Genomic DNA, 288,358 nt, shown 5'->3' with positions numbered 1-288,358 from the left:
TTGCACATTGTGCTAAAAAGAATTCCAGGGATCCCACAGATCTGGGTCCACAGACATGCTGCTCTCTTCCCTTTTTTACTCTTCAGCTACATGGCATGGAAATCTCACTGTTGAAAACATCACTAAGTAAGTAGGACTAGTGTCCTAGTTCTCAGAATCTGTTCCCAGGATATAAACTACTCTCATTCATGAGTAAAAAGCCAGGGGCAAAGGTCCAAACCCTGGATATATAGGATGTCCCTAAAAACTGTATGAGCTCAATTGATGTTTCTTTATTTTCAGATTTAACCCATTAAAATTAATAATTATTCAAAGTGTGTATACATATTTTGGACACCCTGCATATTTAAAGGTAGATAGCCATGGAGGCACTAGGGTAGATAGTCACAAAGATACTAGCAGACTATCTTCTACTTATGATAATGCCTTTTATGCCACAAAACTTTATTAGAAATTAAAAATTCCTCAGATCTCTTAACCTATTAAAAGTATTATTATTATCCCATTTTATAAGTCATGAAAAGAGTTGGAGAGTAAGTACAGTGAAACATGTGGCTTTTGAGTCACACAAACCTGAATTCAAATCTCAATTCATTGCATTTACTGGCTATACAAACAAGTGCAAGTTACTTAGCCTCTCTGAGCCTGTTTCCTCACTTGTAAACTGGGCATAATAGCATCTACCTCACAGGGTGCTGTGACAGCTAAATGCAAAATACCTGACATAATAATAGGTCTTCTATAGACAGTATCATATTAACTCACTTTTGATCATTAGAGTAGAACTATATCCTTGTACTCATTGTACAATATGTTTTACTTGTCCCTGATTTTAAGTGCTGATGTCTAATGTTCAATTCTAGTAAACTCTATAGGAGCCAAAAATCAAAGTCCACTACCTGCCTCTGGTCCATGAGCAAGAATGACTTTTTAAAAGAAAACAGGTCATCAAACTAGGCTATTTTGGATTATTAGTTTTAATGCCTGTGGTTTCACATCTCTTATAGAAGCCATATTTTCCACTTGTCTCTGATATAAAAGGCATTCAAAGACCTAGTCTCTAGTGGTGTAGGACAGATGACACATTACTCTTCTTAGTGCTCCTCAAACCATTCACTATGGATGTGGTTTATCAAGATCAAACCTGCTCAAGGGTGTGACAAAAAACAAGTTCTCGATGTGTCCACACTAGCCACTTGAATAGGGTATCTGTTACAAAATGACTCACCCATCATCCTACCCAAATTGAAACATAAAAAATTTAATTACACATAATGAAGGGGCAGCTGATCAATGATTGATGTTTCTATCTCTCCCTTTCTCTCTCTGAAATCAATGAAAACATAATTTTTAAAAGAAAAAACAAGATGTTTATTAAATAAATAAATAAATAAGAGCATTAGGCATTAAAATATTCCTACAGCCCTAAATTGTTTGGCTCAGTAGATAGAGCATTGGCTTTCCCGTGTTTCTCGGTGATAGACGTTCTTTTAGTTGTAGTTTTGAAATTGTTGTGCGAGGCAGCAGTTTATGGGTTTACTTATGTCGCCATCTTGGTTTCTCCGCAATGCTCTTATTTAAAAGGCAGAAAACATTTGTGGCATTGCCACTTTTACAGGCCTTGAAGGGCAGAGAGAGTTCTAGTCGTCTTTGCATTATTCCCATTCTGACCCTTCTATTTCTCCATGTCTAAAAATGTTATTGTGGGACACATATTTGTGGCTGACAGAAACACATTCTTTTATCTGAGGAAATATGTAACACTGAAAAAAATAAATGTATTTGGGCAGTTTGGAAATAAAGACACAAAAATGTGGAAGTGTACATCTTGACCTGGGATATACCAGGAGCCTCATTTTAAAAACATTACAAGACATTTTTAGAAATGTTTCTATTGTAAAATGTCTTCCACAACTGAGCCAACAAAATAACATTTCCATACCAATGAAAAAGGATGAAATAACTAAGAGAGAAGTTGGTATTATTTTTAGAAATAATAAAGTCATGGGTCAGAAACAGACTGGAGAATGAGGCGATAACACATGAGAGGAAACAGAAGATACATGTTATCATCACTGAGGAACTACAAAAAAGAAATAGTGTCAACTTTCTCCAAAGTCAGTACTCTGAGTTCCACCCAGCTTTGTATCTGATGCTCTTGAATTTCTGCACAGATTTCCTACTGAAATACAAAAGAACAAATATGATTTATGATGTTCATCTTGCTCACCCTTTAGACTCTTTTACATAATAAATGAAAAACCTAGATCACCAATGCTGGATAAAATCCACATTACCGCATGTTCCTTGTTAGCTAGATTCACATTTGATAGGAGGATAATCAAGCTGTCCCAGGTAGAAAGCTCAATTACTCACAAATGAAAAGCATGCAGTCTCTTTATTTAGATGACTAGTTGCTAAACCCTAAAAAGGCCAGTTGAGAAGCCAAAAAACAGAGGCACAAACATAATACGTAATCTGACAAACACCCTTTGAAAACACCCAGTTGTAGCAGCTTTTCATTTAAGAGCCTTGGCAAAGAACCACGTGCTTATAAAATAAAAAAACACAAAATCAGGCACAACTGAAAACAAAAGACAAGAACAGTGCTTGCCAATTCATTCATTCCATATATTGATCAGGAAGCAAAAGAAAAACTTTTATTGTGAAGTCATCACTAATATTTCTTCTAGAACACGAAAGGTAGTTGTGCAAATGAGGATATAAGCTCCAATTTCAAATATGAAGAAATTTTTAAGTCCTAAAAGCTGTCAAAATAAATATTTAGGATGGTTCACAGAGGAGGAAGATATACCCATTCAATTTTGTTTGTGTCACTTTCAAAGATAGAGAACATTTGTCATCTTTATACAGGGTACCCTTTATCTTTTTTTTTTTTTAATGTTACATTCCTTAACTTATTTAAACAAAGGTTTGTTGAGCACCTATTATATGCCATCTACTGTTGTAAGTTATAAACAGATGTTCTAGGTAAAAGCAAAGGTTCATGATCAAGTAAGTTCCGTGAAATATTGAGGTTAAATATACTAAAAATATTCCCTAGCAAATACATATACAGGGACTGCAACTCCTTGTGTGTGTGAGCTACATATGCAATGTTTCCCAAAACGATATGATTACATATCCATTTGTAGTTGTTTGTTTGGTTGAGTGCTTCATTGGTTGGCTGGTTGGTTTTGAAAAAGAGGGGAAGAGAGGAGAGCAACAGAACTAGAGAGACTCCAGGTGAAAAAGCACTTTGTTCTAGAAAATGTAGATGAAATTATGGTTATGGTATATAGAGAAACCCTTTCCTACCATTATTATAGTTCATTTGAAATACAGCTGAGCATCTCTGTGGCAAGGAAACTAGAGAGGACAATCAAGCATGTAGTTGGACTGGAATAAATGATCTTTTATGTACCACTTCTCAAAGAATCTATGCCTTTATGGTTTCAGCATATATTACCATTCAATTAAATTTCAATTCTACTGAGTTTACTAATGACTCCCACAGGGAAATTATAGTTTAGAAAGTTAAGTAAATTGGCATCCATAAGCATTCTCATTTTATAGAAAGCATTTTTACTCCAGATTCTGGTGTATAAAAGCAATATCTCCAACCCTTGAGTTTAATTTCACAGTGACTCTCTCATGTATATGTATCCCTTCCCAGGGGTTTCTCTTCATATAAAAATGAACAGGAGTCCTGACCCATGATACACACATGTCATTTTGTCCAGGCAAACAAACTGGATAGAATAGCAAAAGTCTCTATTCTTAAGTTTTCTGAAAAATAAGAGGCAAAGATGCAGCATTATAAAATAGAAAGGAAAATAAAGGAAACATTAACCAGAAAGATACAGTCTGTCTCATAGCAATCAACCCACTGCCACCAGCAATATGAAAACAGGGGAAAGTATAGTAAATGATTAGCGGTACATGTCATTTGTGGAGCTATGACTTATAAACAACTTGTAAAGCACTGCATAATGCAGTTTCCATGCATTTTTTTCTGTTCTTAACAATAATCTTTCAAAGTAGATATTTAAACCCTCTTCTTATAGATGAGGAAACAAGCTCCCATTCATGTACTTATTCATTCAAGAAATTCACACTGGAAAATTACCAGGCACCAGCCACTGTTTAGACCCAAGGTAGAATCTAATAAGTTTTTTAGAAGTTGCTTTTATGGTGTCACCTATTTGGTTCTCTAATCAGAGACAGGCGATCAAAACTGTACACTCAGAAGAATACATTCAATTAGCTCTAGATATGACTCCATACCTCCCATTTTCTTTGAGCAGAAATTTCATCCCAAACCATATCAAGAATGTTTATAAATAATTTTTTAAAGAAACACCATTATTTTTACAGCCTGAAATCCTTAACAATGACACTTACTTTTAGGAATCACCTCTTTGAAGGTTCCCTGTTGCTGATGTGCATGATTCAGATAAAATTAGGTTTTGTTTTGAGTCCTAAATCCTTTTGCAAGGCATATGGGATTCTAGGAGTATAATTTTCCCTTTCAACATGGATGTCAGATACACTAGCTCATCTGCAAACAGTAATGGTTTAGCACATGCAACAAATTGAAGTGATGTTCTGATATGTGTTATGTTTTTAAAAGTGAAAACAAATAAAAGGGTAATTGTGAAACCATCACAAAATGAATTCCCACTAAACTGCAGCAGAATGAACTATGCAGCACTTTGTTCTGCAATGAAGGTACAGAATGAAAGACTCACATAATTCGTGCCAACAAAAGAAAAGCAAGATTGTTGCTAAATTCTCCTTCTGTTAACAACCTACCAGACCTCCTTCCAATCTATTGTAATTCAATTCAGCAAACCACTGGGTTTCTATTTGCTCCTCTCTGCTAGGTGCTGTGGCCAATTGGAATATGAATAGCTTTTCATTTTAAAAAGTTTAAACAACCATGACATAAACAACTTGCCATAATATAGCCTATAGTATGTGCTAAATCAGAAATAGGGAGGGGAGAAATGATAACATAAAAAGTAAGAGAGTGAGAAAAAGGAAAGTTTTGTAGATGATGTGACATTTGAGCAGGGCCTTGAACATTTATTAGGATTCAAATACATGGACAGGGAGATAGAGGAGGACTTTCTAGGTAAAAGATACTAGACACTGACACAGAAGTAGTTAAAAAAAAATAAGAGACTATATATGGCATGATATGGTTTGAATTTAGATTGTGGGCAAGTCTAGCTAAAACCAGAAAGCAAGACTAGAAGCTAAAATTGGAGAACTTTGCAGGCCTTCAGAGGAGAGCAAGCTTCTGGAATGTCTTTGATCCAGGATCACTGACTTAACACAAAGGTATTTTCCAAGCAAGCAACTCTTACAACAGAAAAGCAGGGATGTAGAAACTGGTAGACCCTACAATCAATTAGATACCAATTTTTGGTGGAGCTTAATGCAATTCACTGAAGGTTCTCTATGGCTCCAAGTTGTTTATAAGCACCTATACAACACAAAACCTTGGGAAGGGAAGTGGAAAGCCCCTCTTTTGTGTTATAAACTCCAAATAACACTTGGTTTGAGTACTATTCTAAGATTTTTGTTTGGATCTGTTTGTTGTAATAAATACTAGTAATGAATACGAATATATGAGTCCTGTGAGTCCATCTAGTAAGTCATCAAATCTGGGGAAGTCGTGAGGATTCCCAAAACACAATGACTTCCCCAAAGTTAGAAGTGAAACTTTCTGTATTTATAATATGATCTTATATATACAAAATACTAAGGAATTCATACATAGGGACACACATACAATAAAACCCTTTTAGCACCAACAAGTTCAGCAAGAGTATATAGTATATTAGATCAATATACAAAAATCAATTGTAATTGTATTGTGCAAAGTATAACTGCAAAACTTATACTCTGAAACTACAAAACATTATTGAAAGAAAATAAAGATGATGTTAATTAAATGGAAAGCCATCCAACATTCATGGCCATATATAGTCCCCACGTTTTTTAAACTATTCCTGTTGTAACATTCCCTTAATTGTATACAGATTCTAAGCAATCTCTATCATAATCTTAGCTGGATATTTTTTCCTCCAGAAATTGACAAGTTGATCCTAAAATTTATATAAAAATATGTGGGAGACAGATTAACCAAAACAGTCTTGAAAAAAATAAATAAATAAAGTTTGAGGACTTTTACTTCCAAAGCTACAATAATAAACAAGAGAGAGTAGTAGTGGCATAATCCTATATAAGAAAACCCTAGAATGACCAATTGCTATGACATGCACTGACCACTAGGGAGCAGATGCTCAATTCAGGAGCTGCCCCTGAGAGAGAGGCAACTGGTGGGTGCCAGCGGGGGCCTCTCTTCCCCTATTATCCCATCTGCCTGTAGTCCTACAGATGGCGCTGATAGTCGGCCAGGCCTAGGGACCTTACCCTATATATTGAGAACAGTCTCTTAGATTTAAAAATTTAAATCTTGCAAGGCTACTCTAACACAGAAAAAAATAGGATGATGCAGCAATGACATGCATGGACTCTGTCTTGCACATTTTGTGATCAGTCTTGATTCTGACACTTATAATGTGTAACAATTACTAAACTTCTCTTTGCTTCAGATATTCCACCCATAAGATGGGGAAAATGGTACTACTGCCTCAGAAGGATCATGTTATGTACTACTATTTACAATATAATCAGGGCAAATAAATGTAGCTGCCCATACAAATGCCTTTCACCTGTATGAAACGTATGGTCACTGGTGCATGCAGCATCCCGGATTGTGAGAGGGGTGGCTGACTGCCGATTTAGGCCCGAGATCCCCTGAGGGGTCCCAGATTGTGAGGGGATGCAGGCCAGGCTGAGGGGACACCCCCATTCACAAATTTCATGCACTGGGCCTTTAGTGATAGACATAAAGATCAATGGAATAGAATTGAGAGTCCAAAGATTAGCCCATATATCTAATCAATTGATTTTTTTAACAAGTACAAGACAATTCAATGAGGAAAGAATAGCCTTTTCAACAAATGGTAACGGGACAACAGGTTACTCACACTCAAAAGAATGAAGTTGAATCCCTATTTTACACCATATACAAAAAATAACTCACAGTGGAGCAAACATTGAAATATAAGAGCTAAAACAATAACATTCTTAAAATAAAAGAATAAATCTTTGTGACCTTGCATTAAGCAAAACCTCCATACATATGATCAAAATCAAAGCAACAATAAAAAAAACATAAATTTTGGCTTTGTCAAAATTTAAACCTTTGTTTCAAATGACACTAACAAGAAAATAAAAAGATAATCCACAAGAAGGGAGAATGTATTTGTGAATTATCTGCTAAGAAATAAGGAACATATAGAACAATTACTAATCAATAATAAAATAGCAAATAACAATTAAAATGGGCAAAGAATTTGAATAGACACATCTCCAAAGATATAAAAATGCCATTAAGCACATGCAAAGATGCTCAACATCATTGTCATTATGAAAACAGTAAGATACACACTTCACACTCATGGAGATGGTTGTAATAAAAAAAAAGGGACAATAACAAGTGTTAGTATGTGGACAAATTAGAACCCTCATACACTGTACATGGGAATGCAAGATAGTTCAGTCCCTGTGTAAAACAGCTGTGCAATTCCTCAAAAAGTTTTTAAAAAGTTACCATATGACCAAAGTTACTATATATACTTCTAGGTATAAACCCCCAAAAATGAAAACATTCATCTATATCTGTACATAAATGTTAATAACATTATTCATAATAACCAAAAGGTGGAAACAACACAAATGCCCATTAACTGAAGGATGGATAAACAAAAACGTGGTATATCCATACAATGGAATATTTTTTGGCAATAAAAAGTAGCAAAGGATTGGTACACACAACAACATAAATGAGTCTTGAAAAGATATTTCTAAATGTAAGAAATGACAAATTTTGATTTAATTTACATGAAATATCCAGAATAGACAGATATATAGAGAGACAAAAAAAATAGATTAGTGGTTGGTTAAAAATAGGGGTATGGGATGATTGGGGACTGACCACTGAAGAACACAGTGTTTCTTTTATGAATAATAAAATGTCCTAAAACCGATTGTAGTGATGGTTACAATCTGTGAATGTGCTAATAAAAACATTGAATGTTACACTTCAAATGGGTACCTTGTATGGTATGTGAATTCTATCTCAATAAAACTGTTACAAAAAAAACAAATAAAGGAAAGTGAAGTTTGCAACAACAAAAAAGGTTCATTTGAGCATAGGATGTACTTTCTGCATTTCTCCTTCAAAGAAATTTAATAATGAAAAACAAATAAAACAGAGTTCAAGTTTTAGAAATATATGTTAAAGGAAAAAAAAGTGAAGGTTGAGCATAAAGATAAACCACAATATCACAGAAAGTTAACATGATTGTTATATTTGGGTGTTATTTTGAGTGATATATACATAAAATTCTTATTATTTTGTTCAGCCAGTGTTGTTCAATGGTTGAGCATCACCCCATGCACCAGGAGGTCGCTGACTCAATTCCCAGTCAGGAACTTGTGCTGGCTTGATCCCTAGTAGGGGGTGTGCTGGAGGTAGCCAATCAATATTTCTGTCTCTTTCTCCCGTCCTCTCTCTGAAATCATTAAAAACATATTTTTTTAAATCAGATTTTTTTAACATAAAAAAGTATTTCTCAAAGAGGTAATTAGCATAGTATTTTTGAGTGCATGCTCCCGAGACAGATTGCTTGGATTCCAATTCCATTTCTACCACTTGCAAGTTTTATGACATTGAACAAGCTTGCATAAACTATGTCTCAGTTTCATTTACTGGTAAAATGGGGAAAATGATAATACCTAGTTCATGGGGTTACTGCAATGTTAAAGTTGTTAATACATGTAAACACTTGGAACAGTGCCTAGTATATGGTAAATGCTCAATAAGTAGTAGTAGTCATTGTTATAGAATAATAATAACATCATAATTTAAAATATTCAGTGTACAAGTAAGCATCCAGGTAGTGGCAGACAATGACTGGGTTAGCATTATGCTTATGCAAAGATTAGAGGCCTGGTGCATGAAATTCATGCGGAGAGGGGTGTCCCTCAGTCCAGCCTGCACCCTTTCCAATCTGGGACCCCTTGAGGGATGTCCAACTGCTCCTTTAGGCCCGATCCCATTTAGGCAGTCGGACATCCCTCTCACAATCCAGGACTGCTGGCTCCCAACTGCTCTCTTGCATGCCTTCCTGATTGTCCCTAACCACTTCTGCCTACCAACCTGATCACCCCCTAACCACTCAACTGCCAGCCTGTTTGCCCCCAACTGCCCTCCCCTGCAGGCCCAGTCACCCCCAACTGCCCTCTCTTGCAGGCCTGGTCCCTCCCAATTGCCCTCCCCTGCTGGCCTGATTGCCTACAACTTAGATTTTTTTTTAAAGTTCAAACTTCTACTTCTTACTAATTGAGTAAGAGGTCATTTGAATATCAATAAATTAAAGTAATAATGATGACACTAACTTTATATTTTGAACCTACTGACTCTTTATATCCATAAATATGTTTCAGACAAACACTGATACATTTATTAAATAATATATAAATTAAAAATCTCACTGTAATGTTAACTAATGTCTTGAGTAGCTAGAGGTGGTCTTAGCATGCAATTGGTCCAGTCTATATGAAGGAAATACAGAAATATTAAAGAAAATTATATGTACTTATTCAGATATAAGCAGTTTGTTTAGACAACGGTGTAAAGCATGTCCCATTCTCGCCCTGGCTGGTGTGACTCTGTTAGTTGAACATCATCCCATGCACCAAGAGATTCCTGGTTGGGGCACAAGCCCAGGTTACAGGAGGCACCCAATTGATGTTTCTCTCTTTCCCTCTCCCTTACTCTTTCTCTCTAAAAATAAATTAAAACATTTAAAAAAATGCATCATTCTCAAATACACCAGATTCTTCATGGGTTTTTTATTTTAATGCACATTTTTATAAACTTCAGAGAGGAAGGGAAAGGGATAGAGAGACAGAAAAATCAATGATGAGCGAGAATAACTGATCGGCTGCCTCCTGTACACCCTCTACTGGGGATCAAGCCTGCATCCTAGGCATGTGCCCTTGGCTGGAATAGAACCTGTGACCTTTCAGTCTACAAACTGATGCTTTATCCTCTGAGCCAAACCGTCCAGGGCTTTTCATGGGTTTTATTTAAACTATTGTATAAGCCCACTAGGACAATGTTTGGCAAATACTTTCTTTGTGCTAAAAATATACAATAGCCTCTTTGTGCTTTATGAAAGGAAATTTTTTAAATAATATGACAAAATTACCTTATATTATATAATTTGTTTCTTTCAGACAGTTGGACTCAGCTAAGCACAGAGGTGACTTTTACTTATTAGTTTATGGGTATGTATATTGTTTAGATGTTTTACAAATATCATATATAAATTATTTCATTGATACCAGTAAAAATAAGAAAATGGGAAAATAAAAGACCCTTGCCGAAAGCAAAAAAAAAATAAAATATAAACCCACACAAAGAATGCAAGAATACAAGGCATTAGGCAAGAAGGAAATAAAGAAGAGGAGAAACTAAGAAGAGAGAGGAATGAAAGGGAGAAAGCCAAAAAGTGCATGATAAAAATGAGGTACAGCAAGTAGAAAATTACAGGGAAGTAATCTTCATCCAACAGCTTAGTGTCCCAGGTTGCTGGGCCTTGCCTGTGTCTCCTGTAGGTGTTTAATTAAGAACATGGCTATGGAAAGCTTTTCCTTCCTCCCTCTTCAGATTAAAAACCACCCAGCGGAGAGAGCAGGCTTTTCTTATACAGCTGCAGGAGCTGCCATTGTCTCAGGCACTTGCCTAACTATTACAGCTCAATGAATTCATTACTCAAAAATCCAATACATGTAAGTAAATTTTCAGAGGGACTAACACATTCCATAAAAAGAACTAAATGCATATGTGGTGATTTACTCTATGTAAAAATAGGCATAAAAATGTTTTTCCTTCTTAAAACATCAAGGAATCCATGGCAGAGTTGGCTCAAGCTTATCTGTTTAGCACTGAAATCTTTTTTTTTTTTTCCTAAAAGATTATATCCTGCCATAGGGAGGGGATTACACACTTGATTGACAAATGGTCTTGTCCAATCTGGAAAGGCCTTTGCAGATTCCTGATCAATGTGGCATCAAAACACATGCCTCTCATTTCTCTTATGTCATCTCCCCCTAGTCCCACACAGACTTGCATGCCAAATGCTGAATCACAAAACTAAAGCAATTGAGTTAGTGATTATGCTTTGTGTTGTTCTCATTTGTGCTTTTGTTTTTCCTTGGGGAAACTCTTGTGATTATTTATTTTTTGTCTCTTAAACTGTTAGGGTGATCTCTAGTATAAATCCATAATGTGAATGAATTAATATATTGTAATTTTTCTAAACTCATGAAAACTTTTATATGAATAGCCATCCAATATGAGCATCGGTGGTCCACCATGCATTACAGTAAATAATTCCCAAACACCTTTAATGTGAATACCCACTATTTGGGGAAATCTCAATTTGTACAACTACAAAAATGAAATTCAGACATTCCCTAAATTCCAATGCAATTCATAACAAAATCCATAGCAGAAAGTAACAAGCTAATCCTTAAATTATTATGGAAATGCAAGAGTCTCAAATAGAGTTTTGGAAAAGAACAAAGTTGAAAAATTCACACATCTTGATTTCAAAATTTAGTGCTAACAGTTATCAAGACAGTGTGATACAGGTATAGTGATACACTTAAAATTTAAGTCTTAAATAATAGATCAGGGGAATAAAACTAAGACTCCATAAATAAATCCTTACATCTATGGCCAATTGATTTTAAGTAACGTACCAAGATATTTCAGTGGGAAAAGAATAATCTTTTCAACAAATGGTTCAGGGGACACCTGGATATATGCACATGCAAGTGAATGAACTTGAACTCTAACTCACATCATATACAAAAATCAACTCAAAATGGATAAAAGACCTACATATAAGAACTAAAACTGTAAAACTCAAATAAGCTCATGGATGGACATAGAGGATATTATATTAAGTGAAATAAGTCAAAGACAAATACCACATGATCTCACTTATACATGGAATCTAAAACAAAAACAAGTTCATAGATTTTAACTGGGAATCAGGGGTGAGTAGTGATGGGGGGCAGGGTCAGCTGTGGGCAGCCAGGGAAGATGGCCCTGATCACAGGCCAGGCTTAGGAACCATAACCGTGCACAAATTTTGTGCACTGCACCTCTACTATCACTATATTTGATCATTCAGCTCTTTTATAAGCCCCAAACTTTATTGTGAGTGTAAAATTTACAATCAGGCATTGCTTTCCATTAGAATATATATTTTTAAGAAAACTATACCATGACCCTAGCTGGTTAGGCTCAGTGGATAGAGCATCGGCTTGAGGACTAAAGGGTCCCAGGTTCCATTCTGCCAAGGGCACATGTCTGAGTTGTTGGCTTGATCCCTAGCTCTTCTCTCCGCCCAGTAGGGGGTGTGCAGGAGGCAGCCAATTCATGATTCTTATCATCATCATCATCATCATCTCTCTCTCTCTCTCTCTCTCTCTCTCTCTCTCTCTCTCTCTCTCTCTCTCTCTCTCTTTCTCTCTCTCTCTCTCTCCCTCCCTCCCTCCTTCCCTCACTCCCTTCCTCTTTGTAATCAATAACAATATTTAAAAAAAAAAACTATACCATGTACTGAAAATGAGGTAATTGAATAAAGGTCTTCTCAATTGGAAAGCAATAGTGACTGCTTAATATTTCTACTACAGAAAGAAAAAGATGGGAAGTGATTCATCTGAAGCAAAAATTCAAGCCATGAATGACTAACCTACAGATTTCTTGTACCCATAAAGAAGGATCATTCAACAGTGAAGTTGTAGTTTCTCTCTTTGAAAGACTACTGTTGCTTCCAGACTATGAGCAAAAAACAAGAGACAAAGTGACGGGTGAGCATGCTTGACAGCACAAACATTTGGACAACTGCTTCCTTTTCTCCCCAAATAAATGTTGCTTTGGAGAAGTCATAGATCACCTACAAGTCTTCATTAGTGGGACTCAAACCACTTTCTCTTCTGATCTCTATGTATATTCATCATCTAGGCTTTAAGTAGCTCCTTTAAGGAGAATGACTCAGAAATTTATATCCCCAGCCCTGATCCCTTCCTTGAACACCAGGCTCCTATACTCAACATCTCCACATGGACAGCTAATAAGCACCTCAAAATTAACATGTTCCATACCAAACTTCCAATACTCATTGATTTTTCCCATAAACCTGCTAACCCTTTGGGCATCTCCATCTCCATTAATTACAATTCCTGCCATCTATTTGCTCAAGTCAAAACTCTTAGAGCCATCCTTGACTCTTCTCTTTTTCTCGTACCACATGGACAAACTTTTAGCAAGTTGCTTTGTCTCTACCTTCAAAATATATCTGAAATAGCCGGGACCGGTTTGGCTCAATGGATAGAGCGTCGGCTTGGGAACTGAAGGGTCCCGGGTTCGATTCCGGTCAAGGGCATGTACCTTGGTTGCTGGCAGATCCCCAGTGGGGGGTGTGCAGGAGGCAGCTGATCGATGACTCTCTCTCATCGATGTTTCTAACTCTCTATCTCTCTCCCTTCCTCTCTGTACAAAATCAATAAAATATATAAAAAAAAAAAAAAAATATATATATATCTGAAATATGACTACTTCTCAACACCTTCATTATAACCTCAGGTTCAAACCACCATAATCAATTCTAATAGCCTCTTAATTGGTCTCCCCACTTCCGCCTCTGTCCCACCTTTAGCCTATTCTACACAGCATCCAGAGAGATGTAAGTCACTCTCAAAACCTTCCTATAGCTCAGGGGTCCTCAAACTTTTTAAAGTGGGGGCCAGATCACGGTCCCTCAGAGAGCTGGAGGGCCGGACTATATGAACTACTAATTCCTACTGTAACACCTCGGCTGCGCTCACTGCCCAAAAAATCTGGCGGGCCGGATCAGACTCCTCTGCGGGCCGCATGTGGCCCGCGGGCCGTAATTTGAAGGCGCCTGCACGGTATAGCTCTTCATCTAATTCAGGGTAAAAGGCAAAGTCCTTAACAAGCCCTGTATCATATGGGCTCACCTGCACACACCCATGCATGCACACACACCTGAATGCACTCACTGCCTCAGCTACATTGATCCCTTTCTTATTCCTTGAACTCTCATCTCAGGACCTTTACAACTGTCCCCTCTGCCTGGAATACTCTCCCCTTCAGATACCCCTGATGACTTCCTAACCTCCGTTAGGTCCTTGCTCAATGCCACACCTTCCCATCACTGAAAGTAAGGAGAAGTTGTTCTGATTCTTACATCTGCTATATATATATATAAAATGAAGAAAGGGTTTGGGTGGAAAATAAATGGGAGAAAGTTCTGTGAGTGATACTGGTCTCTTAGCTGGAGCTGACTCTGGGACAAGACCTTGGCAACAATAGAAAGGGATACTCACTTTAGCAGCAATCTTACAAGAGGCATCTCTACTTCTGGGCCGACCTCTGCTTCTGCCCTGGGGCAGATGAGGTGCAGTTTTTCTTTAATGGTGCCTTCAGAGGGTTCTTTCCTAAGAATATGCTATAACAGAGACATCAGCTTTCAATCCTACTGGCAACTTCTAAGACTTACTAGTAAGCGTCTCCTAGTGCCAAGCACTTACAGCATGTTTGAGACATGCAATGAATAAAATGTATCTTAATTTTCTGATATATTTTTGTTGGTGTTATAAGAAAGTAAAATTTTACAATTCCACAACTAGCATACCTCAATTTACAAGAGAACACAGGTTTTACTGATAACTTAATAAAAGCATCAGCTCTCCAGAGCACAACTAAGAACTAGAAAAAAAGGAAATAAAAAGCTTTTATGCAATTGGAATAGATATCAGAGTCCATATTCTTAAGTTGATATACTTGAGTAGTAGACTGTCATGGTCCAACTCATGGTCTATTTACTTTTATTTTGCAGACAATTCTAACAAATTTGGTTAACTCATTTTCTACCTCATAACAGCACATCAGAGGGAGCAACAAAGGAGGGAGCACAGAGGATTAGGTGGTAACGGCTGGTTGATAGAAACTTAAAATAGCAGTAGCAAGACAGGACAGCTAACAGAGAGGGGATATATTAGAAAAAGAGGCATTACAAATTAGGAGGCAGAACAATCTGTGTCCAACATAATGAAGGGGCAAACAGCCCTCCACAATTTAGGAGCCCTTAAGGCAACACTATACATATATACAGCACATTAAAAAAAACAACAAAAAAAACTAATGCTATTAAAAGGATAACCTTAAGTCATTAAGGAAAGATGCAATTATTTCCAGATTCAGACATCAGAAAGGCAAATAATCTTTTTGAAAAGCTTTCAACCCAAAATGACTAGAGATTGAGGCAGGGATGAAGCACTGAAAATGCTGAACCTCAATTACCCATAAAATCACTTATGGGAACTACTTGGAATATAGTGTTGCAGGTAAGTGACCCATCATCATTGGCATACATTGTATACCATACTGCAATGTACATGAGCAATTAACTCATTTTAAGCTAAACTCTTGACAAAATAAAATCTGCAGAGAACAGGTTTTCATACTTATCTGAGATTAACTTAGATCAGTAGAGTTTACATTCTTTTGTCCTGCAAGAAATGCAAAACATTTATTCCTTTTCCCCTCCCCACCCCCATCTTCAGTTAAGGAGAGTGTAAGGGGAGAAAACCTCATTATTTAAGGGCAAGTTCAAAAAGCAGTTTTACAGTAAATGTGGGCTACTTCTATGCTAGACTTTCTGAGTTACCAAGATAACCCATATAAGTAGGTTTTAAGAAAGTACTTCACTTCAGTGTTAGATGTTGTTTAATGAATGCCACAGATGAGAAGAAGAAATAAGATTCACTTTTTTTCCAGCTCCAGGACTATTGGCCATTTCTCTCTGAATGTTCCACAGAAACCACATACCCAAAACTGAACTCAAAGTTTATTCTTCCATTTCCTGCTTGAATTATATCGCCCCCTCCCCCCCTCGCTCTTCAGTCACTCTAACCAGAAACTTGGAATGAACCTAGTCTCCTTCCCTGGTACTCAAACCTCACATCTAGTCACCAAGTCAAATCAACTTTACCCTCTCAATTCCTCAAGCTTCTCTCCTCTACCCCATTCCTAGAACTAACTTGGTTCATGCCATCATCCACTTTTGCCCTGCTTTCTACAACCGCTTTTCTATTTGGGTTCTTTTCCTCTGCACTGCATACTCCACACACTGTGAGATTTGTAAAAGCAAGAAGCCCCACTATGCACTGCCACTGTTTACCACTGTGTACCGTGTGCATTGTACAACCCTAGCAAGGGCCAGCCTATGTGAATGGACCTACTAAGGATTTTGTGGTGTACAGCAGTACAACCATATGCAGCAGCCTTGTTCGACTTCCCCATTACAATATTCCAATGACTCTCCATTGCCCTACAAATAAAGTAAAGCCCTTTCATATGCCTTACGAAGCTCCACCTGATCCACCCACTGCCTACCTCTCCAAATATCTCTCTCTTATACTTTCCACAATTTACACTCCACTCATTTAAAACAAAAATTTTCTCAAACCTCCTATGCTGTGGCCTTTCTGCTTGTTTTTGTACATATTATTTCCTTTGCCTGGAATACCCCTGGCCCTACCTGTCCCCACCAAACCATCCCCATCCCCATCCCCAGTCCACTGGGAAATCTGTTTGCATTCTTAAAGATTCAATTCACTCATGCATCACCCTTTCCCCTGAAGGCTTCCCTTAACTCCCTAAGGGGAATCAATATTTCCTCTTCTGGCTGAGCCCCTGCAGATCATACATCAGAGTGTAAGTATTTTATCACACTGTAGCATGTTTCTAGTAGTCTATAAGTGGACATTATTGAAATGTTCTTTCAGAAAGTTCTGTAGCACAATGAAAAGCTTTGTAAACATATTTTAAGTATATGAATATTTCTAATACATGAAGTCCTTTTCACATGTAAGAGTGCCGTGTTCTAACAGCATAGGTACAAACCACTTCGAAGACACTCAGTTGGTCCATACAGCAAGAGATGGCACTGCTAAAAATACTGAAAAGCAGAAAAGTGTGAAAACATTTAGGTGCTGGGATGTGCCATAGTACCCAGGAAAAGAGAGCCTGCCAGCCCTGAATAAGCATGGGTATTTGGAACGTGTGTTGTGGCTACCTCATTTGTGGAAAGATACCACTAGGTCTATTTTTTGGATGACAAACCTCCCATTGCAAGACTTAGCACCTGCTAAACCAAATGAAAATTTGAACAGAGGAAGAGGTGTTGATCCATGGCAGTACTTGGCAAACTGGTCTGATAAGCTCTGGCTGAACTTAAAAATCCCAGAATTGCACCCCGTTCTCGGCTTGCTCCCGAGCCCCAGTCTGCAGGGTCCCAAAGGAGCTGAGACCCTTGGAGCCCAGAACCTGCAGCACCAACCTCAAAACTTAGCACCTCATCACAGATGGCAAGTGACCAAGCTCACTTTGTGCCTCTCACACCCCTGAAGTATACCGCGACTGCAGCAGAAAAGGTTTTGTGGGTTTGGTGGAGTTTATTTGTTTGTCCTTTCAGCCCTTGTAGCGAGGACCCCACGAGGTAGGAAGCTCATGGACCAAACAAGAAAGATGCACTAACCCAGTCACAGGCGCCACTGCTTCTCTTCAACTCCTCCAACTGTGGTGCAGTCCTTCTCAGAGCCCCGGTGCCTTTTTCTGACTTGGTCCGGAGCCCCTCCCCGGACCCCCCACGTAATATTCAATGCCGGATCATCGCTTTTCCAGCCTTCTGGGAATATTCTAGACAAGTGCGCTCACGGAAAGCTGGCTTCTAGTTTGCCGGAAGCGCATTTGGAAGAAGATAACCCTCCATCCCCACCTCTCTGGAGACACACAGAAAAGTCAAAGGAGAGGAGACCTGAACCAGCCACAGGGGACACATGCTCACCTGGCTGCTCACACTTTCTCACGGGGCGCCTGCAGCCTCAGGGGGAAGAGGCGCTTCCTGCAGCGCAGCAGCAGCAGGAGGAACAAGGGATCGAACAAGGAATGGGGAGCGCCACGCAGTGGGGACCAGGGTGCCTGCGCTGGGGGCAAGGGAGGACAAAGTGTGCTCGCCAAGCTGGGCGGGCTGAGGAGGGAGCAGGCTGGGAGAGAAGCAAGCTAGTTAGGGGCCGGGGCCACCGGGTGGCGCGCGCAGCAGGGTGCCTACCTGCGATGAAGACCGAATGCAGGAGGCAGAGGTAGCTCTGGCCATACCGCTCCGCAAAGTCCATGCGCTCCAGGGCCACGGCCATGTCCACCTGCAGGGTGATCGCCTGGGCATCGGGCACGGACACGCAGGCGTGCTGGTCCGGGGGCAGATCCGGGGTCCTGGTGCCCAGCTCGGTGGTCTGTGGCTCGGAGGCCTGAGACACGTGCTGCTCCTCCTCCGGATCGGGCGAGCCCAGGTAGGGCCGGGGACCATCATCCGCCATCGGCACACTGGGGTCCGGGCTGGGACCACCACACCAGCTGTCCGCCTCTGAAGTCTGCCCCGGGTCGGTGCCTGATGCCCGCACCGCCAGAGGGGTCCTGCCCTCGGGCCCGCTCGGTCCCGCGGTGGCCAGCCCTCCCGCCGGAGCCCGCTACTCGGGCCAGGGGCGCCGGAGGCCGCTGAGTGTGGTGATCCCGGAGCCCGGGAACTTGCTCAGAGTTTGGGGCCCGGTGGAGCGCTTCTGGCCACCAGCCACCTCGAAGGCAACTCTTCCAGGGTGCGCACACGCGCCCCCGCTTAGCTTCCTAGAGGATGCAAGGAGGCGGGGGATGTGGAGGAGGGGCTCAAGTAGCCAAAAGGGAGAACCCCTGCGGCGTCGCCCATTGTCAGGGAGGGAAGGCCGGGCCAGGCTAGCACACGTGGTGGGAGGAGCCCGCCCCGTCCTCGCACTCCCATGGCAACTCTGGCAAATCTTGGCGGTTCCTTAGCATCCCTGCCCGCACTGGACAGAGCAAAGATTCTCCACTGGGGGAGTTGTTCGGCGGACACAGGCAGGTGGCCCTGCCAGGACTGCTGTCCCTGCCGGCGCCAAGTGGAGACCAGTCCTGAACAACCTGAAAGGGTCTATGCTGAAGCTGAAATATGCCCTCCCCACCCCCAATGTGCGCGCGCAAGCCCCCCACCCCCACCCCCATACACTCATTCCTATCTCCTGGGGATGCTAAATCCCTTGCCCTCCAGATCCCAGATTCTTAAACTCAGGGATCCTAGGAAGTCCCCTGTATAGATACCTGGGCTGCAATCCCTCAGAGCCTTGAGAATCCTCACACGTTTTAGAGAGGGCCCAAGAACACAGGAAGGCAAGGGAAGGCGATCCTTAAACAAGATTAGTAAGAAAGAAAAGGAGCTAGAGCTCTTTCCTTTCCCCAACGCCCCCAAAGATGGGGCAGAGGAAAGAAGGAGCTCTGTGGGCCTGGAATTAAAGGAGTGTGCAGGGGCCCTGCCCGAGGAAGCTGCAGTGGGCTGAGAAGAGGCCAAGGGGTGTCAGCATAAAAGCTATGCAAGTCTGAAAAAAACAATTCAATGCCAAATGGTTCTACCAGCTCTGCTCCAATGCCAGAAGTCTTCATGGCAAGTGCCACCTCTTTCTTTGAGCCTACCCTTTACCCTTTTCAGAATGGTCTGTCAGGAGAGTGACCTGATGTTATATAGGTAATAATTCCAAGTAAACCTTATAAATACTCTATGGGGAATCACTGATGTATATTTGAGGAGAAAGGGTCCACACACAAAGCACAATAAGCAAGAGTGAGTAGGGAAGGAACACACACACACACACACATTCCCCTCTAGCCAGTTTAAGCTCTATCTATGTGTCAAGTCAACAGGCAGAATGTTTGCCAGCCTCTATCTTGACTATGTGCAGAGGGGAGAGGAGCAACTCCTTATAATTGTTCTTTCTGTTGTGAACAAGATGACATGAAGTCCACCAATGCTACAGTTGTTCTTTTATAAGGATTTAAGTGAAAAATAAGAATTGCAGTCTATAAAAGTACTAGATAACTATATAGGAGGATATTTTTTTTTATAACCATGGGGTGGAGAAGGCTTTACTTAGCATAATAAGAAAGGTATGCAATTGATCCACATAGGGAAAGACACTCTGCTATATTGTCAAGTGAAAAAAAGTAAAATGCAAAACCATATTAATAGTTTGGTAACACTTTTTGAATTATATATATATATATATATATATATATATATATATGAGTAAAAAAATGGTTGGGAAGCACATAAACCCCTAATAGTAGTGGCACCTGGAAACTGAAATTGACAATTGAAACAATTAAATGGAGAAAAAATATTCTTAACATCTATATGCAAAAGAATACATAAAACCTGCACCGCACATCATGTACAAAAATTATTCAAAGTAGATCACTCATCTAAATGTAAGAGTTAAAATTACTAGAAGAAAACAAAGGCATAACTAATCTTGAATTGGACAATGGTTTCTTATACCATGCCAAAAGCACAGACAACAAAAGAAAAACTAGATAAAGTTGATTTCAATAAAACAGTTTTAATGTGTGTGAACAAACACTAACAGGAAAATGAAAAGACAGCTCAGAATGGGAGAAAATATTTGGAAATCATATATCTGACAAGAGTCTAGTGTTTAAAATATATAAAGAACTCTTACAACTCTAAGATAAAAGACTAATAAAGTAACTTAAAAATGAGCAAATAATTTAAATAGGCATTTCTGAAAAGAAAATACACAAATGGTGGAGAAGTACTAGGTGTACTGGTTAATAATGGCAGAGTTTGTAATCAAAGAAAACATGGTGATTTCAAGAGAAACATCAAAAGTGCTTTACTCAAAGTAATGTCCATGGTTAACTACACATTTCCCCCATCTTTCAGGTAATTTGTGGATACCGTCACAATAGAACATTTTTGTTTTGAGGCAAACCATAAGAGACCCAATTTTCCACTTCTTTGTGTTTTGAAGTGCTGCTCAGAAAGTGCATGTGCCATCGATCAGAACAAGTGGTAATCTGAAGGAGCAAGGTCTGGTGAATACAGCAGGTGGGTTAATACTTCCCAGGCAAGATCTTTTAACATTTCTTTAGTTTGAAGTGTGTGATGGTGTGTCATCATGAAACAAAATTACTTTGCCGTGTCTTTTGGCACATTCTGGTTCATTTCACGATCAAAGCAGGTTCAAATTGATAATGTATTGTCAGATCTGTATTAATGGTTTCACCTGGTTTTAGAAGCTCATAATACACCACATCTTCCTGAACCCACCAAACGCAGAGCATTTCGGAAGTGATTTGGCCTTGCAGGCAATGTTGATAGTTGGCTTGGATCAACCCATGATTTGTGCGTTTGGATTCTCAAAATAAATCCACATTTCATCGCCAGTAACAATTCAATGCGAAAAAGACTTTCTTCCGTGCCTTTGAAGCAACATTTTACTGCTAACTTTTTGGTTTTCCATTTGACTTTCATTCAGTTGATGTGGCACCCATTTTCTTTTCTTTTAAAACAGCAGGTTCTCAACCTATGGGTCTCGACCCATTTGGGGGTCAAACGACCCTTTCACAGGGGTCGCCTAAGATCATCGGAAAATGTAGCAATGTAGTTTACTGTTATTTTGTTAAGACTGTTACGTATGCTACACCATGCTTCAAGACAAATTTTCGTTTATTTGTAATTAGAAATAAATATTTAACAATATATTATGACATATTGTTTTTGTGATTAATCACTATGCTTTAATTATGTTCAATTTGTAACAATGAAAATACATCCTGCATATCAGATATTTACATTGTGATCAAAATTACAGTTATGAAGTAGCAACAAAAATAATTTTATGGTCACCACAACATGAGAATTGTATTAAAGGGTCTCAACATTAGGAAGGTTGAGAACCACTGCTTTAAAATCTTTCCCATTGCTTGTAAACAACCGGAAATTGTTTGCTGAGCAACATTTAAATCTTTCTGCAAGTTGTTTTTTGAGTTTGGCAAGCATCTTTATCCAATAATGCTTGTAATTGTTGGTCTCCAAACTTTTTTGGTTGACCTGGACGTTCTTTGTCTTTCACATCAAAATCATTACTTTTAAAGCATTTAAACCAGCATTCACAAGTATCTTGAGATGGAGCATGTTCATCATAAGCTTCCCGAAGTATAATTCAACATTTTTAAGCATAAAAATATCTATGATGTTAACACCTTCAGCAAATTTGACATATGAAGTTTTGAAGCTTGCTGTCAAAACAACAAAATAGTATACATATCAAATTGCATATATATATATATATATATATATATATATATATATATATATATATAAACATATGTGTAACTACATCTATTGAAAAAATCCGCATTATTAACTGGTACACCTAGTACATGGAAAGATGCTGAATATCATTAGCTATCAGGTAAATGCAAGTCAAAACCACAATGTAATACCACTCACCCACTAAAATGGTTATAACAAAATACAGATAATAACAAGTGTTGGCAAGAATGTAAAGAATATGGAAAACCTGGGGGAGGGGTGGGAAGAGATTAACAAAAGAATTTATATGCATATATGCATAGCCCATGGACACACAGTAGTGAGGTAAAGGCCTGGGATGAGGTGGGAGCTGGGTAAAGGGGAGTAAAAGGGGGGAAATGGGAGACAACTATAATACTCTCAACAATAAAAATAAAATTTAAAAAATAAAAATAAAAGTGAAGTCATAAAATAAACTAATGAATAAAATAGAATGAATGGCATGGAAACATGGAACAGACTGATAAATCTCAGGCGGTGGGGGAGGCAGGAAGAGATTAACCAAAGAATTTATATGCATATATGCATTGCCCATTCGACACAGACAGAGGGTGGTGAAGGAATGGGGGTGGGGGGGATGGGAACCAGGTGGAAGGGGGCACAAGGATAGAATGGGGACATCTGTAATACTCTCAACAATAAAAATAAATTTAAACATCAAAAAATAAATAAAAAATGGGGTCATTTAGGAAAAAAAAACAAAAACCCACAACTTTATTCATTGTTGATGGGAGTGTAAATTATTGCAGTCACTGTGGTTAAGAGTCTGGCAGTTTCTCAGAAAATTAAATATAGAGTTACCATATAACCCCAGCAATTCCACTCTCAGGTATCTACCAAAGAGGGATGAAAATCTCCCCACACAGAGACTTGCATATAAATGTTCATAGCAGCATTATTCATAATAGCCAGAATGTTGAAACAATTTAAATGTCTACCAAGAGATAGATGGATAAACAAACTGTTGTTTATCCTTACAATGGAATATTGTTTGGCTTTAAAAGGAATGAAATTCTGATACATACTACATGGATGAACCTTGAAAACAATATACTTAAGTGAATAGTGCCAGTCACCAAAGGGCGGGGTTGGGTTGGATGGCGGGCAGCAAAAAGGTAGAACATGGGAGACATCTGTAATACTGTTAATAAAAAAATAAACTTTAAAAAAATGATTACCTGCTCTTTCCAGATGGCTCAGTTGATTGGAACATTGTCTAGTACACCAAAATGAAGTGGGCTTAATCCCTTTTCCAGGCCTGTACAGGAGGCAAAAGATTAATGTTTTTCTCTCACATGGGTGTTTCTCTCTCTCTAAAATCAATACACATATCCTCAGGTGAGGATAAAAAAAATGATTACCAGTTTTGTGAAACTTTGCCACATTCCCTGAGCCAGATACCTTCTCTCCTATCTCCTTCATACTGATTATCATCATGTGTTGTAATTGCTTGCAGGTTGAAGATTTAGTTAGGTTCTGAGGTCTTGGAGGACAGGAGAAACATCTTATTAAATGCTGCCTTCCATGACCTGGTATATAGAAGGCACTTGAAGTGTGGGTTAATTGAATGAATGAATGAATAAAGTGATAATAGATGAACAACAGTCCTTTAATTTTACTGTGGCAGCTTATTTGAAAGACACTAAATGAGGTCAGGGTTTCTCAGGCTTAAGAAGCTACAATTCAATCTTCCCCAATTTACATAGCTCATTCAGATCCATTGACACTGAATTGCCATAGGCCTTAAAGTGTAAACTAACATCTTTGGAAATAAGGTCCTTTGGGATTTTATGAATGTCCTTGGATGAAGTCTAAGGATAAATTAGCCTTATAACAAATGCCTCTTTCTAGTAACAGTGATAAGGTTTCACCTAATTTGCCAGAACCCATAGTTCTCAACTCTCCAAGGTAGAACAGAGGGAATTTTAGTAACAGGGAATATTATTTTATTATGGTAAATTAGGCATAGGTTTTGAGAAACTGCAATCTCTGAAATGCTGAAAGTAGAAGGTGACAATAAAGTTAAAGGTATCCTAATTTGCTCCTTATAACCCTGATTTTGAGAGGTCCTGCAGAATTCAGAAAGTCTATTAACATGTGGGAGGATTACCAACAAAAACTTATTTGTGGAATAGGAATAATAGCAACCTCACAATTTGAATAGATTAAATATGATCATATTCTAGAAAGGGCTGTATCAAATTTCATTTTGCCTGCGCATACTTCAATATTCCTATAGAGAATCTTCCTTGCCTCACTCTAAATCCATGTGGTTAAGACAAGATGGCCAGTAACCCACTCTCCACCCCACCCGTACCCCTGATCTATCCAAGGTGGGGAGGAGACCCAGGCCTAGTAAATTAGCGTATTCAGGGATTTGCCACTGTGATGGATTTAAATTAATGAGACACCATCCCAGGCCTTTCTGGAAGCAGTGAAAGGGAGAATAGCACTTCCCTAGGATTAGTTATAGGGGTGAGGTGAACCTGGGGCTGCAAATAGAGGCTGCCTAAGAATTAAACAAAAGCAATAAAAGCAGTTTGGCTTAGTGGACTGAAGGGTCTGGGATTCAATTCCAGTCAAGGGCACATACCTCAGTTGCAGGCTCCTCCCCAGCCCAGAGCATGTGCGGAAGGCAACCAATGGATGTGAGAGAAACTCATCAATATTTCTCTCTGTCTTTTCCCTCTCTCTTCCAGTCTCTCTAAAAATAAATGGAAAATATATCTTCAGGTGAGGATTAACTAAAGTAAAAATAAAATAAAAGCAGTTATTTGAAGACCTGGATCCAGCCATACCCCCCAAAAAAACTCCAACCCCTAGATTTTTCAGTTACATAGAGCAATCATTTTTTTCCCTCTGCTTAAACCAGTTTGCAATTGAGCTTCTATAGTTTACAACCAAAAGAATCCCAACTAATGCATTATTATTAATGATACATATAATATAATTTAACTGTGGATGGGCATTGTGAAACCTTCTAGATGCATATATAAACCCAGGGAAGCATGTTAAATACTGGGGAGCCTCTTTGATACCCTGGGCTAATTAAGTTCAAATTGGTTAATGAACTACTTAATGTGACTCCAGGCCCTGACATTGACTTAAAGTTTACCCTTTCTCGGGAAATTGCACAGAAATATTTCATTTTCCAACATTTTTTAATCATTTGTTATCATTTTAACAACCAAAATTTTGACTTCCATGGAAAACATTGTTTCAGAAGTAAATATTTTCATTTCTGTTGGTTGTTAAAGTGGCTGTTTCCAACTTTGCTCTGTTCTGAAGACCAAATGTTTTTTCTTCTGTTTTTTTCATTTTTTTAGATAAAATTGACAAATAAACCAAATACTTCTTAAATGCTTTAAGAATATTTTCAATGCAATTATATTTGTAGCAAAGCAAACAACTACTGCTGTAAATGCTGGCAGCCCTTTTATAAAATGTTCCGACTATGATAATATATTGGAAATGGAAATGTTAACTACTTGGGACAAATTTGAGTCAAATGTAAAAATTTTGAATCAGTACCTTCCAGTTCTTTAATTTTTTACTAGAACTGCCTTTTTCCACATTAGCCATGATGAGTTTAGGCTTCAACAATTAAATGGAAATAAATTGTTTACTACTGAATTTCTGTACTAACAATCAAATATTTATTTAGCTGAATTGGAACTCAAGATTGGCATCTGAAAAAGATGATCAAGTTAAACAGCTTGATTTAAGAAAACCACTTTTATCAGAGTGGTCACAGGAGGATAAAAAAGTACATGAAATAGACCCAAGCTGAGGTCCATAATTATACATAATATTTGTTATTTCTCCAATATATATATTCATTCATTCTTTGGTAACGGTGACCAATTAAAATTATATAATGTGTTATTTACTTTGTATAAGGTCAATTTTAAAGATCTAAGTTTTTATAAATTTAGCAAGTCACCATCTTAATTTGATATAAGCCAGACTTGCTGTTACTACTACCACTAATAAAATGAATAAGTGTACCATCTTCATTTGCACATTTCATCTTCATTCACACTTGCAAGTACTTTTTCATTTTTCATCTATTGAGCCTCCAAACAAACTTGGAAGGAAGGCACACTTTATCCTCACTTTTCAGATAAGAAAACAGATTTAGAGAGACTAAGAGAGTTGCCCAAGCTCATGCTGTTAGTCTTTAGCACAATTAGAACTAGACTGTAAGCTTGTTAACTACTAATTGAATTTCTGTCTCCATGGGTTTTTCTATTCTGGACATGTTTATTTAAGTGGAATCATACCTTTTGTTCATGACTTCTTTCATTTAGCATAATGTTTTCAAGGTTTTTCCATGTTGCAACATGTATTAGTGCTTCATTTCTTTTTAAGGCTGAATAATATTTCATTGTATGATATGCCACATTTTGTGTATCCATCCTTCATTTGATAGGTACTATACTTTTTTCATATATAAATATTGAAACCTTGATATTTTTTAACTAAAAATATTTTTCTCCTTAGAACAGTTATTTTAAAAATTGAATCTCAAGATATGAATAAAAAAGTATATCCTACACTAAAATTTCAAACCAGAGATACACTCATTTTCAAAGTGTTTTGAGGACTTCTCTCTGTGTAAAACCCTTCCAAGGTCTCTTACTGTTGTTGCAATGACTGATTCAAGGTTAATTGTGAAGTTGAACATCTTTTTCTGTTTCCTAATAATCTAGCTATTCTCCTTGAGTCTGTTTTCAGAAGCCTCTGATGGAATAAACTTAGAATGGGGTGTGGATATTAAAATAAAAGGACTGTGAAAGGAGAAAATAATGATAGGGAGATGATGAGAGAAGGATGGGGGTTAGGGATGTTCTTAGGCCCAATTCCCAGAGCTTCCCCTTGAACTTGACCACCTCCTTTCCCTGATGTAGGTTCTCTTTTTTTCCTTCTTCTCTATTTCCATCCGTGCCAGATCTCTTTGTTAAGATACTATCCCTCCTCCTCTATGATAATTTATTCTAACAAGGACCTTCTTTTTCAGTCATCTTATCTGGAGGCACTGGAGGCAGAAGGACAGAACAGCCTCATCTCAGTCTCTCCCAGGAAGAACATGTGATAGGGAATAAAATAATAACCAATTTCAGTTTTTGATAAAATACTGATATTTTGGTGTAACTAGAAATACACTTGCAGCTGAAGGAGAATTCCACCACCACTACCAAGCCATGGAGCTAGAGGCCTAGGACATCAATTAAAATTTAACACTGAGCCCTAGCCAGGTAAGTTAGCGAGTTAGAGAATCCTCCTGATACAGCAGCATCACAGATTCGATACAAGGTTGCAGTTTGATTTCTGGTCAAGGCACATAAAAGAAGCAATCAATGAATAAGTGAAAAAAAAATACAGCTCTCTCTCTCTCTCTCTCTCTCTCTCTCTCATCATCATCATCATCATCATCATCATCAAAAAATTAAATCTACCATTGAACTGGATCTCTTCCCCCACCTTCTTCCCAATGTTTAACCAAGGCTATTCCATGCAAAAGTTAGTCTGAGTGATTTGAAATTTCAGGTGGAATGCACTATTTTTCTTGTAAGAGTCCACACAGCTTTTTGTAAAAATTTATAAATATACAAAGATGAAGAGATAGGAAAGGGCCTCTGAAAAAAAGAAGAGATTTTAACACAATTTGGAAATCAAAAGTAAATAAAGGGATGGGTATTGGAGGAGTAGAATGATTCAGCAAAATAAAAAAAAATTAAAGAGAAAGAAATCATGGACATGGACAACAATGTGTTGAATCCAGAGGTGTGGAGATTAAAAGTGTATGGGGGAATAAATGGTGATGGGGAAAAATAAAATAAAATAAAATAAAATAAAATAAAATAAAATAAAATAAAATAAAATAAAATAAAATAAAGGAAAAAAGTAAACAAAGGCATGATTATTAAACGTGAGAGAGCAGCAGATTGGGTAGGGTGGAGGTGGGACTCACAGAAACAAATTAGGATCACAGGGAGTTAGTTTGCCTGGCTGAAACCTGGAAAGTCTTGGGATTCAGAGATACCGGGTTCTGTGCAGGGTGAGAATGAGACTTGCACTGAAAAACACCGAGACTCATTAAAAGACTGGGAAAAAGTTTATATTCTCTTTGCAGCCACATCTCTTATACCTTCCAACCCATTCACACACAGCACTACTCACCTTTGCAAGAGAGCAGACTTCTCTGGGGAACTTTAAGGGCCTTCAAAAATATTCCAAATTCTGCTATTTAGGGGTCTCCCATTACATGATTCTTTTTAAAGTATCTTTATTGTTGAAAGTATTAGAGATGCCCCCTTTTTCCCCTATACTGGTCCCCTCCACCCCACTCCCAGCCACCTCCCCCAGGCCTTCACCAAACTGTAGTCTGTGTCCATGGGTTATGCATATATCCATATAAATTCTTTGGTTAATCTCTCCCCATCCCCCACTCCCAACTTCCTCTGAAATTCACCTCTCTGTCCCATGCATTCATGTTTCTGGACCTATTTTGCTCCTCAGTTTATTATGTTCATTAGATTTCACATATAAGTGAGATCATGTGAGAAAGAGCCATCACATGATTTTACTCCTCATCTTTCTCAAAAGCAAAGACTTCCATTTTGTCAACCCCACCTATAAACTCCCCAATTAGCATTTCTGGGCTTTGTTTTTAAATATGAATAGGCTGGTAATGGTCACTAAATGTGTGAAGTAAATGACTCTAATGGTCACTTTTGTATGTCTATTTGGTTAGGCTACAATTATCCAATCAAACACTATTCTAGGTGTTGCTCTGGGGTATTTTGTAGAAGTCAAAACTTCTATAACAAGTTGACTTGAAGCAAATAGTCCTTGAAAACCTCGCTGGCCTTATACAATGGGATTGAAAGGTCCTAGGTTTGATTCCAGTCAAGGGCATGTACATTGGTTGCGGGCACATCCCCTGTAGGGGGTGTGCAGGAGGCAGCTGGTCGATGTTTCTCTCTCATTGACGTTTCTAGCTCTCTCTATGTGGAAAATCAATAAAATATATTTAAAAAATAATAATAAACCTCTCTCTCTCTCTCTCTCCCCCCCCCCCCCGTGTGTGTGTGTGTGTGTGTGTGTGTGTGTGTGTGTGTGTGTGTTCCTCTGGTAAAGCCCGACTGACACCAGTCACCAAATGCAAAGGGAGACTATGATAAGCAGTGAAAATGAACTGCCCCACTCCCTAGCTTACCAAACTCATCTACTATCATTCTGCCTCTTGGTGCATATTATTCAGCCACACTAGCCTTCTTTAAAAAAATATATTCCTTTTTAAATTTTTATTGATTTCAGAGAAGAAGGGAGGGGGGAGAGAAATAGAAACATCAATTATTAGAGAGAATCATGGATTGACTGCCTCCTCAAGGCCCCCTACTGGGGACCAAGCTAGTAACCCTGGCATGTGCCCTTGAAAGAAATAGAATCTGGGACCCTTCAGTCCACAGACTGACACTCTATCTATCCACTGAACCAAACCAGCCAGTGCCTCACTAGCCTTCTTGCTGTTCCTGTAACTTGTGTTCTTCTCAGAGCCCAGGACCCCTGGGGCTGCTTCCCACTGCAATGGTTTGTCTGGCCTGCAGGGACACCTTCCAAGACACTCCCACATGCTTCATCTATAGCACTGATTTTTTTTTTCATTCATAGCAAAAACAACTTCCTAAAATTATATATTTGCACATTTATTAGTCTATAATCTGACTGTCTCCACTAGCATGCAAGCTCCAGGACAGGGACTTTTTGTGTCTTGTACACTGTTATATCACCACCACCTAAAACAGTGCCTCATCTTTTATTTGAAGTGTTGATATAGGGGTGGATAGGTAAGTAAAAAAAATGTATGGAAGTAACAGAAATAATTCTGGAAACAGAGAACTTTAAAAACAATGCTAATTGTATATACACTGAAAGATTCAACCCATTATTGTCACCCATAAATAATATTGTGATACTATGAAAAGGTAAAAATCAGAAAACAAGAAAGAGCCTTCTTATAACTGAAAATGATTGGCAAAATTTTTTAAATTTTTCATGGAATAGCCAGTTTTAAGCTAGTAACTTGATGTCACTAACCGCTAAATTGAAAAGAGAGGCACAGAATCATCTCTGGCAGCTGCTGGTAAGCTGTTGTGTTAGAAGCTGTGATGTGTCATTCAGATCTCCCTTCAGAAATGAAGGCTTTATTTTCCTATCTGTTGAAAATGCTGCCAGATAAAAATCTTCATCTGTGGGTATCAAGATCCAGCTCCTTTGCCCCAGACAGGGTTTACTCTGACAAATTATCCCATCTTCAGAACATTCTTTTGGGCTGGATGAGGCTTTTATTGAGGTTTCTTTACATCTGACTTCTTCCTCTGCCCAGTCTTCCTTCTCTTTCTTACTCTTGTGAAAGAGTTAATCTCATAAATTTCCTATTTTCTTTTTGAAGTCACAAGTTGAAGTCATCAGATGACAATGAGGAGGAGGAAAAGGAATGCATGCAGGAACTAGGGAAAGAAGGGAAAGGTGAAATGGTCATTTTAAAGCAGAAAACTGGGTTTCTAGGAAACCATGGGTGGGATAATCTCATGGTGTTGAGAGGAAACAGACAGAGAGAATCAATTCTGGAGGCCCAATATTCCACAGGAAACCAAGAAAGAAAGAACAACAAAAATATTGTAACTTTATATAATGACAGATGGTAACTAGACTTGTTTTGGTGATCATTTTACAATATATACAAATATTGAACAGCTATGTTGTACATTTGAAACTAATACAGTGTTATAAGTCAATTGTACTTCAATAAAAAAAAAGAAAGAACAGAGAAAATGGCGGGGGGGGGAATTTCAAAGAAATAATAAAATAGAAATAATTTTTCTAGAACTGAGGAACATGAGTATTTGTATTAAAAGGGCCCATCAAATGCAAAATGAGGTGATATTTATAAAAGTACAATGACGCACACCCTTATGAATTATTAAAGACACCAGAAATATGAAAAGCAACTAAATATTTACGAAGGGAAAAATAAATTCCTTACAAAGGGTATAAATAAAAATGGCATGGAAATTATCAGCAATGCTGGTTTCTAAAGAGTAATGGGGGGAAAACCCTCAAAATTATGAGGACACTTATTTTTCATCTTAGAGTTCTTTACTGAGCCAAAATCTCAAACAAATATAAAGGTAGACTAAAGACATTTTGAGACACACAAATAATATTTTAAAAGCTTATCACACATAAACCCTTCTTAGGAAGTTACTAGAGAATGCTTTCCCCCAAAATGAAGAAGTAAATCAAGAAAGATGAAGACAGCCCTAGCCAATTTGGCTCAGTGGATAGAGTGTTGGCCTGAGGACCAAAGGGTCCTGGGTTCCATACCAGCCAAGGGCAGGTACCTGGTTTGCAGGCTTCTCCCTGGTTCCTGTTCTAGTCAGAGCACATGTAGGAGGCAATCAATTGATGTTATTTCTCTCACAATAATATTTCTCTCTGTCTTTCCTTCTCTCTTTTTTTTTTCTTTCTTTTTTTTAAATGTATTTTATTGATTTTTTACAATAAAGGAGGAAGGGAGAGAGATAGAGAGCTAGAAACGTCCAATGAGAGAGAAACATCGACCAGCTACCTCCTGCACACCCCCTATTGGGGATGTGCCCGCAACCAACATACATGCCCTTGGCCGGAATCGAACCTGGGACCTTTCAGTCCACAGACAGACGCTCTACTGCTAAGCCAAACCGGTTTCGGCTCCTTCTCTCTTTCACTTTCTCTAAAAATCAATGGGAAAATATCCTCAGGTGAAGATTTTTTAAAAAAAAGAGATGAAGACAAGAAATCTAGGGAATAGTGATCCAATTCAGGAGCACAGACAAAGGAAATTCTAAAAAGTGAGATTTGCAGCAAGCCTGAACAGCAACCAGTTCCTGTGGGAAAAGAACAGAGGGCTCTGAGAGCAAGATATTCCAGCTGTTTCTAATCAAATTCAATAAGTGTTCCCTGGGGTCTTTGGTCCACCCAAACAGGCTTTAAAAACGTTGCATATCAGAGAATGAAGAATTGGAGTCCAACCCTTAATTCTTAGAAGATCTCCAGGCTTCCTTGTGTCCACTCCTTTTCCAGAATCTTTCTACATACACAAATTAATACTATAGAACAAGAATGAAATGTAAAGTTTTGCATCACTAGACATTCTGCTTTTTAAAAAGTGAGAAATGGCACTGTGTTATTTTGGAAGATAGTTCTCAGGACCTATTTTTCTTTGCTCTCCAAGTATATGCTTCCCAGCTACCTTCTGGGGACCAAAGTGGTCTCCAAGCATTTTGGTGTTTTAAAAATATGCTTAAAATGAACTGCACACAAATAGTAGAAAGGCCTTTTCCCCACTGAAAATGAATTATTTGGCATCCATATTTACAAGCCAATCTTGTTTAACTTTAGGCAACGTGAGGTAGTTTCTCAGAGACTGAGACCCTTGGTTTCCATAGCATCTCCACCAAGGTACAGATATTCCAGAAAGCCAACCACAAAAATACAAATGCTCAGATCTGTTCCACTAGGAATCACTGCTTTACTACTAGTGAAGTCCTGATCCAGAATTAGGAAATTCATGATTGTCTTTCCTTGAAGTCCCTAATTATTTTAGGAGACACCTATAGAGCAGACAAATAACAGGCAGAGAAAAATCTGAAGCAGGGTATTGCAGTGTGTATGTATAAATGCACCCTTACAAGAATTGCACCATTTATGCAAATAATTGGTCCTAGATCTGTGGGATTCTGAGGAAAAGGAAACCACTGCAAGAAATGGAAGTGGATGCTAGTGTGTATAGAAATATTCCAGGACTGATCCATTTATGCCTAAATCTGTATTTTATATTAGTCTAAGGCAAAGAAATCAATACCACAAATATTTGTCCTTAAGATAGTCACTCCTCATTCTCTGTTTCCTCAACCAAACGGAACTGCAGTACATCACAGCCTGTCTTTCCACCTTATCTGAGATCGGACTCATTCTTGTTCTAAACTTCATATCAAACAGGAAATTTTGGAAACATGTTTCAAAACCAATCTCTAACAGCAATTACAAACTTAGAGAAGTCTTGACTTAAAGTAGGACACAGAAAACATTTCTATAAACCATACCCTGTATCATAGTAGAAGAAGGGGACCTACAGTTGTTTTCTTTATAAGGAAAACATTGGGGAAATGGAGCTTCCACTAAAAAGAGCTAAGTGTAAGAGGAAACCAAGATGGTGGCATAGGTAAACACCTAAACTGCTGCCTCGCACAACAATTTCAAAATTACAACTAAAAGATAAAACAGACTTCATCCATAACCACAGGAAAGCTGGCTGAGTGGAATTTCTACAACTAGAAGGAAAGATAAAAGCACACTGTGACTTATAGGAGCTGTGAAAGGCAGAAGTAGGGAGGTGCATGCAAGGAGAGGGCTGGCAACTGAGTACTCCACAGGCTTTCTCAATCAGGAGGGAGACAAAAGCTCCTGACTACTCTGAACTCCAGTTCCAGGCGAGACTCTGGGGACCCAGACCCATACAGGGAGAAACTGAACTGTCTGGCATCAGGCAAAACTCGAGGGCAGCTTCCCCTCAGAGGTGCTTGCAGTGATTACCAAGGGACACTAAGAACCAGGAGCCTCTTAGGGTAGGGCTGAAGGGAAGCCATGGATGTTTACCCCACCCTGTGATCCCACCCCCTTAAGCCATAGCTGTTTGTTCTGCCATGAGACACTGCCCCATTCAAGCTGAGTGCAGAGGCTTTTGCAAACAAATGGCCTGGTCCTTTGAATTAATATATATATATATATATATATATATATATATATATATATATATATATATATATATATATTATTGATTTTTTATAGAGAATAAGAGAGAGGGATAGAGAGTTAGAAACATCGATGAGAGAGAATCATTGAACAGCTGACTCTTGCACACCCTCTACTGGGGATGTGCCCACAACCAAGGTACATGCCCTTGACAGGAATCGAACCTGGGACACTTCAGTCCACAGCCGATGCTCTATCCACTGATCCAAACCAGTTTCAGCTGGTCCTTTGAATTTTAAACTTACGTACAGTTGAATCAGTGAGACCCAGAACATCCAAATGAAGGTCCCAGGCTCCATAGCAGCTTGCAATGCTTCACAGCTGGGCCCCATCTAGGCACCTCCAAAACCCAAACAAAGAAATGGAACCTTCAGATCTCTCCATAGCTCCTGCTGGGTGGCCTCAGGCAGAGGCTAAATTAGCACCTCCTTGGAGATCCAAGAACCAGTGTACCCAGGGATTAAAGTGGGACCATCCAGATTACAACTCCTTAGATCCATAAGGGACACACTCAGAGGGCAGACTCAGTGAGCACCAAAGCCTCACTGAAGCAAGTCTTAACTCATAAGGGTGTCTCCAGAACAGAAGTTCTCCCATAGAAGAAACAGCTGATCCTCACAGCCAATTAGCCTGGAGGTCAATTCCACCCAGTGATACCAACAACAATCAAGGCTTAACTACAACAAGATTATGCACACAGATCACAAAGGCGTGCATCAAGAGGGTCCACAATAGGTAACTGGGAGGCTGAGCCACTGGACCCTATAGGAAACCTAGCAGACAAAGCCACTCTATCAACTCAGGGAAGCAGCCAAAATGCAAAGACAAAGAAACAGGTCACAAATGAAAGAAATGGAGGGAAAGCAAAGGACTAGATATAGAGTTCAAAATCATGGTTATAAGGGTTTTCAAGAATTTTCTAGAAAAGGCTGATAAATTTAGTGAGACCCTCAAGGATATGAAAAAGGATCAACTAGAAATTGAGCATACACTGACTGAAATAAAAAATATTATACAGAGATCCAACAGCAGACTAGAGAATCACAAGAATCAAGTCAAAGATTTGACATATAAAGAAGCAAAAAACACCCAACTGGAAAAGCAAAAAGCAAAAAGAATCCAAACATATAAAGATAGTGTAAGAAGCCAAAACCGGTTTGGTTCAGTGGATAGAGCGTCAGCCTGCGGACTGAAAGGTCCCAGGTTTGATTCTGGTCAAGGGCATATACTTTGATTGTGAGCACATCCCCAGGAGGGGGTGTACAGGAGGCAGCTGATTGATGATTCTCTCTCATTGATGTTTCTAACTCTCTATCCCTCTCTCTTCCTCTCTGTAAAAAAATCAATAAAATATATATATATATTTTAAAAAAAGATAGTGTAAGAAGCCTCTGGGACAACTTCAAGTGTAACAGCATCCAAATATGGGGGTGCCAAAAGAAGAGAGAGAGAGCAAGATAATGAAAACCTATTTGAAGGAATAATGACAGAAAACTTCCACCACCTGATGAAAGAAATAGACTTACAAGTCCAGGAACTGCACAGAACCCCAAACAAAAGGAATCCAAAGAGGACCACACCAAGACACATCATAATTAAAATGCCAAGAGCAAAAGACAAAGAGAGAATATTAAAAGCAGCAAGAGAAAAATAGTTAATTATCTACAAGGGAGCACCCATATGATTGTCAGCCAATTTCTCAACAGAAACCATGCAGGCCAGATGGGAGTGGCAAGAAATATTCAAAGTGATGAATAGCAAGAACCTACAACCAAGATTACTCTACCCAGCAAAGCTATCATTCAGAGTTGAAGGTCAGATAAAGAGCTTCACAGACAAGAAAAAGCTAAAGGAATTCATCACCATCAAACCAGTATTATATGAAATGCTGAAAGGTATCCTTTAAAAAGAGGAAGAAGAAAAAATTATGAACAAATACATATCTATCAACAAGTGAATCTAAAAATCCAGTGAATAAAAAATCTGATGAACAGAATAAACTGGTGAATATAGTAGAATCAGGGGCATAGAAAGGGAGTGGACTGACAATACTCAGAGGGATAGGGGTGGGGGGGGTGCAGGAAGAAACAGGACAAAAATTGTACACCTATGGATGAGGACAGTGGGGTAAAGGTAAAAGGTGGGGTGGGAACTGGATAGAGGGGAACTATGGGGTGATAAAAGAGGAACAATTGTAATAATCTGAATAAAGATTTATTTTAAAAAATAAAAAAATAATTAAAAAAATAAAAATAAAAAGAGCTAATTGCCAGATTGAAAATAAAATATTTTTGCTCAAAATGTATAGGGGAGCTGGAGCAAATCTTTAAGGTATCTCCCAACCTTAAGATAAGCATATATCGATATATTAATATATATCTGTGCAGTCGAAACCGGTTTGGCTCAGTGGATAGAGTGTCAGCCTGTGGACTGAAAGGTCCCAGGTTCGATTCTGGTCAAGGGTATGTACCTTGGTTTCGGGCACATCAGGAGGCAGCTGATCAATGTTTCTCTCTCACTGATGTTTCTAGCTCTCTATCCCTCTCTCTTCCACTCTGCAAAAATTCAATAATACACACACACACACACACACACACACACACACACACACACACACACATATATATATATATATGTATATATATGTGTGTATATATATATATATATATATATATATATATATATGCAATGTGTGTATCCCTAAAGGCTTATTAAAATACTCTTGCCTTTACTTAGGTTTTTTTTTATCTATAAATTTTATTCTTTTTTATTTTTTTCTTCAGCTAAGACAGCAGAAGGGATCAGTTTTAAAAAAATATATTTTATTGATTTTTTACAGAGGAAGGGAGAGAGATAGAGATCTAGAAATGTCGATGAGAGAGAAACATCGACCAGCTGTCTCTTGCACACCCCCTACCGGGGATGTGTCCATAACCAATGTACATGTCCTTGACGGGAATCGAACCTGGGACCTTTCAGTCCGCAGACTGATGCTCTACCACTGAGCCAAACCGGTTTCAGCCAGAAGGGATCTTTTATGGTACATGTCACATTCAAGCACAACTGAGACCAGAACAAGTCCAGAATGTAACAGGTCCAGGGCAAAGTACCAAAAGGGAGTGTTTTTACATGAGCAAGATGGCTCTTTCAAAAGGTGGTCATGGTGACCAGATGGTGATGTGTGTTCTAGAGAAGGTGTGAACAGCATGCGTGCAGTCTAACAATTTGTATCAGTGTCTTAGCCTCTGGCTCCCCTTATTTCTGCTCCCATGGTTTCACAGATGCACAAGCCAATGGTTTACTTGGACCTCTGCCTCTACTTTCTTCTTTTGTACTTCAGCCTGTGCATTTGCTTCTTCCATTGGCTCTCATGGCATCAACGTTTCTAAGAAGATAGCGTTAAGGCCAAGAGCCTTCTACATTTCTGTATTATTTACATATTTCAAAATGGACATATATTTAGTTGATAACAAGAAAATATAAATCATATTTAAAAATAGACAACTACCCTGGCCAGGTGGCTTAGTTGGTTGTAGCATTGTTCTGTGCACCAAAAGGTTGTGGGTTCAATTCCTTAATACCCCAAGGTTGTGAGTTTCATCCCTGGTCAGGGCACATAAAATCCAGTAGCCATCTATGATAAAAACTCTTGGCAAGGTGGGAATATAGTGATCATATCTAAACATAATGAAAAACTTACAGCCAATATCATACTCAATGAGCATGAACTAAAAGTGTTTCCCTTAAGATCAGAAACAAGATAGGGATATCTGTTTTCACCACTCTTATTCTACATGGTGCTGGAAGTCCTAGCCACAGCGTCAGACAAGAAGAAGAGATCAGCCCTAACTGGTTTGGCTCAGTGGCTAGAGTGCTGGCCTGCGGACTCAAGGATCCCAGGTACAATTCTAGTCAAGGGCATGTACCTTGGTTGCAGGCACATACACAGTAGGGAGTGTACAGGAGGCAGCCGAACGATGTTTCTCACTCTCTGTCCCTCTCCCTTCCTCTCTGTAAAAAATCAATAAAATATATTTTTTAAAAGAAGAGATCAAAATCATCCAAATTGGAAAGAAGGAAATAAAAATATAATTATTCCCAGATGACATGATATTGTACTTAGAAAGCACTAAAGACTCCACCAAAAACACTACTATTGATAGAACTAATAAATGAATTAGGCAAAGCAGCAGGTTACAAAATTAACATCCAGAAGCCAGTGGCATTTATATATACCAATAGCAAACTTTCAAAAAGAGGAAGTAAGAAAACAATCCCATTTACTATTGAAACCAAAAAATAAGGTACTTAGGAATAAACTTAATCAAGGAGGTAAAAGACCTGTAATAAAAACTTTAGGACATTGAAAAAAGAAAAAAAGGAAGATGCAAACAAGTGGAAGCATATACTGTGTTCATAGATTGCAAGAATTAAAGTCATTAAAATGTCTATACTACCCAAAACAATCTCCAGATTCAATGCAATATCTTTAAAATATCAGTGGCAGTCACTAATCATCCAAGAGATGCAAATCAAAATGACAAGGAGGTACCATCTCACACCTGTCAGAATGGCTGTCATCAACAAATCAACAAACAACAAGTGCTCAAGAAGATGCAGAGAAAAAGAAACCCTCGTGCACTGCTGGTGGGAATGCAGACTGGTGCAGCCACTGTGGAGAACAGTATAGAGTTTCCTCAAAAAACTAAAAATAGAACTCACATTTGACCTAGTGATCCCACTTTTAGGAATATATCCCAAGAAACTAGAAACACCAATCAGAAAGGATATATGCACCCCTATGTTCATAGAAGCACAATTCACCATAGCTAAGACTTGGAAACTAAGTGCCCATCAATAGATGAGTGGGTTAAAAAACTGTGGTACATCTACACAATGGAATATTATGCTGCAGTAAAAAAGAAGGAATTCTTACCATTTGCAACAGCATGCATAATAATAGTCTCTCAAAATTGGACAGGTACCATACACACACACACACACACACACACACACACACACACAAACGAAAGTGGACCAACAAATTACAACATACACAAGAATAAACTCAAAATGGATAAAAGACTCAAATGTAAATCACAAAACCATAAAAATCCTAAAAGAAAACATAAGCAATAAAATCTCACACATCTTTCAGAGATACATTTTTGCCAATGTTTCCGAGGGCAGGGGCAACACAGGAAAAGTAAACAAATAGGAATACATCAAACTAAAAAGCTTCTGCACAGCAAAAGAAACTATCAACAAAATGAAAAAGAAACCCACTGTTTGGGAGAACATATTGCCAATGATTCATCTGATAAGGGGTTAATTTCCAAAATATATAAAGAACTTACACAACTCAACCCCAGGAAGACAGACAATATAATAATAAAAAAAAAATATGCATCAGACCTGAATTTACAATTTCCAAAGAGAAAATACAGATGGCCTGTGGTCATACGAAAAGATGCTCAATATTACTAATCATTAGGGAGATGCAAATTAAAGCTGGAAGGAGCCCTAGCTGATTTTGCTCAGTGGATAGAGTGTTTGCCTGCAAACTGAAGGGTCCCAGGTTCAATTCCAGTCAAGGACACATGCCTGGGTTGCAGGCTCAATCCCCAGTAGGGGCCATGCACGAGGCAACCAATCAGTGATACTCTCTCATCATCAGTGTTTCTCTCTCTCCCTCTCCCTATCCCTTCATCTCTGAAATCAATAAAAATATTCTAAAAAACTACAACAAGGTATCACCTCACACCTGTCAGAATGGCTACAATCAATAAATCAACAAACAACAAATGCTGTCAAGGATGTGAAAAAAAGGAAACCCTAGTGCACTGTTGGTGGGAATGCAGACTGGTGCAGCCACTGTGGAAAACAGTATGGAGTTTCCTCAAAAAATTAAAAATGGAACTGCCATTTGACCCATTGATTCCACTCCTAGAAATATATTCTAAGAAATTAGAAACACAAATCAGAAAGAATACGTGTACCCCTATGTTCATAGCAGACTTATTTACAATACCCAAGATATGAAAACAGCCCAAGTGCCCATCAGGTGAATGGATAAAGAAGCTATGGTATATTTTCAGATTGGAATATTATGCAGCTGTAAAAAAGCAGGAACTTCTACCCTTTGTGACAGCATGCATTGACCTGTAGAGTATCACGTTAAGTGAAATAAGTCAGTCAGAGAAAGACAAATATCATATGATCTCACTAATATGTGGAATCTTTTTTAAAAAAAATATACTTTATTGATTTTTTTATAGAGAGGAAGGGAGAGGGATAGAGAGTTAGCAACATTGATGGGAGAGAATCATCAATCAGCTGCCTCTTGCACACCCCCTACTGGGGAAGTGCCCACAACCAAGGTACATGTCCTTGACTGGAATCGAACCTGGGACCTTTCAGTCCGCAGGCTGATGCTCTATCCACTGAGCCAAACCGGTTTCGGGATTATGTGGAATCTTAAAACAGAAATAAACTGAAGAAAAAATAGAACCAGCGGCATGGATACATTGAACAGATTGACAGATGTTAGAGGGGCAGGAGGTGGTGGGACTACATAAAGGAAGATGTAGTAGATTAGCTAAATAACATACGTAAATGCATAACCCATGGTGAAGACCAAGGGAGGGGGTGTGGCCGGATGGAGTTGGGCAAAGGACATCTACAATAGTATCAACAATAAAAAATTTAAATTAACCAGTGAATGAATAAATAAATGAAACAACAAATTGATGTCTCTCTCAAATAAAAAAATGGTATATTATAATGTTCAAATGTATTACACATTTATCTTTGAGAATACCATTCATTTTTATTATGTTTTGTGTGTTTTTTTAATTATTTTTTTATTTTACATTCTCATTGTGGAAGATTTAAAATCTATGGAAAAGCATAAATACACAGAAAAGCAAAACCTGATTTAATGGACACCGTGGTTTATATTATAGCACACACACACTCCCCTAGTCATTTTGAGATCATGTTGTTTATAATTTTGAACATTTTTTTACTAAACATTAACAATTCCCACTGGCAATATATTTTTAATGAGTGTGAAGAAAAACATGTCAAAACTTCAAATATCAAACTAGTGATGAAATAAGGTTAATAGATTGTATTTGCACAATGTGTTCTTTCATACTTTTATCATTAAAATCTAAGGTCCTACACAAAATTGCATTTATATACCACAAGGATAATAAATTTTAAAACCTACTGAAATCTAAACATTTAATTAGACAGTGCTTTCAGTCAAATGGTCAGAAGATTTCTTATAATTAAAAGGACAGAATTTAGGGGGAGGGAGTTAAATATGCCACCAGTGAACACAGCATTACTTATACCCTTTGATGACACTTCAATGATTGACAAGAAAGTTAAAATTGCTATAGTTTACATAAAAACCAGTTTTAAGACATAGAAAGAAAAAAAAATTCTGTCATCCCTTTCTAGTTCCAAAATCATTAAGTAGAACAGATAATTTAAATGTCAGGATAAGGCCTTTCAAAGATTTTCAGAAACATTGACAAATTACACAAGTAATCTTCACCTGAGTAATATTTTTGAAATTTAAGATGTATTCTTACTTTATTAAAAAAATATTCTGAAGTCTTCACATCAGTTTTACCAGTTTTAAACAATAGTACACTATTCAATTAAAATTCAATGTGAATTTATATTTAGATTTCAATAGTACATGTTCATCCTTAAAGGTTATAAAATGTTTAAATAGCACATCCATCTGTCCTGTGATGGCTCATATGAGTTTAATTATTGAAGAAATCTAAATGGAATTTCTCCCACAAATGCAGATCCTGCTGATCTGTACTGAAAACATGAGATTTGACTCTGGTTCTTTGATCTCACAAGGGAATTATAGTCTTGAGTTCACTATTTTTCAGTAGAATAAATCACTAATGTCTGTCACCTTATACATTACATTCAGCTAATGATCTCCTATCTATACATATAAAAGCCTAAGTGATGGATCAACTGGATGACCACAGGACAAGCTGGTAGCTGTGATGTGTGCTGACCACAGGGGGCAGACGCTCAATGCAGGAGTTGCCTCCCTGGTGGTCAGTGAGCTCCCATAGCAGGAGCGCCGCTCAGCTGACCTATGGACCCCAGATTCTGGGCTCATGGCTTGAAAGTGCAGCTGCAGAAGCTCGAGCCTCTCCTGCTTCTGGCAGTGCTACCAAGCAGCAGTGCAGCAGGGCTGTGATGAGCCAGAAGCAGCACCCGCCCTGGAGCTTGCCACTTTGCACACTACTCATTCCTCAGGGGATGTCGGACTGGGGGGATCAGGCCAAAAACAGTAATCCCACATCCCCCTGAGGGGTCCTGAATTGCAAAAGGGCACAGAGGCCAGGCTGAGTGACCCTACCAATGCACGAATCTGTGCACCAGGCCTCTAGAATATTTATAAAGCAGTTACTACTTCTAGAATTTTCTTATTCATGATGACTTGCTATTGCAATGAGTATATATTTAGGTTTGCCCTATACACAATTTTCAACATATAGAGTTTGTGTAATAAATTTAACCAAAACAAAGTTATTTCTTTTGGATCAATAACTTAAATCAAATTTTAAAAGGCATATCTGTTGAATTTGCACATATAACAGAGTTTGGAGGTAGCATTCTTACCGGAGATTACAAAATCGAGATTTAAAAGATGTCAGCAAGTTGGAATAGTAGGTTAAAAACCAGTGTAACAAAGACTCCAGCTCAGACATTAAATTGTACTATTCTCATGACTCATCTATAAGATAGCACGTTTAGATTTGCAATAGGTCTAGATTCAGACAGAGACTGAGGAATGAAGTCACTTAATCATTTGTCAAGGCACAGGGACAGTAATTGGGATAGTTATTAGGAGAAGAAAGAGTGAATACAGAAGATTCGTTAGCTCAATGTTTGTTCATTCAACAAATGTTGAGCTTATACAATTTTCTAGACTGAGGGATCTATGGAGAGCAAAATCAGACAGGAAGGAGTTCTGCCCTCAGGGACTTTGCACATGTAGAGGGAGGAAATATGTAAACCAATAAAGTATGGTGTTATTATTTGATCAAACTTAAATAGGACCCACTTTGTGCTGGGTACTTTTCTAAGTGCTTTAAATGTAGTTCATCTACACAACAACCATATAATGGAGACACAGTTATCATCTTAAATCTACAAATGAGAAGCTGTAGTACACAGCGACTTGCCCAACGTCAGCCCCACTAGTAACTAGCAGAATCCACACACTTAACTTCTATGCTGTGCTGCCTTGGGATGAAAATGGTGCCGGTATAGGGTGACAGAAGTGACGCTCACAACTTTCTCTCAGGTGACCTAGTGCCACCAATTATTTAGCATTTGCTCATTCAATAAACACTTACTAGGGGTCCTGCTGTGTGGCTGGCACTGCATTAGGCAATAAGGACATAGTGATGAACGAGACTGATTTAGTCACTGCCTTCAGTGGAGCCTACAGAGCAGCAGGGAAGGAAAATATTGAACAAGTGACATGAAAAGGGAAGTGCAGAGGATGATAGGAGAGGATAACCTGCAAATATCTCCATCAGTCAGGCTCTCCTCTATCTAGGGGAAAACAACCCTCCATGACATATGTTTGAAAGATACAAAACACAAGGGAAATTATTTAGGGACTGAAGATCAGCTAGAGGGATGGCTTCTCCCCATGACACCTCAGGGGGACAACATCAATTGCATGGGGAATCCATGGTGGGAAGTGGTACTAGTGTCAGACCTTCACAGCAACTTTATGTATGTGGACACTTCATGGTAGTAGTAGAGACAGATGCCTTATGGAGAGAGCTCTTATGAGAACCTGCAGGAGACGTTATTAGACATAATTAGCTTTGAAAGGTTATTAGAGGTTCCACAGTAGCAGGTAAATACAAAATCCTCAGGGGCTGTTCACTCAGATCCTTTCCCTCATTATTTCCTACGCAGTGCCTGATCTTCCTCTCTGAAGAGAAGGGCAAGCTAGAGGGGCTGGTCAGCAGCCCTTTGGGAGCCTCAGTTATTGGGCTGTGAAGCATGAAGATGAAAGTAAAAAGGAGTAGTGGCGTCCTGTGGAGTTTCCACAAAAGGGGAAAACAAATGGGAAGGCAGGTTGGAGCTCCTTAGAATTCCATGCATGAGAGGCTCAGTACAGGAAGCAGGTAGAATCGGCCTGGAGGGCTGTCTTGAACCAAGGAACTCAGCTAGCTACAGGGTTTTTAATATGATTTCTGAGGTTTTGGGCTGGGAAGGAGTGGCCACCATCCCTGAGAACTCAGTACAGTCCCAGATCAGCACCCACGGAGCTCTAACAGGAAGGAAGCAGATAAAAGTAGCAAAACTGCCTGGCCAGTTAAGCAACGTCAGCAATTTAATAATTTTTTAAAATGTAACAAGATAAATGCTATCAATGTGGCATTATAATAATAATTGACAATGAGAGCACAGGAGGTGCCAGTACAATTGCAGAAAGAAATCTGGTATCCACTTAAAGCCAAGCAGTGTGGAGGCACCCAAATGTGGGCAACATTGTACTTCTTGCCTGATAGTGTCCTGACTATCCATGAGAAGACCCAGTGTCATCAAGAGAAGGGGATGTGTTATTCTGTGCCTTCTGTATATAATGGCAGAAAAAAAAGTGCAGCACAGTGCAAGAAGACTTTAATTCAAAAATGTTCTGATGCCTAAATGAATAAGTTAGCTAGAAAATCCAATTACGTAGACATCGGCAGTGCAAGATGAAAGAGATAATGCTGTTAAGGAAATTTAGCAAATGCAGGAACTAGTATGTGCTCAATAAATAGAATTTAAAAACAAATTCAGTTTCTGACCCTGCTTGCCCCTCATCCTGCCAGGCTGCCTACTAGTAAATAAACGAATGAGTAAATGAATGAAAGAAAAGAATTGTTCCTGGAGTTCCCTTTTCCTCAGGGTTGCACTATGGTTCTTAGAACTAATGCAATGTCCATGTACTGAAAATGGATGAGGGCACCTATCTAGTCCTCATTCATCATCTACACACCTTAACACCCGGGAGGTCAATTTTTCCAATCTATAAGGTGTCTCCTGCAGCCAGTTCTCCTGGCTCTTGCCAAGGCAGGTTAGGATCTGTCTGCCTCAATGCAACCCCCCTCCCCCATGATCTCTCCATTCCTGCTATTTCCATGAAGATGCCTGCTGCTCAGTAGGAGAGCTTATTTCTTGTCTGCTCTTTGCATTCAAAGATCCTTTTTCTCATTTGTCTTCCAGCAGCCTTGGGAAAGGCGCTGAAATAATGCAATTCCAAGACACTTTATGCCCATGACTCCTCTTTTCCTTTTCCTCTATAAACCTACATTCCTACTAGTTGTCTTCCCTTGAAGCACAAAAGCCAAGTCTGTGCAGGCAAATTTATGCTTTTCTGGTGCTATGTATTTCTTAAGGTAATGAGCTCAGCTTTCTGAATATGAAAGTAAAGAGAAAATGTGAAGAACCCCCCCCCCCCCATATATTATAATATTGCTCTCCCCTGTGAGTTCAAAGCCAGTTGAGAAATAGGCTCAAGCAGCAGTCACCATCTATGGTCCCAGCATGGCTCTAGGCCATAAAAATACAGCAAGGTCTAACTCAGACAAAACAGCCATCTATTATTTGCAAACCTGCATTTTAAAGTTTAGTCTAGCCTGAGGCCAAAATGACTTCCCCTGAATAGTTATAGAGATAAAGAACCATTGTACAGACTGTCAAACTATAGAGGAGAAGGCAAGGGAGGTTTTTTTTGTTTGTTTGTTTTTTTGGGGGGCGGACTGTAAGAGATCAACCAGAGGACTTGTATGCATGCATATAAACATAACCAATGGATATAAGACATGGGGCAGGTGAAGGCATATGTAGGGGGAGGGGGGAGGGAGAGAGGGAGTAGAGGAGGCTGGGGAGGTCAAGGGGGGGAAAAGAAGACATATGTACTACTATTTGTAATGCTTCAACCAATAAAAAAATTAAATTAAAATACAAACACAAAATGACTTCTCCTGAATTGTATTTAAAATCTATCAAATTAAAAGGAAACTGATAAAAAGTTAATAACTGACTTTGTACATATAGCCTACCTTCAGTGAATGTGTAACAAGATCAATCACTTTCCTGGTAGGCATGACTCTTCTGTTTTACAACTAAACTATAATGAACAAATAAACAAAATAAAGTTTACTTATTACCTGAAAAAAAATCCATTAAAGGAGATGTGGTATACATCTTGAAAATGATGTAGGTAGTCTTAACTGGTTTGGGTCAGTGGATTGAGCGTCGACCTGTGGACTGAAAGGTCCCAGGTTTGATTCTGGTCAAGGGCATGTACCTTGGTTGCCTGCACATCCACAATAGAGTGTGAAGGAGGCAGCTGATCAATGTTTCTAACTCTCTATCTCTCTCTGTTCCTCTCTGTAAAAAAAATCAATAAAATATATTGAGAAAAAAAAAAGAAAATGATGAAGGCAAACTTCATTTTTTAAAAAAATATTTTTCATTGTTTAAAAAGAACATATATTAATATTAGTACATATATCTCCTTTCCCCACCCCCCATTGACCTTTCCCCAGACTCCTATACACCCTGTCACATGCCCTCATCCCACTTTCTCAGTGTCTTGGTGTCCATTGGTGTGCTTATATATTGTACATGCATACAAGCCCTTTGGTTGATCTATTTCCCTCCCTCCCCAACACTCCCTAGCCTTCCCATTGTAATTTGACAGTCTGTTCGTTGCTTTACTGCCTCTGTATCTATCCTTTTATTCATCAGGTTATCATGTTTTTTATTTCCATAAATGAGTGAGATCATGTGGTATTTTTCTTTCATTGTCTGGCTTATTTCAGTTAACATAATGCTCTCCAGGTCCATCCATACTGTTGCAAATGGTAAGAATTCCTTCTTTTTTATAGCAGCCTAGTACTCCATTGAATAGATGTACCATAGTTTTCTAATCCACTCATCTGCTGATGGGCATTTAGGCTGTTTCCAAATCTTAGCTAAGGTGAATTATGCTGCTATGACCATAGGGGTGCACATATCGTTTCTGATTGGTATTTCTAGTTTCTTTGGATATATTCCTATAAGTGGGATTACTGGGTTAAATGGGAGCTCCATTTTTAGTTTTTTGAGGAAACTCCATACTGTTCTCCACAGTGGCTGAACCAGTCTGCATTCCCACCAGCAATGCACTAGGGTTCCTTTTTCTCTGCATTCTCACTAGCACTTGTCGTTTGTTAATTTGTTGATGATTGCCATTCTGACAGATGTGAAATCGTACTGCATTGTCATTTTTGATTTGTATCTCTCAGATAATCAGTAACTTTTAGCATGTTTTCATATGTCCCTTGGTCTTGGCCTTTCTTCTGTCTTCTTTCGAAAAGATTCTATTTAGGTACGTTGCCCATTTTTTAATTGGGTCGTTTATCTTCCTTTTATTGAGTTGTATGAGTTCCATGTAAATATTGGATATTAAACCTTTATCAGTGATAACAATTGCAAATATGTTCTCCCATACAGTGGGATTTCTTGTTGTTTTGTTGATGGTTTATTTTGCTGTGCAAAAACTTTTTATTTTGATGTAGTCCCATTTGCTTATTTTCTCTTTAGTTTCCATTGTCCTAGGAGTGGTATCAGTGAGGAAATTGCTTTGGCATATGTCTGAGATTTCTATGCCTGTGGATTCTTCTAGTATTTTTATGGTTTACTGACTTATGTTTAAGTCCTTTCTCCATTTTGAGTTTATTTTTGTATATGATGCAAGTTGGTGGTCTACTTTCATTTTTTTTTTACATTTATCTATCCAATTTTCCCATCACCATTTCATGAAGAGACTGTCTTGACTCTATTGTATATTCATTCCTCCTTTGTCAAATATTGAGAATATTGGTTTGGGTCAATATCTGGATTCTTTATTCTATTCCATTGGTCTATATCAGCGTTTTTCAACCGCTGTTCCGCGGCACACTAGTGTGCCGCGAGATGTTGCCTGGTGTGCCGTAGGTGCAGACAAGACAAGAATTTTATAATTTTTCACTATTTTGTTTACTTAATATTTCATAATAAATTATAAAATACTTTCTTTGTGTTTATTTGATTCCTATTCAAGAGAATTACTTTATATATAGTCAATATAGGCACAGAGTTAAATTTTTTAACATTTTCTAATGGTGGTGTGCCTCGTGATTTTTTTCATGAAACAAGTGTGCCTTTGCCCAAAAAAGGTTGAAAAACACTGGTCTATATGTCTATTCCTGTGCCAATACCAGGCTGTTTTGAAAACAGTGGATTTATAATACAGCTTGAGATCTGGTATTGAGATCCCTCCTACTTTATTCTTTCTCAGGATTGCTGTGGCTATTTGGGGTCTTTTTTTTTAATATATATTTTATTGGTTTTTTTAGAGAGAGAAAGGGAGAGAGATAGATAGCTAGAAACGTCGATGAGAGAGAAACATCGACCAGCTGCCTCTTGCACACCCCCTACCGGGGATGTGCCCGCAACCAACGTACATGCCCTTGACTGGAATCGAACCTGGGGCCCTTCAGTCCGCAGGCCGACGCTCTATCTATCCACTGAGCCAAACCGGTTTCAGCTGGGGTCTTTTTTATTCCAGATAAATTTTTGGAGAGTTCTTTCTAGGTGTGTGAAATATGCCGTTGGTATTTTAATGAGGAGTGCATTGAATCTATAGATTGCTTTGGGTAGTATGGATATTTTAATGATGTTGATTCTACTAATCCATGAACACAATATGCTCTTCCATCTATTTATATCTTCCTCTGTCTCTTTTTTCAATGTCCTGTAGTTTCCTGAGTAAAGGTTCTTTACCTCATTAAGTTTATTCCTAAGTACCTTGATTTTTTTGGTGCAGTGGTAAATGGGACAATAATACACAGAACTTCCCAAAGTTATCTGCCCAGGCAACCCACTCTTTGAAGAAAACCGAATAACATTTTCTAGGACTCCAGTTTCATACAACCCAGTTTGGAAATGCTGAATAACAGTAATCTCAATCAGATTTTGATAGAGGAATGGGGTGGAATCATTCAAGATGGAGTGCTGGCATATATCCATGTTCGTGCTTTAAGGAAGTATATACTTTAGATCCTGAGGAAAAGGTAGGTGATTAACCTGATGCCTCATAATTAAATCGAAGGAGCTTGCTTATATATATTCTCACACAGATGGCAGGAGGCAGGGGTAGACTAAAATTTGCTTGGGACACCTGAATAAGCAGTACTTGAGGGAAACCCAGTTTAGGGACAGAAGGGAAAACCTGGACCTGGGGCATTCTGAGGCCACCCACCTCAACACTAAGTGTTGACATGACTCCTGTTTATGTTTTGATTTGGAGTAGGAATGACTGCAACCTGATGGGCCCCACAGGAAAATGATTGCAGTAAGGTTTATTACTCTCAAGAATCCAGTGGGACATGCTTTAGAAGCCCCAAACTGCAGTGTAATGTAGTGGGAAAAGTGGTCGATACTTGGGTTCAGTCCTGTGGGATCAGGGTCAACATAATTAACCAGTCTGAGCCTGTATCTTTATATGTAAGAATCTGGAGTTTAGTGATCTCTAAACAAGGCTGTTGTGAAGATTATATGAGGGATGTAAAACCATTACAGATAGTGCTATATATAGTTATCAGCTAATTTATATATGTCTTCTACATGAGTTCAATTTAACGTTCTCTCCCATTATTTGTATGCTTGTTTTAATATAATTTTTCAAATTGTGATTTGAAAATTTTAGACATTAGTTGCAAAAATAGTAGAAAAAACTCCCCATGTACTTTACCCTCAGATTCCCCCAAATCTAGCAATCACAGCATAATTTCAAAACTCAGGATATTAACATTGATATAATTTATGTATTTACCATAGTCAAACTTTACCAATAATCCCACTAATGTTTAATTTCTGGTTCAGCATCCAACTGAGGATCATACACTGTACTTAGTTATGCCATTTTTATTTCCTTTATGTGGGCATTTCTTACTCTTTGTCTTTCATAATCTTGATAATGTTTAAGATTACAAGACAGTTATTGTGTAGACTATCCCTCAGCTTGGGCCTCTCTGATGCTCTCGTGGTTAATGTTTTAATATTGTGTTAATGTTCACAATATTACATAAATAAACGCTTTATGTTTATTCATGCCATCAGGGGTAGTATAATGACAGAAATAGTGTCCTTGTTAAGTGCATAAACTCCAGTCAGAATACCTGGGTTCTAACTTTATTAAACTGTGTGACCTTGATTTGTGATAAAGCTTCCCTGTCAAATGAACACATGTTAATACCTATTTCATAGAGTTGTTAGAATTATTAAAGTAGTGAGTATATGTAAAGTCATTACAACAGTGCTTGACTGTATTTGTTAGCTAATGAGTTGGGATTTTAGTGACTTTACTACTAGGAAATATGCCCTTGCAAACTGATGAAGAGACTAAAGCAGTGGCAGGCATTTAGAAAAAACAAAAAACAAAAACTCATCTTTTATTTCAAAAAGTGGGATTTAGGGAGAGACTGTCTCACTAAAGCAGGGAGTTCTGTACCATGAAAGCTACTAGTAGAAGTTTCCAACATTCCCCCAAATACTTTCTGCTTTCCTCAAACTCATTGCTCAAGCCTGAGCGTTTTAATAAATCTTTATTGTTCAAAGTATTGCAGATACCCCCCTTGTTCTCCCCATTGCTCCCCTTCACCTGGTTCTGGCTTCACCACCCTATTGTAGCAGGCATGTTAGCCATGAGCATCCTTTGCCCTTCCCCACCCAAAGAGCCAGAGCCAAAGACCTGCCTCTGGCCAAGAGGTGCACTGTTCCTTTCAGATATCAGCCTGCACCAAGAACTAGCTCCTACCACACAGCAATATTTATTCAGAATAATAGGTCTGCATACTAGGAACTGAGCCCATTTCCTTGCTCATCAGTTGCTGGAAAAAAAAGTGTCAAAAATTTTTTAAATGTCATGAAATAATTAAGTCTCCTTTCCCCTGACAGCTATTCCAGGAACTAGCCCTTCAGGCTTCATTAGTATGCGTCCAGCACTTCAGCCATGGACACATTCACTGAATAACCATAGTGATAACCTCAGCCCCTAACCTTTGCATTTGCTTCTTTTTGAAGGGGCCAAACCACTCAAGACCCTCACAATACTTATTTTATTGACCAATCCTGGGCAGATTCAGCAGTGAGACAGCTGGATGGGGGAAGGGAAGGAAGCCTGAATAGACTAATTCTTAGAAGGTAGAAAGAATCTAAGATAGATTTATGAAAATTTGGTAAATGACAACTATTCATTTTGAAAGTAAAAAAAAACCACACACACAAACCCTTAATATAAAAATAATGCTTTCATCTGAATAATAAATAAATTTTTACAAAGTAATTTTGATCCTTTACCTCATTTGACCACCCCTCACTCCCAAGACGCCATTTTGCAGGTGAGAATAAAGGATTGAGACAGAAAATGGCTAAGTGGTAAAGCTGAAACTTTAACTCAGGTCTCATCTCCAAATGGAGCACATTTCCCACTTAAAAAAAAAAGGCCACAAAAAAAGAGATTGAAGTGTGAAAATGTAACACATCAAGCTGCAGTGGAGTTTCTTAGTAGTTAAGGAGAGCAGGATTTTTCAAAAGGGACTTTCACAAGGCCTTGGGTGCGATGCAGGCTGAGCATGTCAGAGAAGGTTGGAAATTAGGTAGAAAAGTTGGGGATAGGGAAGAGAGAGAGGTGTACACACATATTTTAGATTAATTTTCAAGCTATTGTAAAATTCCTGCATTTTTTGGCTACTTTAGAATCAAATTATTTCAATGGGATGGAGACAAAAACCATACATCATATCACCTCCAATGTGTGGGCAGCAGCAAGGACACAGTTGAGTTTCAATATGTATTTGCCGATTTGGCTGGATTTTTACTATACAGTAACAAGATACAATCTTATTCAATACTAGAGGCCTGGTGCACTAAATTCGTGCACAGAGTGGGGCTGTCCCTCAGCCCAGCCTGCACCCTCTCCAATCTGGGACCCCTCAAGGGATGTCTGACTGCCCGTTAAGGCCCAATCCTGGGCCTAAACAGCAGTTGGACAACCTTCTCACAACTAAGGACTGCTGGCTCCCAACCATTCGCCTGCCTGATTGCCCCTAACCACTTCTGCCTGCCAGCTTGATTACCCCATAACCACTCCCCTGCCAGCCTGATCAATACCTGCTTCCCTGCTGGCCCAATTGCCCCTAACTGCCCTCCCCTGCGAGGTTGGTTACCCTAAATGCCCTCCCCTGCTGGCCTGGTTGCCCCTGTCTTCCCCTGCAGGCCTGATCACCCCCAACTGCCCTCCCCTACAGGTCTGGTTCCCCCAAACTGCCCTCCCCTGCAGGCCTGGTTCCTCCCAACTGCCCTCCCCTGCAGGCCTGGGTCTCCCCACTGCCTTCCCCTGCAGGCCTAAACCCCCGCCACACACACAGTTGCCCTCCCCTACAGGCCTTGTCACCCTCAACTGCCTCCACTTGCAGACATGATCACTCCCAACTTTCCTCCCTTACAGTCCTGGTCCCTCCCAAATGACCTCCTCTGCTAGCCTGATCACCCACAACTGCCTTCCCCTGCAGGCCATCTTGTGTCCACATGGGAGAAGCCATTTTTTGTTGGACAGTCAATTTGCATATTACTCTTTTATTAGATAGGGTTCCTACCAATATCATAAACTTCACAAATTAGATACTGCCCTAAAAATGCCAGTGAACACATACATAAATGGTCAATCTTTTGTGACTTGTCCAAAGAGATTAGAAACTTATCCAAACTGCTTCCATATTGTTTTTTACATTTTACTATTGAAAGTATTACATATGTTCCCATTTCCCCTATCAACCCCCTCCATTCCATATTGTTATGTCAAACTGAGATGTTTCCAGAAAAGAGGCTAAAATATCAATCATATCAAACCAAAGTTTATTGATTAGAACAAACAAAATTTCTGTAATGAAAAAATTGCATTCGTAAAAGATGGCATTCACATTCATTATAGAAAGCAACAACGTAGATGTAAAAAATTGCTTAAGTGAAAAATGTCATATTGCAGTCCCATTTTGCAAGCTGAAAAATGATTTTGTCAACATTTGCATAAAATCTGCACATTTATATACTGCATGTTATTAAAAAATTTTATCACTAAATTATTATGAATTTTGCAAATTTATGCTTGCATTTATACTGTTGCTGGTGTAAATGTGGTAGGTATTGAATTATTTTTTCAGTTTAGTAGGTAACATCCTCAAACAATTGACAACAGTTGTGAAATTACAAGGACATTTTGATAGTTCAGAATTATTCAAATGATGTAATATGATCCTACCGTTACATTTTCTCCTGTCACAAAAGAAGGTGGTTAGATTATAGTGGGCATACTGATAACTTCAAGTTATTCCATCTATTAACCGCACACTAGCCAATATTTTAGGTCAGTAATAACATGTCTTTCAAAAAGGGAAGTCGGGTCCCTCTCAAGGATCTAAACCATGGTATTAACACTGCCTTGTGAATTTGAACTGCAGTGTAATGTGTAGCTGAGACATGATTCTAAATCCTCCTTACTCATGTTTCCTCCTGGCTGCAAGAAATTTTATATACCACCAGTTATATTTCCACTACCACAGATATTCTGATGTCATATCTCCAATGGTTCTGCATTAAACAAGACTATCTATTGTGGTTCTCTCATTTGTATTCACAGTCCCTATAGTTCTTACATAAAACAATAACAATACAGCAACAACTATAAAAACAAGTCCTGGCGATATGGCTCAGTTGGGGGCATCGTGCCATGCACCTTAAGGTTGCCGGTTTGATTCCGGTCAGGGCCTGTGCCTGGGTTTGATTCCCTGGTAGGGGGCATGCAGGAGGCAGCGAATTGGTCTTGCTCTCACATTCATGTTTCTCTATCTCTACCTCCCTCCCTCCTCCTCTCCTCTCCTCCCTTCTCCTCTCCTCTCCTCTCTCCTCCCTTCTTCTCTCCTCTCCCTTCTTTTCCCTTCCTCTGTAAAAATTCAATTTAAAAATGTTTTTTTTAAAAGTAGTTCTTAAAAGAAAATAAAACATCATAAGCTTTCCTGGGTCTGAATTTTTGGCTCTTTGGAATAGGGAAAGAATACAAGACTGTTTTCAGCAGACTACCTCAAATACAGGCTACCAGGTAAGGTGTGAATGACACTTAAGAAAATACTCAAAAATAATACTGAGAGATGACAACAAAGGAAATAATAAAATGATGGAATGGTTCTGATAAGTGAATATGTCCTTCTAGAAGTTAAGAAAAATTACATTTAAATATTAACACAAAATGTACATGGAAGAATCAAATGTGCCATATGGACTATATAAATACATTGGTACAGATTGAATTCAAAAAGGTACAATATAACACTAATAATAGTACAGGCATGCCAGAAAAGACAACCAAAAATTGAAACTGGTATGAAAACACTTTTTAAAAGACCATTTTAATCTAGTAGTCAAATGAAGTAATTTATATCCCCCCAAATATGTTTAATTTTACCATGTTTAATAAAGATATTTCAAGTTTTACATTTTAAGTGGATTTATTAGAAGGATAAAACCTCCTTATAGCCCAGTAAGTTGAGGATTTTACCAATGTGAATCTCATGATTTAGAGTTAGACCATTACCTAGCCAAGTTTGCTAAGAGAAACAGCATATATGTTCAGTTATGGCTCTGTAGACTGAAACATCATCTTGGGAAGGATTCTTTCCTCCCAAATTGGCAAGTTAAAAAACAAACACAAAACTGAATATATGCATACGTATAGCCTCTTTCAAATAAAAATCATTAAATTTGAAAGAAGCTATTCTTATTTCCTCTCTACACAAAGTCATAAAAGACCGATACTTAGAATGCCCTTTAATTTTATGTAACTGTGGTTTGGCCGCCCCTTACCTCAGATCCTAGTAAAATATGAGGGAAATCTGTTATATCCAAACTATTTTGAGGGGCTACTAAGTGATTGGAAATGTATTATTTTCAAATATAGTAGCCAAACACCCATTGCTTGGGGTATATTCAGAAGAACAAAAATAAAATAAAATTAAATAATTTTTTATTCTCACGAAAACACCCAGGACTAATGCTATTTCCACGTAAGTGTTCATTTCTTGTCAAGAATATTCTATCAAGACAAAATTAGCATGTGGGTAAACTGAAAAGATTAACTATTCTATCTGATGCATTGATATCCATTTAGTCTTCTTATACTTTCAAGTATTCCTTTCATGTGTTGAAAAAATAATTTAAGATCATCATTCAGCAGGAACAAGAGTGATCCAAACAGCTGATTTCTTCTGCCAGGCAGAAAAAGAAACAATAGCAAAATCTATTCATTCCCATTGCATGACTTCTATTTTTATATTATTCTATTTAAATCCATTCACAAAATTCATGGGTTAAAAGAACACCCACTTGGTAATTATATTATTTTATCTAAAGCCAGAAATTATAAATATTCTTGCTTTCAACTTTCATATTACTTATAACGTAGAGCTTTGGCCATAATGGCTAGTTACAATAACTGTAAATGCTTACAATAGTCATTTGGTATTTTAATGGACATTTATTCTAAACCCTAGACATGAGACTTTTTTAGTTTGTTGCATATTGAGTATCCTGAGATGATTAACTTTTTGTAGTTGTTTCTTCATGCTTTCTTTTTTAGCTGTAACCACTGTCAATATGCTTGTAGGACAATAACATAGGCAGTTCAAGATTCTGATTCTGAAAAATTTAAAATATACATAGTTAAAAGGTTTATTTTAATAATAACAATGTAAAACCATTTGTATAGCATTTTCAAAAATAAGTCAAGTAGTAAATTTTGTTATAAGAGTAAAGAGACTGTCTTAACAAAGAGCCAAGTTTTATTCACATGCAGGAAAAAGAAAGAGTGACACAATAACCAGTTTTTAATGATCTAATCATTTGTCAGCTGAGTAAGATTCAGACTTGCTTTTTGCTTTTGGATTGCTCCAGGGTTCTTCTAACAGTTGTTATCTCTAGGACTATCTGCCATAGCCGAGGCTTACCTCACCAAGATCCCTTCCTGTAGCCCATAAGCTCCTTGAGAACAGGGACATTTTATTTATCTTTCTATCTTTAGCAGTTAGCACAGAATCTGACACATAGCAGATTCTCAGGACACGCTGAATGAATGAACAAATTACTGTGTGTTTTTTTTGGATGTGCAAAATTTGACAGAATATCCTGAATATATATTGTTTTGAAAAACTGTTGTTAAAGTACTTTATTAAAAGAAACATGTTTCCTCTTTGTAATATTGAAGTTACTTTTCTTTTTTTAATCCTCACCCAGGGAGTGAGGATATTTTTTTCCATTGATTTTTAGAGAGAGAATGAAAGGGAGGGGGTAAGGGAGAGCGAAAAGGAGTAGAGAGACACATCAACTGATTGCCTCCCACATGTGACCTGAGTATATGCCCTTGACTGGGAATCGAATCTGAGATCCTCTGGTGCACAGGCTGACACACTAACCACTATGCTACACCAGCCACGGTGAAGTTAATTTTCTTTTTGGTAGATGATGTATCTAAGGGTCAAATGACTCTTGTTTTTCTTATTCATTATCTTTTTAGGAAAGAAAAACCAGAAATATCCCTAAAAAATTATAGATTTTTTTCTGTCCTCTAAATATCATCAAATGCTATGAGTGGGATGGGGCATAACAGGACAATGGATAACAGAGTGTAAATCAAGAATGTTGAAAAGTAGAAGCCCTATGTCATGGGAGGGAGATTAACTTTCTCATTCTCTACTCTAAAATCTAACCTTTTTAAACCTGAGAAGTGGAAGGCTTTAAAGAGGTATGCTATTTTCTTTGTGCATCTTCCTCACCATGGTTGGACTAGAAGTCCTCCAGAACACCTTCTATTTCTTTTTATTTTCCATATTCTCATGTTAATTTTTCATAGAGGGTTATGGTGACTAACGAAAATAAGATTGCCATTTATATTGAGAACTTGTAAAAGGTGTCATGTCACCTTATCAACCAAGGGATAAACTCAGTGGGGCTAAATTAATTTGCCAAATATTTTCCTTGGAGAAGAACTAATCCACATGAATATAAATTCCTGGAAGAAATTTACATGAAAATAAAACAATTGCTTAAAAGCTATAACTTCCTCAGCTCTCGATTAGGCCTTGTAGGAGTTAAAGCCCTGGAGAGTCCAAAAGCAATAGCAGTGTCTGCTACCCAGCCAATCCCCCAAACCACAGACCAAGCTAAAGAAAGCAATCCAGGGGGGTACAAAATTAGCTGTAAAAAGTATAGCTAAAATGCACCACACAGCCTAGGACAAGGCTAACTGGGACAAAGGGGTAAAAAAAACTTTGAAGGCTACTGAGAGGCAGATTCATCACTGAGGGAAAATATAAGCAGGTGAGTTGCTCAAAATGGAGGTTGGGCGAGGGAGATGCTGACAGAGGCAAAATTAGTCAGCTTCCAAACTAACACAGCAGATGCAAAAGAACCAATGGAATCAATCCATTCATTCAATATTTCTCCTTTGATGGACTGTGGGGCAGTTGAGAGCTAATGAAAGAGGGGGCCTATGAGGTGTGGATTTATAATTCTTAGCTTCAAAATGAACTGACTTGCAATTTCATTCATGATGATCATTTATTTTTATGTGTGCATGAAAGACAGCCCTGCCCTAAGCTGTACAGAGTTGTTTCTAAGTTGACAAGCTTGAAAACCTCATTTATGAATTACTCTAAATTTCCATAAATGGATAAAAGACCTAGGAAAGGTCTGGGTAACAGAGGCCCCTGCAGTGGGAAACAAAATACACATGGAAGAGTCATTCCAAATTCAAGGATTCCTCCCATAGCATATAAATTCCTTCCAAATAGTTTTTGGGCAAATGGAAGAATGATATAAAATAATTTACTCATTTTTAGAGAAAAAAATGAATTATGAAACATTTTATATAATTAGGGTAGCACCCCCCTGAATGGCTAGTAAAGATTTTACTACCTCTGAAAGTTGAAACATTTAGCTTGAATAAAACTTGGCATTAAAAATGATTAGACTGGCTTATTAATATATATTTGGGAATCAGACATTTACAAGGACATTAAGTTTAAACCTGCAAACACACAGACACAGCACATGGAGATACAAACACATTGAATTATTCTCACATGATTCCCAAAAGAACATGCAATGCTAAACTGACTTGATATTATACAGATGCAATTTTGGAATATTTCTTTTCAATTATTCAAACACATTTTAAAATCAAAATTATATTTCTTGGTTACTATTGAGCATTATTGTATTACCCTTCAGCTCTGGAAAATGCCTAAAATTTTATTTGGGGGGGGGGTGGGGTTAGCAAATTTAAAATACATATTTCCACATATTCCAAGTAATGCATCTTTATATTTTAGCAAAGAATAATATAAAGTTCACCACACCAACAACAGAAAAAATTTAGAGAGTGATAGTTTCATTTTTTTCTTTATAATGCTGTTAATCTTTTTCTTTAAAGCCAGCCCACTTAACACTAGGTACCTGTTACAACATATTAGATTCGTCTGAGAATGTTCGTAAAAGAAGAGGTCTGACTGAAGGTCTGGCGGATAATGAGTCAGATGCCTTTTTACAGCTCAGATTTCTCTGTAATAGTGAGGTAAAGATACTTAAAGGATTTGAATATTGGTTAACCTACCTGGTGATAAAAATGTAGAAGAAGAAAAATCACGTTCTATAGACTAATTCTTCTGGCCAAAAGTACAAATGATTACAGTATAACAAATGCATAACATTTAAATAAATACATTTAAAAACCTAAGAAAGTGTCCAACTTGAATCGAATTGTTTTCATGGTAGAAGTATACAGACATTAGTAATATGTGCCAAACTTGAGTTTTTGAAATGATTCTGGTAGGTTATGTGGTAGATGAGTCAATATATTTTGATTAGTAAACCATACCATCCTTTTGGTGAACACCTCCTAGCGTTGTGGCAGTGCTGTCAGTGTATCGAACAAAGAGAAATTGTGCAAAACAGTCCTGTGTTGGTGAACTGATTGGTTCTAATACACCGTGGCTTCTATTGCACAGTAGTTATCAACGGGACCAGAGATTTACTGTCCAAGTTTTTGAAATAATTTCCTGTCCAGTGTGACAATTTGAGAAGATGAACAAATGATTAATGAAAAATGACAAAATACTCCTTTAAGTGTCAGTAGAAGATATAAAAATAAGTCATGAGAAGCAATTTTTCATAGAGAACCAGAAAATGGTGTCAAGCAAATGAGAATGCAAGCAAGTTGGTACATTAAGAAAGGAAATCACCTTATTCACTCCAAGAGAAACTGTGATTGCTGGAAGTTTGAGAAAGCATGAAGATAGTAGATGTTCCTGAGGAAGGGAGGCGTTTCGTTACCTTGTTCACAATTGCACAAAAGGTGGAAAATTGCAGTAGAAAAAAGAGAAATGCAGAAACCAAAAAAAAAAGAAAAGTAAATATTCTCTGAAATGTAAAACATTTAAAAAGAAAGCCTGAGAATTAGAAGTCGAAATGACATGTTAGTATTGAAGACGTTACAAGTAAAAGTAGAATTAGAGTTAGGAGTAGTCTATTATTATATGTGCACACTACTACTTCTCTATATATCAATTTAAAATTGTTTAGTTAATGGGAAAATTGATTATTTTGAATAAAATAATTTTAAAAACATGATTCTCATTGCAATAAAGCTTATCTCTAATCATTATTTCACTAAGCTACATTGTTCAAAACCCACTGGTTGGAGAGCTATGTCCAGGCTGCATCACCAACCCACCTTAAGGTGACTAGCTCCCTTATGCAATCACACAGATAAAATATGAAGGGACTGACTGCCTTTGGGCAGCTGCAGGTTAAAAACCTAATCAAAACAAGCACAGTGGGAAAAGATTTGATAAAACCACACTTTAGAATTATTTGTCTCGGGGCTAGTGCTGTAATACATTTATTCTAACATAATTTGATGAGTTTCTTCCTTTTTCTTACAGAGCCCTCTTTCAAAGGGTAGGCTCAAGAGCTATAAAATTTTCCTTTAAAACACCTAGAAAAAGCAAGTGTTGATATAGTTTAATCAGAAAACCTAAAAGGTTATGTTTTTCTTTTTCATTGTATGCCGGAAGTTAGAGACTTGGTTTTGGCATTGCCCATGGCAAACAGAAGATGAGTAGTCAACTACAGGGATAAATTTAACAATTCTGTTAATTACCCATATCATCTACATAGTGCCTAATGAAAATAAGATTAAAAAAAAATACCAGTTAAAGTAATACATGTATCCAGCATAGTCTAATAAACAAACTTTAAAAGACAAATACTTTGACTTATTCATGTTTTAAAATTACTATATTTTTCCTGTTCATATTTTACCTTAAATAAAGCTAGTAACATGCAAATTATAAATGAATAAAGCTAGAGAAATATCAGTTTATAATTTTTTTTTCTTAAAAGTTGCTTTGTCTTCTATTTTGTGGGCAAAAACCTTATAAGATTAACATGATACAAGTATCTCACCCTCATGTTTAATATACAAGCCTATCTACTTAAGACTGTAACGACAAGCATATTTTGGTGCTTGTATCAAAACCTTGTATCCAACCACTGAAGATAAAATTATTTCTATGAATAATAAAATTTAGAAGTTTATAGATTCAGTTATAATGGGAAAAAAGGAAATATGAAAGTACAGAAGGCAGTAGAGAGCATGGCAAATATATCTAAAACAATCAAATTGATATAGCTAGCAATTGGTAGGAGAGAGAGGTGAGAAGGACTAGAGATAATGAGCTGAAACAGTATGAAATTTCCACATTCCTTTGCAGTCATCTACAGCTCAGTTAGCAGTGTGTCAAAGAGGCCAATGCATAAAGGTCCATCTCAACAGTCATGGCATTAGGATTCAACTTTATTTTTGTCTAACCTAGTTCACAGTGTTATTTTTCTCAGAACCAATGGGTGTATGTGACTGTCAGCATTTCGATAGTAATCATGATTGTCACTGTTGTTCTTACAAGGATAAATTACATTTTCCAAAAATTTCAAAGTGCTATCTCTGGGAATTTTGCTCAGGTAGTTGACATTCTTCCTTTTCCTGTCTTCCACTCTGAAAGAGCTCCCTTCATAATGGAATATTTCTTTTTGTTCATGCAGACTTCCCACGCTAGGCTTCAATTTGTTGCTGGGTCCCTTCCCATTGGATTATAGTGCCCCTGTGTCCAGTAGGCAAAGTCAAGCCTTCCTTTTGATTGTTGTGGTTTACATAGGAAAACTTATATGTGGAAATTCCTCCATTGGAAATGGGAAGTGGTATTTCTTACTTGGCCAGAAAGTCTAGATATATTTCACTGACTGAGAGATAGCCCAACAATTGTGTTCAGAGGGGAACACAATTTTTTGAAATGTCCAAAACCCTAAACTTTAAAATTTGAAGTGTTATCCTGCTGCTCCACTGTTCAGTGCTCAATAGTTTCATTATACACTTCAGCAGTACGGCAGTGCAGCTTTGCTGATTTATAAGAAACATTAAAGGCCTACGATCCTTAATGATGGAATTTTAGCTAAAAAATTAAGCATATTGCTGAAAATATAGCTGAGGAATATATTGCTTAACCACATCCTTGATTTCAATTACTTAGGGAATCTATTCTGAAGATAGCAGAATTCCTTCTTATCCTCACCTTTTAAAAATAATTTTATCTTTTATTTTTCTATTACAGTTGGCATCCAACATTATATTAGTTTCAGGTATACAACCCAGTGATTAAACATTTATATAACTTACAAAGTTATCACCCTGATAAATTTAGTACCTATCTGACATCATACATAGTTATTAGAATATTATTGACTATATTCCCTATGCTGTACTTTACATCCCATAACTATTCTGTACTCAATCCCTTCACCTCTTTGAAGACCGCATAATTCTTTACAATGCTACTGCCAGGACAGAACTTTGCTGTGGTGGCTTCAGGAGGTAGTGATGCAGACACTGAAATACTTCACTTGTCTTAAATCAACCCATATCATTTAGTCTACTATTCTGATTTATATCACATGAATCCATTTTATAACTTAATTAGAGTGAGACTCCTTATGACGGAGGTATCCTCTGATTCATCCCTGAATTACCAACACCTAGTATAGTAGCTAACTTACAGTGGACCCTCAGGAAATGGAAGTCACCAGAAGGCTGCTTCTGTAATTGTTACATGTAAATGTCTTAGCTGCTTTCTCTAAGGTTATAGAGATATTTTCACTACCCACTTCTAAATTCCCTTCATATTGGCCAAGACCAACATGAGGATAGCACTGTGAGCCTAGGTGTAATAGGCATTTCTGGCAGTGTGTACAAAGTACCAAGGTGCTTACTGGTTGATGGTCAAAGAATCTTCTATTTATAGGTAGGGACACATCCTTTATCCCATTAGGGAGTGTGTCAGGTGTGAGGCCAAACTAGTGTAAAAGAATATTTTTTTCTCTTTAAAATGAGGCAAATGCCTTAACAAGGGATATTGAACAAAGTAGTAAGTCACCCAGATGGCAGACTGTTGGTCATTAAGAGATTCTTTCTCCTTTATCTTAGAAGTGGGCTCTGCCTCTTTGGTATAGCCAAATTGGGCTTTATGTAAACATGTGACTTATCAGAATAACCATGGCTGCCATGTTTTAGTTGGCCTTTATGCATTCATATGCACTACTTTGCTCTTGCATTTTTCTCACAAGGAAAAAAAAGTGGCAGCACTGCTGAGTGCCCACAACATTCTGTCTCATCTGCAACTCTCAAAATCACATAGTGTTTGAAACCACTTAGTCTTTCAGACATTGCATATAAAGAGAGATGTTCATCATTAGGTGGCTCAACATGTTCATTGGTTCAATGAAGGTAAGAATGAATGAATTAATGAATGAATGAATGAACGTGATTATGGAAATTCTCATCATTCTAGCATATCAGCATGCCAAGCTACAGCACAGACACTAGAATTCTTCCACCCATGGCAAACAGATTTCATGCTGAACCCCTAGCAACATTCTATGCTTGCTATGTAAATAGGGCTGCGGTCCCAGAATCGCATGGTTTCAACAGAAGTTAGGAATGTTCTAGTCTTTATCTGTAAATGCTTTGTAGAATTCCTCCATTTAATATCCATTTAATTTAATAAAAGTCACCTTCAGCTAGTATCTAATTTTTTATGCCTGTTAGTAGCTCTCATCACCTAAGTAATTTTTTTAAAGAAAGGGCCTAAAGAAGAAGATAATATTTTTGAAAGTTTGGATTTCTGAAGATTTTTGGAATGTCTTTAGAACATGAAGCTGGGTGTGAGCCATTATTTAGTATGAGCTCCACTATCCCAAATAAGAAAAACATTTAGGAGCACCCCAAAGTATACTTCCAAATAAGGAGGATGGAAGAACAACTCAAGAGATTCTTCCTAGGCAAATTCTCTATTATAACAAGGCATAAAACCATTTATTATTGTGACATTTTTTATTTGGCTTTATTTAAATTGCCACTTGAGCCATTTTGGGAGGAACCTACTTTATCAGTCTGTTTTAGCCCAGTTCAACTGATATTAAGGTATAATCATACAAGTAAATGTTACTTTCCCATACTAAAACTAAATGCCGCAGGCTAAAGGAAGTTAGTCAGGAGTCTACTGGAAAGATTAAAGAACAGACCAAGGCAGTCTTAGCTAGGTTAACATTATTGTGTCCAGTTCTACCCATAAGGCATGCAGAAGCATGGAATTAAAGCAAGTTCTAACCATTTAACTGTACACCAACTGGTCTTGTATACGAAAAATCAATGTGGCTTTTGCCACTGGTAGTCTATTTGCTTTTGATTGGGGCCAACACTGAGTTGTAACAATGATGCTCCTCTTTTATATATCTAACTGCTGATGATATTCACACTATAATTATTTTAGTTCCCTATGTTGTATGATGACGACCACTAGATTCTATCAATTCAATAGGCCAGAAAAAAATTCGAGACAAACCAGTATTGTGGCTAAACTGGTTGGCAAATTTGATCAAATAGGTCAGGAGATATAGCTTAGACTATTAATGTTGCCTGGCGGGGGCTAGAAGATATAGTTGGTGTCAATATGATAGAAATGAGGTTTTGTTTGGCAAAATGAGAGTGTTGGCAGGAATGACATATTAATGTGTTGGTAAAAATTTGCCAGAAGATTTTCCCCCAGGCTAATCTACCCCTTTCACTTTAAAGGCTTTTGTAGAAATGTTCAAAGATATCAGACAATGCAGGATCAAGCAATTAGGCTGTCAGAGGGGAATAACTTCTCATTTCCACAAAAGATTACAATTTAAGCAGTAAAAACACACTTATAAAACAACCCTGAATTTTTACAAGTGTGTTCAGGAGGGTAAGGATGTAGAAACTACATCCAGGAAATTTTCTTTGGTTCAATTATACTGCTGGACAGACAGGGCTAGAAGCAACTCAGAGATTAAGCAGCACTATAATTAAAGGAAAGGGAAAGTTTTGAAAAAGGCAAATGGGGATTATCAACTGAAAAAAAAAATCTTTGAACAACCCACAGTGAAATAGCTAAGGTTAAAGCTGGAATGTTGGTGTGGAAATTTCTGGTGTGAAAATTCTAGGCTACTAAAGAAAAAAATAATTTTTCCATTTAAAATTCCATATGGAGCATATGTAATACTCCATATGGATTGCTAAAGGTCACATAGAACACTATTAAGGAAACTACTTACCACCTGTATTGGATAACGAAGTTTTTACTATACTTTTTATGCAGAAGAGGAAATTAAGTGATGAACCTGTAAGGAGGGGTTTAACATGCTGTAACTAATGCAATTTTCTAAATAAGATTTTTATTTCATGGCAGATATTGAAGCCCCTTCCAAAAATCAGTTTGTAATATAAACTTAGTTCTTACCCTGGCACTTCTTCTTCTTACATTCTTTAATACTATCAGGAGAATCTCAGGGAAAAGGCTGACAAATATTAGAAGAACTATGGCCAACCATGTGGATATAGAAGACAGCATTTGAGCAAATACAAAATACATTCTCTGTTGTTTGAGAAAAGGCCTAGAATGGAAAGAAAATACATAATGGAAAAATGAATTAGTTCCTGTTCTGAAGTATAATTGAAACTGTCTTTTGGATTTAAAAGGAATTTTCCTTATTCACATTATGAAAGTAAATTTCTTTGTAACATTCTAAAGTAATAAACAGATTTAATTTATCAAATCTTTGAAAACAAATTATAATAAAAAACACTTGCTTTAAAACAACCCAGCAATCAACTTTAAAGCTGCTAATTGGAAAATATTTATTTACATTAGAAAATACTGGAGCTCCAAAGATATGCAAGAAAAATGTTAGTTAATTTTTGTGCTAAATAGCATTTTATTTACTCAACTGTTTTATTAATATGAGAGTGGATTTGTGATCTATGTTCAAATTTTAAAATACATTCTTATAATCCCCCCCCCCCCAATTCCTATGTAAATACAGAAAGAACTATAGAACTTCTCTCTCTCAAATGGGAGGACTCTATAATTCTCATCCACAAATATATACAGAATACTACTGTGAGTCAAATAGGTTGACAATACAGCAGAATATTGCTAAAAGGACATAAGCGTTGGAGCCCAAAAATCCAGGAGGACCCCTCATTCTGATGTTGGATTTCATTCCAAGTCATCCCCTGAACTGTTAAGTAGCTACTAAGAAGCACAACCAAGTTTTATTCTACTGCCTGAGCTAAAGCACAGAACGGCTAATCAAGGTTGGGATTCACACTGGACTATTCTTGGATTAGTCCCATTTATTAGGTCACACATAGTGCTCACTGAAAGTAAACTGGTTTCTCCTTTAAAAACTGAAATTTATGCTCTTTTATGAAACACAATAAAATCAAGCTTGTGGCTCTATATAAGAGGAACAGACTGAGAAATAAAAAAATGAGAACAGTGAGGTAAAAAATTTATAAGGCTTGGGTTAACAAGCTTTCTAGGGTCCCTAGTATACAGAAAAAACTTCTTCAGAGCTCTACGCCCACTCTAGTTTTGAAAAGCATCCTAATTTTTAGACAGTTAACTGAGCCATAAGGTTCCAGCAGACAACTAACAGCTAGCTACAAAGCATTCCTCTGCATGTACCTGCAATACTCTATGATTAATATCTCTAGATTTTTCTTTTTTTACCTCGGCATCTATGGAGCTTTGCAGGGGAGCAGTAAAAAAAACAGAAGATATTACTGGATTAAGTTAGGGGCTCAGAAATCATCATTCTTACTGCCAACTTCCCCCAAAAGGAGTATACTACAATGTCTTAAGGTTGAACATGTCCAGAGATATTATCTGCAACTAGCATTCAGCTGAAGTTTCACATGGTTTCTAGTGACAGTTTGCTGGTTGCTTTATAGTATTAATTTTATATTCATGTAGTACAATAGTTTAGACAGTTCTATTTAAGGACAACACTATAGGTAAGAAAATAAAATATTAACATTTCATATTTAGTAAGTACCTCTAATGAATTGAAACAGCCATGGTGATGTCTTAATTATATCAAGGATTTATTTAAATCAATAAGGATAAGAGTTAGAAAGTAGTTTGTGAGACATTTTGTTCTTATGGAAATTTTGCATAATTAGTTCAGATGCTGATTACACAGATTCACAGATAGAATTATGGTACTGTAAGAATTATAGTTGCATATCATATTTGGTTAATCAACTTTGATTCATTTGTTTTGTTTTGTTTTTAAATAGAGACTTCTTTCAGTTTCACCACTTCAGTAATTACCTATATAGGGACCAAATATATGCTGTGATTACACATTTACATGGAGCAGTACTTCCCTAAGTGACTGGGTTGTTTCATATTTTTACTTCTTAAAGCCTTTATTTTGAAAAGCTTTTCAAAACAGTAAGAATTTCTTCTAATTAAGTCTCAAGGGACAAAAACATGGTCCTTACATCTCTGTGATAACATGGAATATTTTGTATGTATGATTTTGCTCAAACCAGTGAAAATATATACTCCTAGAATCTTTATGGCTTACTCTAGCCATATTCTCTGCTGCTGACATCATTATCAGGGGAAGCCACATTAATTATACTTTGAAAAGTTTTGATTATATAAGATGGCATGCCCTCAATATTAAATACTAGCCAGTCACACTGCTTATTCCAGGGAGATTTCCAATGCAAGTATGGATGCTTCTTGAGTTACTCAAAAGACCTCCCTTCTGGTAGTCCCTGGCCAAATCTTTCAACTTGAAAGTGTATAAGACCTTTCTGTGAAGTGAAGCTAATTTCTAGCATGACCTCCCATGTGATTTCTAGTGGAAGTACTCATTCTGTAAAGTTTATACACAAAGTAGTTACATTATTATCTATTTGGGCCCTATTCTCTCTTTATGGTATACTAGTATAGCTATTATTCATGTCACTACAGATGTATTTAGGGTATAGAATATATACCACTCAATACTCAGAGGGTTATATCTTAAAATCACCATCTCATTGTGCTGTTTTTCTTTTTTTGGGGGGGTGAAAGCATATACAATGTATATATACATATACCTATTTTCCTATTTACATATTACTCACATATATACAGCTGCTTACCAAATAATTCCTCCCCAGAAGAATGAGAAAAATACATAAAAGGCTAAAGAACCCCAAATCACAAAGTGATTTATCCATGTCCAGAAACGAGTATCCAAGGCAAGCTGAAAAGATACAACACAAAAGATTTCATGATGAGTACAGACTGTACCAAGCTATGGTACACTGTACACTATTGTACCTGATAACTTTTATACAATATGATACATACGGGAGCACCTAGCTTGGGCCAAGCTTCCAGGAGAGAATGGAACTAAAAGGAGAACAGAATCTAGGATTTTCAAAGAGCTAGGGTATGAAAGTGCTCAACTCTGTCCTAAGTCCTCTAGAATCCAGAGGACAGGTGTAGCAATGTGGTAGATCAAGCAAGTATAGGGCTATAGATGTCTCACTAGTGAAAGAAGGGCAAAGAATGAGGTAATGAAAACATCTAGGAGTCTGGAGCCCCAAGTCCTCAGGGAGATTATGGCAAAAGGAGAAGGCTAGCTGGTGGAGGCAGGTATACTGAAAACAGAAGGAAGGGGTATCTAGGAAGGGTAAACAAACTACACAAAGAATCTTGATAGCTGAAACACAACCAAGATGGGGGTGAGGGGGTTTACTAAATACAAAGGAAACTAGCTCCATATGCCTGCATCATGTAGCAATGGATCATGGGTCTGACTATGTAGTGTGCCTTTCAATTGCAAAACCCCTACCTATTTAATTAATAACATTTTCATTTGCCTCAGATTAAAATCCTTCATGCTTCTGCAATTGTTTGTTTCTATAGACTGATTGTTTCTATAGACTGATTGTTTCTATAGACTGTGGAACAGGGGTTTTCAAATGCAATCTAAAAACAAAGAAGTATAGTCTACTTCATTTGCTTATAATTTCTGAGTCACATGAATTAATATCTAGGGCACTGAATTATTAAAGAGGAGGTGGTATCTCAGTTTTGATACTTGTTGTGACACCATGATCCTTAGCTCTCTGTTAGTTTCACATTCATAAACAGGATGTTGGGAACATTGTGAATATAGCCCAGTCTTGAATTCTCATCCTCTGGGCTGTCAGAGAAAATGTTACAATAATATCTATCCATGCCGAAACCGGTTTGGCTCAGTGGATAGAGTGTCGGTCTGCGGACTGAAGGGTCCCAGGTTCGATTCCAGTCAGGGGCATGTACATTGGTTGCAGGCACATCCCCTGTGGGGCAGGGGGTGTGTGCAGGAGGCAGCTGGTCGATATTTCTCTCTCATCGATGTTTCTAGCTCTCTATCCCTCTCCCTTCCTCTCTGTAAAAAAAATCAATAAAATATATTTAAAAATAATATCCATCCAAAGAAGAGGGAGTGGCCGAAACCGGTTTGGCTCAGTGGATAGAGCGTTGGTCTGCAGACTGAAAGGTAGGTCTCAGGTTTGATTCCGGTCAAGGGCATGTACCTTGTTTGCGGGCACATCACCAGTGGGGGATATGCAGGAGGCAGCTGGTCAATGATTCTCTCTCATCAATGTTTCTAACTCTCTATCCCTCTCCTTTCCTCTCTATTAAAAAAAATATATATATATATATATATATATATATATATATATATATATATATATATATATAGAGAGAGAGAGAGAGAGAGAGAGAGAGAGAGAGAGAGAGAGAAGAGGGAGTGGATGTCTTTTGAAGGACTTGCGAAAAATGTTGCAGTAAGGCCAACTTTAACTATGAAGGGCACTTGGAAGCCGTGGGTCCATACACAAGGCCAGGTGGGAAAAGGGTGGGGAAGCTTTTATTTCAAATCATGACCCTGTAAATAATAGTAATAAATAACAACTAACATTTATTGTACTGAGCACACTCTATGTGCCAGTGTCCATTGCAAATGCTTTATGTATCATTAATTGACTTTTCACAAAAATATCCTAAGAGAGATAGATGCAATTTTATCTCCATTTTATAAAAGAGGAAATAGAGGTACTAAGAAACCAAATCACTTGTCCAAGGTTATAAGTAGCTAAACCGAGATGAATTGTAACATTTTTGATAGTCCTAAAATATCACTGAAATAGTAGATGCAAACATATGTTAGGTTTTTTTGGTATAAGAAATTAACCAGGAATTAAATTTTAGAGGGGAAATGATTAGAAGTCTATTACACTTCTGAATTCTAGTTCTGACTATTGGGTACATTGGAATTCATTTAAAGGCACTCATTCTTGGACACATATGAGATGTTTATTACTGGAACCATCAAAAGAATTGGATTATTTTTTCAACTATAAGACAGTCCCAATTCATGAGCCTTAAGCTTTCAGAGCCCTTATTACATGGCTGCCAATAATTTTGCCTAAACTACCCTTCTTGTATGTTATCTGCTATATATTTTTATGCATTTGATCACTAATATAAATTTTAGTGATAAATACATTATATAAAATTTACATACAGATCTTGCTGAACTGTCTTAAGTACTCAAATTCATTTAAGGCCTGGTTTTCTTAAACAAATATAAAACTTTAAAAAATATTCAAGTACTTAACATGGAAAAACACACTCACAGGCAGTTTGATTATATACCACTTATAACATCTTGAAAATAGCTGGAAAGAAGGAACAGATTTCCGACATAAATATGGTATATGAATTAAAAACAAATAAAAAAAATAAAGAGGATAGACAACATACAGTAAAAAATCAATCACAAATAGTATACAAATGCCTAATCTTTAATATCATACATACTTTAGTAAGCATTCAGACTTGGATGATAACCATAATAAAATTAAAGATTAGAAGACAAAAAAAAGAATATTAGTACAAGACCAGAAAGTATTATAAAAATGGTGTTAAACATACTTGAATAAATAAAAATCTAACCTTTAGAGTTACAGTGAATACTAAGATTGTAAAAACAATGGTTCCAAAAGTCCAGTTTCCATACACCTGAAAAAAATTAATAATTAATTAATAATTACCAAGAATACACAAGCCTGCATAAAAAATAAAAGCCAAGTATAATCTTGTGTATAACTGCAAAAAAGTATTGCATGAATTGTTTGGGGAATATCAAGTTAAAAGATCAGGCCAAAATGCTAGATTTAATTGTGACTGTAAACTTTCTTGGTCAGGTAGACCACATTTGTGGCTGGTAGCACTTATTTCCATTATTCCAAGCAGCATGAAACAGGGAAAAACACTGCTATGATAAAGGCAGAAAAAACCCTCTTCCACTAACAATGTTCATAAAAAGCAAGTCATTGCATGACTCATATCTCTAAAGAGATTGATATGGGCTTTTTCTATAATATAAAACAAAAGCTATGAACTAAGGACTAATATGCAGACAAATGGACTCACAAGTTAAAAACAGTCTAATTTTGGGCTGTAAACATTAGAGCTGTTAGCAAGTGCACATCAAGGAAAAGCAGATACCATGTATAAATCCAAATGATGGCAATGAATGGCACATATGCTTACCAAATGATGTCAAGGTCTGAATGCATAACATTAAAACAGAAAATGAAATGTAAAAGGTTTTCAAAAATAAAAACAAAAAAACTAAGGTTAATAGAAGCATAGAAGGAAAAAAAGAATTTGATCAAATCATACATGGGCATTATGTTTAACTGCTGATAGCAGTTGTTCCAATTACTGTAACTTTAGCAAACGTTTAGGAAGGTGACATATACAGAAAAATCTGATTAATCTGGACATCATGAACTGAACATGGGTGATGGATTGGATACAGACTGTGTTGAGGCTCCCCAGTCACCACCTGAAGAATTTTCTGAGCAAAAGAACCATGTCAACAGAACTGCAGGAAACTATCCACCTACTTTGCAGCAAACTTTTTAAAAAGCAAGAGTCAGCTCTATATAATTTATGTGCCAAATAAAAAGTGAAAGTCCCAGAATCAGTCATAAAGCTAAAGACTTGAGAAATTATAAAACTGAATTCCTTCTTCTTACTGATGGGCAAAGTTGACTTGGAAAGCTGAAGTGACTTGCCTAAGGACACACAGAGAGATTAAGTAGGGTACACTTTTTGGTAAGTGCTACATTAACCTACTCTAAAGTACTAGATTTGTATTTCCTCAAAAGTTAATTGGTGATTAATAAGTTTAATAGATTCATATTAAACTGACATGTCAATCCAAATTGGAGAGGTTTTGACTATAATACCTAATTTAAAGTATCATTCAAATCCACTGAGCCTATCACTTCCCTAACAGATACTGATTCTAGGTTCTAGACACAGTCATTGTACTCAGTAAATTCTTTTGAACCTTAGCTTTGCTTCACATGATGATGATAAAGAATGAATTACCATAATTCATTGTTAGCAAACATAGTGAAAGCATCATACAAGTTGGTTTGATTTTCCACTGTGTGGCTGTAGGAAGACCTCATTCCATTCTCTTCTTCCACAGCTGACAGGGCAAAATCATTCCAATGCAGAGGCTAAACTATGTAGTGCTTGCTGGGAAGGCACTGGCAGGATCAGTGTAGCCTTTCATGAAAATACTATGCTACCATGTGGAAGGGAAGGAGGAAGAGAAGGGAATTCCATATGTGAGTTACCCTCTTGAACTCTAAGCATGGAAGGCCGCTATGAATAAGAATTGAGTGGGTCCAGACTTTCCTTTTAAAACAGAAAAAGCCTTGCTCAAATCAAAACCAGTGGCCCAAATTCTGAAGTCCCAAGAACTTTGTTCATCCAATAAAAATTACAGCCAAGTTAAGCTTCCAAACTTTTTGCACATAAGCTCTCTAGTTTGCCATGTGAATAAGGAACACTTCTACTGTTCTAAAGAAGTTGTGAGAACGAAATAGTCTACCTTTAAAAAATTTTGCAAAATTATTACAGCTAGAATATGTGTATGTTTGATCCAGTGCTCATGGAAAAAAGATAAGCCATACTTCTAATACCAAATAAACAATGCCTTTTTTTACCTTTGCATTTTCTTCTAGGGATGCATTCTGAAAAAGAAAATAAGTCCCAAAGAAGAATACTGTCCCTTCAAATGCAGCCAGAAATGTCCAATATAAAAAGGGGCCCCATTGCAGCATGGCATTGCCAGAAATTTTCCTATTGAGAAATAGGGGGAAAATACAGGTTAATGAATCTCTATAGTCTGTTTATGACCCTGTTATAATGAAAGGAACTAGCTCCGAGGGACTGAAAGGCTTTCAGTAAAAGGTCAGACTGAACCATGGGTTTATTTTTATGCAATCACCTCCTGATTGGAGGTAATGAAGTAAACTGCCCGAGCACTTCTGTTAAATTCTGGCCACCTGACAACAATAATATAGTCAATAATAATTAGCTCCCATTTACTGAGTACTTATTATATGTCAGAAAAGTAGATTATGATATATATCCATTTTTATCCACATAAAAACCACATGAGATAGGTATTTTTATCACTCCTATCTGTAAATGATAAGGAGCCTCAAAAGATATACCAAACTTTGATGCACATTGGAATCACCTGGGGAATCTATGAAAACACTGATGCCTAGCTCCCAACATCAGTCTGATTTAATTGGCATAAGGCTAAACTGTGCATCAGGATATTTAAAAAAAAAAGTATATATATATATATATATATATATATATATATATATATATATATATATATTATTGAAGTTTTTGTTTTGTTTTTTCAGAGAGGAAGAGAGAGGGACAGAGAGTTAGAAACATGGCTGAGAGAGAAACATCAATCATCTGCCTCTTACACACCCCTAACAGGGATGTGCCCGCAACCAAGGTACATGCCCTTGACCGGAATTGAACCCTGGACCCTTGAGTCCGCAGGCCGAGGCTCTATCCACTGAGCCAAACCGGTTTCGGTGCATCAGGATATTTTTAAAGCTCCTCAGGTGATTCTGCCATGCAATAAAGTTTGGGAACCACCAGTGTAGCAGCACATCATAGTTCACTCATTTAGTAAGGGATAGAACTAGTATACAATCCTAGATTTACTTGTCTTAAATCATATGCTCTCAACCAAGATATCTCTGCTTCCCAACTACAATTGTTAAAATGTTTCTTTAAATCAAGATTTCTTCCTAGGAGCTTAGCCTTTTTTTGGTCTTGGGATGATGCCTTTTATAATTGAATAACATGTTTGAAGCTGTACAGTCATGAATTGAAAAATGGAATGTCTCAGATCAAAAGTTTAAAATCTGTCAAAAATGATACAATCTTCTTAGTACAAGTCAGAATATTACTAACATACCATGATGTCCCTGCCTAAGGTAACTCCAGAGAAGGTATGAAAACACAGGGACTACCTTCTGCCTCAGCCCATGACAGTGACTCTCAAAAGCCTCATTGGCTGGAAGTTGCTGGGCGATTCCTGCAAGGATCTTTATGGAGGTCCCTCCCCTGTAGAGTAATCTACAATGACAGGCCAAGAGCAGTGTCTCATCAGCGCACACAAAGAAAACTGAGTTTTGGGCTGTCATGGCTTTCATTTCTGCATTAGATGTGGCAAGTATATTATCTATGCAAAATGGATTAATAGTTCATTACCTACACCTGCTGTTCAGTAAGTAAAACTCAGGAAAACCCTTACAATAATTTGTGCTCAACAGTTTTCAACATTCTTAATGTATGAAAGTGCTCAGCACAGCCTAGAAGTTCAGTGGAAGAGAGTGTTAGAGTAACATCAATAGCTACAATCTATGAACACTTATTATGTTCCAGGCACTGTTTTAAGTTCTTTTACGTGTTGTCACTCATCTAACCCTCATAAAACCACTGTGGATTAGGTGCTCTTGTTGCCTAGATTTTAATGAAGAAGAAATTGAGGCTCATCTCAGTTAAGTAACCTGTGCAGGTCACAGTTAGTGAGTGGCAAAGCCAGAACTGGAACTCAGACAATTAGCTTGAGCACTTGCTGGGGCTTCATGGGAGGGATTCTGCTTACTACCACCCAAACTCCACTCCAACCAGAGCAATGGCACTATTGGGCTTCACTTTCGTTGTTGTCATAAGACAGAATACACTGTTGGCTCAGTGTTTGAGAATGATCATCCAACTGGGAAGAGCACAGGGCTGATTATTGGGAGGACTGAATTCTAATCTTAGTTTGGCCTCTAGTTATACCCTGTGTTAGGCAAGTAATTTCTAGGTCCTGGTTCCTCTTCAACATATGGACCTTATATCCTGATTAAAACAACCCTGAAATTCAAAGAAATTAGTCATTTGAAAAAAATCTGAACATTGAAGAATATGGAGTGGTCAGCAAACGGTGGCTCCAAAGCCACATGTGGCTCTTTGGCCCCTTCAGTGTGGCTCGGTGTTAGAACCACTTTTTCAAAATAGAGTCGCCCAGGCCGAAAACTGACTTCAGCACATGGGCCATGAAGTTTCAATTGCAGTGTACGTATACGCCCACATGTGGTATTTTGTGGAAGAGCCACACTCAAGGGGCCAAAGAGCCACATGTAGCTCATAAGCTGCGGTTTGCTGGCCATTGGAATATGAGATGTTAAGGACTTGTAAAATTTTAAGGTCTGATAGGTACTGTTATTTTTTAAGTTCTTATCATTAAGACAAAGATACTGAAATAACTATTTTAGACAATGCTTGATATTTGCTCCAAAATACCGTTTCCCCGAAAATAAGACAGTGTCTTATATTACTTTTTTTTCTCCCAAAGTTGTGCTAGGTCTTATTTTCAGGGGATGTCTTATCTTTCCATGCGCTAGGTCTTATTTTCGGAGGATGTCTTATTTTCGGGGAAACACGGTAAGTCTCTGATGGAGCAGAGATGGTTATTAGTGAAAGAGAACTGGCTCTGTATTGATAATTTGTGAAACTGAGTGGTAAGGACAGGAAAGTTTTAATATTTTTAATACCGTATTAATGGTATTTTTGCTACTTCTGTGCATGTTTGAAAATTCCCATAAGAAATAACTTTAAAATTATGATGATATATTTTATAAATCTGGATAAGTCTAATAATTACTAAAGGTGAGTTTTATGAGTCATACTGGTTAAAGAAATCCCTCAATTTGTATATCTTCACTTCATACAAATAAGCCACACAAGTCTATGTACTGCACTTGACATCCACTATTTAGCAATGCTCATAATCTGCTGTAAATTAACATCTTTATTTATCCTCAGTTTTAAGGCTTCACTTATAAAAATCCAATTAAGTCAAAGGTTAAGCAACTTGGGCTAGTGCTAAGTCCCCATCCATATAGAAACACATGCATTTCCAACTGACCCAAAATGGATATAATGGCTAGATGAATTAATTCCTTCAACAAAACAGTTTTCAAATGGGCCTAACAAAGGAAGAGAGAAGCTATGCCTCAGGGGCAGTTTACAAGATTAAGTCCTAACAATATCATCAGTTCAATTTATTATAGGTAGAAATCAATGTTCTAAACTAGTAATGAAGATCTTTGTGTGATGCACTTCTTTTGTAGTTTAAATATCATGTCCTCTAAGACTCCAGATCTCTATGACAATGTAAATGCAAATTTTAGGGATTAATGATTTTTAAATGGCTCAAACATTCAAGTACAGGGCCTATCCCTAGGATATATACAATTTTCCTGTTGAATGCCAGAGAAGCGTGATCAAACCAGGTGGGAAGTCTGTGTCCCTCCTTCATACAAAGTGAAACGCACAACTTTGTAAGTCTGAGGAAATTTTAACAGTAATGTTTAACTTACATATACAATCGTGGATCTGAGGTCAGAGTGTCAATGTTGATGTGCTGTTCCAGTAGACTGTAGGCCAGGATGGGCAAGGATGTGAAGCAGATATTGTACATTGTAAGGTAGGCAGCATCATATAGTGGCTGAAATGACAAACAATAGAAGAGAAAAAAATATACTGAACAATCATCTTTAAGAGATTTTGTTGGAAAAAATCAGAAGCTAAAACAAGACAGTTTTTTCACTTTTTATAATACCAAGGAAATAAAAAAAATGTTTTAAATATGTTAAATTACAGCTGACAATATTATACTAGTTTCAGGTGTATAATTCTGTGATTAGATATTTATATAACTTATGAAGTGATCCCCCTGATAAATCAAGTACCCACATGGCACCATTCATAATTACAATATTATTGACTATATTCCCTAACCTGTACTTTACTTCCCATGACTATTCTTTAACCACAAATTTGTGCTTCTTAATCCCTTCAGCCAATCTGTCCCAACACACCCAAAATCTAGCAACTGTCATATGTTCTTGTTCTCTGTATTTATAAATTTGTTTCTATTCTGCTTGTTTATTTTGTTTTTTAGATGCCACATATAAGTGAAGTCATCTGGCATTTGTCTTTCTCTGACTTATTTCACTGAGCATAATACCCTCTGGGTCTACTCATGTTGTCTGTGGTAAGACTTCATGCTTTTTAAAAATATATATTTTATTGATTTTTTTAAAGAGAGGAAGGGAGAGGGATAGTTAGAAACATCGATGAGAGAGAAATATCGATCAGCTGCCTCCTGCACACCCTCTACTGGGGACGTGTTCACAACCAAGGTACATGCCCTTAACCAGAATCAAACCTGGGACCATTCAGTCCACAGGCCGACGTCCTATCCACTGAGCCAAACAGGTTAGGGCCATACTTATTTTTAAATAAATATTTACTGTTCAGATTATTACAATTGTTCCTCTTTTCCCCCCCAAAGCTCCCTTCCACCCAGTCTTGTTACAGTTAAGCCTTGATTACTGTTGATATCACTGGGAGGAATTGACCTCCAGGCCAATTGGCTGTGATCACCAGCTGTGTCTACACTGGAAGATCTGTTGCACAAGAAACACCCTTATGGGGCAGGACTTGCTTCAGTGGGGCTTTGGTGCTCACTGAGTCTGCCCCTTGTGTGTGTCTCTTATGGATGTGAAGCGTTGTAATCCGGTATGGTCTCACTCTGACCACTGGTACACTGGTTCTTGGATCTCCAAGGAGATGCATGGTCAGACACTGTCTGGGGCTGCCCAGCAGGAGCTACAGAGACATTTGCAGATTCCTCCTCTTTGTATGGGGTTTGGAAGTGTCCAGACGAGGCTCAGCTGTGAAGCAAGGCTGGCAGGGCCATGGTTCTTCTCTTGGAAGCTCTGGAGCTCTTTGACCCAACTGCTGTTTGACAGGTTTTAGGCAAAAGGACAGGCCATTCACATGCAAAAGCCGATGCACACAGCTTGGGTGGGGTTGTAAATTGGGTGGTATGGGATCTCAGGAAATCACCAGGGTGGAGCAAACAGCAATGGCTGTCAGTCAGCCATGAATGGGGGAAGTCCCCAGTTCTCTTTGTCCTGTACCCCATGCAGAAACAATGATGGCTGAGAGCCCCTCTAAGAGAAAGCCGCCTTCACTTTCCTGTCCCGATGCCAGACAGTCCAGTTTCTCCCCGTATATGCATGAATCCCCCAGAGTCTCACCTGGAGTTGGAGTTCAGAGCAAGCAGGAGCTTGTATCTCCCTCCCAATTAAAAGAGCAGCACATCCAGGTGCCAGTCCTTTCCACGCCTCCACACCTGCTACAGTCTCAATGTTCCTTCTTCACCTCTCTAGTTGTGGAACTTCCACTCACCCAGCCTTCCTGCAGTTCTGGGTGATAGTTGCTCTGCCATTTAGTTATAGTTTTGATGTGGTTGTGAGAGGCAGCAAGTACAGGTGCTTACCTATGCCGCCATCTTGGTTCTCTGACTTCATGCTTTTTTTATGGATAAATTATATTCCATTGTGTGTGTGTGTGTGTGTGTGTGTGTGTGTGTGTGTTTGTTACTGTTGCTTCTATATCTTGGCTCTTGCAAATAATGCTACAATGAACATGTGGATGTATATGTCTTTTTTCTTTTCTTTTTTTATTTATTGTATATGTCTTTTTGATTTAGTGTTTTAGGTTTCTTCAGATAAATACCCAGAAGTGCAGTTGCTTGGTCCTTCTTTGTCTCTTGTTATAGCCTTTGTTTTAAAGCCTATTTTGACTGGTATAAGTTATTGCTATCCAAACTTTTTTATTTGTTTGTTTCAATTCACATTAGATAGCTGTAGCCTGAAAAAGAGTAAAGCAGCACCTAACATCATAGTGTTGGCCTGTCAATTATAGCTAGGCATAAGTGTTCTCCTGCCAAACATGCAGAAATGCAACATCAAGCAAAGGCCATTCTGTGACTATGATGGATCAAAACAAAAACAAGACCACTCCACAATCACATCTGAACACAGACAGAGCATGAATATTTTTCAAATCATAAATAATGACCAACACCCCCATTCTGGCTAATATGAGTAACTGTTGCTTCTTGACCGATAACAGGATTAGCATCCTTCTAGTCTTCATTCCTTCTGGGTATGATTCACTAAAATGCCCAGTCATAAAATTACCACTGCTTCTAACAGCACCCAATCTTCTTAAATGCTTTCCAAATTACCTAACTCAATCCAAATCTTATAAGACTTTTCTAACACTCTCTTCCTGAGAGGCTCCACTGTTCCTCATGGTGTATATTCTTTCTCATTGCATCCGGTAATAAACAAAATTTGATCAACTACAAATGTGTTCCTGGTGGTGTTTGGCTAGGGGGCTTTGACAACCTTAAGCTCTTAGGACAAAACTTGGCATATAAAAAGCATTCAATAAATATTGGATGAATGATTGAATAGATATTGGAAGCTATAGGACATTTGTAGAAGACTGATCAATATTGTAAATTTTCCTTTATGGAAAATTAAGGTATCTGAACCTCATTTTAATGAATATACTTATTGAGTTCAGTATTTTTCTTTTTTTAAAAAAATATTTTATTGATTTTTACAGAGAGGAAGGGAGAGGAATAGAGAGTTAGAAACATCGATGAGAGAGAAACATCAATCAGCTGCCTCCTGCACACCCCCTACCGGGGATGTGCTCGCAACCAAGGTACATGCCCTTGACCGGAATGGAACCTGGGACCCTTGAGTCCATAGGCCGACACTCTATCCATTGAGCCAAACCAATTTCGGCAGAGTTCAGTATTTTTCTACACAGTGCTAGATGTTTTTATACAACCATTACCTGTGGCCTGAATAAATAATATCCCATATTTATCTGTATTTTCACACATATAAATGTTATTCTAATTAATAAAATTCATTTAAATGTGACATAAATTAATACAATTATGCATTTTCAAACAACAGTTACTAAAGATACACCTACTATTATAATGGGAATTGCCTCAAAAACATTGAGAACATGAATAGAGCATTGGTTCAGTCATTAGTTGACTTCAAAAACATTAACTGAGTGTTTACTAAGTGACAAGTACTGGGAACAAAGAAGATTAGAACTCTGTCAGCCTACGCACTCAAATCACTCAAATTGCAGAGGGGGAGGCAGGGTGGTGAGAGTACAAAGAGCTGGGGGAGCCCAGAGGAAGGGACAACTCTGACCTACAGTAGAAACAAAAGCAAGATAATATACATGCAAAATTCTCAATGAACATGGAGATACTTCCCATATACAAAGATTTAAACAAAAGAAGCATCAGGAGGGAGGGTGGGGTGGAAAGAGATTAACCAAATAATTTACACGTATATGCATAACCCAAGGACACAGGCAATAGTGTGGTAGGCCTGGTATGGAGGGGGACAATGGGAGGGGGGAAGAGGGAACATCTGTAATACTTTCAACAATAGAGATAAATGAAAATAAAATCTACTTTTGTTCCACTATGGCAGTTTGAGGTTACATGAAAGAGAATTATAATTCTTAGATGTATAATTAGAGAAGATAAAATATCCTCAAAACAAACAACAGCTTTACTTGATAATATTATTTGTTAAACCTGTTGTAAATAATTTCTTTATTTTAAAGAAGAGTAGTGCATATATTTATTACCACTTTTCTGCTTTACTCTCATGTTTGATGTATTTTGCAGAAAAAAAGTCTTATCCTCTTTAATACATAAATCTCTAGTGAGAACCAGGTTTTAGAAAAAAGATATAAAAAGCATTATCTTAGGAAGGGAGTTGGGCTTTGAAAATTTTACTCAGTGTAAACCTTGAATCTTGGAATTGGATTTAGAAGTTCTGGGTTTCCTCTTGTCCCCTAGTTATTTAATGTTAAATGTTTTATTTTCATGATCAGTACTCTCTAGCTTTGCTAAAGAAAGACCTGCTTTTTGCTTAAAGAATCAGAATCCTGGTCCCACTTCTATTTCATAGTTCAACCTCCAAATTCCAGGCATGCAGAGAACACCTGATGTGGATCTAAGTTGAAAAAGGCTCCAAAGATATTTACAACAAAGGTTACTACCTTCAGCACAGCGCACTAGGCCAAATTCAAAACTAAAGATATTATATATCAGGTCACCACCTCAGAAACCTTCCTTTTACTTGATACATTTTTCCTCTAAGACATCCATAATAGCTCCTTCCCTATCTCCTTCATATTTCTACCTAAAAGTCACATCATCAGAGAGAACTTTCAAAATCATCTTTTCTAAAATAGTGGCCTTCATCCCCAGTCACTCTATCAATTTTTTTTAATCCTTTTTTACCCCCTTCAGAGCATTTATCAGCAACTGACAATATGCTTATCTGAATGTTGTCTGTTTCCCCCCCAGCATTATGGGAGTAAGATTTTTGATCACTGTTATATGCCCAGCACTTAGTCTGGCACATACTATGCAGGAACCCAAGATATATTTGTTAAGTGAATACTACCGTGTTTCCCCGAAAATAAGACATCCTCCGAAAATAAGACCTAGCTCATGGAAAGATAAGACATCCCCTGAAAATAAGACTTAGCACAACTTTGGGAGAAAAAATTAATATAAGACACTGTCTTATTTTTGAGGAAACAGGATAGTTGAGCAACTAACAAAGCCAAACACCAACTCTTATGAAAATCTAAGCAGTTAAGGTAACCTAAACAGACCCCAGACAGCCCAGGGTCTGAATCTCAGCTGACTTTATTAGGAGTTAAGTCCTTCCTTTCTTCATAAAATTTATGCTTCATAAACATTTTTTAAAAAGATAACAAAACAACAGGCTCCTTTCAAAATAAAAAACAATGTTTTAATCAGATTAAACTCATTTCCCTTTAGTATTTTGCAACAATATTTGAAATGTCTTTTTAATACTTGCATTCATCTAAGTGAGGAATTAGAAACATTTGGATCAACAGTTATTTCAATGTTCAAGAAAAGCAGACTCATCAGAATCCATAAAACTCTCTGTAGCTAAAATGATAAGTTTTGAATACAAGAAAATTGATAGCACTTCCTACAGTTAGATGATTAATTCATAAAGCAATCTGCTAAACTGGCCCTATGTGGCTGATGACATGGCAGTGCTGATGTAAGTAGTAAGAGACAGCATACCAAATGGTAAAAAGGTAAGTTCAAGACAAAGAGAGCAATTTCCTTTGAGAGAATACATTCACTTAAAAATACTGCCAAGAAATGAGAAAAAAAAAAATCACTTCCTACCATGAGTAATTAAATATACCTTGACATTTAGAAACTCAATCTGTAAAAGCTGTGGTGATGTTACCAGTAGTTCAGCTTAGCAAAAATCACTGAACTGCTCACACATTACCTATGAACATTTCTGAGTCATTGAGCATTATAGTTCCTATATTTAGCTGTACTTCCACTAGAAACAATGCAAACTCCATTTCAGTTGTTGAAACAAACTGACAAATATGCCTGCTTATCTTGCCACTTAAATATCATGTTAACATATACCATATTCTTTATGCAATAAATGTTCAGAAGACAATAGAGGGTAAAAAATGTAGAGTTATTCAAGTAATCCAAGGTTTTACCCAGGAATCACAGCTTTATCTGAGAAACTGCAAAGGTCTGAGATATTATTTGATGAAATATTAAACTATAACATTTTAGGATTATTGGAAAACATTGTATATACTGATACAAAGGAAAAACAAAACAAAATACTCTTTAAAAGGTTATCTCAATTCTAATCAGATATACTAAAGAACATTCAAAATAAAGTAATAAGAACACTGTTAAAGCAAAAAACACAAACATTTGCTATTCTCAAAATGCAAGCCAAGCCGAAACCGGTTTTGCTCAGTGGATAGAGCCTCGGCCTGTGGACTGAAAGGTCCCAGGATCGATTCTGGTCAAGGCATGGCATGTACCTTGGTTGCGGGCACATTCCCAGTGGGGGGTGTGCAGGAGGCAGCTGATTGATGTTTCTCTCTCAAAGATGTTTCTAACTCTTTATCCCTCTCTCTTCCTCTCTATGAAAAATCAATAAAATATATATTTTTTAAATGCAACCCAAGATTAACAGTTGAATAAAAACCAACAACCCTCCTTTTACTTTGGACATATCTCTCCAATATCTACAATCCAATACATACAATAAAAAGTAAATTATTAATAGCAAATGTAAAGTACATTACAACAATTAAGTAGGGAAACAAACCTGTTGTGAGAATCCACAGAAGAACTGGTACAAAAATTGTGGCAAAATGAAACAAAGGTTCTGGGGGGAAAATGGAGAAAAGGGTTAATGTTTTCCCTTAGTCAAATTTCTAAACTAAACTAAAACAGGAAACTATTACAGTCTACAGTCAGTCCTAAGCCCTCCTAACATCAGAAGGCACTAAGTTTGTATTCTAGAGTGTAAGTGAATAATCCCAAAACAAATGACTAATTCATATTAATAACAACTTTTGCCCTACCAAGGCAGAAGATATCTCACTTTATGAAAACCTGTTGCTAGTCTTCTTCCGTGTGAAGAAATTAAATCACATAATACAAGTACCTAATATTACTGCATCTTAAATGCCAATTAGATTTGCAAAGTCATTATAAAGTAGAATGACAAAGCTGTAAGTATATGCAGGGCAGGACAAAAAGTTTACAGTTGTTCATATGGGAAAAGACATGAAAGTGATGAAAATTACAATAGCTTTATTAACTGTTTGATGTACTCACAACTATAAACCTACTTTTGCCCACCCTGTATTTTAAATCAATGCCAGTAAGAGCCAGGAAATTATTACAGTATATGTTGACACTAACTTTATCAGCTAATGCTTTACTGCCTTTACCACTGCCTCATCAAATAATCAATATATTAATATTGATCATTTACTATATGAAAAGATGGCACTGTGGGTGACATACACACACACAAAAAAAAACCAAATGCAACTTTTTATTCCTAAGGGACTTGTAATTTAATTGGGAGAATATGAAATACAGATTTAAAAAATTCAAGCAGAGAATTTAAATAAGGTAAGCTGTGACATTATCTGAGTGCTGCTTGTCATCTTCTCATGTTGTCTCTGGATTTCTCTTTGGGCAGCACCTTCAAGAGCCCATTTTTGAGAAATGTCAAAAAAACACACACAAAAAACAGTCTACAGTACTTCCTTCTGTCACACATTCTCACGTAGGTTATTTTCTAGACTGGGAGACCTGAGGCTGTTTTTAAAAAGCCAATGCATACTCAAAGGATGAGCATCTGCTACAACTGAAGGTGAGTATACTATAGGCTCTGGAGGATGTTCCTAAAGAAAAGTGCTATACACGTTTTGAATAACTCCTACAGCATCAGAGTAAGGGCCATAGCTCCAAAGGGCAATACTCAATTGTATGTATCAATTCTAGAAGAATGTAAAATGTACGTAGCATTTCTAGAGTCATATTTTATTTTTTATTGAAATTGATGGTGTGCTATTGGTTAATACAATTATATAGATTTCAGGTACACAATTCTATAATACATGAAATAAATGTACACTGTATTGTGTGTTCACCATTCCTAGTCAAGTCTCCTTTCCTCACCATTTATCCCCTCTATCCCCTCTAAACTGTGAGGTCTGAGGAGGCAGTGATTGATGGGGATTATGGGATAGTTTGTGGGAAGAGGAGGTGTGACTTTCCTACTATGATGTAATTTCCATGAGAACAGGGACTTTGTCTGTTTTATTCCATTTTGAATTCTCAGGGCCTCAAACAGTGCTTGGCTTAGAGTAACACATTCAAACATTTGTTGATTGAATAAATAAAGAATTAGCATCTGAACTAGGTGCTAAGGATGAATAGGATATGTTGATAGCAGGAACCAAGAGAAGGCCTTCAGCATTTTAAAGAGATAACAGGTAAAACAGGGTGAGACTATGGGGTGCCTTAAAAGCCAGGCTAATCCTTAGACAATGGAGATGAGTTTCTGGAGTACAGTTGAAAAGTGGTATTTTTAAACATTAATCTGGCTGAATTAGGCAAGGTAGATTGAATGGAGAAACAGAAATAAGAAGATTGATTGGTCACTCCAGAGGTGAGGCAATAGCAAATTGAAGATGCAGGAGGGCTTCTTAGCTTAATCAAAGAGGGCCAAAGTATTAGAAATCATCTTGAGATGAACAAAATAAAGTGACAAAATAGATCTGGAGACATGGAAGCATGGAATAGACTGATGAAAAGATTAACCAAAAGCATATATGCATATATGCTAATCCATGGACACAGACAATAGAGTGGTAGGCCTGGGGTGGGTGCAGGTGCAGGGTGGAGGGGGACAATTGGGGGGTGGTGGTGGTGAAATGGGACATCTATAATCCTTTTAACAATAAAAATAAATTTAAATTTTTGGAAAAAGGAATACTGCTAAGTAACTAAGAGATAATGGACATAAAGATCCTATGAACACAGAGGGTACCACCTACACAAATTATCCCCTCACTGGGAACCATTAATTACAGATCACTGGTAAACATTAGCCCTTCTAATGCTTGTTTTGTTTTCCTTAACAGAGTATTCCTTCCATCTAGTGGCAGTTGAATGAATTGCGGGCCACAATGGTAGTCAAACCAAGCCTCTGGAATTAGGGATTAGACTGATAGGCAGATCTCTAAGGCAAATCTTCATGAGCTCTCCTACTAGGGAGAGGTAAGAGAAAATAACAACCCATCTCCATGTGGGGCTGTTAAGTTACTGAGTCCAAGGCTGGATAAATCCAAATTATGGATGTCCAAGAATCCAGGAATTAGAGTCAGTAAAGCTATTGTGGAAATCATGTTCTATCGCCTCCTAGCTGGCTCCAAAAGCAAGTTATGTAAATTCTTTGAGCCCTACTTTTCATATATTTTAAATGGAAATAATACTAATTTCCTCATAGGAGATTTGTGAGGATTAAATAAAAAAAAAATAGTGTTTTTTTTATTTGTTTGTTTGTTTTTATTTTCGTTTTTGGCCAAACAGCAAAGTACGTTACACATACTGGGTTAATTATCATTATTAATCATCATCAAGATTTGGATACCAGCTCACTTGGCAAATCTGTAAACCTGATGTGACGATTATATTATTTTGAAAATACAAAGTGAATAGGACCTGGGATTGATTATAAGAAAACTGACACACAAAAGCAGTTTCTAAGCTTTCCCTCCTGTGAAATAACAGGGTATCAAAGACTCTAGCTGCTTGAATCATTTAGAACCAGTACATTAACTTGATAATATACCTATAAACTGGAATCTAAGATCTTTAGTAAATTTCTGTTATAGAAATAAAAAATGAGTATGCGGGATCAGTTTATTTGTTTTATTTTTAAATATATTTTATTGATTTTGTACAGAGAAGAAGGGAGAGAGAGTCAGAAACATCGATGAGAGAGAGTCATGGATCAGCTGCCTCTTGCACACCCCCTACTGGGGATATGCCCACAACCAAGGTACATGCCCTTGACTGGAATCGAACCCGGGACCCTTCAGTCCCCAAGCTGACGCTCTATCCATTGAGTCAAACCGGTCTAGGCAGCGGGATCAGTTTAAAACGTACTCTGATTGATGCTAAAAGAAAAATCAATGTGTTGTTGGGGAAACTACTTCAGTATCCAATGATGGGGGGTAATTTTGCAAAATTATTGTGTTTTAGGTGAATATCTAACTTGGTGAAAATTTCTCATAATATATTAAATAAAAAAGGGCAAAGTGCAAAACAGTATGTTTTGGGGCTGACTGCTAATAGGTTTGAGGTTTCTTATTGGGGTGATGGAAACGTTCTGGTTTAGATAGTGGTGATGGTTGCATTTCATAGTGAATATATTAAAACCCACTGTATTATACACTACAGTGAATTTTGTTATTTGAATTATAACTCAATAAAATGGGGAAAATATTATATATAGTGTATGAAAACCATATATACACATATGAATTTGTATGGACAAAAGTACAGGTCACATAACAATGTTACTGGTTCTTTCTATAGGTATGCATTTACAGATGACTTCAAATATCTTATTTTAGAAAAGGAGCTATGCATAAGTAAAAGAGGTATTTGAGAAAAGTCACTTGTATAATTTTCTTTTCATTTAGAGTAGGGGTGTCGAACTCAATCAGAGAAGGGGCCAAAATCTAAAATCCAGCCTAAATCGCGGGCCGAATGGTTTACTGAACAGTCATAAACTGTCATTGTGATGGAAACTCAGCGGAGTGCAGTGATGACAATGCGGTGCGGGCCACATTGCAAGGCCTGGCGGGACGGATTTGGCCCGCGGGCCTTGTGTTTGACACACGTGATTTAGAGCATCAATTCACTATGCAACATCATCAGAGAACCTCAACTTGAGGAGAGCCATGTCAGTTTCACATAACCAAAAATTAATCAAAATCAGTCAAGATTAGAGAGGAAGGACCCAATTGGAATGCATACAAAAATTTAACCTAAATATATTATAAATAAATAACATAACCACATCGAAATGGTTGAAAAGGGGGGAGGACACAAAAACGAACTTTGGAAACAGTATTTTGACTATATTGGTACACTCCAAGGTCAAAGAAAAAGGAGTGCACCAATGCTGAAACCGGTTTGGCTCAGTGGTAGAGCATCAGTCTGTGGACTGAAAGGTCCCAGGTTCGATTCCAGTCAAGGGCATGTACATTGGTTGCGGGCACACAAATATATTACTCAAGTTAATTTGTTTCTCTCAGGAGTATAAGTTAACAATTCTGAAACTACTGTAAGTGTATTCTAGGATTGAGTAAAGAAGTAAACATATTGAGAATGAGAACTAGGTTTTTCATCACTGGAAAAGGGAGTTATAAATAAGGAAAAGTGATAGATTAGAATAAACTTTGCAGTGTTGGCTGGCATCAAAGTTATCCATATAAACGGATGATTTCTAATACAATTTGCAAATAAAATAAACCAGTTTTTCTTGAAGAAATGTCTGAATCTAGGACTGGAGCAGTAAAAATACAAGAAGGGCTTAGAAAATCATATGGTACTAAAAAATAAAGAAGTCTTCAAAAAGGTTGGGGATGGGGATAGAGAGGAATGGGGAATTGCTACTCAATGGGTATAAAGTTTTAATTATGAAAGACGAGTAAGTTATAGAGATCTGCTATACAATGTTGTACTTATATTGAATAGTTTAACAATACCATATTGCACAGTTCTAAAGCTGTTATGTGGGTACAGCTTAGGTTAAGTGTTCTTATCACAACAAAATAAAAACTTAAAAATGATGGGGATATGTTGAAAGAAGACAGAAGCCAAATCTATGACAATCTGAGAAGGGGAATAAATAATAGGAATGGACTTTAACTCAAAACAAAATACATATTTTAGTAGCAGAATGCTTTTTTTTTTTCTTATGGCAGGGGATCACAGGCTTTATGGTCCGGTAGAAGGAACACACAAATATACAAAGAAAGGTGTCACATATGTCTCAACAATGGGTTCTATGGGGTGTACCACAATGGAAACACATGACGGAAGTGGTCTAATGTACACAAGATAGGGAGGACTTTATAGAGGGTATTGAAGCCACTAACTAGTGGTGTGTGTGGTGTGTGTGTGTGTGTGTGTGTGTGTGTGTGTGTTTTATGGAAACCACTTCTAAGGCTAAGGCAAGTTAAGTTTCCTTCTGTCACTAACAGCCTATTTTCAAGACTTGGTGATCATAGGTGACCTTGGCTTTTCTTTTTTGTGTATGTTTAAGGTGTATGTGTTGATTTGATACATTTATATATTGCAACTGATTACTAAAATAATGTTAGTTAACACCCTTATCATATCACACAGTTATCATTTCTTTTTTGTGGTGATAGCATTTGCAATCTTGAGTCTTAGCAACTTTGAAGTATATAGTAGAAAATGATTAACTATAATTACCATACTGTATATTAGCTCTCCAGAACTTATTCATCTGTAGTTACAAGTTTTTACCATTTAATAACATCTACCTATTCCTCCCCCCCTTTCCTTAGTCTCTGGCAAGCACCAGAATGTACTTTGCAAATAAATTTTCACAGAGCAAAGTTGAAGGGTCTTGAGACTCCAAAACAGCATTTTGATTAAGTTATCATAGTTAACTATCAGAAATGAGACAATGCACTGAACAAGTTACAACATCATTTTTGTGGTATTTGTGCCAAAAATGTGTAATCTGAATCCAATAATAAGCAAACTTTAGACAAACTCATATCGAGGGACATTCTACAAACTAACTGGCCAGTATTATTAAAAAATGTTGACAAAAAACAGGAACTATCCCTGGTTAAGGATAACTAAGGAAAAATGACAGCTAAGTGCAAGTGTAAACCTGAAGCTAACCAAAAAAAGTGTCAGACTAGTTAATAATGTGTCAGCTGATATCAATTACTAATCTTGATAACTATGTTATGGATTATCTAAGGTAGGGGTGTCAAACTCAATCAGAGAAGGAGCCAAAATCTAAAATCCAGCCTAAATCGCGGGCCGAATGGTTTACTGAACAGTCATAAACTGTCATTGTGATGGAAACGCAGCGGAGTGCAGTGATGACAGCGCGGTGCAGGCCACATTGCAAGGCCTGGCGGGACGGATTTGGCCAGCGGGCCTTGTGTTCGATACATGTGATCTAAGGTGTTAACAGTTGGCAAAGCTGGCAAAGAGTATAAGAGGATTATTTCAGTAATTTTGCAACTTCCTTGAAGTCAGAAATTATTTTTAAATGTTTTGAAAACTGGAAAAAAACCCAAACCTTAAAAAAATGGTACTGAACAGTATATAGGACAGAAGATCAACTTCTGGCTATGTCGGCTAAAAATAATTTACATACTTTAGACCAGTTACTTCACCTTCTTGTATGACAGGTTTATTGTGCATAAAATGAGTGGCTTAATTTATATTCATAGATTCCAAATTGTGCTCTGAGGAACCACACTGGGCAGGACAGGGAGGCTGAGCAAGTACACAGTCCTGGCCCCATCACCCTTTAGTCAATGCAATTCTGCTTCTATCTGCTTTTATCTTTATAACTTCATTGGAAGAGAGAATTCTACTAAAAAGAGATTAGCATACTGTTCAGGATAAAAAGGGAACCAACTATTGACAAGGATGAAGCTCAAAAACATGCTAAGTGAATTAGACCAGACACAAGAGTACCTATGATTCTATTTAGTTCAAAAACAGTCATATCTAATTTGTATATTACATATTATATCTAAATTTATATATTACTAGTGGCCTGATGCAAGAAATTCGTGCAAGGGGCTTGGCCCTCGCAGCCCCAGCTTTGTCCTGAAGGTCATCTGGAAGGATGTCCAGAAGGTCGTTCGGCTGTCAAGTCTAATTCGCATCTTTCTCTCTCTATATAAAAGTCTAAGCAACCATCACAACTGAATGGACCATGGAACAGGCTGTGTGGGGTGACTAGGCCGGCAGAGGGGTTAGTGAGGGGTGACCAAACAACTGAGCAGCAGGCTGTGTGGTGCGACCAAGCTGGCACGGGGCTGGGCAACCAGGCTGGCAAGGGGGCAGTGAGGGGTGATCAGGCTGGTGGGGGAACAGTTGGGGGCAACCAGGCTGGGATGGGGGGCAGTGAGGGGTGACCAGGCCGGCATGTGGGGTCAGTGAGGAGTGACCAGGCCGGTGGCGTAGGAAGGTAGTTGGGGGGCGATTAGTCCGGCAGGGGGTACAGTTGGGTGTGACCAGGTCAGCAGGGGGGGGAAGTTAGGGCTGATCAGGCAGGCAGGCAGGTGAGTGCTTAGGAGCCAGCAGTCCCAGACTGCGAAAGGGATGTCCGACTGCCGGACATCGGACCTAACCACTCTGCCTGTGGGACTGGGCCTAAACTGACAGTTGGACATCCCCGGAGGGGTTCTGGATTGGAGAGAGTGCAGGCTGGGCTGAGGGGGACCGCCCCCCCCCCCATGCACGAATTTTGTGCACCGGGCCTCTAGTATATTTATAATAATAAAAGCTAATTAGACTGGATTGCTGAATGACCTTCTGGTCAAAGTTGGGGCTGTGAGGACTTAGGCAAGCCGCCATGGCTGCGAGGGCCAAGCCCCTTGCACAAATTTCATGCATGGGGCCTCTAATGTTAATATAAATCAGATTAGTCATTGTTTGGATCAGGGGTGGAGGAGACTAACTGGGAAGGAACAGAGGGGAACTTTCTGGGATGATGGAAATGTTCTAGTTTTAAAAAAAAAATCTTTATTGTTGAAAGTATTGCACAGGTCCTCCTTTTTCCTTCATTAACCTCTTCCAACCAGATCCAGCCCTATTGTCTGTGTCCATAGGGTTATGCATATATGCATACAAGTTCATTGGTTGATCTCTTTCCACACCCCACCCCCCACCTTCCTTCTAAGGTTTAACAATCTGTCCACGCTTCTGTCTCTGGGTCTATTTTTGATCATCAGTTTATTTGGTTCATTAGATCCCACATATGAATGAAATCATGTGATACTTATCTTTCTCTGACAAATGTTCTAGTTTTGATTAGGGTGCTAGCTACATGAATATATTCATTTGTCAAAATAGAACTGCATACAGAAAACCTCAATATAATGGATTAATTCAGGCAGGGGAGTGTCCCTTAAAGCTAAAAGTCCCTCATATAATAAAGCAGGTTTTCTGAATGAATATATTAAAAAGATGACAAATTAGTTTATTTGTTTTTACTTACGTAGACAAGTGTAGTTAAAAGTAAGTATGTATGAAAAGTTTAATTTCATAGAGAAGTTTTCTGTATGTATTACAGTAATTTCAAATTTATACTGAATAGGTTTAGTAAATGCGTGCATTCACCAGTCACCACGAGTAAACAAAAAAGCACACAGCTGGGGCGTGGATTAGCACACTTCAGAACATCGATGACACATGTTAAAAATGCTGCTGAGCCATGGCCGGTGTGCTAAGTGTTTAGAGCATTGGCCCAGGTCACGGGTTGGATTTCTGGTCAAGGGTACATACCTGGGTTACAGGTTCATTCCCCACCCCAGGTCAGGGTGTCTGTAGGAGGCAACCAGTCCACAATGTCTCTCTCCTTCCTTCCTTTCTTCCTTCCTTCCCTCTCTCCCTTCCTCCCTCTCTCCTTCCTACTTTCTCTGAAAAACATTGGGAAAAAAATCCTTAGGTGAGGATTAAAAAAAAAAACTGCTGTAGAAAATCACACCATAACTAATTACCACCTGCAATGCAGTGGGATCATGTGCTAATCATTCACCAAGCATTGTTTCATGAGCAGTGACTCTTAGATTTAAATATGTAGACTGTAGTTGTAGATATGTAATATTTATGTCAGTGAAATTACTATAGTGTTTTTTTTCCAGCATATGGCCTATTCGCTAAAATTTGTTAAAAATAACAGTGAACTAACAACAACAACAACAACAACAACAAGCCTTAATTTAATATAAGCAACTCTTGGTTAAAAGCATTTTAAAATTAAAAGGGTGTTAAGTTTTACATATGACAGAGACTAGAAATTTTGCCTGTTAAATCAAAAGCTGGTTAAACTGAGGTTTGTAAACTTGAGGGTTTACTGCATTATGAATGGGTACATTTTATTGTATTTAAACTTCACTTAAAATTTCATCTCAAATTTCTTGCATTAAAAGAAATTTCTGATTTCCAATATCATAAATAGATCTGTCTTGCTAACTACAAATTTCAGTGGAAGACAGCAAAAGAAACATGGAAAGAGGAGGAAAAACACTATGACTAAATTGAGCCCATGCTGGATTAAGTAGTCTTAAATTACATTGCAAATACTTGATCACATACCTTATAGAAGAAATACTGTACGAGGTGTGCTATTCTCACATAATATAGATGTCCATGACCTAATAGCAATTTCTTTAAATGTTTAAACTTTGGAACAGAATAATCACTATTTCTGGATGCTTGGCGACCTTCTTTGCCTTTAATACCTAAAAAAAAGAAAATCTCTAGGGTGAGTATTTTATAGAATAAAACTTCCTTATGTGTTATAGCTCAATTGTATAGTTTAGCTTAGTTTTATTTAACCAAAAAGTGCTTCCTTTAACAATCTCAATGAGAATTACCAATAAATATAAAGCTAAGTGTAATTGATAATTACCTATTTATAACACAATATACAACAATTAAATAGAATAATTATTTAATCATTATAAGGCAAAATTTTCCTGAGAAAAAAATTAAATCTGGAACTTACTTTAAAGCCACTTAGTGCTTAATTGTGCATGGCACTAGACTGGGTACAATATTAAAGCAAATCAGAGACCTGAGATTTATGGTCTAGGAACTCAAAACTTAAACGTTACAATGAGACAGTGAAGTTCTTTCACTGAATGAAACTCTCTGTAGTAGCCCAAGTTTCTCTGAGCTCAAGCTGCTTTAGGCCATTTTCACACTGGATAACCAAAAAGTAGAACTAAGAGTTCCACACAACATATGGCTACTTTCAAATGAAGAAAAATTTGGGAATTCAAACTGCAGTATAATAATTCCCAAGATGCTAATTCCATTGTTTCTCCCCCTTCAAAAACAAAACAAAAACACAACTTGCTGGGGTGTTAGGATTATTGCCTACCAAGAGCCTGACAAGGGAAAAAAGGTACAGGCTATAGAGAAGCCGTTTTTACATGCCAACATATAAATTCAAGACTACAGCCCAAGCCACACATAAATAACTCCATATGGAAAACCAGCCAAGCAATTATCATTTCTTAGTACCAAAGAGTTAAGTATCTCAAAAGACATAGTGCAGCAACATAAGGAGGCAATCTGGCCAGGAGGGGAAAATCAGTAAAATTTCCTTCATGCTGTCAAAGTAAGATCAATTATGCTACCAGTAAGTTTAGGAAATTAATTTTAATTGAATCATATAAAAAAAATCCTCAACTTTGTATTTCTACATCCCCCCTCTGACCCAGGAATAGGACTTTGGGATGGACATGTGACATGATCAAATGACAACCTTCATTCAATTAACAATTATTATACCAAAATTCAAATTCAGGATGAGCAACCAAAATAATCTCTAGAATATAGGACCACTCTACCTGAAAACAATACTGATGCCTTACAGCTGCCATCTCATTAGATGTTTCTTACCTATTCCCACGTGGGACTCCAAGATCATACTGACATCATTGGCACCATCGCCTATCGACAGTGTTATTGGGCTCCCTTTTAAATTCTTCACCATTCTGACAATCTAAACATTAAATACAAAAGATGTATAGGAAAGGTCAAAGCCGAAGGTGAGATTGCACTACATCAGGGGTAGATGCCTCATTCACACTTGTAAATTTTGGCCTTACAAATAGAAAGGGAGTTTGTGCATATATGTGCAATAGTCTCAAATCTCAGAGGCAGAACACAGCTCTTCAAAATGTAATAATGAGACTTGACTTTGGGTGGTGAACACACAATACAATATACAGATGATGTATTATACAATTGTATACCTGAATGCTATATAATTTCATTAGCCAATGTTATCCCAATAAATTCAATAAAAAAGAAAAAATATAATACCAGTGTGCACTTGTTTCTAGTTCTATGAATGTATGAATGTCAAAATCCCTGCCTCTTACCTATATTAGAGGATAACTTGTTTTCTCTTTTGTTATAGCTGCATGTGTCTTTTCAGATCAGCACCGGATGTGTGACAATAGAGACCAGAAAGCTGTTTTGTGGTATCATGCATAGGGCTACCAAAACAAAAGTGGGAAGTGAGAGGACAATGTTTTTGGGAATCTCTCCCTCTCTCCTCCCTGCTGACACTCTCCCTGGTTGCATCCCAACCCTTATTCCAAGGGACTTTTCCAACATTAAATTATTGCACTCATCTAGCTGCCACTAAATTTGTTCCACTGACCAATATGATTATTTCATCTTTCCTATAGGTAGCTGCATTTTATTTTATTTTAAAAATATTTTTATTGATTTCCAAGAGAAAGGTAGAGGGAAAGAGAGATAGAAACTTGAGAGACTCATTGATCAACTGCATCCTGCACTACTGGGGTTCCAGCCACTCTCCAGGCATATACCCTTGACTAGAATAGAACCTGGGACCCTTCAGCCTGCAGGCAGACTCTCTATCCACTGAGCCAAACCAGCTAGGGCAGTAGCTGCATTTTAAAAAGGGACATCTTAAAGGTGGTGAAATTTTTATAAGTATCTGAGATACATGTAAAAAGCCTGTCACTATTCCTTGAGTGTCTCTTCAAGGTGTCGATGACAGAGTGTAGCACAATGCTGTGTTCATGGTAGGTACTGAATAAAATAAATCTGGTGGTTACTTGTGAGAAGTGTATTCGGTAAACAGTTGTCCTCCCACCCTATGTTTTAGATAATGACTGGTTTATGTATCAACCCTCAAAACCCCAGGGAATCTAGTAGCTTTTAAAAGTTTATATAATTCAGCAGTTAAAAAATGCCTTGCAATAATTATGTCTTCACAATTGCTTTCAATAGTTAACATAAATAAAATCCATTTTAAACTATGTTTTTATTGATTTTTAGAAATTGAGAGGGATAGAGCGATAGAAACATCAATGAGAGAGGAACAGCAACATCAACTGGCTGCATTCTGTATGCACCCTACTGGGGATCGAGCCAACAACCTGGGTATGTAACCTGACCGGGAATCGAACCTCTGGTACCTTCTTGGTTCCTGGGTCCACACACAACCACTGAGAGACACTGGTGGGGCAATTAATTTATTTTACTTATATTTCATTTATTTTATTTTGTTGTTTAATATTTTATTATATTTATTTTACTTTATTGTTTAAAGTGTTACAAAGACTAGTATATGTCTTCTCATTTTCCCCATTGACTTTCCCCAAGCCTCCCCCACCCCCCAGCACATGTTCCCCCCTCCATTCCCCAGTGTCTTGCGCCCATTGGTTATGCTTATATATATGCACACAGGTCCTTCAGTTGATCTCTTACCTCTCCCCCGATCCCTTCTCAGCCTTCCTATTGTAGTTTGACAGTCTGTTCCATGCTTCTCAGCCTCTGTATCTATTATTGTTCATCAGTGTATAATGTTCTTTATTATCCATACATGAGTGAGATCATGTGGTATTTTTCTTTCACTGACTGGCTTATTCCGTTAGCATAATATCTGGTGTAATCTCACACTGACCTCTAAGTACACTGGTTCCTGGATGTCCAAGGAGGTTCAAGTCAGCTACTGTCTGAGGCCACACAGCAGGAGCTACAGGAAGATCTACAGATTTCTCCTCTTTGCTTAGGGTTTGGAAGTTTTGGAGCTGTCTGACCTAGTTGCAATTTGTTAGGTAAAGCTGTGAAAGGGCAGGTCATTCATATGCAAAAGTTGCCTGGCACAGCTCAGGTAGTTTCATAAATTGGGTGGGGCAGGGTCTCAGGGAACCACTAGGGGGTGGCAAACAGCGATGGCTGCCATTGAGCTGTCTCTGCATCTCTGTGTTTCTGCATCCTACTTCCCAGCTCAGTAAACAATGATTCCTGTGTGCATCTTTGTGAGAAAGCCATCCTCACTTTCCAACCTGATGCCAGATAGTCCAGTTTTCCCCTGTAGAAGTCTGGGTCCCCATAGTCTCACTGGAAACTGGAGTTCAGAGGAGTCGGGAGCTTGTATCTCCCTTAGAATTGGAAAAAATAGTGCACCCAGTTGCCAGCCTGATTCGCTCATGCACATGTGCACCAATTTACCTCTGCTTTTCTAAGCCTCTGCACCTCCCCTACACAGTCTCAATGAGCTTCTTTCTTTCCTTCTAGATGTAGAACTTCTACTCTGCTAGCTTTCCCGTGATTCTGGGTGGTAGTCGTTTTGTCTTTCAGTTGTAGTTTTGATGTGGCTGTGAAAGGTAGCACGTACAGGTGTATACTTTATGCTGCCATCTTGGTTTCCCTTTCCTCCTGCTTTTTAATTTTTTTTCTCCAGCTGCTGTTCAGCTTGGGCTTGTTTCCATACCTGATCTTCTAACTGACTAATTTGGTCCTCTGCTTCTTCTAGTCTACTGTTGAAACCTTCCATGGTGTTTCTGATTGTAGTTATATCACTTTTGATTTCTTCCTGATTTTTGCATAGATTGATTTTCTTGTCCATCCAGTTTATGAACTGTATGGCCATTACTCTGAATTCTTTTTCTGTCATGTTCCATGCTTCAGTTTCACTTATTTCTTTTCTTGGCGATTTCTCTTTTTCTTTCCTCTGGGGATTGTTTCGTTGTCTCCCCATTCTATCTATCACCTGAAGGTCCAATCACCAAGTTGTGGGGGCCTGGGCTGTGTGCTGTGGGAGTTTCACAACACCTAAGTGTCACTGAAGAGCTCTGACACCAAGACATGTGGCTACTATGGGTCTGTGGGAGCCCCTCTCACCAAGGATGAGAGTCACTGGAGCTTAGTGAGGCCTCGTGCGTATACCTAGAATCAGGGAACCCCCCCCCCCCACCTGCACCATTCTGAAAAAGAGACCCTACTGTTGTGTGCCAAAAATCTGAGTCTCTTAGTGCATGCCAGGAGTCAGTGTCTCCCTGTGCCTGCACTGAGAATTGAGTATGGAGTCTCTGTCACTTGGTGGATAAAGTATTCTTGGATGCAAAATTTGGAAAATCAGGTCCCTGTTTGTGCACGCGCCGAGTATTGGAGTCACTGGTTCTTAGTGTCTGTGTATTCGGAATCAGGGATCCCATGCACGGGTGATGAGAAACAGTCAAGTCACTGGTGCTAAGTGCTGCCTCTTGTATGGAGAATGATGGTCCCGCTTGGGGGACCAGATTACATAGGTGCCATGAGTTGGCGGGAGGTCCACTCCTGTGCTGCAGGAGACAGATTTACATGTGCCCTCACCCAGAATCAAAGTCAGGTGGTGCAGCTGCCCTGAGTGAACCTGGCATCTGGTCATGGGAATGCGAGCTGCAGGAAACAACCTTCCTGTGTCTGTGTGCCCTGATGGACCCCCACCACTCCGATCAGTCCATGGCTCCTCCGCCCAGCCAGTTCTGCCTAAAATTGGCCCCCTACTCTGATCAGTGGCAGGGCTGGCCAACCACCCAGGCCACTGGCCCCCATTGGCTACCCCACCCCATTCAGGGGTACAGCCAGCCATCCCAACACCCAGAGCCCCTCCCCCAAGCCAGCTCCACCCCTGATTGGCCCTTCCAAGCCCAGCCAGCCCACCTCCCACAGCCCTTCCCCATGGTTTGCCCTGCCTCTAATCTGCCGCCCTCATCCCAATTTGGGGCAGGGCCCACAAGCCATTTACCCACAGCCCCGCCCCCAAGCTGGCCTGGCCCTGATTGACCCTGAGGCGGGCCAGATGGCCAACCTCCTGCTGTCTCCTCCTCCTGAGAGGCTTGGCCTCAATCTGCCAATTGGGGTTGGGCAGGCCAGACCCCATCCATGCATAAATTCATACACTGGGCTTCTAGTAGATATAGAAAAAGACAAGGAAAATGACAGTTGGGCTCTAGAGATGGCTGAGTTGAGGTGATAATGACACACCCAAGATATGTTCAATAAGAAGCTACAGAAATAAAATTAAGCCCAAAGATTGGAGAAGTGACTTGAAAATCACCTATATGGCCATGACAGATGAGTAAGTGATACCCCAGAAATGACTATATATAAAGAGAAATAAAACAGAGTGAGGATTGTACCACACGGAGCTCCATATTATGGGTGGGAGATTTAGCATATGGTCAGGAATTCAGACACCAGCCTGGGCAATGGAGTCAAAACCCAGGTAAGCAACTTAAGCAACAATGATTGTAAGGTGTATGTGTGTGTGTGTGGGGGGGGTATTGTTTCTTACTAAAGGGACAGATTTTTTTGGATACTCTTCTGGCAGGATATGCTTCCCCAGCTGGGGCCAACCATAGCTCTGAGAGTTAAGCAAAAAAGACAAGCACCTGACTACGGTGGGAACTGAGAGTGAGATGAAAGTAGACAGAGACAATGCCTTAAATTAAGATGGGTATGCGTGTGCATGCATGTGTAAGGCAGGGGGCAAGTTATATGTGGAGAAGCCAAAGACATAGTCTTCCACTGCATGTAGAGCAAGTAGATGAAGAATCTGAAGAAGCAAGAATAATACATATAATATATAGAATACAGTGTGTATAGCAGTGAAAAAGTATGTCACTGAGATTAAAGTTCCTTGGACCCAGTGAGTACAAGAAAGAAAGGTGAAGCAGATCAACGTGGGCTAGAAGAGCTGGGGGGGAAAAAGGCATATGAGAGTGGGCTTGAGCTGGATTTATAATTTTTGTTAGACCAGGAACAATTTTGAGAGAATCCCAGATGAGGATATGATATGAGAAAAGCTTGGAGGTTGGCAAGTGCAAAGCATGTTTGAAGCACACAAAGGGGGAACAATTCACACTGGATACAGAAATTATGGTGGACCCAACAGTCACAGGGTAAGCCCTGAGTCCCACATTGATTTATCTGTCCTTCTTCCTAAGAGACTAGGAAACTACTGAAAGTGTCAGAGCAAGAATATATGATGAGAGAAGTGGTGTTTTAGTAAGATTAATTTGGGAGTGTGGGGAAAGAGATTAAAGGGGGAATTGTGAAAGAAAGGAGACCAAATCAAATAGTCTCTATGTAAAGTCCTTAGGGCTTAGACTGGGCTAAAGGTAAAAGGTTTAAAAAGATGGCACTAAAATGAGAGCTATGATAAAAGGTAGAATCAACAGGACATGGTGCCTATATATGGAGTGAAGGAGAAGAGTAGAGTCAGAGGTACTTTGCAGACTTAGAAAGCAAAAGAAAAAAAATGGCATTGGTAATAGGAATAATAAAGATATTAAAAAAAAATGGCCTGAAGGAGAAAATTGTAAGATCTGTTTTAAACACTAGAATTTAATGTGACAGTGGGGAATCCATATGGAGCTGTCGAGCAGGCAGCCAGAAATATGAGATTTAATGGGGGGAAAAATCAAGACCAGAGAAAACTGATAATTAGGGAAAAGATAGAAGATGAAACAAAATATAAAGACACTAGACTGCCAAGTAGCGGGGGGGGGGGGGGGGGTGGGTGGGTGGGGGAAGAGTCAGGAGTGTAAACCATCATAGAAAACAAGGGAGGAATTTATTTTAAGGAGGATATAATTGATAGTGTCATCTGCAGCAAAGAACTGAGGAGGAGAATAGAAGATAGTATGATGGATTTAGCTAGAAAGTAATTGCTCTCCTTCAGGCGAGCCAACAGAGTAAGATAAAAAGAAAGAACACATGGTACCAGGGTAGGCAGCAGGCACCAAACATTCATTAGAGAAGTTTGGAAAGTGAGGGACTGGACAGCCAGCTTGAGGGAAAAACAAGGCTGGTTTGATTCAAATTGGTAGGAATATTCCTAACTTTGACCACAAAGAGGATGATGCCAGGGAAGATGTAATAAGATAATAATGGCCCGTAAAAGAAGAAACAAATTAAAAGTAAAGTGGACATTTGCACACGTACATAGAAGTCCCCAAAACAGAACATTAACTAATATCCAGTTACCTGTGCTTTCTGCAATGGTGCCATCCGGCAGCAGAGCACTGCAGTGCACTTCATACAAATCTGTACGAAAATGCTTTTGTAATTGTTAAGACTGGAGTCATGATTAGAATTTAATATGAGTGATAATGTGGAGCCATCGATGATTAATCCATATTCCTGTTGTTCTGTCCATGCTCTGAAAATAAAAAAAATAATGCTGTATTTGAATCTATTATACAATTCTATTTAGGAACTTTATTTCTTTTTAACTATAAGGAGGAGGATCTCCCATAAGTCATCATCAATCTGATTTCTAAACCTATACATTCTAAAGAAGCAATCGTCTCTAATTAAGGCACATCAGAGACTTTGCATCACATGTTTGAGACTCAAGCTGCATACCATTAAGTTCTAAATGGTATAAAAATAATAGACAAGGGGGCAATGGGGCAATAGGGACACATATGTAATACCTTAATCAATAAAGAAAAAACATTAATGGGCATTTAATAGCCAGTCTCTATAAAAAATTGAAGGTAAATTTGGTTAATTACAGATCATTCAAACTCTGATATAAAGACAAGTCATTAGTCAATCTAAAAGCTCCTTAAAAATATAAGTGAAAGACAAAATGGCTTTGGGATATACAGTCACAGAAGAACTTTTCCTAATATTTTGCCTGAATGACATAAACTATCAGTAGACCAGGCTTCTCAAATGTGATGGAGTACCTAAAATATATGGTGTTCATTAAAGAATACCATATAATAATATATGTTCATTAAATAAGTATCATTTTATACTTGATTAGTGTGCCCATTAGAATTACATAGCCATAGCCTTCCCATTAGAATTACATCTGAGCAGTTTTAAAAAACTGCCCATGCACCCTAGGTGGTTTGGCTCTATCAGTTGATAGAGCACTGGCCAGCAGACTGAAGGGTCCTAGGTTCTTTTCCAGTCAAGGGCTTATGCCCAGGTATCAGGCTCAATCCACAGTAGGGGGCATGCAAGAGGCAGCCGATGAATGATTCTCTCTCATCATTGATGTTTCTCACTCTCTCTCTCCCTCTCTCTTTCTCTTTCTGAAATCAATAAAAATATATTTAATAAAAATAAAATAAAAAATTGCCCATGCGTGAGGACTATCCCCAGATAAATTAAATCAGAGTATCTTGGGTAGGGCCCAGTTACATATATTAATGCTTTCAAAAGCTCTTCGGGTGAGTCTTATGCATAGCCAGGGAAGAAAAATGTAACCAGTGCCAAGCATTTAAGAAAAACATATGAGGGGAAAACTTACAACTGAGAAAATTCTACCAATTAACATGTCATTATTTTTATTTTTTTTTATAATGAAGAAAACAACAACACAATGATAAGTCAATGTTAGCTCGGGAAATTTTGGGTGGTATTTGAGAACCACTGCAGTGAAAGTATTAAGACACAGCTTGATCTCATCATTATAAATTCACTTGTCTAACTTGATGCCTTTCAAATTTTAATGTTTAAAGAATCTTATCAAAATTTTTTGGGAATCTTGTAGATTCTGATTGAATAGGTTTGGGGTGGGATATGAGATTTTATATTTCTAACAAGCTTCTGGTGGTAAAGGAGATGCTGTTCTATGGACCAAACTTTGAGTAGTGAGAGCCTAATATGCCTCATTTATCCTTTATGCCATATTTCTTTGTTGTATATTGCTAGCACCATAATATTTTGTACATATTCACATTTTGCTTTATAATTTTATGACCATTTTACACTAACTAAAGAGATATCATTCACATGTTCACCTTCTTTGCTCCCCTACCCACAGAGCAGACTTAATGTACAAAAAGCAGTGACTCAATAATCAATCAAACAATATTTGTAAACATCAATTTTATATAATGAAAGGAATTATTAATTACTCTTTCCTTGGAGAACAAAAAAATCTCATTGGGGTGAAAAAAGCATACATATAAGACTATAACCAACCAAACAAGATATTAAATAGTCACTATCCAGTGATTGGGACAATAAATACACAGGAAGAATAGTGAGTTCTTTGTGAGGTGTGATATCTGAAATGGAACTTGAAAGACAGGGCAGAAAGTGGTGTGTGGAGAGAATGTATCCTGTGGTGCACTAGGAAAGCAAAATGAAAACGTTACTTGAGGCCTTTGGTACAAACTGATTCTGTGGGTAATGGAGAACCACTTAAGGTTTCCGAGCAGGGATGAGATATAGGTAGTTCTTCACATTTAAGGACCACTTGTCTGGAAGAGGGACTTAAGGGACTTGAGGCATGAGTTGCTACAACATATGATGTGGAACACCAGTGGTGAAAATGAGAACATGAATAAAGCTTGGTGGCTGACCTAAAGTGGAAGGGACAAAGAAGCAGCAGCTGGCAGACGTGATTCTAGGTCTGACATCTATGTAACCTGGGGAAAAGACTGTACTCACACAACTCCAAACAGATGAGCCAGGAAGAGGAAATGTTCTGAGCTGAGAAGTAAAGGATTCCATAAGCACTGGCTTTTATAAAAGTGCTCCAGAGTTGCTGAATGGTGCTATGAACTGAATTGTGTCCACTACTTTGTCCTGTTTTGAAGCCCTCATCCCCAATGTGGTGGTATTTGGAGATGGAGTCTTTGGGAGAAACTCAGGTCTAAATAAATTCATAAGGGTGGGGCCCTTATAAGAAGAGACACCAGAGCTTCCCCCTCCCCCCTAGCAATGTAAAGAGACAGTGAAAAGGCAGCCTTCTGCAAGCTAGAAAGAGGGACCACACAGATATGACAAATCAGTTTCCACTGGATAAGCCACACAGTCTATGTTATTTTGATATGGTAACTCAAGCAGACTAAGACAAATGGACAAGTAAAATGCTTGTAATTTGTACTGCCTTTAATAAGTATCATTTGGTTAAGGGAAGGAAACTGTAGTCATAAAAACCTGTTTATTTTCATTGATGCCCAAATACCAGAAGAAAAACTGCTGTTTTAGAATTGGCCAGAGCCTCATGAATGTGGGCTATTCATTTTTAAAAAAAGTATATTTTATTGATTTCTTACAGAGAGGAAGGGAGAGGGATAGAGAGTTAGAAACATCTATGAGAGAGAAACATCAATCAGCTGCCTCCTGCCCGCCCCCCCCACTGGGGATGTGCCTGCAACCAAGGTACATGCCCTTGACCAGCATCGAACCTGGGATCTTTCAGTCCGCAGGCAGATGCTCTGTCTACTGAGCCAAACCGGACTCGGCTGGGCTATTCATTTTTAAAGTTTGTTTAAATAACGGAGATGAAGGTGCCAATATAGTGTAGTTGTTAAAGATATAGCATGGACTCTGGAATAGGTTAGACTTATTCCACCTCAAAGCCTCAGTTTCCCTATCTGTAAGTTGAAGAAAATAAGATTGCTTTTCTGGGTTGTAGTGAAGATTAAATGAGAATAATTATATAAAGTGCTTAACACTGTTCCTAGAACAAAGTGGGTGCTCAAGAAATGAAAAACAGTATTATCTAGGGGTCTTTGAATTTAGTGCATGCGCATCCTAAAGAGGGAATAAATTTCCTTATAGCCAAGGTAAATCCCAATAATTGGTTCAGATAAGGCTAAGCCCTAGTCAATGATAATTCTAGAAAAATATATCATTGAATTATTGTGGATCAGTGGCTTTCCTTGAGATCATGGGTTCCACAGTTCTTCCTAAGCAGCTAGTTGAAAGCAGAATCCAAGTGTCCATGTTAACAAGAATTTGGTTACCTTTGGAATTCTGTGGCATGAAAATCAACACAGAAAATGGCTCTAGGGCACATGGGTCAATCACAAGGCCCGCGGGCCAAATCCGTCCCGCCAGGCCTTGCAATGTGGCCCGCACCGCGCTGTCATCACTGCACTCCGCTGCGTTTCCATCACAATGACAGTTTATGACTGTTCAGTAAACCATTTGGCCCGCGATTTAGGCTGGATTTTAGATTTTGGCCCCTTCTCTGATTGAGTTCGACACCCCTACTCTAGGGGCTCAAAATATATGTAAACTATTATAGAGATCAGTTTTATTACATTCAGTTTAATAGACTGTGAAAATAGGTATTTTTTATTAACACGGACCAGGCCAGAATATTAATGCTAAATACCCAGGCCCTAAATATTGAGAAACTGAACTAGTTTCATAAACCTTGAGAAGTGCATGGTTTTCTTTTAAACTAGAGGTGGGAAGTACCAAATAATTAAAACTGGGCCATTAGCCACATCCTCAGGGAATGTTTTTAATTTATAAGGATAAAATATCAGCTAACAAAGAATGATAAATAAAAAAACAGCCTTCTGTGTAAACAGCTATGATTTATATCTGTACCAATGCCTAAATATAAGAAACTGATGCATTTTCTTACTTTTTAAGACTTCTAGTACTTTTAGGAAATTCATGCAGCAACTTCTTACGGTATTCTATCAACAATTCATGTAATCGATCTTCTTTCCTTTCACTTTCATCAATGGTTTTTGTGGTCAGTTCCAAGAGCTCAGTGCTGGTTTGGAAAAGGCGGCAGGCATAGCAGGTGGATTTGGCCGTCTCCATCTTATCCCCAGTAAGCACCCAGACTTTCAGACCAGCTGCATGCAGAGCTTCAATAGTCTCAGCTGCTTGATCTTGTAGCCTGGGAACACAAAGGAAAACTCATTATCCTCAAAAATTCCTAGCAGAGATTCTGCAAGAAGGCTTGTTAAAGAGAATATTTTTACAATTCAAGCATTTCTGGAGTCCTGACATGTTGGTTTTCTTATGTATCCTCTATGCTGAGAGTGTTCTCTCTGACACAGTTTTGCTTATTAAATGAATTTCAAAGAATGAGGTATGGATTAATTCATGACATCTCTAGATATAAGAGGTATCCTATGATAGAATTGAGAATCAGCATTCTTAGTTAAAATGTTCAGGAACTCACCAAGCATTCTTATTCATTGTCACTTTAGCACATTAAATTTTATTTTATGTCTCACCACAGAGATACTTTACATGGTTTAAAACAGAAAGGGCCAAAGACATTCTAATAAGATATTGAGGGAACAAAATAGTTACAGGGATGTAAAGTGTAGCACAGGGAATATAGACAATAATATTGTAATAACTATGCATGGTGCCAGGTGGGTACTAGACTTACAGGGGGAAATACTTCATAAGGTATATAAATGTCTAACTGCTATGCTATATACCTGGAAACGAACAGGTACTGTCAACTGTAATTGTAAAATTAGAAAAAATTTAAAAATATAAAAAAAGATATTGAGGAAAGTTGGTGAATCCCATCCCTGAGGAGCTTTAAGAACAGAAAAGCCAACCATCCTGAAAGAGAATTTAAGCATAATTCTTAAAGGCAGGAATAAAAGGAGAATGATACTTTCTTTGATTACTTTGTAAAGAGAATAAAAATAAAATTAAACTAAATGAATTTCATTAGAATTGCAGTACCTTCCAATATGGCTAAATATATGTTTGTAACTTTTTTTTTGGTTAAGTCTCAACAATTGGCATTTATAATTCCTAAATATCTCTCCAATATTAAGTGTCTAAAATTGTTGGAGCCCTATAATCATGTTTGTCAGAGCTCAGCCTATATAATTAAAGTAAATCATTTTAAAGTATGCAAAAACAATCTGTAGTCAGTTAAACCAGGTTAGAATAAACTCTCATGTTATTTGTTCTACCTTGAAATTTTTCTGCTTATCTCTGTCAAAATTTTACCTATTCTTGTCCGGCTGGTATGGCTCACTGGTTGAGCATCAACCTATGAACCAGGAGGTCACAGTTTGATTCCTGGTCAGGGCATATGCTCAGGTTATGGGCTTGATCCCCAGTGAGGGACATGCAGAAGGCAGCCAATCAATATTTTTCTCTCATTATTGATGTTTCTATCTCTCTCTTCCTCTCCCTTCCTCTATGAAATTAATAAAAAAATATTTTTTTAAATGTGACCCATTTTACCAGGCACTAATTTAGCTTAAATGATGTCTTCAGCACAAAGTTCCCTATGCCTAGTAAAACTATTTCTTTTTTTTTCTTTTTTTAAAAAAATATATTTTATTGATTTTTTACAGAGAGGAAGGGAGGGAGATAGAGAGCCAGAAACGTCGATGAGAGAGAAACATTGACCAGCCGCCTCCTGCACATCCCCTATCTGGGGATGTGCCCGCAGCCAACGTACATGCCCCTGACTGGAATCGAACCCAGGACCTCTCAGTCCACAGACAGACGCTCTACCACTGAGCCAAACCGGTTTCGGCCTAGTAAAACTATTTCATAAGTATCTGCATAATTAAATGAATGGCTTAGTAAGTACTCAAAAGACCTTAAAGATGCCAGATTAATTCATCTAAGCTACAAATAATTAACTTAATAATCATTCCCATAAATAGTTCAAAATCTGGTGTGTAGACAAAGCAAAATCAAAGATTTCAAAATTTGAGATTAAATTACTAATATGAACAGATACCACTCCAAATGACTGGTCATTAAAATAATGAGAACAGTATTTTCTAGTTACTTGTCTTCCACTGCAGTGGCTCCAAGTAAATTCATGTTTGTCTCAATATCATCAAAAATCATTTCCAATTTTTCTTCTCTCTCGTGTAAGGCCATTTTTGCCTCTACAAGCTGTCTGTCAATTCTTTTATAATCATCTGGAGGAATTTCTTTGAAGGCTACACAAAGTGTCCGATACCCATCCTAGAAGCAAAGTAGGAGATCTATAGTTATCCAAATAATAACAAGGGGGAAAAACACATTTTCTTTAAGTACTCTTACTTTACCAAACAAAGAGAAATTCTGATATATTTTTAGTTTTAAAAAAAGATAAAATTACAACTAAAAAGGTAACATACAATTAAGTTCAAAATAACAAAATATCTCTGGGGGCAAAAAACCCCCACAGAACATAATGCATTTTTGAAAAGTCTTTAAGGCTCCACATTCTGAAGAGAAACTTGCTCTAGAAAAATATTTTATATTAAAATATGGTAAATACTATTACTAAAGCCCCAAATCTAAAAATAGACCATAAAGAGAAGCTAAAATTCACTTAAACAGATATTTAAATAAACCATTTCCAGCATTTCTCTATTTCTTAGGGGTTGGAGTGAAGGCTCACCATTGAAGTTCGTTCCACATGGGCTTTGGTTGACTCAATATCATGATTATGCACCCTGGGAAAAATCGCTGAGTCGGCGCCTTTACAAAAGAGAAGTATGCCTCCTAAAATGAAAAACCAAAATAGTCAACTTAGAATTTTAAGCCTTGTACTGGAACTAATAACACTGAATGATTAGGGTGGATATACCCACTCAGCTATTATGTATCCTGAGCCTGTCTTAAAATGCTCACCAAAATTGACTGAGACATCTTGACCTTTTGCATGGTCAGGACAATATTCACCACCTCTTCAGACTGGTATGGACACAAGTAATAACTCAGAGTTTACAACATGCACTTCTGTTAAAATATACTTCCTTCTAGTGAATCACAAAAGACTATGCTGTGTCAAGTGTACTTGAATTATCTTTGAAAATGTCAGCCATGGTCTGTGGCATCTACTGATGTCAAGGACCAAACTTAATCTCAAACAAGGTAAAATCATTTTAAATTAACTATATAAATTAACTTTTAAAACAGTGGCTTGACAGTTTTTACCAGAAACTTGAGACTAGCTTTGTAGAAGATATTGAGGATACACTGTACTTAGTAGCACACCTACAGCTTTATATCAGTCCGTGTACCCAGGAAAGCAGTAACAGTTGAGCATGAAGAAAGACCCTTCATCCTTACAAGGCAAAATGCTAAATTCAACAAGTTAAAAAATAACAGTGTTGCTCTGAGGTTAAGGCCCTTGGCATACCACTTCCCTAGATATCTCACCATTTGCAGTAGAATGCATATGTGCATGGGCACAGATAAAAACAGCAAGTATTTCAAATGTGCTTTTTTTTTTTCATTTTCTCTCACACATCCAATTTGTGTAAAAGTCACAAAGCAAATGGTACATTAACATACTGAAATCAGTTTCATTTGCAATCATACCAAAAAATATGAATAAAGTGGGATATTATACATTCCCTCAAGAGTCTTGTCTATATCTTCCTTTTCTCACATTTAGGAATTTGCAACAAATTTAATACTAAAAAGTAAATTACTAGAAAATTAATCAAGGCCGAAACCGGTTTGGCTCAGTAGACAGAGTGTTGGCCTGCGGACTGAAAGGTCCCAGGTTCGATCCCGGTCAAGGGCATGTACCTTGGTTGCGGGCACATCCCCAGTAAGGGGTGTGCAAGAGGCAGCTGATCGGTGTTTCTCTCTCATCGATGTTTCTACCACTCTGTCTCTGTCTCTTCCTCTCTGTAAAAAACTCAATAAAATATATTTTTTAAAAAGAGAGAAAATTAATCAAGGATATTTTGAAAAAACCACCCAGAGACAGACATATACACATACACAAACATAAATAGATACAGAGGTTTCTGAGAACCCCCAAATGAAGCATTCTTATGAGTCTTGCTGAATTTGAACAGAAGGTACCCCAACCACCATGGCTCCTCCCAAAGATACGGGGGAACTCTGGGATGATGTTACTGGTTCCCTTGCAAGCAAAGGGCAAGCTTCTTAACTGTCAAAGAGGCCAGAATGCTGAAGTAAAATAAGAATGCTCTTTCATATTAGGCTGACCATTAGTTATCTCTAGCTCACCAGTCTCCAGGGAGTATAAACCAATGGGAATTGAGGAAAGTCAGGGAGGGATAACCAGCAACTCTACACTCAAGGACTTTCAGCTAGTAATTGCAAACCCCACAATCATACTGAACTACTACATGTAGACATTATTGGTGATTGATCAGTACCTGGAACAAAAAAGTCACCCTTTCAGTTCCTATTTGGACAATCATAATTGAGTAGAGCTCAGTTTCCAAGAAAAGGCAAACACTGTCATACCAGGGGTTCCACCAATGACAATTTGACAAGCTGAATGCTTGGGCTTACTTATATAAATACATTAAGGCCTATATGAAGCTACTGCTTTATGTGACGTTAGGTAATCATTTACTACTCCATTTAATGTTTTCTTTCTTAAAATTGTTGATTAAATATGAATCTAAAATGGAAAAGAGAAAAAGTCATTAAAAATGCATACCTTCTTGATTCTGCACAATAACACTCATACGACGGCGGACAGAATCAAAGTTTAAGGTGTGAAGAAGTTCATACCTTTAAAAGAAGAAAAATGAGAAAAGTAAAATACCTACACCACACTGGGAAAAATAAAACACAAGAGAAATATCTTAAGATATTTAAACATCTTTAATGAACCAAGCTCTTCTCTTTGGGTAAGGGGTGCTAGTTATGGGTACAACTGGGGATTTTTACTGTGTTTTTGAAATGTCTCTGCATTTAGAGAATGCTGTCAGAGGACACCATTGTTGGTAAGGGGTATCTGTATCTTCTTATTATACTACTTAAAATATAAGGAGTGAGTGACTACATAGAATAAGGGACATATAGATGTCCCACAGAGCCATATCTGGAGGGATTTAATAATAATCTCACCTTTACAATTATTTCAGTCATCTATGGAATGTCTAATATGTGTCAGGCACAGTGCTAGGTGCTAGAAAATAAATAGGTATCCCCTCAGACCCTTCCCTCAAAGGGCTTCTTATATGATAAGGCAAACAGAGGGTAAGGTAATAAGATGACTACCTTCCAGTCTACCAAAACCTGTAATAAAGGATCTCACAGAGGAGACGTGAGTATGCAGAATGAAGACATCCAAAGGAAGGCTTCTTGAAAATAGTTGTACCTGAGCTGTGTTCTCTAGAAGTGATATGATGAAGAAAGGGTAGCATGGCATTCTGAGTAGAGGGAAGAGCATGTGCAAAGGCACAGGAGTATGATTACATATGTACCACAGTGGGAATATAAAGTAGTTCACTAAGGCTTGACATCTAATTGATGAGGAAATAGTAAGGACGCTAAGCAGGGCCTGGGAAATGAGAATATTATGGGCCAGAGATTTGGGATTTTATCCTAACAGCAATAGAAATCCACTGAAAGGTTTAAACAATGGAAGGATATGATCAGATCTGTGTGTGAATGGCTGAGCTATACTAATCAAATGAGAACATGAAAAAGGTTAAAAACACGAGTTAATTATTTTTAAAATTATTTACATGAGGAAAATATATTTTTGAAAATAAACAATTTGGATACAAGCATCTGGCCTAAAAATATTACAAAGCTTGATTTTGATGGGAAGGAGGAGTTCATGCGTGAGTATAACATAAATATGTAGTATTTCACTTTGCTTTGGCCAAGATGGGGGGGCTCTGGTTGCAAACTGGTTAGAATCTAGACAGATGATGACTCTGAGTTCTTGGCAGTCAGGCCAAAGAGGCTTCCTATGGTTTCTAAGCATATCTCCCTAAAGGTGCATCTACATGTATACAGGGTATGAGATCAGTTTCATGAGATGCTAGGGGCCAGAATTTAAGTCAGATAATTAAATTTCAACTTCAGATAAAGGAATTCAAATTAATCATAGAGTCTCATTCAAATATGCTGTTATGCTAAAATGGCTTTGTTCCTTGAGGTCTCTGTAGGGAAAAACACTGATGCCTTAAGAGTATTTGCCCTGAGGCTCAACCCTGATCATCTTATAGGGGTGTGGAACTCAATCAGAGAAGGGGCCAAAATCTAAAATCCAGCCTAAATCGCGGGCCGAATGGTTTACTGAACAGTCATAAACTGTCATTGTGATGGAAACGCAGCGGAGTGCAGTGATGACAGCGCGGTGCGGGCCACATTGCAAGGCCTGGCGGGACGGATTTGGCCCGCGGGCCTTGTGTTTGACACATGTGATAGAACAAGACAAAGCTTCTAACACCAAAGCTGCCATGATTGAAATCCCAGAGTTATTGGTTGGGTTCTGGAAATAAAGTTTCATGCATGTTCACTGATTTTTCTTGCAGCATGTGTTCGAGACCAGAAATGGTATTTTAATTTCTGACAGAAAGTCCAGGCAGACTCTCATTCAGGCTACTGGATCCATATGTGAACCAAACTGGAATCATTTCCACATCAAATCTCACTTTCTGCCATTCTATGAAAAAAATTACTTTCTCCTCCTTGAACTACATTTACATAAAACTCTGAACTGGAGAGCAAAGTCCTACACTTGTAGATGACTCCTTTGCTGCCCTTACTAGATTCAGTTAAGGTGGACTGTAGAATTAAGATGTGACAAACAAATAAATACACAGTGCTACTTACTCTTCTATTTCTTGTCTTTGGTTCTCTATTCTCATATGGCCATTCTGAGTTCCTAAAAATGTGAACCCATACCTGTCAAACACAATAAAAAATACATTTGTATATCTCTAAAGAATAATTCATTTCCATTGGGGTTACTTGTAATCTTTTATTGTTTTCTTCTCTTTTATATGATATCAATATATAATCTTCCCTTTACTGGCTGACATAATACACAGCAAGTCAATGAACAGTCACATATTGTAACCAAAAAAGAGGCAATTTGTAAATTAAATTATGTTACTAACACACTGTGTGACCTTTTAGTCACTTAATTATCTTGGCCCTCATGTGTCAAATGGGACTATCTTTACCAAATGATGTAAAAATTGCTGGGAGCACTTCAGAAATAATGTGTTGTACAAAAAGTGGCCATTGTTATGATATGCAAAATATAACATGAACATTTAGACTTCTGGCTGGTATGCATAAATAGTAATACAAGTTACACCTATGCATTACTATTTTCTTTCTGCTCTTAATTGGTTAGGTTTTGGGAAATTTTTCCTGAACCTTCAGATTAAGGAGTCTGACTTTTTACTAAAGAATAGTATGTATTTTTATAAGATAAGGTTACTGAAGCAAACAGAGGGGGGGAAAAATAACTCCTGTCCTGTGATTTCACTTTCTCAAGAAAAGTATAGGAAGTGCTTCTTTTTTTTTTCACTCTTCAAAAATGCTAATGTATTTTTCAACAACTTATCTCAGGGTTTTAAAACATCTTTATTGAGGTATAACTGATATATGTAGAACTCCACATACTTAATGTATGCAATTTGATGAGTTTGGACACATGCAAACACCTGTGATACTAAAATACTATATTGTTAAATTAACTATAGGTATGACACTCTAGAGCAGACCTGTAGAATGCATTCATGTGCTTACTTTTTAGCTCCTTTCACCAAAGCTATTTCATCTGGTGAAGAGGCCACATAGGTTAATTCAGCTGATTCTGTAGCTCCATCAACAGCATCATTTACTTTAATTTCTACTGTATGGCATAAACACAAGGCACGCAGAAAGAGCTCTTCTCGATTCTGTTAAACAGTAACAATAAAAAATGACTATATGATTTTCACACTGATCACTTGGTAACTAGTCCATGAACAGAGATAAAATATTAATGTGAGAGAAAATTATAACCTCCAGCAGACTGAGTGAGCAGAAATTTATAAATTTTTAATACTCAACTAAGCTATCTTCCTAGTTCCTAACAGCATTCCTGATTCTCAGCTAACATACCATAGAAGCTGTGTTAACTCATTCAGGTTAGTGTAGTGCTACCTAATACCCAAGCGGTGACTTTTTCTTGCCTAAAAGAGTTCATTCAGTATCTAATTCACAATCTGGCAATAGCTCAGGTGCAGAGAAACTCTGGTTCATTTAATGCTTAGATACTCCAGGGACTAGAATGATTTGAATGGATATCGTTCTCGGAAGAGCTCATATCTTAAAGACAGAGCACAAAATATTTATGATCACACAGACAGGGAAGTGCAATTTTACCCAATGCAATTTCCCATAATTCTTTCTACTTATTTACATATTCTAGAGGCGTTAGTAAAACAAGGTGAAATGAGAGAAGAAACAAATGGTTATTCAAAAGTCTGCCATAAGCTAAAATTCACTTTTACTATGTAGGGTTAACACATGCATACATATATTGATTTCTCAAAGTAAAATGGCAATGCAGAAAATGCTACCTTATCTGCTTTATCAAAATATGTTAAGGGTCCATCAGTTTGAGAGAGTCCATCAGTTTCCTGAGTTACACCTTTATATTTGTGCCCATCTATGCAGCATTCAATGAATTCCATGCTGTTTTCAGTGAGTGTTCCAGTTTTATCTGTAAATACATAGTCCACCTAAAAATAAGGACACAAACATATATTTTAACTTTGTTCAGTGTGATTTTTTGTTGGGTGTAAGGCAGTGCAATTTTCTCACGCTTAGAAAATATCTTTTCTAAGACTTCTTGTCAGATGTAAGGTAATTATAGAAGCAACATTATCAAATGAATGAGAAACAAGAGTATTTTTAAGACACTGAAACACTATCATATTTCTACAATATAGAAGATTAATAGGAAGGAAGAATGTGGCTATTTTATCAAAGTAAGAACTCTTCAATTTAACACCTAGTCTTTTTTATGCAAAGAAGTTACGTAAGAGCCCTGAAGTTTTCTCAGTGGTTAGAGCATTGACCCGTCCCTCTCAGGGCTGCGGGTTAAAGTCCTGGTCAAGAGCAAGTACCCCAGTTGCAATCTGATATCGTCTCACACTGACCACTAGGTACACTGGCTCTTAGTTCTCCAAGGAGGTGCAAAATCAACCACTGTCTGAGGCCACCCAGCAGGAGCTGCAGGAAATCTGCAGATTTCTCCTCTTTGTTTAGGAGTTGGAAGTTTTGGAGCTCTCTGACCCAGCAGCAGTTTGTTAAGTTAGGCTGTGAGAGGACAGGCCATTCGTATGGAAAACCTGTTTGCACAGCTTGAATGGGGTTTTAAATTGGGAAGGGCGGAGTCTCAGGGAGTCACCAGGGCGGACCAAACAGCGATGGCTGCCAGTCTCCACGTCACCGTCACCGTGTCCCGCACCCCCATGTAGTAACAATGATTCCTGCAAGCACCTCTGTGAGAAAGGCACCCTTGCTTTCTGACCCGATGCCAGACAGTCCAGTTTCTCCCTGTAGGAGTCTGGGTCCCCAGAGTCTCACCAGAAGTTGGAGTTCAGAGGAATAGGGAGCTTGTATCTCCCTCTTGATAAAAAAAAAAACAGCACACCAAGTTGCCAGCCCAGTTTGAAATCCTTTGTACCTCTGCTTTTCTACGCCTCTGCATCTCCTACCCAGTCTCAATGCCCTTTTTTCTTTCCTTCTAGTTGTAAAACTACTACTCAGCCAGCTTTCCCGTGGTTCTGGGTGATAGCGTTTTGTCCTTTAGGTTGTAGTTTTGGTGTAGTCGTGAGAGGCAGCACGTATAGGTATATACCTTATGCCACCATCTTGGTTTCTCCCATAATTTCATAAATTATGGAAAAAATAATCTATGAAGTAAATTTTCCACCTTAAATAAGCCATATTGAGCATTTCCATTTTATCTCAGATTTTATCTTCTATTTGTAACATCTGGCTTTTGGAAACCCACAATTTTATCTCCTTTTGGCAACTTATGCTTAAAAATTTAAAATTATGGTCTGACAGGAACAATCAATAAGCACAAGATTAAGGTTTCTATTATGTAAGGCAGGAAGAAATGAACTCCAACAACAGTTGCTCTCTATTTTTCAAAGCTTTTCACAGTAGCAGCATGTAATTTTCCTTTTTGTCCTCTTAGCTGGCCAAATTTGAATTTTCTCTTTAAATTAATCCAGATGGTATTGTTTCTGTGTTGTTAGAGTTTTTCTAGTTAAATGAAAATCCAGGGGGCTTTATTTTCTGATCAAAATTATTAACCTTCATTTCCCCCTAAAGGTTGTCCTGTGTTGTAGCATCTCCTGGACTACTGTAGGAATTAATTAACCCATTAAGAAATCTTTTATGAGTGTCAAAGGTTGTAGTTTTAAAAATATAAAGTGCAATTGTTTGCTGATATATAATAGGTTGTGTAGTATGGCTACACAACCTAATATATTAATTATCAAACAGTAATGTGTATCACACTCACTTGGAGGACTCACTGAAACTCAGATCAGGGGCTCTATCCCCAAAGTTTCTAATTTAGTAGCTCTGGGGCAGGGTCAGTTAATGTGAATTTCTAGCAATTTATCCGGTGATGTTAACATTGATGGTTCCTGAATCCTATTTGAGTATCACTGATCTAATATATGCCATATACTCAGAATTTCTTATATTTAAGGGAGAGAGAGGGCTAAAGAGTGAGAGCCTGCTGCTTGCCTGACTCACAACAGCCTCTTCCTCTTTCCTCTTTAATGGTGGTTTAAAACAGATAAGAAAAGGCCCCTCTCTATCAACAGGCTCAAACCAACCACATTATGGATAAAAGACCTGAAGTGAGATAAGTGTTCTAAGGTAGAAAGAACCCTGAACTTAAGGCTGAACACACAATATTTCATAGTTCAAAATTGGTCAACAATATTCACATCATTCAATATAATGGAACACTTGGAATGGAGTCTTGGCTCCAGCACCTACTATAACTTTGTGACCTTGGGTAAAAATCTCTTAATCTCTTTGAACTTTATATAGGAACCATAAATAACTAAATATTCTGCACAAGGCTGTAAAAATTACAAAATAAAGCTCAGCAATAACTATGTTTATAAACTATGATATGTTATATAGATGTTGATTGCCATTGCTGTTAACTTGAACATAATTACACAGTACTGGACTCTTTCCATCATCCCTCATTCCCTAATTTTTCTGAATTATCATAACATTGGTATGTGTATTTTCCCAACTAAATGGTGAAAAACTTGAGGGTTTCTTGTTTACTTTATAATAGTAACCTCAGTACCAAGAATATATCCTACATACAGAGAAGTTCAATACACACCACTGAACTAAATTGTTGGAATCAGAGTACATACTCAGACACAACATTAAGCATAGCTACAAGACTAGGAGGGGATAGAAAGAAGGAGACTTTGGTTTTGTTTTATTTCTTCAAGATAGTTTGAAACCATTTGATTGTCTAAAAGATTAATGTCTAATCAAAAGACCTCATCCATTTCCAACTGAACTGAGTGAGCAGTCTACTTTTTGTTTCTCAAGTCAAACACTGCCTTAAACATATCTTTCCATTTTAAAAAATACCATGTAGGTCATTTTAAAAGAATTGTTAAGTGTTTACAATGACATTGATGAGAACTAATTGACATTGCTTTTAGCAACATAAAAGCCCTATATATCTTAAATTATGACTCATCAAAGAGGAAACTGGTTAAATTTCATTTTGGGTGTACATTGCATTGAAAGCTAAATGACCTAAGAAGCTATTTCAAGACTTATTTGCATTTTCATTTGGGTAGTTTCTACATATATAACCTGACAATGATGGCAAGTTGGTTTTTCTCTGTATAAATTGAGGTGATGGACTGGCTATATTAACTAAATGACAATCACACCCAGAAAAGCAGGTTTTGGTTGGAGAAAGAAGTAGTGAATGAAATGTGGATGACTCTAGTTTCTTTTCACTTATCAAATTTACCAGATCATTCCCCAAATCCCCACTTTACTTTCTGCAATGTGAATTCAGTCTAAATGATAAGTATTACATTCCCATAGGTAACATAAAATCTGTTGAGGTGCACATATGAAAGACCTAAGAGTCTTATCAATTGGAACATGGCCTGGATATCTTGCCTGTCTCTGGTATCACATGTGGAAAGTTGACTGCTTTATTTGTAGTAGCCTAGGGCTAGCTAGCCAAGTTCATCTTTGGGTAGGTTAAACTATTATACACAGCCACGAACTGGAACTACTCAACTAAATCACCTGTCAGGGAAAAATTCAGCAGAGGTGGCTTAATTTTCATAACTTAATTTTTTTTTTTCATGTAAAAATGCTACAACTTTATGTCTTTTATAGGGACTAAAGTAGTTCTTACTCATATAGTTCTATACCTGAATGAAAAATTCTAGTTTAAAAAGGCCTCGTCAGCTGTCCCAGCTGAACTCACAAAAGAATTTTTTGGGAGCAATATCTAAGGGAAAAGTATTCATTCATTTATTTCTTGTTGTATCCTTGGTGACTAAGTATCACTGTGGGTTGCAGATTCCATGGTTTGGGATCCTGGAATCCCAAAGTCAGGTTTCAACAAAATCTGGAGAGTTCTTTCAACCTTGTGTTTGTAGATGTCAACAGGGAACTTTGATTTAGGTGAAGGTTGTGTAAACAATGGAAATAAGAGATGGGGGATGGGTGGAGTAGTACTAAATTCATTAAAAGAGTTTAGAGTTGTAGATGCAAATTAGCACCATTCAAAACAAGACTGAGAACCTGTTTCACCCACACAGTTCCATTAACTGAATTTGCATTTCTCAGTCACAGAAATGACATTTCCACATCCCTGACATTCTAAATGAGAATTAAATGAAGCCAAAAAAATTTCCTCAGTTTGTGAAAATTACACAACACACAGTAAATTCAGACAAAGAGAAAAACTCTCTTAATACTAATAAGAACAGCCCCTAGGAAGTCACAACTTGAAGAATTTCAGCTAGATTGCATTGTATTGGAAAACAAATGCACTTGAGTTAGAAACAAGGTCAAAGTTTGAGCTACATTGATATATAGAGCAAAAAACATTTTCCCTTCATTCAAAAATTTGAACTGGAATAAACAACTGCTTTTTAGGTCTATAACCATCTGACCAGAAATATTCTAAGAAAATATCAACAGGACAACTCTGGTCAATCTAGTTTATGGAACAAAATGCATTTACAAAATACTTTTATTTGCTAACTCATATTATATTCCCAAATAGTTATAGTTGGTGGTAAAGACCACATGTTTCCTATTCCAAAGCAATAATCCATAATGTAACAACAAGTTTTAAAGAGATTTCTGTAACATTCAAATTCAATACATATTGGGATCTTTCTCCAAAATGCCAGCAAAATAATTGATGCGATAGCTATGGAAACATTTCTTGCCTTCAAGGTATATCTGTATACATTTTCTATCTTGATTCTTTTCCCAAACATGACATGGTCATATACATTGGTAATCCAGACTACAAGAAAACATATTTTAAGTAAAAATAAGTTCTAACCTGACCAAGTTCTTCATTAAGGTCTGATGTGTTAACCAGGGCTCCTTCATTAATTTCTTCATCATAAAAGTCCTTATCCCATGAAATAAAGAAGGAGCCCAAGAATTTCTGCATTTCTACTGTGACATACATGGAGACAGGAATGATAAAGTTGAACAGAACCATAAATGATAGAAAATCGGTGAACATTTTCAAAACCTGAAACAACAAAAAAAAGTTCATGCTAATTAAATGTACTTCCATTAACCACTGTAATATAAAGAACTAGTTGAGTTTCTTTTTATTTTGATGCTGAAAGGACTGTCTGGCTACACTGAAAAAACTTCCCAAAGACACTATATCATTGGTCAAACTTATTATCACAGTATGTAAAAACACCCTCAATTGTGTCGTTATTCTACAGTGAATGTATCTTTTGACTCCATACTTCTTCACTTCCTTATGTTGTGTGCTCCTCTTACCCAAAGCTAGGAATATAGAATCAAAGTTTCTATGTAGGCATTTATTATGCTCCTTGCATGATATATCATAAGCTCATACTATATTTATATGCCAGCTTCTTGCCCAATCGTTTAAAACTCTTAAGAGCTAAAAACAAGCATAGAAGCCCAAATTAAAATAAAACAAAACTCTAAAACTTTTAAACCATGTAATGGCTTAGGGTTACCATACAACCAAGAGGGAACCCAGAAACCAACAAAAGGCATCATTAATGTGAGCAGCATTTGAATCAAGGGTGGTGTGATAACAAGGTGCTAGTTAAAAAATTTAGCATAAAACAAATTACCTTCAAAGTATCCCGCTCCTTCTGGGTCTTTTGGTTATACCAAGGTTCATCATTATATGGAATATTTTGCCAAACATACTTTAGAATAGTGCATGTTGCAGCTTTGGTCAGTAAGATAGATAAATATACAATCAAGAAGAGATTAATGGACCTGAAAAATAAGACATGGATTGAAAAACCATCTAATTACTTAAGATACCAACCAGGTATAACTTAAATTATCCAGTCTTCTAAAGCTTCTCCTGCATATGATGTGTTACTACAGCACAGGCCTGTATGTATTAATGAACCTTGATTATCACTGCTGAAGTGTTACTCTGAAGTGGTAAAATAGAAAAGCCAGTCCTGACTTGTCACCAATGCTCCCCAAAGTGCAATGGAGCTTAACACACCTTTAATAAGGATCTTTAAAGTAAGTGACAGGACACACAAACACAAACACAATATTACCTATTAATTGGTAATGGTGCAAACACATTACCTTATAGAAGGAGTAGATTGTCTCTATTTCCCCTAATCCTAAAGATTTGGGGTAGAGTGTGGGAAAGCAAATGTGAAATCCTCAAGCTTAATGCAGACTCTTTTATTCTGAAAGTAGAGCTATGAAGAGAGTGTCACTGATATACTGTATATCCATGCCAACAATAGCTAGGTCCATGTCAGTGGCAAATGGCTTAAACGTACCATTTCAACATTTGCATGGAGACTAAGATCTATTGTATGTTGTAGAATTTTCTTACATATAGCAACAATAGGACCCCAAACCATTATCTAGAAGCAAAGGAAATTTATATTTAAACCAAAATCTGCCTTGAATAGCTATGTGAGCTTAGGTAAGTCACTTATCTCTGAGATTATTTCTTCAACTGTAAAGTGAACAGGCTAACAGGAATTACTCCATGCTGCTGCTTAGAGGATTACACCAAATCTACACCCTAATCCTAACCAATGGACACAAGACACTGTGGGGGTGGAATGAGGGCATGTGACAGGGGGTAGGGTAGGCCAGGGGAAGGTCAATGGGGGGAAAAAGGGAGATATATGTACTAATATCTGTAATATTTTAAACAATTAATTTACTTTCTAAAACAATGAAAAATATTTTTCTTTAAAAATAAATAAATAAAAGAGTAACATGCTAATTGACCGTACCTTCGCAATACCCACCAGGCAATTAGGAGTGAGTATACAAATTAACCAAACAAAAATGATGGTTAATTTGCATATGCAGGCACTGAGTAGCCAGGGGTGGGACGCTTGCATCCCACATCACCCCAGCTGCTCCGGGCCTCTAGGCAGCATGGGAAGGCAGAAAGGCAGCTCCAGCCAGAGTGAAGGTATTGTAGGCAGCCAGGGGAAGGCAAACCCATTCTTGCACGAATTTTCGTGCATCGGGCCTCTAGTCAGAAATACAAATCATTAAGCAGTTTCTGGGGCATAAAAAATACTCAAAATGGTAGCTGCAATGTTGTTTTTCATTATGGTTCTTATTGGAATTACTGAGAAGTAACTATTTCAGTTCTATAACAACTAAAGAAACAGCAGTGCATACTAACTTTTCAACAGCAGAACGTTTCTGAGATTTCCCTTGGTAGTTCAAAGCCATTTTGGTTTCCATCCCAGTGTAAACAGCAACTCCTAAGGAATAACAGGATAAAATGAAGACTAAGTTACAACTAACTCTTCATCCAACTGGATCTATTGATTTTTTTTTTCATCCTATAAAAGCAGAAATTTTAAACTCTCTTCTATTCACCAGTTGATATATCCTAGATAGCGTAATTTTAATTCTGTTAATTTATTTATATTTCACATTAGTTTACCATCTCATAAATTCCTAACACTTAAAAACAGGCTTAGATTAAATGACAGTTATCTGATGTTAAAATTTAACAAGCACTATTTATGGACAGGCTTATAAAGCATATTTCTAGTAGGTATGTCTTAAAAATTGCTCACCATATATCTTCTTGGTATTTTTCAGTGTAGCTCCTTTCAACAAGAGATTTTCAGGTCCCAAAGACCTAAATAAAAGATGAACACCGCTTATCCAAACAGTCCAATAAATAGCATCATCAACTTTGGGGACATATTTTGCCCATACGTCTATGTCTTGGGTTCAGAATATACCTGTCTAATTATATCACATGTTTACTCCCCAGGACAAGCTGAAAGACCCTTCCTCTAAAAGTTACTGCAGGGCACAACACAGTTAACAGCACAGGACAGGAGTAGCCAGCAACACAGAGAGATAAAGGGATGCATAGAGAAATAAAAGGATTATGAGTCATTGACAGCAAGACAAGAACAGGACAAAGCAGCAGACAGAAAGAGAAGGTAACAGATAAAACACCAAGGTGGGAAAGACACACTGACATATTTATAGAGAGGAGAGTAAACCCGCCTTTGGGAGGGGGATCTTTGGGCACTGGGCGTTTCTTTTACTTCCTTTTGAGTATGGTTAAAAGGCCAACTAGAAAAGTTGAGGTACTGCATTAAAAATAATTAGCATTCCAGGTAATTTTCCCAGGATTTTATACACTGCCTATATCTTCAATGACATTCCTTTAAATCACTCACTGTTCTCCAGGTATATTTCCAATACTCTCTGCCACTGAACAACCTATTACAATAAATATAGTGTCTAGAAGAGATTTCGGAATATCAAAGTGTCTGGAGCTCTTCAATTCTGGAAACCTTCAGCATCATTTCCAATACTATCCCTCTGCCCAGGACACACACAACTCAAAGACCCTATAACACAAGAGCTACTACCAATTACAAGGTTGGTTACTTAAGACCCATTAGTGGGATACTGGCTAGTTACTCCAGATTGATTCACTTAACTTCTCTTTATAAAAAAATATTTGGCATTTTAATCCCCCTCGAAGGACAGTTTAAAGGAATAGCAAACTAACCTCGCAACAGCCTCAAGAGTATTACTATAGATACTGATTCGCCCAACAAACCTGCAAAAGAATAGCAAATGAGTTTTTTACATATAGGCAAAATCTATATACCACAAAAATTAGAAATGGATCAAAATACAAATAATGCAAAAGAGAAGAGACTTTGAACTATGAATGTCTACTATATTTCTGAAAAAAAATTATGAAATTAACAATAAAGATAACATTTTAATCTAATTCTTAAAATAATATTATTATAAGAATGTAAACAAATATACTAAATTGGTTTTCAAGATCTTCTTAGCATTGTACATGCACATAACACCAGTCTTATTTATACATTATAAAAATAATTGGCTTCTATTATAGATTCATGTGAAGAAAGATTTCTGGTGTTAATACAACTTTTAAAACCATTATTTATTTCAGTAGTTCTTTCACTTTAGCATGCATTAGAATCATTGGAGGGCTTATTAAACTACAAATTTCTAGGTCCCATCCCCAAGTTTATGATTCAGGTGATATTTTGCATTTTCAACTAGTTCTCAGGTGATGCTGATACTGCTGGCCTGGTAACCCTTTGAGAACCATGGCATTAGTTTTAGACAGTAAACACTTCATTACCATCTTAGACATTTCCAAACTGGTCTTGAAGCTGATTTCATTACTGAGCTTGATCCAATCACTTAATATGGCTAGGTACACGGTAATCTTCTTAACAAGTGTGAATGTTTTATAATTTGCATATTTTTCCAGAAAAATGGAATGTATTATTACTGTGTTCCAAAATATGTATCTCTGGTAATTCATTCATCATATATTAATTGTGCAAGTACTATGCAAGGTGCTGGAGATACACTAATACGTAAGAAAGACATTACTTACCCTAAGACAAGTAAACAGGCAATTTAAGTATTGAATAATTACCACTAGGGGAATGAAAGTACAAGGTATTCTGGAGTCACATATCAAGGGCACTCAATCTAGTCTAGAGAATTAGCAATAAACTTCCCTGATCTAAAATTTTCCTTCAGATTTAAGGTAACTGAAAATTATGAGTTGCCCTATAAATATGCAAGGATGTATATTATTCTCTAACTCAAGCATAATCAGTCACCCCCTTTTCTCTGATTCCATGGGCCTTTTATTCATCTCTATTATTTCACTGTACTATAAGCCTAGAATTACTGTTTTATCTCTTTTGCAAACTGTGAGCTAAGGCAGGGAATAGCTATTTTGATTTGTGGTCCTAGTTCTTAATATCAGCATGGATACAGAAGGGAAAGAGGAAAGAAGGACTGGTGGGAAAGAGGGAGAGACATTGTTGTTGTAGTAGGATGGCTACTTTGTTTTCCCACCACCAATCATCTGACCCATTATGACCAACAGAACTCATTCACAAGATGGCTGGAATAGGTAATGGATGCCATCTGTAATAGAATGAAATTAATTGGCCAACTTGGAAATAAAACTTGTTACCCTACCTTCATTGTCACCATGCTCTAATAAGCCAAACTGACCAATCTTAAAATATATATATATATATATTATATTATATATATAATTGATTTTTTTACAGAGAGGAAGGGAGGGGGATAGAGAGTTAGAAATATCGATGAGAGAGAAACATAGATCAGCTGCCTCCTGAACACCCCTCACTGAGGATGTGCCTGTAACCAAGGTACTAACTAGGACATGCCCTTGACCAGGATTGAACCTGGGACACTATCCTGGGACACGAACTTGGCTCCATCCACTGAGCCAAACCAGCCAGGGCCAAACTGACCAATCTTAAAAATCAAATTCCAAATTTCTGACATTCCACTGTTAATAAGCAAAAGTACTCCAGAAAGCCTAAGTATAATAAAATATAGGACATTACACCATTTTACTACTTCTTCCATTTATCTGTTTACTGTGGACAAAAAACAGCCTATTCACAATATGCAGTTCTAATGATAGAATAGCATGACTCCATACCTCTTCTCTCTTTGATATTGGAAAACAAATGAAGTGGTTTATTTTTGTTTTAGTTAACTCTGGTTAATGAGTAAGTTTGGCAGACCGGCTTTACAGGATAAAATCATCTTAAAATTTGATGGACAGTCATGTTTACAAATAACAAAAATAAAAGAAAAACCATAAGTAAGATGCCTGGGCCCATATATTTTATCTTGGGCTGGTAGTGAACAAGGCTGAAATGATTCATTTCCATGTCAGAAGGAACAGCTCATAAAAACACAAATGAAAGAGGCTGGTAAGTGGTGGGTGTTTCTTTGCAATACTGGTGGGTAAAGATAGGCAGAGCTAACAGAGCAGTAAAATGAAAACAGGTGATATTTACTTGTAGAGGTCAGGTTGAGGCTGTTCACATTCAATCGCTGCTCGGAGGGTATCAATGGATTCAGCTGTACATAGTGCAATGGTATCACGTACTGCATAATGTGTCTAGATGAAAGCAGAAGAAAAGGCAAGAACAAAAGTGTTTTTTTCTGTAATCATCCACCCACCTGATTCCAGAAAAGGAATATGTTTTAGCAAGAAGCTTTGGCAGAATAATACAAATATTGATGCACATTTACAACTAAATAAAATTCTTTAAGTATATTACAAATAATTACTAAGCTATCCCTACCGCAAGGGGATTCAAAGTTAATGAAAAAAAAATCTTTTCTTGATATTGACAGCACAGAGAATTTCATTTGCAGCATGCATATAATTAATTGAAAATTCCATAAAAATATAATGCATTTACTTTTACTGAGACCTATTCTTTTGCTCACCAAAGTGCATAGTGATGCAAATATACACATATGAATTGAACTTAGCCCTTTTGGTCATAAGATTGCTAACATCTTGACAAAAGAAAGAAAAAAATCATTAATAGTTCCATTACACAAATATTGTAGTATAATTAATGACCTTGAAAATGCTCAAAGTGGCTACATTTCATATGAATAGCAGGGAGATGATGTGTCTTTAGAATATTCTACTAGTGTATATTATGTACTTGATTTACCCAGAACTCAAGGCAGGCTCCAGTGAACCAATTTATTTTTTTAAAAATACATTTGTATTGATTTCACAGAGGAAGGGAGAGGGAGAGATAGAGACATCAATGATGAGAGAGAACCATTGATTAGCTGCCTCCTGCATGCCCCCTACTGGGAATCAAGCTTGCAACCACAGCACATGCCTTTGATCAGAATTGAACCCCAGACCCTTCAGTCAGCAAGCCAAGCTCTATCCACTGAGCCAAACCAGCTAGGGTCCATTTATAAATCATCAAAGAAAGGCTGACACAGACTCAAAGACTGTACTACTTACCCAGAAGGAAAGCTGTTGCATGGTCTTTGGGAAATAATATGGAAGTATCTGAGCTAGATTTAAAACTATCTCCTGGCTTTGAAAAACCTATGTACTTTTATTTAATATCCTTCCTTAAAGGCAACATATAAAAGACACATCTTCATGCATTATAGAATTCTGGACAATAGCCAAGAACAGACTGTGTCAGACAGTACCAGGGAAGTAATTTATCTCCCGTTGAGCAAATTTACTTTAACAGATTTATAATTCTTCCTAGTTGCAATAGAGCAAACATTATTTGCCAAACTACACCCTGAGGTATTGTTTTAAAAACAATCAAATTATTCCAGATTACATGTCTTATATGCCAGGAATAAACATTTTTAAAGAAAATAATCATCACTTTTTAAGTACTGTAAAGAGATCTAACTGTAAAGTGAGATACTTGATATTATTTTTATAGTTATATACTTTCAGCCTATGATTAGTCTCATTTTAAAAAGCCTCAATAGCCAAAACCGGTTTGGCTCAGTGGCTAGAGCGTTGGCCTGCAGACCGAAAGGTCCCGGGTTCGATTCCGATCAAGGGCAAGTACCTTGGTTGCAGGCACATCCCCAGTAGGGGGTGTGCAAGAGGCAGCTGATCGATGCTTCTCTCTCATCGATGTTTCTAACTCTCTATCCCTCTCTCTTCCTCTATGTAAAAATTCAATAAAATATATTTTTTTAAAAGCCTCAATAAAATATTAAGTGGGGAGAAACCAAGATGGCGGCATAGGGTAGACACCCGAATGTAGCCTACCACAACAAATTTGAATTTAGAACTGGAAAACAGGGAAAACATCTCCCTGAAGCACTGGATGCCTGTCTGAGAGGAGGCTCTGCCATCTGGGAAGGAGAGAGAAGGCACGCTGAGCTTCAGGAACTGTGAAGGTGCGGTGAACTGCACGCACGAAAAGGCAACTGCCAGACTTCGCTGCTGGCTTGCTTGCGGAGTGCGGAGAGGGCGGACAGCTAACACGCGGCTGGCTTTCTGGTTTGGGAGGAAAACAGAAGCACCTTATTGCTCTAATAGACGGCCCCAGGCAGGGAGAGGCCAGACTGTCAGGCAGTGGACAGAGATCTCTGAAGGTGTGTGAAGCCAGTGGCCATTACTACAGGACTCAGAAACAAGACCCCCGTGGGGAGGGGCTGACCAAAGTTTGTCTGCACCACCCCGAGAGTCTGCCCCATCCAAGCTGAGCACAGAAGCCCTTCCAGTGGCTAGCTTTCTCATTTGCCGCAAATAGGACTCTCCTAGGGAGGAACAGACAGGAATCCAAAACTTGTCTGCCCTATACCAAAGAGGTGCGTGCGCCTGCAACCAATCTTGTGGGATTCAACAAAGCTTGTCTGTGCCACCCCGAGACTCTGCCCCATCCAAGCAGAATACAGAAACCCTCCTAGCTGAGACACTTCTGATCCACATAGCCAATTGGCTTGGAGATCAGCACTTCTCAGTGAAACCAACAACAAGCAAGGCTTAACAACAAGACTGCACACACAGCCCACAAAGGGCTACACCAAGATTGTCCACCTCAGGTAACTGGGAGGCTGACCAACTGAACCATATAGGACACCTTAGCACACAAAGCCACCCTACCAACTCAGGGAAGCTGTGAAAATGCCAAGACAAGGAAACAAATCACAAACGAAAGAAATGGAGGACAAGAAGTGACTGGATATAGAGTTCAAAAACACGTTTATAAGGTTTTTCAAGAATTTCCTAGAAAAGGCCCATAAAATAAATGAGACCTGTGAGGATATGAAAAGAATACATTGTCTGAAATAAAAAATATTATACAGAGTCCTAAAAACAAAATGGAAGATCTTAAGAATCAAGTCAAAGATTTGGAACACAAAGAGCCAGAGGACACTCCTCCACAGAAGCAAGAAGATAAGAGAATCCAGAAAGTTGAAGATAGTGTAAGGAACCTCTGGGACAATTTCAAACGAACCAACATCAGAATTATGGGACTCCCAGAAGAAGAAAGAGAGCAAAATACCGAGAACATACTAGAAGAAATAGTGACAGAAAACTTCCCCCACCTGGGGAAAGAAATAGACTTACAAGTCCAGAAAGCACACAGAACCACAAACAAAAGGAATCCAAAGAGGACCACACCAAGACACATCATAAGTAAAATTCCAAGAGCAATAGACAAAGAGAATATTAAAAGCAGCAAGAGAAAAGCAGGTAGTTACCTATAAAGGAGCACCCATACGACTGTCAGCTGATTTCTCAACAGAAACCATGCAGGCCAGACGGGAATGGCAAGAAATATTCAAGGTGATGAATAGCAAGAACCTACAGCCAAAAATACTCTACCCAGCAAAGCTATCACTCAGAATCGAAGGCCAGATAAAGAGCTTCACAAATAAAAAAAAAAGCTAAAGGAGTTCATCACAGCCAAAACAGAATTATATGAATTGCTGAAGGGGGTTCTTTAGGAAGAGGAAGAAGATAAAGATAAAAATTATGATCAACAAATACGTAACTATCAACAAGTGAAACTAAAAGCCAAAGGAATTAAAAAACCTGATGAACAATATTAACTGTGAATATAATAGAATCAGAGGTATGGAAGGGGAGTGGATTGATGATTCTCAGGTAAAAGGGGAGTGGGGGGTGCGGGAAGAGTGTGAACAAAAACTGTGCACCTATGGATGAGGACAATGGGGGGTGGGGAAAGGGCAGAGGATGGAGTGGGAACCTGATGGAGGGGAGCAATTTGGGGGGGGAGGGAAAGAGGAACATTTGTAATAATCTGAACAATAAAGATTTATTTAAAAAAATATTAAGTGGGTTATGTCAATATGAAATGCAAGCAGTTATATAAAAAATGTGGTGGTGCCCAGCTAGAGTGCCCTAGTGGTTGAGCATCAACCTATGATTCAGGAGGTCATGGTTCAATTCCCAGTCAGGGCACATGCCTGGATTGTGGGCTTGATCCCCCGTGTGGGGGGGCAGGGTGTGTAGAAGGCAGCCCATCAATGATTCTCTCTCATCATTAATGAGAGAGCATCATTAATGTTTCTATCTGTCTCTCCCTTCCTATCTATCTCTGAAATCAATAATATACACACACTGAGATTATTATGATCTCTGAATGTATAATAATCTGGCCACTCAGTGTATATCCTATATAATAAAAGGCTAATATGCAAATTGTCCCCTCGACCATGAGTTTGACCAGCAGGCCGGCCAACCACCCATGTCCCCTCTCCCTGACCAGGCTGGCCAGACCTCACCCATGCACGAATTCATGCACCAGGCCTCTAATACACACACACACACTGAGTGACCAGACATCATAATAATCCGGCCACTCAGTGTGTGTGTATATACCGTATTTTTCGGACCATAAGACGCTCCAGACCATAAGACGCACCAGTTTTTAGAGAAGGGAAATGAAGAAAAAAAGATTCTGAAACAAATAGTGTCCTAAAATATTTTATGTGCATTAAAACCCAACATCATAGTCATAAACACATGTAATCAACCCTGTAAAGTAAACAGCAGCATTTAGAACCATGTTAGAGCCGGGCAAGCACACAGAGACCACACAGAGCCGGGCAAGTAAAAAAACTTTTTTTAAAAAAGTATATGTGTAGGCTATATTTGGACCATAAGACGCAGGGACTTTTCCCCCCCACTTCTGGGGGGAAAAAAGTGCATCTTATGGTCCGAAAAATACGGTAATTTTTTTAATGTAGTGGTTTTTACTTGGACATGGATTTTCTTCACCCAATACCATCCCCATCCCCAAAGTTGAGAATTTGCTTAGAAGTTCAAGGATAACTATATAAAAGCTGTCTTCAAATACGAAATATACACAAATAAGATAAAAGATTAGGAGACAGTGGGAGGGAGTATTTACTGATGAACTATTCTGAGCTTAAAATGTGTAAGCGAGGTTTACCCTTCATTACCTTGCAATTGGATTCCCCATCAAGGCTGGCTGTAGTAACATAACAGGTTCCATCACTAGTGCAGGATGATAGAAGAATTAGATCACAGGGAAAAGTTTCATCTGCTTGTACTTCTACTACATCACCAACCTAGAATGGAAAAAAATAACAACAACAAATATAAATATTCTTAATTCAAAACAAAGCATTCGTTATATTACAAACTAAAGTCAAAAGAGTAGCAAGAGACCTCTCCTGTTCTGGGGCTTAGAGAGTATATCAGCATCCTATTCCATGTGAAAGGTGATAAAAGGATATTACTGAACATTCAGAATTCTCTTTAAGGTCATGAGGACTTGTGATGCTTTCAGATTACCCTAGTAGTAAAATTTAATCTCTAATGAATGACTTCAACACCCAGGGACCTGTTTGTTCTCTGATGTTTCTGGCATTGATGTTTGATAAGACAATGAACATTATCACTTCATGAATGAATCAAGAAAATCTACACATCTCAACTTGAGAACTTTGTGAAACCTGGGTAACCACACTTCCACTATGCATCATCCATATTTTAATATGTTTTGCCTTCAGTGTGATAACAGTGATTATTGTTGGGTGTTAATTCCTTCTTCAGTGCTCAGAAAACCTCAGTTAATTATAGGCACCTATTTTTTCCTCCATTAACATTTGAAAAAAAATTCAAATAGGTAATTTTCTAAAAATTCATATGCTATTAGAAGAATCAATTAATATGAAAATGAAAAACAATTTTCTATGTGCAAGTACCCAAGCTTAAATATAGAAAAAAGATGAGAGAAGAAATAATGAACCATTTCTACTGCAGATAATTTAATAATGTAGGGAATAAGTCATAATGGTTAAATAGGTAGGACTTCCTAACCTGACTTTATGCCCCAGCTTTGCCACTTTATAACTATATGACCTTAAGTAAATGCCCTAGATGATTGCAACTACCTTGTAGGACTGGTCTGAGCATGAAATGAGGAAAAAGGTAGTGTTTTGCAAACTCCCATCATATAGTCACCATCTGATAGGTATAAATTATAATTATTACTAATACTCTGCAACTACTTTCTTCCCAACATTTTTTGGAAAGATGTGGGAAATCACCAGTCCAGCACTTCCCAACGTTTTTCATACTGTGGCCCATACAGAAAACATTTTTATAAAGCACCCTAATGGCAGAAGATGACCCACTTATGAGGTAGTCATTATCTAGCACACCAACCAAGACACAGTGGTTGTGAAACAATGAACTAATAAATAGCACACCTGCCTCCTATTTCCTACACAATTTGGCAGATAAAGATGAGGATGTTAAGACCTACTTGGGAACAATTTTAGTTTCTTTGCCAATCTTCATCAGTTGCCAAGAGCAACAGCATCAATAATTGAACTAATTTGTAAATAGCATTTTATTTTGTTAGATCTATTCTTCTCCAATTACATAAACTTATGTAGCTTACATAAAACGACAGTTGATGCTTAAATAAACAAAAGAAAAATTAATGAAACCCTAAAGCATTTTAGAAGGAGGAAACATTCAAAGGGTTGAAGGTGATTCTCAGTGACTGAAAAATAAAAACCACAAATAGAGAATTTCTTCTACAACATTTAGGATTTGCTTAGATATTAACTATCAAGGTCCCTGTATTTGGAGTGCAAGTTGAGGCTTGGAGATATGGATATGGGCCAGATCTCAAAGGTCCTGGCAGGCCAGGTTAGTGGGTTAGGCCTCACCCTTAAGGCAAAGGGGAACTGGAAAAAGACATTTAAAGAAAGAGAACGACATGGTCCAGTTAGACAATCAACTCTAGTTCTGGTAACATTTAGCAAGTTCAAAGCCAGAAGAGAGCAGCACTGTCCCTCAACCATAAATATTAGAAAACCTACAAAATCATAATTTTTAAAATTCATCAGAGAGCTGAGGTTGCAAAGCAACCAAATGATCTGAATTTCAAAGTATGAAAAGTCCTTCTGAGGATAGATAACTGCTTCACATTTGTCAAAGCACAGGATGAAGAAATGGCCAACAAAACCTGCATAAGAAGAAAAAAAAACTAGATTTTAAACCAATTCTAAAGAGCTTGGTAGGAGCTAATAGGACATTAGAATCTGCAAGCCTGATAGAAAAGAAGAGATCTACAGGCATCTGTTGGGTACTCATGAGAAAGCAAGAGGGTAGGAGACCTAAAAGAGCTTTCTTCACTGGTACAGACATACAGGTTGTGATTAAGTGTATGTCAGAACCATGGACCCTTTTCTCATTTGAGGCAAAAGCCATCTGTGTCTAGGAGAAAGGAAAGAAACCGTCCTTGGCATATATCAGAAAAATGTCACCTCTGCTAGAGGATGTATCGATAGAAGCAAAAGCCATCTGCTATGGGGGAAGGGACAGAAAACTCACTATACTGAGGACTTAGCATTGATAAAAGGCTAAGTTTCAGCTGCCATGGGAGGTGGGGTGGGAGTATTGAGAAAGTTCCACCCTGAGATAAAGGTACATAAGGCCTGCCTATCAATGAGAGTAGAACATGAGTTCCAAGAAATCACTCTGTTCCAAACAGAAACCTTGCAGTAAATAACAAGTAATAGCAATCTACCACTGGGGGAGGAGAAAGGACAGAGAGAAAGAAGCATCCACTGTATCTGAGGGATGTAGCACCTGCAGAGGGTGGAAAAGGAGCAGTGAGAAAAACACTTTGGAGCCCCAGGCCACCCACAATGCACGAGGCAATGGCAATCCAGAACTCCAGGAATTGGAAGTCCAATGGTGTACTGAAATATCAATGGCTACAAACAAAAACCAAAGCCAGCCCAACTCCTGACTAGATTGATGCAACTCCCAACACTAATGGGCTGACAGAAGAGGCCTGCTCTGTTCAAAACATAAATACTGTTTACTTAGGACTTCAGCATTTTTTATATACAATGTCCAAAATTCAATTTAAAAAAAAATGAGACACAAAATACAAGACAAAAATAACCTATCATGAAGAGATAAAAGAGTCAACAGAGCTTGCCCCAGTAATGTTCAGATTTTAAAATTATGAATCGGGGATGTAAAAATAGCTATGATTAAGATTTTAAAGAACCTAGTGGAAAAGGTCGACAACATACATGTGCAGATGAAGAATTCGAATAGAGAGATGAAACTACAAAAAAATATAGCAAATGGGGAAATTAGAAATGAAAAACATGATATCATAAAGTTGTCCTTTAATGGGCTTCTCAGTAGACAGGATACAACAAAAATAAATAATTAGTAAATCTAAAGAAACTCTTCCAATATTTATAATGCCAAAATCCATATTCTTTCCCTTACAATATATATATATATATTTACATTTGAATTCTACAAGTTCTGTTGCTAGGCTCTCTTTGTGCTATGTGATTCCATCCAGTCTCGTGGCTTCATATGCCATCTACATGCAGATAAAATCCAAATTTCTATTTCCACTTAAAACATCTCTGAGTCTAGTCTTGACAATTCCATGTAAATATCTAATAGGTATCTCAACATTAACATGGCCAAAACTGAATTTTTAATTTCCCTTCACTCCTATCTGTCCCTAAACCTGCTCTTCTCCATTTTATTTAATCACACCAGAATTTCGTTTAATCGCATTATTTAATTCATCCAGTTGCTCAGGCCAAAACCAAGAAGGCTATCTTTATTCCTTTTTTGCTCTCTGTCGCATTCCCTACATCCAATATATCACTAGATTCTGATTTCCACTAGTTGCAGACAAGTTTCTTTACATCCCTTTGCCTCAGTTCCATCACTTATAAAGAGATAATAAAAAAAAAAAGGCATTCTTACCTCATAGGACTGTTGTGAATTAAGGATTAAATAAATTAATATAAAGTAAAAGGTAATGCCTGGCATATTAATATAATATAATAATATAATATAATATAATATAATATAATATAATATAATATAATATAATATAATATATGTGTTAACTACTATTTTTATTATCATTATTCTTACTACTATCACCCTAATATCAACTCTTACCATGTTTTGCAGTAGCCATCTAACGAATTTCCCTGATTCTTCCACTTTTATCAATCTCCAGAGTTGTCTTTTTTTTTTTTTTAAGATAGTCACTCCCTTATTTTAAAACCCTTCAAAGAATCCCCATTGTACTGCAGATATGGACCAAGTCACTCTCCAGCTCAACAATTAAATAGTTAGACACATTTAGTTTATAAATATCTCTTTACACTTACAAATGCTCCAGAAAAAGCTCAATCAAGTAATCAAATAGCACTTCACACAACAGCATCAAATTATTTAATTAAGATTATGCTTGGATGAGGTAAGCCTTAGGCAATAAAGTCTAGTGAAGGAAAGATGGAACATGGGAGTCTTTCTAAGGGAATAGGGTAACAGCAAAATCAGAAAGAGGAAATAGAAGAAAGATGAATGGGAGACTTTTACTACATGTTCTGTGAGCCACAGATTTAATTTTATGAATCATTTAGGATGCTTTGGTTCTTATGCTGAACAGTAATGCCAAGTTTCTACAACTGGTTTAGAAATTCAGATCCTAACATTCTAGTTCATCCAAGGGTTATCCTCACTGGGATATAGAGAATGGAGGGGGAAAAAAGAGTAAAAGAAAGACATTCTATGTCAAATTCAGGTAATCCTCCTATGTGGTAACCTTTGTCCCATCATCACTATAAGATGCAAGACAATTTACCTATCACTAGGGATATGGAGAACCTATATCCAGACATTCTAGGTATTTAATAAATGATTCATCAGTGGTAACACTTGATAGTCCTAAACCATTCAAAGCAGAATCTTTTGTTAAAATCATTTTTATTTTTTTATTTTTCTATTTCAGTTTACTTTCAATATTATTTTGCATTGGTTTCAGGGATATAACATAGTGGTTAGACAATCATATACTTTACAAATTCCCCCCTCCCCTAAATTTCAAGTACCCACCTGGGACCATACATTTGTCACAATTTTATTGACTATACTAGTGGCACAGTGTACTAAATTCATGCACATTAAAAGTGGGACCCAGAGTCAAGTCCCTGCCCACCCACATGCACCTCAAAATCATGTGATACCCAGACCTGGCCAGTCCCACCCTTGTCAAGCCCCACTGGGCAAGGGGTATAGCCTCAGGTCCCCTGGCCTGGCACCAGGATGGGGGCGTGGCCTGAGGTCCCTCAGATGGAGTGGGGTAGGACGTGCCCTAAGATCCCCTGTCAAGGCCCACCAGGTGGGGGACACAGCCTGAGATCCCATCAAGCCCCACTGGGTAGGGGGCATGGCCTGTGGTCAACCGTCAAGCCCCACCAGTTGGGGGGACACAGCCTCAGGTCCCCTGGACCAGCATTGGGAAGGGGGCACAGTCTCAGGTCCCCATCAAGCCTGAGTTCCCCCAACCCAGCACTTGGGGTGCACCTTGGGGTCCCCTGTCAAGCCCTGCTGGGTGGGAGGCATGGCTTGAGGACCCCTGTCAAGCCTCACCAGGCAGAGGGGCATAGCCTCAGGTCCTCCGGCTGGTGCTAGGGTGTTAGGTGTGGCCTGAAATCCCCTGTCAAGCCCCACCTGGTGGGGGGTATGGCCTGAGGTCCCCCGACCTGGTGTTGGGGCGGGGGGGGGGGTGTCAGCCTGAGATCCCCTAGCCCAGCACCAGGATGGGAAGCTTACCTTGAGGTCCCCAGTCAAGTCCCGCCAGGCAGAGGCTGTGGCCTGAGGTCCCCTGACCTGGTGCTGGGGCAAGGGGCGAGGCCTGAAGTCCCCATCAAGCCCTGCTGGTTTGGAGGCATGGCCTCAGGTCCCCCAGCCTGATGCCAGAGCAGGAGGCATGGCCTGAGGTCCCCTGTCAAGCCCCATGGGAGTGGGGGAGGGCATAGCCTCAGATCCCTGCTGATTGCTCAGTGAGGCTCCTTAAGGGAACTTGGCCTCAAGTGTGAGTGCAGACATCTTTGTGACAGAGTGATGGTCAATTAGCATATTCCCTCTTTATTAGATAGGATTCCCTATGCTGTACTTTTCATCTCCATGACTATTTTGTAACTACCAATTTGTACTTCTTAATCCCTTCACCTCTTTTACTCAGTCCCCCAATCATCCTTCCCTATGGTATCCACCAATCTGCTCTCTATGTCTATGAGTCTGTTTTAATATTGTTTATTCATATGGGTAGTTCTTTAGGTTCCATGTACAATTGAAATCATATGGTATTTGTCTTTCACTGACTGACTTAATTCACTTAGGATAATACCCTCTAGGTCTATCCATGCTGTCGAAAATGTTAAGATTTTGTTCTCTTTATCACTGAGGAATATTCCATTGTATATATGTACCACCGCTTCTTTATCTACTTACTTATTAATGGACACGGGTTGGTTCCATATCTTTAGTAATGTAAATAATACTGTAATCAACATAGGAGTCCATATGTTCTTCTGAATCAGTATTTTGGGTTTCTTCAGATAGGTACCCAGAAGTGGAATTGCTGGGTCATAAGGCAGTACAATTTTTAATATTTTTAGTAACCTTCATACTGTTTTCTACAGTGGGTGCACCAACCTGCATTCCTACCAACAGTGCACAAGAGTTCCATTTTCTCCACATTTTCGCCAACATTTGTTTGTTGATTTATTGATGATGGCCATTCTGACAGGTGTGAGGATATCTAATTGTGTACCATAACTTTTTTATACACTCATCAATGGGCATGTGGGTTGCATCCATATTTTGTCAAAACAGGATCTTGAAGAGTTATTTGTACATGTGTGTTCATCATAGCATTATTCACATAAACAAGAGGTAGAAGCAACCCAAATGTCCATCAACAGATGACCTAATTAAGAAACTATGCTGTATGCATACAAATAGATACCATGTAGCCTTAAAAAGGAGAAAATCATGTCATATGCTACAACATGGATGAAGCTTGAAGACATCATGCTTAAGTGAAATAAGCCAGTCACAAAGGGACAAGTATTGTATAATCCCACTTATACGAAGTATCTCTCTCGTCAATCATAAAAACAGAAAATATAAAGGTGTCTGTCAAAGGATAAAGGGAGGGAGGAATTAGTGTTTAGTGGTTACAGAGTTTCCGTGTTATAGGATGAAAATGTTTTAGAGCCGAAACCAGTTTGGCTCAGTGGATAGAGCATCGGCCTGCGGACTCAAAGGTCCCGGGTTCGATTCCGGTCAAGGGCATGTACCTGGGTTGCGGGCACATCCCCAGTAGGAGGTGTAAAAGAGGCAGCTGGTCGATGTTTCTCTCTCATCGATGTTTCTAGCTCTCTATCCCTCTCCCTTCCTCTGTAAAAAATCAATAAAATACATATTAAAAAAAAAAATAACACCTTGAGACTATGATAAAATATTTGTAAAAAGCACATCTGATCAAGGACTGCTATCCAAAATATACAAAAATTGTTAAAACTCACCAATAAGAACATGAACAATCTGATTTACAAATAGGCAAAATACCCAAACATTCACCTCACAAAGAGGATATTAAGATGAGAAGTAAGAATATGAAAAGATGTTCAACAACATATGTAATTAGAGAATTGCAAATTAAAACAAAAGAGAGATTCCAGTACACACCTATTAAACTGTCAAAATCCATAAGACCAACAACAAATGCTGATGTGGAGTAACAGGAATTCTCATTCAATGCTGATGAGAATGCAAAATGGAATAGCCACTTTGAAGATAGTTTGGTAGTTTCTTATAAGATTAAACAAATTCTTAATATACAATCCAGTAGTGACACTTGGTATCTACCCAAATGCATTAAAATCTTATGTACACACAAAAACCTGCACATAGAAGTTTATAGCAGCTTTATTCATAATTACCAAAACGTGGAAGCAAACAAGATATCCTTCAGTAAGTGAATCAATAAAATTACTACATATAGACAATGAAGTATTATTTAGCACTAAGGAAAAATGAACTCTCAAGCCATGAAAAGACATGAAAGAAACATAAATGCATATTACTAAGTGAAAGAAATCAATATGAAAAGGTTATATCCTGTATGATTCTAATTATATGAAATTATGGTAAAGGCAAAACTATGGAGACTGTAAAAAGATTAGTGGTTGTTCCAGGTTGAAGGGAAGGTGGGAGAGATAAATAGGCAGAGCACAGAGTATGTTCAGGACAGTTTAACAATTCAGTATGGTAATATAATGGTGCATACATGTCATTTATACATTTGTTCAGGTACATAGAATGTACAATACCAAGAGTGAACCTTAATAATGTAAACTATAAATTTTGGATAATAATTATATATCAATGTAGTTTCATTGATCATAACAAATGTACCAATCTGGTGGGGGATATTGGTAACAAGGGAGGTTGTACCTGTGGGGAAATGGGGTATATGTGAACTCTGTAGTTTTTGCTCAGTTTTGCTGTGAACCTAAGACTGCTCTAAAAAGTAAAGTTAATAATTAATTAAAATAAAATCTGTTGGCAACAAAAATATCTTATACATTGCTCATATAATGTAAAATAGTAAAAACTGCTGTGGAAAAACAGTTTGTAATTCATGAAAAACTTAAACATAGAATTATTCTATCACCTAGCAATTCTACTCCTAGGTATATACCCAAAAGAATTGAAAACAGGTGTTCAAACAAAATTTTGCACATGAAATGTTCATAACAGCAGTATTCATAATAGCCAAAAGATAGGAAAAAAAAAAAAACTAACTTCCATCAACTTATGAATGGATAAACAAACTGAGGTATAGTCATAAAATAAAATGTTATTCAGCTGTAAAAACCAATAAAGTATTAATACATATTACAACATGAATGAACCTCAGGAATATTACATTAAGTGAGAAGCCAGACACAAAAGGTCACACAGTGTATGATTCCTTTCAAATGAAATATCTAGAACAGGTAAATCCATAGAAACAGAAAGATTAGTAGTTGCCAGGGTCTGGGGGAGGGAGGAATGAATCATGACTGCTTAATAGCTTATGGGAGTTTCTTTCTGGGGTGATGAAAATGTTCTGAAATTAGACAGCATCAATGGTTGCACAAAATTGTGAATGAACTAAATGCCACTGAATCAATTGTGTCCATTTAAAAATGATGTGCAGCCTTGGCTGGTGTGGCTGAGCTGGTTGAAGTGTTGTCCCATGAACTCAAGGGCTGTGGTTCAGTTTCTGGTCAGAGCACATACCTAAGTTGTGGGATAAGACTCCAGTTAGGGTGTGTGTGGGAGGAAACCAGTGGATGTTTCACTCTCTCTCTCTCAAATCAATGAAAACTTGTCCTTGGATAAGAATTTTTTTAAAGTTTATTTTTTATCATAATGAAGCATAAATGAAAAATGTGTATTTTTTTTACAATAAATAATAAATAAAAATTAATACCTTGATCTTTTCACTCTCTTTTCTAACTCGCTTTGCATTTTCAATAATGTAAACATTTCTCTTGTTGACTTCATTATCAGCTCTGTGTCTCAGCCAATCCTCATATCCCTAGAAGGACAAAAAAACAACAAAACTATAAAATCAAGCTCCTATAATGAAGTAAATTTCTATTACCCCCTTCATGAGTTGCCAGCATATATTTATACTTACAGTATTAATCTACATATATAAAAGCCTAAGTGACCGTTAGCTATGATGCACACTGACCACCAGGGGGCCGACACTCAATGTACAGGCACAGAAACAGAACAGACTGGATGAATCTCAGAGGGAAGGGGGCAGGGGGCAGGACAGGAAGAGATTAACAAATATCTTATACGATTTGGGTAAAGTTGAACAGCCTTTTATATACTTTTTATTTACTAAAGGCCCAGTGCATGGATTTGTGCACCTTTGGGATCAGGCCAAAACTGGCTCTATGACATCCCACGAAGGGTTCCAGATTGCAAGAGGGCTCAGGCCAGGCCAAGGGAGCCCACTGGTGCACGAATCCATGCACCGTGCATCTATAGTTTCAATATATATTGTTAAAGAGACACTACATTTTTTTAAAAAAAATTTTTATTGTTTAAAGTATTATAAATAGTTGTACACATGTCTCCATTTATTCCTAATGACCTACCCTCAGAACGCCCTACCCCTGCAACATGCCCTCACCCAACCCCCACCCATGCCTTGCTTCCATTGGTTATACTGTATGCATGCATACAAGTCTTTTGGTTGATCTCTTACCTCCTCCTCACACCCTCACCAGCTTTCCAGCTATAATTTGACAGTCTGTTCAATGCTTCTCTGCCTCTGTGTTTATCTTTTTTAAATTTATTTTTATTTTTTATTTTTTTATTGTTTGAAGTATTACATGTAGTAGTACATATATCTCCTTTTCCCCTCATTGACCATCCCCCAGTGTTCCCTCTCCCAGTCGCATGCCCTTATCCTGCCATCCTTGTGTGTCTTGTATCCATTTGTTGTGTTTATATGCATGCATAAAAGTCTTTTGGTTGATCTCTTTCACACCCTCCCCATCACTTCCCAGTCGTCCTGCTGTAATGTGACAGTCTTTTTGGTGCTTTACTGCCTCTGTATCTATCTTTTGGTTCATCAAGTTATAATGTTCTTTATTTTCCATAAATGAGTGAAATCATGCTATATTTTTCTTTCATTGCCTGGCTTATTTCACTTTGCATAATGCTCTCCAAGACCAGCCATACTGCAGCAAATGGTAAGAATTCCTTTCTTTTTTATATCAGTATAGTATTTCCTTGTGTAGAGGTACCACAGTTTTTTAATCCACTCATCTGCTGATGGGCACTTAGGCTGTTTGAAAAACTTAGCTATGGTGAATTGTGCTGCTATGAACATAGGGGTACATATATCCTTTCTGATTGATGTTTCTAGTTTCTTGGGATATATTCCTAGAAGTGGAATCACTGGGTCAAATGGGAGTTCCATTTTTAGTTTTTTGAGAAAACTCCATACTGTTCCCCACACTGGCTGCACCAGTCTGCATTCCCACCAGTAGTGCATGAGGGTTCCCTTTTTTCTGCATCCTCACCAGCACTTGTCATTTGTTGATTTGTTGATGATAGCCATTCTGATAGGTATGAGATGGTACCTCATTGTTGTTATGATTTGCATCTCTCAGATGATTAGTGATTTTGAGCATGTTTTCATATTTCTCTTAACCTTCCTTCTGTCTTTGAAAAATTATTTATTTAGGTTCATTGCCCATATTTTTATTGGGCCGTTTATCTTCATTTTGGTAAGTTGTATGAGTTCCCTGTAAATGTTGGAGATTAAGCCCTTATCCGTGATAACATTGGCAAATATGTTCTCCCATGCAGTGGGCTTTCTTGTTGTTTTGTTGGTTTCTTTTGCTCTGTATTTATCTTTTTGTTCATCAGGTTAAAATGTTCTTTATTATCTATAAATGACAACACTACATTTTTATAGAAAAACTAAGATATGCTTTTAAAATACCCCTTAGGTAAATAGCTTTATTGTATTAAAAGGTCCTACCATTCTACATTTAAGTATTAATGAAAACAAAAGCATTAGAGCCTTAATATTCTTCAACTGTGAAGGACTATGATCTGTTTTTTTAATTCTGCTCTCAATTAAGTTATTATTGATCTTTCTACTTTTGAATTTGAAAAAAAAAATCTGGGTGTTATTTTCTTAGACTTAACCACTTAAATATATTATTCTGTAGTAAACCATTGGAGTGATCATCTCTGAGGAAACTGAAATCCTCCCAGGGACAAAATAGAAAAGGCAAGCTAGGGTTATTTGGGCAGAGAATCTATGATAAGTTTTAGAGATCAATAGTTAAACTTTCACACTGATTTGGTGGTAAAAGAAAATATAAGCTGGTGTTTATTTTTTAGAAATAGAAGTAATCAGGGAAAGGTCTAATGGCTCATTTTTCTTTAGGCTTTTTGTCTGGAATATATTTAAGGCTAAAGAAACAAGGCAAGAGGATGTGCATTGTTTGAGTACAACTTCCTCTCCTGTTTTTTTTTGTTTTTTTTTGTTTTTTTTACAACACTTTCCTTTTTTTTCTTTATAATTGTGTCTGTACTCTTTCAAATATAACTGTTTGAAAAATACCTTGATTGCTTCCCCTTTTTTTCTCAGTTGCTATATTCATTCCAATTCTGTCTCTTTTTATGACTATTCTAGGCTATCATTTCAGTGAGGAGAGAAAGGCCCTAATATGAACTAGTATTGGGAATAAAATGAATCAGTAAAAGCTTTTGAAACCATGCAGGATATTTTGGGAAGCAGTAATTATATGATGTTAAAAAAAATAATCCTAACAGTTTAAGGGAAAAAACATTTCAAAAGTCTTGATTTAGTAACCAAGAACCTGATAAAATATTCTTGTAGTTCCTGTTAGGCAAGATAGAAGACCAGATAACCTCAGGAGGAAAAATAACCTTGTTCCCAATACTGTTAAGCAGACTTTTAATTTGGAAGTTCTTTTAAGACACTGTAAAAGCACTTGATAAGTACTATGTAAAAGTATGTTTGTAATTGGCCTGGTTTTGTGGCTAATTATGTGATAAAAATCGCTATCCTATCCCCTTCCCTCCACTGTTTCCATTTTCAATTTCATCTGGAATGCTCAAAATACTTCAAAGACATTGTAACTGTGCAGAAACTTCATTTCTTTAATATAATCTTTTCTCCTTTCCTTCCCTTTGATTCAAACTGGCCTTTCCCAGAGCCCTGACTCACCTGCCTCCTTCTCCCTTGCATGTCCACTTCCTGAATTATTAAACCCTCAGGACAATGAGGTTCAAATAATCTTAGGGGCAAAGCCTCTGGTCTGTTGAGTTTTGATCAAGTCAAAGTAGAGATAACATCTAATCTTCAGTTATGTTTCAGCTTCAGGTCCAGTAAAGCAGAAAACCAGATGCACTGATCAACCATCCCCTACTCTAGTACTGACCAATCAGTAGAGACCATGACCCTAACTCCCTTAGTCACAATAATTAATGATTTTTCCCCCTTATACAACCCATTCCCTGGAAGCCATTAGGGAATCTAGGTCTCTGAGTATTACCTCACCTATGACTTTAGACCTGGGCCACTATCTACAAATAAACCCTTTCTTTGCCGCAAACTCCTATTCATGTCTTACTGGGCTTTGATGCACACAGGCAAACAGACCCCTTTAGTTCAGTGACAACATCATAGAAACCCTGCATCTATCCTGGAATGACCACCTCCAGATTTCTTTCATGTGACAGAAATATATTTAAAATATTGTTTTTGAGAAGTTTCTGTTATTGGAGGTGTGAATGACTTTTCTGATGCATATTAGTTCTCAGTTCAAATATGGTTTTGTTTCTTTAATAGCATTTCTTGACATTTTTAAATTAAGTCTTTGTGGTTTTGTTGTTATTGCTTGTATTCCCTAGTATAATGTCAACGCTAAGACTACAGAGACTGTTTTTGTTTAATATATCAATACCACAACACTAACTTCCTTTGTCACCATGATTGATGATTTTGTCCCTATAAAACCCATCCTCTGGAAGCCATTGGGGAGCCAGGTCTTTGAGCATTAGCTCACCTATGACTTCCCCTGGCAGGCCACTTACTAAAAATAAACCTTTGCCTTTTTTTTTTCTTTCTTTTTTTTTTTTTTCTGCAAGCTCCTGTTTCTGTTTTATTGGGCTTTGACACATACAGGCAAATGGACTCCTTTAGTCCAGTATCAACATTAGCATTATAAACCATGGTAACTGTCAGCTTTGATAAGACACAAAAGTCTCCTCTACCTACCACCCTCTTTAGCACCATCAGGAAAGACAACAAAATTAAAGTATTTATGCTCTTGTATTATCTACTATAGGCAAACAAAAAAGTCCACTAGATTAGAAAAGTTTCAAATAGACATATCACAATGAAAAAAATTAATGCACATTAAAACTTTGCCTCCCACTTCCTGACATGGGTTATATTACCACACAAAAATATTGAGGAAGAAAGGAGCATGAATATTAAGGATGTACTTTATGATCATTTTAAGAGATTTTCAATAAGAACCAAATATAAATTAAACCCATCAGATATATTGTCCACTCTTTCCTAATATAGAAAACCCTGGGTCATAATGACCAGTAATGAATGGCGGCTGACCAACTGGAAGTCAGTGCTGGCCTCGCCCCCAAGCAAGCAGTAAGGGGCAATCAGGCAGGCACGCAGAGGGGTTAGGGGTGATCAGGCAGGCAGAGTGATTATGAGTGATCAGGTAGGCAGACCAGCTGTTAGGGGTGAACAGATAGGCAGGTAAGTGGTTAGGGGTGATCAAGTAGGCAGGCAAAGGTTAGAGGAGATCAGGTAGGCAGGCCAGTGGTTAGGGGTGATCTAATAGGCAGGAAAGTGGTTAGGGGAGATCAGGTAGACAGAAAGCCCCTCACCGGGCTGGCCCTGCCCCCAAGCAAGTGGTTAGGGGCAATCAGGCCGGAAGGCAGAGTGGTTAGGGGTGATCAGCTGGCAGACCAGCAATTAGGGAATATCAGGAAGGCAAACAGCCCCTTGCTGGCTGGCCCTGACCCCAAGCAAGTGGTTAGGGGCAATCAGGCAGGCAGACAGAGGGGTAGGGATGATCAGGTAGGCAGACCAACAGTTAAGGGTATTCAGGTAGGCAGACCAGCAGTTAGAGTTGATCAGGTAAGTAGGCGAGCAGTTAGGGGTAATCAGGTAGGCAGATGGCCCCTCGCAGGGCTGACCCTACCCCCCAACAAAGAAAGAGGGAGGCCCAGGCCAATCAAGCCATTGCATCCCAGCCTGTCGCCTGCAGAGGGAGGCACTGGTGGCAAGGGAGGGGGGCAGCGCTGCACAGATAGCAAGCAGTGGCAGCAGCAGGGGTGGCACCAGCTGCCTGTAGTCATGGAAGGAAAGTCCTGATAGGTTCTGATCTCAGTCAGGCCAGGCCTAGGAACCCTAGCTGAGGGGTCCCAGATTGTGAGAGGGTGCAGGCCCAGCTGAGGGACCCCCCAAGTGAATGAATTTTCATGCACTGGGCCTCTAGTATAAATATGAAAGAGAAACTTTGATAAAGAAATTCAAACTAGACAAAAATAAAATATAGACATAATTGTAAATAAGAAACTTACCTGCTTGATGGCTGTAACAGTTATAACAAAGAAAAGTGGAAGTCCACTTGTAACTGGGCTAGTTGGTGTATCTACTGTGACCTAAGTAAAGAAATGAAATTGAAAGTAAAATAAAAATAGTCAATAACTTATATGCAATCTGTACATGCTGCAAAATTTTCAGACAGAATGCAGACAAAACTTATTCTGGTAGCAGGGTGAATATTAACTTTCATTAAAACAAAAGCAATCCACACAGCAGTTAGTTTAAGAAAAAACTTTTAAATCAGGTTTAGTTTTCATCACAGGTTGAATTAACTAATCCCTCTACTGAAATACATCCATTCATTTACCATCTATTTGTTGAGCACTATTCTGTCAGCCCCCTGCACTATTATCAGCCAGGCTCTAGAGATGCTGCTTTAAACATATGGAGAAAAGTTCCTGACCACATACAGCTGGCAGCTTACAGGGAAAACCAGGCATTAAATAAATATCTTGAAACCTGAAGAGTAAACAGAAGTTAACTAGATGAGAGAGGGGTGCTTTTTCAGGAACAGTAAACAGTGTATACAAAGCCTCTATGGTAGGAGAGACTGTTACACAGGTAAGGAAATAAAGAAAGCCAGTAACAAAAGCATGTGGTGTGAGACAAGGGCTGAAAAGGGAGACAGGCCAGACCAAGCAGGGCCCTCTGTGCTAGAATTCATTCTTCATCCTACAAACAGTGGGAAATAATTGAAGCTTTTAACCAGGGAGAGTTCGTGTACAGAGAACTACATTTTGAAAAGATTTTCATTGCATTGTGGAACATAAAATGGAAGGGAACAAGAGTGGAGGCAGGGATTCATTTAGGAGGCTACTGTTCTAATCCGATAAAAGATCATGGATTGGATGAAGGGAGTAGCAGCAGACATGGAAAGATGTTCCAGAGGTATTTAGAAGGCAAAAATGGCAGGACTGATAAGGGATTTCTTATAAGGGGTAAAGAGGTCTTCCATGTATGTGGTTAATATGGCTGGTGGATGTTGTCATTCACTGAAAAAGGCAACATTGAAAGAGAACGAGAACTAGATTTGAGTAACAAAGAACCATGAGTTCCATCTGCCCTCACAATTCATTGACTTGCATTTCTAACCCCCACACAGACCTGTCCCTGCCACAAACACTGTGTTGCTGGCTTTTACATGGCTCTGTGTCTTCACGCAGACTGATACCAGTCTCTAATCCTTCAAGGCTCAGTTCAGACATCACATACTCTTTAAAGCCTTTTCAAGTTCCTCTTAGGTAGAAAAAAAATCATATCTTCTACCATATCCCTATAATATTTTGCTAATGCATCTTTTATGACTTTTACTATATTAAATTAAGTGAATACATGACTAGTTTTGGCTATACATAAATTCCTTAAGGATAGAAAAGCCGTATCTTCATTGCACCTGTTAAAATCTTTGTTGTCTGGCACATAAGAGGTGCTTGCTATATGTTCACTAAATTGAACTGAGATGCGCTATAAGCCAAGTGAAAAGATGCATGTTCACAATCTTCTATGTACAATAGTTTATTTTATGCTCTTCTGTAATACATCTTACCATGGATATAGGGGAGCTCCTTTTAAAGTGCCCCATCATTCAAAATTGAAATTGGCTCTTTCCCCTATCACAAACCAGATTGGTTTTAAGTAGCAGGGCCAAATTAAATTACAGTACCATTTACTCAAAAACTTAAACTGGATAAACAGAAGCACTTAATACCAATAAGGCATTTCAGCAATTTCATTGGAATGTTTCTGCTTTGTTTTAAAAAATGAAATGAGGGGGGAAAGTACCTTTAATATAGTAAAATTTTCAGTGGTTGATTTTGGCAAGGGAAATATTTTAATAGCTAATAGACTTAAAATGGAAGATGCAACTTAAAATGTCTAAATACTAGGCTTTCACCCTTAAAGTAAATGAATGAAGAGCATAACTGATAATCAGGAAGATAAGTGACACACTTTCAATTAGGCTGAAACTAGTGTTTAATAAAGTAAACTATTAACCTAAACTATTTTCAATTTTGATATATACCAATGCATTTAATGGTATATAATACATGTGCTTCAAGTGTTAACAAAAATATAAAATCCATAAAAGTTAAAAAAAAAAATAACAGCTGCAACAAATTTTCAGGGAAAAGTGCTCCTTTAGAAATAAATAAAATAATATAAACCTTAAAATGTAATATCGGTACTTTCAAAAATATTATTATAATAAGCCCTGAAACATCTTTTTAATCACAGGTCATTTTAAGATTAGAAGTAGAGTGAAAATTTGTTTGAAGTAATTAAGTTTCTAAAAGTGAAATGGCAGTTTATGGTGTTCTTACCTGTACAAGGAAAATTATGAGAAAATAAAAATTTGCAATTCTTCTAAACTGTTCAAACAGATTCTTTGGGAGAAAATTCCAAAGTGTATACTGTAAAGAAGAAAGAAAAAAATCTATGATCAGAAAGCAAACTTTAAACATCTTAGCAATGACTCATATGGGTCCCGGTTATCACTACACTTTGAAAGCATGTTAAAACCCAATGCACGGCCAGTGAGCATTGCTGATCATAGCATCTGCCCAGGCTATGGGCTTGATCCCCAGTAGGGGGCGTGCAGGAGGCAGTCAATTAACTTTTCTATTTATCCTTCTCCCTTCCTCTCTCTAAAATCAATAAAAATATATTTTAAAACACACCTAAACCTCATATATACAAATAAGCATATACTTAGAGATACAGTAAATAAACACTTTTGAGTAATAAAGTTTCACATTGACCATTACAATTGGGCCATCTAGTCCCAGACCTCTGCCTTCTCTGACCTGATTTAAATTAGGTTCCTTGTTATGTGCTCTCATATCATCCAACACTTCCTTGATAACACATGTTGCAATGAATAATATATGCATGCACTTTTACTAAAATTTCTCCCTTAATAAGCAATGACACTAAGTGGACACTCAATAAATTAGTTGGATGAATGAGTGCACAAATTAATTCCTCTGGCTCCGCTAACCTCTGGAGTCTTGATCACAATCACAGATATAACTGTCCCAACCAGTACCTCCCAGATCCATGACAGCTGAGGTATACACATAACCCTGGATAACAGAGAACTTTTATTATAATTAACAACATACCACCCTGGGATTTTGTAATTGGTAATAGATAAAGATTTTAATGCAAAACTGTGCATAGGCGGAAGGAGAGAGCTCTTGGGCCAACTGTGAAATCACGTAGACTTTATCACTGATACCTTAAGCACAAAGACTGAATCAGTTAAAAGTCACCAGAGGAAGTTGAACTTTCTAGGTACTTGAATAAAAGAAGAGCAGAAACAAGTAAGAAAGAAATGTTTCTTAAGCTAAATATGTAAATTTATATTAATGTGAGAAAATATCTATTAAATTAAGTGAGGTGAATGAAAAGCCAAAGTTACAGAACATGGGGATTTACTACTAACCCCTCTTTAAAACACATATGGGTTCGATTCCCCAAGGGGATACCAAGAAAATGAAGATGAATGGAGATAAACTTATTCAGTGATGCAGCTCCATTATAACTAACACAACCTATAAGGTTCTTTCCCCAAGTTTCAGAAGTGCCTCAAGGAAGCCCATTCAAAATTGAGTGCAGAATTGTGTGTGCATGTCAACATTTTTATCATATACCCAAGGCAACTTGTGACCAAAAATAAAAGGGATCAAAACTACTGACCAACTTTTTGTGTGTAATTAAAGTTTATTTGAGCACAAAATACTTTCTCTGTCTATAAAATTTATTTCCTGGCCTAGGTAAGCAGATCTTTCTGGACAACTATAGCCAGCATAGCTCTGTAAATATATACACGAGTGGCTAGAGCCACTTCACCAAAGTGTCTCTCTTTCATTATGTTTTCTTCAGGGAGATGAAGAAGGCATCTGGATGAAGATCTGGGAAGATTTTGAGTGGGCCAGGCAATTAGGCTATACCTTGAGGAAGACCACCATCTCCATGGACATCTCTATTGCAGATATCGACTGAGGCTAAGAATCACATGATTTCACTCATATGTAGGATATAAAACTGAAAATCATGGACACAAACAACAGTGTGGAGAATGTCACAGAGGGTGGGGGTGAAAGGGGTTTAATATATGATGACAAAAAATGATTTGACTTTGGGTGGTGGGTACACAGTGCAATATATACATCTTTTAATACGAAAATCTACACCTGGAACCTAGGTGACCCTATTAACCCATGTCACCCCAATAAATTTAATTTTAAAAACACTGATCCAGTCATTTTGAAGCTGATGTAGTCTGAATCAGCACTTAACTGTTTCAACAACAGACTAACATAGGGGTGTCGAACTCAATCAGAGAAGGGGCCAAAATCTAAAATCCAGCCTAAATCGCGGGCCGAATGGTTTACTGAACAGTCATAAACTGTCATTGTGATGGAAACGCAGCGGAGTGCAGTGATGACAGTGCGGTGCAGGCCACATTGCAAGGCCTGGCGGGACGGATTTGGCCCGAGGGCCTTGTATTTGACACATGTGGACTAACAGCTGAACTTTTGGCTTGTTGACATTTTCTTCCCTAACTAAAGGTTTTTTTAATTGAACAAACAAACATCAGGAACTGTGAGAGTCCTCTAATGGTTCTTAACACATAAAAGGAAACATTATTTTTCCTAGGGTGACTTGGTTCTTTTACCATTTTTCTACCTTCCTAAAAAACAGTTTCAATGAGTAACTCAGGTTATTCCCTTTACAGGAAACTACTACTATATGCCCTCTTCTTCCCTATTTCACTTTATGAGCTATTATGAGCTATAACTACACAGATGGACTTAGAGGGCATTATGTTAACTATGTATGGTGCTAGGTGGATACTGGAAACATCAGAGGGAACACTTTGTAAAATATATGATTGTCTAACCTCGATGCTGTACACCTAAAACTAATACAAAATAATACTGAATGCAAATTAGAATTTTAAAAAATATAAAAAGTGCAGCAGACGTGGAGGGGAAACCAAGATGGTGGCATAGGTAAACACATAAACTGCTGCCTTGCACAACAATTCAAAACTACAACTAAAAGACAAAACGTCTATCACCCAGAATCACAGAAAAGCTGTTTGAGTGGAAGTTCTATAACTAGAAGGAAAGAGAAAGGAGCATTGAGATGGGCACAAGTGCTGAAAAGCTGAGGTACAGAGGAATGTGAATCGAGCTGGGTGCGGGTGATTGGTTGCCCTGCTTTTTTCAACCCAAAGGGAGACAAGTCCCCGATTACTCTGAACTCCAGTTTCTGGGGAGACACAGGGGATCCAAACTCTTGCGGGAAGAAGCTGGACTGTCGGCCATCAGATCGGAAAGTGAGGGTACTTTCTTGCAGAGATGCGCACAGCAATCATTGTTTACTGCACTGGGGCGCAGGACTCGAGGACTTGGAGAAGCAGAGACAGCTGAATGGCAGCCATCACTGTTTACCACACCCTAGCCTAGAGAATCCCTGAAACCCTGCCCACACAATCTACAAACCCACCTAAGCTCCAAGCAGCAGTTTTTGCATAGAAATGGTCTGCCCTATTGCAGCTTAACCTAACAAACTACAGCTCTGGTCAGGCAGCTCCAAAACTTCCAAACCCCAAGCAAGGAGGAGAAAACTGTAGTTCTTACTGTAGCTCCTGAGGGGTGGCCTCAGACAGTAGCTGACCTGCACCCCATTGGAGATCCAGAAGGTAGTGTATCTAGAGATCAGTGTGAGATGACACAGATTTCAACTACTTATATCCATAAGTGACACATTCAAGAGGCAGAATCAATGAGCACCAAAGCCTCAGTGAAATAAGCCCTGCCCCATAAGCATGTCTCCAGCATGGCAGTTCTTCCATTATAGACACACCAGGTCCTCACAGCCAGTTGGCCTGGAGGTCGATTCCTCCCAGTGACACCAACAACAATCAAGACTTAATTACAAGAAGGCTGTACACACAGTCCACAAAGGTAACTGGGTGTCCACCTCAGGTAACTGGGAGGCCAACCCAGAAGTATCCACCTCAGGTAACTGGGAGGCCAACCCAAGAGTATCCACCTCAGGTAACTGGGAGGCCAACCCACTGGCCCCTATAGGACACCTAGCACACAAAGCCACCCTACCAATTCAGGGAAGCAGCGAAAATGTGAAGACAAAGAAACAGATCACAAACGAAAGAAATGAAGGAAAACAAATCACTGAATATAGAGTTTAAAACCACAGTTATAAGGTTTTCAAGAATTTCCTAGAAAAGGCCAATAAATTTAACGAGACCCTAGAGCACATGTGTCAAACACAAGGCCCGCGGGCCAAATCCGTCCCGCCAGGCCTTGCAATGTGGCCCGCACCGCGCTGTCATCACTGCACTCTGCTGCGTTTCCATCACAATGACAGTTTATGACTGTTCAGTAAACCATTCGGCCCGCGATTTAGGCTGGATTTTAGATTTTGGCCCCTTCTCTGATTGAGTTCGACACCCCTACCCTAGAGGATATGAAAAAGGACCAACTAGAAATTAAACATACTCTGACTGAAATAGAAATAAAAAATTATACAGAAAGTCAGCAGCAGACTAGAGGAATGCAAGAATCAAGTCAAAGATTTGAAATACAAAGAAGCAAAACAAAACAAAACAAAACATCAGGAAAACAAAAAGAAAAAAGAATCCAAAGATTTGAAGATGGTGTAAAAAGCTTCTGGGACAACTTCAAGTGTACCAATATCAGAATTATGAGGGTGCCATAAGAAGAGAGGGAGCAAGATACTGAAAACCTATTTGAAGAAATAATGACTGAAAACTTCCCCCACCTGGAGAAAGAAATAGACTTACAAGTCCAGGAAGTGCAGAGAAGCCCAAACAAGAGGAATACAAATAGGTCCACACCAAGACACATCATAATTAAAATGCCCAGAGCAAAAGACAAAGAGAGAATATTAAAAGCAGCAAGAAAAAAAAGTTAGTTACCTACAAGGGAGCACCCATATGATTGTCAGGTGATTTCTCAACAGAAACTATGCAGCCCAGAAGGGAATGGTAAGAAATATTCAAAGTGATGAATAGCAAGAACCTGCAACCAAGATTACTCTACTCAGGAAAGCTATCATTTAAAATTGAAGGCCAGATAACGAGCTTCACAGACAAGATAAAGCTAAAGGAGTTCATCCCTGCCAAACCCGTATTATATGAAATGATGAAGGGTATTCTTTAAGAAGAGGAAGAAGAAGTAAAAGGTAAAGATAAAAGTTGTGAACAACAAAGTGACAACAAATACATATCTATCATCAAGTGAATCTAAAAATCAAGTGAATAAAAAATTTGATGAACAGAATAAACTGGTGAATATAATAGAATCTGGGGCATAGAAATGGAGTGGACTTACAATTCTTGGGGGAATGGAGTCTGGTGTGGGGGTGACAGAATAGACTGGAGAAAAATAGTACACCTACGAATGAGGACAGTGTGTGGGTAAGGGCAGAGGGTGGGGTGGGAATGGGGTGTAGGAGAGCTATGGAGGGGAAAAAAGGAACAACTGTAATAATCTAAACAATAAAGATTTATTTACAAATAAATAAATAAATAAAATAAAAGTTCAAAAAAAAAAAAAACCCACCAAAACAAACACAAACACATGAGACTGAGGAAATCAATAGTATTATTAAGGACCATCCTTTACAATAAAGAGGGTATATGCAAAGTAACCATCATGCCCTCACAAGATGGCTGCCTATGAACAGGCCGGCAGGGGGGTTAGTGAGGAACGACCAAACAAATGAACAACCAGGCTGTGTGGAGCAACCAGGTCGGCAAGGAGGTTAGTGAGAGACAACCAAACAACTGAAAAAGCAGGTTGCGTGGGGTGACCAGAGCAACAGGGGCATTAGTGGGGTATGATCAAACGACTGAACAAGCAGGCTGTATGTGGCGACCAGGCCGGCAGGGGGATTAGTGAGAGACAACCAAAAATTAAACAGCAGGCTGCGTGGGGCAACCAGGCTGGCGGGGGCAGTTGTGGGTGACCAGACTGGCGGGTGGGAGGTGGCATCTGGGGGTGACCAGGCCAGCAGGATGGGACGTTGGGTGCAACAAGGCTGGTAGGGGGGACAGTGAAGGGTAACCAGGCTGGCAGAGGGGGGTAGCTGGGGGCAACCAGACCAGAAGGGGGGGTAGTAAGAGGCAACAAGGCTGGTGGGGTGAGGGTAAGTTAGAGACAACTAGGTTGGCAGGGGGGAAGTTGGGGGTGATTAGGCTGGCAGTGGGGGCAGTGGAGGTGACTAGGCAGGCAAGGGGAGCAGTTAGGGGCAACCAGGCTGGCAGAAGGGGGCAGTTAGGGGTGACTAGGCTGGCAGGAGGGCAATAAGGGGCAATGAGGCTCGTATGCAGAGGCAATAAGGGGCGACCAGGTTGGCAGAGGGGAGAAGTTAGGTGTGACCAGGCAGGCAGACAGGTGAGTGATTAGGAACCAGTGGTCCAGGATTGTGAGTGATGAGTCTGACTGCTGGTTTAGTCCTATCCCTGGGATCGGGCCCAGGAATTGGGCCTAAACCAGCAGTTGGACATCCCCCAAGGGGTCCTGGATTGGAGAGGGTGCAGGCTGGGCTGAGGGGACCCCCTCCCGTGCACAAATTTCATGCACAGGGCCTCTAGTAATAATAATAATCACAGAAATATAAGTAACAACAGCAGCTACCATTTATTGAGTTGTTAATACAAGCCAAGCACAGTGCTTACTTTGTATGGATTACTTTGTTTATTCCTCAGCACAATCCTCTGAGGTAAGTCCTGTTAATATCCCCATTTTTAAGATAAGAAATTTAGACATAGAGAGGTTAAATGACTTATTTTAATTTTAAACCCAGGTTTTCTTCTACAAGGATACAGCTTTTTACCACTATACACTATATAGTATCCTCTTATAATTACTAATTATATTAAGATTTCATTCTTTTTCTGAGGTTAGTATACTGTCATTTCCTCTTTTTCTACACTAGAGGTTTTATGAAAAAGATCAGTTAATATGCAGTTAACTAGAAAAACTGTAACATAATATTTACAGAATAAAAAGATCTGTTAGTCTATCAGTGTTCAATTTTTATTCTACTTTCTAAAATATATATACATACATATAGAAGCAAATCTGTTTAGACTCAATCTTTACTTGCCCTGTGAACTCCTGAATATTTTTTTAAAATATCCTATTGCATTATTTTATCTGCTTGCAAAACTGAGGCTATATAAAATATGAAAAATATCCTATTAAATATAACAAGAGTTGAGAATTATGATGAATTTTAAAATACAAAAATGCAAAGTATATTGCATCAAAATGATTATCACCAGTTCAATGAAAAGTCACTTAACCATCTTTCACATAAAACACTATGGAAAACAATAATTCCCTAGGAAATATTTTATATTTCACTTGATGCAAAAGGAGAGATAAAACTAAGAAAAGAACCCAAATAGCACAATGATATGAAAAGGGCTTTATCACTAACTCTGCTTGGTGACCATGTCATTAGCTCAGTTTCTCTGAGTTTGATTTCTCCATCTGTAAAGTCAGTGAGTTGAACAAGATGACCTCTTAGGCTCTTTCAGTTAGTTCTACAAGTCTATGATTGTGACTCAAAGGACTATTATTGATTGTTTTCTTGGCTACTACAGGGTAAGTGACAATTTTCAGTGAAGGGACTTTTCACTATTTTTGTTGCATGTATGGAAATTACTGGCTAAATATAAATTACTGGCTAAAGATAAAAATTATCAAGAAAGACCTTTTATGCAAATACTAGTATACTCAGAGTGTTCTAAGGCCAATAGAACATAAGACAACACATTCTATCTATATTTTACATGTTAATCTTCTAGCTACCCAAGGATAAATCACATGTACATTTGAAAACTAAAATGTTAAATTTTTTAAGGGCATACTTTTGTGTTTCAGGTCCTAGGTGTTTGCAAACATGCAGTGAACCAATTGTCACCAACATTTTAGATATGTCTTGTCAGATTGCATGAGGAAGTGAAGAAAATTACCAAAATCTGTGCCATAAGAGATGGTCATGGGCTGACCATCTAGTACCTAGCATCTAATCTGGTCAACCAAAGGTAAAGATTAGTAAAGTAATACTTGTAGAAAGATAACTATGGGTATAAGGAACTATAAAGAGTGCTTTCACATATTGAATATCAGGTCTATTTCACTGATGAGAACATTCAGACATAGAGATTAAATTGGCCAAAGTCACACAGCTAGAAAATAGCCAGGCCAGTATTTAAACTCAGGTCTTCAGACTTCCAGGCCCCTTTCCATAGCATTAAACTATGCTGAAGTAAGATGATTATTTAAATGGTGACACAGCTACAGTGATCTTAACTGTTTAAGCATTGTACTGAGCAAGGGAAACTCCTCAGTGAAATAGAAAGAAATAAGGATGCCATTCTAGGCTAGCACCCTCCAAAAGAATGTAAATTATTTACAAACTAGTCTATACAATTAAGGGCAATTCAGGAAGCTTTGGGCAAGTAAATAATTCCTACTTTTAGAATACTTTAAGGCTTAAAATAATATGTATAATCAACAGGCACTATGAATCACAAGTGAAACACAAATCTGAAACACAAAATTATGCCCTTGAAAAATTTAACATTTTAGTTTTCAAATGTATATGTGATTTATCGTTGGTAGCTAGGAGATTAACATGTAAAATATAGAAAGAATGAGTGAAACTGTGTTGTCTTATTATCTATTGGCTTTAGAACACTCTGAGTATACTAGTGAATGATGTTTCAGCTATAACAACACAAAGTGCCTTTTTGTGAAATAATTATCACAGTTGATATATGATTGGTATAAGTGCACACCAATGTGTATATATAGAAGCATGAATAAAAATAAGTGCATTATCTGGCTCATTATATGAACATGTAGAAAATTTAAAAACTTACCTTAGATGAGACTATTCTATTATCACAAAACCTTTGTGCAATGTAATCTTCTGTTACTGAAATTGGATGATTGCCCACAAACACCGTGCGTGTACCAACTCGTTTCTCTTCTCCAGCACACTGACCAAGAGAAAGAGGGGGGATTATGAGTTTTCTTTATCACATTTCTCCATGCTTCTACAGAGCTCAAAATACTCATCTAAGCATGTTTGACTAGGATTTAGAGAGAAAGAAACAGTAATAGAGAGGAAAAAGCCTTGCTAGGAATAACTCCACTAAGCTCTTAGTTGCTGATTTAGTAAAAATGTTGCTTGAGCCAAAGCTGGTTTGGCTCAGTGGTAGAGCGTCGGTCTGCAGACTGAAAGGTCCCAGGTTCGATTCCAGTCAAGGGCATGTACATTGGTTGCGGGCACATCCCCAGTGGGGGGTGTGCAGGAGGCAGCTGGTCGATGTTTCTCTCTCATGGATGTTTCTGGCTCTCTATCTTTCTCCCTTCCTCTCTGTAAAGAATCAATAAAATATATATTTTTTTAAAATGTTGTTTGAGCCAACTGTTCTCAGGTCAACACTGTAATTCTAAAATGTTTAAATTAAATAAAGTATCCAGGTAAACAATAATTTTTATTTCCAGTCATTTTTCTTTCATCCACAGAATCTCAACCATCACCATCAGAGCAACACACTTAGGAAAGGTCAGACTGAAATATATAATTTTTACACAACTACTGATGACAACCTTGACATTACCCTTACCAGACAGCAGAAAACAGGATACAAATTACTTCTAAACACAAAATAATTACTTGTAAGAATACAGAAATACTAATGGCATGTTCAACTCTTTTTACAAAGAAATTTGGTAAGTTCTTTGGCTTTCCAGCAAAGACATTCTTTTGTCATCTCTCAGGGCCTACTGTCAAAAAGTCACATTTCAAAAATTATATCTTTAATGTCCCTTTTACATTTAAAAAAATCAGATCTGCAGAAACTATAAATTCTAAGGTTGAACTTAATTTTACCTCAACCTTATATTTCACTGAGGCTACACAGTTTTCTTAATCCAGGATAATACAATATATCTTCTTATATAAATTTGGGACAGTCTCCTTCGATAATACTTATTTTATCATGTTTGAGACAAGGATATACACTGAGTGGCCAAATTATTGTGATCTCTGAACACATAATAATCTGGCCACTCAGGATAGATAGATAGATAGATAGATAGATAGATAGATAATAGATAGGTAGGTAGGTAGGTAGGTAGATAGATAGATAGATAGATAGATAGATAGATAGATAGATTAGAGGCTCAGTGCATGAATTCGTGCATAGATAGATAGATAGATAGATAGATAGATAGATAGATAGATAGATTAGAGGCTCAGTGCATGAATTCGTGCATGGGTGGGGTCCGGACAGCCTGGCCAGGGAGAGGGGACAGGGGCAGTTGGCCGGCCTGACAACGGTAGAACTATTAGCCTTTTATTATACAGGATATACACTGAGTGGCCAGATTATAATGTGTTCAGAGATCATAATAATCTGGCCACTCAGTGTATTTAAGTCACAGGAAATATGACAGAACCAGCATCCACTTATATGTTTCAAATATTTTTAAAAATGATAATCCCTCAACCTAAAATGTTTTAAAAGTATACAGCCACAAACACTTTCCTCCCTTTCAATAATCCATTTAAAGGTCATCTCTACCTATAAACAATCATTTTACAGTTCCAAATGTCTGTTTATTTGTACTCTAGTTATAATTTTTGTACCTTATATGGGTAATACAGGGAACATACTTTAGTTTGAAAAAATAAGAGTCACCTCCAAAATAGAGATAGATAAGACCTCTTGCTTTACCATTTTTATTTAAGCTTATTAAATAACTAGAGGCCCAATGCCCGAAATTCATGCAGGGGGGTTGTCCCTCAGCCCAGCCTGAGCTCTCTTGAAATCTGAGACCCCTCACTCCAAACTGCCTGCCTGCTTGCTCCTTAATAATTGGCTTGCCGCTCATTAGCACTGCTGTGAAGGAGGGAGAGGTTCCTACTACCGCTGCTGTGCTCATCAGCCATAAGCCAGCTTCTGGCTGAGTGGCACACTCCAACTGTGGGAGCTCAATGACCACTGGGAGCAGCTCCAGCATTGAGCGTCTGCCCCCTGGTATTCAGTGCACTTCATAGCAACCGGTCATTCCACTGTTCAGTCGATTTGCATATTAGGGTTTTATTACATAGGATTATTTAGTGGAGTATTTCCTTTCAAATCTGTATGGAATCAACTGAAGGTAACAGATTAAAGTAGGAGAGATTGAGGCTATATATAAAGGATAACTTCTGGAATTCTATCCTGGCATGGGGCTAACAGAGGTTGTGGGAATCTCTATCTAGGGCAAGCTGGAAAAAGACACTAAGTATCAGTGCTGACTAGTTTAGCTTTTTACCCATCTGCCCAAAGAAAGGGCATTAGAACAATTGATTGCACAGGACCTTCAAATGCCAAGAGTCAGTAATTATAGCAGATAAATTTTCAAATGGTTCCTGGAAATCAATAAAGATTGCTTTTACTAGAATGGTAGCTATATACATTGTGCCTCAAGTACTGACTTTGTTTGTAACTGTAATATATAAGGTCTAACACTGATAAGAGCACTAAATTTCCCATGTCAATTTTGCAAAATGTAAACTGAAATTGAATACACCTTCGAAAAGTAGAGTTTATTCTGCTTCACACTTATGCTCACCTTCCGTTTTAACTACAGGCTCATTGTAGTCTCTACAATACTTGAACCTTATAATGTACAAATATGAATTACAGAAATTGTCAAATTCATATTCACACTGCAATGTACAACCTTTATTTTAATATTCATAAAGTTGGTTCATTTTTTATACAAGCAAGAAATGGTACATTAAAAAGAGCTACTTTTTATGCCAGTTTTCAGATCATTCCGCATATGGAAAGGGGGAAGAGTAAAAGGAAAAGAGGTAGAGGGTCAGTGAGTTTGCAGGATGTTTCATGCACTGCCAATATAAACTGTTCCCCGCAATTAACAATGGTCACTGATTAACTTAAAAACAAAAATGAACTAGTGCTTCCTTAATTCTGAATTGTTTTCAACTTTCTTCTCTGGCAGGTCACAGCATTCCAGAGACCAAAAGGAATGAATGAGCAAAATCCAAATGTTCAGGTATGGTATTTTTATGAATTCCCTTTATCTGAATGGCATTTACAGATTCTCTAAGTGCTTTCCCCGCGCATTATCTCTGGGATCTCTTTGAAATAGACCTAAATAACCTCTATATCCCAATTTAATTGGAGAATATGAATAAAAATTGATGTGTAGGTAGCAGAGATAGAGCATTATTAGATGATGAAATAAGGGCCTGAGAACTGCATCATGTATACTCCAGAGGATTTTCAAAAGGGCAAAATCTCCTCAGCCCCGGCAAGGTGGAGTTTGGAGCTTCCTGAGAACTGGGGGTGAGGTGGGATGAAAGAGATAACTGTCTCATGCTTGTTTTTATTCTCAGATCTGATGAACCTGCAATATCTGGTGGAATCTGCTCTGTTTAATGTTATTTGGTCTGCATATAAAGGGCAATGCTGAACTTGTATAAGTTCACTGTAATTTTCCACTTGCTGTAAATGTAGCATTAAAACCCTGGTTTTAGTTCTTGTGATTTTGAATAATGTAGGTGCCTTAGCCACAGCAGAGAAACACTAAGTAGGAATCATAAAATAATTTACCATTTGGATAGCATACAATGTAGTCTGGAGTGGAAATGTATGAGTCCTGCCATGTTATAATGAACTAGAGGCCAAGTGCACAAAATTCGTGCACAGGGTATGTGTGTCCCTCAGCCCAGCCTGCACCCTCTCCAATGTCAGACATCCCTCTCACAAGCTAGGACTACTGGCTCCCAACCACTCAACTGCTTGTCTGCCTGATTGCCCCTAACTGCTTCTGCCTGCCAGCTTGATAACCCTTAACCACTCCACTGCCACCCTGATCGACACATAACTTCTCCCCTGCTGGCCCAATTGCCCCTAACTGCCCATCCCTGCTAACCTGATTACCCACAACCACCCTATTCACCCCTAAGTGGCCTCCCCTGCAGGCCTGGTCGCCCCCAACTTCCTTCGCCTATAGGCCTGGTCTCTCCCAACTGCCCTCCCCCGAAGACCTGGTACCCCCCACAACCCTCCTCTGCTGGCCTGGTCACCCCCAACTGCCCTCCCCTGCAGGCCTGGTCCCCCCAACTACCCTCCCCTGCAGGCCTGGTACCCCCCCATGACCCTCCCCTGCTGGCCTGGTTGCCCCCAACTGCCCTCCCCTGCCTGCCTGGTTGCCCCCAACTGCTCTTCACTGCACGTCTGGGTCCCCCCCAACTGCCCTTCCCTGCCTGTCTGGTGCCCCCCAACTGCCCTCCCCTGCTGCCCTGGTTGCCCCCAACTTCCCTCCCTTGTAGGCCTGGTCCATCCCAAATGTCCTCCCCTGTAGGACTGAGTCTCTCCCCCCGCCCCAACTACCTTCCCCTCCTGGCCTGATTACCCACAGCTGCCCTCCCCTGCCGGTCATCTGTGGTGGCCATCTTGTGTCCAAATGAGGACAGCCACCTTTTGTGTTGGAGTGATGGTTAATTTGCATATTACTCTTTTATTAGATAGGATTTTAATCTATTAAGAGTCCCTCCTGTGTTAAACTACTTCCCATTCAAATGTCCTCAGAAATAACATTTTTAAGAATTGAAATATGCTGGCACCAATTCTATTTTAATGACATATCATACACTATAATGAAAAATATAAAGAGTATTAAACAGTATATTTATAGGATATGGATTAACAGAGAAAGCAATTTAATTTTCTTCCTCATGATAAAAATCATCCTTTTGTACTCTTGTTTCATACCTCCCTAGTATAAATTGAATATTGTTAAAGCATACAACTTTCTCCAGAACACAGTCTCTCAATAAAATAAGAGTGAAGTGATACTGTAATTTAACTAGCACTATCTTAAAATCCTGTGCCATGAGTAATCATAAAACACAGAAAGTTGTTGGAAGTATAATTTGTTTCTTGACTTCCTCTAGACCAGGGGTGGGGAAGCTATTTTCTGCCAAGGGCCATTTGAATATTTATAACATCATTCTTGAGCCATATTAAATTATGAACTTAAAAATTAGTCTGCTATATTTGGTCAAACATTTAATTAACTCACTCTTAATGCCTTGGCAAGGCCAAACCAAATGATTTCACAGGCCTCATACAGTCTGCGGGCTGGATGTTCCCCACCCCTGCTCTACACCAATAACTCAATAAAAACTAAGGGAGAATAAATATCTCAATACAAGACTATCACTATAAAAGCTGACACAGGATCTGAAACAGAATTCACCCTCTCCATCCTTTCCAGGTGTTGGCCAACTTATATTTATCACTTAGTCACAGATCAGTGGTTCTTAATTCTGACCATAATACAAATGCTTGTGACTTTTATTTAACACTTGATTTAATTTTTTTGGAAGCTCCCCAGGTGACAATTCTAATCTGAAGTCAGGACTGAGAAAACTGCTACAGAAATCTCTCTCACTGAATTAGTGATTGTCCTTAACCCGTGGTTGTCAAACTGCGGTTCGAGAGCCACATGCGGCTCTTTGGCCCCTTGAGTGTGGCTCTTCCACAAAATACCATGGCCTGGGCAAATCTATTTTGAAGAAGTGGCCTTAGAAGAAGTTTAAGTTTAAAAAATTTGGCTGTCAAAAGAAGTTTCAATCATTGTACTATTGATATTTGGCTCTGTTGACTAATGAGTTTGCTGACCACTGTCCTTAACTAATATCCTAAATGTTTTTAGCCTTAATTCTTCATTTTAAGTAGTTAAAATTATTTAAACAATTTGCTTTTCAAAGGATAAAATACAAATAGCTCTCACATACTGCCCCCCTCTAATCATTTTAAGTTGTTCACTAGATGAAATTCTCCTATAGTTAATTTGTATGTGGTTAATCTATCATCAATTATTCAGACCACTGATAAAAATTATAGGTTATGATATTGCTTTAGCAATAAAGCATCACCAATGTTATCCTAGGCAATCACTGCATTATTTTTATTTTTCACCAGACTGTTCTTTGTGAATTTTTAGAAGCAAACCTAAGTATTTGCTTTTAAAAATGAACAAAAAAATCCTTATTAAAAATTAGAGGCCCAGTGCACGAATTTGTACACAGGTGGGGTCCCTCGGCCTGGACAGCAATTGCGGCCAATCAGGGCCATCTTGCCCAGTCCCAATAGGGGCTGATCGGGGCCAGCTGGCTGGTGGGAGGGACAGGGGAGGTTTGCTGGTCGCCAGTCGTGGAAGGTTGACTGTGGGAGTGCACTGACCACCAGGAGGCAGCTCTTGCATTGAGCACCTGTCCTCTGGTGGTCAGTGCACATCATAGTGACCAGTCAACTGGTTGTAAGTTGACTGTTTGCAAGGTTGCTTAGGCTCATATATATATAGATTAAAAAATTGGCAATAATTTAAAACTGTTCTCTGTACTCCAGCCCCAAAAGTAATTTCTTCTCTGAAGCACTAGTATATTCTAACAGCATCATTAGTCTTAAAAAGTCCAAATGAATTCAAAAGAGAGAAAGCATTCCATCAAACTTTCAGCATTAAAAGCTCCCAAAAGTCATCATTTTTGTACTAAAGTTGAAGAGATGGGTGTGGGAGGGGCGCACTACAGTGCTACAGAACATTTCCACTGTGTATTAAACTTCTTGGTTAAAACTGCTACAATTTTATTTATTCAGTGGTAAAATTGCTGGGGTTTCTGAACCCACTCCATTATTAACAAGCCAAAAAGAGTAATCTTGATGTGTAATTTAATCATAACTTTACAATCAGCCTTAAAATCATAATTTTCAAATTTTGCTTTTACTGCACCCTTTTAAGTGATTAAGCTGTCTCTCTCTCCTTTGCCAGAGGCAGTGAAGCAAGACCCAGACATTTTGTAACTTTGTGCCTTTAAAGTTTAGTTATGGTCATATTAACCATAACTCTCAAATAACTGATCAAAACACAACTGAATATTCAAAGTATATCCAGAGACACAAAGACTGCCTCTAATTAGGAATTATCCAAAGGCAGCATATTTAATTGAATAGAAATTGCTATAGGAAATAACACCACAAAAACACTTACACCAGCAAGCACAATGCTTAGGAAATAACAGTGACCCTAAGGACTTGGATAAGAACACCTTGTTTGGAAGCTCAGAGTTAGACTTTGATTATCTACATGTGCTCCCCTCAGCAGTTTAATTTCACCAAGAACAATAAATTCTGAATGTTTTCAATCTGATCCCACTCCCCCCTATGTTCTCAACCCAGGTTACTTTGGGCTATAGAAATATGGCTGTAAAGATGAAATACAAGTCTCTTACAAGATGGCTAATAGAGAGTCAAGTCCATAGATCAAAATGCTGTAATCACTTAATAATTCAAGATTCTTACAGGAATATTTTTGAATCATTCATAGATCCTTCCATTTACAGAAAGTAACCTGAGACTCTTTTTAAAAAATTAATCTTTATTGTTGATATTATTACAGATGTCCATCTTTTGCCCCCCCATAGCTTCCCTCCACTGGGTTCCCACCCTATCCCAGGCCCTTACCTCCCTATTGTCTGTGTCCATAGGTAATGCATACACCCATATAAGATCTTTGTCTAATCTCTTCCCATAACCCCTTCCCTCTGAGAATTGTCAGTCTGTTCCATTTCTATGCCCCTGATTCTATTTGATTCACCAGTTTATTCTGTTCATCAATTTTTATTTATTTATTTGATTTTTAGATTCAATTGTTGATAGATATGTATTTGTTGTCACTTTGTTGTTCATATATATTATGTTTACCCTTTTGTTGTTCTTCCTCTTCTTAAAGAATACCCTTCATCATTTCATGCAATACTGGTTTGGTGGTAATGAACTCCTTTAGCTTTTTCTTATCTGTGAAGCTCTTTATCTGACCTTCAATTCTGAATGATAACTTTGCTGGATAGAGTAATCTTGGTTGTAGGTTCTTGCTATTCATCACTTTGAATATTTCTTGCCACTCCCATCTGGCCTGCATAGTTTCTGTTGAGAAATCAGCTGACAGTCATATGGGTACTCCCTTATTGTTTTTCTCTTGCTGCTTTTAATATTCTCTCTCTGTCTTTTTCTCTTGGCATTTTAATTATGATGTGTCTTGGTATGGTCCTCTTTGGATTCCTCTTGTTTGGGGTTTTGTGCACTTCCTGGACTTGTAAGTCTATTTCTTTCACCAGATAGGGGAAGCTTTCTGTCATTATTTCTTCAAATAGGTTTTCAGTATCCTGCTCTATTTCTTCTTCTGGCACCCCCATAATTCTGATGTTGGTACACTTGAAGTTGTCCCAGAGGCTCCTTACACTATCTTCATTTTTTTATTATTATTCTTTTTCCTTTTTGCTCGTCTGTTTTTTGTTTTTTTTTGCTTCCTTGTATTAAAAAATCATTGATTTGATTCTCTGGATCCTCTAGTCTATTGTTGAATCCCTATATATTATTCTTTATTTCAATCAGTGTATGCTTAATTTCTAACTGGTACTTTTATGGGGTTTGTTTGTTTGATTTTTGTTTGTTTGTTTGTTTTTGTTTTTTGTATTCTAAGATCCTTGAACATCTCACTAAGTTCCTTGGAGGTTTCTAGAAGATTCTTGAGTAACCTTATTACTGTGCTTTTGAACTCTATATCCAGTAGTTTTCTTTCTTCCATTTGTGACATATTTCTTTGTTTCTGCATTTTGGCTGCTTCCATGTGTTTGTTTCTATGTATCAGTAGAGCTTCTATGTCTCCTTGAGTTGGTAGAGTGGCTTGTATAGTAGGAGTTCTGTAGGGACCAATGGCTCAGCCGCCCCAGTCACCTGAGCTGGGAGCTTTAGGTATACCCCTTTGTGCTATGAGCAGTCTTGTTGTAGTTGAGCCTTGACTGCTGTTGGTGTCACTGGGAGGAATTGACCTCCAGACCAATTGGCTGTGAGGACCAGCTGTGACTACAAAGAGAGAGCTGCTGTGCAGGAGACACCCTTATGGGGAAGGACTTGCTTCAGTGTGGCTTTGGTGCTCACTGAGTCTGCCCCTTGAGTGTGGCACTTATGGAGGTGAAGAGTTGTAATCTGGTATGGTCTCACACTGAACACTGGGTACACTGGCTCTTGGGTCTCCAGAGAGTAAAGGAAGCCCTGCCTGGGTTCACCCAGCAGGAGCTAGAAATATCTGCATATTCCTTCTCTTTGTATCAGGTTTGGTAGTGCTCAGATGAGGCCTAGCTGTGAAGCAAGGCAGGTGGGTGCTGTTGTCTGGCCTTGAGCCTTTTATTGATAGGTTTTGGGCTCCCTGACCCAGCTACAACTTGTTTGACAGGGTTTTAGCTTGAGCAAGGACAGGCCATTCATATGCAAACATCACTGTGCACAGCTTGGGTGGGGTTGTAAATTGGGTGGGACAGGGTCTCAGGAAATCACCAGATCAGAACAAGCAGAAATGGCTGCCAGTTGGCCTTACACAGGGCAGATCCCAGCATGGGAACAATGACTGCTGCGAGCACCTTTGTCTGGAAGAAAGCCACCCCCTGAGTTTCTGCCCCAATGCCAGACAGTCCAGTTTCTTCCCCTATGTGTCTGTGTCCCACAGAGCCTTGCCGTGGCACTGGAACTCAAGGAATTGGGAGCTTGTAAATTAATTTCATAGTGCCGGCATTTTAATAGGAGCAGATGTATCTCCAGCAGCCTTTGTGTAACTGAATCCCAATCCACACTAGTTTTTACAGTCCATAGAGACTTCTGCCCGTAGAGACTTCTTTTTCCAGCTCTGGGATCCTAGGCTAAGCATCTGGTGTGAGGCCAGGACCCCTTGCTCTTCCAGGTGGCCTCTGCAGAGATGATCTTCTTCCCAATTAAAAAAATGGCAAAGGTGGTATGCCAGACCAGCCTGTTCTGGGCCTCAGCACTTCCTACCAGTCTCAGTGTACTTTCTTCTTTACTTCTCTCGTTGTAGTACTTCCACTCAGCCAGCTTTCTGCTGGTTCTGGATGATGGTTGTACTGTATTTTAGTTGTAATTTTGATGTGGTTGTGGGAGGGCATTTACCTTTGCCACCATCTTGGTTCTCTAACCTGAGTTCATCCTGGGGCTCCACTTTCTTTATTAACGGTATTTCTCCTGAGAGCCTGACAATATGCACACAAAATTAACTAGAGATGAACTGAACACACTTGTCTATGCGTAGACAAGTAACTTGTCAGAAGTTACTTTTCACTTTCACTACCCATATTTACACACCACCTTGCATTCCAAACACCTAACAAAGTTTAAAAATCTAAATTAGTTGGTACATAATTTGTATGGATAGGAATGGTGAGCTGACTCACAATCTAGCTAAACATTTCTCATGCGAATGTTCAAAACACACATGCAAATAGAAAGCAAGTATAAAAAGGCCCCAGGAACTCAAAGCCCAACCTGGCTGAAGAGAGAACAGAATAAAATACTGATTTGCCAACATCAGAGGCCCAAGGGAAAGATGAAACAGACTGCATACCAACACTGCAAAATTTGCTAACACATGGCAGCTAAATTGCTACAGATTAACAAGCAATTTGTACTAACCCCTGTGATCCATGTAAAGTTTGCCAAAATATGGAAAGATAGCCAATTGTGGCTTGCAAGTTTGTGTAGGGAGTGGCAAATGATGCACTAGAAGACTACCGTGTTTCCCCAAAAATAAGACCTAGCACATCTTTGGAAGCAAAAATTAATATAAGACACTGTCTTATTTTCGGGGAAACAGGGTAGATTCCTTAAGACTTCAAAGCAGCACTCTGATAGCCTAATGTTCATTATAGCATTTTATATCTTTTTTTGTTTTTGTTGTTACTCTTCCTAAAAGACCTGATTTGCCTTGGTAACTTTTGATTTTGAAGTATTAGTACTTTAAAATATTAGTATCTTGCACAAACAGCATTTTCTCATTTTGTCACATTTGTTTCTAACCAAAGCTTACAATAAATAGACCATGAAAAGAATTGGGGCTAAAAAATAAAACTTCTCAGGAAAGTTCAAATGAACTTTTGGTTCTAGGCGGTAAATAGAAGAGGAAAAGATATAATCTAGGTATTCACTATGACACATAACTCCCATCCCCACCCCCCACTGTGAGAGAATGAATGTAATATTGAACATTGAAGCTTCAAAAATGTGTGCCTATATATAGCGCCTAAGCAGATTTCTTTGTGGAGACATCCCTTAGGGCTGGAAGATATTCCTCACTTTTGAGATATCTCATAGGTAAGAATTCTCAGCTGCCCACATTAATAATGCAAGGAAAAGAACCAGTAGATATTACGGTCAAAAGATGCCTTCACCAATATCATTACCTTGAAGAATCAAACTCTCATAAAAAAAATCACTTTCTAAGTCATCAGATAATTTTTATTACAGAGATAAACCCTGGCTAGAGCTAAAAATATATACGTATATTGCAAAACAGGTTTCTGATGTCCTGAACAGGGTTTTATCTGCCATTTCAGTGATAGCATCATTATTATAAAAATGACAGTAAGTTTCCTAGAAAGGTCTAACAGTTCAAATACATGCTGGAACATGTTTGTGAAACCAATGAATGCATTTTTCCTGGAACTGTTAAATATCATTCAGAAAGAAACTTCCTTAAAAAAAATGTCAAAGCTGTTAATGTAATTAATTTAAATAGTAAATCCAGGATACATACATTTATTTTTTAACACCCCCACCACAATGGAAAAGGTAGGTAAAAAAATAAAGTTTCAACTGTGAAGCATGGCTGAGTTGAATAAGCAAAGAAAACAAATGGGAGGGGCTCTGAGCTGTGACTCTAAGCCTCATAATTCCAGTCACTTCAGTGAAGTATTTCTAGCTTTCAAGTCAACAACATCATGGCCAACTTCCTGGCTCTCAAATAACAATGTCTTAAAGAAATGTCTGTTCTTGAAAAAAGGATATCCTTTTTAGGCTTTTGAAGAGAATAGGAAAAGTGCTATTATGGGGAATCATTGTCACACATGGCTTAGTTAAACATCTATTTCCTTAACAGTAAAATAAGGTGATGTAACTTACCAGTAAACTACTTACAGTAAGATTAACACCACCTAGAGATTACTTTAAAGGGCTCTAAAGTGAGATGAGGTTTTAACGAACTGTATGATTTTTAAAACTTCAGGAATGCCCAACTGGCGTGGCTCAGCAGTTTAGTGTAAACCTATAAACCAGGGAGTCACGGTTTGATTTCAAGTCAGGGCACATGCCCAGGTTGTGGGCTCAATCCCTAGTAGGGGGCATGCAGAAGGCAGCTAATCAATGAGTCTCTCATCATTGATGTTGCTATCTCACCCTTACTCTCTGAAATCAATAAAAACATATTTTAAAAAAATCAACTTCAGGACACGGAGGCAAGATGGCGACCAGTAGGAAGGTAGGGAGGGAGAATATGTCAGAGAGAGTGAGGGAGTGATAGAGGTGTGTGTGGATGTGTGTGTGAGTGAAATAGAGATAGTTGTAGATCTTGCAGTTCGTCCAGGGAGATGCCAACCTGGGCAGTCTTAGAAGACAAAACCCCGCTGCCGCCACAAACACTCTGCTGAGAACACCAATGGCACAGAGACCACCCCATCTTGAAGAGCAGAACTGCTTGAGACTAGAACCTAGCCTTGCCAACACACAGTCTGGTCTCAGAAGCAAACCAGAACCCTACAGCCTCTCCAGTAAAAGATTTGGGATCACGGCTGCAGACCTAGGGACACCAAGACTCCAGGCACCACAGCCGCAGTTTTCTGTGAGTCACAAAGCCACCCCCTTGGCAGCAACATAGAAACTACCAGACCCCAGCAGCACAATAAGGCTTTCTGCACGCACTAAGCAGTGGAGACTCAGCCTGCCCTTAAGTTTTGGTGTCAGACACGGAGAATTTGTATCCCACGACTAGACTCTGCACCCAGACAGTGAGACTGAACTGAATTTGAACCTAGCTGCTCATCCTTAGGAAGGTAGTTTTCTGCGACCAGATCCCGCACCCATGCAGGGCCAGGAGACAGTGCTGAACTTGAGCCCGGACTTGTGAACTCTTGGAATTTGTTTCCCATGCCTAGTTTTCATGCCCAGGCAGGGAGGCAGTCCTGAATTTGAGCAAAGGCACACGACCTTGAGGAGATTGTTTTCTGTGACCAGACCCTGCACCCATGCAGGGAGACAGCACTAAATTTTGAGCCTGGGAGTGCAAACCCGGAAAGTTTGTTTCCCATGACCAGACCCTGCCCCTTAGCAGAGAGGCTGTGCTGAATTTGAACCTGGATGTGCGGACTCGGGGAGTTTGTTCCCCACAACCATGACCAAGTAGGATTTATCCCAGGGATGCAAGGATGGTACAAAATCCACAAATCAATAAACATGATACATCGCATAAATAAATTAAGGGAGAAAAATCACATAGTCATATCAATTGACGCAGAAAAAGCATTTGACAAAATCCAACACACATTCTTGATAAAAACTCTCAGCAAGGTGGAAATAGAAGGATCATACCTCAACATAATAAAAGCCATATATGACAAACCCACAGAGCATCACACTCAATGGACAAAAACTAAAGCCATTTCCCCTAAGAATGGGAATAAGACAGGGATGGCCTCTCTCACCACTCATGTTCGACATACTACTGGAAGTACTAGCCATTGCTATCAGACAAGAAGAAATAAAAGGCATCCAAATTGGAAAAGAAGAAATAAAACTGTCCTTATTCACAGATGACATGATACTGAACAAAGAAAACCCTAACGACAACATCAAAAAATTATTAGACTTAATAAAAGAACTCAGCAAGATAGCAGGATAAAAAATTAACGCCAAGAAATCTATGTTATTTCTATACACCAATAGTGAATTTACAGAGAGACTAAAAAAGTAATCACATTTACCATCGTACCAAAACAATTAAGATACCTAGGAATAAATTTAACTAAAGAGGTAAAAGACCTATATGCAAAAAACTAAAGGACACTGAAAAAAAGAGATAGAAGAAGATATAAACAGTTGGAAGAATTCACCGTATTCATGGATTAGTAGAATCAACATCATCAAAATGTCCATACTACCCAAAGCAATCTAAAGATTCAATGCAATCCCCATTAAAATACCAACAGCATATTTCACAGACCTAGAAAGAACTCTCCAAATGTTCATCTGGAATAAAAAAAGACCCAGAATACCCACAGCAATCCTGAGAAAGAAGAACAAAGTAGGAGGGATCTCAATACCAGATGTATTACAAAGCCACTGTTTTCAAAACAGCTTGGTACTGGCACAAGAACAGACATATAGATTAACGGAATAGAGTAGAGAACCTAGAAACCAAACCAAACCACTATGCCTAATTAATATTCGACAAAGGAGGCATGAACATACAATGGAATCAAGACAGTCTCTTCAATAAATGGTGTTGGGAAAATTGGAGAGATACATGCAAAAAATAAAACTACATGACCAACTTATACCATACACAAAAATAAACTCAAAATGGATAAAGGACTTAAACAGAAGACGGGAAACCATAAAAATACTAGAGGAGCCCTAACCGGTTTGGCTCAGTGAATAGAGCATTGGCCTGCTGCGGACTGAAGGTTCCCTGGTTCGATTCCGGTCAAGGGCATGTACCTTGGTTACAGGCACATCCCCAGTAAGAGGTGTGCAGGAGTCAGCTGATTGATGTTTCTCTCTCATAGATGTTTCTAATTTTCTATCCCTCTCCCTTCCTCTCTGTAAAAAATCAATATGCAAAATCTCAGACATAAGCAAAAAGAAATTCTTCACTGATACTGCTCCTAGGGCAATGGAAAATAAAGAGAAAATAAACAAATGGGACTACATAAAAAAAAAAAAAGCTTTTGCACACACACACACAAAAAACATCAACAACACAATAAGAAAGACCACTACATGGGAGAACATATTTGCCAGTGCTATCATTGATAAGGGTTTAACCTCCAACATTTACAGGGAACTCATACAACTCAACAAAAGGAAGATAAATAATCCAATCAAGAAATGGGCAATGGACTTAGACACTTTTTGAAAGAAAACAGAAGGAAGTTCAAGAGACATATGAAAACATGTTTAAAGTCACTAATTATCAGAGAGATGCAAATAAAAAAAAACAATGCGGTACCATCTCAAACCTGTCAGAATGCCTATCATCAACAAATCAATAAATGACCAATGTTGGCAAGGATGCAGAGAAAAAGGAACCCTTTTGCACTGCTGGTGGGAATGCAGATTGTTCTCCAGCCACTGTGGAGAACAGTATGGAGTTTCCTCAAAAACTAAAAATGGAACTCCCATTTGACCCAGTAATACCACTTCTAGGAATATATCCCAAGAAGCTAGAAACATCAATCAGAAAGGATATATGCACCTCTATGTTCACAGCAGAACAATTCAGCATAACTAAGTTTTTTAAACAGCCTAAATGCCTATCAGCAGATGAGTGGATTAAAAAACTGTGATACATCTGCACAATGGGATACTACACTTTGCTAAAAAAAGGAATTCCTACCATTTGCAACAATATGGATGGAACTGGAGAGCATTATGCTAAGTGAAATAAGCCAGTCAGAGAAAGATAAATATCATATGATCTCACTTACCTATGGGAAATAATGAACATCATAAACTAATGATCAAAAAGAGATCCAGAGACAGGGAAGCATCGACCAGACTGTCAAACCGCAGGGAAGGTAGGGAAGGGTGGGGGTAAAGGGGAGAGATCAACCAAAGGACTTGTATGCATGCATATAAGCCTAAACGGTGGACACAGACAACAGGGGGTGAGGGTAGGAGTGGGGGGGGTAATGGGGGGATAAGGACAAATATGTAATACCTTGAGAACCACTGCTGTAGAGCCTAAGACCATCGGAAAACACAGATATTTACAGTACGATTCATTAACAGTAGCAAAATTACAGTTATGAAGTAGCAACGAAAATAATTTTATGGTTGGGGCTCACCACAACATGAGGAACTATATTAAAGGGTCTCAGCATTAAAAAGGTTGAGAACCACTGCCTTAACCAATAAAGAAATTAAAATGCAAAAAATAAAAAATACACTTCAGAAACTAGGAAACAGCCTCAACATATTCAGACATAATGTTTTATTTAAAACTAAAGTTTCTGATCCTACAGAAGAGCTAGAATAGGCAATTCTGTTGCCACCCCTGTACAAAGGGGCAGGATGTGTTATGGCCCAATAGCAGACTACTCGGTGTTTAAAACACCATTCCTTAGTGTGCATGAAGAGGACTAGAGCTGGTCAGAGAGGTGGCATGTTTGACCTCAAGTGAGGGCATGTTTGGGCTCCTGTGAGGGCCATTCAAGGACTGCTGTGGAGCCTTTAAGCCATATTATAAGCCATTAGTTTGATTGGAACTTTTGATCTGACACCATGGAATTAAAATGAGAAATACATTTTTCCCTTTGTGGCAGAGCACACGGTCACTTGGGAACTGCTGACATTGTCTCAAAATCTCCCTTCTCTATGCCCAAAACTTTGGATTCAAAGCTCCTGAGCATTATAAAGATTAGGTACTGCTATAAATTTAACAAGTTATCTATTTGTAAATATTCCTAAAACATGCTTAAAAGAGACATTAAAAATTAGCAGTATGTTTTAAGTATAACTTTCAGTATATTGAAGCATAGAAGGAAGAGCAACTTCAAATATTTATTTGTGACTTAGTGGCATTATTATGGCTTATGTATAAAAATTGTTTGGTTTTTTGAAATTTTAATGTATTTGAGTACTGATAACTTGGAATTCCAAAGTAAGATGGACTGGCAAGAATATAATAATGTTTCCTAAACTGCATTACATGGAATCAGTTGATAATGATATTCCTTAGCTAAGTGAGAAGGCTCTTCTATAATCCCTCCTCATGGTTATCCACAGTGCATATTCATATAATAAAAGCTCTCAAGTCTTTATCTTTGGTCAGCACTTGCCATTGAAATCACCCTCCCTGAAAATCCAATGACATCATGTTCTGTATGGCACAATTTGGCATTGCTACTCTAATATATATATATATATATATATATATATATATATATATATATATATATTTACTTTTTCACAGTCAGCTATACTGGCAAAGCATTCAAGGTTATGAGATGAGATAACTATTAAATTTGTGACAACATCTCTCCCTTTATGCCAAAAATAGATAAGAAAAATTAAGTGTCTGGCCATGATCCCATGAGGGTATGCTCTTGCTTCTAAGTTTAATTACAAGAGGCAAGAAACCAGGGGATCTTGGTTCTAATTCCTTCTACTACTAAATGGGCTGTGTGTGTCTTGGGAGAAGTCCCGTATTAATTTCCTTGCAGGTAACTGAAGGAAAGCTTAACTGAATAATCTAAAAAAGAGGATGCAGAGGAATTGGGTCCAGATCTTCTAGCAATAAAACTTTAAATGTGATTTTGGATATGTGACATTTGCCACTTTTTTTTTTTTTTTTGGGGGGGGGGGGGCCTGGATCCAAAAAACAAACAAAAAACTTTCCAAGGGCAGGGAAGGGATATTTAAGGATAAAGAATAACTTACAGCCGAAACCGGTTTGGCTCAATGGTAGAGCTTCGGTCTGCGGACTGAAAGGTCCCAGGTTCGATTCCTGTCAGGGGCATGTGCATTGGTTGCGGGCACATCCCCGGTAGGGGGTGTGCAGGAGGCAGCTGGTCGATCTTTCTCTCTCATTGACATTTCTAGCCCTCTATCCATCTCTCCTCCTCTCTGTAAAAAATCAATAAAATATATATATTTTTTAAAAGAATAACTTACAAACCAGTATACAATGAGAAGATAGTGTATTCAGGATGAATTTTATTCATAGACTTCAAAGTAGAAGAATGAGCAATAAAGGTAACCAAAGTCACAAAAACCAGGGAAAAGCTCATATGTCTTCAGGGTACTAATGTGGAAACACTAGCAGGTATATTGGCTCTTTCAGGCTTTAAAGATGCCCAATTAAAGCACCACAGTCAAATTTATTTAATGATAACCTTTCGATGTTGAAAAAAAAGTATGACTTCTCAAATGTGGCTATTATCCAAGGGCAATAGTTTATTCCTCTGATAAAACAGAATTAAATTTATGTCCCAGCACACAAGATACAAACAACTTCAAGTTAAAACAAGTTAAGATTAACTATCATAAGGGCGATTAAAAAAGTAATGAACCACATTATTTTTACTTGAACAAATGTTTTGCTATAAAATGAAAATTACAAGTTTTACTTGAACAAAGGTTTTTGTTATAAAAATGAAACACAGGGGAAAAAATCACAAGTTTTACTTGAACAAATGTTTTTTGCTATAAAATGAAACATAGGGGGGAAAATCTGAAAGAATTTTTATTACAGCACACACATTGAAAATGTTTGGCTTTTCTTTTTTTTAAAACATATTTTTATTGATTTCAGAGAGGAAGGGATAAGGGAGAGAGAGAAACATCAGTGGTAAGAGAGAATCATTGATGGGTTGCCTCCCGAACAGTCCCCTAATGGGGATGGAGCCTACAACCTGAGTCTGCAGGCAGATGCTCTATCCACTGAGTCAAACCAGCTAGGCCAAAATGTAAATGACTTTTCAAAAATAAATCTTATTCACAGTAAAGGTCATACCAGCCCCAAGCCAAACAATTTTTTTAACCAAATAGAAAAGAAATTTGAGGTTCTGTTCAAATATATAAATAAAAATAGCAATGGGTTATTTCCAAAGTACAGACAGGGGTTATCTAGAACAACTTTAAGAATTTACAGCTGACATTAAAAATACCTGGCAAGCTTTGAACAGGAATATTTCTCTCAGCTAAATCATGAAACAGCATAGTGGTTGTAGCGTTAAGTCACTGTTGTTCCATGGAACAGGAGCAGATTAGTTATGATCAGTACTTGATAATTAAATGTTCGCAAAGACTCAATTCTTCTGACTGCAATGCATTTCATTCTATTGATACTTCACATTATTATAAAAGGCATGTGTGTCTGAAAATGTGTTAACACATTTCTAAGTCTATTATTACTTTACTTTGTAAACTCAGTTATGTCAGAAAACCTTCTTAACATTGAGCAACAGAAAATAATGAATGATAGCATTAGATAAGGGTGGGAAAATGGCAAAACCCAGAATATACAGATGGTCTTCAAAGGCTGGAAATTTAGGTATTAGATTAGCCCTTTAGACCTCATCTTGGATCCTAAAAAATGGTAGCAAAGAGGAAATAGTGGGGTTATCCTAATAGTTGCAAGCCTTTCTTGGAAGGCAATGTACCAGAATGATGGTGAATATAGATCTCAGTGGATTTTGAATCCAATTTAATCCAGTGTGCCTTTCAGCTTCACTACAATTTTTCATAATGTTGAATAACAATGAGATACTGCAAATAGAGGTTCATTCATGCATTTATTTATTTATTTATTTATTTATTTATTTCCCCTTAATTTCTTTTCTTTTTTTTTAAATTCTTTAATGTTGACATTATTGCAGGTGTCCACTGGCCCCCCCCACCTTAGCCTACCTCCACCCACGTGTGCCTCCCCCTCCCTGGTCTTCACCACACTATTGTCCGTGTCCACGGAGTATGCATATATGTTCTTTAGCTAATCCCTTCACTTTCTTTATCCAGTCAACCCATCAGTTTGTTCCATGTATCCATGTTTCTAGTCCCACTGTGTTTGTCAGTTTATTTTATTCATTAGATTCCACAGATTAGTGAAATCATATGATATTTGTCATTCTCTGACTGGTTTATTACTCTAAGCATATTACTCTCCAGGTCCATTCATGCTGTTACAAAGGATAAGAGATCCTCCTTTTTTACTGTTGCATAGTATTCCATTGTATAAATGTACCACAGCTTTTTTTTTATCCACTCATATGCTGATGGGCACTTGGGTGGTTTCCAGATCTTGGCTATTGTGTAAATAATGTTGCTACGAACATAGGGGTGCACATATTCTTTCTGATTGGCATTTTAAAGATAACAGCCTTCTAGTGTGGCTACAATCTTTAAAAGATTTAGAAAACAAAAAGTGTTGGTGGGGACACCATGGTACTGGAACACTCGTTCATTGATGGTAGAAATATAAAACATTTCAGCCTCTGTAGAAAAGTTTGGTGGGTCATCAAAAAGCAAAACAAGGAATTACTAAATGAACTGGGAATTTTACTCCTACATATATACCTCAAAAAACTTGTAACAAATGCTCAAACAAAACTTTGTTCATTAATTGTTCATAACAACACCGTTTAGACAAGTCAAAAGGTGGAGACAACCATAATATCCACCAACAGATGAATAAACAAAATGTGGTGTATCCCATACAATGGAATATTATTGAGGCATAAAAAAAATCAAGTACTGATAATGTTTTAGGCATGAATAAACCACAAAAACATAACATTAAAAGGGAAGCCAGCCCTGTCTACATATCTCAATTGGTTGGAGCATTGCCCCATACACCAAAAAGGTTGTGGTTCAATTCCCCATCAGGGCACGTACCTAGGTGGCATGTTTGACCCCAGGTTGGGGAGCATATGTGAGGCAACCAACCAATGTCTGTCTCTGCCTCTGTCTCTCTCTTCCTTCCTTTTTCTCAAATCAATAAAATATATCCTCAGGTGAATATTAAACCAGAGAGCGAGGGGGGGGGCATACACAAAAGGTCACATATTGTATGACTCAATGTATATGAAATATTCAAAAGAGCTAATTTCATAAAAACTGAAAGCAGATTAGTGATTGCCAGAAGATGGGGAAGGGGAAATAAGCATAGCTTTTCTTTTGGGTTGATGAAAATGTTATGGAATAGGATACAGTTGGTAGTTTCACAACCAACTGAATTCAGCTTTTCAAAAAGCCGTAACTCCAAGTCTCCCAAAATTCTCCTCAAACACTCTTGCCAACATTTACCCAAAGAAATCTTTTGTGAATTCCTTGACTTTGCAGAAAGTGTTTTTTTTAACCTTCTGATTTATTTCAGTAAAAACAAGGCAGTGATTATGACAATAACTCTTCATAGTCTACTGACACTTTGGCTCATTAAAAAATTTAATAAGACTAGCTATTGTGATGTCTTGTTAATTGATTTATACACACTTCAGACAGTTTTTTTTTCCTGAGCAGCATTCAGATTCATCATTTCCAGTTGATTAAAGAGTTTATTTAAAAGGTGGTTATGGTCATTTCTATTTTTAGAAAAAGTCAGGCATTAGGCCAGGAATATAATCCTCAATGTAATATTATTCTGTGAAGGAAATCAGATTAGAGTTATATTTCTTTGACTTCCATGAACATAACCTGTCATTATATACAAGGCCAAGTTGTAAAAGATTTTTAGGAGGGCCTATCACCTAACCAGTGTACACTATGGAACAGAAGCTAGGACAAAGACCAACATAATTCAAATCAGCCAGTCATGCACTATTCTCTTTTCAAGTCCACCTCATTTAATAATCATAAACTGGGGCATGGTATTTTTCACGGCATTGATTGCTCTTCAAGCAGAACAGAGAGAAATATCACTGAACTATAGAAAGTCCAAACCAAAAAAGACTGTTAAAGCTGTCAAACAACATTTATACATTATAACATTACTAAAGGCCGGTGCACAAATTCATGCACGAGTGGGGTCCAGCCAGCCCACCCTGATCAAGGTGGTAGGGACCGATTAGTGGTGGGGCAGGACGGGTGGTTGGCTGGATGACCCTGCCCCCTGATTAAACTCCCGGTCAAGGGAACAATTTGAATATTAGCCTTTTATTATATAGGATTCTTCTGCATTTTGGAAATGAAAGTAAATTGCATTAAAAAATAACATATCGGCCTGGTTGAGGTGGCTCAGTGGTTGAGCATTGACCTTATGAACCAGGAGGTCACCCTTCAATTCCTGGTCAGGGCACATGCCCAGATTGTGAACTCGATACCCCAGTGAGGTTATGCAGGAGGCAGCCAATCAATGATTCTCTCTCATCATTGATGTTTCTATCTCTTTCCATTGTCCTTCCTCTGTGAAATCAATAAAAATATGTTTTAAAAAATAATATATCAATGATTACTAGGTGTTATTTATTTGTACACATATTTGACAATGCAGTTAGTAATAAAGCTTGCACAAAGGGTTTACTAATAAATTAGTAAACAGCATGTAATCAGCACCACTATTTCTTAGATCATAGCTTCTAGTCTTAAAGAACACTACTGGAGTACAGTTAAGAGGCTATGGAATTTAAAACCTAAAGCACAGTCTTGGCCAGGTAGTTCAGTTGGTTAGAGCTTTGTCCCTATATGGGAAAGTTGTGGGTTTGATCTCGTTAGGACATATATAAGAATCAACCAATGAATGCATCAATACATGGAGCAACATATGTATGTTCCTCTCTCTACCTTTTTCCTCTCTCTCTGCCACCCCTCACCTCAAAATAAAAATCCTGCCTTCCCTGTGTGGCTCAGTGGTTGAGTATGGGCCCATGAGCCAAGAGGTCAGTTTTGATTCCTGGTCAGGACATATACCCAAGTTGCAGCCTTGATCCCCAGTAGGATGCATGCAGCTGATCAATGTTTTTCTCTCATTGATGTTTCTATCTCTCTATCCATCTCCCTTCCTCTCTTTCTAAAATTAATTTAAAAATATATATTTAAAAATAAATAAAAATCCTGAAACACAAAATCTAGACACCCTAAACCAAGTAGAAAACAAGACTAGTGTTTACCTCAGTAGTTTTCACCTTCACTCCTAAATGTTTATAAATGTAAAATGCCAGTTTATGACTTATGTCTAAACCCTAGTAAGATCAAATACTTGTTTCTATATGATCACAGCAAATACCTTCTCCTATGAAAGAATTTCCTAAAGCGCAAGGTGTGTGGTAGGGAAGGAGGACTGCAGGTTAAAATGGCTGTCAGTACCATGAGTTGGGAAAGAAAATTAATTGTTCAAATGAAGCACCAAATGAGATTAAAATTCAACATTTAAGAGCAGCACAACTCTAAGGAAACCTCTCCTTTCACCAATATTAAAAAACATGTGAGTGAATTTTCTCCCTTCAGCTTGTGCGATTCCTGTACTGAGACTACAATGGAACTTTTGTAGAAAAACAACTCAAACACACAAGTCATATATTTCAATCACAAAATTGCAACTTGTCAAAAAGTTTAGCCTCCCTAATAGCAGGAAAGACACAAAAAATGAGGTTTTAAAAATATTTTACATACCTTTGCCAAATCTGCTCATCCTGCCACCATACTAACTTACTAAATGCTGCTAATTCCCTAGATTCAGCCCTTAGCTCTCTGTCTACTATTCTGTATGCTCTCCCTAGAAAACTTAATCCATATGCATATTTTAAAATCTATATGCTGATGACACCAAAAAGGTGTATAACTCTAGCAGCACACTTATCTTATGAGTTCTACAAACAATAGGAAAACAATAACAACAATTGACATTTGAGGACTTACATTCCAAAGCACAATTATAAACTCCACATTTATACTCATTTAGTCTCCACCGTCAGCTCAATTAGGAAGATACTATTATTATGTACTGATGTGAAAGCCAGGGCACAAAAAGGAAAGCAACTTGCTCAAGGCCACACAAGTGGTAGAGTTGATAACCATGAGTACCTTTTTAAAGTAACAGCTTTCTTGATATATAATAAACATACTATAGAATTAACTTATTTAATAATGCAATAGCTTTTAGTATATTCAGTATTACACAATAATCACCATAATTTGAGGACATTTTCATCACCCCGAAAAGAAATCCAGTACCTATTAACAGTCACTGGGTACTTTTAAAACTTGATTTTAGAAACTGAAACATTAATATAATTAGATTCTAAAAAACAAATATAGTATGCTAAGCCATTTGAGATAAAATGATTTCCTTTATTTTTTAGCTTTTACAATACAAGAGATTTTATGTGTTTAAAATGGGAGTTTTCTGCCAGGATTGGATTTATCCATATGGTACAACACATTCAAATAAGAAAAAGCTAAATATTCCCACAACGAGACAAATAATGTTATCACCAGAAGGTAGACACACTCAATCCTCACATGAACAGTTAAAAGGAAAATACCGTTAGCAGACTTAATGAAGAATGACCTCTTCTTACACACAAAATTTTACACAATTTATGTGTCTAGTTACATAAAACATGAAACCAACTGTATAAAGCCAGTGGAGTATGTAAATGGCAATTATCAACAGCATATATGGCACAAATGAAAAGAAACTGCTTCACAGAAGAAACTGTAAAAGGCTTTTTAAAAACCGAATTTCATTAGATGTTTAATGACTCTAATTAGAGAAAGTATTTCCATGCTGCTCCAGGTGGAGAGAGGGAAGAGTAAAATTGCACAGTTGGTGCCAGCTTTCCTTGCCCAGTGACTACGAAGTACTAATGAGTTATTTCCAATCTAATTTATTATTTAAGGACTTGGGACAGACCAAGAAATAAAAAGCAATAAAACAGATATGTAGAATATAAGTGATATGAGAAAGTAACAGCCACTAAAGAAAAGCATCAGCATTCAATTTTATGAAACTGAAGTCTTTCAAATGTCTTGTTTCTGGCTCCTTCCTCTCAGATACACTGCACCTAATTTGAGGTTCAAAACATGTTACTTCAAAATCAGTCAGATTCAGATGCCACAGCTGCTTGAAACCATAATTAGTTTTAAAAGGCAGCTCTTTATTTCCATTTTGAGAAGGGAGACCTCATCTTCTGACTCTTTGCTCAATAATCATTCATGGAGCAACTAGTCTCTATGTTGGGTACTGGGAACCAGCGATAAAGAAGACAAAATTCCAATCCCTCACAGTTAAATAGGGGAAGGGATGTACATCTGAGTGAGGCAGAATATGAGACCATGATAAATAATATAGCCTGGATTTAACAAGAATGCTGTTTTTTAGATCCAGCATCCCACATTCTTGCCCTAGAAAACATGTTAAGTCCAGCTGCAAACAACAACGAAGACAATGAATGAGTCATGGGAGAAAGAGATTAGTTTATAAGGAAATGGAGAAGGTAAAGAATAAATATGAGAATATGAAGGTATTCCTTCACTCACAACTTCATTAATTAAGTACCTACTATATGCCAGGCTCAAAAGATATAAAGGTTTCAGTTTAATAAGCACAATAAACAGACATTGATATTGCATGCTGAGAAGTGGAGATAATAATTATGGTAATAATGGTTAACATCTATTGAAGATTTACTATGTGCCAGGTATCATTCAAAGCATGTTATAAGTATTAACTCATTTACTGCTTAAAACAATTCTATGAAGTAGCTTTTAGTTTCCCCATTTTATGGATTAGGAAACTGAAGTACAAAGTGATTATTTGATTTATCCTAAGTCAGGTGGCTAGGAAGGAACAGAGCCAATGTTTGTATGGTGACAGACTCTCAAGCCTTCATTCTTAACCCCAATACTACTCTGTCTTAAGCAAATGCATAAAGATTGTGTAAGCCTGTTGAATAATCCCCAAAGCAAAACTGTAGTTTTTATCACTTTAATTTAGAGAGGAGAAAATTGGGGGACAGAGAGGATAACTAGATCTTCCAAGTCTTCCAGTTATATAGCAGAGCCAGAATATAAAATCAAATCAGCCATAAATCTCTTCATATATTAGAAATGTCAGCTCTAACCACACTGGAAAAGTAAACCAGCATGTATACAGTTCTTCCAGAGCTGCAGTATCATACTGAAACATACTAAGTTTTTAAAATGCCTTAGGCACATGGGATCTTGGGGAGTAACTGCTACAGCATCTGTGTCTGCATTAAACAGTTAACACAGAAACTGATAATTCCCAAGAACCAGCAATACACACATACATACAGCACTTTGATTTGTTTTGATATGAACAGAAATCCCCCAGAGAAGACAAACAGGACATAGGGTTGGTTGATATGACAGTTTTGTTGGTAATATAGTTGGAGCTACTGTTATTACACTATGAGCTGCATAGTGGCCTGTTCAGGAAGAATTCTGTTACCTGTGGACTTCAATTTCAATGTGATTTTATATACTGACTAGAGGCTTGGTGCACTGGGGGGGAGGAGGGCGGGGCGGTGTATGTCCCTCAGTCCAGCCCGTACCCTCTCCAATGTCGGACATCTTTCTCACAATCCAGGACTGCTGGCTCCCAATCACTCGACTGCCTGCCTGCCTGATTGCCCCTAACTGCTTCTGCCTGCCAGTTGGATCACCCCCTAACCATTCCCCTACCAGCCTGGTCACCCCCAACTGTCCTCCCTGCAGGCCTGGTCGTCCCAAACTGCCCTCCCCTGCTGGCCCAGTCATCCCTAAATTCCCTTCCCTGTCAGCCTGATTGCCCCTAACTGCCCTCTCCTGTTGGCCTGATCACCCCTAACTGCCCTATCCTGATGGCCTGATGGCCATCTTGTGTGTTGGAGTGATGGTCAATTTGCATATCACCTTTTTATTATATAGGACTAGTGGCCCGGTGCATGAAATTCATGCACATTAAAAGGGAATTAGTGGAAATATTTTAATATTGCTATTTGCACTTTCTCTATAATAGAAGTGTCAGAGATGAAAGAAAATTAGTAAAATGTATATGAAAATTTCTTTCCTGTCAGAGTCTGGGGTATATCATGGGACCTAGAGTCAAGTCCCCACCCACTACCTGCATGTGCTTTGAATACACAGGAGACCCAGACCCAGCCGGCCCCACCGTCAAGTCCCTCTAGGCGGGGGTGCAGCCTCAGGTCCCCCAGCCTGGCGCCGGGTCGGGGGCACAGCCTCAAGTCCCTTGTCAAGCCCCGCCAGGGAAGGGGCATGGCCAGAGGTCCCCTAGTCCGGCACTGGGTTCTCCCAGCTCAACGACGACGGGGGGGGGGGGGGGGGGGGGGGGGGTGGAGGGGTGGGGGGGGGGTGGAATGGGGGGTAAGGGGCGTGGCCTGAGGTCCCTGTCAAGCCCCACTGGGTGGGAAATGTGGCCTGAGGTCCCCGCCATCAATTGCCGCCAGGTGAGGGGCATGACCTGAGGTTCCCATCAAGCCCTGCCAGGCAGAGGGGTGCAGCCTGAGGTCTCTAGGCCTGGCACTGGGGAGGGAGGGATGGATCTCAATCTCCTGGCCCAGTGCTGGGGCAGGGGTCACAGACTGAGGTTCCCAGACCTGATGCTGGGTGAAGGGTGTGGCCTGAGGTACCTGTCAAGCCCTGCGGGGCGCCATGTAGCCTCAGGTCCCTGCTACATAACTGGAAGACTCGGCCTGAGGTCCCTTGCCCTGGTCAGGCTCCGTGCAGCCTCAGGTCTCTGCTGTTTGGTGGTGACGTCATGGCATCCCAGCTAATTTGCACAATCTTCTATTATATAGATAGATTCTACCACTTAGGAGAAGACATTTGTTTTCATCATTCCTGAGAAGCATATAAAATAGCACTCATCAGGGCATCCCCAGTGGTAGGCACTTACTAAGAAGCTTTATTCAAATACAAATGACTAAAAACGCATACAAATACTGTTTCAGGGTTAGGAGAGAAGCTAGAACTATTTTGTTAATGGAAAATGCAACATTTCCACACACAAAAAACAACAACAAAAAAAACACGTTGAAGCTTTTAAAGAAAAGGTATTAGTATTTAAGTATAACTGAAACATGTAATCATGTCAAGAATTCTCCATACATCTAAAATAGTTTTGTTTATATTACATAAACTGAATCACAGTGGATGTGTGATATAAATATTGAAGTATAATTTTACAGCTATTAATTTGTAATTTGCTTGTTAAATATATTTTCCAGAATTAACTTCTTTCAAATGGAGCTACAAATTTCTCAACTTTAAAAAATCTAAAGTTGCTTTTACTTTGTGCCAATATTTGAAAAGCAACAAAAACTTACCAATTAGCAGCATTCAATATGATACCAATTAGCAGCATTCAATATGAACAAAGGTATGATTTCTTTTCCAAGTTTGTAGGAGATACAGATAATGGGGGTCAAAAAGACCTCGGAACAAAACCCTAGTCCTGCCATTTACTACAAGGTATGTCATATTTGGCAAGTTACTTAATCGCTCTGTGCCTCAGTTTCTGTGTTTGTAAATTGGAGCCATACTATATTCCTAAAAGGACTAAACAAAATAACATGTATAGTCCTGGCCCATTTTACTCAGTCGTTCATGTGTTGACCCATGCACAGAAGCATCACAGATTTGACTTCTGGTCAAGGGGATGTACCTAGGTTTCAGGTTCCATCCCAGGCCCTAGTTTGGCTGCATGTGAGAGGCAACCAATTGATGTGACACACATCGATGTTTCTTTCTCTATAGCTCAGGGGAGAGAACTGGCTGGAGAAGAGGTAGATTTGTTATTCATCCACATAAATTTAGCAATTGAGGGCATGGCATTGGAAATCATCCCACCAAAAAAAGAATCAACGACAGACCTTTAAGGAACAACAATATTTTAAGGGCTCTCTACGTTTTTATAATGCTGGATAATATCTACAACCCACATGTTTAAAGTTGCAATTCAATGGTTACAATATGTTCAGAGTTGGACAATCATTGCCATGATTCAGTAACAGAGCCCTTTTATTCCCTAAATCAAACCCTGTAACTATTAGCAGTCACTCTCTATTTCCTCACTTCCCCCTAATCCCTGATAGTCACTACTTTACTTTCTACTTATTCTGACTTTTTAAATACTAGTAAATAGGATAATACACTGTGATCTTTTCTGTCTCACTTCTATCACTTTGCATAATGCTTTCAAGGTCCACCCATATTGTGGGATGTATCAGTACATCATTCCTTTGTATAGTTGTACAAAATATTCCACTGAATGGATATACCACATTTTGTTTATGTGTGCATTCATCAGTTGGTGGGCATCTGAGTTGTTTTCATCTTTTTGCAATTATGAATAATGCTGCTATAAACATTTATGCTTTTTTTTTTTTTTTTTTTTGTGTGTGTGTGTGTGTGTGTGTGTGTGCAAACATGTTTTCATTTCTCTTGGGCATATAACCAGGAGTGGAATTGCTAGGTAATAGGGTAAATTCATGATTAACTTTTTGAGGAACGAGCAAACTGTTTTCCACAATGGTGGCACCACAATACATTCCCTAACAAAGTATGAGGGTTCCAATTTATCTACATCTTCCCCAACACTCTTACTTTCTCTTTTTTTTTTTAAATAGTCAATCTGAATGGGAAGTGTATCTCACTGTAGTTTTGATTGGCATTTCTCAAACAACTAATTGTGCTGAGCATCTTATCATGTGCTTATTGGCCAGGTGTACATCTTTGGAGAAATATCTATTAAAATTGTTTGCCAACTTTTCAATTGGGTTGTCTTTTTATTGGTGAATACACACTGTTTTGGAGTATTCACACTCTGATGCTACCTATGGGATCTTGGACAAGTCTTTAATCTTTCTCTAATCAGTTACTTCTAGATATTGGGAACAATAATAGTGCTTATTCCATAGTGTTGTGAGGATTAAATAAAATAATGTTGGTAATCATTAAATGGTAACTATTATTGTTCAAGATAATATTTATAAACATTTTTAGATATACAGAGGTGGGCAAAGTAGGCTTACAGTTAACACAAAACAATAAACAATACAATAATTAATAATAAAACAAAAATAATCTGTTTCGCATAGCCACAACTGTAAACCTGTATACATTCAAGATTGTGTGATGTTGATTTCCATTCTTACTGTTCCAAAAGTTCTGTTTACACTGGCTTTATTTTAAAATTATGAACTATCAAATAGAACCATTAATTGGAAAACTTTTTACATAATTACTCTAATTTTTAAAAACTGTGTGATTCTACAAATAAGTAATAAAATTTAAAAGGATGTTTATTAACAGCATTATTTATATCAGTAAACAACTAATTCAAATGTGCATCAAGATGGGACTGTTTTAAATTAAGAATGGACTACTATGCAACTATTAAAACATATTAGTAGCTCAAAATATATCAATATGAAATCATATCTAAGACACATTAAGTGAAAAAGCAATTTGAAGAATATTATGCATTCTGATTCTAACTGTATATATTTTAATCCTCACTTGATATGTTTTTATTGATTTGAGAGAGAGAGAGAAAGAGAAACACTGATGTGGGAAACATCCATTGGTTGCCTCACGTATGCACCCTGACTGGGGATTGAACCCACAACCTAGGCATGTGCCCTGACCAGGAATTGAACCCATGACTTACAAGACGACACTCCAACCAACCGATCCACCTGGCCAGGACCTAACTGGATATAAAAAAGGAAGGTGTGTGTGTGTGTGCGCGTGCGTGTGTGTGTGTGTGTGTGTGTGCGCACGCGTGTGTGTGTTTTCATCCTCACACAGATATAAAAAACAATCTAAATATTGAGACAAAAATTTAACACTGGTTACCTTTGGAAAATAGGACTGCGAATGAAGCAGGGATGTCAACTTTTTTATACTTTCTGAAGTTAAAAAAAAATTAACCACATACAATACTTTTCAATTAAAAAATACTGATTACTGATTATCAATCAAAAATTTTTCAATCATATCTACAAGTTACCTAAAATGCCAGTTAAATAGAGACAGACCCAACATTTTTAAAAAATCACTCTTATTGATTTTAGGATTAAATAAAAACTAATCTAAATTTTACGTTATTATCAAGTACATTTCAGTCCCTTATTGGCTGACAAAACTTTAGTATTTTAAGACAACTCAAGGAATTAAAACACAGGAGTGATATCTTCAAATAGTTATAAAGTTATTTTAACCACAATAACTTTCAGAACAGCAACAGCATTTGAAATAGTTTACATAAAGCGTACCTTTGACCAGATTCACAAGGTAAAAATCCAACCTTATAATAGTTCCTATGAGCTCCTGAATAATTTTTTCCCCCCTGAGTTTCCTATGGCTCTGTTGTATCGGGTCTAGTAATAATTAATGTCGTTTTTAAACATTCGTTTAAAATCTTGCTTGGCGTTGACTTGTATTGACATAACCTTCAAACACGTGGTATCTACAGAACGTGTGAAGTGCAATTAACAAGTTTTGTTTGAAAAAGTTTGTGTTTGGTTTGGTTTTTGTTGCAAAACTAGGGCTAAGAAGATGGCGGATGAAGAACATATTCGGCACTGCATGCTTTACGAGTTCCAATTAGGAAGAAAAGCAAGTGAGGCTGCAAAACACATCTGTAGTGCTCTTGGTCAAGATGCAGTTAGCGCCAGAAAATGCCAGCGTTGGTTTGAGAAATTTCGCCAGGGAAATTTTTCGTTAGATGACAAGAGTGGTCGAGGCCGTGTGTCCAATTTTGACCAAGAAGCTCTTCAAGCTCTTTTGGTGCAAAATCCTCAAATTACCCAACAAGAGCTTGCGACAACTTTAAATTGTTCACAAAATACAATTTCCAATCAATTGCGTGCACTTGGCAAAGTCCAAAAGTTTGGAAAATGGGTTCCTCATGAGTTGACCGACAACAACCGTAATCAAAGAGTCACAATTTGCAGTTCACTCCTCTCTCGTCAAAACCTTTGCCGTTTTTAGAGCAAATTGTTACTGGAGATGAACAATGGGTGCTGTATGTTAATTTGAAAAGGCGGCCTCAATGGTTGGACAAAAATGAGGCTCTGCAGCCCACGCCAAAACCTGACTTGCATGCGAAAAAAGTGATGTTGTGTGTTTGGTGGAATTTTAAAGGAATTCTTCATTATGAACTTTTACTATCTAACCAAACCATTACAAGTGCAGTGTATAGTGCCCAATTGGAAAGGTTAGCCTAAGTTTTAAGAGAAAAAGAACCCGCGCTGATTAATGGGAAGGGCGTAATTCTTCACCACAATAACGCACGACCGCATACTGCAAGAATCACTGCTGAAAAACTGCGCCAGTTGGAATGGGAAGTTCTCCCTCAACCTGCATATTCTCCTGATATTGCCCCTTCCGATTACCATTTGTTTCGTTCTTTGCAAAACTTTCTTCTTGGAAAAAAAATTAATAATGAAGAATGCCTCAAAAATGCATTGACCGAATTTTTTGCATCAAAATCACAAGAAGTTTACAACAGAGGGATTAAAATGCTTCCTGAGCGTTGGGCACAAGTAGTAGAAAACAACAGCAACTATACTGTTGATTAAATTTTGTTGTATTGTTTAAATAAATTCGATTTTAAAAAGTATTAGAAAACGACATTAATTATTACTAGACCTAATACTATCATCTTATCTGCTCTAGAATAATTGTAAAATACAATAAAAAGGGAATGGATGGGGGAACTGTATCTTCAAATGCTTAAAATGAAAGTATCATACCTATGGGCAATTCACTTAAAAACTGATGAGAGGAAAGAAGTGAAGTAGGGCTTCAGTGAAAAAGTGGGGCTTCAGTTTTCATAATCAGCACTTTTAGTATAGAATGCTCTGCTTTGTACAAAGCATCCCAAAAATATACAATCTCATTATTTAAAGTTACTGAGTATAATGTATTTTTAGTCTGATGCAGCAATTTGCATAAATTCACGTGACCAAAACTATGTTTGTTTTCCAAAGAAACTGCCCTCCCCAGAGTAAAGGAAACACCTAATTATAAGGCTTTTTTTTTCTCTTTCAGTGAAGCTTTCTTATCTGTAAATTGGAGAATATAAATCTAGTTCTTTAATATAGTGGTGTGGGCCTCAAGTGCTTTAAGAGATACAATCTCTCATTCTTTAAGGCAGTCTGAATTCTGTTTAAAATGTCTTTGACTTTATATTTCAACACTGAGTATATATTTGTAAATCCTGGTTTGATATATAATATTTTTATCTAAAAAGCCAATAGCAAAACTGGTAGATACGGAGATTAATGGTATACTCTTAATATAAATATTGACTATGATAGAGACAGAAAGTAGAGTGGTAGTTGATAGGGATTAGGGAAAGGGGAAAATGGGAAACTATTATTTAACTACAGGCCCGGTACACAAATTTGTGCACCAGTGGGGGTCCCTCAGCCTGGCTTGTGGGATCAGGAAGAAACCAGCTCTCAAACATCCCCTGAAAGGTCCCAGATTGTGAGAGGGTGCAGGCAGGCCTAGGGACCCCACCAGTGTATGATTGGGGCAGGGAAGTGACACAGGAGGTTGGCCAGCTGGGGGCGGGGGGGCCATAGGAGGGTCCAGGGCATGTCTGGCCCATCTTGCTCAACCCTGACAGCCAGACCCCAGCAGCAAGCTAACCTACTGGTCAGAGCATCTACCCCCTGGTGGTCAGTTCACACCATAGAGACTGGTCAACTGTCTTCCCCCTGGTCTTAGCATACCATTAGCATATTACATTTTGATTGGTTGAACGGCAGACTGGTCGACTGGACACTTAGCATATTAACCTTTTAATTATATAGGATTATATAGGATAGGTACAGAGTTTCAGTTTTGCAAGATAAAAAGAGTTCTGGAAATGGATGATAGCAATAGTTCACAACAGTGTGGATGCACTTAATTCCATAGAACCATACACTTTAAAAGTAGTTAAGATGGTAAACTTTTATTTTGTATTTTAGCATTATTAAAAATAACATAAAAACTAAATTGGCTTGTTTATGAAACATTTTTTTTAAGTTGACTGGCTCCAAAGACAGTGAGTGCAGTAGTGGTTAGAGTGCCCCCAAGGAGTCTTGAACCAAGAATAACTGATTCCAATTTCTTGAACCTGAGGTCCATTAAAAACAGAAATAGAGTGCGGATAAGAGTAGCTGCCTGGATAAACTTCTTGCTCTGCTCCTAACTAGTTTTGTGATTTGGATAAGTCATTAAACTCTTTGGCCCTGTTTCCTTAGCTGTAAAATACAAAAAATAAACATTATCTTCACCAGATTTTTCTGAGGATTTACTAAGATTATACCCGCTAGAGCATACATCAGACTCAATAATCCTTAACTAGTAATAGCAACCACATGAATACACAAAGTTGATTTTCCCAAACAAAAGAGAGATGCATTTGTTCCCATTCTGGTAAAAGTGTAAGAGGACAAGCAGATGTGTGTGGCTGTATGCCAATACTCAATGCTAATTCCAGATGATCTCCCAATGGCTGATCAATTATTAGGATTTGTGGATCCCAGGTGGAATCCAGGTTTCTCAAAGGATGCTTCTGAAGAAGTCTGCAAGAGAATCCCCAGGGAACTTGTTCAGAAAGCATAGTTCTCTGCTCCATGCCAAATCTAGTAAATTCCAATCTCTAGATGTGAGGAGGCTTGGGAATTACAACCACACTGACTGTGAGCAAAAAAATGAGAGAAATTTGAGGGCAAAGAAGGGAGAAGAAAGGAAATCGAAAGGGATCTGGCTCTAGAAAAAGGCTTGCTGATTTCTTTTTGCTTTGGTTAACTTTATTAGCAGGTGGTGTAAGGATCTTGACATCTATTTCCATATTTAGCCAAATGCCTTATCTAATTTAATTTTTCTTCCCTAGCTTACCACCCTCCTCATCCAAATATCATTCCTTGATGGAAAAGCATACCAGGCAAAATTTAGGACTCAAAACTCTTGCCATCATACCACTTTCATTACCAATTCATTTAATCACATTGTGAGAAAAGAAGATGAAACAAACAGTCATGTTCTGAGAATAAAATTACACAAATATAGGCACTGTAATATCTATTTCTAGGATCTACCTGGTTTCTCATCTGGCCACGTGAATCTTGGTACTGCTTTCCCATACACTTTAGCCAATAAAAGAAAAGAGAAACAAACAAACAAACAAAAACAACCAATCTCGAACAAATGTTGCACTGAAAAAATTGATATTTAAGAATAAACTTAACTAAAGAGGTAAAAAGACCTATACCTGAAAAACTATAGAACATTGAAAAAAGAGATAGAGGAAGATATAAACAAATAGAAGAATATACCATGTTCATGGATTGGGAAAATCAACATAATTAAAATGTCCATAGTAACCAAAGCAATTTATACATTCAAGGCAATTTCCATTAAGATACCAACAGAATATTTCAGATCTAGAACAAACTCTCCAAAAATTCATCTGGAATAATAATAATAATAACAACAAATAGCTGCAGCAATCCTGAAAAAGACAAACAGAGTTGGAGGGATCACAATACCAGATATCAAGCTGTATTACAAAGCCACTATTCTCAAAACTCCCTAATATTGGCACAAGAACAGACATATACACCAATGAACAGAACAAAGAACCCAGAAATCAACCCACGCTATTATGCTCAAATTAAATTAATATTTGACAAAGGAGCATATAATGGAGTCAAGATAGTCTTTTCAATAAATGGTGTTGGGAAAATTGGACAGATACCTTCAAAAAATGAAACCAGACCACCAACTTACACCATACACAAAAATAAACTCAAAATGGATAAAGGAATTAAACTTAAGATGGGAAACCATAAGGTATTACAGGTGTTCTTAGAAGAATCCATAGGCAGCAAAATAGCAGACATACCGTATGTTGTAGCAATATCTTTACCGATACAGCTCCTAAAACAATGGAACCTAAAGAAAAAATAAACAAATGGGACTACATCAAAATAAAAAGCTTCTGTGCAGCAAAAGAAACCATCAACAAATCAAGAAAGCCCACTGCATGGGAGAACATATTTGCCAATGTTATCTCTGATAAGGGTTTAATCTCCAAAATTTACAGGGAACTCATACTAGTTAATGAAAGGAAGATAAACAATCCAATAAAAAAAATGGGCAAAGGACCTAAACAGACACTTTTCCAAAGTGGACATACAAAAGGCTAAGAGACATATGAAAACATATTCAAAGTCACTAATCAATGGAGAGATGTAAATCAAAACAACAATGAGGTACCATCTTCACACCTGTCAGAATGGCTATCCTCAAAAAATCCACAAACAAGTGCTGGCAAGGATGTGGAGAAAAAGGAACCCTTGTGCACTGCTAGTGGGAATGAATACTGGTGCAACCACTGTGGAAAATAGTATGGCTTTTCCTCAAAAAATTAAAAATAGAGCTCCCATTTGACCCAGTGATCCCACTTCTAGGAATATGTCCCAAGAAATCAGAAACACCAATCAGAAAGGATATATGCACCCCTATGTTCATAGCAGCACAATTTATAATAGCTAAGATTTGGAAATAGCCTAAGTTTCCATCAGCAGAAGAGTGGATTAAAAAACTGGTACATCTACACAATGGCATACTATGTTGCAGTAAAAAAGAAGGAACTCTTTACAATAGTATGGATGGACTTGGAGAGCATCATGCTAAGTGAAATAAGCCAGTAAGAAAATGATATGCTCTCACTCATTTGTGGAATATAATGAACAACAAAAACTGATGACCAAAAATAAATCCAGAGGGGGGAAGATATTCTAGAATAGAAGCAATCCTGTTATTTGCAGATTTTTTTTCCTACAACTTTTATGATATTATACTATGTTAATACAGTTTTGGTAATATTACACTTAAAATACTTTTATTCTTTTAATTTTTTAATTAAGGTATTACATATGTGTGCTTATCCCCCTATTGCCGCTACCCCACTCCTGTTCATGCCCTCAATCCCCCTGATGTCTATGTTCATTGGTTATGCTTATATGCATGCATACAAGTAAATCCTTTTATTCTTGAAATAGCAATGTTTATTGCATGTAACATTATACATAAGATCATTTTTCTTGTATAATTGGTGCTTCTTGTGTGTAACATCATATTTAAAATCATTTTTCTTGAGATATTAATGCTTATTGCATGTAACAGTATTTTTTAAAAAGTTTTTCTTGAAATAAAAAAAGAAAAGAAAACAGATATAATAGCATCAATAACAGCAAAATTTACAAGACATGTAAATGTCTGATTGGGGAATGAAATAGTTCAACTGTGGCATGTACTCTATCAACATAAAACGATGGTATTTTTAGCACCATTGAAAATGTTTAGCAAAAATTTCTAAAAGCAGATTTTTCAAAATTGAAACATATTTATGATATCAGAACCATGTCAAGCTACCAAGCAAACCATATCTGAAATAAGAAACCTACTTAAATATTAATAATTTTCTCTGGGTAGCTGGACTATGAATTTATAAGAAAGTCCTTTGAAACCCATTAGCAGATTTATCAGACATGCCTATACTAAAACAAACAAATAAAAAAAAAACCTTAGCATTTGCTAAGGGAACTAAAAATCTTAGCTGCTGTTATTTTTGTTAGTTTTAAGAAATAGTTACATGCAATAAGGTTTTACACAAGCAAACATTCTTGATGAACCTTGGTAATTTGATGAAATGAAATGTTGACTTTAAAAACCAAACTGCAGATAAGAGAGTTCTTAAAAACAGACAAAAAAACACTAGCAGGTAAGCAATGTCCTATCTATGCCATATGCAGGATTCAACAGTACTAATAGCATGAAGCTCAAAGAAAAACTACAATTTCTGCCCTGAAAAAGCTGTCATACTAATAAGGAGAAAAGGCAAACACTGATAGTGCCATAGGCACATGTGTGAGACCAGATATTGTGCATCTGTGTTTCTTTCTGCCCACTTACCAGCAATGATTCCCTAAATGGCTGCAGCTCCATTACTGCTGTCTCCAATCTAATTTCTCCAATGTCCCTGGTCTGTTCTGTAAAGCCCCATGGTCTGTATGTGGGACCAGCTATTGGTGAATTCCTATACTGGTGTTCTTTCACTTAACTGCTTCTTTGTTTATGCTTAGATTTCTTTTTAGCATCTCAAAGGGAAGTGAAGAAACAGCAATTAACATTAATAACCAATATAATTTTAAAAGACACAACTTACCACCTTGCCAGGCACAAGGCAAACAACCCTTAAGGCAGCAGCCATAAGCTAAATAATTCATGTGGCTGAAAAGAGAGATACCAATACAAGAGCAATCTCCTTACTTGTGGCTTAGTGAAAGCCATTAACCAAGCCACCATCCATTAGCCACAAGAAATACACATCTATATAAGACAAGTCAATAGAGCTAGACAGACTCCTGAACAGAAGTAGTTTTGGGAAGGTGAAAAGAACTTAAAGAACTGTTAAAGCATAGTGAGACAATGGGTAACATACTTCCACAAATGAACCATGCTCTGCAGATATTTTATAAAAATCCATGGTTTGCAACTGAAAATACATTAACTTTCTTAGTAAGTAATAATACCAAATGGTAAGGAAAGCACAAGTTTGACATTTCTAGTCAGACTGCGTGAGTTTGAACTCTAGCTTTATTCCTTTTAGCTTACTAACCTTAGCTTGTATAACTGCTCTAAGCTTCAGTGCCCTAATCCAGTGGTCGGCAAACTGTGACTCGCTAGCCACATGCGGCTCTTTGGCCCCTTAAGAGTTCTACCGCCACTTCTTCAAAATAGACTCGCCCAGGCCAAAAAACGACTTATGTGCATAGGCCACAAAGTTTCAATCGCAATCTACATGTGTGGTATTTTGTGGAAGAGCCAGACTCAAGGGGCCAAAGAGCCCCAAGATGGCGGCATAGGTAAACACCTATACTGCTGCCTTGCACAACAATTTCAAACTGCAACTGGAAGACAGAGCAGACATTGTCCGGAACCACCAGAAAGCTGGCTCAGTGGAAACTCTACAACTAGAAGGAAAGAGAAAAGGACACTGAGACTCAGAGTAGCTATGAAGGACAGAGGTGCAGAGACCTGCCTGCACAGAAAGGGCGGGCAGCTGAATATGCAGAATATGCAGCTGGCTTACTCGCGGTGTGAGGAGAGGGCGGGCAGTAAGCATGCGGCTAGCTTTCTTGTTTAGGAGGGAAACAAAACCTCCCAACTCCACTGAAATCCAGTTCCAGGTGAGACTTTGGATACTCACTCATTTGGGAAGAAACTGAACTATCTGGCAGTGGGCGAAACTTGAGACCAGACTTCTCTCAGAGGTACATGCAGCCATTGTCGCGGTACACTGAGATACAGAGGCCTCTTAGGGCAGAGCTGACGGATAACCAAGGCTGTCTGCTACACCCTGTGACTCCACCCCATCCAAGTTGAGCACAGATGCTCTCCCTGTGGAGACACAACTGATCATCACAGCCAATTGGCCTGGAGGCCAACTCCCCCCAGTGACACCAACAATAATCTAGGCTTAATTACAAGACTGCACACACAGTCCATAAAAGGGTGCAGCAAGAGTGTCCACTTTAGGAAACTGGGGAGGCTGAACCAGTGGACCCTGCTAGGACACCTAGCACACAAAGTCACTCCATCAACTCAGGGAAGCAACTAAAATGTGGAGACATAGAGGCAGCTCAGAAATGAAGGAAATGGAGGAAAGCAAACGAATGGATATAGAGTTCAAAATCACAGTTATAAGGTTACTCAAGAATTTCCTATAAAAGGCCAATAAATTTAATGAGACCCTTGAGGATATGAAAATGGATCAACTAGAAATTAAGCATACAGTGACTGAAATAAAAAATATAGAGAGACCTAAAAGTAGACTAAGAGGATCACAAGAATCAAGTCAAAGATTTGGAATACAAAGAAGCAAAAAACACTCAACCAGAAAAGAAAAAAGAATCCAAAAATTTGAAGATAGTGTAAGGAGCCTCTGGGACAACTTCAAGTGTACCAATATCCGAATTATGGAGGTCTCAGAAGAAGAGAGAGCAAGATACTGAAAACCTATTTGAAAAATAATGACTGAAAACTTCCCCCTCCTGGTGAAAGAAATAGGCTTACAAGTACAGGAACTGCACAGAACCCCAAACAAAAGGAATCCAAAGAGGATCATACCAAGACATATCATAATTAAAATGCCAAGGGCAAAATAAATAAATTAATTAATAAATTAATTAATTAATTAAAATGCCAAGGGCAAAAGACAAAGAGAGAATATTAAAAGCAGCAAGAGAAAAACAGTTACCTACCTACAAGGGAGCACCCATATGATTGTCAGCTGATTTCTCAACAGAAACTATGCAGGCCAGATAGGAATGGCAAGAAATATTCAAAGTGATGAATAGCAAGAACCTACAACCAAGATTACTCTACCCAGCAAAGTCAGAATGAAAGGTCAAATAAAGAGCTTCACAGACCAAAAAAAAGCTAAAGGAATTCATCACCACCAAACCAGTATTATATGAAATGCTGAAAGGTATTCTTTAAGAAGAGCAAGAAGAAGAAAAAAGTAAAGATAAAAATGATAAACAACAAATACATATCTATCAACAAGTGAATCTAAAAACCAAGGGAATAAAAAATCTGATGAACAGTAGTAACTGGTGAATATAATAGAATCAGGGGCATAGAAAGGAAGTGGACTGACAATTCTCGAGGGAAAAGGGAAGTGTGGGGTATGGGAAGAGACTGGACAAAAATCGTACACCTTTGGATGAGGACAGTAGAGGGGAGGTAAGGGCAGAGGGTGGGATAAGAACCTGGAGGAGGGGAGCTATAGGGGGGAAAAGAGGAACAATTGTAATAGTCTGAACAATAAAGATATATTTAAAAAAATAAAAGACTTGGTGTAAAATAGAAAAGAATACTTAAGGAAGTATTCTTCCTTGGGACCAGTTTGGCTCAATGGATAGAGCGTCGGCTTGGGGACTGAAGGGACCCGGGTTCGATTCCAGTCAAGGGCATGTACCTTGGTTGCGGGCACATCCCCAGTAGGGGGTGTGCAAGAGGCAGCTGATCGATGACTCTCTCTCATCGATGTTTCTAACTCTCTATCCCTTTCTCTTCCTCTCTGTACAAAATCAATAAAATATATTAAAAAAAAGAATACTTAAGGAAAAGGAAGCTTTATCATATGATCAAGTATATGACTTCTTTGTCAATTCTGAAGAAAAACTTTAAAACAGATTAAAGATAAGTTACAGACTTGTATGCATGCATATAAGCATAACCAATGGAGGCAAGACACTGGGGGTAAGGGCATGTATGGGAGTGTGTGTGGGGCAATGGAGGGGAAATGAACACATGTAATACCTTAATCAATAAAAAAATGAAAAAAAGATTACATAGATTCATTAATTCAACAAACATTTCTTGAGCACCTACTATGCATTAAGCAATCTGTTAGGTACCAGAAACAATAATAAATGCTAATAAAAGAATATCTGTAAGATGCTGTAATGGGTACAGAGCACAGGGATGGGAAGAATTCATTCTGTCCCAGGTATGTCAGGGAGGGAAGATCCAGGACAGCTCCGAAGCAGAAATAACATCTGAGTTGGAAAGATAGGCAACTCCAGAAAGTAGGAGAAAGTACCTGGAACTATCTGGAAGCCTGTGCATAATCCAGTGTGATCAGGGACTAGGGTATTAAGGGAGAGAAGTAGTCACAGAAAGGAGGCTGCAAAGGTAGGTATAAGAAAACTTATGAGGGAATTTCAACATTCCCTAGGCTTTAGCAGAGAGGTAACCAGATATGGCAAGACTGATGTTTTGGAAAGCACCCTTGTGGTAAAGAAATGTAAGGGAAGTAACTTGTGGTAAAGAAATGTAAGGGAAGTAACTACTTTAAAAGTCAGAATGATAGTTTATTTGGGAAGGAGGGAGGGTTTATGATTTGAACAGGGCACCTGGAGGAACTTCTGGTATGGTTGACAATGTTATTCTTTTTATTGGATGAATATTTTAAGTGTGTTTGCCTTGTAATACTATATTAAGCTACACATTTGATTGTTCATTTTTTAAAATCCTTATGTCATTTTATACTTTTTAAAAAGCTTAAAAAGAAAAAAATGGCACCCTCTTGTTTCACTATGTAGTCATAAGGGGAAAGAGAGGGAACTAGAACATTATTGCCTCTAGATGCAAGCTGAAGAGGTCCAGCCCCAGGGCAAGAGCAGTGGGAGTGAGGAAGAAATAAAGACATTTTAGAAACATCTTGGGAGTTGACTGTCAGAGGCATAGAGGAGAAGGCACAGAGAGTGAGTTCAGATTTGAACATACTACTGAATATTGAGTATGAGATACCTTTGGGACTTCAAATACTACTCCTTCCCTTTTCATGTATGGCTTTCATTTGCCTTGTATACATCTATCAATAGTAATATTCTATTCCCTATAAGCCATAATTCAATTCATGTTTTTATCTTTCAAACAGAGAAGCGAGACAGAAGTAGCTCTTGATTTAATGGCAAGACTTGAGGGGCAAGGGAGGGAGAGGAAAATGGTTAAAAGACATATGTAAACACATGTAAAAGAGAAGCTCTTTGGTGAAATTAAAGACTGCTAGTAGTGAAAGACAAAAGTAAATGAATAGTCTCTCAAATGAATAATTCCATTAAAATGTAAGAAATGACATGGAAGGCAAGAACAGTTTTGTCAAAGTGTTTCCCAATCTGATAAACTGAAACATCAAGGGAGGGCAGTGCATCATGCACCCTTCTTATTTTCACATGTCTTTCTTAAGTTAGGTATTGCAAGCTAAAGAAGAATTATAATATAAATTTGAAGGTGAGAGAGATGGATCAATGAGAAAGAAAAACTATGCCACAACAGGTCCCAGTAGGAAATGGGTATCAGTAACTATGTATGTCAGAATAATTACACAATGAGCCATACCAGCCCATGTCCCTAGAATCACATTCTAGTTTATCACCAAACAGATACCAAATGCATAAAGATCCAACTTTGATAATACTTATCTAGAAATAATAATAATACCCTTGTTTACCTCAGACCCTTATTTCTACTGCATAACAATAATAAAACGTAGTTACCATTTATTGAACAAATACTTTATGCCAGGTACAGTCTAAGCCCTTAGTATGCATTACCTGGTTGAATCCTTACAGCAAACCCCTGATACATTTTTTTCAGTCCCACATTACAAATGAAGAAACTTTCATCCCTTCCAGTGGTAACTGGAGAAACAAAACATGAAGAAGACTGTATAGGACAGATTTGGGCCTGAGCAAAAAAGAAAGTCTGCCTCATACAAGGCCCAACCCATCACCAGGGTATAACATTACATAGAGATCAATGGCTAAATCTCCAGTTGCTGTAAGAGGTGATTTTGTCTTATCCTCAGTGTGTCTATCTCATCTAAAACATGTGGCAGTGGTTGGCAGTGATTTGGGATCCTGGCCAGTTCTCTGTGTATTTCCATAAAAACATGACCAACCTCTGGCAGAGTCAGCAAATGTCAAGATGAATGGGCCTCCACTAATTCATACATTATAAACTAGATTGTCAAAATAGGTCAAATTCCATTACAGAATTACAATTCAGCTTCACTTAATACTGAACACATATGAGCCATTAGCTGGAACTTGGCCATCTCTCTGCTGTATGGAAATTTCTATTCTGGTAGTAGTTGTATGAGATTTTATCTTTATCACTTTTCCTGGCAGCAGTAAAATTCCATTTCTATGAACTCTGTTTCCTCTCAGGAAAGAAGTCTCTCAGGAAATACTCAAAACATTTTTTTTCTCAACAAAGTTCTCAAATTTGAATCATTTTTCAACAGCCAGGAAGACACTCCTTCCCTCCCTGTTTTCCATCATAGTACTTTCCCTAAAATGACAGGTTTTGGGCAAGACATACTTGGGGGGGGAAAAGACAGTACTTTCTTCATTCTTCCTCCTCTATGGCTTTGCTTAAGCAGTTCATTCTGCCTCAACTATTTTCTCTTTACTATCTGCTTGTCCATGTCCTACCAACTCATTCACTCAAGCAACAAATATAATAGTTTTTCAGTCATCTGATAGTTGGTGGGGGTTCAAGTAAGTGTATTAGAAATTAATCAGACAGGGATTAGAGGATGATCATTGTAGGCAGTGAGACCATACTGAGAATTTCCTTCAAGGAAAAATTTTCCAGAAGAGGGCACATTTAAAGCTGGCATTTAAAGGACAAGTAGGAGGAATTAAACAACAGAGAAAGGGCATGTATGAAGGCTTAGAAGAAAGCCAAGTATTAGCACAACTGAGCTGCTGCCTCAGAAACGTTTATACTGAAGCCACACTTCCAATGGACTATAACTACCTGATCAATGTCTAAGTATGTCAGGACAGGACTGCTGACTTTGGACTCCCCAAAGGCTTCAAAACCTCCTTCAACTGCTTCGCAGCCTAGAAACCTTCTTCATAAGCTCCTACTCTCTCTCCTCTTCACTAGGGGTCAGACTTGCATCATGGACAAATGGTACACCTAACCTTCTGATCTCCCTCCCCACTGTCACTCACACAGCAGTTTCCCTTAATAAAATTCTTGCCAGTTTAATCCTAAATTTGTTTCTCGAAGGACCCAGACTAATACAGAATTCTAGACAGAGGACCCAGCATGAGTAAACACCCAGAGACATGAAAAATCATGAGGTTATTTGAGCACTCCAAGGAGTTGTATATGCCCAGAGCTTCTGGGGAGATGTGGATACAGAGGGAGAGAGAGCTGAGCCAATCAGAGAAGTCTTGTATGCTTGATTAAGATATTGGATTTGGTCCTCTGAGAAACAGTGTACCACCAGAAATATTTAAGCAGGAAAGGGCATGTGTTTATCAAAACATTGTTCTGCTTGGAGAATTGACCATGGACTGGAAGAAGTAGAAAATTGAAACATCTGTATGTATGCTTACATCTTGTCTGTTAGCTCGTAAGGTCCTAAAAAAGTAGCATCATATTTTTTGTTTGTTTCATTTTAATCTCTATGTACCTATAATGCTTAGAATAGTGTTTAATACAAACCAGCTACTCAAATGGCCCTACCATATCTACCATGCTGAGCCTCAAACTCACTGCCCAACATTTTAATTAAAACCACCCAAAAATTTGGGCAACAGCATTTGTACATTCTTTCTGATTCAAATGCTGGTCCTGTATAGCCAATCTAGAAAAGTTAAGTTCCAGTTAGGAAGGATAGAAGTTATTCCCCAAACTAGTTATTCCATAAACTTTTTAAAGTTGGACATTTAATCACAATTGTTGATACTAATTGTGGGGACAAAGGTAGTCATTACACATTTAGTTTTTGAATGTGTAGGTCACTAAAATTTAGAGAGCCAGATGAGGCTCAAGTCCCAGAAGTTTTATGCACAGAACATGGGACAAAAATCAGAACTGGATTCTAGATATTGGTGCAATATCCGATGGTGATCTTTGGAAAAACATATCCCTAAGGTCTATTTTTTTTCCATTATGAAGTAGAAATAAAACCTACTCAAATTTATAAAATGAGATGTGGTCCATGTGCTCTGAAAACAGTAAAATGTAACATACTGTGTTGTCACTTAAAATTTTGTTAAGGGGGTAAATCTAGGGAAAAAAGTATTAAATTTATTCAAAAAATTAAAAATGGAACTTCCTTTTGACTCAGTGATCCCACTTGTAAAACATATCCTAAGAATCCTGAAACACCAATCAGAAAGAAAAAGTGAACCCCTATGTTCATAGCAGTGTTATTTACAATAGCTAAGATCTGGAAACAGCACAAGTACTCATTAGTAGTTGAGTGCATAAAAAAAGCTATAGTATATATACACAATGGAATACTCTGCAGCCATAAAAAGAGGGATCTCTTACCCTTGGAAAAAGCATGGAGAGACCTAGAGAGTATTATGCTAAGTAAAATAAGCCAGTTAGAGAAAGACAAATATCACATGATCTTACTTACATGTGGAATCTGGTGAACAAAATTAACTGATGAACAAAATAGGTTCAGAGGCATGGATGCATAGAACAGAATGACAGGTCTCAGAGGGGAAAGAGGTGGGGGGAATGAAGAGATATTAACCAGAGAACTTATATTCATAGAGAGGCCCAAATTTGTGCACCGGTGGGGTCTCTTGGTCTTGCCTGTGCCCTCTCGTAATCTGGGACCCCTTGAGGGATATAGGAGAGCTGGTTTACCTATGCTGCCATCTTGGTTTCTCTCCCAAGAAGAATGTATATTCTGTGGCTTTCAGATGAAATGTTCTGAAGATGCCAATTAATTCCATCTGATCTAGTGTGTCATTTGGGATTAATATTTGTTTGCTAATTTTTTGTTTAGAGGATTAGTCTAGTGGTGTTAGTGAGGTATTAAAGTCTCCTACTATGACTATATATCTCTTTTGATATCCAGAAGTTTGTTTTATGTATTTGAGTGCTCCGGTGTTGGGTGCGTATATGTTTACCAGAGTTATATCTTCTTGTTGGATTGCTCCCTTTATTATTATGAAGTGGCCTTCATTATCCTTTTTATGTCCTTTACTTTGAGATCTAATTTGTCAGATATAACTATTGTTACCCCAGCTTATTTTTTTTTTCATTTCAATTCACCTGAAATACCTTTTCCATCCATTCCCATCAGTTTCTATGAGTCTTTTTTTCTGGGGTGGGTTTCCTGTAGACAGCAGATATATGGGTCATGTTTTCTTATCCACTCAGCTACCCTATGTCTTTTGATTGGGGCATATAATCAATTTACATTTAAAGTTATTATTGATAGGTACTTGTTTGTCATCATTTTTATTCTTTGCTCAGTGTTCCTTCTTAGCTTCCTATTTCTTCTTTATACAGCAGACCCTTTAGCATTTCTGGCATTGCTGGTTTGGTGGTGATAAACTCCTTTCGTCCTTTTTGTCTGTGAAGCTCCTGATTTCACCCTCAATTTTGATTGATAGCCTTGCTGGGTACAGTATTCTGGGATTCAGACCAGCAGGGGAGGTCAGTTAGGAGCAATCGGGCTGGCAAGGGAGCAGTTAGGCGTCAATCAGGCTGGCAAGGGAGTGGTTAGGAGGTGATAAGGCTGGCAGGAAGAATCAGTTAGGGGCGATCAGGCAGGCAGGCAGTTGAGTGTTTGGGAGCCAGTAGTCCTGGATTGTGAGAGGGATCCCAGATTGAAGAGAGTGCAGGCTGGGCTGAAGGACACACCCCTTCCTGCACAAATTTTGTGCACCAAGCCTCTAGTTTAATTATAATGTGCCTTCGCATTGGTCTTTTGGGGTTCATTTTATTTGGGACTTTGTCAGCTTCTTGGACTTCTGTTTTTTCTTCCCTATATCAGGGAAGTTTTCTATAATTTTTTCAAACAGGTTTTCTAGTCCTTGTTCAGTTTCTGCTCCTTCTGGCACCCCTATTATGTGGATGTTGTTTCGTTTCATGGTGTCTGAAAGTTCCCTTAGGCTCTCCTCTTGTTTTTTAAGCTATTTTTCTAGATGCTGCTGCTCTACGTGGGTTATTTTTTCCTACCTTGTTTTCTAGCTCACTGATGCGGGCCCTCCGCTTCTTCTATTCTACTGTTGATGCTTTCTATTGAGTTCTTTATTGCAGTGATGTCATTTTTCATTTCTTCTTGGTTCTTCTTCATTTCCTCTTGGTTCGTCTACATGTTGAATTTGTCTTCCAATCTTTTCAACAACCTTATGACCATTTCTCTGACATATCGCTTGCCTCCATTTCATTTACCTCCTTTTCTGATGATTCCTCCTTGTCTTTTGTATGCGGGTTGTTTCTTTGTCTCCCCATGATCTCTCCTCTCTGGGTGTCTGGTTATGTAGCTCTCTCTCTCCTGCGTTGACTTAAAAGCACAAAATACCACACAACAAGGCACAATGCACAAGGCACTTGACACAATTGTATTCACGATACTAATAACCCCAAATAAAGGTGACCACCAGAGAAAAGAATTAGTGGATAAAAAAAAAAAGAGTGCAAAAATGATATTGAGAAAAGGAAAAAAGGAGAAATGAAAGAGAATAAAAACAAAGGAAAACTATTTATATGGGGTGAAAACACCAATAGAACAACTAAACTAAGAAAATGCAAACAACTAACACAAAAATATGAACACAACTATAAAGAACTAATAATAAGCAAGGAGAGAAAAATAGAAGCAAGTGTTCTGACTTATAAGAGAAGGTAAGAAGTATTTTCATTGTGTGTAATTTCTTTTCCTTAGAGTTTTGAAGAGACACAGTAAAAGTTTATCTTTGCAACAGAGGCTGCAGGAGAAGGTAAAGAGTTGTCCAAATCGCCCCCTGGAAGGCCTTTCTCCATGTTTGGCAAGCTATCCAATGATAGTTACAGGCAGGTGTCTAGTAGTGGATAAGCCAGTGTGCATGGTCCTGGGTTTGCAGTGAGCTATGGTTAAAACAGTGATAGGACTCAATTAAGTAGCATTCATTCTCAAAACCTCAAGGGAGACCTAAACTGAAAAACAGACTACAAAAAATTTGTCTTCATTCATCCAACAAATATTTACTGACTGCCCATTTTGGGCCAAGCTCTGTGTTAAGATTGAAGACAGAGATAACCTGGACTAGAGAAGCTTACAATCATCTGGTGGGCAGGGATGGGGATATATATGGTCTAATAACTGGAAACAGGCCAGAGTGCACATTAATGGAAAAGGAAAGCTACAGCTGTGATTTATTCCTCCTTGTATGCTAGTTCCCATTAGGCTCTCAGCACCCCAGAGTTTATCCAGAAGACAAGAGAGGCAGGCATTCCAGGCAGGAACAGCATAAGCAGGACATAGCCAGGAAACTACAGAAGTTCTGTAGCACTGACAACCTAATGGGAAAATGAGACTGAAGGATGAACCAGAAAGGATGAAGGCTTTACAAGTTGTGCCAAAGAATTAGATGTCAGTTTGTGATAGACAATGGAAAGACTATTAACAGGATAGTAACAAACCAAGATTTGCATTTAGAAAGAGGAATCCAAGGACAAGTCAAGGACAGGGGCACAAAAGATGTGGGGAGTTTCCTCTCTCTCTCTTTGGGTAGTTGAAGAGCTGATAGAATACCAGAAAAGCTGTGGTTTACTATAGAGCCCCTCCATGAACCAAACCCGAGTCACACAGAAATGACCCATTGTAGCCCTGGCCGGTCTGGCTTAGTGGTTGGCCTGCAGATTGAAGAATCATGGGTTCAACTAGAGTCAGGGGCACATACCTTAGTTGTGGGCTCCATTGATCAACGGTCCCCACTCAATGCATGTATGGGAGGCAACCTATGAATGTGTTTCACTTGCATTGATGTTTCTCTCTGTGTCTTTCCCCTCCCTTCCACTCTCTCTGAAAATCAATAGGAAAAATATCCTCAGGTGAGGATTAATCAAAGAAATAAAAGAAGAAATGGCCCATTCTTTGCCCATTATATGTCTCTAGCTAGCAATGGTGATTATTTTTCTCTCCATTCCCTCCACCAAAGTAGCAGCTCCCTAAGGACATAAAAACTTTCATTAATATCCTAGTGCCTTGCTAACAGCAGTAACTGTGTTGATGGAGTGAACAAATACATAAATTAATGAATTGATAATTTGGGCCCCAGAAACCAATTGAGAACTATTGCAAAATGTGATGGATGGGTTCTTTGCGAAGTTGGTAAGCTACCCATCACATTGAAAGTACAACTGAATACTTTGGAAGGCTTTTCCAATGTTAAGATTTTATGATTCTAGTCCACGTCCTTGAGAAAGTAACAAGTGGCTAAAAATGAGATATATGAGATTTATTCCAAAGAAAAACAAAAATTGGTCTAATAAAAATGTTAACAGGTGAGTTTATAATATCAGGAAATAATGAACTAATAAGTCAACTAAAAGCTAATAGTACATTTTTTTAAATAAAGACACCTAAGAAAGGAAACTGTGATTATCATAATTAAGTTTCTGAGGGCAATAAGGCTCTGTAGTCTACACCGACCCTTATGTACTGCAGAGAGGGAATGTCAGGTGCTTGGAGGTGGGCCCAGAGGCAAGGTCTAAAAGGAATTTCATGTAGGCAAGAGTGCATAATTGAAAAAGGAGAGTGGGCAGCAATAGGCAGAGGTCTGGCAGGTGAACAGTGAGCATCAGGATACTCAGCATGGAGAAAGCAGACAGAATACAATGGCAGGAAAATCAGATAAAAAGCAGTTAGTCAGTGAATATCAACAACAGGCAGAAAATTCCCAACCACAGGCATGCATCTAGGCAGAGCTCAAGTTCCTGAGAAGCCTGACTAAAAGAAACCATATTCCTATCCTAGGACACCAACTACTGATTGCAGACAAGGTCTTCAGAGGGTCAAAACAGAACAGGGCCCATTTCTGGCATGGAAATACCAGGCCATTCTTTTTTGTTTGATTTTTAATAACTTTTATTGATTTTTAGGGAAAGAAGAAAGGAGAGCGGGAGAGAGAAACATCAATGTGAGAGAGAAAACACAGATTGGCTACCTCCTGCTCATCCCCTACCAAGGATTGAGAGAGCAATGTGGGCATGTGCCCGGACCAGGAATTTGAACTGGCAACCTTTTCACCTCACCACAAACCTGCTTAGACCTCTGCCTATTGCTTCCCAACCACAACTGAGACACACTGGACAAGGCAACGCCATTGTTAATAACAAAGAACTACATAATAGCAGCCTTACAAAAACCTAAGCACAGAGTCAGAATGAGACTAGCACACTTGTTGTTCTGTTGAGTTAGTTGCCTAAGGTACCTGAAATTCTCTCTAACTCAGGACAGGTGAAAGTCCAAAGCTTAATTCAGGGGTGACCCCAAATCTGTTCACTAGATTGCTCTGAAGACACGAATGCCAGCAGGCCCCAATAGCCCTCCAAACATCAGACAGTATGAGGCAGGCCATATGCAGAAAAGAGTTAGGAGAGAGTCTGTCACATAAAAAACCAGGGAAGAGGAATATTGTATTCAGTAAATAGACATTTCTTCTCTGTTCACTTTCTCCACCATTTCCCTAATCCAGAATACATATATTTTTTTTAAAAAAAATCAATCCTCACCTGAGAATATTTTTTTGCATTTATTTTTAGAGAGAGTGGAGGGGAGGGAGAGGGGAGACAAAGAGACGACAGAAACATTGATATGAGAGAGACACATTGATTGGTTGCCTCCTGCATGCTCCAATTTCAGCCGGGGATCAAACCCGCAACCCTTCAGTGCCTGGGTGACATTCTAAACACTGAGAACACCAGCCAGGGCCAGAATGCATATCTTTAAACAGCGCTATGGACCATAGGTATTACTAAAAAATCTACTTATTTTTATATTTTTATATCTAGAAAAAAAATAATTTTTGTATCAGTTCCTTGGTCAAGACTCATGTCCACAACTATATATAAAACTGGTTGTAGGAAGATCACATTCCCATTACTTTATTTCCTAATGTAACATACCATGATCACAATGTGAACCACTTGTGAACCACAGATTTAGAAGGTCTTGAAGGGTTTAAACAATATTCTGACCTACCCACTCTCACTGTACAGATGAAAATCTGAGAACCACTGAGAAAAAGTTACATAAAAGAAAGTACACTAGTGGCAAAGCCAACAATAAAACCCAGATGTTTCTGTTCCTTCCATGTTTGCAGTGTAACCAAATCTGGTAGGTATGCATGTCATTAGGAAGCAAAATTCAGTTAAATCTATTCACACTTAATTTTATTTTATTTTATTAAATAAATCTTTATTGTTCATATTATTACAAATGTTCCTCATTCCCCCCCATTGCTCCCCTCCACCAAGTTCCCACCCACCCTCTGCCCTTTCCCCACCCCCCATTGTCCTCATCCATAGGTGCACAGTTTATGTTCAGTCTCTTCCCACACCCCCTTCTCCCCTTTTCCCCGAGAATGGTCAGTTCACTCCCCTTCCATACATCTGATTGTATTATATTCACCAGTTAATATTGTTCATCAGATTTTTTTTAACTCCCTTGTTTTTTAGATTCACTTGTTGATAGTTATGTATTTGTTGTTCATAGTTTTTATCTTTATTTACTTTCTCTTCTGAAAGAACCCCCTTCAGCAATTCATATAATTCTGGTTTGGTGGTGATGAACTCCTTTAGCTTTTTTTTTTTTTTTTTTTTTTTTTTTTATTAGTGAAGCTCTTTATCTGGCCTTCGATTCTGAGTGATCGCTTTGCTGGGTAGATTATTTTTGGCTATAGGTTCTTGCTATTCATCACCTTGAATATTTCTTGCCATTCTCGTCTGGCCTGCATGGTTTCTGTTGAGAAATCAGCTGATAATCGTATGGGTGCTCCTTTATAGGTAACTACCTGCTTTTCTCTTGCTGCTTTTAATATTCTCTGTCTTTTGCTCTTGGAATTTTAATTATGATTTGTCTTGGTGTGGTCTTCTTTGGATTCCTTTTGATTGGAGTTCTGTGTGCTTCCTGGACTTGTAAGTCTAATTCTTTCACCAGGTGGGGGAAGTTTTCTATCACTATTTCTTCCAGTATGTCTTCTTCTGGGAACCCCATAATTCTGATGTTGGTTCACTTGAAGTTGTCCCAGAGGTTTCTTACATTATCTTCAACTTTCTGGATTCTCTTGTCTTCTTGCTTCTGTGGAGGAGTGTCTTCTGGCTCTTTATGTTCCAAATCTTTGACTTGATTCTTGCGAACTTCCATTCTATTTTTAGGACTCTGTATGATTTTTTTTTTTTATTTCAAACAATGTATTCTTTATTTCTAGTTGATCCCTTTTCATATCCTCACAGGTTTCATTTATTTTATCAGCCCTTTCTAGGAAATTCTTGAAAAACCTTATAGCCGTGGTTTTGAACTCTATGTCCAGTTGCTTCTTGTCCTCCATTTCTTTTGTTTGTGATCTGTTTCCTTGTCTCGGCATTTTCACAGCTTCCCTGAGTTGGTAGAGTGGCTTTGTGTGCTAAGATGTCCTATATGGTTCAGAGAGTCAGCCTCCCAGTTACCTGAGGTGGACAGTCTTGGTGTAGCCCTTTGTGGGCTGTGTGTGCAGTCTTGTTGCTAAGCCTTGCTTGTTGTTGGTTTCACTGAGAAGTGCTGATCTCCAAGCCAACTGGCTATGAGGATCAGAAGTGTCTCAGCTAGGAGGATTTCTGTATTCTGCTTTAATGGGGAGGAGTCTCAGGGTGGCACAGCCAAGCTTTGTTGAATCCTGCACAATTGGTTGCCGGCCCACGCACCTCTTTAGTATAGGCACAGACAACTTTTAGATTCCTGTCTGTCACTCCCTAGGAGAGTCCGATTCACTACGAACGAGAAACCTAGCCACTGGAAAGGCTTCTGTGCTCCGCCTGGATGGGGCGCCTACGAGGGTCTGGTTTCTGAGTCCAGCAGTAATGGCCACTGGCTTCACATACCTCTGAGAGATCTCTGCCCACTGCCTGAGAGTCTGGCCTCTTCCTGTCTGGGGCCGTCTATCAGAGCAATAGGGTGGTTCTGTTTTCCTCCCGAAAAAGAAAGCTAGCTGCACATTAGCTGTCTGCCCTCTCCACGTGCAGGGAGTAAGCCAGTAGCGAACTCAGCCCTCCCTCTCCGCGCTCCGCAAGCAAGCTGGCAGTGAACTCTGTGGTCGCCTTTTCGTGCGCACAGTTCTCTGTACCTTCACAGTTCCTGAGGTTCAGCGCGCCTTCTTTCTCCTTCCCAGATGGTAGAGCCTCCTCTCAGCCAGCCGTCGGCTGTTCAGGGTGATGTTTCCCGTTTTTCAGTTCTAAATTCAAATTTGTTGTGGTAGGCTGCATTCGGGTGTCTACCCTATGCCGCCATCTTGGTTTCTCTCTCCACAGTTAATTTTAAACACTACCGCTTGAGCTCACATACAGCACAACAGAAAAATCTCTCGATCTGCAAAGGTGTTCCTTCATACATGACAGAATGGAAATCCACTAGAAGTTACACAATATACATTATCCAACTCCAAAGCAAGAGAAAGCCTTGAGCAACACCACCCTATATAATAAAAGAGTAATATGCAAATTGACTGTACCTCTGCCACACCTACAAGCCATGTCCACCAGCCAATCAGGAACAAATATGCAAATAAACCCAATCAAGATGGCTGCAGCCACAGAGAGCAGGAGGAAGGCTTGGATTTCCCTAGCAATGGAGGAAGCCAAGCTTTCCAACTGCCCTTGCTGGCCTAGGCCTCCACTCAATGCTACAAAGATTCAATTATAGAAGATAAATAAACCCCAACAGAAATGGCGGCAGCCACAGAATTGGAGACAGCAGGAGGCTAGGGTTGGCCCTGGCGATGGAGGAAGCCAAGCTTCTGCAGCCCTGGCTGGCTTAGTCTTCCACTCCAGGCTACAAAGTTTCAATTATAGAACATAAATAAATCCCAACAGAAATGACTGCCTCCACGGAGCAAGCAGAAGGCTTGGCTCCGCTCCAGGCTACAAAGTTTCAATTGTAGAAGATAAATAAATTCCAGATACCAGAGCCTCCTCTTGCGTCTCTGGGGGGTGTGGCCAGCCTGCAAACCACCACAGGAGCCCTCGCCCAGGCCACCCCACGCCCCAAGAGAACCCCCACCCTGATCTGGGACACCCTTCAGGGCAAACCAGTTGGCCCCCACCCATGCATCAGACCTCTATTCTATCTAATAAAAGAGTAATATGCAGATTGACCATCACTCCAATATATAAGATGGCTGCCCCCATGTGGACACAAGATAGCCACGACAAGATGGCCAGCAAGAGAGGGCAGTTGGGAGGGACCAGGCCTGCAAGGGAGAGCAGTTGTGGGCGATCAAGCATGCAAGGGAGGGCAGTTAGGGGTGACCAGGTCAGCAGAGGAGGGAAGTTGGGGATGACCGGGCCTGCAAGGAAGGGCAGTTGGGGGAACCCAGGCCTGCAGGGGAGGGCAGTTAGGGGTGATCAGGCAGGCAGGGTAGGGCTGTTAGGGTTGACTAGGTCTAAAGGGGAGGGAAGTTAGGGGCAAACAGGCTGGCAGGGGAGCAGATAGGGGGTGATCAGGCTGGCAGGGTAGTAGCTAGGGGGTGATCAGGTTGGCAAGCATAAGGGGTTAAGGGCAATCAGGAAAGCAGGCAGGCGAGCAGTGGGGAGCCAGCAGTCCTGGATTGTGAGAGGAATATCTGACTGCCCTTGAAGGGTCCCAGATTGAAGAGGGTGCAGGCTAGGCTGAGGGACACCCCCTCCCTCCATGCATGAATATCATGCACCGGGCCTCTAGTCTGATTATAAGATCTTGCTGCTGTGGAGAATTAGTAAAATTCATCCTAGAGACCCATCTGCTGCGTGACAAGTTCATGCATTGATTTTGAAACTCCCAAACAAATTTTAACATAAGATGTACTGACTTCTTTGCTATTTCTTTCTGATTTTCATCTGTTACTGTGACTAGCATTTGAGGGTATGTAAATAAGCAGGAGGTTGTTTGATCCATAATATTTATGCAATCTTTTGTACTTATATGAAAGATGGGAGGATAGAAAGGGTCTTGTTCAGGAAAATACTTTTCACTATTACTTCTAAATATAAAATAAGTGAAACAGAAGGTGAGAAAGTTTAACTGGTAAATGATGAATAAGAGAGCTGCAATAACATTTGAAGAGTGTGATTTAAATTATTTAACAGTAGTCATCTGCAGTTAAATAGGTAATTATTTAAATTCTGTGAGCCTTTCCTTCTGGAACAATCTTTCTGAGAAGTGCTTTAAGTTTTGTTGGGTACCAAGGATATGAATTAAGGATGGGGTAGATAAAGAGTGGAACTGCTGGAGACAATGGCCCCATGGTGCTGAGCCTAGTCATCAGTCTTGAAGCAAGCACTATTATTTGCTTTAATTTTTACTCCCTCATCCTTTGCTATCTTTGAATCTGGGGAATTCTACGAATGAACCTTCTTTATGATACATGCTGTATATTGTTTGGTTTGAAGAAGCCTTGAGTTTATATGAAGTAAAGCAATGTTCTTTTTCAAAGCTCTCAGTTCTTAAAATATCAGAACCTGAAAAATGTATATTCAGAGTTGTCATCCCTTCAGATCATAGCTCAGTCACTGCTTGAAATACTAAAAAGTTAAGAAGACAAGCAAATATTTAGGGCTGCATTTATTCTGGCAAAAGAAACACAGCAGAGAGGCACAAACTTATTAACAACCATTTTAGCAAGTGAATACATAAAATTTTAAGCATGTCACCTTCATATACTTGTCTCCTAATTAAAATAAAACTTAAAAGGAGATATCAAAAATAATAATAACTAGAGGCCCAATGTACAAAGATTCATACAAGAATGGGTCTTCCTTCTCCTGGCTGCTGTCACTGCCTTTACTCTGGCAGGAGCACTCTAGCCTGGAGTGGCCTTTCTGCCTTCCCATGCTGCCCTGAGGCCTGGAGCGGCTGGGGTGGTGCAGAATGCCTGTCCCCAGCCGTTTGGCGCCTGTGTATACAAATTAACCCACCATCTTTGTTGGGTTACTTTGAATACTCACTCCTGATTGACAGGTGGGTGCCATGAAGGTATGGTCAATTAGCATGTTACTCTTTTATTAGGTAGATTATAATGGAGAAGGTCTCAACTCAAGAAATATGTTATATGGAATTTCATATTTAAAAAACAATCTTGCCCTAGCTGGTTTGGCTCAGAAGATAGAGCGTTAGCCTGTGGACTGAAGGGTCCCAGGTTTGATACCAGTCAAGGGCACATGCCTAGTTTGTGGGCTAGGTCCCTGGTAGGGGGCGTGCAGGAGGCAGCCAATCGAGGACTCTCATCATTAATGTTTCTATCTCTCTATCCCTCTCCCTTCCTCTCTGAAAGCAATAAAAATATATTAAAAACAACAATCTATTGGGCTACACTTAGTGACTTGTTTCCAAAGAGCACAGTATGGAAAGGAGGAAAAACATTAACTTTACAGTGGAAGAATCTGGTAAACACTAGCATAGACAGGTGATTAAGATCAATACCACAATAATTACATCATATTGACAATACACACTCTTGATATGGTGTGGTAAAAATGGCAATTCACTTCTCTGGTCTTCCTCCCGAAAATCAATAGCCTCAAGCTAAATAATCATGAGAAAAGTAGACATATCCCAATTGAGGCACATTCTACAAAATACCTGACCAATATTTCTCAACACTGTCAACATCATCTAAACCAAGGAAAGTCTGAGAAACTGCCCAGCCAGCATGGCTCAGAGGTTGAGTATCAACCTATGAACTAGAAGGTCACAGTTTGATTCCTGTTCAGAGAATTAGACCAGATTACAGGCTCTATCCTCACGTGTGGGGAGTGCAGTATCAATGATTCTCTCTCATCATTAATGTTTCTCTCTCTCCCTCTCCCTTCCACTCTGAAATCAACAAACATGTATTTAAAAAAAAAGAAAAGAAATTGTCACAGCCAAGAGGAGTCTAAGGAGATAATAAAGTATCTTGAATAGGATTCTAAAACAGAGAAATTACATAATTGAAAAACAGAGGAAATCAGAAAAATCAGAATAAAATGTGGACTTTAATCATATACTGTATCAATATTGGTTCACTGATTCTGACAAATGTACATAAGAGTGCAAGATGTTAATAATATGGGAAACTGTGTGTGGGGTATATGAAAACCCTCTGTGCTACCTTTGCACATTTTTGTGGGAAGGCCTGGGGTAGGACGGGTGTGGGTGGAGAAAGGCAAAAGGGTGAAAATGGGGGACATCTGTCATACTGTGAACAACAAAAATACTCTGAAATAAATAGAGTTTTAAAGCATTTAAAATTTCTTTCTTATGTTTCACTTGTTTGAGCATCATCTTATACACCGAAAGGTTGTTGGTTCCATTCCTAGTTGAGGCACATGCTCAGATTGCAGGCTCAATCCCCAGTGGGGACATGTAAGAGGTGTGCAGGAGACAGCCAATGTATGTTTCACTCTCACGTGGATGATTCATATTCTCTCTCTCTCTCTCTCTCTCTCTCTCTCTCTCTCTCTCCCTCCCTCCCTCCCTCTCCCTCTCTCCCCCCCCTTTCTCCCTCCCCCCTTCCTTTCCCTGTAAAAATCAACTTTAAAAGTGTTTTTAGAATTTTTTTTTTTTTTGATATCTCCCTTCTCCATTCAAACCAAGTATCAGAAAGAGACTCAGTGAGGCCTGGCCATGTGTTCTGTGAGCAAGAAACCTGCTATTAATTCCCTATGGATCACCTAATAGTCACCGGGAGGGAATGCCTTTATCAAAATAGTTCCATGAATCAAACATGGAGCAAATTTAAAATCAATGGCAAAATTGGGGATGAGTGGCCTTTAACAATGCAGTCAATCCACCAGCAAAAACAGATTGATGGTGTAGCACAGCCCTGGAATCTAAACATAGAGAAGAACATGTGCAACTAAACCTTGGTAATGCTTCAAAATGCTTTTGATAGAAATCTGGAAACTACAACAATCAAGCTTTAGCAAAAAATAATTTTGACCATGTATAAAAATAATTTTAAGAATTTAAAAACAATGCTGCACTACTGGAATCATGGGCATTATCAGTTCTACAATAATTTCCTGGATTTGGATGGCAGAAGATAAAAGTTAGATTTAGAGGGGTAAAGGTTAAAAAAGTACTATGTAATTTTTAAAGTCCAGATCTGGGTTGACTAATCAAGTAGACTTTGTTTACATTTCAGTTGACATCTGATGACGTCTAATGATAAAAAGGGGGTGGAGTGGGAGACTGAAAAGTAGTTTATTACCAACTGTTGGTCAGAAACAATGTACTTGGTTTTGAAAGGTTTAAACTGGGTCAACCTTCAGTCAATATTTTTATAGAACATATCTGGAGGGTTTGTTACAAAATAGATAGTCATGCCCCATCCCCAGAGTTGCTGATGCAATAGGACTGTATAAGAGGCCTGAAAAATGCATTTCTTTCTTTTTAAAAAAAAAATATATTTTATTGATTTTCCAGAGAGAGGAAGGAAGAGGGATAGAAAGCTAGAAATGTCAATGAGAGAGAAACATCGACCAGCTGCCTCCTGCACACCCCCTACAGGGGATGTGCCCGCAACCAATATACATGTCCTTGACCGGAATCGAACCTGGGACATTTCAGTCCACAGACCAACGTCTATCCACTGAGCCAAACCGGTTTCGGCAAAATGCATTTCTTATAGCTCCCATGTATTGCAGATAATTGTCCTTATATTGTTTTTTCTAAACATTCTAAGCATGCAACAGGAGGTAGGGGAGGCTGAGGGAAGGTCAATGGTGGGGGGGGGGGGGAAGAAGATATATGTAATACTTTAAACCACATGTGTCAAACACAAGGCCCGCGGGCCAAATCCGTCCCACCAGGCCTTGCAATGTGGCCCGCACCGCGCTGTCATCACTGCACTCCGCTGTGTTTCCATCACAATGACAGTTTATGACTGTTCAGGAAACCATTCGGCCCTCGATTTAGGCTGGATTTTAGATTTTGGCCCCTTCTCTGATTGAGTTCGACACCCCTACTTAAACAATAAAAAAATAAAAATAAATTAATTATAAAGAAAGAAAGAAAACCTACCAAACCCAAATTTACATGATTCGGAAATTTCCTGCTTTTTTTTCTTTAACAATAAATATTTTCAAATAATATGCTTACTTTCTGAATACATTTATAGGATAGACAGTCCTTTCGATGTGAAGGAAAAGTACAGACTCTAGCACAGAGTCAAAGCCAAGGGAACTATAAAGCACATTTGGGTGTTCACTGTGCAACAGCAACAAATATTTCTGAGCAATGCCCAGGACCATACTAGACACTGGCTCTGAGTATAGACAGCAGTGAGTAAGTAAAAGCACACATGCCTTTAAATCTTGCTCTAGAAGGGAAGGTAGCTAATACTTAGTTCCAAAATTCATTATCAATTAAAATTATAGAAAGAACTAAGGAAGAGAAGAACAATGTGCCTCGAGACCCTGTGAGACTGAGTGATCTGACCTCAGCAGAGGTCAAGGGAAGTCTTCCTAAAGTGATGCTTGTGCTTTGTTCTGAAGAAGGAACAGAAAAGGAGTCTTTGGGGAGAAGATTCCATAAAGTAGGAGCAGAGGGTGCAGTAGCATAATGGTGCCCTACCACTATCTAAATCAGGGGTGAGGAATCTTTTTTCTGACAAGGGCCATTTGGATATTTATAACATCATTCGCGGGCCATACAAAATTCTCAACTTAAAACTTAGCCTGCTACATTTGGTCAAACATTTAATTAACTCACCCCTAATGCCTTGGCAGGGCCAGACCAAATGATTTTGTGGGCCTTACTAGGCCTGCTGGCCAGACGTTCCCCACTCTTGATCTAAATTTTTCAGGTAAGGTCCTAGATTCAAGCATGTTAAAACCAACACTGTGCTAGGGCACCTCATAACAACTCAGAAGGGCATTTCTTGCTCACAGACTTCATTCAGATCTTTATTCACATGGCACCTATCCAGAGAAACCTTCCTTTCTCACCCTATGAAAGAGTGAAACCTCCACCACCTGATACTTCGTAGGCTCCTTCCCTACTTTATTTTCCCTTTATTACTCATCACTAGCATACACGATATTACAATTATTTATTTTGTTGTCTGTCTGTCTATTGGTTGTCTATCCAAACCTGGTCTTCCTTTCTTCCTGAGCAACTGGCTTTTCAGCTAGAGACTACATTTCCCTGTCTGCCTTGTGGCTAAGGAGGACCACATGACTAACATTTCTCCAGAAGTATGTGTGTAACACTGATGTGTGCAATACTGATATGTGAAAATTTCTGATCATTTTTTCTAAAGAAGTTTGCCCTGTAACACATTTTCCTTCTAGCTGTCTGGAACTTGAAAACCAAATGCTGAGGAAGGCAGAACTGCCTCACTAGCCTGAGATCCTGAATGACCTCATGGACTAGAGAACTGGCTCCTTGCCTTAGGTTAGTACAATACATGCCACAGAAACAAACATTTACCTTTTACTGGCCACTGTATTTTGGAACTCTTTGTAACATCAGTTTACCATTATCCAAACAACATCCTTCTGTATTAAAATATAAGATCCACCCAGCTGGCATGGCTCAGTGGTTGAGCATCGACCTATGAGCCAGGAGGCTATGGTTTGATTCCCAGTTGGGGCACATGCCCAGTTCCAGCTCAATCCCAAGTATGGGGTGTGCGGGAGGCAGCCAATCAATGATTCTCTTTTATCATTGATGTTTCAGTCTCTCTCTCCCTCTCCTTTACTCACTAAACTCAATTAAAAAAAAACAATTAAGAAATAAAATGTAAGGTCCATGGGGACGGAAAAATTTCTCTGTTTTGCTCACCAGTGCATCCCTAGCAAATAGAATAGTGCCTGAAACATGGTAGGATATTCAAAAAATCTTGTGAATTAAGTGGGCAACTTCATGATCACCACCCTCCCACATCTCATAATCACCCTCATGGCTTTAAGAAGTTCAGATTAAGAGCTCCAAACTGCTCCCAAGACAGTGCCCCAAAATCCTATACCTCTTTCACTGCCAACTTCCCTCCCCTTCCTCCAGTGAATGTGCCCTTGAGCCTCATTGCCCTCCTTTTATTGTAGTTTTCTAGTGTGCCTGGCTCTTGTCCAACTCAGGGTCTTGAAACAATTTGGTTCCAATATCTACTCCCAACCCCTTTTGCAGACGTCCCTCATTCCTTCAGTTACCTGCTTAAGTGTTATTTACTCACATGGAACTTATTGGCTACCCTATCAAAAACAAACCCTAATTCTATTATCTGTTTGTCTTTATTTTTAACTTATAAAAATAAGTAATTGTACATTTGTTGCTTATTTTTTCATTGTAAATTAGATTACAAGCTCTATAGGACGCAAACCACTTCTATTTTTATTCACCACTCGGTCCACATTGTGCTTGTCCTGTCATGAGAAGGCAATAAAGCAGTGAATAAATAAACTGCACCGAAGATGCTGAGTGTTTTTAAATATTTTGAGGTAGACATGAGTTAAAGTATACATAGCTCTCCATAAATGTAGCCTTCAAATGTCCTTGACAACCAACCTGAGGATAATGTAAGTTTCTATTTATGGAGCTACATACATCAATGCCTATTCTGTCATGTCTTTACTTGTTTTCCTAGGATTATCATTCCTCCTTTCCACTATTAGTTTCTAGTTGCTAATAACAACTTCTTTCTTATTGCCAATTCTGTGACTACTGATGAAGTTAAATACCTTTGCATGTTTTGGAACCACTTACATTTCCTCTCTGAAGTACTAGTTCATGTCTTTATTTTCTATTCCGTTATTATTATTAATAACCAATATTATTAATAACCAATATTAATCCTTTATTGGTTATATATCTTTTCAGTCTGTGACTCATCCTTTTACCTTTTTGGTGTCTTTTGATAAACAAGTTCTTAACTTTAATGTAGTTAACTTTTTAGTCTTCTTCTTTATGGTTGGTTCTTTTATGTGTCTTTTTTAAGCAATCCTTCCCTATGCCACAGCTGGAAAGCTAGTCTCCTTTGTCGTTTTTCTAAAGGTTTTAAAGTTTGGAAAATTATTTTTTGAGCCTCGTTTTTTAGGTCTATGAAATGCAGGGGTTAATAGGTGTTTTCTAACAATAATTTACTCTTTGACATTGTGACCTGAAAGTGCACTGAGGGTATGTGTGGATATTTTCAGATTCCAGTGTTTAGTAATGTCCCCCACTATGAAGTTTCAGATTCATTCCTACTTTACTTCTCTTTCTCTCATTTCCCCAGCCTCTTCCTTCCTGTTTTTATTTATTTTTATTTTTTTAGAAAAGTAATCAATTGGTTGAATTCTGTAACATAGATTTTCTGTGTTGAAGCAGAATTTTAAAATTGAAATTTGGATTGAGATCATTGCAGGTATACATGCAGTTGTATGAAATAATAGAGATTCCCATGTACCCTTTACCCAGTTTCTCCCAATTGTAACATCTTGCAAAACTGTGGTATGTCACAACCAGGATATTGATATTAACAACATCCACTGATCTTATTCATAGTTCTTCTGTTATATTGTACTCATTTGTGTTTGTGTTTAGTTCTGTGCAGTTTTATCTCATGTGTAGGCTTGTATATCCACAAGGATACACAAAGAAACAGCAATTTTAAATAACGGTGTTTTTAAAAGTCTGTGTCACTGAGTACCCTCAGTGTTCCAGAGTGTCCAGTTTGGCTGGTGCCCACACAGTTCGAGGGCCACCTCAGATTACATAATCCTGAAGTAAATTGATGAGCTGAAATCTTGACATGAGAGATAATGGGAACTTTGGTTATTGGGTCTGAGGTTATGGGAGGCCAGTTGGCATGCACACAAACTATAATCATTTATTTGGAATTGTATATGCCCAAATGAACATGCATTTGAGACATCTTGGTAAAAGCTGTTTTTGGTCCATAAGACCAATGGGAATCATTCAAAGTCACAGAATTGGCAATAAGAAAGAAGTCAGACAATACCAAGTGTTAAAAAAATACAAAGCAATGGAAACTCATACATTGCTAGTGTAAGTGTATATTGGTAAAAACACTTTTGGGGAACAATTCCACCTCCTCTTGTACTTTCCAATATCTGTCATTTCATGTGTCTGTCTTCCTGAGTATTAATGTTTATACCTACACACACACACACACACACACACACACACACACACACACAAATACACACGCACACGGGGGGGGGGAGGGGGCAGAAGGGAGAACCCTTTTATAAATATACACCAAAAGACACATTTTCTGGTCATAATAGAAAACAAACTTGCAAGCAACGTAAAGATCCACCAACAGAATAAACTCTGCTATATTCCCAAAGTGAAATATTAATCAGCAGTGACAATAAATAAATTACAGCTACATAAACCTTATCAAGAATCTTAGGGATATAATCCTATATAACAAAGAGGTATTTATACGCAGATTAACACTCACACCTTCACAAGATGGCTGAACCCACAGCGGAGGAGTTCCCAAAACCAGCGATCAGCAGGGACCTGAGGCTGTATGGACCTGGGGCCAGGGCAGGGGACCTGAGGCTGTGCTCCCTGCCCGGGCGGGGCTTGACAGGAGACCTCAAGGCACGGCCCTTGCCCCAGCCCAGGCTGGGGGACCTCAGACCGCACTCCTGGCACTGGTGTCAGGCTGGGGGATCTCAGGCCATGTCCCTTGCCCCAGCACCAGGCCAGGGTACCTCAGGTGATGCTCCCTGCCCAGCGGGCCTTGACGGGTGACCTTAGGCTATGCCCCCCCAACTGGCAGGGCTTGATAGGGGACCTCAAGGCATGCCCCCAGCCCCAGCCTGGGCCGGGGGACCTCAGGCCACCCCCCCACCTTGCGGGGCTTGACAGGGGACCTTAGGCCACACCCCCTGCCCCGGTGCTGGGCCAGGAGACCTAGGGTGCGCCAAGAGACCTGAGGCTGTGCCCTCTGCCTAGTGTGCACCTGGGGACCTGAGGCTGCACCCCCCCCACCCAGTGCCAGGCCAGGGGACCTGAGGTCGCCCCCCCTGCCCAGTGGGGCTTTATGGGGGTAGGGCTGGCCAGGTCTGGGTCTCAGGAGATTTAAAGGCAGGCACAGGTGGGCAGGGATTTGACCCTGGGTCCTGCAACACACCCTATACTCTGACCAGAGGATGATTTTCATATACGTTTTACTAATTTTCTTTCATCTCTGACACTTCTATTATAAAGAGCAAATAGCAATATGAAAATATTTCCTCTAATTAATTCCCCTATTATGTGCACAAATTTCGTGCACTGAGACACTAGTATTGAATAAGAAAAAACAGTATACTATCTCTAAAGCTCAAAATAAGAAAATTCATATATTACCTAGGTTTGCATACATGTGTTAAAATTATTTTTTAAAGCAATAGAATGACTCACAGAAATAAGATTAATGGTTACAGGGTGGGGGGAAAACGGGAATGAGACAGGAAGTAGTACATAGGTAGAGAGAATTATATTGATAATGGTTTAATTCTCAAGTTAGGTGCAAGGGTATGCATTTTATTATTAAGCATATATTTACACATATACTTCTATATGCACTTAATATCATATTTTTAAAAGAAAGGGATTTTCGTAAGGCTATACTTCTGATTAATGGAAGTACCATAACAGAGGAGTTTCTAGTTCCATACCTCAAAACACTTTCATGATGCTAGATTTATATTAGGAACTGAAGAAGTATTTGTTGATACAACAGGAATCTCATGAATACTTAAATTATTAATTCCAAACATGGATTTTATAAATCCATTAATATGTCTTCTGATATGGTTTTATTTTGATTACATTGCCTTCATTAGTATCTTTTATATGTCTACATTTGCATATAAGAATATTTTAATAGCACTGCTTTACATTTCAAAACAGCAATATATATTCTACTGATACTTTTCATCAAGATCTAACCTAAATTAACAAAAATTATGACTTTTTTTTACATTCTCACCTGAGGATATGTTTATTGACCTTCAGAGAGAAAAGAAGGGGGAGAGAGAGAAACATCCATTGATTGTCTCCCGTACATGTCCTGACCAGGGATTGAACCCATTCACAAACTTGCAACCTAGGTACGTGACCTGATCAGGAACGCAACCCACAAACTTTTGGGTTTGTGGGATGATCCTCCAAACAACTGAGCCATCCAGCTGGGGGCAACTCTCCTTTTTAAATCTTTTTTTCCTATCACCATTTATCCCCTTATACACTCTTCTACCTCCACCTCCCCTGCCCAGCAATCACCTCACTGCTGTCCATGTCAATGAGTTCTTTCTCTCTTTTTTTCTTTTTTGCTTACAATAGTTTTATAGAATTTCATCTCATGAAACTACTTGTTTCCTATGGCCATTATCCTTTGGTTGAGTCACTGCCTATAATAAAACATAGCAAGCACCCAATTCTGTTCCAGAATATCCTTGGCCCTCAAATATCTACATATGAGTTGTCTACTTACTGCCTCCTACTATCTCATAGCAGCTGTCACTCAAGACAATCCAAGAGCTGCTTTTCTTATCTACCAGTGTGCAGCTGTGTGCATAAATATGGATAAATGTCTTTGAGAAATAATGTCATGTGGCCACTGACAAAGATGGTGGTGGTGCTCCTCAGGAAACCTACCCATCATATTGTAGCATCACCAAAAAATGCTCTCTACCATTGGAGCTTTTAGCTAAGAGGTTAATATAACCAGAGTTGGATTTAACTCTAGAGAATACTAACAAAGGCACGGGTCTATATTTGATTCCCCATCATTCAGGTCATTGTAAAACCAAAAAGCACAACCACTATTAAAAGCCCATAAGTAGCACGAACAGCACTTCTTAAAACTTGTCATTGTTTCCATTCAAAGTATAGATAATTTAGTTCACAAACATTACTATTAAAGAGGAAACTGAAGTTTGAGGAAGAGTACAGTCAAATGACCAATCAAGGGATAAAGAGACCTGAAGAGTAATGCCAAGTTTAAAAAAAAAAAAAATCCACTGTAAGACTGAAATCTAAACATGAAGTAAAAAAATTTAAGCCCTGGCCGGTTTGGCTCAGTGGATAGAGCATTGGCTTGTGGACTGAAGGATCCCAGGTTTGATTCTGGCCAAGGGCACATGCCTGGGTTGTGGGCTTGATCCCCAGTAGGGGGTGTGCAGGAGGCAGCCGATCAATGATTCTCTCTCATCATTGATGTTTCTATTTCACTATCCCTTTCCCTTCCTCTCTAAAATAAATAAAAATATATTTAAAAATGTTTTAATTATAAAACTGGAAAACACAAATATAGATGATCTAGAAGCCCTCATGATTCACATAAGAGGAAATTGAAGGCATAAAGAGCTGACCTTGAATTCTATACTTCTAAGCTCCCATTCACTGAATAATCTTAGACAAGCCACATGCCCTCTTTCTGTCCATTTCTTAGCTGTAAAATTATTATTAAATGGTCTAAGATCCTTACCAGTTTTAGGACTTGAGCCATAAACATCCTGTAGTAGTCCAGGCCTTTCATTTTATAGATGGGAAGGCTAGCAAACTATAGTTATTTATGGTAACGTCTTCTGTTCCTGGTGTATACACACTTTAGATCTGCTCACTTGTCTTCATATGATCCTAGGACATAAGTATAATGGTTAATTTTATGCGTCATCTTGACTGGCCACACAGTGCCCAGATATTTGGTCAAACATTATTCTGGTTGTGTCTGTAAGGGTATTTCTGGATGAGATTAACATTTGAATCAGTAGTCAGAGTAAATGAGAGCACACAGATTGCCCTCCTTAAAGTGAGTAGACCTCATCCAATCAGTTGAAGCCCTAAAGAGAACAAAAGTTCCCCCTACACTGAGTAAAGGGGGAATTCCTCCTGCCTTTGAGCTGCGTTCAAGCTTAAACTAAAACACTAATCCTCCTGGGTATGGAGCCTGCTAGCCCTCAGATGGGAACTTCCCCCATCAGCTCTCCTGGGTCTCTATTTTGCTGACTGCAGGTCTTGGGACTTGCCAGCTTCCCTAACTGTGAAAGCCATTTCCTTATTATAAACTTCTTTACATATATACTTGAATAAATTAATTTACTTATTTATATATGTATAAGTAATAATATTAAGTACATAAAATATATATAGCTATTCACATATATACATATATACATATAACACATATATAAACACACACACACCTTATTGGTTCTGATTCTCTGGAGAACACTAACTAATATGATAAGCAAATATGTATAATAAACTAACACTTGTAGAACACTTAAAATAGTGCCAGGAACTTACCACTCTGTTGTTAACTGTTATTATAATGGTAAGAAAGCAAACACAACTTACAACTAAAACAATTTCATAACCTGCAATATGACAATGAAGCAATGGATCAGTAATTCAATATACTGATTAGAATAATTAGTTCTACACACAAACAGCCTAAAAAAACACAAATGCCTACATTGAAGGCAATTTTTTTTATAAAGAGATAAAAAAGGAATCCCATTTCAAACTTTGATCCATATAAAAAAGATTATTTCCATTCTCATGTATTAAGAGCTTAAATGAGACACAACTATTGTTTCTGAATATCTGGTAACCAGCAAAACTACAATAAACTCACAAAAATAATAATACTACAAGTACTTACACCTTATAACATTTTTAAATTAAAAAATCACATATTTGTAAAATATGTGTATAAAAAGTTATCGAAACAACATAAAAATGTTTTAACCAGTAAATACTTCGTGTTATTTATAAAGTGAGTTCTTTTAAAGTATAATAGCAAATTCTCAAAAGAAAGTCAATGATGTAAATGAATGTGTGTCCAACAGTGTTGATGCTCATAAATATAAAATTATTTATAATGACATCAGAGAATACTAAATACCTAAAAACAATGAAGAGATTTAATGTTGTATATATTACAAAACACAGCATGTGAGCCTAGAGTAAATGGCTTCATTTCTAAAAAATGAGTTATTCACTGAACACAACAGTGATGTCTAAAGACTGAACAATTTGGTCCATCACTCACGACCTAAAAGTGTGTGACTATAAATGAGAAATAAGTCTAGAGATACTGGGAGAAATCAGATTTCACTCATTAAGTAAATAATTATTGAGCATATAATACATGTCAGGCACTAAGGCATTAGCAACAGCAATAAGCAAAAATGGCCACAGTTCTTACCTTCACGAAACTTACTATGTAGAGGGAAGCTTGATACTAAATAAATTAGCAAACAAATATATAAATGTAAAGTCAATTATAATAAGAGTGTAAAGGAAAGGTTCGTAGTGTTAATGAGAACCTGGGAACCTGGCATTGTCTGAGAGAAGGATAAGGGACCACTTCCTTGGGAAAGTGATGAATAAGCTGAGCTGTGAGAGATGGGTAAGAGTTCTGGCAACTAACTATAACAAGAGAGATTACCAGATAAGAGAAATGGTATATACAAAGGTCCTGTGGCAGATGGAACACAAAAAGTGAGGAAAACTTTTTCAGAAATAGAAAAATCCATCCTAAAATCCACATAGAATCTCTAGGGATCCTGAATAGTTAAAATAATCCTGAAAAAGAACAAAGTTGGGCTTCATACTTTCTGAATTCATAACATATTACAAAGGTAGTACTACCATAAATATAGTCATATAGATCAATGGAATAGAATAAAGAGCCCCGAAATAAACTCTTTGACAAGGGTGCCAAGGCTACTCAATGCGGAAAAGAAAGTCTTTCCAAGATATGAGAAAATATGACATGCAAAGAATGAAGTTGGACCCTTAATTTACATGGTAAACAAATTAAATGCAAAAATGGACTAAAGACCAAAATGTAAGACCTAAAATGATTTAAAAAAAATACTAAAAGAAAACAAGGGGAAAGTTTCATGACACCGGATTGGCAATGATTTCTGAAAGTATACACTTATTATGTAAGCAGGATAACTAAATAACTAGTCATTTAATATTATACAAATCAATGTCATGAAATATTACCTCCCAATGTTTATTCCATCTCAGTTCCTGCCTTATTTTTCCTGCACCAAACCAGAAGACTGAAGACCATCATCACTAGAGTAACGAATTTCAGAAAAGAGCATTTATGGGAAGATTCCTATAGCTACTGTTGTGGAGACAGAAAGCCACCTGATGTCTACCTTTTTAGGGCTACCTTTTTAAAGTATAAGTCTCACCTCAGCAAACACAAAGCATTAAAGATCAAGATTTTGGTCTTTCTGCTTGCTGGAATCTAAGCCCTCTAAGTCAACTGATTCCCCTGCTGTAAGTGCCATAAACAATAACTCTACCCAACTGCTCGGGTAATTGCCTCCATCTGTAATGAGGTTGCACATTCCTTCAAATCCCATGAATATCAGTCCTTTGGTTTCCCTACCACCCAGTTCACAAGCTGCCTCCTCTATAAACCTTGCCCCCAGCCACTTTAACCAGAGTGAGAATGCCCTCTTGTTACTGTGAGTGCCTTCAAAAGGATAGCACTGATAACCTGTCGCCTTGTGAGGAGGTTGTTCCCCGTGTGTCCTCCTCTGTCTATAAAGATTGAAAGCTACTGGAAAGCAGGGTTGCGCCTTACACACCTCTACAGCAACAAGTTAAGCATGAATGTTCAAAGGAAGCTTGTAACTCACATGAATTTTTTCAGAAAAGAAGCCAAAGTAACTTGTGCACTATAATATAGATCCCTTAATCCATACTTCTACAAACTGCATTAATTGTGAAGCTTAAAGAACACCCCCACTGCTTAAACAACAGGTGTAGCTTACCTAATCTATTCTACCCAATTGTTACTTATTTTTGACAGTTCCCTCCTGGCTTGCGCTCCCTGTTGATCTGTAGGATTACTGCATCTTCAGTATAATTTCCCAATTTATTTCTCACCCAAGTCATAAAATAATTTAATTCCCCCTTTTAACAACAGTGAAAAGGCTGGCACATTTTAACCAGAGTGATATCCCTGGTGGTTTCCATGAAGATAAAACTAAAAAAATAAAAAAATTAAAAAAAAATCCTATTGTAGAATAAAACACTATAAGTATTGTTGTGAAATTCATTTATTAGTCCAAGATTTTTTTTTTTCCTTTTGGCAGTTTTTCCTTGACTAAATACTCTTCTCTTTGGAATTGTGTTTCACAAAGGGATTTTAAAATCAGCTGCCTATGAGCTATCAGTTAGCCTTGTATAGAATAAGATGAAGAAATTATAAAAATAAATGTTGAAACTATTGGTAAATGCATGGAACAAGGAGTGATGAAGCAAGTATCAAAAAGTCCAAAAGTCAGAACAAATGAAAATCCACGAACTTATTAATGCTCCAGAGAGGAAACCAGCAAGTGTTGACGCTAAACTGGCAGAAACATCAATACTTCCTGGCTCCCCCACTGGGTGCATCTATGTACCACAGGCAGGCTGCTCTTATGCTTCAGTGACAAATGGTAAAAGTGTTCGACAACCTGAAAAGGAATAACCTATGACCCAGAAGCATGGCTGTGTGCAACAATGAAAAGAAGGTAGTGATTGCTGAAATTCTCAATCTCAGCTCTGCTGATTAACTTAATGACTGTGGGCAAGTCATTTCCCCTCAAGGAATAATACCAGTGTTTCATAAGATTAGTGTGCAGGAGAGAGTTAACATAGCAGGTCTGAGACAGCTATTCTTAAAAAGCCCTACTTGCAAGGATGGTAACCAGCTGGTGCCTTGGGACTAGGATTTTGGGAAGGTTCCCAACACCTTAACTGATAACAGTAGCTCACTGTGCATCAACTGTACAAACAATTCGGTTTATGCCAAATACCTGTTTTCCTTCTAGATGTCTAGAAATTCGACACATACCAGACATAGGGTATCTTTGTAAAAAAAAACCCTAGGTTCCAAGTTTCTAATGAGCTTCCTTGGTAGACAGCATGTCACACAGGTGTCACAACTTATTGGTAGAGAAATTGGGCACAACCTGTGCAACTTCAGTGGAACAGGACTGTTTGAAGCTGCACCTGGTTTCTTCCCAACTTGTTTTTTACCCTTTGCTAACTTTACTTTCTGTCCTTTTGGTATAATAAATCATAGTTGTGAGTGCAATTATATGCTGAGTCCTGTGAGTTGTGCCAGTAAACCTGAGATTGGTTTGTGGGACCTGACACACTTGGCAATGTTGAATAGTCTGCCAAACATCTTTCCAACAACCTTGTGAACTAGGAATTACTATGTTAATTCTACAGATAGAGAAAGTAAAATTCCGAGAGGTGTACAGTATATACAGAAAATAAATATTGCAGTGTTTATTGTATATGAGCATTTGAAAATTTTAGTGAACTACAGAACTCTCTGGAGTGCTTGCTAAAAATGCAGTTACCTGGGACCTATTACATGAACTTTGGATTCAGTTGGCATGAGGCCCAAGAACCTGTATTTATAATAAACGCCCCAGATAAATTCTTATGCAAGCAGTCCAAGAACCACATCTTGAGACACACTTTGATGTATATGAACTACAACCCCCAAATTTCAAAGCTGGGTAGTAAATGGCAGAAGTAGGATTTGCACTAACTCTTTTTTTTTTTTTTTTTAAACAAGGTTGAGGCTCTTTTCACAACAAAACTGCCTCCAAATATCTCAAACTCTTCAGTTCCACTGGTTTAACCTGCCTTCTCCCTATCGATATCCACCGAGACGATGGCAGCTGGGTACAAACAGAGGAAAGTATAAATTTCCAGCACCAAATACTAAATGGTATCCTGAGTCCAAATAATGCACACTTACCATGGAAATTCAAAAGATAAACAGCTCTTGGAGAGTAACACTGTAGCTTTGGTTTTCAAAAAGGATTTGATGTGTGGCTGACAACAGAAAACATAAGCTTATGCATGGATTTAACAAAAAGAATATGGATTTCTTGACAATTTTAGAAGTTGAAGACAGTAAGTTAATTATAGTTTTCCATGAAGGATCAAGAAAAGGGGGGATGGCCAAAACCGGTTTGGCTCAATGGATAGAGCGTCGGCCTGTGGACTGAAAGGTCCCGGGTTCAATTCCGGTCAAGGGCATGTACCCTGGTTGCGGGCACATCCCCAGTAGAGGGTGTGCAAGAGGTAGCTGATTGAAGATTCTCTCTCATTGATGTTTCTAACTCTCTATCCTTCTCTCTTCCTCTTTGTAAAAAGTCAATAAAATATATTAAAAGAAAAAAAAAAGAAAGAAAGGGGGGGATGCTCAAGACTACTTAGTACTGGAGACAGGCTGTCCTCATAGCCAGAAGTCAGGTTCTGGGAAACTGATATTTGCTGGGGGGCGGGGGAGGATGCTGCCTCCCCCACCACAGGCACCACTGGAATGGCTAGCCAGACAGAGATAGAAAAAGCAGTGGCTCAGCCTACAGAGTCTCAAGTACCTGGGGCTAAGAGAGGCAGCTGGGGTATAGAGATAGGAGCCAGAAGCTGAGACTCATCTGAGAGAGTGGCATGAGCAGTCCACCATTGTTATCCTGACTAGGAAGTTTACCCAACCTATGCTTACAAAAGGGACAATGTGGCTGTACTCAGGGCCAGCTGAAGGGTCTGATTGGCACACTGAGCAGTGAATCAAAGAGACCCTTTATTTTATGAAGGAACTTGGGTAGAGAGCAGGATTGGTGCTGGACAGTAGGATCTGGGAAAGAAGATCAATCCTTCCCACCTAGAGCAGAGAAGGCGCCCCTTCCCCCTCCTGCAGAACAGCTGGTTCTGCCCCACCATGCAACAAATGAGACAAGGGGGAATGGCTCTGGGCTGGAAATCTGTGCCCCTACGACTGTGCCTGGCAGTGTGTGTATGGGGGGAGGGGACTTAAACATCTGGCCTGGTCGGAGGCCCTGACCAGGGGTGATGGCAGTGCTCAAAGATCAGATTGCTAAACTGAAAGATTGGAGTCCTAAGCTGGGCTGATTTAAAAAAAATTTATTATTGCCGAAACGGGTTTGGCTCAGCGGTAGAGCATCGGTCTGTGGACTGAAAGGTCCCAGGTTCGATTCCGGTCAAGGGCATGTACGTTGGTTGCGGGCACATCCCCGGTAGGGCGTGTGCAAGAGGCAGCTGGTCGATGTTTCTCTCATCGACATTTCTAGCTCTCTAAATCTCTCCCTTCCTCTCTGTAAAATAAATATAATAAAAAATATATATTTAAAAAAATTTTTATTATCCCCTCCTGCTTGAGGTAGCAGTGAGAGAGGTGCCAGCAAGCCATGCATTTGAAGAAAAGGAAGTATTACCCCCATCTCCTAATAGCTACATGAACCACGCCCAATGCAAATCTGTTGAAAAGGCCAAAATCCAGGCAGCCCCAGAGTCCCAGAGCCCAGTTCCATGGAGGAAGGGAGACAGCTTAGAACAGGAACATTGAAAGTCCAAGATCCGAGGCAGACCTACCGTGGGAGAAAGGGAGGTGACGCCCACCAGACTACTTTGGTCTCTGGCCACCTGTGCTTCAGTCAGGTTGCCCAGGAACAGGCAAGACAGTAACTAACATTGGCTTGCACCAGAGATACTCCCAGGATGCCCAGACCTACAAGCCAAGGGGTGAACTTCAACAACATCAGAGCAAAATCCAGAGAGCTTCACAAATGAGAGGGAGAAGAAAGTAAGGAAGGAAGGGATAGAGTACCTATTTGATGAAATGATAACAGAAAAATTCCATAACCTGGTGAAGGGAAAAAAATCATACAAGTTCAGGAAGCACAAAGAGCCCCAATCAAGATGAACCTAAAAAGATCCATACCATGACACATCAAAACATAAAATAAAGACAAAAGCAAGAATCTAAGGGGAGCAAGAAACAAACAGAAAGTTATCTATAACGGACCTCCCAGAAGGCTATCAGCTGATCTTTCAACAGAAAAATCATGTATTTGCAAAGATATATGCACCGCTATGCTCACTGCAGCAATATTTATGGTGGCCAAAACATGGAAACAATCAAACTATCCCGTGATATAGGACTGGATAAAGGAGATGTAGTACATATACACAATGGAATACTATTCAGTCATAAGAAAGGACAAAACAGCACCATTTTTAACAATATGGATGGAACTTGAGAACATTATGCTAAGTGAAAAAACTCAGTCAGAAAAAGCTAAGAACTATATGACTTCATACATATGTGGGATATAAAAATGAAACTCATGAACACAAATAGCAGTGTGGTGATTGCCAGAGGGGACGGGGTAGGGAGTAGAGGGTCTTAATATAAGGTGACAAGAGAAGATTTAACTTTAGGTGGTGGGCACATGGTGCAATACACAGATTTTGTAACACAGAAACCCACACTTGAAACCTATATGTTTATGTTAACCAATGTCAGCCCAATCAATTTAACAAATTAATATTTTTTAAAAAATTCTTGCAAATAGAAATGATAAAAAGCAGGAGTAGCAATACTTTTATCTGACAAAATAGACTTCAAAACAAAGACCAAAAAAAGACAAAGAAGGTCACTATATAATACTAAAGGAATCAATACAAGAGGATATAAACCTAGCAGACATGTATGCACCCAATATATGAGCATCGAAAATATGGGGGGGGGGAATCTCTTGGAGGACTATAAGGGAGAGAGATCGATAGCAATACCATCATGGTAGGGGACTTTAACACCCCACCACATCTCTGAAAAGATATTCCAGTCAAAAAATAAAAATAAAAAAGGAAACAGTGACCTTAAATGACACACTACATCAGATGGATTTAGTTGACATTTACACAACATCTCCCCCCAAATTTGAAGAATATACATTCTTCTCAAGCATGCACAGATCATTCTCAAAGACAGACCACATGTTAGCACACAAACTAATTTTCTACAAGTTCAAGACTAAAATCATATCAAGCATCTTTTCAGATCACAATGCATGAAACTAGAAATCACCTATAATAAAAGAAACTGAAAAACATTCAAAGACATGAAGGCTAAGTAGCAAGTTATTAAACAATGAATGGGTTACCAATGACATCAAGGAAGAAATACAGAACAACCATCATTCAGAATGGCCTGAAATCTGGTTGAATAGAAGCCCTACAATTAGAGAAGTAAAGAAGAGAGCACAATGACACTGGCAGGAGGGGCAGATTCACAACAGGGCTGGTCCGATACCCACATGAGGCTTTTCTTTTTAATTTAATTGGAAAGGATATCTCAGCTGCGAAGGTCTCCCTAGAGGAGCAAGAGGTCTCAGCCCCACACCAGACCCCTCAGCCCCAGAAATCTGGAGAGAAGTCCCCATAACTTCGGGCTGTAAAAACCAGTGGGGATTGTGCCTAAGTGACACGGAGGCAGCCAGATTTGCAGCAGTTCTCTGTAAAGATCCAGCACACAGAAATCCTCCCTCTGATCTCCTTCAATGGGGCAGATTCATTGGGGGAATCCAGGAATATAAGGAGAAGAACTGGATTAGCTGGAACTGGGGCAAGAACTTGGGAGTGACTTTCTGCCAGACAGGGCTCTTCACAGGGTTCACTGTTTCCATGCTAAGACCTTCCCCTGTTACAGAGCTGACTGGCAGGAGCCATATCTGAAGCTACAGGAACTGGCCAAAAATTGTTCAGTCCACCCTGTTGATTCCCTAAGACCTTGCCCCATCCAATTTTCCACCCAACCTAAGCTGTTTGCAGCATCTTTTCCATTTGAATGACATGTCCTATTGTAGTTTAGGCTTTAAACTTTCCTAAAATCTCTCAAATAAGCAACAGTTTACCCCATACTTATCAACAAGAAACCCAAGGCCCCACACTAGCAGCAACCAGTCTTGCTTCACAGCTTGGCATTTTCTGGGCAATTCCAAGCCCAAAAGAAGTAGCAGCCATTAGCAGATCATTCTGTAGCTCCTGTCGGGTGGCCTGGAGGCAGTGCAACTTCCGGGAGGCCCCAGAGCCAGTGCACCTGTTAGACACCTTGAAAATCATACCAGACTACAGTGCCACATATCAACGAGTGACATGCTCAAGGGTAAGACTTGGTGAGCACCAAAGCCTCACTGAAGCAAGTGTGTTCTTCAGGAGTGTCTCCTGCACCACAACTATTCCACTATAGTTGCAGTTGGTCCTCACAACCAATTGGCCTGGAGGTAATTCCTCCCAGTGACACCAACAGCAATCAAGGCTCAACTAGAAGGCTGTGCACAGCTGTGCACATGTAGAGTGCCCAGCTCAGGTGACTGGGGAGGCTGAGCCATTGGGCCTTACAGGACACCTACTACACAAAACCACACTACCAATCCCAGGAGACATAGCAGCTAAACCTAACATATAGAAACAAACACAGAGAAGCAGCCAAAACCTTGAGACAAAAAAACATGTCAAAAATGAAGTAACAGAAGAAATATCCAGAAAAAGAAGTGGAAACAAACAAAGTACTAGATAAAGAGTTCAAAACAATGCTTATAATGATGCTCAAGGATCTTAATGAGGGCATCAAGGGGCTTAGTGACAATTTCCATAATCTTGATGAGAACATCAAAGACATGAAAAAGGACCAGTCAGAAATAACTGAAATAAATAATAACTTACAGGGATTCAACAGTAGAATAAAGGATGCCGAAAATCAAATCAGCGACTTGAAATATGAGGAAGCAAAAAACACCTAATCGAAAGAGCAAAAATAAAAATATGAAGATAGTGTAAGGAGCCTCTGGAACATATTCACATTAATGGGTGCCAGAAGGAGAAGAGAGAGCATAAGATATTGAAAACCTATTTGAAGAAATAATGACAGAAAACTTCCAGTACCTGGTGAAAGAAATAGACATACAAGTCTGGGAAGCTCAGTGGAACAAGTGGAACACAAAGGCCCATACCAAGACACATCATAATTAAAATGCAAAAGTTTAAAAATAAAGAATCTTAAAAGCAGCAAGAGAAAAGCAATTACTTACCTACAAGGGAACACACATATGACTGTCACCTGATTTCTCAACAGAAATGTTAAAGTCCAGAGGGACTGAATAGAATATTCAAAGAAATAAATAGCAAGGGCCTATAAGCAAGATTACTCTATCCAGCAAAGCTATAGTTTAGAACTGAAGGTCAGATAGTTTCACAGATAAGAAAAAGCTAAAGGAGTTAATCACCTCCAAACCAGTCCTACATGAAATGTTGAAGGGTATTCTTTAATAAGAGAAAGAAGAAAAAATTAAAAATATGAACAATAAAATGGAAATAAATACATATCGATCAACAATTGAATCTAAAAATCAAAGAAATGAATAAGAAATCTAATGAACAAAATAAACTGATGAATAAAATAGAACCAGAGGCATGGAAACATGGAACTGACTGATGAATCTCAAATGGAAAAGGAGCAAAGGGATGGGAAGAAATAATCAAAGAACTTATATGCATTACCTATGAACCCAAACAATAGGGCGGTGAATGCCTGGGTGGGGCGGGAAACCTGGTGGAGGGAGGGAAAGAGGGGAAAAGGGGAAACATTTGTAATACCGTACTTTCAACAATAAACATTTTTTTTAAAGAATGAAGGATAAAAAACACATGATCAGTCCTCCCCAGTGTCATCCCATGCACAGAAATGCTGCTGGTTGGAATCCCAGTCTGGGCATGTGCCCAAGTTGCAGGTTCTGTCCCTAGTCAGGGTGCTTACAAAGGAAACAGATCTATGTTTCTCTCTCACATCAAGGTTTCTCTCTCACTCTCCATTCTCCTCTCGCTCAAATCAATAAAAACATATTTATTTATTTAAAATATATATTTTAGTGATTTCAGAGAGGAAGGGAGAGAGAGAGATAAAAACATCAATGATGAGAGGGAATCACTGATTGGCTGCCTTCTGCATTTTGGACTAAGCCTGCAACCCAGGCAAGTGCCCTTAACCAGAATTGAACCTGGGACCCTATAGTCTGTAGGCCAACACTCTATCCACTGAGTCAAACTAGCAAGGGCAAAATATATTATTTTTAAAAAATTCATATGATGATAGGAATAAATGCAGAAAAATCTTTAAACAAAATCCAGCACCCATTTTTTATAAGAACTCTCAGCAATACGGGAATAGAAGAATCATACCTCAACATAGTAAAGTCCATATATGACAAACCTACAGCCAACATCATATTCAATGGAAAAAAAACTTAAAGCATTTCCATTAAGAACAGGATCAAGCCGAAACTGGTTTGGCTCAATGGATAGAACGTCGGCTTGGGGACTGAAGGGTCCCAGGTTCGATTCCGGTCAAGGGCATGTACCTTGGTTGTGGGCACATCCCCAGTAGGGGGTGAGCAAGAGGCAGCTGATCGATGATTCTCTCTCATCGATGTTTCTAACTCTCTATCTCTCTCCCTTCCTCTCTGTACAAAAAAATCAATAAAATATATTAAAAGAAAAGAAAAGAAAAGAAAAAAAAAAAGAACAGGATCAAGACAGGGATGTCCGCTTTCACCACTCTTATTCAACACAGTACTGTAAGTTGTAGCCACAGCAGTCAGAAAAGAATAAAAGGCATCTAAATTGGAAAGGAGGAAGTAAAAGTGTCATTAATCACAACTGACATGATATTGCACATAGAAAACCCTAAAGACTCCACCAAAAATCTACTAGATTTAGTGGTAGGATACAAAATTAATATCCAGAAATGAATGGCATTTTTATACACCAATAATGAACTCTCAAAATAATAATAACACCATTTACCAATGCAATAAAAAATAAGATATCTAGGAATAAACTTAACCAAGGAGGCAAAGACCTGTACTTGAAAAACTACAGGCCATTGGAAAAAGAAACAAAGATACAAACAAGTTGGAGCATGTACAGTGTTCATGGATTGCAAGAATTAACATCATTAAGATGTCCATATTAACCAAAGCAATCTATAGATTCAGCACAATCCTTATTAAAATACCAATGGCATATTTCACAGACTTAGAACAAATATTCCAAAATTTTATATGATATTTAAAAAGACTCTGAATAATCACAGCAATTCTGAGAATAAAGAACAAAGTTAGAGGGATCACAGTAAGGATATCAAACTATACCACAAAGCCATTTTCATAAAAACAGCCTATTACATGCACAAAAACAGGTATATAGGCCAATGGATCAAAAATGAGCCCCCAAACATCAACCTAAATCATTATGGTTAATTTATATTTGAGAAAGGAGGCAGAAGCATATAATTAAGTAATAACGGTCTTTTAATAAATGGTATTGGGAAAATTGGACAGGTATATGCAAAATGTGAAACTAGACAACCAACTTATACCATACACAAGAATAAACTCAAATGGATAAAAGATTTGTAAGTCACAAAACCATAAAAATCCTAGAAAACGGAAGCAGGAAAATCTTAGACATCTCACTTCACAGAATTTTCACTGATACATCTCCCAGGGAAAGAGAAACAAAGAAATAAAGTAAGCAAATGGGACTATAGCAAACTAAAAAGCTTCTTTACAGCAAAAGAAATCATCCTCAAAATGAAAAAGGAACCCACTATATAGGAGAACATATTTGCCAATGATATATCTGATGAGGGGCTGATTTCTAAAAAAAATATAAAGAACTCATACAACAAAATGAAGGCAAACAATCCCATTAAAAAACAGACATAGGAGCCCTAGCAGGTTTGGCTCAGTGGCTAGAGCATTGGCTTGTGGACTGAAGGGTCCCGGGTTCGATTCCAGTCAGATTCCAGCCAGGTGCACATGCCCAGATTGCTAGCTTGATCCCCAGTAGGGGGGCATGCAGGAGGCAACCAATCAATGGTTTTCTCTCATCATTGATGTTTTTAACTCTCTCCATTTCCCTTCCTCTCTAAAATCAATAAAAAATAAATATTTTTTTAAATAGGCAAAGTATTTAGATAGACACTTCTCTAAAAAGGACATACAAATGGCCAATAGTCATATGAAAAAATGCTCAAGGTCACTAATCATCAGAGAGATGCAAATTAAAACGACAATGAGGCATCACTGCACACCTGCCAGAATGGCTAACAGCATTAAATCAACAAGCAAAAATGTTGGAGAGGATGTGGATAAAAGGGAACCCTAGGACACTGCAGGTGGGAATGCAGGTTGGTACAGCCACTGAGAAAAACAGTACAGAGATTTCTTTAAAAATTAAAAAGGAACTGCCATTGACCTAGTGATCCCATTTTTTGGAATATAACCTAAGAATCACAAAATATCAATCAGAAAGAATATATGCACCCCTATGTTCATAGAAGCATTATTTACAACAGCTAAGATCTGGAAACAGCCTGAGTGTCCATCAGTAGATGATTTTATCCAAAAGCTGTGGTATACTTATACCATGGAATACTATGCAAGTATAAAAAAGAAGGTTCTCTTACCCTTTGAAAAAGCATGGAGGGACCTGGAGACTATTACGTTAAGCAAAATATGCCAGTCTGAGAAAGACAAATATGTATTGATGTTACTTTTATGTGTAATCTAATGAAAAAAATTGACAAACAAAATAGGTCCAGAGACATGGATAAATGAAACAGAATGACATGTCTGAGCGGAGAGAAGTGTGTGGGACGGGAAGAGATTAACTAAAGAATTTATATGCATATTGCATAGCCCATGGACACAAACAATAGAGTGGTGAAGGCTTGGGGTTGAGCAGGAAGGAGCTGGGTGGAAGGGGGCAAAAGGAGAGGGGGGAATTGGGGACATTTTGTAATACTGTTAGCAATAAAAACAAATTAAAAAATAAAAACTTGCCAAAAAAAATTCTTTAGTGTTCTAATCTAATCTAGAAAACAGACTTAAATGCTCAAATTTTTAAGTGAACATAAAAATATTTTTCTCATTTAGAATAAGCATAGTATAGTATTTTTCCACTGAAAAGAAGTTATTATCAGTGCTACCCACTTAATAGTAGCCCCATCTGAAATGTATAAACTTCCTGATAGCTGCTTAACCAACTGGTCATTTTTAGCTTTATTACTGACTCAGACTGTGTTATCAATTGAGTTCAAAGCAATTCAGCAAGAACTTAATTTAGCAACTACTGTTTACTTGATGCTGTGCTAGCTAAATGATTATTATCAAGAAAGCTGTTCTCTCATTTTTCCAATACCTAGGTGAAGAGGAGGAGACAAGGAAAATACAGCCACCATAATAATACTTTCAGAAAACACATAACAGAGGAGCCTAAAAATAAATAAATACCAGCTTAAACAGCATAGGCCTCACCAATCTTCCCATATTATATTAGATAAATATGGGACCATATCTGGTATCCATGGTCCAACATTATCTATAAACCACAGATAATCAGGAAGTTGGATAAACCAACAATCCATCCACACACCGCAGTAATTGAGAGGCTGTATGCCAACGTGCTACACAGGGTATCCCACGCCTTTATCTTCAGTGCTAACCACTCATTCATTATTAAACTGCAGTAGTGTTAACATATGTTGCAGTCATGCTAATGTTTGTTTTATAATCACTGATTATCTACCCTTATACTAGCTAAGAAGGTAAGTGTTAAGTAAATGGAAATTTGAAAACTAGTTTACGTATGGAAACCCAGAAAATTCCCCCCCTAATCTCAAGGATTCCAGATTCAAAAGATTAATCCGTATAAAGCTATAGATGTACAGAAATTCCACTACCTTGGTGAAAATATAGAATTTTTATTTTGTGTCCCATGCCTTCTTCGTCCTCTCTGGGAGAGCCAATCAACCATGTTAGGCAAGCAGTCAGCCTTGATGATTTTTTTCAATCACTCAACAAACCAGCACCTGAAATCCCTCACGGGCTAGTTCTCTGAATTTCATCCAGACACAGCGGGGTTAGCAATGGCTCTCCCAGGGGCCACTGACCAGCCTTTACCTCCCAGAACTCATAGCCCAACTGATGATCAATTGGCAGCCTAGGTGAGAAAATGAGCTGAGTTGGACAGTTCTATCAATATGAAAATGTCCAGTTTCACCTGCCTGAATTTCACCTCTGCTAAAAGTTCATTAAGAGCAATGAAAACTACCTGATTTATAGGTACTTAATATTACCCACTAAAATGTTGAATTATGAGCAATAATAATAAACAGAAGGAGCAAACAGTAAACCCTTATAGAAGGTATTTAGAAGAGATTTGGAGTTTTGTGTTGCTTAATCGGTAAAAGGCAAATTAGAGAAAAAAGACAAAAAAAATCGTTTTCAGGTATTTAACATATAATTTTAAAATATTTATTTCAAGTAACAGAGAGCCATTCCTAAATAGGTTTCCCACCTTACGCAGGATTTAGTATGAAATAATTTAATAAGTCAAAAGGGGGTAATTTTTGTTGCTTAGATTCTCATTCAACCTTTAAACCCATGTGAAAATACTCCTGCAGCCACTAGGAATTTTATGAAGAGTAAAAGACAAGATAACATAAAACTCGCTGACCCTTAAGTCTCAATTAGTCCAGACTTTCAATTAAATGTGCTTTTAGAGGAGATAAAAATTCTATAGACAAAGCTACTATTATTGATTTTAATTAATAAATGTATGGAGAATGGAGATTCTGGTTGACTGGGTAAAGGCAGTGCTTTTATTATACTCAGAGGCATCTAACGCTTAAATCTTTTAAGACACCCCTTACCTGCCTAAGTCCTAAAATCCTACACCAAATCCACCAATTTCTACCTCAAAACTATAAAAAAGGAAGTCATAATTTATCAGAAAGGAAAGAAAACTATTATTAATTGGAAAGATGGCAAGGCCATAGCTTTAAAAAATACAATGAATCACTTTTTTTTTTAAAACATATCTTTGTTACTCAAATACCATTCTGATCACTCATGGTGCAAGAACATTCAAATAATAAACCAAAAAGAAACAGAAGTTAAAGACTTGTTTTCAAACACTATAGCCAATGATGCCACACTTGCCTATAAAACCACATCCACACCTCAGTAGCTACCAAACCATTCAGTTCCTTAACTGTAAGCTCTTTGAAGATAACCAGTTTGAGCACTAGGGACTTTTTCCCCCCTAAGCTCTGAATAGCTATAGGGATCTCAGCAGGGTTGAAGAGGTAAGCTCAACCACGGTATTCTGTTAAAATGAAGCCAATCAAAAGTAACAGCATCTTTATCAGAGTGCATGTGTGTTATGGGGGAGAGGGGCGTCCTGGTTATGGATAAATTGGGCCATGGTTTTAGGATGGAAAGTCTCTGAATACTACTTCTTTCAGTTTGAAACTGGAGATCCTGAGGAAATAAATAGCCTTTTAAAAATGATTCAGCAAACACTACTAAGCCACAGATGATGCTACTCCCAAGAGATATTTACTTCCCATGTCAGAATTAAAATATAAAGCCATGTACTAACAGTAGTATCTAGTTTTCAGTGACCAGCAACTACAAACACCACCCCTGCAATTTATTTCACATTCAGTCAATTTCAGACTTTGGGCATTAAAAAAACAAAACAAACAAACAAACAAACAAAAACACACACACCAAACACTTAATTTTGGTAAGAATTCAAAGCCCCATCTCTGAAATATAAAAGCAATCATAAGGCAGCACACAACTTGGACTATATTGCTGTGTAAGTCTCAAAGTCCACTAAATCTTTAATGGTAGCCTTACAGTGATGTAAATGGGAGTGCCCCTCAAATAATCTCTACTAGGCAAAAGATAGGACATGGGGCTTCCTGATTCAAAGGAGATAAAACCTGACCCCCTCACCCCCAAATTTTGAAGTAATTCTTTAGCAATAAGTATTGGATAGCATGTTTCACATTCAATTCAATGGTTTGCTCTACGACTCCCGAGGACCTTCCAGTTTACTGCACTGGTAGAAATTCCGAGACTTCACCATAGTCATGACTGTGTAGAAAACTGAGCAGTCAGGTATGCTAACAGAAACAATGAGGTCAAAGCTCATTTCAGCATGAGCTTAAGTGATTCCAGAAAGATCTTGCTTGATTGGGGATGCCAAGCACTAGCCTCAAACCTGCAGGTTGGCACCTCAAGAACTGCCGCAAATTCTACTGCATGCCCTGGCTCCTTGGGCCAACATTATTTAATTACTACTCTGATACACTGCAGATCACTCTCAACCAAAGAAAAGCAAAGGGGCTTTTAGACCAATACTTCCATTGCTTGCTTTCAGATCCTCAAAAAAGTGAGAATGTCAACATCTTAATTTTAAGCTAATGAATTTATTATGAATCAGAAGCCGGTGGTTTTTCCATTATGAGTGTCATGTTGAAAAGACTATCCTTTTCCCAAATATTACCATTAGCTTTTCGTCACCCCCATACAATACATTTATATTTCCCAAAAATCTATGAAATAGAATATTCTTTTACCTTCTTGGGCTAAATGTGAGAAACCAATTTTGGTCACTTCCTTTATAGCAAAGCACCAAATACAAGCCAATTCCTATGGATTTCAAGATCCTTGATATGTACAACTGGTAGTGACTGCCACAGATAATCTGCTCCAATTTCATAAAACATGTTTATGGAAGAGGTAAACATTTAGAAAAACATTAACGCGGCACTCTTGTGATACTAATATCCTAAAAGGGGATGTCTAATTCTCTTTCAGCCACAGTACATTTGTGAAAGTTTCAAATGCACAAGGATAATAACAATCTCAATTTAAAGACAAAGCCTTCTTTCACATCATTGGCAGAAATATCAAATCCCATCCCCTCCACCTCATCTTGAAATTAAGGAAGTTACTACAAAACAGCAACATGGAAGTCGTGGTCCCTGTTTTACTCCATTCTTAATGTACCCTCTAGGAGTAAAACAGGTTACTCAAAAGATAGTAGCCAGAGAATGTCAGTTCTGGGGAACTGGAAAGGGGGTAAACGTGGGCGGAGCTGTTTAGCAGCAGCCTGCCTCCACCCAAGGGTTCAGTGCCAGGGGCTTTAAGGGCTCCGCGGGGCCTTAGACGCGATGCTCAGTAGCGGCTGTGCCGCCTCTAGGAGTCCCCACATCCATCCAGTCAGTCCACACTGACAATCGCCCTAGCTTTTATCAGCCCCTGAAGGTGAGCTTTTTAGGCTAGGTCTCCAAAGTTTATCCAGCCTCCGAACACCAGCCACCCAAGCAAGGTTGAGTCCTACCCTCGCCTCGGGCCCCCTAAAAGCCCCGGAGTCTCCTTTTCGGCCACCTTTTCTGCCATGGAGACAGGTTTACGTTTACCACCTCCATGTGCTCGTAGCAGAAGAAACAAAAGAAAGCCACCTCCCTGATCATAAAACGCCATGTTCGACTAATTGGCAAATCGAGGGGCCTTTCGGTGGTCGATCCCCCACCATCCGGTCCTAGGCACCCCCACCCCGTCTCAGGCTGAGTTTGTAACGGCCCCAGGAAGCACAGCTTAAATCGTCCGGGCTGATGGGGGGGGGGGGGGGGAGGCGGGGGGAGAGTGTCCTCTGAGAGCCCTACCTGCCTCCCACCCTGGCTGCCGGGGCAGCATATTTCAGTGAGTATTAAAAGGCGGTGTCTCCCACAGATGCACTGATCTCGGCAGAAAACTGTCCCCAGCGGAGGGACCGACGAGCCAACGCACTGGCCCGCGTGGAGCCGCAGCGCGGGTACTTACAAAGCGATTAAAGCTCCTGCGGAACATCGCGTCCGAGGTGGGGGGCGCCGAGCTGCGTTCCGCCGGGCTGGCTGGGAAGGCGCCGTCCACAGAACACACTGCGGCGGGGGCGGCTGGCGCGAAGCGCACGGGAGGCGGGCACCCCGGCCACCAGCAGCCGCCAGCACCGCCGCCGCCGCCCTCCTGGGCTCTGAGCGCTGCCCCCGCCTCCCCCGGGCCCCCGCCTTCCCACGCCCCCGCCCCGCCTCGCTCGCGGCCCGCCCCCACCCGCACGTCCGGGGAACCGTGGCCCGACCGCTCCCGCTTATCTGGCCCCGGCACCGCCGCCCCTCCGCTCCCGCAGCAGTCCGCGGAGAAGGCGACTCCGAAGCGCGGGGGAGGGAAGGTGGGGGAGCCCTAGGCTCCTCCTGCGGGGAGGGGACGCTCCTATCTCTCCGCTGGCGCCGGGCTCGGCCTCCCGCGGTCCGCACGCTTCCCAGAAGCAGGGCCACCGCCCGCCCTCCACGCTAGCCAGCCCGCGTGCTTCCGCCCCACTCGGGGCACAGGGGGGTACTCTCCAAGGCACCCCGCGCCTCACCTGGCCTCACTACTCCACTGGCTCGGTCGGGAGTCCCAGCCTCTCCTGACCCGGCCCTAACTCCTGCACCGCACCGCTTCACTCGCAGTCCCTCCGGGGTCCGCGCCGCCTGGCGCTTGGGTCCCGCACCCGGGTGGGGGAGCCACAGTGCCGCCCACCGGCCCGCCCCGAGCCCACCGGACTGCAAGGCTCTGAGCTAAGAGCAGCAGGGCGCTCCCTGTGAACGCCTCAGTGCGATCAGGGCGGGGAAACTAGTTACGAAACCCGCCCCCTCCTCGTCTGGAAAGCGCGGGTCTTCCCACTACCCTTTCCTAGCTCCGCTCCCACCTACTCGGCTGGCCCTCCTTTGGTTCTGTGGTCCTGCCTCCCACCGCCTTACTTCCACTTTCTCTAGCGGTTGTAAAGTCAGGCTAGTGTGTTACTGCGCAGGGGGGCGGGATTTCCCTGCCGTCCAGCCCCACCCTAAGCCCCGCCCCTAGCCTCCTAGCATCATGGGAGTTGTAGTCCAACTTTGCCTCTATTCCACCCTGTACTGTGGGCCGGGAGCTCCCTCACTCGCCTGTGCCTGCCTGGTTTGCCCAGAGCGTTGAAGGAGGAAGCGGCTGAGACCTCCGGGCCAAACCGTGGCTCTCAGGGACTGAATGTGGAGGCCAGGAGTACTCCTTAGATTCCCCGCTATGTGGGAAATGTGAGAGGGATAATTAAGGCAAAACCCCAAATGCTGGAAGCCTTCCCTAGATCGTGAAACCCTCTGGGCTCCTAGTTTAGAACTAGAATTTGCCAAACTTTAAAAATGAGATATGAAAGTTGAGTCTGGAATTGCCCCAAGACTGGGCATCCCAACCATCACCTTTCTATGGCTTGCCCGAGGCTGTTGAAGAACTTTCTGATTCCTCTATGAAAGTAAAGAATTTAAGTACATTTGCCAGAGCTTTCTACTGTGCCATATTCTCCTGCCAGTCTAAAGTTGGGGGCAGGGTCCAGCGACAACACGGGCCTCCCCTCAGATCGTGAAGGCCCTTACTGCTGGCCACTACCTCTTCTTTTCTCCTCAGGGGTTCAGACTCACTTCAACAAACTTTTATTGGGCATTTTCTTTGTACCATGCTCTGTGCTAAGGGCTAGATGCAGCAACTTCTTGAAAGACCTCCCCAATAAGCTGGTTGCAGTCTAGTCAGAGGATGTTTGCTAGAGCAGATGTTCAGGAAATGGAGAAGAGCAAGATTGTATCTGAAAGGGGGGTCTGGAAAGCTTTTCTGAAAACGCTGAAGATTACACTGGACCTTAAAAGTGGGAAGGCTTTACAGGAGCTGACAAAAAAAAAAAAAAAAAAAAAAAAAAAAAAAAAAAAAGAACAGTGGGCAAAGTCCAGGGTGGAGGGAGAGGTCTGTGAGAAAGTACAGGAAGACCTTAGAAAAAGAACACACTGCCCTGTCATATGCCCAGGATGTGTGGGCTGTATGAGCAGATCGCCTGAATGAACTAAACCCTTCCCCAAAGGATCTTCAGAAACACTCTATGAAATTTGACCTTGATTCTTTGAGGAGGAACCAATCCCCAAAGTGCAAATGCATGAAATTTAAGGTAGGTGCACAAATTCCTAATCACCAAGAAGTAAAATCTTATCTTTCCCTATTGTACTTCCATCAGATTGGCTCAGACTGAGGATTCATCTAATGATTTTTGAAGTTTATCTAAAATGCATATTAATCAGACATTAGGATGTTTTTGTGTTGTGTTTTTTGGTGTTTTTTTTTGCAAAATGGATCTAAACTTTTGCTATCTATTCTTTCAAAAATTTATTTTCAAATAAAGTTTATTTTCTGGCTTTACATTTTGTTGGACACAGCAACTAATGTAATTTAACACACATTAATTAAATTACTATGTATTGATAGCAGGCCCTAGTCTAGATACTGAAACGGGTGTGGAAGAGATTCTTGTCTTTTGTTCTAGGCACAAATTTAGAATCATTATCAATAAAATGCATCCTTATCAATAAAATAGGTAATACAAAATGAATTTAGACATTGGGGTTTCAAGTGCTTACTAGTAAGTAATAAGTAATATCTTTTTGTATACAATTTTGTTAAACAAATGGAAAAATGTACTTTGCTTATGAATTCAAACAGACCAACTTAAAAAATTAGAGAACTGAAAATTGTTTTGCAGTGTTCTCTCACACACCTTTGTGTATTGTTTCATATGCCATTGTCATTTAGCCCAGCTTAAAAGCAATGCATTTACCATCCCCCAAGATATAGCAGTAATGTTTGTCATATTTTCATTTGTTATTATAATCACACTATCTCTATGTTCTCCTAATTTATTTCATCACAACATCTATACTCATGGGTTTGCTTGACTATAAAAATGCAATTGCACACAAATCAATCTATGCTCAGCAAAACATGAAAATTAGGCAACGTAATTTTTCCCATATACAAGCTCAACCTGGAGTTAGTTGCTCTCACATACATCCTCTAGAGTTACTTTCCTTTGAGCTTTTTTTTTATGATAAGAAAAAATTATTTTTGTTCTTTGCAAGGCCTCTTCACAGTTTCTAAAGAAAACCCAAGTGTTGTAAAAGGCTGTTTTCATAATGACTATTTAATGACTATGAAAATGCAGACCATCAGCCTGCATTTTCATTTGGCCTACTCCATAAACACAACTGCAAAAACCGACTTCCTCCAGCCTAAACTGTCAGAAGCCTTGGCATATGTAACACCAACTCTTGTGGTGTAGCAGCTGACTGCAGCAGAAGTCCCAGGATCCTGCAGGCAGGAATTGTGAGGAAGCAGCCTTTTGTCCTTTTCACATCTCCACTAGGTATAATGTTTACCGTAGGATAAAAGTAAGGGAAAGTGTTCTCCCTTGACTAATTTAATTCTGCTGCTTCATTTCTGTGCATGATCCTTATAAGCCCTTCTTATCTATGGACCCCCTTGTTCATTCCCATCTTCTACCTCAAACCCCTCAGAAATCTCACCATGGCAAATGGGCAGAACCACATCTAGGGCACAGGACACAGTATATAATTTCAAAGGAGGGAAGCACACTGCTTCTCAGTTCAGCAATTCAGGGATCCAGCAGGAAGGGAATGGTAAGAAGGCGTCACTTCCTCCATCTAATACTAAAAAAAGAAAAGAAAAAAAATTGAACCTGTTATATCAGCATCTAAATGAATGCCATCAGCAAGTTGAAGAAATTCAACTGTCTGCTGAGCTTTCAAACATACCCCATAAGACTATCTTTTGCCCATTTGACTTTTTTTTTCTCCCAAGACTGGCCTTAATGCTTATTTAATACCAAATTCACCCATATCTCCCTATAGGTCCTCTTAAATTCAGTTTTTACACTGCATACACAGAAATCTTTGGAAGACAAATCAGGTCAAATCACTCCCCTATTTATGATTTTTAGTAGCTTCACATTGCATTAGGAGAAGTCCCAAATCTTACTTCGCCATCATCTACATGGCTGTGAATTCTCTGACCCATGCCTTCCTCTCTAACCTCAATGAGCCTATTCTTCCCCTCACCTTTTTTCCCATAAGTTCCAAAAGACCCATCTTCCCTGACAGCTTTTGCACATGTGACCATGGGAAGCTTTCACGTGGCCTTTACTATTCATTTTTCAGATCTTAGCTTAAATGTCACTTTGTCAGATGCGATCAGGGCTCCTTGTTATAGTGCTCCCAATAACTCATATTAATGACATTGAGGGTACTGACAAATGAGGTTAGTAATCATGGAGAACAGTAGAAGTTCAAGGGGATTGTGAATGACCTAATATTGTTTTGATTTGCAAAAAGGGAAAGTTGATGTATTCTATTGTAGTAATCATGATATCTAAGGCAAACAAGGTTCTAGAGCAGACTATTAAAAGGATAGCATATTGCCTTAGCCAGTTTGTTCAGTGGATAGAGTGTTAGGCAGCAGACTGAAGGGTCCCAGGGTTTGATTCTGGTCAAGGGCACATACTTCAGCTGCAGGCTCGCTCCCTCACCCCCACCCCGCCCCAAGTCAGGGCACCTCAGGGGGCAACCAATGGATGTGTCTCTCTCACATCAGTGTTTCTCTCTCTCTCAGTCTCTCCCTCTCCTTTACCACTCTCTCTAAAAATCCTCGGGTGAGGATTAACAAAAAGAAAGAAAAAAACAGGATGGCATATTTTATCACAGTGAGAGTGAAGAGGCAATCACTAGGAACCACAAGGAGTTCACTGAGATATAGTAGTTTGGCCTTCAAGATTCTGAGAAAATGATTTCTAATTTAGAATTCCACATTCTCCAAAACTATATTGGGAGGATAGACAGAGAAGAGGTTAGAGATGTTATGTTATAAGAAGACTAAATCTTTATTCTCCATAAGAAGAAGTCATTAAGTGAAAATATATCAGTATGCTTATATTATTGAGCAATGAGGAGATAAATACCAGAAGAAACAGCTAAAACAATGGAAAGTACTAGCCTCTAGGAGCACAAGTTGATAATAGAAAAGAATGTGATAAGGAACTTCATTTTTTTTCTCTTTTACAAGTTATAAATAACTATTAAACTATGTACATGTATTATTTTCATAAAATAAAAAATAGTTCAAAATATAAATAGCATTTGTACATGCACACAGGAAGTTGGAGTGCATTCTAACCAAGGGAAATGGCAAAAATGTGGAGGTGAATTATTCCAGTAAATGATAAGTGGATCTGCCTACAGATACAGTGGGTCCATGCTAAGTATTAGTAAATGATATAAAATTAAAACCTCCCTTCTTAGGAACTTACTGGAATAGGCATTTCATCGTATAAGAGAATAAACTAAAAAAGGAAGATATGAAACCCAGAAAACAGGAGACAAGCATAAAAGACAAGTATTCCCCAGGTGATAATGAAAGAAAGTTCAAGATAAATAGTTATGTGGCATACACCACACCCAAAGAAAGTAGGGAGATGGAGGGACATAGGAGGGGTGTAGCTAAAGAAAAAAAATTAGATTAACTGATAGATTACCTGATATGTTTGACCACGTGGAGAATAGTATTTAGAAAAATATTATAATTGTATGGAAAATTAATGAAGAATTAGATATATATATATATATATATATATACACACACACACACATACATACACATACATACACATACATACATATACATATATATACATACATACATATACATATACATATATATATATATATATATATATATATATATATAAAAGGCAGCAAACTAACAAAAACCAAGGCAGTTTTTAACTACAAGAGAAACTGAAAGTTGTTCAAGAAAGTAAGTGAATCATGATAAAATGCTTCTTGGCTTCAAAGTAAAAGATACTTAAGTAGCATAATAATGAAAACTGCCTTACTGATATAATAAATTAAAGCTTCTGGGAAAATAAGTTGGAAAGTTTGTTTTTATAAGAGGTCTAAATCTTTCTCTTTCATAATAAGAAGGCAATAAACTATCTAAAAAAAGGAAAGACAAAAAAGCAGTATAAGTACATTCTATGGAAGTGTGAAAGTAAATACTAGAAGAAACAACTAAAATTATTGAAAGTGGTTGCTATAGTAGTAAAACTGGAAGTTTGGAGAGATGTAGGGTTCTACTCTTTTTTATTTATTTCTTATTAATCTATTTAACTTTTAAACTATATATATGCATTACTTTCAAAAATTAATAGGGACTGGCAGAGGACTGGTTAGGTGGTGATCAGGCTGGCAGGCAGAAACGATCAGGGGCAATCAGGAAGGCAGGCAGGCGAGCAGTTGGGAGCCAGCAGTCTTGGATTGTGAGAGGGTGCAGGCTGGGCTGAGGGACAACCCCCCCCCCCATGCATGAATTTTGTGCACTGGGCAGCATGGCAGGAGGAGGTGCCATGGGAGTCTGGGCCACCTGCTTATTAAAATAACTTATGCCTTCAGAGTCTTATCATGCTCTATGGAATACTTCTGGCCAGATACATTGGATGGGAAACCTATGACTTTATCCTCATTTGGCCAGGCATTCAATCTCCACCAGAAATCACCAGCATTCTAGGAGTTTTTTCTTAAATGGAGAGCTCCCAGAAAAACAAACAAAACAAACAAACGAACAAACAAATAAAAAAACAGGCGAACAATTGAGATGAGCAAGATAAACATCTCCTAGACCTTCTCAAATTCCCATGCCCCCTACCTTTTCTTAGCCCCTGCCTCAAGAGCTCAGGATCTTCTGCAGTCCCTCCTTCTGAATAGATGAATGAGATCTGCTAAACCTCTACAATCAAAGAATTGGGAAACTTTTAAAAATGTTTAGATGTTTATAAAGAACCACAGGGAATGAACAATGCTGAGCCAAAGTAATGAATTCATGGCAATAGGATTTAATATCAGTAAGTAAACTATTTGGGTGTCTAGGGAGGGTTCACTTACCTACTGCCTCTCAAATCACCTTTTAACTGCCAGCTACTCTTCCCAATAACTTATGCTTGACAGTTGTTGGGAGGACCAAGTTTACTCTCTCTCCCAGTCTGCCTACCTTTAAATATTCAACACTGCTTCCTTACTTCATCCTTCATACAACATACTACCATACCTGTGGTTTATTTTTTTAATTTATTTATTTTATTTATTTTTTTTGCCCCCTCCCTCCCTCCCATACATACCCTCCCTCCCCAGAGTTTTATGTCCATTGGTTGTACTTATATGCATGTACACAAGTCCTTTGGTTATGAAAATCATTCTAGTCAATCCTTGATTTAACAAAGAATACCAAACAACAACAAAACAAAAAACCAAAAAAGTTAAAGCCATCAAATTAACTTACATTGTACATTTCATTAGCATTCAGAGTAAAACTGTTTCCTCTTCTTTGTGTTTACATACTTATATGTTGTCCAGGCAACAAGATAGAATATGGATTTTAAAGAAACAATGGTCTTGTCATTCTTCACAAGAAGTTAGTTAGCTGTCTCCTGCAGAACAGTACTGAGACGGTGATTTTAATTTGCGATTTAATTTGAGACCACTTGACTTTTCATTAGTCTGCAAAGCACCATATTAATATTAGTTATTATTCATTATTATTAAGTAGGAAAAGTTAGCATCTTTTTTGGGTAAAACCACAGCTTCCTTGGGAATATATGGTAATTTCCTTAATCAGCTATTGTTTTTGGCTCAGATCATAAACAATATTCATGATCTCAAATGTACAAAGAATTTATTTATAATCTTGACATATTTTTCATGAATTATTTAAATGTCAGCATAATCCAAATGAAGCCTACCAGGAAAAGAATTGATTCATATAAATTTCAATTGGTGACCTTCTATAGAAAAAAATTAAGGATTCCATAAATATAAAGAACAGATAGGAACAGGCAGAAGTTCAGCAAACTGCTGTTATTATAGTTGATAAAATTATGTATATTTTGAACTTTTCTGTGTACCTCTTGTTTCCATAATGGTAGTTCTATAATGACCTTTGGGACCTTAAAATTTAGAGGATGACATATGCTTATTTAAATTCCTTCCTCAACTGCAGGGGTGGCAAATATATGGCACATATGTTGCCACTCCCCAGTATCACATTCATAGCAGACAGTGCTAATCAATCTTGGCACTCTTGTCATGAATTTGGAAGTAATCTCATAATCTTTTACAATCAAACCCTCTACACAGTTATGAAAATAGATCAGAGCAGTCACTTGAAATGAAAGCCATTTGTCATTCTTATTCTAACAAGAGGTCATACCATGTCTTAATCAAGAATCAGTGGTGGCAAGGAGTAGAAACTCAGTCAAGCTATCTTGAAAAAGGGAAATTTATTATAAGAACACAGCAGACATTATTACAGATATTTGGGCTATAAAGTACAGGCAGGCCACAGAGTGACTGAAACTATAATAGGTGAGCTGGAAGAAGAACAGATGAGAAAGACACTCTAGGATTGATGCCAGGATTCATGCCAGTTAATTTTACTATAATGAGTTGGGGATGCTCTGAGTGAGCCATTGTAGAGAAAGCATGCACCCGATGTAGCAAGAGTGGCACTGCCATGGTCATTCTTGGTAAAATAAAACAGCGTCTCAGCATCAAGCCACCAGAGCTCTGATCTATGTCTCAATGTATGAGAGATCCTATTACTCCACATTCTCATTAGCATATGATGTTCTCAGTGTTCCAGATTTTGGCCATTCTCATAGTTTCCTGCAACCAACAGTGTGCTGGAAACTGGCTTGTATCAGTTTGCAAGGGTGGGTGGTTAAATTTTTGGACAAATAGAGAAATTAGCAGTCTGCAATGTGGAAGAGGAATCATCAGGAACATACCATGCTGGCACTGTGATCCTGGATATCCAGCTTCCAGAACTCAACCGTATAACAGCTTTCACAGTGTGGTCAGGGTTAAGCTCCTCAACAAGACAGCCTGAGATGTGATCCCACCAACAAATGGGACAACAATTAAGACCCTATTACAACAGGAGAGCCCAAATAACCCACACAAGACACATTCCCAGAGCATCCTCCCCAGGAGATCAAAGAGACTGCACCACTGGCTCCCACAGGACACTTACTACATAAGGCCAGTGCATGAAGACTAGGAGTCATAACAGTTCCATCTAATACATAGAAGAAAAAAAAAACCCAACAACAACAGACAACTAAAATAAGGAGACAAAGAAACAACCTCTAAATGAAAGAAAAGGAGGAATCTCCAGAAAAAGCTAAATGAAATATAGGCTAGCAATTTATCAGATATAGAGTTCAGAGAAATGGTTATAGGGATGTTCAAATAACTTAGTCAACACTACAAGGAACTTAGTGGAACTTAGTGGAAGTTACATCAGCATAAGAGGGGACATGGAAATCATAAATAAGAACCAGTCAAAAATGAAGAATACCATATCTGACAGCAAACAGACTGAAAATGAAGGATGTTTCTCTCATCAATGCTTCTATCTCTCCCTCTCCCTTCCATTCTTTGAAGTCAATACATACATGTTTTTAAAAGAGCTAGGGTAGCAATACTCATAACTGTTTGAATATTTTGTTCTGATGTGGATCTCTTATAGACAGCATTTATATGGGTAATGTTTTCTTATCCACTCAGCTACCCAATGTCTTTTGATTGGAGCATTTAGTTCATTTACATTTAATGTTATTATTATTATTATTATTTTTTTTAATAAGTTTTTATTGTTCATATTATTACAAATGTTCCTTTCCCCCCACCCACCATTGCTCTCCTCCACCAGGTTCCCATCCCACCCTCTGCCCTTTCCCCTCTCCCCATTGTCCTCATCCATAGGTGCACAGTTTATGTTCAGTCTCTTCCCACGCCCCCCTCTCCCCTTTACCCCAAGAATCGTCAGTTCACTCCCCTTCCATACCTCTGATTCTATTATATTCAACAGTTAATATTGTTCATCAGATTTTTTTAATTTCCTTGGTTTTTAGATTCACTTGTTGATAGTTATGTATTTGTTGTTCATAATTTTTATCTTTGTTTACTTTCTCTTCTGAAAGAACCCCCTTCAGCAATTCATATAATTCTGGTTTGGTGGTGATGAACTCCTTTAGCTTTTTTTTATTAGTGAAGCTCTTTATCTGGCCTTCGATTCTGAGTGATAGCTTTGCTGGGTAGATTATTTTTGGCTGTAGGTTCTTGCTATTCATCACCTTGAATATTTCTTGCCATTCCCTTCTGGCCTGCATGGTTTCTGTTGAGAAGTCAGCTGACAATCGTATAGGTGCTCCTTTGTAGGTTACTACCTTCTTTGCTCTTGCTTCTTTTAATATTCTCTCTTTGTCTTTTGCTCTTGGAATTTTAATAATGATGTGTCTCGGTGTGGTCCTCTTTGGATTCCTTTTGTTTGGAGTTCTGTGCGCTTCCTGGACTTGTAAGTCTAATTCTTTCACCAGGTAGGGGAAGTTTTCTGTCACTATTTCTTTCAGTATGTTTTCCATATCTTGCTCTCTCTCATCTTCTGGGACCCCCATAATTCTGATGTTGGTTCGCTTGAAGTTGTCCCAGAGGTTTCTTACATTATCTTCAATTTTCTGGATTCTCTTGCCTTCTAGCTTCTGTGGAGGAGTGTCTTCTGGCTCTTTATGTTCCAAATCTTTGACTTGATTCTTGCGATCTTCCCTTCTGTTTTTAGGACTCAGTAAAATATTTTTTATTTCAGACAATGTATTCTTTATTTCTTGTTGATCCCTTATCATTTCTTGTTGACTCCTTATTAATTCTAGTTGATCTCTTTTCATATCCTCGTAGCCCTTATCCATCTTTTCTAAGAAACTCTTGAAAAAACTTATAAGCGTAGATTTGAACTCTATATCCAGACGCTTTTTGTCCTCCATTTCTTTTGTTTGTGATCTATTTTGTTGTCGCATTTCGCAGTTACAGATGGGACGGGGTTTCAGGGTGGAGCCTGCAGCTTTGGCTTCTGTCAGCCCCGCCCTATGCGGGTCCTTCAGTGCTCGCTGCCGGCGCCTCTGAGAGAAAGGTGCCCTCGATTTTCGCCTGCTGCCAAACAGTCTATGCTCTCCCACAATGAGCCCGGTATTGGGGTTCAGTTCAGTTGGAAATGGAGTTGGAGGTGGCGTTCAGAGCAGTCTGGAGCCCCAGTCTCCTTCCCGTCAGGGCAATCCCGCGGCACAGCCGACCGTCCCTTCTCTGCGCGCAATGTGCGCGCCTCCGGGACCTCCTTTCGCCTCTCCCCGGGGTTCCGCCTTACAGCCCGGCTCCCTATGGCTGAGCCTGAGTCCCCGGGGTCTGGCCCAGAACCGGGGTTCAGAGCAGTTGGGGGCCCAGCACAGTCGGAGCTTTTCTCTCCTTTCCGCTCAGGAACGCCCGCCAGGCACTCGGCCTCCCTCCTCTCGGGCTCTGTCCTCTCCGCGCGCGCCGCGTGTCTCGTACCTTGGGCTTTTCCAGCTCCTCCGCGCCTCCTTCTGGTTTTCTCCTTGCTTCTCGCTGTAGAATTTCCAGTCAGTCAACCTTCCTGTAGTTCTGGGCAATGTCCGTTTTATATTTTAGTTGTATTTTATTGAAATTGTTGTGTGCGGCTGCGGCTAGGTGTTCACCTGGGCGCAGCCATCTTGGATCCTCCTAATGTTATTATTGATAGGTACTTATTTATGCTATTTTATGTTATACTTAATGTTCCTTTCTCTCTATATATTTCTTCTTCTTCTTAAAGCAGTCCCTTTAACATTCTTGCTATATGGTTTGGTGGTAGTGAACTCCTTTAACTTTTTTTTCTTGGCAGCTCTTTATTTCACCTTTAATTTTAAATGATAGCCTTGCTGGATAAAGTAGTCCAGGTTTCAGGTCCTTGACTTTTAGTACTTTGAATACTTTATGAAAATGCCTTCTGGCTTGAAGTGTTTCTGTTGGAAAACCAGCTGACAGCCTATGGGAACTCTCTTGTAGGTAAGTAACTTTCTTGTTGCCTTTATATTTTTTCTCTTTGGCCTGTTCAGGGTGGCTCAGTGGTTGAGCATCGACCTATGAACCAGGAGATCATGGTTCAATTCTTGGTCAGGACATGTGCTAGATTGCTGAATTGATCTTAGAGGGGAGCGTACAGATCTCCTGGTTCATAGGTCAGTGCTCAACCACCAAGCCACACTTGCGGGGCATCCATACAACTTACTTTTAATTCCTCCCAGTGCATCCTTGATGTTGACCAGGCCAGCAGGGGACCAGTTAGGGGCAATCAGGCCGGCAAGCAGAGGCAGTTAGGGGTGATCAGGCAAGCAGGTAGAGTGGTTAGGGGAAGCCAGGCTGGCAGGGGGGTAGTTAGGATATGACCAGGCTGGCAGGGGGGCAATTATGGAGCAACCAGGCTGGCAGGGGGCAATTTAGGGTGTGAACAGGCTGGCAGTGGACCAGTTAGGGGGCAACCAGGCTGGCAAGCAGAGGAAGTTAGGGGTGATCAGGCAGGCAGCCAGGCAGCCTGCAAGTGGTTAGGAGCCAGCAGTCCCAAATTGTAAATGGGGAGTCCAACTGCCAGTTTAGGCCCCATCCCCCAAGGGGTCCCAGATTGGAGAGGGTGCAGGCAGGGCTGAGGGGAACCCCCCCCCCACCTCCCCGGGCACAAATTTCATGCACCAGGCCTCTAGTCTACACTAATAAAAGAGAAAAATGCTAATTGACAGTACCTTTGCTATGCCCACAGCCAATCAGGAGTGATATGCAAATTAAGCCAACAAAGATGGAGAGTAAATTTGATTATGCAGGAGGGGTGGGCTGTGTCTGACACTGCTGCAGGCTCCAGTATACTATGGGGTACTGGACAGGTCAGGCAGGCAGTGCCTGAAACCACCAGCTGGGTCAAGGCCTCTCAGTAACAGTAAAAAAAGTTACACTGAATGACCCTCCCCCAAAAAATACATTAGGGACCGGGAAACGTTCAAAGAACTTGGGAACCATTCCCAAATCAGGAAGGGAAGTCACAGGGTGTACATTATTACTATGAATACAGTATTTTCTACTACTTACAATATATACAATGTAATGTATTAGATGCCTTCCTATCGCATGAAGTATGTATTCTCCTAGAGTAATACTGGTACATATGTTATAGTTATGGTAGTATGCCATATCCTATCTATATTAATAAAAGGGTAATATGCTAATTAGACCATGAGATCTTCCAGAAGTCCTTCTGGACAAAGGCATGGTGGTGTCTGCCGAGGCAGATGCAGTTAGGGGTGATCAGGCCAGGAGGGGAGGGTAGTTGGGGGTGATCAGGTTGGCAGGGGGTCGGGGCAGTTGAGGGGCTAGAAGGCTGGCAGAGGGGACCAGTTGGGGTGAGGAGGCCAGCAGGGGGGTGAAGTTGGAGGCAATCAGGCCAGCAGGCAGAGTGGTTAGGGGTGATCAAGCAGGCAGGCAGGCAAGTGAGTGGTTAGGAGCCAGCAGTCCCAGATTGCGAGGGGGTTGTCCGACTGCCAGTTTAGGCCTGATCCAACAGGGGTCTCAGCCTCACTGCTCCTGAGGACAGGCTGGACACTCTAGCAGCTGGGCTGAGGGGACTGGGCACTGCCATCTTGTGGCTATGGGATCCTCCATTTTGTCACTGAGTGATGGTTAATTTGCATATCACTCTATTATTATATAGGATTGTCTGATTGCCCTGGCTATGACAGCGGTACTGTATTGAATAAGAGTGGTGAAAGGGAACATCCCTGATTTTTCCCTGATCTTTATTACTTACTTCTGCTGACTCTGGGATTTTCTTATTGTTCTCTTTCTATTCCCACATTGCTGAGAGTTTTTATTATAAACAGATTCTGGGTTTTATCAAATGCTTTTTCTCCATCTATTAATAAGATCATGTGATTTTTATATTTTATTTTATGTATGTGGTATATCATATTTATTGATTTGTGGATATTGTACCAGTTTTGCATTCCCAGAATAAATCCCAATTGGTTATGGTGTATGATCTTTTTTAAAAAAAAATTTTTTTTAATTGATTTTAGAGAGAGAGGAAGGGAGAGGGAGAGAAAGAGAAACATTGATGTGAGAGAGAAACATCTATTGGTAGCCTCCCTCATGCACCTTAAAAAGGCACCAAACCCACAACCTGGGTATGTGCCCTGACTTGGAATCAAACTGGTGACCTGTCAGTGCACAGGAAAACCGTTCACTGTCTGAGCCACACCAGTCAGGGCTGATATTTTTAATGTATCACTGGATTAAGTTTGCCAGTAGTTTGTTGAGGATTTTCGCATCTATGTTCATCCCCTCTACACCCTCTTCCACTTCCACCCACCACCTCCCCACCTCTGCCATCACCACAGTGTTGTCCATGTCCATGAATTAAGGAAGTGTGTTGATTTTCTTAAAGAAGGAGATGAAGAGAAAAGAGAGAAACATCAATGTAAGAGCATAACATTGATCAGCTGCCTCCTGCATGTCCCCTTGTGTGGACTGAGCCTGAAACCTAGGCATGTGCCCTAACCGAGATTCAAACCAGCAACCATTTGGTATAAGGGATAATGCCCAACCAACTAAGCCACACCAGCCAGGGCCTGTGGAGAAGCTTTTTAGTTGATGTAGTCCCATACAGTGGGTCCCTTGTCATTTAAAAAATATGTTTGTATTGATTTCAGAGAGAGGAGAGAGGGAGAGATAGAAACATCAAGGATGAGAGAGAAACATTGATTCTGTTGCCTCCTGCATGCCACCTACTGGGGATTGAGCCTGCAACTGGGCATGTTCCCTATCCAGGAATCAAACTATGACCCCATGGTTCATGGGTTGAAGCTCAACCACTGAGCCACAATGGCCAGGTTTCCTTTTCACTTTGTTGATGGTTTCCTTTGCTGTGCAGAAGCCACCTTTTATCCCCATGAACACAATATATGCTTCTACTTGTTTGCATTTTCATTTTTTATTAAGGTATTATATGGGTACATATCTTACCATTGCCCCGCCTCACTCCACTCCCAGACAATTTGCTTAAAACTTTTATACATAAGCAGCTAAAGCAGCTACTTAGTGACCTCTGTGAATTTCATGTTGACCTTATGGGTACAGACTCCACCAGAGGAATACCAGTATAAGCAAAGGCCATAGGGAATTCATATCTGGATGAATATAAGACATCTTTATGTGGCCGCAGAAGTGTGGGAAAATGGCCCTTCTTGATTAAAAGTCAAGAAGGGATTTTGCTTACACCAGTGGATTGGGCGATCTGTGAACAAGCAGGCACCCTAGAAGCTGGTAGTGAGAAGGCAGTACAGCATAATGGAAATTGGAGCATAAGCTAATCACAGATTTATATATCAATTCAATCAGTTATTAGATGTGATCTTACTATATGTTAGAGAACCTCAGTTCATTTATATAATCCTCCACATAATGAGGGACTGTTGGACATTAAATAAAATGTGATGTGTGAGAAAATGTTAGTATAGCAAGCCTAGTTATTTAGCCCTTGTACGTCTTCAAGGGAACATGGAACCATGACTGAGTATTATCCAACCTCTGAGAATGTGGCTTTCATAATGTCTTATGTTAATGATTAATGATTATTTTTTGTACACCTGGAGCAATGGACCATGCCATATTAGCTTGCCAGGATTACTTTGCATGAGTATCAGCATTGATGATGTATACCTGGTCTCATTCTTAGGCATGGTTTCAGTTACCATGTAGCATAATTTACCTATGTGACCACTTCTCAATAAAATCCTCAGACCAAGAGACTCTAATAGGCCTTCCTGGGCTGAGGCATTCTGCACATGCCCTTCTAGTTTGTTGCTAGAGTGAAAGCATATTGTGGGTGGCCCCAAATGGGGAAGTACTCTAAAGCAAGTGCCTTACTTCTGGGATTTCTCTTGATTCATGTATTTTCCTGTTGCTCTTGGTCTGTTTATTTTTGCTCTAATAAACCTTAGCCATGTGTATAACTTGCTATTGAGTCTTGTGAGTTCTTTCAGCAAATCAGGAAACTTGATTGCAGCCTTCAGACCCACAAACATAAAGTTACTTGTACAATGCCTGACAAATAGTGCACATCCAATACAACCTAGCTAATTGTATTGTATTTAACTTATGCCTGCTAGATGTTATAAGGGACTAACTTTACTGTACTAGAATATAGGCTTGGAATACAGGACTTCTTGCTTTTCTAAACCATGCCCATGGAAGAAGGCAAGAATAACATCTCTTCAGTGGGGGAATTAGAGGATATAACTCCAAGATTCTCCCATCCACCCACCCCTACCCACTCAGAATGAGGAAGTACCATATAGGAAAAATGGGTAGAAATCAGATCTCCAGCTGGGACCTTTTGAAAACATGCAGCAGGGACTATTTGAAAACATACTGTTTTGTAGGGTAACAAAAATAATTAAAATCCTTGCTGAGTTGAAATCGGTTTGGCTCAGTGGATAGAGCGTCGGCCTGCATACTGAAGGGTCCCAGGTTCGATTACGGTCAAGGGCATGTACCTTGGTTGCAGGCACATCCCCACTGTGGGGTGTGTAAGAGGCAGCTGATCGATGATTCTCTCTCATCAATGTTTCTCTCTGTCCCTCTCTCTTCCTCTCTGTAAAAAATAAATAAAAAATACATATTTTTTTTTAAAAAAAAATTCTTGTTGAGAGTTATGAAGACTGGAACACTTAGACTGGGATCATGGAGCCCCACATGTGTGTGCTGGAGGTTGAAATCTCATTTTAGGTAGCAGTCACAGGAGGCAGGGGTATTACAAATAGCTACCAAGTGTTTCCCTAACTCATCCAGAACCAAGCACACAGTTATTTTTGCCAAGCACTGGCCACTACAGAAAGACAATATTCAACTGTCAATAGTCTATTTAAACATTAAAAAATAAAGCTAATTGATTTGGGACTTTGAGGGCAACTCCAAAGGAAGGAAGAGTCCAGGGTACCCATTTTGCAATTCCTTTCTAGATTTGTGTAGGTTTATGGTTCTCATCCAAGTAACCAGATCAAAATAAGATACATCAAAAGAGCCTTTAAAATGCAGTAATAATTACAATTAAGTCATTTGTTATCTCATGCATTTAATTAATATTTTTCAAATACATTGCCTCTAAGATGCATAGGACTGATCTCAATAGTGATTGCCAAGTGGATTTTCTCTTTATATAGTATATATTTAAGGATGGTGAACACAAAATAGTACGTATGAATTTTCTTCTTCACAGGTGATTATTTTTATTGAGCTACTTATTACTTGTTTTATTAACAATTACTTCTTTGAGTCTCGTGTTGCAAAAAATGGTTACTTCTCTCTCACTGTCATCATCGCTGCTCTTCACATTGCCATAGAATGCACTGTCTCTGTAATCTACCTTATGAAAACACTTGGAAAAATGCTTCACTTCACGTGGGAAAGTTGGGTTTTGAGCATTTGCATTCTTGACCTCAGAAATATCACTGACCAAAGACTCAGGCATACTGCAAATAGGTCTTTTTCCCATATAGTGTGCACAAGACTTGACTAATGGAGATGTAGATAACATGTCTGCCCTACCTGCAATAACTGATCTTTTTAGATTACTATGTATGGGACACTTGGTAAAGTTCTTTAAACTGGATGACTTCGGTAGCAAGATTTGATTTTTTGGACAGGTTGGATGGCAGTGATAGGTTGACTTGCATCGAAAATGTGGCCTGGATGTTGAAGTTGGCCTGACTGCCCTATTTGGATAGGATGAATGGTCATAACTGCCTAGTTTATGGGAATAAGCCAGCTCATGTGACTTACCTAGACTGTGCTTTCTGTATGACTTTCCCAGGTGGAATGACCTGGACACTCTTTTGGGGCCATGTGGCTTGATGAACTTTCCTTTAATAGATGATTTTGATGACTTTTCTGAACTCGAGGACCTGAATGTATTTTCTGAACTGGATGACATGAATGACCTTTCTTGACTTGAGAGCTCTGATGACATGTGTACACGAGGTAGCATAGGTTCTTTCTCTGGAATGCATTCATTGTCTGTCTTGTATTTACTGAATATTTTGGATGACCTGAATGACTTGGTTGATGCCTGTTTCTCGACCCTGAAAATATAGAAAATTTGGAATATGACAATTAAAATGAAAGAGTATTATTGCTCCCTGGCCAGTGGCTCAGTGACTGAGAATCAGCCCATGAACCAAGAATTCACCAGTTTGATTTCCAGTCAGGGAACATGCCCAGGTCGTGGGCTTGATCTTCAGTAGGGGGCATGTAGGAGGCAGCCGATTCATATTTCTATCTCTCTATCCCTTTCCCTTCATCTCTCTCTAAAATAAATAAAACAATATAACATTATTGCTATCACCAGAAAACATAGGCTACTTTTCCAGTTTAATGTTTTGGTCTTTTTCTTTTCTTTTCTTTTCTTTTTGTTTTGTTTGTTTGTTTGTTTTGTTTTGTTTTGCACTAGTAGGGAAACTGAACCCAGTAATAATTGGAGTGTGGTGAAAGTCATGACTTAGGTTACAGATAAGAACTTGTTGAATTCATACTATTTTTTTAAGAGATTTTACTATTTCACCACATTAGATAATGATATAGTGTACATATTGAATAATGCCAAGTTGTTTTAAATCTATTATTAAGAGAGAGAATTTCATGTATTCCAGAATTTAAACCTTTTATACAAAAGTCACAAGTTGATACAGAACCGATATATAAATGTCACAACTTGTTGCAATAAAAACTAAACTTTTTAGACCAAAGTCTTATTTTCCTATTATATTTATAACATCAAGTTATCTATTTGTGCATATTTATATTCACAATATTCCTCTAAAACTAAAGGAAGGAAACATGAGCATATTCTAGTCACCAGTACTTATATTGGGAAATATTTAGAGAATCAATATATTACAGCCAGACTGATCATCCTATATGAAAGGCAGGAACTGAGATAATAAGTACAGTGAATAACTGTTCATATTAATACATCTTAAAATGGTAGATTATTCAAAATGTTTCATTGTCTTTGGAATGCAGGCCCAACTCTCTCTCCCTCCCTGTTTTTATTCTCCCTGTATTATTCAGATAGTCATGCCCTATTTTCCTAGACTCAATTTATCATGAAACTAATAGCCTGGGGCTCAGTTGAATCCTGAATAGGAGACAGCTTTGGCCAAAGTTGATAATGTACTTTAGAATATTTAAGTGCTGATATAATTTAAGTGTAGGTATCCAGCTTTAAGATCTTGGTAGCTGTTTAGAAGTCTAAAATAATCACAAGAATGAAACCTTCACTCTATGTGTACACACACACACACACACACACACACACACACACTACTTGCATTCTTAATTCAAAATGTAAAACTTACACTTTTTCTTTGGGGACATCTTTGTTCAAACAATTATAATGAAGGCAGCAAAAAGAGATACAGACAAAAGTTGTGCTCATAACACCAACTACTATGACGAATATACGTTTTCTGCTATCATCCATTTGCCATGATATAAGTTTCTTAGCTCCTGTCAAAGAAATTGTATCACCAAAAAATATGTTAGGTAACCAAGTTTTCTTCCATTTTGATAGTGGCGTATCACTATAGGTCAACAATCTCTTTATCAGTGATTTTTTTTTAAAGCATAAATGTTCCATCATTTTCTCTTTCTATTCCATCCCCAACCATAGTCTAGAAGCCAAATCTGGGAGACATATCTGGCTAATCAGTATAATTATCTGGGTTAATCCCTGAATCATGGCTTTTTCACCCCATTGCTTAAGTTTTTGAGTCTGTGTGTATGTTTTCCATATGTTGTGAATGCACTTGATTGTTAATGTGTGTGTGTCTATGGTAGGAAATAGTATGTGATAAGTAAAACCCTTGTTGAAAGCTACTGTGTGTTAGATACCATGCCAGATTCATTCACATTGTATTATTAATTTGATTGGGGACCAGGGGTGGTGGATTGGGTAAAGAAGGGGAGAGAAAGGAGACAATATGTCTATACCCTTTATGGTTTTATGTTGCTTGAATTTTTCTCAAAGAATAAAAACTCTAGCCTAGCTAGCATGACTCCGCAGGTGAGCATTGGCCTATGAACCAGGAGGTCATGTTTTGATTCCCTTCTGACACATGCCCAGGTTATGGACTCAATCCCCAGTGTGAAGCATGTAGGAGATAGCCAATCAATGATTCTCTGTCATCATTGATGTTTCTTTTATTTATTTATTTATTTTTAAATATATTTTTATTGATTTTGTACACAGAGAAGGGAGAGAGATAGAGAGTCAGAAACATCTATGAGAGAGAGTCATTGATCAGCTGCCTCCTGCACACCCCCTACCGGGGATATGCCCGCAACCAAGGCACATGCCCTTGACCAGAATCGAACCTGGGACCTTTCAGTCCCCAAGCTGACGCTCTATCCATTGAGCCAAACCGGTCTCGGCCATCATTGATGTTTCTATCTCTCTCTTTCTTCCTCTCCCTTTCTCTCTGAAATAAATTAAAAGTATACATAAAAATAAAAAATCTCAGGAAAGAACCAATATGGCAGCGAGCAAGACCAGAGTGAAGGTGAAAGTGTGAGTGGGTGAGTGTGTGCAAGGGAGACTGTTCAGGGGTATGAGTATTGGTGGGCTTCTGTTAGTGCAGGAGCTCTTGGTAGAGGAGCTGCCCACTGTTGCTGCACATAGCTCTGCTGGAGCTTCTTTCTGCTTGAGATTGGAGAGTGCACCATTTTGAAGGAGCTTGAGGGTCCTCCTCGGGAGGAGGTAGTGGGAAGTGGCTATGCCCCACTGCTGAAACCCAAAGCCCTGGGTACATGGGCTGGTGGTAGTCACCTGCACACCTGAACCTTGGTCCCCAAACAACCAGTCCTGCTGACTTGATGAGCTGCTTGTGGGGCTTATGCTGCCATAGTTATGAGTGGTGTAGCTAGCCCGCCTTGCCTTCTTCAGGAGCAGAAAACCTACCTGCTCCCCTCCACCCAGTTCTCCACCCCAGGTCTTCACCACCCTACTGTCTGTGTCCATAGGTAATGCATATATGCATATAAGTTCTTTGGTTAAACACTTCCTATATCTCCTTTCCCCCTTCCCTCTCAGCTAAAGAAGTTCATTACCACCAAACCAGTATTTCATGAAATGTTGAAGTGTATTGTTTAAGAAGAGGAAGAAGGCAAAGAAGAAGAAAAAGACAGATGAAAAAATGTGAACAATAAAATGGCAACAAATTATCTATCAACAACTTAATCTAAAAATCAGAATAAACAAATAAGAAATATAATGATCAAAATAAACTGATGAATAAAATAGAATCAGAGCCATAGAAGCATGGGACATACTGATGAATCTCAGAGGGAAGAGTGTGGGGGGCCTGGAAGAGATTAACCAAAGATCTTAGTTATGGACACAGACAGTAGGGTGGTGGAGGCCTGGGGAAGGGTGGACATTAGGTCATGGAGGCAATGGGAAGGAAATACTCTCAACAATAAATATTTTTTAAAAAGAATAAAATTGTATCAAATAAGTACCTATCAATAATATAATAACATTAAATGTAAATGGATTAAATGCTTCAATCAAAAGACATAGGGTAAGTGAATGAATAAGAAAACATGACCCATATATATGCTGTCTACAAGAGACTAACCTGAAAACAAAAGACTCACACAGGATGAAAGTAAAGGGATAGAAATTTTTTTTCAGGCCAATTGAAATGAAAAAAAAAAAAAGTAGACTTCAAAATGAAGGCCATAACAAGAGACAATGAAGATCACTTTATAATACTAAATGGATTGATACAACAAGAGGATATGATCTTGATAAACTTATATGCACCCAATATAGAGGCACACAAATATATAATTAAATTCTGGAGGACTTCAAGGAAAAGATGAACAGCAACACTGTCATAATTGGGGACTTAAAAACCCCACTGATATCACTGGAGAAATTTTCTAGATAAAATCAACAAGAAAACAGCAATCCTAAATGACCCACAAGATCAAATGGATTTAATTGATCTTTACAGAACACTTCATACCCAAGCTTCAGAATATAAATTCTTCTTAAGTGAACATGGTACATTCTCAAAGATAGACCACATGTTAGGACTTAAGCAAAGTCTCTACAAATTCCAGAAGATTGAAATCACATCAAGCAACTTCTCAGATAACAATGAATCTAGAGATCAATGACAATAAAAACACCACAAAACATTCAAACACGTGGAGGCTAAATAGTATATTATTAAACAATGAATGGATTACCAATGAGATCAAGGGATAAATAAAAAACCTTTGGAAGCAAATGAAAATGATCACACAACCACCCTAAATCTATAGAACCCAGCAAAAGCAGTTCTTAGAGGGGAAGTGCATAGCACTACAGGCCTACCTCAAGAAAAAAATAAAAAAAATTAATAAACTAACTCTACAACTTAATTAGAAGAGCCCAGAGTTAGTAGAAGGAAGGAAATAATAATAATAAGAGTGGAAATATGTGACAATGACACTAATAAAAACAATACCCCTCCCCTGCAAAAGAAAAAAAAATCAATGAAACCAAGAGCTTGTTCATTGAAAAGCTAAACAAAATAAAGGAACCTCTAGCCAGAGTCATCAAGAAACAAGGAGAGAGGACTCAAGTAAATAGAACCAGATATAAAGAAGGTGAAGAAACAACTGACTCCACATAAATACAAAGGATTGTAAGAAATACTATATGACAACAAGCTGGACAAACTAGATCAAATGAACAAATTTCTAGAAAAATACAATCCTCCAAAAGTGAATCAGGAATAATCAGAAAACATGAATAGGCTAATAACAACTGAAGAAATTGAATCATTAATAATAATTAAAAAAAACAAAAACCTCCCAGCAAACAAAATTCCTGGCCCATATGGCTTCACAGAGGAGTATTACCAAATGTTCGAAGAAGAACTAACACCTATGTTTTGCAAACAATCCCCAAAAAATCCAAGTGGGAGGCACCTCTCTTTAAGAGGTCAACATTATCCTACTTCCAAAACCAGATAAAGACATTACAAAGAAACAGAATTACAGGCCAATATCCCTGATGAACATAGATGCTAAGATCTTCAACAAAATATAGCAAATCGGATCCAGCAATATATTAAAAAGATTATACAGCATGATCAAGTAGGATTTATCCCAGGGCAGCAGGCTGGTACAATATTTGCAAATCAATAAATGTGATACATAACATACATAAAATGAAAAATAAAAATCATATGATCATATCAATAGATACACACACAAAAAAATTGGCAAACTCCAACACCCATCTATATAATAAAAGTCTAAGTGACTGTTATGGTGGAACAACCAGTCGCTCAATGCAGGAGCTACCTCCTGGTGGTCAATGCACTCCCACAGTTGAAGGGGCCACTCAGCCAGAAGCTGGCTCAGGGCTAATGAGCCCAGCAGTGGGAGCCTCTCCCGCCTCTGCAGCAGTGCTAAGGAGCAGCGAGCCGAGCGGTAAGGAGCAAGTGGTCCTAGTCTGCTAGATAAAAACTCTCACCAAAGTGGACAGAGAGGGATCATATCTTAACATAACTAAGGCCATATATGACAAAGCTACAGCCAACATCATACTCAATGGGAAAAACCCAAACCATTTCTCTTAAGAGCAGAGACAGTGTTGTCTGCTTTCACCATTTTTATTCAACACTAGAGGCCCAGTGCACAAAATTCACACATAGGTAGAGTCCCTAGTGGCTGCTGGTCAGGGCTTCCCTTTCCTGCCTGCCTGCAACCACTGCCCCCTGGTGGTCAGCACACATCTAACTCTTGGTCAATGGAACTCCTGTCCATGGGGACAATTTGCATATTAGCCTTTTTTTTTTTTTAATAGGATAGTACTAGAAGTTGTAGCCACAGAAATCAGATAAGAAGAAAAATAAAAAGCATCCAAATTGGAAAGGAGGATGTAAAACGTCATTATTCACAGATGACATGATATTATATAGAAAACCTTAAGGACTCCACTAAAAAAACTGATTTAATAAATGATTTCAGCAATGTAGCAGGATACAATAGTAATACCCAGAAATAGATGGCATTTTTATATACCAATAATGGACTCTCAGAAAGAGAAACTAAAAAACAGTCCCATTTACCATTGCAACAAAAACATTAAGATACTTAGTAATACACCTAACCAAGGAGGTAAAAACCTGTACTCAGAAAACTACAGAATGTTGATAAAGAGATAAAAGAAGATATAAACAAGTGGAGTAATCCTATATAATAAGAGCCTAGCAACCAAACGGTGGAACAACCAGAACAACTGGCTGACCAGTAGCTGTGATGTGACCTGACCACCAGGGGAAAGACACTCAACACAGGAACTGCCCCCTGGTGGTCAGTGTGCTCCCACAGTGGGAGCATCACTCAGCAGACCGGGATGAGCGGTGCTTCCACAGTGGGCTGATCCCTGCAGGCCACACCTTCACCAGTGCACAAATTCCATGCACCAGGCCTCTAGTATACTATATTTATGGACTGGTAGAATTAACATCATTAAGATGTCCATGCTACCCAAAGCAATCTATAGATCCAATGTAATCCCTATTAAAATATCAACAGCAGATTTCAAACATTCCACAATTTTATTTGGAACCAAAAAAGATCCCAAAAAGCTGCAGCAATCATGAGAAATAAGAACAAAGTTGAAGGTTTCACCATACTGGATATCAAGTTATACTACAAAGCCACTGTAATCAAAACAGCCTGGTTCTGGCACAAGAACAGACATACAGATTAATGAAATAGAACAGAGACCCCAGAAATTGACCCAAGCCATTATGCTGAGTTAAAGATAAAGGAGACAAGAGCATACAATGAAGTAAAGACAGTCTCTTCAAAGATGATATGGGATAATTTGACAGGTACTTCCAAAAAAAATGAAACTAGACTATCAACTTACACCAAATGCAAGAATAAACTCAAAATGAATAAAATACTTAAATATAAATCATAAAACCATAAAATTCCTAGAAGAAAACATAGGCAGAAAAATATCAGACATCTCATGTAGCACAATTTTCACTGATACAAGGCCTAGGGCAAGAGAATCAAAGGAAAAAATAAGTACTACTACATCAAAATAAAAGCTTCTGCACACCAAAATAAATCATCTTCAAAATGAAAAGGGAGCCCACTGTATGGGAGAACATATTCGTCAATGATACATCTAATAAGGGATTAATTTCCAAAATATATGAAGTACTCATACAACTCAACAAAAGGAAGAAAAACAATCTAATAAAAAATAGGCAGAGTACCTAAACAGACACTTTTCTATAGATGACATACAAATAGTCAAGAGACATATGAAAAAAAAAATGCTTAAGTTCATTAATCATCAGAAAGATGCAAATTAAAATAAGAATGAGGCACCACCTCATACCTGCTAGAATAGCTACCATCAGTAAATCAACCAACAAGTGCTGACAAGGATGTGAAGAAAAGGTAATCCTAGTACACCAATAGTGGGAATTCAGACTGCTACAGCCACTATGGAGTTTTCTCAAAAAACTAAAAATGGAACTGCCATTGATCTAGTGATCCCACTTTTAGGAATATATTCAAGGAATCACAAAATACCATTCAGAAAGAATATATGCACCCCCAAGTTTATAGGAGCATTATTTACAATAGCTAAGATCTGGAAATAGCCCAAGTGCCCATCAGTAGATGAGTGGATAAAAAAAGTGGTGGTACATTTACACAATGAAATACTGTGAAGCTCTAAAAAAGAAGGATCTCTTACCCTTTGAGACAGCATGGAGCAAACTGGAGAGTATTATGCTAAGCAAAATAAGCAGTTAGAGAATTACAAATGTCACATGATCTCACTTATATGTGGATATAAACAAAATAATCTGTCAAACAAAAGAGCCAGAGTCATGGAAGCATGGAACAGACTGATGAATCTCAGAGAGAAGTGGGGTGTTGAGAGATTAACCCAGGAAGTTGTATGCATATATGCATAAACAATGGACACAGACAATAGTGCAGTGAAAGCCTAGGGAGGTAGTGGGAATGGCAAGGAACAATGGGGGAAGATAGGGAGGACTTCTGTAAATCTTTCAACAATAAAGATAAATTAAAAACAGAATAGCCCTGCTGGTTTAGTCAGTGGTTGAGTGTCAACCCATGAATGAAGAGGTCACTGGTTTAATTCCCTGTCAGGGTGTGTGACTGGGTTGTAGGGTAGATACCCAGTGGGGGCAGGCAGGAAGCAGTGGATCAATGTTTGTCTTTCATTATTGTCTCTATCCCTGTCCCTTTCTTTTTCTAAAATCAATAAAAATATTTTTAAAAAGAATAAATCAGTTATTATCCTAGAAATTCTTAAAAATATACTAATGGTAACATTCAAGAAACAGAAGGTTTTGTAAACACAGCTAGCTTGTCTAACTAGATGCTGAATACATCATATAATCATAAATTCTAGGTGTTAAGGTTAGATTCATACCTGTAGTAGAAGATTCATCACTTCTGTTTTCATGTAAACAATTATTTGCCCAAATGGACAAAAGTAGGACAAAAAGAGTAAGGTTCATGTCCAGGGCTTTCTTCAACTGCTTCTTCTATCAAGGAAGCCTGTTCTAGGGGTTTATGACATCATTATATTGTGTGTCATATTCTGACATCATAATCTCACCATGGAGAAGCATGAGCTTCTGTGTAAGTCAGGTTAAGTGCAGTGACATTTTTTTGGTAATCTTTATTGTTGAGAGTATTACAGATTTTCTCCTTTCCCCCCATTGCCCCCTCCATCCAGTTCCCACCCTACCCCAGGCCTCCAACACCCTACTGTCTGTGTCCATAAGTAAGATCTTTGGTAAATCTCTTCCAGCTCCCCCCTTCCCCTGCCACACACACACACCTCCTTCCCTCTGAGACTCCTCAGTTCCATGCTTCCATATTTTATTCACTAGTTTATTTTGATTATTAGATTTCTTGTTTGTTTATTTTGATTTTTAGATTAAATTATTGACAGATATATATTTGTTGCCTTTTATTGTTTATATTTTGTTTCTCTTCTAATTTTTTCTTCCTCCTCCTCCTCCTCCTCCTCCTCCTCCTCCTCCTCCTCCTCCTCCTCCTCCTCCTTCTTCTTCTTCTTCTTCTTCTTCTTCTTCTTCTTCTTCTTCTTCAACTTTGTCTTCGTCTTCTTTTTCTTCAAGAATATCCTTCAGCATTTCACGTAATGCTGGTTTGGTCATGATGAACTCCTTTAGCTTTTTCTTGTTTGTGAAGCTCTTTATCCGACCCTTACTTCCAAATGAGATCTTTGCTGAGTAATCTTGGTTGTAGGTCCTTATTTTTGATCACTTTTAATATTTCTTGCCACTCCCTCTGGCCTGCAAAATTTCTGTTGAGAAATCAGCTGACAGTCCTATGGGAGTTTCCTTGTAGGTAACTGACTGCTTTTATATTGCCCTGGGCATTTTAATTATGGTGTGTCTTGGTGTGGACCTCTTTGGGTTCCTCTTCTTTGGGACTCTCTATGCTTCCTGGACTTGTAAGTCTATTTCTTTCACGAGTGGAAGTTTTCTGTCATTATTTCTTCAAATGGGTTTTCAATATCTTGCTCTCTCATCTTCTGGCACCCCCATAATGTGAATGTTGGTAAGCTTAAAGTTGTACCAGAGGCTCCTTATATTATCTTTATATTTTGAGGTTCTTTTTCCTTTTTACTCCTTTGTTTGGGTGCACTAGCTTTAGGGCCCCAGGGAGGTGCAAAGTCAGCCACTGCCTGCCCATCAGAAGCTACAGAGGGATCTGCAGACAACTGTTATTTACTTTTTGTATTGGGCTTGAAAGTGCACAGACAAGGCCCAGCTGTGAAGCAAGGCAGGCTGGTGCTAGTGACAGGTCTTGGGTCTTTTATTGATAGATTTGGGGCACGCTGTCACCAGCTGCAGCTTGTTTGAGAGATTTTAGGAATGTGTGAATCCTGAGCCAGGACAGGCCATTTGTCTGGAAAAGCTGCAAACATCTTGCATGGGGCTGCAAATTGGATTAATTTGGGTCTCAGGGAATCCCCAGGCAGAGAAAATAGTACGCTACAGGATTATGGAAAGTCAGATATGGCTGCCAGTCAACCCTGCTACAGAGATGGTGACAGAGGTGGTCCCAACATAGGAACAATGATCCCTTTGAGTACCCTGGTCTGAGAGAAAGCCACCCCTGGGTTATTGCCCCAATGTCAGACAATCCAATTCCTCCCCTATGTGTCTGGGTCCCCCAAAGCTGCCTGGTGCTGGGAGTCCAAGGAAGTTTGTGTGCTAGCCCTTGAAATGGAACAAATGGGTCACTAGCAGCGTCTGTGTCACTCAGCCACAGACCCCGGTTTTTACAGCCCAAAATTGTGGGCACTTCTCTTCCCAGCTCTGGAATCTTGGAATGAGGGTCTTTTGTGGGGTTGGGACCCCTTGTTCCTCATGGGCAGTCTCCACAGAAATGATCTCCCTTCCAATAAAAAAAAAAATAGCACATGTGGTTGTCAGATCAGCCCATTTTGTGCCTCCCTCCCCCACCAGTCTCAATGTGATTTCTTTACTTCTTTAGTTGTAGGGCTTCCATTCAGCCAGCTTTCAGGAAGTTCTGGATGATGGTTGTTCTTTATTTTAGTTGTAATTTTGATGTGGTTGTAGAAAACTGCAAGTAAAGGCATTTACCTACGCTGCCATCTTGATTCCCCTCTCTTAGAAATGATTCTAAGTAGCCAAGATTTCCAATTGACTTTTATTCTAGCAAAAATGTGGCACCACTAAAGAGTTTCTGGCGAGAGAGAGACATGATAAGACTTGCATTTTAGAAAAACCACTCTGGCTGTTGTATAGGGACTAGAAGAAGCGGTAAGACAACGAGGAGCTTATTACAGGGGTTTAGATGATAGAAGATGGTTGCTTGAAGCAGAGTGGTGGTGGTGAAGATGGAGAAAAATTGAAAAATGTGAGAAATATTTTGATAGTGGGTGGAACTAGATGGTGGTTAGGACATGGGGCACGAGGGAAAGAGAGGTAGCAAGGATGATTCATTCATTAAACAAAAACTAAAAATTTTCAGTGCCTATTGTGTTATCTGAAGCTTGTACTACGCACTGAGCATTGAAATAGACATCGTTTCTGCCTTCAAGGAGTTTGAAACCTAGTGGGAGACATGTAAATAAACATTCACTAGGGTATGTGGGTATATAATATCATGCAGTAACATATGAGCACACAAAAGGTATACGTATTCAGAGTTGGGACTCCTGTAGATGAACTTTGAACTGAGGTGGAATTTTAAGTTTGTTGTTTAATGAGAGTAGGAGTTCTTTAAACCCAAAAACCAAGGGAAGAACATTGCATTGCAGGGTGATAAATCAATATTTCTAAAACACGGTTGAGGGAACTTCATTTCTATATGGCCAAAATAAATAATATGGGGAGGGGATAGCTGGAAATAAGCTGGAGTGGGTAAGCAGGGTATCTTTTATAAAAGGTTTATATGCTAAAGGCATTAAAAAAAGAGTCTATTTCTCATCTTTAAAATGAATTGAGAAGAGAGGAAAGAACATGGCCTACAAGGTTATCAGTCTTTGAAATAATCCTTTGGGGCCACTGAAACAGAACAAAATTAAATAGTTTTTGGAAAATAAAGCTCATTTTAACACTGAAACTGAAATAATTCTGCTCCCCAAGTAACTTTTAACAGTATAAAAATAAGAAAATGTTCTTTTTACACAATGTTATATATCAGTTATATCTCAATAAAGCTAGGGAAAAAAACCTAAAATAGGAAAATGTTTTTTATTCTTTTTATGAGTAAAATGATCTTAATTTGAAGATGCTTATAAAGTGAAAGAATGTACCTGTCAACTCTTTTTATTTTTAAAATATATTTTATTGATTTTTTTACAGAGAGGAAGGGAGAGGGATAGAAAGTTAGAAACATCGATGAGAGAGAAACATCGACCAGCTGCCTCCTACACCCCCCCCCCCCCCACACACACACATAGACACTGAGGATGTGCCTGCAACCAAGGTATGTGCCCTTGATTGGAATCAAACCTGGGACCTTTCAGTCCACAGGTTGATACTCTATCCACTGATTTTGGCTGTCAACTCTTTTTAAAATCAGGTTTCTTTTTCTATTGATGGACAGTTGATAAACAATATTTTAAAGCCAATGTTTCAGAAATAGCTTTAAAGTTAATTTGAATATCAACTTCATATTCACAACAGTTACAGAAACATTGCTCCTCTTTTTGCTTTAACATAGACATCTGATTTTTAGGCTCACATGCATGGCACGTTAGAATTCATTTCACTCAAATTCTGTGGTAGAATTTTGATTAAAATTATACGTAATATATGTATTTTAAAATCCCATTTCTTGCTTCAGACATTATTGATTTATTATTGCCAGACTAGGGTGAGGCCCAATGAGGCACTTGCCTCTGGCACATAATATAAGTGGTGCCCGAATACTCAGTAATCAGATAAATAATATTTTATGCAATATATAAATATCAAAATCAATGAAGAAATATCCATGATGTACAAAATGTCAAACATTTTAAATAAAGAGACGCTGACCCTGCACTTACACCCCCCCCCCAAGTTTGAATCTTTGGCCTGCATGTCCATCTGTATCCTTGCCCACTTTAAAAAACAGAAGATCAGTGGCCAAGGATTCATCTTATGCTCTTAAACAGGGCTATGTTTTTCCCAAGACTCCTAGAAATCTCTTTAGGTCATCTGCCCCAGAACTTAGCTCCTGGGATACTATTTGATGATCCCCACCTTTTAACTGATTGTCTTTCTCCCAAAGTTTGGCCAGCATGGTGGCCAGTAGAATCAGAAATACCCAAGCTCTCACGTAGAAGGTTGGAATCCTTGGCCCTTCACCAAGTGAGACTGAGGTACCTTTCTGGGGTTTTCTCCTCATGGCTTTCTACTGCCCTCCTCTGGGCCTCAGTTGCCAATGCAATTGTACAGCAGGCCTTCAATTCCTTTTACCAATAGATTTTTTAATTAAAAAAAAATAATGTATGCGCTTTATAAAAATTTCAAATTGTGCAGATGTATCTAAGCTTTCCCTTATATCTTCAATCTTATCATCCCTTGAAAATTGTTGTAAATCGTTTTTGCCCATGCCCTGCCATGATGCTGAAATCTTCATCTTTATTTTTAATTGCATTTTAAAATTGCATAAGGGATATATTAATTTATTCTCATTATGCAGAATAAAAAAATACAGCCTGGTTGGCATGGCTCAGCGGTGGAACATCAACCTATGAACCAGAATGTCATGGTTTGATTCTCGGTTAGGGCACATGCCTGAGTTGCTGCCTTGACCCGAGGGAGGGCTTGCAGGAGGCAGCCAATCAATAAGTCTCTCTCATCATTAATGTTTTTATCTCTCCCTCACTCTCCTTTCCTCTCTTAAATCAATAAAAATATATTAAAAATAAAAATACAAAAATATACAGAATAAAATTTATAAAGTCCTTTCTTTTACTACATCACTCTTCCCATTCTAGAAATGACTCAAAAGTTTTATGTGCCTCTTTCAGATCTTTTCCTACATATTTACTGATATTTAATACACATGATTTACACACTAAATATAAATGGGATTTTCTGTAAGTGTTTTATCAGGGTTTTCAAAATTATGCAACTATGTGTACACTCATGTTTCTAGCAGCATTATTTATAATAGCTAAATGGTGGAAACAATTCAAATGTTATCAAAAGATTAATAAAAAAGCAAAATGTGATATAGTCATACAATGAAATATTATTCAACCTTAAAAATGGATTAAATTCTGAGACATGCTCCAGCATGTTATGCTGAGAAATAAGCCAGTCACAGGTAAAATATTATATATTCTACTTCCATGAGCTACCTAGAGTAATTAAATTCATAGACTCAGAAAGTGAAGTGGTGATACCAGGGGCTGGGCAGAGGGCAGAATGCAAAGTTATTGTTTAATGGGTACAGAGTGTCAGTTTAGGATGATAAAAACGTTCCTTAGGTGGCTGATTATGATAGTTACACAACAATGTGAATTTATTTAATGCCACTGAATTGTATATTCAAAAAGAGTTAAAATGGTACATTTTATGCATATTTTACCACAATAAAAATAGAAAAAATATAACATCATTAATATCTAAATGAGTTCCTTAAAAAAAAAAAAGGCAAAGCCCAGATAAAAAAAGAAACTAAAAAAATGTCTAAAGTAAACATTTACATTGCAAAGCATGCCTGACCCCACTGACCACTCTCTCCTCAGCCCCATTCTACTCCCTCAATGTAATGGATTTAAAATAATCTGGTGTGTGTTCTTTGAGTCTCTTTTCTGTACATTTACATAATTACAAAGCATAGGTATGGAGCTAGACTTGGTTAAAAGCCTGGTTCCACCATTTGCCAGCTTTGTGACCCTTGGTCAAGTTGTTTCTGTACTTTAGGTTTCTCATCTGTAAAAGGGAATAACAATAGAAACTTCTGAATGGGGGCTACAATGAGGATTAAATTAAATAATCATGTCTGCTGCAACCTTTTGAAGCAAGGATTCAGAATCTGGAGAAGGGGCCACAGGCAAATGGATATACTAGACAAGAAATATAAATTTAGAAGGCATGGGGAAAAGCCAGGTGGAGACCTCACCCTCTAGTGGAGTGGGTCCCCAAATCTCTGGACCCATAGCTTTATATTTACTGGAATACACATTTTCCCTTTAGCAAAGCAAACAAACATATCAAAGGTAAAGTTTGGTAAACAGTAAAAGATTATCAGGTTAGGAGTTTGCCTTCAGCCACCATTGTCTCCATAGAACAATCAGTGCATAGCTTTTAGTGCTTGTTAAAACCCCAATGTCCATCAGCCTTCTGACAGACCTCTTGCATTTATTTTGCTAACTACTTGTTTGTCTTTGTCTCCAGCACATGTCACAGTACCTAGCACATAATAAGTGGTCAAGAAATGTTAGCTATTACTGTTGTAGTGTCCATCTTTAGAGTCAGCAAACTAGGCCAGCAGACATTAAATACCTGTAACATTAAAAGCAGAAACTAGGGAATGGAAGGAATTTGAAGATAGGAGCCAGAAAGGGCAGCAGAAGAGCTCCAATCAAATCTAGTATCCATATTTATAGAGGAAAAAGTAGAGGTGATTCAAGGAAACATAGATCAATACATAGTAATGAAGGAGACTTTAACACACTACTCTTAGTATGAGTGATAGAAGACAACAAAATCAACAGAGTTGATTATATATATCTTCGTGCTCTTTTTTTTTTTTAATCATGAGCATAAGTTGTTCTATCTGCCTGGAATAGGAAATTCATTACTTTAGAAAACCACTTCTCCTTACCTCAACCTGGTCCCAATAAGGGCTAGCAAAAATAGACTCTCTGCCTCTTGGCCACAAGGGTGAGCATGTGGCTCAGGCTAGACTAGTAATAATTTTCTATCTGTGGCCATAGTGATTGGCTTATAGCTAGCCATATGACTCTGTGTAGGCCAATTGTAGGTCTTCACCAAGTTCCCCCCCCCCCCAAATAATTTGGGTCAAGACGTTCCTTTATCAGAGTTGCCACGGCACCTCTTGGCAGGAGTAAACTCATTTGAAAGAATAAAACCAACATAAAGAGAAACATGACTAGGAAAGATGGAGAGCATTTTCCAAGGAGAGTCACAATTTCAGTTGTTCTTGATGCCATCTGCATTTGTGCATTTTTGTGGTTTGATTATATGTATACTTATACTTACTTTTTTGATTTACTGATTGAAATTGTGCTTATGTCATTTGCAACCACAAGAGTTCTAACTAATATATATTGGTGTGGTGTGTGTGTGTGTGTCTGTAAACAGTAGGATGATATCACAGGGGTTTCTGAGCCATTAATTCAGATCAGTGGGTCAAAGGCAGGCCCAACATATTTGGTTTCAGAACAGCAGCCCCAACCACACCTCTGTGGCATAGGACATGCTGCTGAGGTTGAATGAGGCTGAGGTCAATGTTCACTGGAATTTCAAATTTTCCCCTGTCAGCAGTTACCACCACATTTCCTCTTTGCAGGCCTGAGTATTTCTGGTGAGGAGGCTATTATTAGTTTTCTCTCCTTATTTCCCTATGCTTACTTACAAGACTTCCTTGACAGTGCAAATGGATATGTGTTCTCACCTGTACACACTTACAACATGTGTCCACATGTGTGTCCTCAAGTGCCTTCACAAACAGGTAAATAAATATGTATGAAACCTCAAGTGAGAATTTGTAGGAAGCATCTGTAGGATTATAAATTATGTTTTGTTTATTTTTAAATCTCAAATGCCTGTTAATGTGCTCTAGTTATTATCACATCAAGGGTGAAAAACAGTTTCAACCTCAACTGCCAGTTCAGTCTCACTTTATTTAGTGATCATCATTAATGAAATTGCAATAAGTTGCTTTCTAGAATGTCTTGAATGTTCTCAAAAGGAGATCTTGACAGTTCAGTATCACAGTTCTTTGACTGTTCTGCCACCATGTGGGCAAGTAATACAAAGGCTATGGAGATAACCCAACTTTCATTTGAAAAGAGCTCTAAAGAGCAGAGATATTGTTCCCTCGGGGGTAGAGGAGGAGTGGGAAGGACATGAGAAGATATTAATCTCAAATCAATGAAGACTGACTACTTTCATAAAACTTTACAACCGGTTCAGGCTGTAGGCTTTGCTCACCTGAATACAGTGTCCCTCAGAGGAACCAGCCTTTACTAGTGCTACTAAGTGACAGGCAATTCCTACAGTAGTCCTTCCAGTGGCCAGATGGGTAGGCATTATTGTTGCATTATTATCTTTTTTTCTTTTTCTTTTTTTGTTGTATTATTATCTTCATTTTACAGATGAGCCTACTGAGGTTCAAAATGGTTAAGTAACATCCCAAAGTTCCTAAGCTAGTAATTAGCAAGAGCCAGGATATTCTGAAAATAAACTGGGACTAAAAACAGGAAATATAAAATAAAAACTTTATTTTTTTCATTTAAAATAATTTTTTTTATTAAGGTATTATAATAGGCTGATGTTTGCCTGGGGGCTGGGGGGGGGGGGACTTTGCTGCTTCCCTGTAATTGTTTCTATGTATTGGGTAGCTGCTAAATATCGAATTGATAGAGTGGCCTTGTGTGGTAGATGTCTTATAGGGCCCAATGACTCAGCCTCCCCAAACACCTGAGGTGGGTACTCTTGGTGCACCCTCTGTGGGCTGTGTGCACAGTCTTTTTGTAGTTAAGCCTTGATTGCTATTGGTATCAATTGCTGGGAAGAATTTACCGGACCAGCTGTGTCTACAGTGGAAGAGCTGCTGTGCAGCAGACACCCTTATGGGGCAGGTCTTGCTTCAGTAGGGCTTTGGTGCTCACTGAATCTGCCCCTAGAGCAGTGTTTTTCAACCTTTTTTGGGCAAAGGCACACTTGTTTCATGAAAAAAATCACGAGGCACACCACCATTAGAAAATGTTAAAAAATTTAACTCTGTGCCTATATTGACTATATATAAAGTAATTCTCTTGAATAGGAATCAAATAAACACAAAGAAAGTATTTTATAATTACTTTATTATGAAATATTAAGTAAACAAAATAGTGAAAAATTATAAAATTCTTGTCTTGTCTGCACCTACGGCACACCAGGCAACATCTCGCGGTACACTAGTGTGCCGCGGAACAGCTGTTGAAAAACGCTGCCCTAGAGTGTGTCACTTATGTATATGAAGAGTTTTAGTCTGTTACAGTCTCACAGTGAACATTGGGTACACTGGCTCTTGGATCCCTAAGGAGGTGCAAAGTCAGCCACTGCTGGCAGGAGCTACAGAGAGATCTGCAGAGACCTCCTCTTTGTAACAGGTTTGGAAGTGCCCAATCAAGGTCCAGCTATGAAGCAAGGCAGGCTGCTGCTGCCAGCCTTGCACATTCTTTAAATAGCTTCGGGGCTCCCTGACACAGCTGTAGCTTGTTTGACAGATTTTAAGCTGAGAAAGGACAGGCCATTCATATGAAAAAGCCACTACATACAGCTTGGGTGGGGTTGTAAATTGGTGGGGTGGAGTCTCAGGGAATCTCCTTGGCGGAGCAAACAGCAATGGATGCCAATCAACCCGGCACCAGGGAGGTCCCAGCACACGAACAATGATTGCTGTGAGCACCTCTGTCTGAAAAAAAGCCATCCTTGAGTTCCTGCCCCAATGCCACAGTCCAGTTTCTCTCCATATGTGTCTGGGTCCACCAGAGTCTCGCCTGGAATTGGAGTTCAGAGCTTGTATCTCCCTCTCAATTAAAAAAGCAGCTTACCCAGGTGCCAGCCTGTTCCATGCTTCTGCACCTCCTACCAGTCTCAGTGCGCTTTCTTCTTTACCTCTGGTTGTAGTACTTCCACTCAGCCAGCTTTCCCGCGGTTATGATGATAATTGATCTGTCTTTTAGTTGTAATTTTGACATGGTTGTGAGAGGCAGCAAGTACAGGTGTTTACCTATGCCACCATCTTGGTTCCTCCCGATCTTGTTCAATCTTATCTTTTTATTTTAATAATTCTCCTACTCACTAGAGAGTACTTGTTAGTGTCTTTTGCACTAAAAGCCTGACTAATCACAGGCAATAAATTGTGCTGATAAAAAAAACTTTGTAATTTAAATAACTGGAAATTTCAATAATTCAGAGCACCCAGGGGAACATAACTTTTAAAACGTTCTGTGTACATTACTGGAACTTAGCATGGTAATTAGAATTCATTGAAAACAATTTGCTGACTCAAAGTGTAATTTAAGACACTAAAAATCAAATGATCAATTGTATGGGTTTGTTTGCCTGCTGTGTATTCTTTTCAAGCGGGGTTTCCTAGCTGTTGCATTGAACATAGAAAATATTTTGGTGACCATTTCCTCAATTTCTCAAGAAGAAATGATTAGTACCACTCCAGATTCATAGGAGAATAGTTAATTCATAACATAGGATGAATATAGTAGGGTATTGAGGCTTAATTTCCTAGAAGAATTCCAGCTGAAAATGATGATTCATAGAAATAAAACACCAATTACCTACCTCACAGGAATGATCCGGAGGTTATTAAGATAAAATATGTTAAATTCATAGAAGCAAACAATACTATACTCTAAGGCAGTGTTTCCCAAACTTCTCTCATGATGAGAATCACCTGGTGGAGTTATTAAAATACAGATTCTTGAATCCCAACTAAAAAGTGCTAAACTAGAATTTTTGGGAACATATAGGTAAAATTATATACTTAACTCTAAGACAGAGCACTAAGTTAAGTATACAATTTTACCTATATGCTCCCAAAAATTCTAGTTTACCACTTCTTAGTTGGGATTCAGGAATCTGTATTTTAACAACTCTACCAGGTGATTCTCATCATGGGAGAAGTTTGGGAAACACTGCTCTAAGGTAATGCTGAGTTTTTGACTCATTGGGATTAGGTGGAACCTTTTAAAATGTTTATTTTGAAAAAAAAAAGTATATTGACTATTTAAAAAATTGGAAATATAAACAAAAATATCACTCAGAAACACAACACCTAAAGATAGTCAACTTAACATTTAAGATGCATATCCATAAGGTTTTACAAAATTATACACACACACACACACACACACTTTTAATACAAGTGATATTCTAGAAGTTTGAAACTTAAAGATTAGCTTTCCCTTTAACATCAGTCATCACATAGACTTTTGAAGTTGAAAGGGATTTGGAAGATAAAATAGTTTTAGAGATTGTGAGTAATTTGATCAAGGCAGGATAGAACCAAGGCTGAGACTGCAGACTTCTGCTGCCCATTATTGTAGGTCTGCTAACTTGATTAAATGTATTTTTAGTTAAAATGTTATTCCTTTTTTGCCCTATTTGATTTGGCTTAGTGGATAGAGCCTGCGGACTGGGGGGTTCTGGGTTTGATCCGGTCAAGGACACATGCCTGGGTTGTGGGCTTGATTCCCATTGAGGGAGGTGCAGGAAGTAGCCAATCAATGATTCTTTCTCATCATTGATGTTTCTATCTCTCTTTCCCTCTCCCTTTCTCTCTGAAATCAATAAAGATATTTATAAAAATATTCCTTTTTCCTGACAAGTATGCTTAAGATAAATCACCTGGATAAGGTAAATATAGGGTGAGAGGGAATTTGATTAACATATTGTTTAATTAAGCCCTAACAGCACTTATTCATTCAAGAGTTTTTGAGAACCTAGTTATATATTTTTTTCTGGCTCAACTGTATTTTTTTTTTCCATTAGAAGAGTGAATTGGCAGGTTAGATACAGTGCTAGTGAGTAAAATAAGCCCAATTTCTTTATAACATGTTTTTTATTTAATGTTCAACAAAGGTCAGTTACCCTATACTCAAATCAATAAACAAACAACCAAAGCTCATTGTCAGGCAACAAAAAAGACCACAAGTTGATTGCTGCCTGCCTGGTTTCCTAAGCATGGTCTAATCCAATTTGAAATAACCTTGAAGCTTTACACAAGCCTTATTGAAATAGCTATTTTGAAATAGGTTAGAGTGGCCTGTAAATGATTTCAGATAGTCTATAAATCATGTCAAACATCTCAAAGTGCCTTTCCAAATTCTGACCAGGTTTAGCAAGAGCTGAAGATCAGGCTCAGAGATACATCTTAGGAAAATAACAACGAAAGCAAGTTGGACTAGAACCTCTTGGCTTAAGGGGTATCTGGAAGGCTTTCTTGTACAGAAAGCTCTTTCTCATCACATGGCAAGTGCCTGAAATTCTTTCATTGCAGACTGGAGCCATATGACTAAACAACTGTCTTAGTGGGGATTAGTATTGGGAACTTAGGTGAGGGGACTTAGAGTGGAAAAATTGCTATGAAGGGCAGGTGGCTTCACTAGGTGGTCTTTTCAAGTCCTGTCCAGCTCATTGGAGACAAAGGTGTAGAGGTTTTTGTCTAAAGTTTATTGTCCTTCTAAATGTAATTCACTTCTAAAACAAGTCATTCCCCGCTCCCTGCAAAAGAGGTTTACTTTGTTTAAAACACAGTTCTCATGACCTATGTAAAAATGTTATACTTTGCAACTCAAATTGTTCAAATGTACTGTTGTGCAAGTTCAAAAATTATTTTTAAATCCTCACCTGAGGATTTTTCCCCCCATTGAATTTTAAAAAGAGTGGAAGGGAGGAAGGGAAAGGGAGAAAGAGAGAAGTATCTTATCGATGTGAGAGACACACCCTGACCAGGGCCAGGGTTAGAGCCAGTAACCTCTTTTTTTTTTTTTGCATTTTAATTTCTTTATTGGTTTTGCATTTTAATTTCTTTATTGGTTAAGGTATTACATATTTATTCTCATCCCCCTATTACCTTCCCCCCCCCCCCCACTCATGCCCTCACACCCCTGTTGTCTATGTCCACTGGTTAGGTTTATATGCATGCATAAAAGTCTTTTGGTTGATCTCTCCCCTTTACCCCCATCCTCCCCTACATTCTCTCTGAGGTTTGACAGTCTGATCTATGCTTCCCTGTCTCTGGATCTGTTTTTGATCATTAGTTTATGTTGTTCATTATTTCCCATAGATGAGTGAGATCATGTGATATTTATCTTTCTCTGACTGGCTTATTTTACTTAGCATAATGCTCTCCAGTTCCATCCATGCTGTTGCAAATGGTAAGAGTTCCTTCTTTTTTATGGCAGTATAGTATTCCATTGTGTAGATGTACCACAGTTCTTTTTTTTTTTTTTTAATCCACTCATCTGCTGATGGGCACTTAGGCTGTTTCCAAATCTTAGCTATGGTAAATTGTTCTGCTATGAACATAGGGGTGCATATATCCTTTCTGATTGATGTTTCTACCTTCTTTGGATATATTCCTAGAAGTTGTATTATTGGGTCAAATGGGAGTTCCATTTTTAGTTTTTTGAGGAAACTCCATACTGTTCTCCACAGTGGCTGCATCAATCTGCATTCCCACCAGGAGTGCACGAGGGTTCCTTTTTTCTCCACATCCTTGCCAATATTTGTCATTTATTGATTTGTTGATGATAGTCATTCTGACAGGTGTGAGATAGTACCGCATTGTCGTTTTGATTTACATCTCTAGGATAACTAGTGACTTTGAGCATGTTTTCATATGTCTCTTGGTCTTCCTTCTGTCTTCTTTCAAAAAGTTTCTATTAATATCCATTGCCCATTTTTTAATTCGATCATTTATCTTCTTTTTGTTGAGTTGATGAGTTGTAGATGTTGGAGATTAAACCCTTATCAGTGATAACATTGGCAAATATGTTCTCCCATGTAATGGTATTTCTTGTTGTTTTGTTGATTTTTTTTCTGCGCAAAAGCTTTTTATTTTGATGTAGTCCCATTTCTTTATTTTCTATTGCCCTAAGAGCAGTATCAGTGAAGAATTTCCTTTGGCATATGTCTGTGATTTTGCTACTTGTGGATTCCTCTAGTATTTTTATGATTTCACATCTTATGTTTAAGTCCTTTATCAATTTTGAGTTTATTTTTGTGTATGGTGTAAGTTGGTGATTTAGTTTCATTTTTTGCATGTATCTGTTCAATTTTCCCAACACCATTTATTGAAGAGACTGTCTTGACTCCACTGTATGTTCATGCCTCCTTTGTTGAATATTAATTGGGCATAGTGGTTTGGGCCAATTTCTGGGTTCTCTATTCTTCTCCATTGATCTATATGACTGTTCTTGTGCCAGTACCAGGTGGTTTTGGGAACAGTGGCTTTGTAAGACAGCTTGATATTTGGAATTGAGATCCCACCTACTTTGTTCTTCTTTCTCAGGATTGCTGTGTCTATTTGGGATCTTTATTTATTCCAGGTGAATTTTTGGAGAGTTCGTTCTATGTCTGTGAAATATGCCGTTGGTATTTTAATTTCTAGGTTCTCCATTCTATTCCGTTGAAATATGCTGTTGGTATTTTAATGGGGATTGCATTGAATCTTTAGATTGCTTTGGGTAGTATAGACATTTTGATGATGTTGATTCTACTAATCCATGAATACGGTGAATTCTTCCAACTGTTTATATCTTCTTCTATCTCTTTTTTCAGTGTCCTTAAGTTTTTTGTATATAGGTCTTTTACCTCTTTAGTTAAATTTATTTCTAGGTATCTTAATTTTTTTGGTACGATGGTAAATGTGATTGCTTTTTAGTCTCTCTTTCTGTAATTTCACTATTGGTGTATAGGAATGCCATAGATTTCTTGGTGTTAATTTTTTATCCTGCTATCTTGCAGAATTCTTTTATTAAGTCTAATCATTTTTTATGTAGTCTTTGGGTTTTTCTTTGTTCAGTATCATGTCATCTGTGAACAAGGACAGTTTTATTTCTTCTTTTCCAATTTGGATGCCTTTTATTTCTTCTTCTTGTCTGATAGTAATGGCTAGTATTAATAATTCCAGTACTATGTCGAACAGGAGTGGTGTGCAGAAAGCCTTATTGTGTGGCTGGGATCTGGTAGTTGCTGCCATGGGGACAGCGGGGGAGGGGGATTGGCTTTGTGACTCACAGAAATATGTGGGTGTGGTGTCTGGAGTCTTGGTGTCCCTGGCTCTGCAGCAGTGATCCCAGGACTTTTACCGGAGAGGCTGTAGGGTCCTGGTTTGCTTCTGAGACAAGACTGGGTCTTGTCGAGGCTAGGATTCTAGTTTCAAGCAGTTTTGTTATTCAAGATCACGTGATCTCTGTGCTGCTGCTATCCTCCCAAGAGTGTTTGTGGAGTCAGCGAAATTTTGCCATCTAAGACTGCCCGGATTGGCAGCCCCCTGGAAGAACTGCAGCATCTAACTGTCCCTATTTCACTCACACCCAGACCCAGACATGTCCACATACAACTCTATTGCTCCTTCACTCTCTCACACACTCTCCCTCCCTACCTTCTTGTGGGTCTCTATCTTTCCTCAGCCTATTTATATACCCTTGATTAGAAATCAAACCTGTGACCCTTTGTGCCAAGGGCCTACACTCTAACCACTGAGCACACCAGCCAAGGCTGCAAGTTCAATTTTTTTATTTGAGTCTACTTAAAGTGAGAATTACCTTAATCTTTAAAAACGAATATACTTTAGCATAAGAAAATACTTTCATCCTTGTTCGAATGACATATCTCAAAATGTCTTTAATTGTCCTCATGAATCCATAAAGCATCAGAATAAAATCTATCCTTATGGCCATGATAATCATTGTGTCCTAAGCCTCACCTAAAATAGCGAGAAATTAGATCAACATCACCATCTAAAGGGTTAGGATGTGACTTGTGGTCCTTTATAACAGTTCATTAAAATAATATAAATCTTTCATTATCTATCTTCACCCAGCTTTGACCTTCTCTTAAAATGTGAAGGTATGGATTTTAAATGACATATTAAAAATATAAAGATTTACAATCTAGATATGTTAAAAAATATCTGACAGTACATACTTAAACTAGTGATGAAGGCAGGCAGAACGAACCACTTTAAGAGAAAGAGAATAATATAAAAACAATAAATGTGCCATCAAGGCTCCTTAAGTAGTTGAAATTATGCTACTTGTAAATCATTATTACCAAAATGCTGTATTAGGAGAGTGGCATTATGATTTGTGTTTCCCCCTCTGCTTTCTGAACTTTCTTTTAATGCAAGAATAACATTTTTGTCAGTAGCTATGTTTATATGTATGTATGTACATTCTACTTTGATTTATGAGAATACAATTATACTGTTTTCATAAGTTACAGTTTTAAAAGTTGTCAGCAGGGAGACATGATACAGTTGAGTGAAGACTAGTTTGAGAAGTCTGAGGACCTGTATTTTAACCCCAGCTCTGCCACCATGTTCAAGTAATGTCTGACTGTTTTCCTTGTTTTTTCCATTGGTAAAATGAGCAGGTTGGGCAAGATGGTCTCAAACATTTCTTTTCTGTCCTCTGTCTTATAACTTTTTATTTTTACCGTGTGTTTAATGATTACTCCATTTAATCTCAATGTACAGCATGGATGGACCTGGAGAGCAGTATGCTAAGTGAAATAAGATAGGAAGAGAAAGATAAGTACCATATGGTTTCACTCATATGTGGAATCTAATGAACAAAATAAACTAACAAATAAAATAGAGATAGACTCATAGGTAGAGACCAGGCTGACAACTGTTGGTGGGGGGACTGGGTAAGAGAGGGGTGAAGGGATTGAGCAAAAAGGGGGGAAAAAGAGAGAAAGAACACCTTGTGGACAGAGACAACAATGTGGTGACTGACAGGGGGAGTGGGGAAAGGGAGGTCGAGGAGGGTGTAGGAGAAATAAATGATGATGGAAGGAGACTGGACTTGGGGTGGTAAACACACAATACAGTGTACAGATGATGTGCTATAGAATTGTGCACTGAAAGCCTGTGTAATTTTGTTAACCAATGTCGCCCCAATTAATTCAATAAAAAGGAAATAAAAAAGAAGAAAGAGGGTGTGAGCTTTAAGCCCCTAGCACTGACATTAGAAAACTGTTTTATCTGGGTTTAACTGAAGGGAGAAGGGAAAGAGAATGTTTTCATGTGAGGATAGTAGTATTAAGATTAGTAGGCTGAAGTCAAATTCTAAAATTCAGGTAGATAAAATGAGAAAATGAGAAAATCACTTCTATGATTATAGTAGTGTAGTCATATTTGAACTCTTCTCATCTATGGACAAAGAAAGGGTCCACATTTGATTGAAGTTTTTATTATATTAATAATTACCTTTAAACACATGGGATCAGCTATTTTTAGCTTTTATTTTGATATAATTTCAAACTTAAAGAAGGGTTGCAATAATAGTAGGATAACTCAATGCACCCTTCTCTAAGATTCACCAGTTGTCCACATTTTCCCACTATGTTAGTACAGATCCTCTGTAAAGCAGATGCCAATGGGGAATTAAATTTGTAAGAATTTTATTGGAGGAAATGCCAGTATGAAAGGAAATCAGGAGGAAGCTTGGAGAATCTGAAAGTGCTGTCAGACTGCAATGCAATTATGATTTTGGATACAGGAGAAAACGAGAAAAGCTTGGGTGGAGGAAAACTGGATTGCCATGTCATCTTAGGCATTCATTGCCTTCAGAAGGTCTGTGAGCCAAGGTCAGTAACAAAGGAGTCCTACATCTTTCACATAGTCATTGTTGGGTAATGGCCAGTTAGAGGTGTGGCCTTGGCACAATAACCTTCTATAGATTTCACAGTGTAGTAGCTGAGGCCCTTGGACAATTATATTCCCTATAGTAGGAGGTACATGAGATGCATTTAAAATTTTTTTATTGATTAAGGTATTATATATGTGTCTTTATCCCCCACATTGTCCCCTACCCCACTCCCATTCATGCCCTTATCCCCCTGGTGTCTATGTCCATTGGTTATGCTTATATGCATGCATACAAGTTCTTTGATTGACCTCTACTCCTTCCCCTACCTTCCCTCTGAGGTTTGAGCATCTGATCAATGCTTCTCTGTCTCTGGATCTGTTTTTGCTCATCAGTTTATGGCTGCCACCATCCACTCTTTGAAACCATAGATCTACTTCTCCACACAGGTTTGGGGAGAAGCTTCTGTGTAGCTCCCAGTGACACTTCTTTCTCAGGGAAAGCTTAGAAGAAGTTGGTTAATTGGATGGACTACAACCCCAGGCATTACAGTTGGTCTTGGGCACACAACTGACACTCATACTCTCTCTCTTCCACTATCCATTCTAAATTTGCCTTGCCTCCTGCTGTCTCTTCAGCAGGTCTTATGGTCTTATTCCTTAACTGGTGATAGGATTCAAACCTTTATTTTTGAGCAGTATAATACCCTCTTTGTCTGGAATTGCTGTACTTCTCCATTCACAGTTACAATGGGGCAAGGAAGTACCAGGAGGTACCCATGTGGGTCACCTGGGATCCATGCATAATTTCTCCCTGTTGCCATTTTTTAAAATCCTCACCCAGTGATATATTTCCATTGATTTTTTTTTTTTTAGAGTGAGTGGAGGTGAGGGAAGAGGGGGAAAATGAGAGAGAAAGATTAATGTGAGAGAGACATTGATTGGTTGCCTCCTGTACGTGCTCCCAACTGGGCCAGGAATCAAGTCTGCAAGTGCCCTTGACCAAAATAGAACTCGTGACCTTTCGGTCTGCAGGCTAACACTGTAACCACTGAGCTAAACTGGCCAGGGCCCTGTTGTTATTTTGTAAAAGCCACTGTGCTTCCTCCAGAACACCAGGAGCCATTATCTTTGTCAGAGTGGTGACCCCTCTCATTTTCTGGACCCTGGACACAAGGAATCCAAACTTCTCTGGAATCAGCTCTGACTGGTAGTTCATTTTGACCCTTGCTATGTTCCCTGGAAAGCACATGCCCCCTTTGAGAAACAGGAACTCCAGCCTTGAAGAACCCAGAGATGAGGGGATAGAAAATATAAGTCACCCAGTGAGTAAAAGTATTTGGGGTCACTACTGCTTTTATCCCTTGGTTCATGGATTCATGTATCTTTAATATTAGAATACATCACCATAAAGAGGTCTGTGATTTAACAAAAACACTGTATTTTTAGATACACTGCTTGGTCAGACATGCTCCTTGCTGCTTTCAGTCTGTGAGGAACAGTTTATCATTCTGCTTCTCTCCCATAACCATTTGAAAGTAATGAAAATATCCTGTCCATTTACTCTAAAATACTTTGGGCTGTGTTACCTAGCAACAAAGACATACAGGACTACTGTATTTAATCACAGTATGATTATAAAAGACAGAAAATGTAGCATTGAAATAATACTATTAGTTAAACCGTAATTCAGATTCAAATTTGAACAATTGTCCCAAGAGTGTTTTTTAGAGCTTCTTTTTTTCTGGATCTTGGATTCAATCTAGGATATGCATTGCATTTAGTTATTATGTCTTCTTAATCTCCTTTAACTTGGAACAGTTCCTCATTTTCTCACTGTCTTTTTTTTTTTTTTAACCTTAGTATACAGAGTGAGGCAAAAGTAGGTTTACAGTTACAAGTATGTGAAATACAGAGTTTATTCTTGCATAATTATTTTTTAATTACTAGAGGCCCAATGCAAGAATTTGTGCACAGATGGGGTCCCTAGGTGTGGCCTGCAGGGATTGGGCCAAAACTTGCAGTCCAACTGCCTGCCACTCCTGTCTGTCGCTCCCACTCATCCTGGCCCTGCTGTGCCTGGCCCGGGCTCAGTCCTGAACAACTGCATCTGGTGCCCATCCCCAATGGGGAGGGCCTGAGTCATGATTGACCTCTGGGGGGTGGGGGACAGTGGGAGGCCGTAGCTGGCCAGGGATTTGGATCTGTCCCACTGACATTTGTACAGGTTGTTGGGAGCCACTTGGTGGCCACTTTTACTACTATATCTTTTCTTCCTTGTTGAGCATCTAGGGAGGGGAAGTGGCCCATCAGTGCCTGTCTGGATCTCCGGGGATTGGACCTACAGGACTACTGAGAGAGTGAGTGGCTGCTGTCAGG

General features: G+C 38.6%; 2 protein-coding genes, 1 long non-coding RNA gene and 1 other non-coding gene across 7 annotated transcripts; 1 reads left to right on the top strand and 3 right to left on the bottom strand.

Annotated features, from left to right (window-relative positions):
* Positions 1 to 21,665: 21,665 nt before the first annotated feature.
* LOC118722059 lies at positions 21,666 to 44,725 on the top strand. The gene is made up of 4 exons (XR_004988884.2): positions 21,666 to 21,762; positions 21,851 to 21,965; positions 43,264 to 43,270; positions 44,707 to 44,725. It is a non-coding gene; the product is annotated as an uncharacterized LOC118722059 (long non-coding RNA).
* Positions 44,726 to 55,990: 11,265 nt separating this feature from the next.
* On the bottom strand, positions 55,991 to 242,202 carry ATP11C (ATPase phospholipid transporting 11C). 4 transcript variants are annotated; one of them, XM_045583476.1, is made up of 31 exons: positions 241,809 to 242,036; positions 222,707 to 222,858; positions 155,940 to 156,059; positions 147,307 to 147,396; positions 144,961 to 145,041; positions 139,271 to 139,378; positions 129,867 to 129,995; positions 124,931 to 125,034; positions 122,596 to 122,646; positions 121,637 to 121,701; positions 121,234 to 121,315; positions 119,678 to 119,828; positions 118,891 to 119,088; positions 113,858 to 114,019; positions 113,040 to 113,191; positions 112,113 to 112,184; positions 109,978 to 110,051; positions 107,947 to 108,050; positions 107,344 to 107,525; positions 105,196 to 105,459; positions 100,830 to 101,004; positions 94,434 to 94,536; positions 93,120 to 93,265; positions 83,527 to 83,586; positions 76,795 to 76,922; positions 73,051 to 73,186; positions 70,976 to 71,041; positions 68,122 to 68,225; positions 65,417 to 65,570; positions 65,232 to 65,297; positions 55,991 to 56,183 (listed from the first exon to the last, which is right to left on the bottom strand). In XM_045583476.1, exons 2-30 carry the CDS (start codon positions 222,755 to 222,757, stop codon positions 65,268 to 65,270), a joined length of 3,342 nt encoding a protein of 1,113 aa, XP_045439432.1. In that variant the 5' UTR covers positions 222,758 to 222,858; positions 241,809 to 242,036; the 3' UTR covers positions 55,991 to 56,183; positions 65,232 to 65,267. The 4 variants fall into 4 exon arrangements, with proteins under 4 accessions (XP_045439432.1, XP_045439430.1, XP_036299162.1 ...); XM_045583474.1 differs by lacking the exon at positions 65,232 to 65,297 and adding an exon at positions 58,998 to 59,102 and having other exon boundaries at positions 241,809 to 242,035; XM_036443269.2 differs by lacking the exons at positions 65,232 to 65,297; positions 222,707 to 222,858 and adding an exon at positions 59,783 to 59,848 and having other exon boundaries at positions 241,809 to 242,202.
* On the bottom strand, positions 215,362 to 215,489 carry LOC118722247. The gene has a single exon (XR_004988950.1). It is a non-coding gene; the product is annotated as a small nucleolar RNA SNORA22 (small nucleolar RNA).
* Positions 242,203 to 259,079: 16,877 nt separating the features above from the next.
* On the bottom strand, positions 259,080 to 268,422 carry CUNHXorf66 (chromosome unknown CXorf66 homolog). Its single transcript, XM_036443206.1, has 3 exons — positions 268,335 to 268,422; positions 261,199 to 261,349; positions 259,080 to 259,923 (listed from the first exon to the last, which is right to left on the bottom strand). Exons 1-3 carry the CDS (start codon positions 268,420 to 268,422, stop codon positions 259,080 to 259,082), a joined length of 1,083 nt encoding a protein of 360 aa, XP_036299099.1.
* Between the last annotated feature and the right edge of the window lie 19,936 nt (positions 268,423 to 288,358).

Source organism: Pipistrellus kuhlii, unplaced genomic scaffold (genome assembly GCF_014108245.1).
Source record: "Pipistrellus kuhlii isolate mPipKuh1 unplaced genomic scaffold, mPipKuh1.p scaffold_m20_p_19, whole genome shotgun sequence".
In the NCBI taxonomy this organism is placed as follows: Eukaryota; Metazoa; Chordata; class Mammalia; order Chiroptera; family Vespertilionidae; genus Pipistrellus; species Pipistrellus kuhlii.
Note: the sequence above shows the minus strand (reverse complement) of the source record. Positions and strands in the feature narration are given on the sequence as shown.

What these genes read in the sequence shown, in the direction of transcription:
- ATP11C (XM_036443269.2), bottom strand. Translation starts at nt 241,835, where the DNA reads ATGTTCCGCAGGAGCTTTAATCGCTTT. An exon ending in ATGGGGAATCCAATTGCAAG is followed by an intron (nt 125,035 to 129,866) that starts GTAATGAAGGGT and finishes GCTTTCATCTAG; the next exon opens with ACACATTATGCAGTACGTGA. An exon ending in TTAATGAAGAACTTGGTCAG is followed by an intron (nt 114,020 to 118,890) that starts GTTAGAACTTAT and finishes CCTTATTTTTAG; the next exon opens with GTGGACTATGTATTTACAGA.
- CUNHXorf66 (XM_036443206.1), bottom strand. Translation starts at nt 268,422, where the DNA reads ATGAACCTTACTCTTTTTGTCCTACTTTTGTCCATTTGGGCAAATAAT. An exon ending in TGATGAATCTTCTACTACAG is followed by an intron (nt 261,350 to 268,334) that starts GTATGAATCTAA and finishes TTTCTTTGACAG; the next exon opens with GAGCTAAGAAACTTATATCA. An exon ending in GATGTCCCCAAAGAAAAAGT is followed by an intron (nt 259,924 to 261,198) that starts GTAAGTTTTACA and finishes CTATATTTTCAG; the next exon opens with GGTCGAGAAACAGGCATCAA.